At 42.7% G+C, this 288,358-nt stretch overlaps 2 protein-coding genes and 2 long non-coding RNA genes across 7 annotated transcripts; 2 read left to right on the top strand and 2 right to left on the bottom strand.

Annotated features, from left to right (window-relative positions):
- Nucleotides 1–64,616: 64,616 nt before the first annotated feature.
- Nucleotides 64,617–182,137, bottom strand: USP7 (ubiquitin specific peptidase 7). The gene is made up of 31 exons (XM_050966406.1): nucleotides 181,663–182,137; nucleotides 138,361–138,465; nucleotides 135,641–135,839; nucleotides 133,551–133,689; nucleotides 132,595–132,683; nucleotides 131,239–131,347; nucleotides 110,383–110,513; nucleotides 107,057–107,111; nucleotides 105,956–106,036; nucleotides 105,783–105,873; nucleotides 101,659–101,741; nucleotides 100,278–100,387; nucleotides 99,028–99,184; nucleotides 97,563–97,707; nucleotides 96,787–96,917; nucleotides 91,109–91,243; nucleotides 84,381–84,482; nucleotides 83,447–83,552; nucleotides 82,910–83,002; nucleotides 81,544–81,611; nucleotides 79,272–79,372; nucleotides 77,764–77,917; nucleotides 76,806–76,873; nucleotides 74,478–74,586; nucleotides 74,304–74,381; nucleotides 73,785–73,885; nucleotides 73,075–73,174; nucleotides 71,956–72,075; nucleotides 69,485–69,556; nucleotides 69,041–69,131; nucleotides 64,617–66,546 (listed from the first exon to the last, which is right to left on the bottom strand). Exons 1-31 carry the CDS (start codon nucleotides 181,736–181,738, stop codon nucleotides 66,440–66,442), a joined length of 3,306 nt encoding a protein of 1,101 aa, XP_050822363.1. The 5' UTR covers nucleotides 181,739–182,137; the 3' UTR covers nucleotides 64,617–66,439.
- On the top strand, nucleotides 152,823–154,197 carry LOC127057614 (uncharacterized). Its single transcript, XR_007776134.1, has 2 exons — nucleotides 152,823–152,933; nucleotides 153,584–154,197. It is a non-coding gene; the product is annotated as an uncharacterized LOC127057614 (long non-coding RNA).
- A 17,528-nt stretch (nucleotides 182,138–199,665) lies between the features above and the next one.
- On the bottom strand, nucleotides 199,666–259,806 carry LOC127057615 (uncharacterized). 3 transcript variants are annotated; one of them, XR_007776135.1, is made up of 5 exons: nucleotides 259,708–259,806; nucleotides 259,138–259,197; nucleotides 256,871–256,982; nucleotides 253,828–253,996; nucleotides 249,833–252,356 (listed from the first exon to the last, which is right to left on the bottom strand). It is a non-coding gene; the product is annotated as an uncharacterized LOC127057615 (long non-coding RNA). The 3 variants fall into 3 exon arrangements; XR_007776137.1 differs by lacking the exons at nucleotides 249,833–252,356; nucleotides 253,828–253,996 and adding an exon at nucleotides 199,666–199,907; XR_007776136.1 differs by lacking the exon at nucleotides 253,828–253,996.
- Nucleotides 259,807–260,041: 235 nt separating this feature from the next.
- HAPSTR1 (HUWE1 associated protein modifying stress responses) lies at nucleotides 260,042–287,712 on the top strand. Of its 2 annotated transcripts, none has more exons than XM_050966481.1 (4): nucleotides 260,042–260,518; nucleotides 261,470–261,550; nucleotides 267,025–267,300; nucleotides 278,437–280,183. In XM_050966481.1, exons 1-4 carry the CDS (start codon nucleotides 260,293–260,295, stop codon nucleotides 278,559–278,561), a joined length of 708 nt encoding a protein of 235 aa, XP_050822438.1. In that variant the 5' UTR covers nucleotides 260,042–260,292; the 3' UTR covers nucleotides 278,562–280,183. The 2 variants fall into 2 exon arrangements, with proteins under 2 accessions (XP_050822438.1, XP_050822437.1); XM_050966480.1 differs by lacking the exon at nucleotides 278,437–280,183 and adding an exon at nucleotides 284,460–287,712 and having other exon boundaries at nucleotides 260,050–260,518.
- Nucleotides 287,713–288,358: the final 646 nt, after the last annotated feature.

Raw genomic sequence — 288,358 nt, 5'->3', positions numbered from 1 at the left:
CCCATGCCAACAACGGAAACAGCCACAGTGCCTCCAGTCCCAGACCAGGAACTGGAAAAGCAGCCAGTACTAGAACCGTTGCCAGCACTGACGACAGTGCTTGCAAATCCATCTTCAACCTCAACGCCAGAGGGCGCCAGTGAGCCTGAACTGGCAGAAGCAGCAGACAACCACACCTAAGAGGCTCAGCCAGAGCCTGAAATACCCCCTGGTGCACCAGCGGAGAGCGGTTCACCAGCAACGGAAACAACCCCATCACCTACATCGCTTCCAGAGGGACCAAGCCCACCCCTTCCAGCGGGGCCAGAGTTGGCCCCATACTGGTAAGAGCTCCATTTTACTTAACCCCAGACTGGGGGTGTCAGTGTTGTGAGTGTCAAGACCTCACTGTGTTTTCAGCTTGACATTTTCCCTGTCAGGATTGTTAACAACAGAGCTAGTTGAAAAAGGAAAATCATGAAAAAAATGAGAAATTTAAAAATAATTTCCATTTCACTCTTGAAATCTTCTCAGCTGTATTTCTCCATTTACTGTTTTAGAAATCTGATTTTTTAAAATCAATTTAGTCACATGGAGTAGGATTTTTTTCCTCCAAAAAATATTCAAAATCAAACATTTTTTCACAGAAGTCAAGGTAAAAAAGGGCATTTTTCAAAAAAAATCTGATTAGAAAAATTTCTACTAGCTCTAACTTTTATTTTATTTTGCTTTCTTATAGTTTTATTTTTTAAATTATAATGAATAAAATAAAAAAACCAATATCATAGACAAAATATTCACAGGAAGAGAAGTTCCATGGCAAATACACAATTAACGACTAACCTGATGTTCCAGAATTGACTTAACAAGAAATGGTACATATGGCACAAGAGCTAGTTGCTACTCACCTCTAACCATTACGTTCAAAACTATCTGCTGTGATGGGGCAAGGCCAGATGGCTACAGTAAAATACTGAGGAACAGGTATGTTAGCCCCAGGCTAAACAAATCCCTAGGACCGTGGTAACCAAATGGCAGTTGCTCCAGGTTAATCAAAGCACCTGGGGCCAATTAAGATCTTTCTAGAAGGCAGTGGAGATAGCTACTTTGATTAGAACACCTGCAGCCAATCAAGGCAGGCTAATCAGGGCACCTGGGTTTAAAAAGGAGCTCACTCCAGTCAGGCAGGGAGGAGCCAGAGGAGAAGGAGTGTGTGTGGAGCTGAGACTAAGAGGGTGTGCTACTGGAGGATTGAGGAATTATCAGACAATCAAGCTTTATCAGACAGCAGGAGGAAGGTCCTGTGGTGAGGATAAAGAAGGTGTTTGGAGGAGGCCTTGGGGAAGTAGCCCAGGGAGTTGTACTGTCATGCAGCTGTTACAGGAGGCATTATAGACAGTTGCAATCCACAGGGCCCTGGGCTGGAACCTGGAGTAGAGGGTAGGCCTGGGTTCCCCCAAAACATCCCAACTCCTGATCAGACACAGGAGGAGTTGACCCAGACTGTGGGTTCCACCAGAGGGAAAGATCACTGAGGTGATCAAATCTGCCAATAAGTCCAGGACCCACCAAGGTAGAGGAGGAGCTTTGTCACACTACCTTAAGTTCTTCTGAGGGACCTATTAATGTGGTATTGAAGCAGCATGCTTATTTAGCTTATTTAGCTTCCAGCATCTTCTTTCTGTTTCTCCAGAATTCTGATATATTGTTACAGGACCTGATCCAAAGCTCAGTGAAGTCAGGGGAAAGACTGATTAACTTTAGGTCAAGCCCTTTAATCTTTTTAAACTACTGCATCTATGACTACATCAATAAATAAGCCTGTGTGGGTGTCACACGCATGATTTCATTGATAAAACACATGGCTTTCAGGGTCTTTTCATTCAATAGAACAAAGAAATCATGATCTGTGTCACTTTAGTCAGCCTGCTGCTAAGCAAGATTCAATTACTTTCAATTTTGCCTCCATAGAGGCCTAGTATAGCAGAATGTGGGGTTTCAAACTATTACACAGTTTTTGATGTAAAATGTAGACTATTTGATTTCTCATAAGTTCCTACATGTCTCAATGACCATTTTCACACTCTACAGCTTATTCTGATATGTGCAGATTAATAGAATAGGCTTCTATGTCATTTTACCTACTGCTGAATGATTTTTGTTAGCTAGGTGCATGTACTATTTAAATATTCACTTCTTACATCAAAGCGATTGCATACCATGTGTGAATTCTCTCTAGATCTTGTCTGAAAATAAGTGTGTATCATACCTGAATCATTCCCATTACTTGTCTGGAAGCAGTTGCAAATTTATGTTTCACCAAAATGTCGTGTTAGAAGATACATCTCCTGAATTCCCTGCAATAGGTAAACAATGTACTGATACTATTATTCATTGGGACATATGATCAGCAATAGTAACCCTGCATATTTGTTGTATATGGAGAGCTATGCATCTGTTATATTTATAAGAGACTGTACAGCAACACATTGGTATTAAAAATCTAGATTCAATTACAAAATACTTTCAACTCCACTCACCATAGATCTAAAGCAACTGACCTGCTGGTGCAAATAGATGCCTTCTCTGGGAGTTCTATGTGCAGAGAGGATAAAGGAATGGGCACCAGGTCTCAGAAGTGTTAGGTCGCTGGAATTATTGCTGAGGATTGTCTTGTAACATATGGACAGCTGCTTTATGAAGCATGGGATGTTTAATTATTAGTATTCCAGTGGTACACAGGGGCCATGTCACAGGGCAAACTGTCCCTTAAAGGAGAATTGGGCTCAGCCTCACCTGTGTCATGCCTTCACTGAGATCAAGGTCCCACTGGGCTAGCTGCTGTATCTAAACAATAAGACAGGTAATCCCTGCTCCAAAGAGCTTGCAGTCTAAGGGTACATCTACACTACAGGATAAATTTGAATGAGCTTAAACCGATTTTATAAAACAGATATTATAAAGTCGATTGTGCACGTCCACATTAGGCACATTAATTCAGTGGTGTGCATCTGTGGTCCGAGGCTAGCGTCGATTTTTGGAGCGGTGCACTGTGGGTAGCTACTGTAAAATAATGAGGCCAATAACGTCGATTTGCATCCACACTAACCCTAAATTGACAGTAATATCGATTTTAGCGTTACTCCTCTCGTTTTGTAGGAGTACAGAAATCGATTTTAAGAGCCCTTTAAATCGATATAAAAAGCAGTGTAGTGTGGATGGGTGCAGCGTTAAATCGATTTAACGCTGTTAAAATCGGTTTAACAGCGTAGTGTGGACCAGGCCAGAGTAGACGAGAGAGAGGAAAAAGGAAGTAGTGTTGTTGCCACTCTCTAGGCCTCAGAGCCCGAGCTGCAGCCTGGGCTGTTTTTAGCACAGTAACCCAAGCTCGTGCCCGTTGACCTGGGCTTGGAGGCTCGCTGCCACTGGCAGTGTACATGTGCCTTAAAAGACTCATGTTCTTTGTGGACCGGGCACAGAAGGGGACTTGTAACACACTCAGCAGTGGGTTACACTTGCATGCATGGGCTACTGAGCAAGAAGGGCCAAAGGGAGCTGGGTGCAATGGGGCAGAACACAATGGCAGTCCTGGTGCCAGTCTCATGCTATGGGCTTAGGTTCTCCAAAGGGGATGGGGAAAAGATGGAAGGGGGTAAGGCACCATGGCAGAGTGGGGCAGATGTTGCATTCTTCAGATGGGTGTTGCAGCAGTTGCTCTTGTGCAGCCACATCCTTGAGGTGCCCTGGTCCTGAGCCAGGCCCCAAAATTCCCTGAGATTTCACTGTGGTTAGTGCTCCACTATACTGCCCTTGCCATTGGCTTGTGCTTGAAAGGTCAAGGATTGGTTGCCTTTCTAAGAGATACATGAAAGTGTAATACTGACAGATCCTGGTCATCAGTGGGCAGGACTGAACCTGAGACCTCTGAAGCTTAGTGCATGAGCCTCTACTGCATGAGCTAAAAGCCACAGCTCTTAGGTAGGCTGTAGCCGACTCATTAATCTCTAGCTGATCTAGATGTGACTAGAGGGGAACAGAGCACCATAACAAGCAGGTCTGGTTTACACTAGCTCAACCAGACGCTATGAACTGGATGCAGGAATCAACGGGTGGAATTCTGTGGCCTGTGTCATGCAGGAGGTCAGATGATATCATAATGGTCCCTTCTGGCCTTAAAATCTGTGAACACCCAGTCCCCCAAAGTGACAGACACTCCTTGGTGGTTCATACTCTACGTCAGCAACTCTTGCCAGGCCTGACATACTCACTACATGTCACATGCTGTGGTCATGATATGTGTCCAAAAGGTGGCACATAATACATTACTGGAAAACTAATACCTCCCTGATCATTAATATCCATGCCTGATATATGTACGAGAGGCATACAAAGAGTTACACATGTGCTAAAATTATGTCCTTAACATGTGTTTGGCAAGCAATGCATAAGCCCAGTCTGCCCGAGATAAAGGAATGTGTGTTTGCTGGTCGTTAGGCAGAGACAATGAAGGCACAGTTATATAAAAGATAAACAAAGCTGTCAACCTGGCATGTGAGGGAGATATCATGTGGGGTTAAAACCCATGCAAGAAGGTAAGTAATTGAATCAGTTGATTGTATACAATATAAATAGTAATTGGAGATAGACCAATCTCCTAGAACTGGAAGAGATCTTGAAAGGTCATTGAGTCCAGCCCCCTGCCTTCACTAGCAGGACCAAGTACTGTTTTTTCCCCCAATCCTTCAGTGACCCCCTCAAGGTTTAAACTCATAACCCTGGGTTTAGCAGGCCAATGCTCAAACCACTGAGCTATCCCTCCCCCATATGAGTGTACTGTGAAAGTTTATGAAAACTAATGACACACTGGTGATGAGTATCATTGTGAAATGTGTGCATTAGCACTATCTGAGGAATTATGGATACTCAGTGATATTATGCGTTACAATCTGTGACTAAAGAGTGTTTGAACCAGGCAGGTAAGGGAGAGCTGATAAACAGGTTTTCTCCCAGACAGGAGGGAAGGCAGCTATCTGCTTAATGGAATTAAGTAAGATGTGACCAAAGTCAATGGAATCCCTATTTACATACGATCAGCAGGGGATGGGAAGTTCACAGGAAGGGAAGAACAGTGTGAGGTCATCTGGGGCCTAGGGAGAAAACAGTGAGTTTGGGAAGATATAAGGAGATAGAAGAAGCCATCTTGACATCCATCACTGGACAGACACAAGGGCCAGGGCTCTTTCTAGCCAGGGCCGCCTAGAGGATTCAGGGGGCCTGGGGTCTTCATCGGCGGAGGGCCCCCGCTTCAGTAGTAATTCGGTGGCGGTGGGTCCTTCCATTCCAGGACCCACTGCCAAAGTGCCCCGAAGACCTGCGGCGGGGGCCACCCGCCGCCGAATTACCGCAGAAGACCCGGCACTTCAGCGGTGGGTCCCACTTCGGCAGTAATTCAGTGGCGAAGACCTTTCTACCCTACCGCCGAAGACCTGGAGCAGAAGAAGCTCTGAGGGCCCGGGCCCCGTGAGTTTTCTGGGGCCCCGGGAGCAAGTGAAGAACCCCACTCCAGGGGCCCCGAAAAACTCTTGTGTGGGGCCCAGGGCCTGGGGCAAATTGCCCCACTTGCCCCCCTCCCCAGGTGGCCCATTGCTATCTAAGAAAGATGGGTTAGCTAAGCCCAGGGGGTTAACGTCTCTGGGAACTGAATAGAAGTTCAAAACCTGCTTAGGGCAAAGATCTTTCACCTAGGAAGACAAGGGAAACAAGCACTTTGTACATCTGTGGAAGGTCTCGACTGAAGGAAAGTCAGCCATGGCTAGAAAGAAGAATTGGTAAACAAGCTACCTTGAATCAAGGCTGTAGCTTATTGAGTGAAGTCTATGCCACCAGACAGTATGTCTTACTTTAACTTGCTTGCCACCATTTCTACCTGTATCCCTTTCACTTAGTATCACTTAATACATGTTCTTCTGTTAATCAACTTGTTTTGTCTCATTAAAGGATCAGTGCACCTAACCCTTTCTCTGTGAAGGTCCAGTGAAAGGGACAGAACCCTGCAGGATGACGATTTTAGAGTGAATTTGGGGCTGCAAAGGTGCTAAGCTCAGCCTGCAAGGAGGATCCAAGTTGGGCAAAGCCAGGGGGAAGTTTGAGGGCTGCTGGCAGGCTGCTGGGGTCAGAGCTCTGGACCAAAGCTGCTCAGCCACAGGACACCAAGGGTAACACCAAGGCAGATGGTGACTGAACTCTTACTGGCCTGGGGGAACCCCAAAATGCGACCAAGTGTGATCAGACGTCTGCAGAAAAACAAGACATTGTAACTGAGTGTTCTGTTCCCTGGGAGCCTGTTGGCAGAATGCTGGAGTAACCACAGAGTGACTGTATATACACCAGCCCTGGACAAGCCAAGATATCATCCTTTCTGGAGAAGAGGAAAACAACAGATTCTCTGTTACTCTGACTCCCTTTATTATTTGTTGTTGTTTTGTTTCCGGTAGTGCCCAGACTGCCCTGGGCACTGGATGTGAGGTACAATATCCTCTCTCTCTTCCAAGTGCATTATACTGTTTTCCTGATACCAACACTGCAATTAAGGTTGCAAAAGACTTTCATTGCTAGCCCCCTGATTTCACACGCACATAGTAAAATTTAAATCAATCATCTCTGGGGCTCACTCTGTGCCAAGGAAGTACCTTCATGGAGCAGTCTTTCTACTGGAGTTGTGGTTGACACCTGCTGCGAAAGAGAGAGGATGGGGATGGGAGCAGGAGACAAGAGTCTCTGCATCTTCCCCCTCTGTATACCAGTTCAATAGCCAGCTACAATCTAGCCCTCGAGATGGGTCTAGTGCATAAGAAGTGGGGGTGCTCAGCACCTCCTAAGCATGCACCTTCCCAGTGCATGTCAGCAAACAGCAGTTGGCCTTAGGAACTTAAACAGGTTTAAGTTCTTTTTCATAAGCATAAACTTGGCAGTGTGTTAAGTGCTTAAGCTGTGAGCACTTACAGTGCTGTGAGCACTTCTGCTGCTCTAATGGCTTTTTCTTCCTACTTTCACATGTCTACCCCTCTCTCTTCCTTCTATAAAAAAACTTTTAGGAAATTAAAAGCAGAAAAAAAATGGTATCCCATCCTTCAGTGAAGCACAGTTAAGGACTCAAAAACCAGAAAGTGACAGTTAGGATGCCAGCAACGTTAAATAAGAAATTTAAAAAAAACCCCAAAGCCCTTTTTTTTTTTTTTAAAAAAAAAAGGTGAATATATTCTTATTTATGCCATAGCACATACAGGATGGGAACTGCAGCTCAGGTAACCTTGTTTAGACTTTTAGCACCTGTCGAGGCTCTGGGTTCTTTTCAGACAAACAATATTTCATACAAGAAGTTTAAACCTATAATGTTCCTAATGGACAGCCCATATAAACAGTAAAATTGGTCAATAATAATAACTGCAACAACTCATCCAAAAATCTGCGCTATCCCTATCCCACCTGCCTCTTCCTCAAATGCCCAAGGGGAAAAAACAGGTTTTGCAGAGTGCCCAAGCTGTTAACAACTCAGGGCTCTGAGAGAATAGGAGGGAGCCAGATAATACACCCAGCTAGTATCTCTAGCTCTTAGACCAAGTGTGGTGTATGAGCATTGCTTCTGGACAGTTAACACTGATGTTTCAAGATACACACACATTTTGTTTTACATATATATTTTTAACACACACATACATGAGGTTGTGTTTTAGGGTATTCTCTTGCATGCACCATATGTTGCTGCTATTTCTAAAAGCATCAGTAAAATGCAGCAGAAACATTCTTGTCTCTGTGGTTTGGTTTCACCATGCGGCATTACCCTGGTTAGCAGTCACCTTTTCCATCTTCTCTTGGCTATGACCCCACACTGTTTTGCAGTAAGCAACACAGTTTCTTCTGGAAGCTCCAAAAAGCCCTCAGATAAGTGGGATGCTACAATTTGACTGTAAGGGATGTGGTGAATCCTATCCAGGCCCTATCTACATTAGGAAATTTGGCACTGGAGTAAGTACCCAGATATAGTCACACCCAGTGCACATGCATTGGTGCAAAGCAGGGCTTATACCAGTGCAGCTTAACCAATAGCATCATAGAAATGTAGGCCTGGAAGGGACCAGGAGAAGTCAGCAAATCCAGCTGCCTGTGGCGAGGCAGGGCAAAGTAAACCCAAACCATCCCTGACAAGTATTTGTCCAAACTGTTCTTAAAAACCTCCAGTGACGGGAATTCCACAATCTCCCTTGGAAGCCTAGTCCAGAGCTTAACTGCCCCTATAGTTAGAAAGATTTCAGAGTAGCAGCTGTTTGTCTGTATCCACAAAAAGAACAGGAGTACTTGTGGCACCTTAGAGACTAATAAATTTATTTGAGCATAAGCATGTAGCGCCCAAAAGCTTATGCTGAAATAAATTTGTTAGTCTCTAAGGTGCCACAAGTACTCCTGTTCTTTTTATAGTTAGAAAGTTTTTTTTTTTTCTAATTTTGACCCTAAATCTCCTCTGTAGCAGATTAAGCCCTCTGCTTCTTGTCCTATTTTCCATGGACACGGAGAGCAATTGGTCACTGGCCTCTTTAGAACAGCCCTTATCATATCTGAAGGCTGTTTTCAGGTCCACTCTGTCTTCTTTTCTCAAAGCTAAACATGCCCAGTTATTGAAACCTTTCATCATAGGCCAGGTTTTCTAAACCTTTTCTCATTTTTATTGCTCTCTGGACTCTCTCCAATTTGTCCACATCTTTCCTAGAGTGTGGCACCCAGTACTGGACACAGTACTCCAGAGTCAAGCAGGACAATTACCTCCTGGGTCTCTGGATGAGCCTGTTGTAGACATGCTGGAATTTGCAAAGTGTTGCACAAATTGAAATAAAGAATTTGTTGTCTCTACTGAAGATTTTAAAAGAGAATTCAATGTTGCCTTGAGAGATTTTTGTGGTAATTTTTTGGTCTCTAGGTGTTATCTGGAGTGCCCCAATTATCTTCCTCTGGTTCAAATGAAAGAAATTAACTGTCCCAGCCAGCTTGTCTTGCTAATATTTCCGCATGTGAAATTTAGAGATGAGGTCTGATTTTTGAAATAATTATTTCCTCTTCCCTCCTGCAATAGGGTGACACAGACAACACTATCCCTGCTGTGATTCCTGCCTACCATGAGAATTGCTGAAAACATGGAGAGGGAGGAGGTGCAGACACTCACAAGCATGCATGGACATGCAGCTATCTGGGTTTTTCTTACACCAGAGCACTGCACATTCAAACTAGGACTACCCAAGCCTGCTGAATGACAGCTAGATTGCTAAGGGCACAGCCAAGTGGATTGACATGTGGTAGCAAGAGGAGTTCTTGTGCAATGTGAAATAGTTGTGAGAATACTTAGAGCCTGTCAAGGTTTTTTCCCCACTTTGAACTTTAGGGTTCAAGAAGTGGGGACCTGCGTGATTACTTTTAAGCTTAATTACTAGGTTAAATTTCGTATGCTGTCACCAGCCAGAAGTCTGTGTCTGGCACACTTCTGTTCCCCAAAACCTCCCCTGGGGAACCCAAGACCCAAACCCCTTGGGTCTTAAAACAAGGAGAAATTAACCATCCCCCTCCTTTTGCCCCCAGACTCTCCCCTCCCTGGGTTGCCTTGAGAGGCTTACACAGATCCAAACTCCTTGGATCTTAAAACAAAGAGGAATTAACAATCCCCCCTTCTTTTCCCCCCACCAATCCCTGGTGAGTTTAGACTCAATCCCTTGGATTCTAAAACAAGGAAAAATCATCAGGTTCTTAAAAAGAAAGCTTTTAATTAAAAAAAAGAAAAGGTAAAATTTATCTCTGTAAAATCAGGATGGAAAATGCTTTACAGGGTACTCAGATTCATATAGACTAGAGGGACTCCCCCCCCCCCCCCCAGCCTGAGATTCAAAGTTACAGCAAACAGAGGTAAAAATCCTTCCAGCAAAAAGACACATTTACAAGTTAAGAAAACAAACATAAGACTAATCCACCTTGCCTCGCTATTACTTACTATTTTGAAACATAAGAGACTGATTTAGAAAGATTTGGAGAACCTGAAATGATGTCCCATCCCTCTCAGTCCCGAGAGCGAACAATGAACCAAAAAAAAGCACAAACAAAGACTTCCCTCCACCAAGATTTGAAAGTATCTTGTCCCCCTATTGGTCCTCTGGTCAGGTGTCAGCCAGGTTCACTGAGATTCTTAACTCTTTACAGGTAAAAGAGACATTAACCCTTAACCATCTGTTTATGACAGTGCCACAATTGTTTTGGAGGCTGAGAGCTCAGACTGACTCATTTGGGGAAGGTGGCCTTGATGTTTAGGTCCATTTGCTGTGGGGGATTTTATGTCACTAGTTCATAGTGCTATATGCACCAGAGTCTTTGGCATAGAAAGTCCTCTCCAGAAGGAGGGTTACAGCAGTGCAAGATGCTCACAACTTCTGCTCTATTAGAGGGCTGAAGTGCACTCTCATAGCCAGGGGATTTAGCATCCCATGCTAACAGGGATTGCACCTGAGCCCATCCTTAAGTTAAAGCTGCCCTCTTCTGGCAGAATTCCTGCGGGAGGTTGGTAATGCCAGTTATATGCACACTCCCAGCCTCGGTGGTGTGGGGAATCAAGCCCAGAGTTTACACGTACAAGCAAGAAAGGCCAAAACATTGCTCCTGAGAAATAAATAATTTATTAGCTACCGGGCAGGAGGCTAAGTATCAGTCACCTTGGAGAAGACAGTTAGAACCCACTGGTAGGAGATGTGCCTCGCTGGAACCTCCTCACCCTCTCGCCTTTCGGTAAATACAGCACTTTGGTGGAAGAGGCATCAGGGACCCATCTGCCTAGAAATGCACTGCTTAGCTATAACCATAACCATCAGGAAAGTCCGGGTTACAAACCTTATGGCAATTGCCTTGGTCTTGTCCCCTCACTGCCTCTATACAAACGTGACCATTTCCAAAATTTGCAAGTTGACACCAGCTGAGAATCTGCTCTTGTATGTTTTTCTAGCCCCCTGCAATGGCTTGATTTAAAAAGGAGAGTGAGGTGGGGTGGGGGAGACACACGTCTCTTTACCCATAACCATCAAGATGTTTCCAACCAACCTCTCTTTAAAGACAGACTGGACCATAGTTATTTCAACATCAACTGGAACAGCTCTCTCCCTCAGCACCAGAGAAATTCCAGTTGCTTCCTCTTCTCAGACACTGGAAATAGCCCCAGTTTTAGCTGGCAGCCAGCAAATCCTTCCTATTTTTAGTCATAGCCATTTGGTTCCATGCTTTTAGTTTTGGCTACACTGATGTATATCCAGCATAATTCCACTGACCCCAATGGAATTATTCTGCATTTATGCCAGTGAATGATCTACACACTGAAAAAATATAGATATTTACTAAATATACATTTTATTTTACATAGTTAAGATATAAGCCATATGCTAGAAAATGATAGATCTGAGTTACCCAGTCAAAGGCTACAGTGTAATTAAAAAAAAAAAAAAAAAGCTTCCAATTAGCTTCAGCTGGTTTTCATGAAACAAAACAAACATATGAACTTGTAAAAATTACCCAGGGAGCAACCCCAGAGCAAACTTGTAGCACTACATTCTTTCAAAGGATACTTACAGTAGCATATGTATTAGTAGTAGGTTGGGGCCCTGAGCTAATTTAGGTAATTAAATGTTAGCTGCCAACATTCCCTCCCTGCAACTTCATGTGGATGAGTTATTCTTCACTTCCTAGGCTCCTAGGCTCCAGGGTGGTTGTGTCACTGGTCAGTTGTGTGCTGCTTCCCTTCCCAGAGACACCGGCATTTCAAAAAAGTGAAGGAAGTGACTGCCTGTGAAGGGGTTTGCTGTTCCAATCTGCCAGTGTTACCCTAAAGGTAAGAGGTTCTGTACAGAATGGGTGTGCTATTTAGGAAACCAAGAAAAGCAACTGGGATGGGTAAACAGGATAGAAAGCCTGAAGGACGGGACAACTGCTGTTTATGATTCAGTGATCTCCCTATTATGGCTCCTTCTCAGCCTAGAAAAACTTGTGAGCTGTCTCTCATCCTACAAACTACCTATGGCTAAGATCTGAAAACAAAAGGGTATTTTAACTTGAGTGGATCAGGTAAGGAGAAATGTCAAAACTTTCTGATCTCATGACAATGTGGCAGCAAAGAGATGGGAAAAGGCCACCATAAACCAATGCACTATGCCAAGTGAATTGTGCTCTTAGGCAGGTACAATGCACACCTCTGTTTCACCTGCAAGGGAATGGCTAGTCACAACCATTTGGGAAAATGTCACATATGTGTGTGAGTGCTATGTAAGACATTATCTATAGCGTTGTTACTTTCAAAGCACAAGACAAATGTATTTATTTATTTATATAGCTGCATAAAGGTATCTGCTTTTTCCTGTAACTAATCACTGGAGTTGCTGTCTAGTAATAAAGCTTAAGTAGAACACTCACAAATAGAGCTGGGGGGATTTTTGTGGGGGGCAAATAGTTTATTCGCCAAAAAATGCAGTTTTTGTCAATGCAAAACTATTCATAAATCTGGTCTATAGCTTCTGCCAAAAAATAGGGGGGTAGATTCACAAACCAACCAACAGCAATGCTGCCACCCACCATATCATTTTTATACAGTGGTTAGGACACTCCCCGGGCACGGGGGAGAGGTAGGTTTAAATTCCTAATCTGCAGTGGAGATTTGAACACTGAGATCACCCCTCTCCAGGTGAGTGCCTTAACTGACAGGGTAAGGGGTAATCTGAGGCAGGGCGCTGTGTCAGTCCCTCTAGCTGTTCCACTGTGTATAACTAATTAAAGAGTCCTTTGTGGGTGGAGGTAGACTGTGAGCAAGAAAACCCCTGAATGATTGTATAGCCAGCTGATTCAGGCACTCATTTGCCCACCTAGGCAACTCAAGTTCAAGGCCCTGCTCCAGAGAGGGGCTTCAAACCTGGATCTCCCCCATTCCTGAAAAGCAGCCTAACCAGTGGGCAAAAAATGATAAATTGGGCTCCTCCCCCTATTTTGTGAATCTAGCCCTTGACAGAAAACCAAACACTTTGGGTCAAACAACACGTTTCATTCAGCTCCAGACAGACTTGTTTTGATTATTCTGAATTTTTGGGGCATTTTCGGATTTGGTTTGACCTGACTGGATTTCTTCCCCCTTCCAGTTCAACTGTCAGTGCCTAGCCCTACTCACAGATGAAAGAGCACAAAAGCTCAAATATTAAGGTGGTGATGAAAGGACAGAAGCCACTGTGTAAGGCTGGCTGACTGTCCTAACTCATGCTGCTATGGCGGTGCGGGGGGACACAGCTATCTGAGGTGAGGATGAAAGCTCAACCCGTACTTGGCATTTCCTACCTTTCCTCCGTTTGTTAAATAGATTAGGTCAAAAGCCTTGGGCTATGTCTTCGCTCATGGTAGGTTTGATGCATTGCACCAGGTTGCTGCTATGGCTCATTTGAACCATTCAGGGATATGGGACAGAACCAGTCATGTAAGCTTGGAAATGTGTTATTTGGCGTCAGCTGAACATGTGTGTGATATGGCAGTGCTAGTGCAACACAGCAAAACTCCCCCCAGCTTTCAGTCAAATTCCACTCAGCAAAGACACACTTTCATAGACATAGAAGTACTTTGGCACAGGGCCACCCAGAGGATCCAGGGGGCCTGGGGTCTTCGGCGGTAATTCGGTGGTGGGCGGTCCTTCCGCTCCAGGACCCGCCCTCAAAGTGCCCCGAAAACCCGCAGCAGGGCTCCCTGCCACTGAAGACCCTGCACTTCGGCGGTGGGTCCCGCTTCGGCGCTGATTTGGAGGCAGGGGTCCTTCTGCCCCGGAGTGAAAGGACCCCCCGCCATCAAATTGCTGCTGAAGATCTGGAATGGAAGAAGCTCTGGGGGCCCGGGCCCTGCAAGACTTTTCCAGGGCCCCCACAGCGAGTGAAGGACCCCACTCCAGGGCCCCCGAAAAACTCTCAGGGGGGCCCCTGTGGGGCCTGGGGCAGATTGCCCCACTTGCCCCTCCCCCTCTGGGCGGCCCTGCTTTGGTACCAGGGTTAGTCTAATGGTTAAGGTAAACATATGGCCTGATCCTACCAGGACCGCCCAGAGCGGGGGCAAGTAGGGCAATTTGCCTCAGGCCCTGAGCCCCATAAGGGCCCCCATTAGACTTTTTCAGGCCCCCTGAAGCGAGGCCCTTCACTCGCTCCGGAGCCCCTGGAAAAATCTCGCAGGGCCAGGGCCCCCACAGCTTCTTCTGCTCCAGGTCTTCAGCGGCTAGGGATGGAAGGACCCCCCGCCGCCAAATTACCGCCGAAGCGAGACCCGCCACCAAAGTGCCTGGTCTTTGGCGGTAATTCGACAGTGGAGGGGCCTCCGCCGCGGGTCTTCGGGGCACTTCAACGTCGGGTCCCGGAGCAGAAGGATCCCCCACCACCGAATTACCGCCGAAGCGGGGGCCCCCTGCTGCCGAAGACCCCAGGCCCCCTGAATCCTCTGAGCGGCCCTGGATCCTACTAGGAACAGAACCTACTGCAGCACCCACTGCAAGGTGTCCAGCACCTCACAGGATCAGGCTTTATTTTGTGGCCTGGGCAGGAGCTAGTAAAAAAAAAATTGTTCGCTTTTTTTGTTTTACTGCTTATTTAGAGGTTTTTGATTGTTAAAGTTTGTGTGTGGGAGAGAGAGTGTGGACTGGGTCTGGCATTGGTTTAAAACAGTGGTTCTCAACCAGGAATACATGTACTGCTAGGGGTATGCAGAGGTCTTCCAAGGGTTAGATCAGCTCATCTAGATATTTGCCTAGTTTTACAACATAAAAAGCACTGGCAAAGTCAATACAAATAAAAATGTCATGAAGACAATGACTTGTTTATGTTGCACTATATACTATACACTGAAATGTAAACACACTATTTATATTCCAACTGGTTTTATAATTATATAGTAAAAATGAGCAATTTTTCAATCATATTGTGCTGTGAGGCTTTTGTATTTTTATGGATGATTTTGTAAGCAAGTAGCTTTTAAGTGAGGTGAAACTTGGGGGTGCACAAGACAAATTAGACTCTTGAAAGGGGCACAGTAGTCTGGAAAGGTTGAGAACCACTGGTCTAAAAGACCCTGAAATCTTCCCACCCTCAAAATTACAAACAACCAACTAATTCAAGTTTGCTAAGAAAAATTCATTAAAAACTTGAAATTCAGGAAATTTTTACCAACTCTCTCTCTCTCTCTCTCTCACACACACACATACACACACACACACAAAAATCCTGGAGGCTCTTCCATCCTACCAAGTTACTCTGGTTTCAACACTCACATTTTACATCTAATGTGCATGACCAGCCCTCTGGATTTCTTAACGAAGAAAGTAGCCTGGTTACTTCACAATGCTTGTCCATTTGTAGTAATGAAATCCCGTGGCAAAAACCGATAAGCATTAACTGCAACAGTAAAACTGGTTATAAAGTTATTTCTCCAGCACCTATCTGAGCAGGATATTTGCCTGTCGAATTTTATTCAAATGGGTCCTTTTGCACTATAAGAAAGTTGGAGCCCATCAAGGTGAGTAAGAATGGTGTGGAGACTCTTTCAGAGAAGAGACTAAGGGAGGAGTACAGGAATTGCCAGAAAGTGCTAGACATTAATCACAGAACCACAGAACCATAGGGTTAGAGGGGACCACCAGGGTCATCTACTCTAACCAGCTGCCACGATGCAGGATTTCTTGTGTCTAAACCAGCCAAGGCAGATGGCTATCCAGCCTCTTTTTGAAAACCTCCAGTGAAGGAGCTTCCACGACTTCCCTAGGCAGTTGGTTCCATTGTCCTACTGTTCTTACAGTTAGGGAGTTTTTCCTGAGATTTAATGTAAATCTGCTATGCTATAGTTTGAACCCACTGCCTCTTGTCCTGCCCTCTGTGGCAAGAGAGAACAATTTTCCCTCCATCTTTTTATGGCAGCCTTTCAAGTATTTGAAGACCACTATAATGTCCCCCTTAATCTTCTCTTTTCCAAACTAAACATACCTAGTACCTTCAGCCTTTGCTTATATGGCTGGCATTTCATCCCTTTGATCATCTTTCTAACTCACCTCTTGATCCTTTCCAGCTTCTCTACATCTTTTCTATACATTGGCGACCAAAATTGGACACAGTTCTCCAGCGGAGCTAAGCAGAGCAGTAGTATCACCTCCCGTAATTTGCATGCTAGGCCTCTATCAATACAACCCCAAACTGCATTTGCTTTTTTTGCAACAGCATCACATTGGTGACTCATGTTGAGGTTGCCCTTTTCTGAACCTTTTCTAGTGCCAGTATATTTTTTTTGAGATGAGGAGACCACATCTGTATGCAGTATTCGATTTATATAAGGGCAATAATATATTCTCAGTCTTATTCTCTATCCCCTTTTTAATTATTCCTAACATCCTGTTTGCTTTTTTGACTGCCTCTGCACACTGCATGGACATTTTCAGAGAACTATCCACGATGACTCCAAGATCTTTTTCCTGACTCGTTGTAGCTAAATTAGCCCCCATCATATTGTATGTATAGTTTGGGTTATTTTTTCCAATGTGCATTACTTTACATTTATCCACATTAAATTTCATTTGCCATTTTGTTGCTCAATCACTTAGTTTTGGGAGATCTTTTTGAAGTTCGTCACAGTCTGCTTTGGTCTTAACTATCTTGAGCAGTTTAGTATCATCTGCAAACTTTGCCACCTCACTGTTTACCCCTTTCTCTAGTTCATTTATGAATAAGTTGAATAGGATTGGTCCGAGGACTGACTCTTGGGGAATACCACTAGTTACCCCTCTCCATTCTGAGAATTTACCATTAATTCCTACTCTTTGTTCCATGTCTTTTAACCAGTTCTCAATCCATGAAAGGACCTTCCCTTTTATCCCATGACAACTTAATTTACATAAGAGCCTTTGAGGGACCTTGTCAAAGGCTTTCTGGAAAGCTAAGTACACTATGTCCACTGGATCCCCCTTGTCCACATGTTTGCTGACCCCTTCAAAAAACTAATAGATTAGTAAGACACGATTTCCCTTTGCAGAAATCATGTTGACTATTGCTCAACAGTTTATGTTTTTCTGTCTGTCTGACAATTTTATTCTTAACTATTATTTCGACTAATTTGCCCGGTACCAACGTTAGACTTACCAGTCTGTAATTGCCAGGATCACCTCTAGAGCCCTTTTCAAATATTGGTGTTACATTAGCTAACTTCCAGTCAAAGGCTGTGATCCGCCACAACTCCCAGATCCTTCTCAGAAGTGCTGCTGCCAGGCAAGATACCCCCTATTCTGTATTTGTGCATTTGGTTTTTCTTCCCTCACTGTAGCACCTTACATTTGTCTTAGTTGAAGTTCATTTTGTTGTCTATAGCCCAGTTTTCCAATTTATCAAGATCCCTCTGAATTTTAGCTCTCGCCTTGAAAGTTTTGGCAACTCCCCCCCAGCTTTGTGTCATCAGCAAATTTGATCAGTGTGCTCTTTATTGCTATATCCAGGTCATTAATAAAGATGTTAAACAACATTGGACCCAGAACGGATCCCTGTGGAACCCCACTTGAGACCTCCTTCCAATCTGACATTCCATTAGGCCTGGTCCACACTACACTGTTAAACCGATTTTAACAGCGTTAAATCGATTTAACGCTGCACCCGTCCACACTATACTGCTCTTTATATCGATTTAAAGGGCTCTTTAAATCGATTTATGTACTCCTACAAAACGAGAGGAGTAACACTAAAATCGATATTACTATATCGATTTAGGGTTAGTGTGGACGCAAATCGACGTTATTGGCCTCATTATTTTACAGTAGCTACCCACAGTGCACCGCTCCAGAAATTGACGCTAGCCTTGGACCACGGACGCACACCACCCAATTAATGTGCCTAGTGTGGACGCGCACAATCGACTTTATAATATCTGTTTTATAAAATCGGTTTAAGCTAATTTGAATTTTCCTGTAGTGTAGACGTACCCTTAGTAGTTACTTGTTGTTTGCAGTTGTTTAGCTAATTATGTATCCAGTCCACTTAAATGGCAGTTCTACCGAGCCCGCATTTCTCCAGATTACTTATGAGAATACCATGTGAGACTATATCAAAAGCCTTGCTAAAGTCCATGTCTATGATGTTCACATTTTCCTCTATCCATCAAGCCCTGTCAAAGAAGGAAATCAAAATGGCTTGGCATGACTTATTCTTAGTAAATCCATGCTGGCTGCTAGTGATTACCTCTTCATCCCCAAAGTATTTGCAAATGAAATGTTTTATACATTGCTCTAGTAGCTTCCCAGGTATGGAGGTCAGGCTGACTGGTCTGTAGTTCCCCAGCTCCTCCTTTCCCCCCTTTTTAAAGATGGGCACTTCATTAGCCCTTCTGGGACCTCTCCGGTCATCCATAATAAATTCTTTGATAAAAGAAAAGATCTGTTATTACAGAATCCTAGGAAAAGAAGAGCCTTAATTTTCAGGAAGCAGGAAAATATCCTAGGGCGAGGGGGACCTCTTGGTCATTAGTCTGAATAGCAAGCAGTATTTACATGTGAAATGTTCTCATTTGATAGTCTTACGTCAGAGGATAGGTATCCACAGCACAAACACTAATGGTCCCCAGTAGCTCATAGATTGGCAATTTCAGGATAAGAGGGGTGAATAACTGTGTTCAGCATTGGTGTCTAACTGATGCCAAGATCAGATGGTCAGTTCTTCAGATTGTTTCTTAATGTTTAAGAGAAGAATATGTGGAACTTGCTTGGGTCTCTTTGCCTCTGCTCCTGAACCCAGATTCTTTCCATCTTCGAGCCAGATTCACTGAAGCTGTAGTGCATAGAGCTATTATTATGCCTATTTATTCACTATACGGGCCCTCTACACCCCAGCTGGGATGAGGCCCAGGGAGAACAGACAGTGGTACCCCCAAGTTGAGCTAGTCAGAGATTTTTCAGATGAAAGTGTTTCACTGAATTGAGTACAGCCACAACAAAAGTTTGGTTGAAACCCAGGCAGGTTTCCATTCCCTGGTCCCCAGCTCTGTGGCATAGAGCCTGGCAGCCAAGGTCATTGGGGAGAGGTTATAACAAAGCTCTCATGAAGACAGCAGGTGAGAATTGGTTTATATGAGTTTATATGTTAGTCCCAATGCTAACAAAATGACACCGCCACCCTCGCTTCTCAGAAATGGCAATAGGGACTCTCCCAAGAGTTGCTGTGTGGTTTTTAAACCACTGAGAAGGGATTTTCTCCCTTAATTTCCCTTTGTTAATGTTGCAAACACGGAAAAAAACCCACCTGATTGAAAATGGAGGGGGGCCTTCTCCACGTTAGCAAATGGTGGATCCGAGGTATCCCAGCTGAGGCGGCGGCAGAGGTACCTCAGGGCTGCACTCGCTGCTGCTACGTGTATGGAGATGGGAAGTTTGGCCTTAATATTTTTTATTTTAAGGAGTTTTTTTATATTGTGTAGCCCTGGTGCCAGGCGATGGCCTAGGAACGGAACAACGAAAGTCTTTTCCCCTGAGTAGGTCCGACATTGGCAAAGGAAATGCCTGCTTCTTTTGCACAGCTGTACCCAAGGGTCTCAGTGCTATCCTGACATCACTACCACCACTAGGGCTTTTGGTCTCCATCTGAGCCTCGCACAGAAGGGATAATTCAGCCTCTGTCCGCGTGGTCTCATGTCCGTGGGAGCGAAAAGTCAGCCCAGGAGGAGACAGCAGTGACTGTAAGAGCCACCACTTCCCACCAATCGGGGAGGGCTGGAGCATGTCAGTGCAGCTCAGGCTGAGGGTAGTGCTGGCCACATAAAAGGCGTGACCAGGCTACCTGGGGAGGAAATGCTGACTGAGCTCATCCCTCAGGATGCTTCTACTGGAGGTTGCTAGGATTCTAAAGCCTAAAGCTGCTTCTCCTCCCCTGGAGGTTCTCAGGGGTATCACTGCTTTCCCCATGGCTCCTCCCTGCTGGGGCATGGCCTGGCAGAGAGGCACGATTTACATCTCGCTGCACTCTCATGTCAGTGAAGGAGGGGGATATGGCTGGGCTGAGCAGAGGCAGAAAGAGCCAGTCTCCCTCAGCTCTGCAGTATGAAGAAACAACCTGAAGACTAAGTGGCCTTGTCTTGGCATCAGGTAGAGCCAGGCACTCAGCACGGCAGAGCCAGTCATGGATTTACCTTTTTAAAATGCAGGTTTTAAAAGCCCATGTGGAATGAAGACTGCGACGCCTGCACTACGTCCACCAGGATACTTTCCTGTGCTGCTCCAGTGGCTCAAAGTAGCTAGAAACTTGGCTCATGGGGCCACTTGAGGGCTCCCCCAGCATAAGGGACACCTCAGATCGCACAGAGCTGTCATAGTAGTTCTTATTCTGGTCTTGCAGTATCAGGGCGTGGCTGGGAAAAGGAGGCCAGGGTGGGTCATCCTGGGTGGGTAATCCATCTAAGGATTATGGCTAATCCTTAGATGCTGTAAAAGCCCCATTGAGACTGTGAGCAGCCAGTGCCAGATAGAAAGTCTACCACTTGCTTGTAATTAAAACTAGCATAGGCTCAGGATCAGGAGAACATTAACATGGCTTTAAGCCACCTTTACTCTGCCCTAGGTTTGCCAACTTTCTAATTGGACAAAACCAAACACCCTTGCCCCACCTCCTGTCTCGCCCCTTCCCTGAGGCCCTGCTCCCACTCAATCCTTCCCCACACTCTCATTCACTTTCACCAGACTAGGAGAGGGGGTTGGGTGCGGGAAGGGGGCTCTGGGATGGGGGTGTGGGCTCCACGTGGGGCCAGAAATGAGGGGTTTAGGGTGGGGAGGGGGATCCAGGCTGGAGCTAAGGGATTCAGAGTGCGGGGGGCGGGGGGTGGGCTCCGGCTGGGGGCTCTGGAGTGGGACCAGGGATGAGGGGTTTGGGGTGAAGGGGGTTCTGGGCTGAGGTATGAGGTTGGAGGTGAGGGCTCCAGCTGGGGGTGTGGGCTCTGGGGTGGGGCCATGGATGAGGGGTTTGGGGTACAGGAAGGGGCTCAGGGCTGGGGGTTGAAGTATGAGATGGCGTTGGGGTTCAGGGTCCCAGTAGTGCTTATCATGGCTCCCAGGAAGTGGCCACCAGGTCCTTGCAGCCCCTAGGCATACGGGCAGCCAGGGAGGCTCTGCATGCTGCCCTCACAGCCTCAGGCGCCACCCCCAGAGTTATTACTGGTTGCAGTTCCCAGCCAATGGGAGCTGTGGAGCCAGCACTAGGGGTAGGGGCAACACGCAGAGCCTCCCTCACCTCCTATGTGCCTAGGGGCCACCAGGACCTGGCAGCCACTTCATGGAGCTGTGCAGAGCTAGGGCCCTGTCTTAGCCCCAGGCCACCATTGCCCTACTGACTGGACTTTTAATGGCCTGGCCAGCAGTGCCAACTGGAGCCATCAGGGTCCCTTTTTGACCAGGCATTCCGGCCCCCTCCACCCCAGCCTTGTGCTGACAGGAGAACCTAGTCTTCTCTTTTTAGAATGACAATTTGGGAGGGAGTCAGTCCCGCTTCACATCTAGGGTCCAATTCTGCAAACCTTTTAGAATAAGTCCTTGAATGGGATGCCTTGCATGGGTACAGTTACTTCCATGAGTACATGTTTGCAGGATCAGGCTCCCAGTTCACATATAGAAGGACAACAGTTGTATGTGCAAGCCTGATAACAATGCAACTAGTCAGGCAGGTGCACAATCCTGTTAAATGCACACTTAAAAAAAAACGTGTGGGTTTTTGCCAATATTTAAAATGTTACGGAGGAGGCAGAGATGACCTGTGCCTGCCAATAGTGGCAGGGCAGAGTCAGGGCAGCTGGCTTCAGCAGTGTTACTGAGCATGCTCAGTACAAGCCAGGCAGCAAATCTGCAGGGGTACATGACCCTGCTTGCATCCACCATGCATCACCTCCAGGAGGAGGTAACAATCTCTCCAAAAGCAAAAAAGGATTTTGAGCTCACGTGAGACAAAATTCACCACCACTTAAATCTTCAGTGCATGTTCCCTCCTGTTACTCTGATCTGAGGTCTCACACATTTTTTATGGTCCAGTCCAACTCACATTGAAGCCAATAGGACTCATCCTTGATGTGCATCATCCAATACAGGGCGAGGGAAAGCTCCAATGGAATCCCCGGTGGCATGGCAGGAGCTCAACAGCTCTTGGATAGACTCTCAGTGTCCAGATAAAGGCATTTTGGGCCCAGTCCTGCTCCCAGATCAATAGGAAAATTTCCCCATTGACTTCAACAGGAGAATAATAGATTCCTTTGGTGGCAAAGCAGCTGCTGGTCAGCACTAAGTGCTTGAAATAACCTTATTATTGGCCAGTGAAGCAACGCAATCAGCCCCATGGAGCTGGCTGAATGTTTTGTTGCTAAAATAATGTTAGATGCTAACAGACAACTTTATTGAATGATCAGCTTGGTCCTATTTCCCTGCACTGTTCAGACAGGGGAGCTGCTGGCCAGCCACTTGAGACAGGTTTGAAGATCAGGGCTACTTCAGGACTGGCCTTCATTTTGAAGTTAGGATTCAGGAGGTAGAAATGGGCTATTTCTATCTCTGTGCTTTTTCCAGTAGGATCCTGTATGTGAAGTATTGCTGCCCTCAGCTTATCCACAGAGCCTCAAAAGGTAGTTAGACACCTAAATATCATAGAGGATCTGGGTCTAGGCTCCTATCCACATCATGTTTAAGTTCTTTTAAAGTCCCACTTCTGCCCTGCTGCCTGCAGTGACCCTGGCTGAGTTGTTTTGGTTTTTTTAATTCCCTCTTTGTTGCTCACTTTCCTCTTTGTCTGTTCTCAGTGCAGGGACCATCCCTTCCTCAATGTCTGGAAAGCGCTCAGCACATGGCGAGTGCTACCATAAACACACAAACAGCCAGTTATTGACAGTGTCACTAACCTGGGGCTGGTAAACATGTACCACCTCTCGCTCAACAGCTAGGAGAACTGTGTTGCTTCAGTACAAATCAACAGATGCACCCAACATTCCTTGGGCCACATTGCATGGTGGCAATGTGGTGGGACATTCTTTAAGGTCTGCAGAATTACAAAGATATGATGTATGCAGCAGAGTGATGATAGCTAGAGGAGGGACAGTGAGTTCGCAGTGGCAGGGAAGCAAGGACAAAGTACTAGAAGTTGGTAGTGCTCCCTCTCCACAACAGAGTGTTGTTCTCGGGACAGAACTGCTGGAAGGCTTTTTTGAATTTCTGCATGTGCACGAGTGCCACGGAGTCCTGGCTGTAATTTCTGTGGGGGAGCTGCTATCCTCAAACATGCTCTGCAAGCTCAGCCTTCCAAGATACCAGGAGTTCGTGCAGCACCTTAGAGACTAACACATTTATTAATTATATAAATTTGTTAGTCTCTAAGGTGCCACATGTCCTCCTGTTCTTTTTGCAGATACCGACTAACATGGCTGCTACTCAAACAAGATACCAGGGTAGCCAATGGGCTACACTCACTCTCCCTCAAACAGCTATGCCAGTTTTTCTCCACATTCCCCTATTAGCTTGTTTACAGCCTGATCCAGCTGTCACTGAAGTCAATAGGAAATCTCACAGGACTCAGTGAGAGCTGGATCAGGGCGTGAAAGCTTAACTCAGGGCTCTCCAAGGCTCCCTCTGTCGCTCTGTCCAGTCCACTCTGCTATAGCCTGATTCTCCTTCTCCTTTATGAGGCGACATAGTGCAGACCCAGGGCTACAAACAAGCTGGGATAGGGATGGAAGAGATCTACCCCTTGCCAGTAAGTTTACACACTCTCTCTCTCTCTTTCTTTTATAGGTGCTGATTTTTATTTTTCCCAGTGGGTACCCCACCTTGGCTCCGCCCCAAGGACCTACCTCTTCCCCCAAAGCCCAACATTTGCTCTTCCTCTTCCTGTCCCTGCTCTGCCCCTCACCCAAATCCCACCTGCTGTTCCCTTGCTTCTCTCAGCCCCCACCCCCAATGGCCCCCTGCCTGCCACTGGCTCCTCTCTGCCCTCCCCCAGAACCTCCCAGCAGCTGCTGAATGCTGATCGGCAGCCAGCCCTGGGGCCCCACCCAACAGCTGTAGCTGGTGAGTGCTGAGCAGCCCCTGCTTTTTTCCATGGGTGCTTGAACCCTGGAGCACCCATGGAGTCAGCGCCTATGCTCTCTCTCAAGCCCTTGCTGTAGCCTCCTGCACAGAGACAGGTTTTTGCTAACAGGAAACAATTCCCACAAACACACATGTGATTACTGTGATTCCTGGGAGCAGTCCCACTGAGCTCCACTGGAAATCCTACCCAAAGCCTGGCATCTTACACCAAGAGGAAACCCAAACAGTTAAAGATAAGAAAACAGCCTGCACATTTTTAAGTCTCAGTCCGAAAGCAGCTTCACTAGAAATATCCATCAGCAGCTCCAGGTACGTTAATCTACTTAGGAAAAGCAGCAACAAACCAAAATAAAACATTGAGGCAGAAAAAACATTATCCAGACACCAGTAAATACAGTTGGAGTTTATTGTATCTCCCCCTCCTCTTTCCAAAAACCAGTTGACATGGGGAACACATTACCGAGAGCAGATGGCTCTTTAATCTAGCAGTAAAAACATAACAAGATCCAATAGCTGGAAGCTGAAGTTAGACAAATTCAGGGTGGATACAAGACCAGATTTCTAACAACGAGGGTAATGGGCCATCAGAACAATTCACCTAAGGATTCGCCAGCACTTGGAGTCGCTAAAGACTGAAAACAGGGGCCATGGTGCTTACATGCCTGTGTGTGGCTACTGACATCACTCCTACATAGCAGCTCCTGTTTGTGCACCTGGACAACAGCTATTTAACACTCGGGCAGACCAGGGCAAAAAGGGGGCAGTGAGGCTTTGGCAGGGAGTTTGCTGACGCAGCAGCTCCTCACGCCAGATTGCCTGGAAACAGTTCCCCAGAAGATAAAAGCTGCTCCCTGGCACAATGGAGAAAGAAAAGACGGTTACTTACCTTTGTAACTGTTGTTCTTCGAGATGTGTTGCTCATATCCATTCCAGTCAGTTAGGTGTGCGCGCGCCGCGTGCACGTTCGTCGGAGAAACTTTTACCCTAGCAACCCAGTCGGGTCGGCTGGGCGCCCCCTGGAGTGGCGCCGCCATGGCGCCCAATATATATCCCAGCCGACCCGGCCACCCTTCAGTTCCTTCTTGCCGGCTACTCCGACAGTGGGGAAGGAGGGTGGGTTTGGAATGGATATGAGCAACACATCTCGAAGAACAACAGTTACAAAGGTAAGTAACCGTCTTTTCTTCTTCGAGTGATTGCTCATATGCATTCCAGTTAGGTGATTCCCAAGCCTTACCTAGGCGGTGGGGTCGGAGCGAGATGTGGCGGTATTTAAAACTGCTACGCCAAAGGCCGCATCATCTCTAGATTGTCTGACTAACGCATAGTGATCGGTGAAAGTGTGTACCGATGACCAGGTCGCCGCACGACATATCTCCTGTATAGGCACGTGCGCCAGGAAGGCCGCCGATGTCGCCTGGGCTCTTGTGGAGTGTGCTGTGAGGTGGCCAGAGGGGACACGAGCTAAGTCGTAGCATGCGCGGATGCAAGCAGTTACCCAGGAGGAGATCCTCTGAGAGGATATAGGTTGCCCTCTCATGCGTTCTGCGATCGCCACGAACAGCTGAGGGGACTTCCGAAACCCCTTGGTCCTCTCGATGTAGAAAGCAAGCGCTCTACGTACGTCCAAGGAGTGTAGCTGTTGCTCCCGCCGAGAAGAGTATGGTTTTGGAAAGAAGACGGGGAGGAAGATGTCCTGGTTTGTATGGAAGGCGGACACCACCTTAGGGAGGAACGTCGGGTGGGGTCGTAGATGTACTTTGTCTTTATGGAAGACGGTGTAGGGTGGGTCCACTGTGAGAGCTTTCAGCTCTGAGACCCGTCTGGCCGATGTTATGGCTACCAGGAAAGCCGTCTTCCATGATAGGTGTGTGAGCGAGCACGTCGCCAGTGGCTCGAATGGTGGGAGCATGAGCCTGTTCAGGACTACGTTGAGGTCCCAAGTAGGGGCAGGGCGGCGTACAGGGGGGTATAGTCGCTCCAGTCCTTTAAGAAATCTGGTGACTAAGGGATGAGAGAATATGGAGCGGCCATCTTCGCCTGGTCGGAAGGCTGAAATGGCCGCCAAGTGCACCTTTAAGGAGGAAGTTGCTAGGTCTTGCTGCTTAAGGTACCAGAGGTAGTCGAGGATTATGGAAACTGGGGATTGTGTAGGGTCCACCCCTTGAGAAGCGCACCAGCAAGAGAAACGCTTCCACTTGGCCCTGTACGTAGAGCGAGTGGAGGGCTTCCTGCTGTTAAGAAGTATATGTTGGACCGGTGCAGAGCAGCTGAGTTCCGCCGAGCTCAGCCATGCAGGAGCCATGCCGTGAGATGCAGGGCTCGCAGGTCCGGGTGGTGAAGCGTGCCATGATTCTGGGTAATCAGGTCTGGATGGAGAGGAAGGTGAATTGGGGGGGCCACAGATAGGTCCAGCAAGGCCGTGAACCAGTGCTGTCTGGGCCACGCAGGTGCGATCAGGATCAGGTGCGCCTTGTCTCTGCGCAGCTTCAACAGGACCTTGTGTACCAGGGGGAACGGAGGGAAGGCATACAGGAGATGGCGGGTCCACGGCAGGAGAAAAGCGTCCGTGGTCGACCCCGGGGAGAGACCTTGAAAGGAGCAAAACTCCTGGCACTTCCTGTTGGACCTGGTTGCGAAGAGGTCTATGCGGGGAAATCCCCACCTCTGGAAGATGGAATGTATGACGTCCGGTCTGATCGACCATTCGTGGCAGAGGAAGGATCGGCTGAGGTTGTCCGCCAGCGTGTTCTCGACCCCTGGGAGAAAGGATGCCACTAAGTCTATCGAGTGGGCTATACAGAAATCCCAGAGTAGAATGGCCTCTTGGCAAAGGGGAGACGACCGGGTTCCCCCCTGTTTGTTGATATAATACATGGCCGTTGTGTTGTCCGTGAGTACGGAAACACAACGGCCTTGCAGGTGACTGAGAAATGCCCGGCAGGCAAGGCGGACTGCTCTTAGCTCCCGGACATTTATGTGGAGTGTTAGCTCGTGGGACGACCATAGGCCCTGGGTGCGAAGGTTTTCTACGTGAGCTCCCCACCCCAGGGATGACGCATCGGTTGTTAGAGTTATCGATGGCTGTTGCGGATGGAATGGCATCCCCGCGCATACCAACGATGGGGTCAGCCACCAGTCGAGGGAGCGAAGAGGGTCGGGGGGCACCGTCACTAACACATCCGGGTGGTCTCTGCTCGGTCGGTATACTGAATGAAGCCACGTTTGGAGGGGCCTCATTCTGAGTCTGGCATGCTTTGTCACGTAAGTGCAAGCGGCCATATGACCGAGGAGTGTGAGGCATACTCGAGCAGAGGTGAGAGGGGATGCTTGCAAGCTCCGGATGATCGCATCGATCGCCTGGAAGCGGGGTTGAGGTAAGAAGGCCCTGGCCTGAATCGAGTCCAGGGTCGCACCTATGAAGTCCAACCTCTGTGTTGGAACCAGGCTGGACTTCTCGGTATTGACAAGCAGTCCCAGTCGGGAAAAGAGGTCCGTGGCGGCCTCTACATGTCGTCGTACTTGCGACTGGGAGGAACCTTTCAGGAGCCAGTCGTCTAGGTACGGAAAGACATGGATTTTCCGCCGACGGAGGTAGGCAGCTACGACGGCCATGCACTTGGTGAACACCCTCGGGGCCGTCGAGAGACCGAAGGGTAGAACTGTGAATTGAAAGTGCTGATGTGCGGCCGTGAAGTGGAGGTACTTCCTGTGCGGTGGGAAGATGGCAATATGGAAGTACGCGTCTTTCATGTCGAGGGCGGCGTACCAGTCTCCAGGATCCAGGGATGGGATAATGGTTCCCAGGGAGATCATACGGAACTTCAACTTGAGCATCCACTTGTTGAGGCCCCGAAGGTCTAGGATGGGTCTGAGACCTCCCTTGGATTTGGGAATCAGGAAATATCGGGAGTAGAATCCCTTGCCTCTCTCGGCTAGAGGTACTTCCTCTATGGCCCCCGCCGCCAGGAGGGAACGAACCTCCTGTAGGAGGGTTTGCTCGTGAGAGGGGTCCCTGAAGAGGGACTGGGAAGGGGGGCGGGAAGGGGGTGAAGAAGCAAATTGTAGATGGTATCCATGCTTTACTGTGCGTAGTACCCAACGGTCTGACGTTAATTGAGACCACGCCGGGAGGAAGCGGGAGAGGCGGTTGTAGAAGGTAGGGAAAGGATCCTGAATTGAGACTGATAAGCCGTCCCCGGGCGCACCTTCAAAACCCGGACTTGGGGCCCGGTTGTGACTTGGATGGCCCTTGGTTCTGGCCTCCCTGGGAGCTGGGTTGGCGTCTGCGTCCCCCGCGTCCACGCCGTCTATTGAGGTCTTGCCTCTGACGGGGTGGGAAGTATGGGCGCCGTGTTTGGGGCCTGAAGGGTCTACGCTGGGTGGACGGGGTATGCATCCCCAGAGAGCGAATAATGACCCGATTGTCTTTTAGATTTTGCAATTTTGAGTCCGTCTTCTCCGAGAACAACCCTTTCCCGTCAAAGGGTAGGTCTTGGATAGTGTATTGTAGTTCTGGAGGTAGTGTGGAGGCTTGCAACCATGAGATGCGCCGCATGGTTATTCCTGACGCAATGGTTCTGGCTGCCGAATCAGCTGCATCGAGGGAGGCCTGGAGGGCAGTCCTGGCCACCTTCTTACCTTCCTCCAGGAATGCGTTGAATTCTGGGCGTGAGTCCTGGGGTAGCAGTTCTGCGAACTTACCCACCTCCACCCATATGTTGTGGTTATAACGTCCTAGAAGGGCCTGCTGGTTGGCCACACGGAGTTGCAAGGCCCCCGCTGAGTAGACCTTGCGACCCATGAGGTCCATGCGCTTAGCCTCCTTGGACTTGGGGGCCGGTGCCTGTTGTCCATGTCGTTCCCTGTCGTTGACCGACTGGGCCACGAGGGAGGAGGGGGGAGGGTGTACATACAGGTACTCGTACCCTCGAGAGGGTACCATGTACTTCCTCTCCACCCCTTTAGCTGTCGGCGGGATGGAGGCTGGTGACTGCCACAGGTTTTCGGTGGTAGACTGAATAGTCCGTATAAACGGTAGAGCTACTCGGGTAGGGGCATCTGCCGATAGGATGCTCACCACCGGGTCCTGAACCTCTGAGACTTCCTCCACGGGGAGGTTGATATTAAGGGCCACCCTACGGAGGAGGTCCTGGTGGGCCCTGAGATCTATTGGTGGAGGACCCGATGTTGAAGTCCCGGCCACTGCCTCGTCCGGCGAGGAGGAGGAGGAGACTCCGGGGATGAGGTCATCCTGTGCGGCGTCTCGTTGTTCCTCTGGTTCCTGCTCGTGACAGCCCGGTGAGTCTGGACGCGGCTGTTTGTCCGACTCAATCACGGGAGGTCGGGAAACAGTGGCCTCTGGCACCCGATGCTCTGCGGTAGTGGGACGTGGCTGAGGTAGGGGGGCACCCTGGGTCTGTTGGTAAGCCCATGGTGTCCAGAAACCCCACTGTTGGGCACTCGTGTCCTGTGTGTGTGGGTCTTGAAACTCTCCCAGCGGTACTTCGGGTTCGTAATAGCTACCAGCATGGGAGGATGCCGACGTGCCTCTTGATGGCCACGGTGGTGCTGCAAAGGTCGGTGCCGAGGTGCCGACCGACCTCACACCTCTGGATACTGGCGACCGGTGCTGGTATCGGTGGGGAGAGCGAGACCGGGACCTGCGACCGGCTCGGTGCCGGGAGGTCGACCGGGATCGCGAGTGCCGTTGTCTGGATCTGCTTCTATAGGCACGGTGCTCCCTGCGGTGCCGTGAGCTGGAGCGGTGCCGGGAGTACAAAGTTGACGCACGTGACGTCGACCGGTGCCGGGAGCCTGACCGGTGCCGGGAGCCTGACCGGTGCCGGGGTGATCGGTGCCGAGAGCTCGACCGGTGCCTAGGCGATCGCCGTCGAGGTGATCGGTGCCGGGAGCTCGATCGGTACCGGGATCGGGATCGGGACCGACGCCGTGAGCCTGAACGGCGTCTTGAAGCTGAGCGTCTGCCGGACCGCGACCTGGAGCGGTGCCGGTCTGTTACACTGACCGAAGTTGGTCTGGTCAGGGTCGGCTTGCCCATAGAACACAGGACCCGCACCGGCGGTGCCGGGGGTAAGGGCATGGGTGCCTCTGTAATGGCGATCAGCTCTCTCGCCGCGGCAAATGTCTCCGGGGTAGTAGGTGCGGAGAGCTCTACCACTGTGTGCACCGGGGAGCTACCAGGTGCCGGACTCGACGGACCTCGCGGGGCCGGAGTCGACGGTACCGGTTTGGGCGGTGCCGCGGTCGGTATCGGTGCCGGGCAATCCGCCTTCTGCGCAGGGTCTGGCTGCGGGGCGGCTGATGGTGAGACGATTTGTGCCTTCGCCGCCTTCTGTCTCGGGGAGGTGGAGCGGCTCTGGCCCGGTTTCGGTGCCGCCTTCTTGGAGGAGGTACTCGGTGCCGCGGTGCCCTTGCTCACCGGCTTGCTTGCGCTCTGAGCCGAGGGCGAAGGTGTCAAGGCCGCTTCCATTAGGAGCTGTCTTAATCTGATGTCCCGCTCCTTTTTGGTCCTTGGTTTAAAGGACTTGCAGATTGAGCACTTAGCAGTTAAGTGCGACTCCCCTAGGCATTTTAAGCAGGAGTCATGAGGGTCTCCCACAGGCATAGGTTTGTGACAAGCCGAACAGGGCTTGAAACCAGAGGAGCCGGGCATGGGCTCCGGCTCCCCGTGTGGGGGAGGGGGGGGGGGTACCCCGATCCCCTCGCTACCACTAAAAACTAAACTAACAACACTAAATTACTGACTATTGATAACTATAAACTATCTATATACAATAATTAACTATGTACAACGAAAGCTAAATGAGCTGCTAGGGAGTGTGGAGATCAGCGAAGCCGCGCTCCACAGTTCCAACGACCGACACGGGCGGTAAGAAGGAACTGAAGGGTGGCCGGGTCGGCTGGGATATATATTGGGCGCCATGGCGGCGCCACTCCAGGGGGCGCCCAGCCGACCTGACTGGGTTGCTAGGGTAAAAGTTTCTCCGACGAACGTGCACGCGGCGCGCGCACACCTAACTGACTGGAATGCATATGAGCAATCACTCGAAGAAGAATGAACCATTCCTCACAATCTGCTCTCCCTTCCAGTGGCTAGGGGGCTTGTAATTCACACCTTCCCTGTGCCAAGATTTCTGAATCAGCCTCGCTGGTCTTCTGCCTCAGGGTTGTTTTGTTTTTAGATCTTGTAGAAGGAAGTTTGAAGGTCATTTTTCCAAGTGAAAATAGCAAATTGGGAAAACTTCCAAGTCCCTTAAGAATTGTGCTGCCGAGACAATCTGCTGCCGGGTAGAAGAGGTGAGCGTTTGCCCCGGGGGCTCCAGGAGGACAGATTCTGTGAAGAGAATAGCTTGCACAACCCCAGAGGAGCCACATCCGGGTACTGCCAACAAACTGAAGCCCGAATCCTGACACTTGTCCCATGTGTGGGGCTCCCCACCCCTGCACACAGTTCTGTGGTCTTCAAATGGGTTCTTGGCAGGGGGTTGCCAGAATTGGACCCAAATTGTCAGAAATTTTGCTAGGAGCAGCTACACCCATGAGATTTCCATCGTTTCTCCCAAGCCTCATCAACTCCCCAGCCCCAGAGCCCCCACAGACCACAGCCGTTTTTTGGGAGGGAGCCCACAGGATTCCGCTCCACTTCTGCTTTCTTTAGGGGGCTGCCATATGGTACTGCCACTTCTACTTTCTCCTGAGGAGGGCACCAGCTCAGTCGTCCTAATCCCCAGTGCTGACCCCACACCTTCCTCCCCACCCATTAGCATGGAGTTGGGCAGTTCCCCTGGGGCAGGTGGAGCTGGTGAAAAGGCTACATTTTTACCTTGTAGAAGTGATGCTTAGCCTTGTCTGGGGTTTGGATTCTGACACAGCACCCAGGATTGAGCCTAGCCATGTGAAGGCATTGCAGCTGGTGAGCACGATAGGTATGGCTTGGCATTACATAGGTACAGAAATAAGTGGGGTTGTTTAACTAGACAGAGCCTGGAGGCTGCCTGTCTGCACTAGACTCCTGCTGGCATTTTTTAACTCCCAAAGTGATGCCACAAAGCTGACAGGGGAATTACACCCCCACCCCCATTATCCCAACCCAGTTGGGCCCAGCCACAACCCTTATAAATAGAGCTGGTCAGGAATTTTTCAACAAAGTGCTTTGCTTTGTTGTTGAAAAATGCAGATTTGTGAAAACCAAAAATTTTTGTCAAGAAGAGTCAGCTCTGGCAAATTTCTCGACTTGAAAAATTTTGAAAAAGGTTTTGAAGTTGTCAAAATGTCCTGTTTTGGCATTTTTCAAGGAAAAAAAGTTGGTTTTCTATAACTGTTTTTTCCCAATTTTTAGCTAATTATAGCAGTGGTCTCAACTAGGGGTACGCAGAGATCTTCCAAAGGGCACATCAACTCATCTAGATATTTGTCAAGTTTATAACAGGCTACATAAAAGACCTTAGTGAAGACAGTGCAAACTAAAATTTCATAAAGAGAATGACTTGTTTTTATTGCTCTATACACTATAAAGTGAAATATAAGTACCGTATTTATATTCCAATTGATTTGTTTTACAATTGTATGGTAAAAAGGAGAAAATAGGCATTTTTTCAGCAACAGTGTGCTGGGACACTTTTGTATTTTTATCCTATTTTGTAAGCAAGTAGTTTTGAAGTGAGGTGAAACTTGGGGTACACAAGACAAATCCGACTCCTGAAAGGGCTACTGTAGTCTGGAAAAGTTGAGCCACTGAATTATAGCACAACTATTAAATAACGATCAAAACAAAACATTTTAATTGACCTGAAGGAAAAATTGTGTCAGTTCAGGAATATTTTCAAAATTTTGATTTTTCACCCTATTCAGGATGGGGAAAAAAAAATCCAAAGTCTAAAAATAAATGTTTATGGGATGGGAAAGCCACTTTCCATCCATCTCTGTTTATGAACCAGGGCCCAGCTGTCCTTTCAGTTCTCCTGGCTCATTTCTTCTTAGATGGCTCCTCACAACATGGCCAGTTGTTAACCGCAATCCAACTGCGTAACAGCAATGACACACTGCAAGCAGCATCAATTCAGGGCAACTATTGCACTTGGGCAGCTGAAATCGTCTAGCCTTCAGCTTTTGTACCCGATGGCTCTAGTGGATTGAGTATTGGATTGGAATCCAAGGGAACCTGAGTTCTCAGTCTGGCTCTTCCACCGACTCACAGGATAAGTCACTTACCTGCTCTCTGCCTCAGTTTCCACATGCACATAATTAGGACAATTATACCAGCCTACCTCACAGTGTGGGGTGAGGATTAGTCAGTATTTGTTTGCATAGAGACCTGAACACACAGTGCTCTCACTATATACTAAACATTGTGATTGGTTATTACTACCCCCTCTGTGTGATCGTCGCCCATAAAATTGGGCTGAGCACATGACATGAGTGTCATACCTTGAGATGATGCACCAGTGGGTATTCATTGCAGCCATACAGGAACAGAGGTGATGCTAACACTTAGGAAAACCTTTCTTGCACATGAAGTAGCAATAGGAAGTCTCTAGCCACAACCATCCAGTCTGGAATGCACCTCAACAATCATGGGTGAAGGGTGTTGGCTAATGATGTCCACCTATGCTACAGGTAGATACACTGATATCTAATTTCCTAAGTGCAGGTAAATTCCAGGCTGAGTTTTGTGCCCTCCTAACCCCCCACCCCTGATTGTGGCAATATCCCTTAGTGCAGTGGTTCCCAATGCGGTGCCTGTGGGCACCATGGTGCCCGCTAGGGCATTTATGTGCGCTCTCCTAGTGCCCAGCAGGGGAAAGAAGCCACAGCCCCACGCCTGCCGGGGACAGAGAACTCAGGCTGCAGGTGCCAGTGTTCTTGGTCCCAGGCAGGCGCAGGGCCACAGCTTAAGCCGGAGAGAAGCTGCGGCCCTGGGCCTGCCGGGGACAGAAAACTCTGAGGCTGCGGGCACCAGTGTTCCCTGTCCTCGTGGCTTCTCTCTGGATTCATATATTATGCAATATTAAATATGATTTTTTTGTATTATTTAATGTACAAATACAAAATAAGCCTTGAAAAATTGTTGGTACTCGCCACACTCCTGAAAACATGAATGTGCTACTGGCCACAAAAAGTTTGGGGACCACTACCTTAGTGTAAGCTCTGGAGGTGGCTCCTGCTTACATTTAAATCAATGGCAAGACTCCCAGACTAGATAGTGCCACACCTGCTGTAGTTAAAGTCTATTATATTGCAAATGGAACACACTTCGGCTCCGGAATTCCATACACATCAAAGGTGGCTTGGGTAGGCCAAGTCATTGGGGCAATTGATTACTAGATCCATTGCACACCCAGGAGGGGTCTTGCTATTGCTGACCTAGCTTTGTTGTTTTGGCAAGAAAGGCTAGTCTAGTGATTACATCACTGGGCTGAGGCCCAGGAGATCTAGGGTCAGTTAATCTCTGCCACAGACTCTGTGTGTGACTGTTGGCAAGTCACTTAATCACAGAATGCCTCAGCTCCCGATTTATATATCAGGGATAGTAGTATTTCCCGACTAAGGTAAAGTAATTGTTTCAGAGCTGCTCAGACTATGGCGAGAAGGGCCAGATACATAAATAGATATTTGTGTGCTGAAGAAAACTACTTCTTTCCAACAGCAAATTTCCAAAGCTTGCAAGAAGCGCTCATCACTTGGTCCAATGGAAAACATTAAATTGATTAATGTAATAATGCAGCATGTTGGGTGTAACTGCTCACTGTGAAAAAACTGAAAATTTTCACAGCGATAGGGAACTGTTCTAGAGCCAGAAGAATCTATTACGATCACCTCTTAGTCCGAGCTCCTGCACAAAACAGGCCAGGGATTTCACCCAGTGATTGCTGCCATTAGCCCAACAACGGGTGGTTTGACTGCAGCATCCTTAAAACAAAAAATGAAAACAAGACAGACATCCAACCACGAGTTAAAGAATCCAAGTGATGGAGAATTAACCACATCCCTTGGTAATTTGTTCCAGTGAATAATTACACACACAGTAAAAAATGTGCACCTTAAATTAACCCTCTTCAAAGGGCTGATAGTTCCACACAACATTTGCTGAGAAGGGAAACTTTTTATTCCAGTGACTCATTAGATTTTCTTCTAGGTTTTGACAAGCAACGGCTCAGTGGATTTTTGAAAGTAACATGCTATGGGGAGGTTTTGTTTTAGTTGTTACAAAAAATATCAGTTATTTCTCTCTCCCTTTTATCTCTTCAGCAAATGACATTAGAGGTGATTTCAGAGAGAATTTCCTCACTTATCAAATGAGCAGCTCTAATGACACAGCTTCGCTCCATGAAGTTTCCAATAAGAACTCTATAACTAATACTAGCTGTAATCCATTCACATTCTGAAGAAACCCAATATTGAACAGGAACACAGTGTATTTCTTTCTTAGAATTTAGAAGTTGGAATGTACATACTTGATCACGACTCATTTGATGAATCAGACTCAGTTTCATTGCAGAGTTAATGAAAACAAATAGCTCTTTATTATAAATAATAAGTAATAATAATGAGAGTTTCCCTCCAAGAACACTTTGCAAACATTCACTGATTAACTCTGACATCATCCCTGTGAGTTAGGTAAGTGCACATTGTTCTTATTTTAGAGATGGGGAAACAGAGGCAGAGAGATTAGATGGCTGGGCCCATGCTACATGGTTGTAAGTGTAATAATGGGGATTAGAACTCAGGCATTGCTAGCACCCAGCCCTGTGCTCTGAACATACAACCTTGCCTGCTTTGTCACCGCATAGGCTCCAAAATTCCTTTTAAAACTAAGAGTGTATTGTCTCCATCATCATCATCAAATATAATGGAAGCTTAGTGGAGTTTCTCACATAAAGTAGCTATCGTCTTAAGGACACTCTAGTCTTTTATCTCAATGCAAGTTCAAAGAGCCAGAACTGTGAATTCTGGGAGCAGGCTTACCACGGAAAGTCCTTAACTGAGCACTGAGGGCTGACTGTTACTAGTGATTGAATTTTCCTTTGTGCTACCATTTCTAGGCAAACTGGAGAGATGACTTGCGAGAAGAGAGAGGTAATGATTCCTATGACCGTGTTTGAAACTAACCCAGAGCCCTATGCACCAAAAGGTAGGTGGGCTTGGTTGTGGAAGTTTCATGAAGTGTTCTTGATTAGCAGTTTTGCTGCTGGATTGTATACCTTGGAATAATACATCCTCAGTGCTGCCTCAGAGACAAGGCATTCACTCTTGAAGTGCTGTCTTTTCAATGCAATGGTTGTCAGGAGAGGCCAGCAGCGAATGGAATGAGGATTAACTGGAGACCCCCAGGGGCTTCAGTACTGGGTCCTTGTGTGGCATCTTTCTAGCAAACTGTGCACTCATCATAGGAACATAGACATACAGGGTATTATGTATCCCATAGGCCTCTGCACACTGGAGCATAATACATAGGGTCCTGAGTTGGGGCAGGAGCAGAGCAGGCTGGAAGGCCAGACAGGGACGTTAATAACAGCCTTTACTGCACAGCAAGCTAGTGCACTGTAGATTCACACCCTGTCTTGCTGCACAGTAAAGTCCTGTGCAGGTAAGCCCCAAGTCCCTACTCAGCTGTAGGTGTATGAAGAGGGAGTGGTGAGGGAGCTGGATAGATCAGGTTTGGTTTTATTCAGAAGACATAGTTTGCTGAAGCTCCCCTCTACTTTTCTGTCCCCTCCATAGCTGGAAAATGCTTCATGCTTTCCTCCAACACATTGTGCTTACCAACAAAGCCAAAAAGCCCTTTAGATCACATCCTTATTCTCCTGGTCTAGTCACTGTTATGGCACGATCAGCATAGGCACAGCTCACTACAGACTCTGTAGCCCCTGTAAGCTCTTTCCACAGCTCAATGCCATTCTGCCAATCAGGGACTTGAACTCCCCTCTCGCACGAGGATATGGAGGATTCTGGCAGTAGGTTCAGCGACATTTTCTAGCATCATTCCTATCATCAAAGTGCGGGCCGTCGAGTGGCTGATTCAGCGCTGGGTAGCCACAGAAGGGGTGCAGGACACTTCTTAGAAAATTGAATCACAACCTTAGGTCTGGTCTACACTATGTGATTAAACCGATTTTAGCAGCGTTAAACCGATTTAACGCTGCACCCGTCCACACAACAAGGCCCTTTATATCGATATAAAGGGCCCTTTAAACCGGTTTCTGTACTCCTCCCTGACGAGAGGAGTAGCGCTGAAATCAGTATTACCATATCGGATTAGGGTTAGTGTGGCTGCAAATCGATGGTATTGGCCTCCAGGCGGTATCCCACAGTGCACCATCGTGACCGCTCTGGACAGCAATCTGAACTCGGATGCAGTGGCCAGGTAGACAGGAAAAGCCCCGCGAACTTTTGAATTTCATTTCCTGTTTGCCCAGCGTGGAGCATGGGTGGTGATGCAGTCCCAAATCCAAAAAGAGCTCCAGCATGGACCGTACGGGAGATACTGGATCTGACCGCTGTATGGGAAGACAAATCTGTTCTATCTGAGCTCCATTACAGAAGACAAAATGCCAAAGCATTTGAAAAAAAAATCTCCAGGCTATGATACAGAGTCCACAGCACAATGCTGTGTAACAAGCGTAACGGAAAGCCAAAGAATGAAATGGACGCTCATGGAGGGTGGGGGGGTACTGAGGACTCCAGCTATCCCACAGTCCACAGCAGTCTCCGAAAAGTATTTGCATTCTTGGCTGAGCTCCCAATGCCTGTAGGGTCAAACACATTGTCTGGGGTAGTTCAGGGTATAGCTCGTTAATTTACCCTCCTCCCCCCTGTGAAAGAAAAGGGGAAAAAAAATCATTTCTTTACTTTTTTCAATGTCACCCTATGTCTACTGCATGCTGCTGGTAGACGCGATACTGCGGCAGTGAACAGTAGTATCCTCTCCCCTCCCCTCTGGCAGATGGTACAATATGACTGCTATCCGTCGTCACCATCAGCCTGTGAGTGCTCCTGGCTGGCCTCAGGTGAGGTCGGCCGGGGGCACCTGGGTAAAAATAGGAATGACTCCTGGTCATTCCCAGTAGATGGTACAGAACGGCTGGTAACCATCTTCATCATAGCAACTGGGGGCTGAGCTCCATCAGCCCCCTTCCTTTCATGTGTAAAGAAAAGATTCTGTACTGCCTGGACTATCATACCAGCAGGATGCTGGGCTCCTCTCCCCTGCACCATTTAATGTCCTGCCTGGACTATCATAGCAGCTGGAGGCTGCCTCCCCCTCATTTTATCTCACTAAAAAGTCAGTGTTTCTTATTCCTGCATTCTTATTACTTCATCACACAAATAGGGGGACACTGCAATGGTAGCCCAGGAGGGTTAGGGGAGCAGGGAAGCAATGGGTGGGGTTGTTGCAGGGACACCCCCTAGAATGGCATGTAGCTTATCATTTCTGTGGGATCTGACACAGAGCGGCTGTGCTCTCTGGTACACTGGTTCTCTAGTACACTTGCACCATATTCTAGGCAGGACTGACTCTATTTTTAGATACCATAAAGGAGGGATTGACTCGAGGAGTCACTCCCATTTTTGTCTTTGCGCCCTCAGCCAACCTCAGCCAGGGGCACCCATGACAGCAGCAGATGGTATAAAATGACTGATAACCATCATCTTATTGCCAATTTACAATAGCATGGCAGACGGTACAGAACAACTGATAACAGTCTCTGCTATCTTGCAAAGGCAAATGAATGCTGCTGTGTAGCGCTGCAGTACCGCCTCTGTTAGCAACATCCAGTAGACATACGGTGACAGTAAAAAAAAGCTGAATGGGCTCCATGGTTGCCGTGCTATGGCATCTGCCAGGGCAATCCAGGGAAAAAGGGCAAGAAATGATTGTCTGCCGTTGCTTTCACGGAGGAAGGAATGACTGTTTTTGCACCATCATGCATTGGGGTCTCAACCCAGAATTCCAGTGGGCCGGGGAGACTGCGGGAACTATGGGATAGCTACGGGATAGCTACCCACAATGCTACGCTCCAGAAATCGACGTTAGCCTTGGACCATGGATGCACACCACCGAATTAATGTGCTTAGTGTGGCTGCATGCACTCAACTTTATACAATCTGTTTTACAAAACTGGTTTATGTAAAATCGGAATTATCCCATAGTGTAGACATACCCTTAGACTAGACAGGCTTTGCAGGGCCACCCAGAGGGGGGACAAGTGGGGCAATTTGCCCTGGGCCCCACAGGGGCCCCATGAGCTGCTCTGGGTTTTCGGTGGCACTTTGGTGGCTGGCCCTTCACTCGCTCCGAGTCTTCAGCAGCGCGTCCTTCAGTGCAGCCGAAGACTTGGAGCAAGTGAAGGACCTGCTGAAGCCTCAGAGTGCCATCCGGTGAGTGGAAGCAGCCCAAGCGGCAGGGGGGGGGTGGGGAAAAGCCATGATTGGTGGCACTTAGGCTGCTCTACCACCGCCGCTTCATTCTTCGGCGGGTCCTTCCCTCCAAGAGGGACCCATCGCTGAATTGCGCCGAAGACCCAGCCCTGCCCCAGGGCCCCTGAATCCTCTGGGCAGCCCTGAGGCTTTGCCCCAAATTCTGTGCTGCAGCTGCTTTATGCCACCCCATAAGCAGAGATTGGCCCTAGAGCTGGCATATCTGGCTTCAGTAGGATCATCTCAATGTGGAGGAACCTTCCGGTGGCATAGAACAACCATGGTGGCTCCTGTCCCGACCCCTGGGGAGCAGCCCAGCACACAGCTGGCCCAGGATCAGGGAAATGCAAAGGTAAGCTTTGAACACCTTCGTTTTCCCCATCCTGAACTGTGCTGTCTGCTTCTCAGCTGCAGCCCAGGCGTGGCCATATGTCCTTATGCTAGATGGTGTTTGAAAACCCTGTGCTCTTCCTATTCCTCCTTCCTTCCCTCTCCCCAGTACTGCTGTTTGGTATTGTGGCAGGCTAGTTCCAGGGAGGCTAATGCTTGTTGGCTAGAGTAGGACCTTGCTCCTGAGCAGGACCAGTGCAGCCAATGGGCCAGCTAAGGATCAGAGAGCCACAAGGTATGACAGACTATGCCTGTGGACCTACACACCTCACCTGTTGGGAGTGATGGAACAAGAAGCAGCACAGGGATAGAAACCTCCCCTTGTTGCACTAGTTGTAGGAAGGCTGGCCAGTATTTGATCTAATAAATCATCAGTTAAACTGGGCCAAGAAACCTACAGGTGGACAGTCCAATTGCTTTGTACTGTTGTATGGTTCTGAATGGTAGGTCTGCTGAGGCTGAGTTCTCAAACAGGGGATGATTTGGTCATGACCTACAAGTACTTACCTGCAGGAGAGATTTCCGATAGGAGGAGGCTCTTTAAAGGCACAACGAGGTCCAATGGTTGAAAGTGAGACAAATTCAGACTAGGAATGAAGCACACACTTTTTAAGCAGTACAGGTGATTAACCGCTGGGACAATTTAGCTAGGGATATGGTGGATTTTCCATCACTTGAAGTCTTTAAATCACAACTGGATGCCTTTCTAAAAGTTAGGCTATAGCTCAAACAGAAGTGATAGTGAAATTACTGGAGGAGGTTCTCTGGCTTATGCTCTGCTGCCAGATGAGACTAGATACAATGGTCCCTTCTGGTCTGACAATCTATTAATCAAACTGGCCCGGGGTGGCTTCACTAAGGTTGTAATTGGTTCCATATCTTGCATTACATTCGAGCCATGATAGGACTCTTGTGAGCTACAGTACCGCGACACCTTTCCAAGAAGCTACTGTTCAAAATTCCAAATGGGTGTTTAAGAGAAAGTGGCTTGTGCACCTTTGTATGATTTTATTCCATTTTTCTTATTACAGAGGATTGTTGTTGCCCTTCTGCCCCACCGTATTCATGCCACGAATCATCAACCCCTGTTGGTAAGTACTGGGAATGCTTGTTCCTGAAGGACCCCAGAGCTCTGGCATATGAACCCAGGCCTTCAGAACAACTGCTGTAGATTTTACAATGGGAGAGGGGGACTTTGATCCAGGTGGGTCTAGGAGGAGGAGAACTCGTCCCATAAAAGTTACGGGGAAACCCTACATGACTCTGTCCCCGTCACTCCTTTTCCACACAAGCCACTCCCATGAGCAAACCCCACTCTGGATGCCTGGATTCACGCCTCTCCATGTGTCACTCTGAACAAGAAGATGCCAAGCAAACTTCAGTCAGTTTGGACTCAACCAAGGGTAAACCTTTAATAGATTTTGAACAAAACAGGCAGATGAGATTGGTCTTATTCATATGCAATTATAGAAATGAATGGGGGGGAAATGGCAAGGCAAGACATCAGTGAAGCATAATGGTTCTGTTCTGAATCACATTTTACTTCTCGTTTCTTCCTAGAAACAATCTATGTGGTGTCTCAGCCTCCAATCATCGTAGCAGGAATCTTTACAAGCAAGCCAGCAGGAACAATATGTCCAAGCTGTCGCCAACCCATTACCACAGAGATTGTCTACAGAGTGGGTAGACTGACTTTCCTCCTAAGCACTGCCATGTGCTGTCTTGGGTGAGCATTGAGTTTATTTTGGAGATTCTTTATAGCACAATGGTTAAAAGGTTATTTCTACCCCAGTATATAGTTATAGCAGGGGCTTAGCTGCTAATGGCTGCATAGCTAAGTCCCAGTGTGAGTGCAGTCCCATATACACTGTATGACCTTATTAGGATGTACTCAGTGTGGTTATGTGGGATGCAAGTCATAGCTGAATTTAAATTATGTCGTTACCTCCTCATTAGCCAAACAGAATTTGTACAGCCCTGTCCACTTTCCTGTCAACATTTCTGAACCACATAATATCTCAGCATGTTCTCATGCAGCTCCTAGAATAATGGGCAATATCTCTAAGCTTGCTTGAGGTCACATGATAACTCCTGTGAGCATCTAAGCAAGGGCCATGTAACCTCTACCCCAACAGTAAACACTGCACCCACTTTAAGCCTCTTTCATGTTGAGCTGTTCCCATTATCACAGGCCAGGCCAGCCTGCGTCATGCCAACTAGATTATCTCCTGGTGGAATGCTTCAAAACCACATTCTCCCAGGAGCGTTCCTCATGCTAGCTAGAGAATATTCTCTCTGCAAAGTGTTTTATAACCATACCACTGAGACAAAAATGCTCTTTGTACCAATAAAGAGCCAGACTAAAAGTGCACAATGAAGCTATCAAAACTGAAACGCTCATGCTGAAAGTAGAGACTGACCTGAAGTCAGCAGCAAGATGAGAAATAAGCCCTAACATGTTGGTTAACACCTTTCTGTACATTTCTTATATCTCATTCTGCTCTAGATGCAATATGGGATGCTGCCTCATCCCTTTCTTCATGAAAAGGTTCAAGGACGTAGACCATTATTGCCCACGCTGCCGGTTTCATATCTACAGATACAATAGGCTATAGAAAGCCAAGCCAAGCCACGGAGACTTTCAAGCCCAATTCACATTGTTTTGCTATTGATGTAAGAACTCATAAATAAATCTTTTTCTGTGAAATATGCAAAGGTAGGCCTCAATCCTGCAATGAATTCCTCAGAGATCTCAGCGTCAGGACATTAGATTGTTGAACTGATTTTTGAAAACACCTTTAGAAATAGTTTCATGTCAATGTGCCACACAAGTTTTATTTCATTGTTTGGATATTGTTGCCTTAAGCTGTGATCTGACTGGTGCATAATTATTTTGGTGCTATTGTACCTATTCTTAAATCCTCAGATGGAACATGGACGGGATGTAACCTCTCCCATCCTCGCTCATGCTTCTAAACCCTCCACTTATTAAAAAGTTTTGAAATACACATTTTAGATCCGAGTTTAATCTCTGACCCATCAAGACCTAGTGGCCTCTGTTTTTGTTAGGCCTAAAGCTTGGGTCAACCTAGCTACATCACTCAAGGCTGTGAAAAACTTCCCATGCTGCATGACGTAGTTAGGTTGACCCATTGTAGATGCAGCTAGGTCCAAAGAAGAGGTGGATTAAGCAAGCAACAGAAACCCTACTTCCATCGCTGTAGGAAATGTTTACACTACAGCAGCGCAGCTGCAGCACCGTAGCACTGACATGGTCTTGTTCTAAGCTCTTTGGGTCAAGAAATGTCTTATGTTTGTACAACACCCAGCACTAGGATGGGGATTCTGGCTTGTACTGTAACTGTGTATTATTCATGTGAGCAATTATGAAACTGAGGTTTCAGACCATATTATTTATGGGGCAGAAATAAACCTGTTTGTTTAACAATTCCAGCAGCATTCCCCTTTTCTCTCTTGGTTCTGTGATCTACATTGTGTCCCGGGCTGACTGACACGCCATCTGCCACCTTGTTTACACTACAGCATCACCCCAAACCCAGTGGGGAGGGGGGGAGAAATCACATGTACCGCTAACAAACAGACAAAAAGTATTAACTGTCCCTTTAAAACTTCCCCTCAACACCTCACTCTTCCCAGTCCAAGCCACCTCCACCACTGACAAAGCTACACCTCCCAATGAAGATTGACCCCCCCCCCATCAACTATTTATTGCGCCTCCTTTGCACACTAGAGGTTTGTAAGGTAAAGGAAGGGCCGATTTACCATCCCACCATGCTCCCAGTTTGACGATGTGAAGCAATGTTAAAAGGCAGCCGTTTTAAAGCCAATACAAAGGAAATATGCCACAGAGGCAGAACTCTGCTTGAACCAGTCCCCCCTTTCCACACAACAGCTCCTGCAAGGCCCCTGAATTTAACCTTAGTGTATCGATGACACTGATGGTCAGTGATTGCTGAAAGCTACCCGCTATGTTATAGCTATGACATTGCCTGGGTTTTCCTTGTGTGTAATTAACCTTTCATCAGATTTGTTTCAGATTCTAGTTATATTAATATTTACCCCACAGCCCCCATCAGTAAAGGTCCCTTGCTTTGTAAATGAAAACACTGAGTATGCTAATGGTACAACTATTTGCACTGACTGCATAAAGAGACCATGCAGCCTCAGCTGTCCAGCAGCAGCAGCAGCAAATGTTTATTCTTATCCAAAGAGAGAAACTTTGAGGAGGAGATTTTATTTGTCAGACCTTTAACATTAAAATGTTTCTATGCTAATGTAACAGGGTCAGCTGCCTCTGAAGAGCCCCTTTGTGGCCTGGCCTGGCTCTGTAGCCCCCTGCTTCATCTTTCTCCTCATTCAGGTGCTTTCAGTAACTCCACAAGGGCTTGCATCTAATAGCAATGCCCCCGATAACATCTGGTTTATTAACATAAAGTAACTCAACCCTCTGGCCAAGGACCTCCTGCACTCTACACCCTCTGCCACAGCTTCCTCTCCCCAGTTGGGGGAAGGGATAGCGCAGTGGTTTGAGCATTGGCCTGCTCTAAACCCAAGGTTGTGAGTTCAATCCTTGAGGGGGCCACTTAGGGATCTGGGGCAAAAATCAGTATTTGGTCCTGCTAGTGAAGGCAGGGGGCTGGACTTGATGACCTTTCAGGGTCCTTCCCAGTTCTAGGAGATTGGTATATCTCCTATTATTATTTGCCCTCTTTTCACAGTGACTGGCTGTCCTCTACCAGGCCCCATTGGGAGGGTGTTAATGAGGCACAGGTTGGCTGGACCAGTTCCCTCCTAAAAGTGCCAGTCCACCCCATGACAACTACAGAATCATTACAATTGGTAGACGTGGAGAATGGGCACCTCCAATGGCCCTTTGCTTGTCTTCTCCACAACAGAGGGGGTCAAACACTGTCAGCTACAGTCTCTAAGAGTCTCGTCCTTGCATGCAGTTTGGGCTGGCTGCTCTGAAAGAATCCCTTTAGCTACTCAGCATGTGTTTCAGTACATCCTACTTAGCTAGTTCAGTTGGTTTGACTGAGTAGCTAAAACAATGTAAGCTGTATCTTTTGTTAAGTGCCTAAGCAGTATATTACACCCGATTGCATAAACAAGGCTAATATGATTTCACAGATGTTTTGGTTGTTCTTAAATCCTGCAGATCTGTAAACTTCCCAGATTTGCTTTAGCAGAAATGTACAAACTCTAATAATTATTAGAATTACAGTGGTGGACAAAGGCCCCAACAGCAATCAGGGCTACATTGTGCAAGGTGCTGTATAAACACACTAGAACAGTCCTCCCCTCAAAAACCGTCTTTGCTAAACAGACAAGAGACACAAAGGAAGAATTATCCCTATTGCACAGAGGGGAAATCGAGGCAGAGAGAGACTAAGTGACTTCTCCAAGGTCACGCAGGCAGCCAGTCCTAAAGCCAGGAATAGAAACCACATGTCAAGTTCCAGCCCAGTAAACTGCATAAAATGTCACTAGATTAAAGTAAACAGAAAACCAGCCAAGGGACCACCTCAGCAGTTTGCCTGCCAGAGCCAAAAAATGGAGCTGTGACATTGAGTAGGCAGGCAGCTCTGAGTGATGTCTGCAGGTTTAATGTAGCACAGGCATCTTGCTGCATTCAATTCCTCCCAGGCTGGCAAAGCTGCCCATGCAGTTGTCTGCGGGCAGACAGTGGGTGCCAAGTCAAGTCATAATGAGCACTTAGCATTTGTTAAGCACCTTGAACGTGTAAGTAAATGTCAACATCTCTTGGAGGCAGCAGAGTTAGCCACATGTTACTAATTGGGAAACTGGCACGGTGAGTTAATCTATTCATGAGTGGGCAGGTATTAGGAATGTAGATGGGCCAAGAAGCTTAGTTCAGAACAAGAACTTCAGGGTTTTGGTTCCAGCAGATACCCCGATTTGGGAAGTGCTAGAAGGCCACTCAACCATTTAAAGTTCCCTTTGAATTAAGTACCTGCCTACAATTCACTGGTATAGAATCAGACTCCAGGCTAAGAGCTATGTGCTAGAGAGACAGTGTGGGTAGAGCACTGGACTGGGACTCAGGAGAGCTGGGATCTAGTCTTGACTCTGCCACTGATCTGCTGTGTGAGTGCAGGCAAGACATGTCCCCTCTCCATGCCTCAGTTTACCCATCTGTAAAATGAGGATAGTGACACTGACCTCCTTTGTAAAGCACTTGGAGATCTACTGATGCAAAAGTGCTATGTAAGAGCTGGGTGTTATTGCAGACTGAGGATGGAGAGAGGAACTAGCTCCCTGAAGGACCTGACACAGAGTAACTTTCCTCCCTCTACTCTTCTGCACATCTCTCTGCCTCAGAAATACTTGGGGAACATAAGAACGGCCATAATGAGTCATACCAAAGGTCCATCTAGCCCAGTATCCTGTCTTCTGACAGTGGCCAATGCCAGGTGCCTCAGAGGGAATGAATAGAACAGGTAATCATCAGGTGACCCATCCTGTTGCCCATTCCCAGCTTCTGGCAAACAGAGGCTAGGAACACCATCCCTGCCCATCCTGGCTAATAGCCATTGATGGATCTATCCTCCATGAACTTTAGTTCTTTTTTGAACCCTGTTATAGACTTGGCCTTTACAACATCCTCTGGCAAAAAGTTCTATGGGTTGACTGTGCGTTGTTTGAAGAAATACTTCCTTTTGTTTATTTTAAATCTGCTGCCTATTAATTTCATTTGGTGACCCCTAGTTCTTGTTTTTCGACCCCTAAACACAAAGACTAGAGGTCATTAAATGAAATTAATAGGCAGCAGGTTTATTAAAAATATTCAAACCTGATTTTCATTCCCTCTTGAGGCTTCCACTACCATACTCAAACACCCAAGAACCACCAGCTGCTCTCTCCTTCAGCTAGCTAGCTTTCATGAACAGTCTCAGAGAATTATAGGAAGGTGTAATTCTGAATGTAATTTTTCTGTAATTTTAAAATTGTTTCACAATGTGTTTTTAACTGTAAGCTCCAACTCCTTACTCAAGCACCTTTCCCCACATCTGACTACTAATGATTTTACATCAGAATGTGCTGAAAATGTTTGCCCAATAGGCTTGCAGGCAAGGCAATGAAACCGTACCCTACAACTTGTGCTCTTTCCACCCCATAAGCTAAAATGGAACGTTGCTCTTTATCCTGAGAGGAGAAAACATAGCAAGGGGATGTGGCAGTAAGGGGTCTATATGGGAAGGGGCAAAGATCAATTGATGCCCTGTGTCAGTGCTCCCTAGACTGAGGAGGGCAGGTTGTATCACTAGCCAGTTCAAGAATTGGGCTAATAAAGCCCCAGCCCTTTAAGTAACAAAGAGCCTCCCAAAGAACCATGTAGCAAACCTCAGCCAAACCTCTGCTATCAGGGTTACTTATCCCAGCAACACTTCCTAGGGTTAATCCTTTCAAAGCAGCACATGACTTACATGCACCACTTCCTGGCTCCCTACTAGTTCTTACACGGAAATACATGGCTTATCTCTGCAAATTCCAAATAAAACAAAGTAACAGCAATTGCTCCTACCAGCTGCCCCATTTTCAGGCTCACAGAGTCCTATGGAGTTTACCTTCTCTTCACACTGCTCCTTTCCTTTCCCCTGTCCCCCTGCATCTGATTGATCAGCCAGAGTATAGGGAAGGCAGCCAGATCTTTGATCCCCTACAGCTGTTTGTACTCTTGCCTGAATTTGTCTACACTGAGCACAGATAGCTGTGGTTCTTCTAAGGGAAAGGGAGTTAGTTAACCATTTCCCTGCAAGTCCAGCAATGGGGTCTGTGCTCCCCATCAGAGAGGTGTTGACAGTTTCTCATTACATATATGGTTTCTCGCTTGCTCTATCATAAAAGTATGATAAGGCTTTAGATAGGCATGTGGGAAAGCCAAGGTCAGTTCCAGGTTCTTGGTCCCCACATCAGCATCAAAACCATCGGAGGTGTCCCCATCCTGTCTGTCAGCAGACAGGGAGGATGATCTAGTAGCAAACTGGGGCTTGGGAGACATGGGTTCAATTCCCCACTCTGCCACAAAATTCCTGTGTGACCTTGGGCTAGTCACCTAGTATTGCTGCCCCAGAACCGCAAAGGTAATTAGGCACCTACTTCCATTCATTTCAATGGGAGTTAGGCAAATAAATACCTTTGAGAGTTTGGACTTCTGGGCCTTAGTTCCCCATCTGTAAAATGGGCACAATAAGGGTGTTGTAAAGATAACTACATTAAAGATTGTGAGGTACTCTGGTACTGTGAGTAGGACAAGGGGTATGACATGTTGACCCCATCCCTTGAACCCTAAGGCCCCATCCACCTGTCATCATAAGACCCCACCCCCTGGGGTATTAGCTCCAGGGCCAAGACAGACAGATGACTGGAAGCCAGGGGTGGTATGAGACTCCTCTGAGAACTCCTCACATCACCCTCTATCAGTTAGAGCTGGTTTCAGCCCGAAACAGGGCAGGTGCCAGGGAGGAATGACCTGCCCATGAGAGCATCGTGTGACTGAGAACTCCCCTCACAGCCCTTTACCAATTGCCAATTGGCAAAGGTTTCACCCTCTTAGGCCATCCCAGAAGGGAAATGTGTACCAATCAGAAAAGGTGTAGTACAAGGGTCTAGGCCGGAACCCCATGATCTCTGGAGCTCGACAGCTGGCCAGCCATCAGCACTGCCTCAGAAGTCCCAATGCTGCATGGAAGAGTCCATCTCATTTCAAGAACACGTTTTTCAGAAATCATGGAAACACTCATTCAACACCCCCAGGAGAACTTTGGGGGGATAGGGGATCACCCTGGCACTTCCCTTTTTGGTCAAATCCCCTCCTGGGGCAGTCTTATGTGGCTGAAACTTTCTCCGCTTGGTAGAGGATGGTGGGAGGAGCTCTCAGATGGGTCACCCTGCCCTGGAACTTCCTGTTTGGCTGGATCCACTCTTGGGATCCACTCTTGGGGCTGAAACCCACTCCAATTGGTAGAGATCAGTGAGGGGAGTTCTTGGAGGGGTAACATGACACCTTGCATCCAATCATGTGTCCATCTCAGCCCTGGAGGCAATACCCCAGGGGGGTGGGTCTTATGGTGACAGGTGGGTGGGCCCTTAAGCGTCAAGGGACAGCATCATCATGCGATTGACGTTGTACCCCTTGTATTACTACGTGGTGATGGGGGCCATGTGAGCACCCACAGTCAAAGGATGGCAGTCTCTTTTTGTGTCCCCCCAATAGCTCTGCAACCCCAGAAATACTCCATTATTTGATGTTCTTTTCCCAGGTTCTAGCACAGCCTTTCTGTTGGGTCCCAGAGTGCTACTGCCTTTAACTTTCACATCCAAGTTTAAGGAAGGGATCCTCAGGGAGTAAATACACCTGATGAATGACTGGCAAATGCAGAAGGGACCTGGATCTGTTATTGTCATAAAACGCTAAATGAGTTCTTCCAGACATGTCCACTGGACAGAAACCATGATAACCGCTCCCTACCAGAAAGATGCCAACCAGGTAAGGAGAGACAGCCAACATCATAGCAATATTTCCTTGCTGTCTGTGTGTTTTAAAGGTCACTGTTAAGATGTTGATCAAATCTACCACAATATTTTCCTGCCTAAAATCGGAGGTTGACAATGCAACAAGTGGCTGATCTCAGCATTTTACTGACATCTAGTGGCAAGTATCCACATCTCCTTTCTGCAGAGATTCAAAAAATAATACCTGTAATAAAGCATCTTTCTCCAGGTAACTTTTAAAACTTAAAACAATCAGTGATCTATGTTACAGGGACTGGGGAAGAAAGGAGCATCTCATACTTAACGGTCAACATTACCTGCCCTCACAATGCACATCTGTTTGGATAAAGAGTCTTGCTAAACACCCTAAAACGTTAACAATGTGTGATGTAAGGAGTCTCCTCCAGGGAGAGTGGATAAGGATATTGGGGAGAGGAAAGGAACAAAGATGTATCTTTAGGAAGTGGTGTAGTTCCCAGAGGAATGTAATAAGGTTGCAACACATAGGACTTCTGACAATAGACAGATCTTTTATTCCCTGGCTGCAGTCACAGATCATGAGTCAGAGTTAGAATAATTCATATCTAATAGGATTAGGAAGGACTATCAAGAGAGAGACTTTCCCATAGCCCACAGTGGCTTTTCACATGAGTTAGCCCCTACATAACCCACTGCAGCCCGCGGACACTGTCCTCTCATAACTTTATCTGCAGCATAGTTCTGCAGGTGCAACCCATCCTTCTGTAGCTGCTCAATCCTTAGGCGAAGAATTTGCAGGCAGAAGTATCTGCTCTGGGGACTGCAGTGGATCCAGCACATGTATCTTGTAGTGCTATGCATAGAACTCTTCTGCTCCAGCCTAGATAATTTCAAATCTATGATTTTCCAGGTGGCCCAAAAGGATCTTTTCATTTCCAGACCAACCCTATGAGGTACTGAAGTTGTGATACCTGTGGGCCCTTAGAAACAGCTAGGCAGCCCTATACTAACGGCTTGTACTTTCAAAGCTACTATTGACCAGAAGATATCCAGTTGCTCTGTATAGCTGCATTACACAAGCTTCACAACAACCCTCTGATGTAAAGGACTCTCACATCTCCATTTTACCGAAGGCTAAAGTAAAAATGATGACACATAATATTTGGCTCTTATAGCATCTTGCAGCCAAGGATCTTGGTTACAAACATTGCTAGCCTCGTTCCACGTCTATTGTACGAGGAAGAAACAGGCAGATAAATGGTGAGTGACTTATGCAAGGTCATAAGGCAAACCAGTAGCAAAACTGGGGCTATGTGTACACTAAATTGATGCAAGTTATGCTGGCATAATGCCATCACAGCTATTATATCACTGGCACGTGCACATTTGGTTGCTGGCATCAGCAATTTGCATACACACCAGGAGTACTTGTGTCGATGCAATGTGGGCACACCCTGGGTAGATATCCCAGCATGCCATGCACTACTCTCTGGGGCAATACCTTTTGGGGGATTTTTGCAATGTGTATGGAGTAGAAATGAGTCATGCTGGGAACTCTGGGAGGTAGGGGTCAATTTCCCAACATGTAACTTTCTCCACCTGATAATGCCATCCATAGCCCACAATTTTTGCCCTTTTAAACCCTCCCTTGGGGGGGAAAAGGAGGAGTGATAGCTCAGTGGTTTGAGCATTGGCCTGCTAAACCAAGGGTTGAGAGCTCACTCCTTGAGGAAGCCACTTAGAGAACTGGGGTAAAATTATTACTTGGCCCTGCTAGTGAAGGCAGGGGGCTGGACTTGATGACCTTTCAGGGTCCCTTCCAGCTCTATGAGATAGGTATATCTCCCCCACCACACACTTATCAGCCATCTCTGAGCAAAGCATGGAACCCACACAACATTGCACTATTGTCATGAAAGTTGCAGAGGCTGAGTGATCCTCTGGTATTCGCAGAGCCTCAGGAAGTACCACAATACTGGGCACACAATTTCTTTCAGGACAGACTGCTAAGGGACACAGTGAAAACCAATTCAAGGCTGTTGGGAGCATTCATGGAGCAGCACCAGGCAGTGGAGTGCCACCTCTGGGCCTGAGAAGCAAGCCCTGACTTGTGGGATTGCATCATAAAGCAGGTTTGGGATGATGAGCAGCACCTGCACAACTTCCAGATGCAAAAAGCAACATTCCTGGATCTGTGCACTCAGCCCAGTCCTTCAGCACATAGACACAAGAATGAGAGCTGCATTGAGAGCTGAGAAGTAAGTGGCAATTGCACTGTGGAAGCTTGCAATGCTGAATTGCTAATGGTCAGTGGGGAATCATTTTGCAGTTGGAAAATCCCATGGGGGCTGTTGTCATGCAAGGGGTTAGGGCTATTAATCATACCCAGCTACACAGAACTGTGATTCTAGGCAACATGCAGGACATCATGGATGGATTTTCAGCTATGGGGTTCCCAAACTGCAGTGGGGTGATAGACAGCATGCACATCCTTAGTTTGGCCCCAGCCCACCTTGCCACAGATTACATCCACAGAAAGGGCTACATTTCGACACTGATGCAAGCACTGGTGGGTCACTGCTGACCGTGGGCTGGTCTGAGGTGCATGATGCTCAGATCTTTTAACACAAGCCTGTTCAGGAAGGTTCAAGCTGAGACATTCTCCCCCCAACTGGCAGATTGCCAGTGGTGGCATTGAAATGCCAATCGTGATGCTAGGAGAACCAGCCTACTTCTTGCTGCCCTGGCTCACGAAGCCATACACTGGTCAGCTTTACAGCTCCAAGAAAAAATTCAGCTACCAGCTCCAAAGGTACAGAATGACAGTTGAATGTGCTTTTGGTACACTGAAGGGACGGTGGTGGCATTTACTCACTAGATCAGATCTCAGGCAGAAAAAATATCCCAGTGGTTATAGCTCCTTGTTGGGTCCTGCATAATATTTCTGAGGCAAAGAGGGAAAATTTGCTGCTGAGGTGTAGTGCGGAGAGGGAGCGGCTGTCTGCTGACTTTGAACAGCCAGACACAACAGCCACGAGAAGAGCTCAGCGTGAAGCTATGCAGCAGAGGGAGGCCTTGAACGCGCACTTTAACAGGCAGTCATGGTAAAGTGCTGTGCTGGACAGCATGGTACCTGGCCCTGAAGTTTTGTGCTGCGCTTGATGTACATTTGTGACTATCACACTGTCTTTCAGTGAACCTGTGAATTATGCAGTGCTTACTGTACATTTATAAATATTACATGTTTTGCACTCAATCTACAAGTTCTGTGATCCTGTTCAATTACAATTCCTGTGCACTTTAGATAGTGCTCAGCATTCATTCATGTTTGTGATGAAGTAATAAAGATGAATTTATTTTAAAAAAATTGTCGTGTAACAAAAAAGTGCAAAGAATGTGCAGTAAAAATAAAACAGTGAAAAACCAAACAGAATATAAACTTACAATGCTAGAAAACGTGTGTCAATTTCAGTTCATTTCATCCATACACACACTATGCGTGGCTATCACAGCTCAGCATATGTGAAGCTGTGGTGGTCCTCACTGTCCCTCACAGTGGAGTGGTAGGATAGGAATGCAACCCGTGATGCCACGTGGAATGTTGGGAGGGAGGGGTGCAGGGGACTGCAGAACTGTGGTTCGCCACTGACTGCAAAGGGAGGCACGCATGTGACTGCTGGACCTGTAGGTCAACAAGAGCCTGTAGCATTTATGTTTGCAGCCTGAGAAGCCCCATTACGTCCTGGTGCATCTCCCAATCTTACCTGCCGAGAAACCTGGATCTCTCTCCTATCCACTCTTCCCTTTTCCAGGCTGTCTGCTGTATTCACCCTCCAGCTCCTCCATTCAAGGTCCGATGCACCACCGGCTTGCAGGATCTCATTGAGCATGTCCTCTATAATCGACTCCTATCTCCTCCACCTCCTCAGGGTAGGTGTTCCCTGGATGTGGAGCTAGTACCCCTCACAGCCACAACGGTGGCAGCTATAGATAAAACAGGCAGATGTATCACTGAATTTATAGTGGAAAGCAATACTCCCTTCCCTTATTCCCATAAGAGTTTTAAGTCAGACATGCTTATTGACACTTCAGCTTCTTCAGTCTCTACACACCACCAGTGTCCAGCTGCAGCCATGATGAGTATGGACTGCTGGGGTTGGGGGAGAAGAGAATTATTTTGTGTGAAACAAAACACAAACAAAAAAAAACCATTGACAACTGAAGGACATAAATCCACACTGTGTAGAGGCCAAGCATAGGAGTTTATTACACACAGCGCTGGCGGAGTGTCACCTGGCTTATTAGGCTCAGAGACACTGTCAATCAGTTGATTACAATAGAATATATAGATTTTCCATGGGCAGAGGAAAGTGACAGAGTAGGCAGTTCCACACCCCAGGATAGGTTTTGCAGCAAAACAAGATAGCACATTAGCCAATGGTTAAAAGGTTACATAATGTCTCCGCCCATGGTCTCAAGTTAGCAAGTTAACATTTAATTAATACTTTGATAAAATGTTATTAGTATAAAATATATATGTTGAATTCTGATTTGGGGTCCATAGGAATGGAGCAACTCCTTTGATTGTCCACCAGGTACATTCCTAGGGGTTAAAGCAAAGAAACAGTGAAAGTATATGACAATAAAGATTGTCCCCTTTATGTCTTAAGGCAGGCACTGGTCCCTGGGAAGGGAGGTGGAAGGATGCCTTATCTTATACTGACATGTGCCAACTTTTCATAAACTCAAGGTTGGATCTGTGGGAAGAATGTTCCCTACAGAAGAGACTGACACAATAGGAACAGGGATCCTTTGTTCAATTTGCAACTCTGAATAAGACACAATTATTTAGTTCTTAGCTCCAACACCTGGCAGTTTGCTGACCAGGCCTATTTTAGCAAAACAAGATTATTTGTTTACCTCAACTTTCTCTTAACTAATTACTATTTGCTAGGCCTCTGGTCTCTTGACCAAACTCTGGACTTTGGGTCTGAAAGAGAGCTGGCACAATTCATATTCCAGGTTGCTATATAAAATGCACATGGATTTTAACCTTTCAACCCCCAATTGAATGGGCATGAGTACAGGGCAAGGGCACTGAATACTGGCACTACTTTCCAAAGGCCCTGGTGATTTTAGCTGATATCTCACTTCTAAGGATAACAAAGGGACAGAGAACACTGCTGCTGCTGGTGCTCCAAAGCTGCCCAGGCTTAGAAGCCACTCTCCCATTTACTGCAGTGGTGCCTGCCAAAGTCATAGGGGAGTGGAGTGGGAAAGTGTTCTACTGCAGACACAGGAATTAGGGCAGCCAGTTGTAGAAACCTTAGGAAGAGGACTGCAGAGTACTTCCATGAAAGTTTCATTGAGATCTCTCAAGAGGATGCAAGGGATATCCCTGAGTACATAAGCAAACTGCTTCACATAGCTCTCCAGTAACTCGACAGGGGAAGGAAAAGCAGGTACCTATCTCTAAGTTAGACATATCTCTACCTCTTCTTGTTTGAGTAAAACAATGAAAAGCAGATACCTGTCCTGCTAACTTGGGGGTGGGCCAGGAGCCATCTTCGCATTTATGGGTGGGTGCATACACACACTTATCCAAGGTTCCTTCCCCTGGATCGGGCTTGTCTGTACTCAGCTGGTGGGATTGGCTAGACTGTGGTTCACAGCACAGCAGTACCCCTCCACCGCGTGGCCTTCTTCCTCCTCCTCCTCCTCATTGTTCATAGCAAGGGTCTTAGGGTTCTCCTCGTTGTTCATAGCAAGGGTCCTTGTCTTAGTGCCCATTGAGGCATCCATGGTGGTCTGTGGGATGCTGGTGGTGACTCCACCAAGTATGGCATTCAGTTCTGTGTAAAAGTGGCAGGTCTGCAGCTTAGCATCAGATCGACTGTTGAACTCCCTGGCCTTGTGGTATATGCCTGCCACAGTTCCTTCACTTTCAGTGGGCACTGCTGCTCATCCCTGTCCCATCCCTTCACCTGTATCCCCTGTGAAGTCTTTCTAGTTTTCCACACTTCAGTGACTAATCTGTAGCTGTACCTGCACAGTCTCTTCTCCCCACAGGCTCAGGGAGGTCCAATACTCCTTCTAATCCAGGAAGGACCACATCTGGCCAGGGTGGCCAGTGGGGCAGCTGCACACTTCAATGCTCGCCAAACTGGGCAATTAGCAAAAGGAATTTAAAAAATACTCCTTTAAATTCTTCCATTTCATCTAGCTGAAATTAATTGCTCAGACAGCACTGACAGTATTGGATCCTCTCATTTCTGAAGTTTGCCCATTATTACCAATACTTTTATATAAGACCATCAATTGACACGAAAGGGAAATATCCCAGTTTAAACGGAATGGAGATTACACTTGCAGCTTAAGCTTCAGTATTTATCTAATCACTATTATTTTGAGGAAAAAAAGGGGGAAGGTTCAAACAATGGTACTATGATTTTTTCTCTCTTCTAAACTACTCCAGACCCAGAAATTTTACATTAGAGGTGGATAACAAAGTAAATTCTAACTATGGAGAGACTTTAAAAAAGTGGCTTCCTAAGGACTCCCTATTTCATGTGTCAGTTACACCATGTGAAAGCTATGCCACTGATAGCTAAGAAGATATTTATCTCTAACCAGCAACCCGGCAAGCTCAGCCTGGAAATTGAGCAGACTTCTGTTCTTCTCATGACCGACCACTAGTAAATGAAGATCCCTTGGGCCAATTTATTTATTCTGATTTTTATAAACAATGATAAAACATGTCCAGTCACTGCTATGGCCGCTGTGGACAATCTTTGAGAAATACACTAATTATGTCCTCCATACCCTCTATGGCAGCACCATTGTCCTCGAGCGGTGCCTTCAGTTGTACCTGTGGACACCAACCAAAGACTAATAGGTTAGCACAGATTTTACTGAGGACATGTTTCCCTATAGGATATATTTCATCTCATTAATAAACATACATTCACACTCACATCTGCAGAGTGCTCTTAGTCTTTCAGCTGGCTAGACTGTTATAACTGAGGGTGCAATCTTGAGAAAACGACCACCCATGGAGGTTTAATTCTACTGCTTTGGGGAACATGCTACAAGTAGTATAGGTAAATAAGTTCCTAACAGCTTGTCATTTTTTAATTACTTTTAGAGCTGATCTATTTTACAAGTTGCATCAGATTAACTAATGGTGTGTTTTAAAACTGTTTCAGTAAAATGGGTGTAGGTTTGTGCATACATGTAAGAACATAATGGCAATACTGGGTCAGACTGAAGGTCCATCTAGCCCAGTATCCTGTCTTCTGACACTGGCCAGTACCAGGTGCTCCCGAGGGAATGAACAGAACAGGTAAACATCAAGTGATCCACTCCCTGTCGCTCATTCCCAGCTTCTGGCAAACAGAGGCTAGCGATACCATCCGTGCTAATAGCCATTGATGGACCTATCCTCTGTGAATTTATCTAGTTCTTTTTTGAACTATTATAGGTTTGATTTGTTTAGCTTACTATTTAAAAGACCCCAAATACTCTATTCTTAGACCAAGATTGTCTACACACAAACTTGCACCAGTTTAACTAAAATCTTTAAAAATGTACCTTCGGTTAAACCTGTGCCAGTTTGTAGGTAATAAGGCTTATTTATATTATATAGCCCTAGGGACCCAAACTGAGATCAGGTGCTGTACAAACTGAGTAAAACAATCTTGTATCCTCAAGATCTTACTTTGTTTAAGGTCTTAACACCAATCCCCTCCTGAATAAAATCAGAATGAGCAGACAGGTGACAGAATTCTATTCTTCTGCCGCAAGGTAGAGGAAACATCTATGTTTCTATCATTTTTAGCAAAGTAGAAATTACTTCAGAGGAAGCGCCATGAGAGTCTAGTTCATCTGTCATTGTGCAGGCCTTTAAGTTTAGAGATCCTAGGTCTAAAGGTAAAAGGGGATCTTCAAGACCAGATTAGCTAAACTAAAAGCATGAGACACTCTATTAAAATTCCTGAATCATGATTTATGGGACCACTCTGTCTATATGAGCAGGAAGGGTAGCCTCTTTCCTGATGGACCTTCCTCAGGACTTCAAGGAATGAGAGGAAATGTGACAAAAAGGCATGGTTAGTTAGCCCCTTGTGCTCTAGAACTTAGCTGCTTGAACAGATGATTTTTTTTTTTGGCATGATCAACATCAAAGGGAGTGGTAATGTTGAAGCACCTGGAAACAAAATACACACTCTGCCTGGGTGAACTATCTTCATACTCCAGATTTCTCTCTGCTCATGCAGATAAACTATAATCATATACTGAAAAAAGTCTGTTCTTATTAGAACTAAGTTATTATTGTGGTTTCAGAGCTAAAGGATCCCTGAGCAGTTCAGGCTAATTATGCACCTCTCTTACCCTCATCCTAGATTGTCTGTCATGATCCAAGTGGATATTCTACCATGTCAGGGAAGTGTCTCATGATAAACTTCTCTTTCCTCCCCTCTTTCACCTGTAGAATGGGAGATATTTTGACTGATTCCAGTATTTTAAGTTCTTCAGAACAAGATTGTTTGCTTCGAACTTCTTGAGCTGCTGAGCATGACATCAGGGAATGCAAGTGACCACAAGCTCATTTAACTAGGTGGATGCTGTGACAGCTCTACGTAAATAGAACTTAAGGACTCTTACCACATCCAACTTGTCGCAAAGCACAGGATTTAGGAGATGGGCAAAAGTGTGGTAGGGCAATTTCCAAGTGATAGATGCAGGGCTGGCTCCAGGGTTTTTGCCCCCTCAAGCAGCAAAAAAAGCTATGACCAGCTCTACTGCCACCGCTTCAGTTTTCGGTGGCAATTCGGCGGCAGAACCTTCGCTCCGAGAGGGAGCGAGAGACCTGCTGCTGAATTGCCACCGAAGAGCAGGACGTGCTTCCCCTCTCCGTTGACAGCCCCAAGCACCTGCTTACTGGGCTGGTGCTGGCCCTGGATAGATGACTTGAACACCAGGCACTGAATCCTCATGGAAGATCTGAAATGGTTCCTCTTACAGGTGAGAGCAGCTCTCTCCCCCAACTTACATGTGGAAATAATCATGCTGAGAAGGGCAACAGCAGCCAGGAATGGACCGGGCCTGAGGGGGACCATGAGGCAGAGCTTTGATTTGAGGAGAACTATATCCAAATACATTTGATAGGTGGAGGGACTCTCCCATTCCACTTTCCTGCAAACTGCTGAGTGCAAAAACTTTTCTATGAAGGGTGCTGCTGACAACCCAAAATTCAGCTGTGCTTGAAGAGCTCTGAGACCTTAGGGATTGGGGATGTTGTGGGTGAGAAGTTTCTGTCCATAGCAGTATGTTGCCTACACCTAACTAGAGACTGGAAAAGACTAGATTGCTACAGGACAGTAAGGGTATGCTTACACTGCAGCTGGGAGAAGCCTCCCAGCCTGGGCAGACAGACATGTTATCTCAGCTGGTGCTAGCATCCTAAAATACCTCTGTGAATGTTGTGAAACTGGCAGAGGCTCAGGCTAGTCACCTAAGCTCACGTCCACCCGGCCCCCTAGGTCCGGGCTCTCTCCATCAGTGGTGCAACAGTCACACAGCTATTTTTAGCACACTAGCTTGAGCCTCTCTAGAACAACTCTCTACCCAGGCTGGGAAGCTCCCTTCTAGCTGCAGTGTAGACATACCATAAGGGCTTAATTACTAATTAAATAGTCCCATAGCCACTAGAGCCTGTGGCTCAGACTCTATCCAGGCTGCTAGAGAAAGATCTAGACTGGATTGGAGAAGGGATTCAGAAAGGCAATTTGTGGCTATGGGAAGAAGAGTGGAGTACCAAATTTTCTGGGAGTCTTGGGAAGAGATGGAATGGGTGTGTGTGCATGGAATATATTTTTCAAGGTCCCTGCTCATCCTCTGGAAAAGAAGATCTACAGAGAGAAAAACGTGGATTGAAGTGAAAGCTCCCAAGAGTACCTTGTAATCACAAGCAATCCTTGCTACAGGACTGCAAGGCAAATTTTTGTGACTAGATATGCATCAGGTTGTATATAAGACAAAAAAGCAAGTTGCAGGAGAAATAAAATTAACTGCTTTTTCTTTCTCCTTGAATTTCTGGGCCACTCATCTTTTCAGTCATAATTGCTTTGGAAGACTAAGATGAGTTTCTATCATCAGTATGAGTTCTCAACACCCAAGACTTGTGTCTGTCTTCCTGTGACTAAGGGGAAGGAAATAGGAAACTGCTGAGGCCAGTTTAGGTAATGTAAGTCAAGCTTTTTAGACTGGGTAAGTCAACGACATCTTATGACCCTCTTCAGGTGCATCTCTGCTAGAAAGTGCTTTTTCCAGCACTTGCACTTGTGCTAGCAATGGAACAATTGTTAATGCAGACAGGGCTTTTTTTACCATGTCATGCAAGGATGCTCAGAGCAGCTGGTAAAAATGCTTAAGCCCTGTCTACAATAGTGCTTGTGCTATTGATAGAATGTAGGTACAGCATTTTCTATTGCAGACAAAGCCTTTAAAAATGCAGCATATTTAAGTTTGGGATGCCCAGATGTTATATCATGGTTAGAATACTCTTATGGGTTAGGGACTGTTTATCCCATCTCCCCGTCTATTGGAAGAAAGATCTAGGTGGAACAGGGCAGTACCTAGACCTTCAAATTTTGCCCCTAGGAAATAAAATACTAACAAGAGTCTATTTTCAGAAATGGATGCATCTGATTGAAACAGGTGCACTTACTCCTCTGCAGAGATGAGTGAGAGGGAGGTGTATTGCTGTCCAGCCACAGAAGTTCCAGTGTACAGTTTGGCCCCGAGGGAAATAATCACCATAGCGTTGATTATGTCACCATGGAACTGCAGGATAGATGATTGTTCTTCCCTTCCTCTTGTTTCTAAGGTATCATTTTGCCTGAAAATCACCTTAAATCCTGAATTGAAAAATTTGCTTTGCAGAAGAAAAACAGAGGCCCACCTTTTGCTTAAGAGGTAAGCTAGACTGAGGATGCTTCTAAACAGCCCAATTTGTTTACCTGTGACAGAACAAGTGGCAGAGAAGCCCAGCTGCCTGAACTGAAGTCATAGGTTGCACAGAAATACTTTCACGATGAGGTAACATTAAAAGGCATGTACTGGATATGATCTTGTGAGCTCAACAGGAACTGAAGTGTACTGAAAAACTTGCAGCAGTGAGCTCATTTTACTTCTGGGCTGAGAGCAAAGCATGTGACATTTCAGATCCAAAGGCAGTGGTGATGTTTTCTACCTTTTTGGGACGTAAAAGTGTAGGCATGGAAAATATCAGGCAAGTGTTCACAACCTCAATTTAGATAAAACATTGAAAATGGCATTTAAAACATTTTTACTCATATTCACTGAGCTGGCACCGCTTAATCTTTGTCTGTTACATGGGTTCTTCAGAATTACACAGATCACACTGTCTATCAAGTAGCCATGTGTCCTCTAGAGCAGTGGTTCTCAAACTAGGGCCACTGCTTCTTCAGGGAAAGCCCCTGGCAGGCTGGGCCAGTTTGTTTACCTGCCCCATCCATAAGTTTGGCCAATCGCAGCTCCCAGTGGCTGCGGCTTGCTGCTCCAGGCCAACAGGAGCTGCAGGAAGCGGTGCAGGCCGAGGGACATACTCTTATGGACCCAGCAAATAAATGGGAAGTTAGAACATGCCAGTTGTTTTCAGCAGCACTGCACAAGCTTTGTGCAATATATTCTTTGTTAAGTCACCTAGCAGGTCATACACATTTAGAGTGAGGCACTCATTCTGTATTCATTTTGAGGCCATCTTTGAAGTCTCACTCATGAAAAGGATTTTACAGTATGTTCCACTAAGACATTTAAAATATGATTCTTAATTGGTCTTGTCAGGGTTCCTTCCCTACTCTGAACTTTAGGGTACAGATGTGGGGACCGGCATGAAAAACCCCTAAGCTTATTTACTAGCTTAGGTTAACAGTAAGCTGCCACCACCATGCATGTTCCAAATCTTAGGGGAGAGCCATTTGGAACTCTGCCTTCCCCCCAAATATTTCCCAAGTCTCTAACCCCCCTTTCCTGAGCAGATTTGAGACTAATTCCTCCCCCTTAAGTCCTTACACTCTTTTTCCTGGGTAGGCTTGAAAGTATACCCTCACCAGTTAGTCCTGGTGAACACAGATCCAAAACCCTGGGATCTTAAAACAATGAAAAAAATCAATCAGGTTCTTAAAAGAAGGATTTTATTAAAAGAAAAGGTAAAGTTTCTCTCTGTAAAATCAGGATGGAAATAACTTTACAAGGTAATCAGATTCAAAGAGCCCAGAGGACCCCCCTCTAGCCTTAGTTTCAAAGTTAAAGCAAAACAGGGATAAACCTCCCTCTAGCAAAGGAACATTTACAAGTTGAGAAAATAAAGATAAAACTAACACGCCTTGCCTGGCTGTTACTTACAAGTTTGAAATATGAGAGACTTGTGCAGAAAGATTTGGAGAACATGGGACTAAGAGGAACCGGACATCAATCCAAGAGTGACCACCACCAAAACAAAGAGCACAAACAAAAGCCTTCCCCTCGCCCCAAGATTTGAAAGTATCTTGTCCCCTTATTGGTCCTTTGGGTCAGGTGTCAGCCAGGTTACTTGAGCTTCTTAACCCTTTACAGGTAAAAGGATTTTGATGCCTCTGGCCAGGAGGGATTTTATAGATTTGTATACAGGAGGGTTGCTACCCTTTCCTTTATAGCTATGACAGGTCTCCTTTAAAAAATCCTGTTGTGAAGCAAGAAAGAGGTTTTGCCTTCAAAAGGTTATAGTTCAGTTTCAAAGTAACTCTCTTTCCTAATAGGAGGCTATGTACACTGGGGGGAAAACAAGAAGTTTCTCACATCTGATTTTAGACCCATAACAGCCATTTTCCAAAGCTGGTTGGAACATTTGCAGCAAAGTGAAACTTGGCTGAAATACGATGATGCAAAGCAGAAGCATTTCATGGAGAGTTATCTGTTTAGACAAACTTTTAATTGGGAAGTTTTTTTGAGAGAGATTCACTCTATAGCCTGATGGTTAGGGCACTGGGATGTGGGAGATGCAAGTTCAAGTCCCTTGCATCAGGTAAAGTAAGGATCTGGGACTCCTACATGCCAGGCCAGTGCTCTGACCTCCGGAATAGTCAAAACACCCCTTCTTCCGAATCAAAGAGCTAATTTTGACTCAGAAAATGAACATTGACAAGTCCACGTTTGAGAACGTTTTCAAGCCTTTGTTTTTGTTCCCATGTGGAATAAAAATATATTTAAAACCCTCAAAAGTTGGTGTGAAAAGGAATTTCTGTCCTCTGGCCAGCACTACCTTTTTTATCATGAAGATCATTTTTGATAGAAAAACACTTCAAGAAATGCTTAGACTTTCCAAGGGATTGTGGTGCATTCTGAAAAATCCAAGTCAACAATCAAGATCAAGTTGTCGTGACTTCTGAGCAGTTCAGTAGCTTTTGACTCAAGATCATTAAATTTCTAATAGAAAAGCAAATGAGTGGACACAGACACAGGTTCAGTGTTATTCTAGTTATTTTATTTACAATATGTACAGTTCCTACAGAATATGGTTTCTATTAGGATACTAGATAGCAAAAACAAGTACAGCTTAGATCTACATACTGATATCCACAGCCAGCACGAAACCCACAGGACACACTGACTGGTCCAAGCCTCAGGTCTGAAACACCTAAAGACTCTCTGGAACTACAGGTTCACAGCCCAGCAGCGTCAACTCAGTAGGGTGAAGGGCTGAGGTAGATACAGTACACTGAGTTCCATGTAGTTTACTATGCGTGTGTCAACACAAACCCTGCCTGACTTGTACAGTAGGGGGCTTGCGTGGTGGGGCTGGCTAAAACCTTCCTCACCACTGTTAAGTGTGCTCGCTGCTTGCCAGATGTGACTGTCAGTGGTGCTATATGTATGCTGTTGGTAAAGCACTTTGGGATCCTTTGGAATGAAGAGCACTATATAAATATCAGTAATATGTTTTTCTATATTCATCGGAGGAATTTAGGTTGCCCATGGTAATAATGTGATGCTGCGTAACAGTGCTTGACTTATCTTCTTGTTTTATCACTGTAATTTAATGCAGTCTGTTTCTATTACTCATCTACAATCCAAAATACAAACTCAAAATTGAAATCATCCTTATTTTGAAGATTACATCGTGTAATTGTAAATTCTTAAAATGAATTAAACAAGGAGAATGCATCTTAGAATACCCTACCCTTCTCTTCTCTTCATAGTGTTAGGTATTTCAAACAGTCACACCTTAAACAACGTCTTTAAATCTTTCCCTCCTCAAAGAGCAAGCTATTTGTGCTCCAAATCTTCTCAGAAAACCTCAATGACAGAAAAAGTTGGAAAGAACAAAATGCTTTACATATGTGGGGTCCTTTCAAAACTGGTGCACTAACTAGTGCTATCAATAGTGATAGTGAAGAAAGTAAAACTACCAATTTGAAATTAAAAGGCACCAAGAGCTTACTGCTGCAAAAGTGAAATGGATGTTTTCTTCTTAAGTATAAAATGCAGTTATGATTACTAGAGATAACTTCTACAATAGGCCGCGGTCCACGTTACTACTTTGTGTGACTATGAAGGCTCAATGATTTTCAAGAGCGAGGTGGAGTCTATACTAGGCTATCCTAACAGTTACATCCAAGAAATGTAAAGCGCGTCCATTACTTCTGGATGGCACAACTAAAGAACATCTAAAAGTACAATCTGAGCACTCTGTAAGCACCAGTTGCCCTGGATTGCAGCACAACCCTCACCAGTTAACACAAACATGAATCAAAGGAAATCTTTACTCACTCAAGGTATGCTACTTAAACCACTTTTATCCATCTGAAATGGATAAAGCAGAGGACAAAACTAACTTGGGTTTACCTTGATTGGAAATAAACATAATCAAAAACAATACAACATACAATTCCACAAACAAATCCCCCACTACAGGAATATTTAAAACCAGAAGCAGGAAATTAAATTAATTTTAAAACTGAAATAGAGGAGAGGGGAACCCCTCTATAGGTTTAGTTACAAAACAAACACTCCTGCTGTTTTTGACAACAACCATAATCAATTTCAGAAAAAAATTATAAAGGCCATCACGTATACAACCCCTATTAAATGTTTATTGACAGGTTTAATAAAGTAAGCTTCTAAGAATGGTTTTGATTATGAATACAAGGAACACATTACAGCAATAATCTATAAATCTATTGAGAGCTTACCTTTAGAGACTCCAGATTTTACTTTACACCATTTATAATATTAGATTTGAGAATCTGGACCACAAAAGTTTTGTACAAGGCAGGCAGAGTCAAGTCTACTACAAAGACTCTACTACAGCTTTACAAACAAACTAGTAAAATATTTTTCATTCATCTTATTTGTACATGGTTCCCTCTTGGAAAACCTTTTATTTCCTAAGCTCGAATGTGACTAGTTAGAGGCAAAACACCAACCAAAAAAAAAACAATCAAAAAAATACACAACAAAACAATCCCTCCCAGACCACTCCCAAACCCCCAAACCAACCAAACCCAGGGATATACATTGGCAATACTGGAAAAAAATATACATCTCAGTAAAACCTTAATATAAATGAAAACTGTACTTCCAAGGAGAGTAGAAATCTTCTTCAACCTCCACGTCATCACTCATCGAAGTAAAATTTTATAGAAAATTTTATTCAACATACAACATTTTCCAGCAAAAAAGGCAATATACAGGAAGAGTTGTTGTACACTGCGGCTACAGAAACAAAATAAAGTACTGGAAAAGAATGTAAAATTGTAAGTGTGAATTGCTGATTCTATTTGTACTGCACTCAAAACTAGACACTCAGCTGGCATTAGCTCCAAAATAAAAGGAAGCAGTCTGGGGACTGAAATAAAACTACACACAATGAGTATCAACATCAGTGAAATTCACTTGCAGACTCACCCAACAAAATTAACCTCCAAGTGTAAATTGTACATGTTCATTAAATATACAATTCCATTTTTTTATTTTATTTTTTTCCATTTTTTGTTTTTGTTTTTTTTACAAAGTTAACAGCTTACTAAACACTAGTGAGCATGCCCTCTGTGCTGAAAGGCTATTTCTTGTGTTTTTTTCCCCCATCTCTTCCAATGTTAACTAAATTAATTATATTTATAATCCTTTCACCTGCTTTTGCCAACTCTGAGCGCCATTCTATTTGTCAAAAGGCAGCACAGTAATCCTCAATGGTATTTGTCAATGTTTTTAAATTTAATAAAAATACCCAAATCTCTTTTAGGACCCAGAGCATCCACTTGGCAAAATGGGATGCATGGTAGCGACAGAACAACATAGGAACTAGTTTATTAAAAAAGGATCCTATGAAGCTGGAGGAGACAAAAATCCCGAATAAGTGCCAACAATGTACACAATGAAGTAGAGATTGCTATTTATTGATGTGAGTTTTTTTGCATTTACAAATGCACAAAAATGTCATTTAAAGTATAACTGAAGGAAATAAATCTGATGTGAGTCTAAACATAAGACTTACTAGCTGCAGTGATGGGGAATACCACACCAGGAAGGGCAGCCAGACAGCTTATGCCATCTATAAATGTACTACAGACAAATATTTTGCCAATGTCAACTGTTCTACTAAACTCTTCCCTCATTATGCTGACAATTGCCTTGCATTAGGTTTACCATAAAATAACTCTCATTGGCATCCAAGCTTTATAAAAACACCTTCATTTTGCTCAAAAAGGGCAGTCAATAGATACAGAGAAGCCAAACTGAACAGCCTCAACAAAATAAAATTAACATCAGCAGCAAATCCTCTTGCTGAAGACTTCAGATATAGTGCACGTGTACCAAAGTTCTACTGTTGTTAAAAAGGTGCACACACACACTGATATTTGTCCCTTGCCTTGAACAAACTGGTTGCGTAAGTCAGTTATGGATTTTAATAGCTTTTTCAAGGTAAGTGTAGCGACTTCTCTTTGGGGCTTTATTGAAATGGTCAAGCCCTAGCCATGGCCTTGGATGAGACATGTTGCCTAGAAGAGGGAGAAAAAAAAAACCCAAATAAGCTTTTAAGACACAGTAGCAACCTTACATTTGCACAAAATATTTGCATGCCCTTACATGGAACAGCCTGAATCTTACAGTACTGAAGCACTTCAGAAGTCTGTAGAATGTTTTCATAGCAACCACTGCACTTCCACTAATACCCTAAACTGTGTCCTTGGATCTATTGGATACATACACACAACTTAGCTGTTGCTACCACAATTTTACAGACATGCTAAAAGTGAAAAATTGCTGTACTACTCAATGCCCAAAGACAAGAGTCTGAATGCATCAGCTTTCATAGCTCTCTGAATAAAAAAAAAGGGCCTATTTTGAAGAGGAAACTACCATCTAGGAATACCAAGTATCAGAGGCTGTACTTTATTATTACTCTATTTTAGGTTATTCTTGCCATGTGATTTACTTGGGGCTTGTCTACACTACTGCTAACTTACGTCGCTCAGGGGTATGAAAAAGCCACCTGGCAAGTAATGCAAGTTACATCGACTTAGAGTGGTGTCTATACCATGCTATGTAAGCAAGGAAACGCTCTCCCGTCGATGTAGGGCACCTTCACCAGACATGATACAACGATGTTGATGTAGTGCAGTAGCGAAGACAAGCCCTTAGATTTAATAGCATTGAAGTACACTCACATCAATTAACTCTTCAGTTGGAATTTTTGAAGAAATTATGCAACTGAGCCCCCGATTTTAGTCCTCCAAAAAAGTTTACAAACATTTTGAAAGCACTAAAAATACAGGAATTTTGTCAGCTGTCCAATTCAATGTTTTGTGTTGCCAATGGTTAGTTTTCGTTATGCACTGTAATATCTTTAGAACATTGTCTCTATATTTCTTACAAATGGAAGAGAGTTCCCTGTAAGGTGTCCACAATGCATCAAATGTTCTTTGGAGTGAAATGAAGAAGATAGTAGCTTAAAAACCCTACAGCAACAAGGACCTGACACTGGATTCAAATCAGCCAACTGTGATGACTGAAGTGTGAAATACTTGACCTTCTTCTTCTAGAAGGTTTGTGTGCATGCACTTTGGATAAATTTTCACCATTGAAAAAGTAAATTCTCTTTCATCTTGGCATAATGGACAGTGCATTATAAAAACAGATGTCAGCAATGCCTTTTAAAGAGATACCATTGCACACCATAACACTACTTAACACTGATTAATGACAGGAAACTTGTACACCTCTACCCCGATATAACGCCACCCGATATAACACGAATTCAGCGCTCAGGAGGATCAAATCAAGTTCGATAAAACGTAGTTTCAGCTGTAACATGGTAAGATTTTTTGGCTCCCGAGGACAGCGTTATATCAAGGTAGAGGTGTATTCTTTTTTAGGTCTTGTCTAGACTAGGATTTAAAGGTGTGGTGTTAGAATGCTAGCTAACATGTTTTAAAAGCCTACTTAATCGCTGTGCCTTGTCTACACATCTGCAAAACTGGTCCAATTAAGTCTAGGACAAAGGTTTAACTTGAACTGTTTAGCATGTGTTAAAGTCTACATATTGACTACATCTTAGGCCAGGTCTACACTATAAACGTACTGATTTAACTACATCGCTCAGGGGTGTTAAAAATCCACAACCTTGAGTAACACAGGTACTACCCTTTCCTAGTGGGACCTCTAAGGGAAGGCTGTGGTACAAACACTGCTTGCTTTTCCCTGGGTAAAAAGCCCACAGAGTGTATTTGGCTCTGCTTGTCTCTGTGCAAGCATGGTGAATGGAGCGCTAAGCATTAGTCAAGTAAAGAACATGGTGAACAGGGTACACAGACAAGTACAGATTAGGTTACATTTCAGCATAGTACTCAGCTCTTAAAGTATATCTATATAATATCCCTAGTTAACGCTCTGTTCCAGTTTGATTCCACGTTCAGTGAACCCGTATTACGGTCTCTCTTTACAATAAGTGGATTAGAAGAATCTGAGTTCAAACACCTTTGGGGGAGTCTTAAAATTAAGAGGTTTATAAGAATGGAGCTTTGTACTAGACAGCAATATTACATATGTACGTTACTCCAATAAAAAATGAAGAAACCAAATATTTAAACGAACTAGAGTAAGATGAGCAATACAGCAAAGCTTTTAGCTTACATTGCAGCTTTCTTCTCTTGTACAATATGTTGTGTGCGCACGTGTGTGTGTTCAATAGTACTCAGCTACTTAGGCGCACACGCTTTATTTGACTCATGGGGGAATAATAAGTGGTTCTGTAAGTGTGTGTGGGTATATATACATTAATAATGCAAATATGTATTCTCCCATGCTAACACAACAGTGTACATATACATTTTATATTATATACAGATACATGAGTGAACTACATAAAGCATATTGTGGGTGGACACTAATATACCTTTTTATTTCCTGAGTCAGGGACCACTGCATAAGTAACAAATGGCAGAGTAACTGCTGCAATTTAAAACAATAGAGTCAAATTAAGCAGCTACTCACCGGGTTGGGGCTCAAAATCTTTCAAGTTCACTTCATACTCATCTTCATTCAGGTACTGGTGTCGACCCATCATTACAATGGCAAACTTAAACTTCAAAAGGAACAAACTGTTAAGATTCTGGATGGAAATAAAGCTCTACAGTTTTTTCAGCTATCTATATTTGGTATAGTAATGCAGAGAGCGTATTAATCTGAAGTGGCACATATTCCAAACACAGGAAGAGGAAACCCTATAAAGTATTGTTTCCAACATTCCCACATGGCACCTTTTTCCTGCCCCTCATCCCATAATCTGATGGAAACTCAACAGTATTTGATCTAAACCGAGTCTCTTATGGTAAAACAGCTGTTCTATAATCCTTAAGTACACTGTATTAGAGCTTTTTTTATTTTGAACTCAGGATCAATAAACTGCAATATGAACTCTCTCCAACATGATGTTACCTTTTCAAATTCTTTTTCTTGGATGTCCAGCATTGTTTGAATCCGCTTCATCACCTCTCTGAAATGTTCACCCTAATAATTTTTTAACAGTAGATATCAAAAAAATATAATTTAAATAATCATTATAAAGAGAAATTGGATAGTGACTGTTGTGATTTTCCTGCCAAATCCTGCACTGCAGTTCAATGACATAAATTATCCAGTTATTTCCAGAAACTATTACAGAAATTTCAGTACCACCTACTATGACAGAGGTGGGGAAACTACGACCTGTGGGCTGGATCCGGCCCCTCAGGGCTTTGGATCCAGCCTGCGGTTGCACCGGCACCATGTCCCTGTGGCCTCCTTGCATTGCCTTTGCCTCCAGGCACCGTCCCCGGCAGCTCCCATTGGCCGGGAACAGGGAACCTGGTTCCTGGAGGCACGGCAAGGGCAGTGCACGCCTCCCCTCTTCCAGGGGCTGTAGCGCTTCCGGGAGCGGCACAGGGCCGGACACAGGGCAGGCAGGCAGGGAGCCTGCCCTGGCCCCAGTGCACCCCGCTGCCACCCTGGAGCCGCTTGAGGTAAGCAGCACCGGGCCGGAGCCTGAACCCCTCCTATACCCTGCCCCACAACTACCTGCCCTGAGCCCCCTGCCGCACCCTGCATCCCTCCTGTCCCCCAACCCCATGCCCTGAGCCCCCTGCCACACCCCACACCCCTCCTTCACCCCAACCCCCTGTCCTGAGCCCCCTGCCACACCCCGCTCCCCTGTGCACCCTAACCCCCTGCCCTGAGCCTCCTGCCACACTCCACACCCCTCCAGCAATCCAACCTCCCGCTCTGAGCTCCCTGCTGAAACTTGCACCCCTACCCCCTGCCCTGAGCCCCCTGACGCACCCCACACCTCTCTTGTACCCCAACCCCCTGCCCTGAGCCCTCTCCTGCACCCAAACCCCCTTTCCATAGCCCCCTCATACACCCCACACCCCTCCTCTGCCCCAATCCTTTGCCCTGAGCCCCTTCCTGCACACCGCACCTCCTCCTACACCCCGCACTCCCTCCCACACCCCAACCCCCTGCCCTGCATACAACTTCCCCACTCAGATGTGGCCCTCAGCCCAAAAAGTTTGCCCACCCCTGTACTATGACACAGTAGTAAGTGAAATCTACATTTTCAATTCACACTGGTTCATCAGTGGCTTGTATGCAAATTGTTCCTAATTTAATCAAATCCTTGTTTAGATGTGTTTGCACAACTTTTGACATATGTGTAAATCAGGCTAAGGCTAAGATACAAGTGAGAAATATTGCAAATGGAAGAAAAATACTGTTCTAAGAAAATGGAAATATCTTCTCTGGAACATTGTCATTTTAAATCCCTATAACCTGTGAATTTTTGCCCTCACTAGCATTATCTTTGACATTAAGTACCTCTGCCTTGTGTTATTTTATAAACTCACAAAAGATGATGCAGTGGAAAACACCAAAAAGAAAAAGGTTCAATCAAAAGTCAGCCATTAAGAACATGAAAAAACAAAACAAGTGGCCTCCCTTAAAAATAGTACTAAAGGTTTATTTGCCACTAGTCACAAATATGAATACACACAACTAGTTCTGAATTCTGTGGCAATACACACATTTCTGGGTCCAAAAATCTTACAAAACTAGATAATCTTTGTATGAACTGGCGTATCAGAACAACAAAAAAAAGATGCTAACTTTGAAAACAATTGGGTTAGAATTTTGAAACTTGCAGGGGTTTATTGTCCTTGAAGATAAAGTGTACGCTAAGTGTTAAAAACAAGTCATTTGAGGTAAGAGCTATGAAGGTATGTTGGAACAAGGCTTCTAGAAAGTTAAAAGTATTCATTTTTCACAGCCATGACTAAAAAAAAGAGTCAATTTTCTTCATATTAACCAAAAAATTAACCTTTAGGTAAACACTAACCATAAGAAATTTCAAGCCACGAGGAATATTTTAATTACAATTGTGCCCCAACTGATATCAGGGTCTCATTACATTTGGCACCACACACACACACACACAGAAAGACAGTCACTGCCTCAGAGATACTGCAATCTAAACAGAAGCGAGGCAATATTATAAATGTTGTATATTAAATTCAAATATACAATATTAAAATAACCACAGGCAAGAGAGGAAGTGTCTCTATTTTTACAAATGGGGAACTGAGGCACAGAGATATTAAATGACCTGACCAGGGTCACAGAGGGAGTCTGTGGAAAAAGCAAGAATTGCTGAATCCCAGTTAGACTTAGTCACAAGACCACCATTCCACTTGAATTTTCTTCCGTAGTTCAGAACAGATGGAAAACAAAATGTCAGAATAGAATAGTTCTGAGAAGCATTTCTATAGAGGTGATGCTCTAATACATAAATTGACACCTATCACACATTTGTTCGTATAGGAAGTTAAAGAAATGTTACATAAATACCACCACAGGGGAACAACAGAAACATGATGTACCTGGTGTATCCTCAGCAAGAATGGAATTCCAAATGTCCCAAAAACCTCTTTGTGGAAATGTGCTACTGTGATTAGCATCTCATTTTCCTTATCTATATCTACCTGGTCCAGAGGGATTTCCTATATTAACATATACAAACGGTGATCATGATAAGTTTAAACTGCCACAATAAACATTACCATGAAATATCAGAAAGCATCACTGACTAGTGGTCTTTACATGATTAATAATTTGACCAACAACATACTCATGTTGTTCTTTCTTTTTACTTCTTATACTTACTTATATTCCTTCTGAAAATAGCTTTTGTTTGATATGATATGGAAGTGGCCCTATTTCTAACGGACTTCTGTTATTTGCCATTTTTCTTTAACTGACAGGAGAAGCCAGGAGTCCTCAGGAGCACTGATTTGCTCATAAACCGCTAGTAAGCTGCTGCCAGAGTAATAATGCAATGCTCTCTTTCTTGCTTCCTTGCAATACAAATTTGTATTGACAGCTTAATTTCATTTTCTACTTATGAGTTCTGATGTAAGCAAGTTCTCAGTGCTTAAAGTAAAAAAAAAAAAAAAAAAAGTTTGCCGCATTGAATTCAAATTTTGAGAAAAGTCAACCCAACCTATCTCATTTGACTTAAACATCCAACCTTAATTAAGAAGGAAAGGAATAAAGTATGCAGGCACAAACAGACTTATTTTCTTATTGGAAAATAGGGCCGAAGTATAAAAATATACAATATATATGAGCCCCTATGTCAATCTTGGAATTACTGCTGAGGAGGCAATTTCCTCACAGACAGCTCCTTACAAAGCTTTCATTTCCTGTTAACATTTTATGCTCAAATGTTATTGTAAGAGTGAAATTGTTACAAGATCAAGAACTTCAAGCTATTCTGAAGTGAAGGAGAAACTAGGTTTTACTATTTTTAGAGGGATTCTCAAAAAAAAAAAAAAGTCGGTTAGCTAGTTCATTCAAATGGTCACAATATTTGAACATCAGAATCTAAGGATGGATAATTACTATTTGGAGAATGCAGCCCTCTCAAAAACAAGTGCCTCATATTTCTTTAATGAACAAAAAACAACAAAAAAAACAAACCAAAACCATAAAACATTTACCTCTATTCGAAATGTTCGACTTGTTGCTGGTGATAAACACTCTAACAGCTCATCTTCCTGATGGACACCAATTATTTTGTAGCTTACAATTTCTAGAAGCCTTAAAATCAAAATGAATAGGAAAAGAATTAAAAATCATTGCAACATCTCTCTACTAAATCTTTAGCATATTACTATATCCAGAATTAAATATTAATACTGAATAGTTATTTTAAAAATGTATTCCTACTTTGGAATAATTAAGCAGTAAACTCAGTCCTGAATAGTGAGTGTATCTGCAGCATAAGCCCACAGATGTTTATTTAAATTATCTTCTGAAGTCTCTCCAAGTTATATGACAGTCTTTATTTTTGGAAAATTAATGGCATAAACAGTTGGATAATGCAATAAATCATTGTAATTTGTCTGAATTTGCAGTTGAAATCTATGAATGTTAAAAATCGCTAGGATTTAATTCTAGGAAGTGGCATAAGAATTTTTTTTAACGAATTTAGCTCATAATTAATTATACTTGCAGATATTCCAAAAACTAAGAGCTCTAAAGCCCTTAACAATTTTTAAACCCACAGTGACAGACTACGTTAACATGCATTTGATTTTTCACTGTGCTTTAAATCATAAAATTGTTCAGTTAGGTGAAATCCACACTGTCATATCCATTGATCTATATTTTAAAATAACTGTTTTCTTTAGCTACCTTTTCTACTTACCTTAGTTTTCCCGAACCTTTCTCACAGAGTTCTACTGCTTTTTTACATTCTTCTAACAGGTCCCGTACACACCCGTGTTTATCTGGATATAGTGTTATTTCCTTTACAACACAATATTTAAAATGAGACAATCAATGCATAGAGAAACTGAAACCAATGCACAGAAAACACTGAAATCTGACTTATTACTAGACCTTGCTCAACAGATAATGATCACTGACGTGCATAAAAAACAAGGTTTTTTTTTTTTTATTCTCTTTTCTAGAAACAGTACTATGGAAGCCACATAACATTTTCAGGACACTGCCCAGAAAGCAATGGATGCAACTTTTCTTCTTAATGGAAATTTCAAAAAGGTACAATTACTAAAAAAACCCAACACAACAAATTTTATGTTTTTGGTTTAATCCTTAAAAGTCAACATTATATAAGATGCAACATGTTATCACAATACTATCCAAAGGCTTATGGGAAAAGAAATTACAATCAATCCAGTGTGGTAGCTAATACTGTACTAACCTCTTCCCTAAATTGGCTATTTAGCCATATGCACTTAAAACTTCTCCTGTTTTCAAAGTCAGTAATTTTCATTTTAAGCTAGGGAAAAAACAAACAAAAAACAGATACACTTTAGACATACTTGTAAAGGCAACAAAAGCACAAAAGCACAGTGGTATAAATAAGGACTCATACCTGCTGATAATAAAGTTTTTTAGGTTGTCTAGGTTTGAAGAACTGCAGGAGATCTCTTAAAGTACCTTCATAATTATGTCTAAGAGGATTACCTGGGCCATCCCTATAACTATACAAGAAGACAACATATAAATATCACTTCATAATCCATCATCACAAAGTAAACGTCTGTTAAGAATGCAAAATAAATTTAACTTCCAGCACTCAAATTTATAAAATTTCTCCTTGGTATGAAACTGGCAGCACTATATTCACAGTGATTTAAGGGGAGATTTTCAAATGCCCATAAGAGATCAAGAAGCACAATTCTCAGTAACTTTCAATGGGAGTTTTTGTGTTTTTGTTTTTTTAAAGTCACATCTTTAATCTTTATGCAATGGCAGACAGAGGTTCCTCCAACACGTAGAATAAGTTAGTGCAGCAGTTCCTATACTTGCTGTCATTTCTAGAGGCTTAATTTGTGGAGGCATAGGAAAAAAATAAAACATAACATTTCCCAGTGAAAACAGTATAGAATCTATAAAAAGCTATAGTGGGTTACTAAAACCAGGTACATGATCCTTGAGTATCAAGGAAGATATTTAATTTTAAAGAACTATAACTTACATTTGCAAGATTAAGAACTAGGGCATAATTTCTCTGGCTGTCACAGTTTATTGGCAGACATGCCAAACCCGCGAAAAAAATGTGAGTTGCTTGCTGGCTAGTTTTGGGCTTGTAGTCAGCTGTAGCTTGTTGTTTCTTTTTTTTGACCAGCTCCTGGCAAGCAGGGGCAAGGTGGGTAGAGAGTCAGGGGCGCACAGCGGGCTCACCACAGTCCCAGACTGCACGCCAGGGAAATCAAGTCACACAGAGTGCTGGGGTTCTTCGGGACTGGTTTGTTTTGAAATGGGATTAGCTTGATTTTTGTCTTACTGTGAAAGTCGGGGTGCTTATTTACCGCGAAAAATCTGGCAAAGGTAGTTATGGGCCCATATATATCACAGGAATAACCACTAATGTGCTGTTCTTTCTCATGTTATGCCATAGTTTTGTGTTGACAGATAACAGTTTTACAGTTGTGTCTGGAAACAGTGAACTGACATACTAGCATCAATAGTGAGGGTGGCTGCTGATGCTCTTATCTCGTGTGCACCCCCTTCAGAATAGAGAAGGGCTCTATCCCACGAATGCTCATTTCCTCCTTGGTATTCACTCATCATTCCCAGATCTCCAAGAGACAGCCCATTTCCCACTAAAAATATGCCCCCTCACTTTGAGATAAGCCACATTCTCTTCTTTCTTGGCACACTTAGCTTCTACTACATTGTCCCGAGACATCCATCCATGGATCAACACCTTTCCACGCTTTCCACTGATCCTCTTCCACCAATGAAGGAGCATAAGTGTGATTTCCTTAACTTCCTCTTCTGCTACTTTGATTCCTCATCCCATTGGTTTGTGTCTATCATTCCTCATCTGATCCTTTTCCCCCACCAGACAGATTCAGGAGGGAAGGCCGCTCTAACACTTGGTTAAGGCTTACTTCCACTACAATCCAGTGATATATTTTGCCACTTAAAATGCACAAGTATCCATTTGAAATGAGTCCAAGAAACCCTAATACATAACAGTTTTAGACGTAATTAAGGAAAAATACTTTTAATTGGTTTTGTATATAGACTAACTTTCCCAGAAAGGCATACTCAATTCGGTGTTCAAAAAGTGCTATATGAAAGTATTAAAAAACTCCTCAGTATCTGCGTCAATTCAGTAGAATAAAAAAAATCACTAATATGTCAACTTTAGAAATGCAAGCTTGCAATTTAATTTAGCTTGGAGTCTTTCTTCTTGAATGCCATTTCTCCATTACCTCGATATAAAACTGTCCACTGTGGCTATCATTCTTTAAATGAAGGATTCCCCTTAAAGCCAGTCAACATAATTCTTTAAACTTGCTGCAAAGTGATGCATTCAAAACCTCCATGAGCCCAGAGAGATATCTGCTGCCTGAGTGTTTTGTGAAGCAGTGAATTAACAGTATACCTATCACCTAGGTTAATGGTCCCTTCACATATCAGTTTGGTAGACAATGTAAAACACAGTGCTCACAATATGCAATTAAATGCACGTTTTATAAAGTTCTTGAAAAGATACATTTGGTGATGTTAGCTGAAATAAAATTTAACTAGGCAAAGAATTAATTTTGTGGCAATGTGGAAAAAGCTATTAAATGACAACCTAACTCTAATCTGTTAGCTTTAAATTATTTAAAATTAGTTTAAAGATATTCATGTAAACAATGACAAAGCTAAACTAAAAAGTTATGTTTACAGGAACTCATCTTACCCTTGGGACTTGAAAAACTGTAGTAGCATTGGGTCTGTATTAAGTCTTTGTGCAACAGTCTTCGCAACCTGTAGAAATAAAAGCTTTTTAAAACTTCTAAACAACAAACCATTTATGACACTGCTTTGTCTAGGGTTATGCTTAATACTACCTCCATATTAGGTTCCAATAATCCAGTCAGAGACATAGAATACATACTAACTACATTAATAGTGACAGAGTCCAAGAGCAGATGTATTTGGTATATTAAATGGGTGGCAATCACCAGTTCTTGAAGATTCTAGGCCCATTAGCACCTTGTAGGAAAATTAGGTTGCATAGGTATACATGAAGGCATAATTTGGCTGAGTCTTATTACTGGTGATGATACAAAAAAACCTGAAAACACAGCAGACTTTCAGATCCCAAGATTGATGGGGAAAACCATCTTAAAACAAAACATCTCTTTCTTGTACATGAGCAAATTTTATTTGGAAGTCATTCTCGAAATGTAAGCAATCCTACTATGTCATTTTTAGAAAGACACTTTTCAAAGCAGAATAGCATTTTAAAGAAGGAAGTTCTTGTTTTCATACAACTGTTATTAGTAATAAAAAGGAAAACACTCTGGAAAGGAAACAACTGAAGTTGTGTTAACATAGGCAGACTATCTAAATATATTTAAAATTTTCTGTGAGCAGTAAGTGGCTCTTTAATGAAAACTTTAAAAAGGTAAGGTAGAAAGTATGAAAAGGAGACTGGGATTGTTTCTAATAGAACACACAATGTGCTAGGTGAAAAAACAGAAGTGAAAGCACAGCTCAGGCCCTGAAGAACTTCGTTTAAGAACATTTCATCCAAACAGTGGTATCTTGACCTACTAATTAATCTGAACCTGATTTTATTATATAACATGCCCCCACATGGCTGTGAATGGGAAAACAAAAGGAGAGGAAATAAAGTAGAGTGGAATACATACCTGAAAGTAATTCATTCTATTGGACAAAGTAACAACAAATCCGGGATCATTGGGGATAGTTTTATCACAGAAAATGACATCAACACGGTGGTAAAGGTCTCTGAAGTATTCTTTTGCTGTTGGCAGTTCACTGTTATCATTTTCTGGGTCGTCCCTACAAAAGCAGACAAATTGTACTATCTACATCATACAAGCAGTTAGGGGTGTTAAACATGTTCTACAGTAAATCAGAAATATTACTGAGAAATATAGAAATGAAGTTAGGAAACCTTTATAAAGATCCATCATTTGTACACACCAGCACTGTAATTGTCAGCTGTGATTCATACCTTTTGAATATATATGTGCTGTGCAAGGACTTCTAACACATTTGTACATCATACGTACTTATTTGGCAGCATGTTGACTCCATTTGTTTCAGAGCAGTCTAATGGCACTGGTTCCCCCTTCCCTCCCCGATATGCTACCACATACCTTTACTACATTGCTGAAAACATCTTACATTCTCATGGAAAGTTTTTATTAGTCACTTCACACAATGGCTGGATGTACAATAGCATCCCTTGAACCACAGATGTGAAATGTGTATAGACATTAGAATGGGTCACTACTGACTGGTACCCCTATCTTCTTGGCAGAGCAATAGCACCAGTGTACAAGCTGTGCACTTACCCAGAAGTCAGCAGCCAGCCAAAGGTGCATAACACCAACTGGGTCAACAGGGAATGCGAGTTCCAAGGCATGACATGAGAAATACATTCATCTCACATAATCTGGGGTAAGAGTGCTGAAGATAGACTAGCTGGCTTCCACCCACTGTCAGCCCATGGAGAGAAACAGAGCAACACAGTTGGGTGTGACCATCAGGAGTAAGAGCACAGAAATTCCGATTTATAGCCCTGACAAACTTAAGTAAGACCCCTTTACTGGATATAAGCTGCAGGAGTTCTCCCTTTGCCTTGGAGATACCTCCAATAAGCACCAACATCCTTATTATTTGAACATGTGCTCAGTTAAGTCAGAAGCATGTCATCACTGTAGGCCAATGTGTGACTAGTAAAGGAACATGAGTAAGAGGAAAAGGGAGACAGCTTAGTTTCAGGCTGAAGTTATAACACAGAGACTTAGACTAGAATTACAGCTAGGCTCTACAGTATAGTATTTCAGTTACAGTGGCTCCAAGGGCAAAGCTGCAGAATTCAGACTACCTGCTGAACACAGATCTTAACATTATCACAATGTGAAGATCTATTTCAGTATTTATTGGTTTTCTAATTCAGGTGAAGAGGTATTTTTAAATCTTATGAGTGACAGTTTAATATTCTTAATAGTTTAATTCCCCCGCCCCAGTAAGTTGGTACTGCTGACTATGTCTGCCATTAAGCAACTATGCTTCTCAACATTTGAAAATCATTTTAAAACTGCTAAATAGAAAATCTTTCTCCACTTAAATTTAAGTGAACCAGGTGATGTAACCATGATTATAACCATCCCTTCAAAACACATACTTCTGAAACACTATGATGTCACCATCCATGAGTTCATCAAGAGCCTTATCAAGAGATACATCATAGTCTTGAATTCTCTCTGTTAAATTCGGTTTAACTTCCTGCAGTAAAAACAACAGGGAAAACAATTAGAAGAAATAAATGACAAAATAAGAAACCCTCACAGCTGCAAAAATATTGTAATGGAAGATGACTCTCTTCCTTTTTCAATCTAAGTTTAAATGAAGGGGGGGGTGAATTTTGATTTTTTTTAAATTCAAATTATATTTCATTTACAAACTTCACTGCTCACAATAGTTTACTATTTCTACTTTACCCATGAAATTTGCACTAGATTCTCTTTCAGTTAAATTGAATCAATTTTGAAATGTTTTATATAGTCCATCAAACCACCTCAATAGCCAGCCCCAATTCGAAATTCTCCAATGCTCCAAGACTTATTTTTCAAAACACGCAACTTTCAGAATAGTAGTGGAACCCAATGAATACTAGTTTGTTTTTGGCAACGTGCAACTGATTCACACTATAACAAGCTGCCCTCTCCTTTTCAGAAGGAGTGGAAAGCCCCTAGAGTATTAAATACACACTATTTAAATAACGATAATACACACATATTGTGAGTTGTTTACTGGACTACAAATATCTTTGTTTAAAGGAACAGGTGGCAGACTCTTTTGTGGTCCTCACCCATACGATTTGAAAGAAGGAGCTTTTATAAGTGATTGTATATATGGACGTTCCCTGGTAGGAGTTCTGCCTGTTAGTACGGAACTCTGTACATGCCCCAGGAACCACCAGTGAGAGCAGTGTGGATGCTAGCAAAGCAGGCACCTAGTGGCATTAGAGCTCTCATTCCTACTGTAGCAAGGGCCTCACTGCAGATTCAAAACACAATAGAGCAATTTAAAGTTGTTATAAACATGTATTGCTCCTACACTTTGGTGAAAAGCTGTGGGAGCTCTCACTCATTGCCTGCTGCCTCATATAGTGTAGTGGAGGCAGGAGAGGATGCACATTCCCTCCCCACAGCTGGAGACAGGTCACTGCAGATTCACGAGCAGAGGGTCAGGCACTGGGAGCCATAGGCCAGCCTTGCAAGCAGCAACAGCTGTGCTATCATGGTGACTTGGGGAACATGCATGGATTTAGTGCTAACAGCACAGAGTGGCTCACCCAGGACTTCCATGAAGATAACTATTTTTCTGAGTTTAAAAGTTTTCCTTACCTCAGACTGTGCAAGCGGAAGTTTTAAAGGGTAGGACTTTTTAGTCACAAAATACTAGTGGTGTTTTTGATTGTTGATTTTAAAGTTAGAATTCCAATATTCTCATGCCCATGTATTCAAAAACTTCAGAGCCATAACTTTTGGGGGTAGAGCAGATTAACCAAACATTGCTGGGCACATCTTTAACAGTGAAAGCTCTGTTTGTTAACTGTAGGATGCACAAGCTGTAAAGTTTATTACTTTAAAATATCTGCTAGAATATGCAGCCAAATCATAACTAACAGCCAGTCCTGGAGGAGGAGGAATGCTAACAACCTTGAGAGAGTTTAACAGAGTTTTGTGGCTAAATTATTAGTCATACTGATGCAAAAAATCAACAAAATCTTATAAAAGGATTTTGACTTTTAATATTGGAGCAAGTGTCAGAGCAAGTGTTCAGAAATTGAGTTTCTGTGTATTCAGCTCCAGATTAAAGGAAACGGTAATGATTTTTTGAATAGCACAGAGAGCTAACATAAGTATTTATTAAAATAAAAATACATAATCAGATGCATTTTATAAATTAATTTTCAATAGTTCAGGGACACTGATCACTCTGAGTATTTCCATTCAGTGAATGGCACCATTTTATCTCAGTGAAACCTGTCTCTTGGTGATACAGCATTATATCTAATCAACAAGAGGTGGCTAACCTCATGTGGCTGATTAAACTTCACTGTTAAACCAACTGTTTGTAATCAAAGCTAGCTATTAATTTTGTCTTTTAGTTATAAAATTAACCTTACAAGCACTCAAACTGACTGATTTTCAGAGTTTCCAATGGGACCTAAGCCACAGTTGGCTTCGTGTGTGGTGATGGTTTCTTGTCTAAATGTAATATCTAAAATTATTTTATTTCTCACTTAAAATGTTATGTTAGTGACATGTTCTTTGTATTTATGCGTCATGGTTAAAATCTTTTATATACATTGCAGTTTTTCCTTAGAGAAAAACTTGCTAATGACACACAAACCTAGATTTATTGTAGGAAAAATAATCAATCCAAACCTCATAGAGGATAAGGTTAGTTTCTTGGGGAAATCCTGCTCTCTCACACATAACTGGAAGCAAGTCACCTATTGGGGAAAAAAAAAAAAAGTGAAGTATGTTATAGCTTTCACTAGTAGCGAAAGCTATGACTAAGGTTGCAAAAAGGTTCCATTATAACCCTCCAAGTTTTCAGATGTCCAACTTGATGACAAATTTCTTCTTTAAATTGAAACTTCCCATCCTTAGGTTTAACCCAAAAGGGGGATTTATTTATTTATTTTTAAATTTGAGGAAATTTTGCACAGCCATCTCAATTCTGCTAGTGTAAAATAATGCCATAGTTTTAACCACACACAAAAAATAAACAGAGCTAGAGCAAAACAGAAAAGTTTTACGCATAACATTTTGCATGTAAGTTACTGCTAATGTAGAGCAACATTTGCTTTGCTTATGGGCAGAGACATTATTAACAATAAGAAATCCGAGTATCACTTCTGAACACATTCAGTGCACATCCACTAAGGTTTTTCAGTGGAGCTTAATGAGGCTCCACTGTCTTTATGATGTCACATAGGAGTGAGGTGCACTAGAACTTTACACACAGTCTAACCAGACAGGCATAGGGGCTGCAGCTGCTGCTGGAACAATTTGCCTGAGGTCATTTTGCAAAATGTTGCAGCAGAACACTTGGCAAGAACACAAACTGTAACATTCAGGAATAAGAAAGAAAGTGGGAAAAGCAGATCCTGAGACTTTAGGGTGATTCTGCAACATTTGCTGTAGTCACCAACAAACTGTAAATCCTAAATTTTTAAATAAAATTAGAAAGATACAGCTAGCCCAATGCAAAAATCAATAGACTTCTGCCCCATTAACCCAGCCTTGCAGATAAGTCTCTACAGCTAAATCTCAGCATCAAAGACGGAACTCACAATTCCCCCACCCCATTCATTTCAATGACATGTAAACTTCAAAGCCTCACTGGGAACATTTAAATTCTACAATTATTGAGCAAAAACAATTTTCTCTCTTTAAATATATATATGTATAAAGGCTCTTAAGTTATATTAATGAACCATTAAGGCTTCCCAGTTAAATTTAAGTTAGGAAATAGAAATGTTAAGGTTCCTGCAACCATATTGCAAACCTTGCATATTTCATGCCATACTTTTAAAAATATACCAAATTATACATTTATCACATAAACACAGGAATAGAAAATACTATGCATGTCTAACAGACAGGTTAATGCTGCTGTAGAAGCCTTCATTTTTGTATTTCCTGAATTTCGCTTTCAACAGGATAACTAACATTAAATGCAAAATGTTATATTTATATAATTGATCATATTATATTACAGCTCAACAAGAGCTTAAAGACTTACGTATTTTACAGGATATAGGCGTGTAGATATGTCCACAGTAATTCAAACTCCGAGTCTTTGGATCATACATCTTCAGAAACAACATTACATCATCTGCAAGTGAAGAAACAAAAAATAATCTGAAGTAAAGCCATAATTTGAGCACATCTGAAGATTACCTAACTGTAAATTCCATTTTCACACTCAAGGCCACAGTAGTCACAGAACAATGTCTTTAATTAATAAGAAAACATGTAACCTGGTAACAAGATAAATTTCCTTAAAATACTTATTAAATATCAAAGCCAAATAACCCACACACAGCTGACTAAATGAATTTTATTCATTCTACAACATCTGAAATCCCAGTTTCTCTCCACCCTGGAAGAGGAGAACACAAAATGAGGTCAGGTGATCAAACTAAACTGAGAGTCACAGTCTGACAGACATCCTGTGCATCAGGTAGAGCGAGCACCAAAGAAGCAGCACTAAGTGATTTTCAGGCACATACAGAATAAGAGATTTTGTATTTTCTGAAATTTTAGCATATATACTTACGATCTTTATCAAACTTGGGTAATGTTGCCCCCGTAGCTGCCATCTCTGGATCTACTGTTTCCAGGAATATTGTCCATGGATTTTCATTGTCACTGAGCTCAATCATCTGTGTGTTTAGGAAGCAGAATATACAAAACACAACATGAACAAAAAATGACTTTAGATGAGTTTCATATAGGCAGAAAACTTAGTGGAGTGGTCAAACTGCATAATTGAAATTAAAACAAAACAAGAACTTATAAGGAATCCTACACTGTTGGGAAAAGTCCCTCATTTTTAGCTCTGTTGGTGAGAGTTAAAGATCATATGCAATCCTCCACCAGCTTGCTGAAGTAAGCAAAACAATAACAAATATTGCTTTTGATGTGTGTTTTTTAAAAGTTACACAAGTTTTAAACTGCACAGAATTTAACTTAAAGTGAACTCTCTTGTATGTTTAAAAGTATTTTACTTCCATCCATATCCATTATTCTAGCAAGAACAAAAATTAAGGATAAACTTAACACAGGGGCTAGTACAATTTTTCGCATCCCTAATTTTATTGATATTTATATGCAACACTTTATTTTATGAAGTTTCTAAAGCATTCATGGAACGCATAACATATTTGCCCTTACATTTTATATTATGTAGCAAAATTTTAATAAGTTTGTGTCACTGACAGATGAATAATGATTGTGTCTCATTTCATTACAGTAAAAAGATCTAGATCTGCCAAATCTCAAAATCAATCCACCAAATCTCAAATCTACTCTAAATCAAAAGGTACTGTACACTGCTCCCAGATTTAACAAGTTTTTCTATAGTGTTACAGGGGACATAGGTTAGTTTCCAGCACTTAAGATTTGGATGTCCCGAGGCCACATCTTTACTGTTGGAACTGTAAATGAGACAGACTTAGAATTAACTTTTCCCTCCATTAGTAAATATTTACAGTTTTATTGCCATCCGCTTCATTATCTAACATCGCTGGTCGTTTAGTTCCATTACTTCTAGCTTGCATCGGCCACAACCGTATTTGATCCTGTGGAAATCCCTAAGTTAAAAGAAAGTTAAAGTTATAAGAAAAATAATAGAAAAAAATAATATACTTTAATAAAACCAGTCAAAACTAGTCCGTGTACAAACATTCAAACTATAACAGAAAGAAGTTGCTCATCTTGTGCAGCAAATGTGTGTGTGTCACTACGGGTGCTCCACTGTAGGTGTGCTTGCCTCCCTGCACTGCTGATCACAGAACTTCAGTAGCAATGTCCACTAGACCCGCACATGTACTCTCATTCCTCATGCTGCATCACAAGGATAGTCAGCAATGTGGGCTAACTCTCCTCTCAGTTCCTTCTCTACCACAGTGTCATTCACAAGAACGCCGAAGCAGAGGGGAGGTGGGTGGGTTATGGAACACCCACAGGGACACACATCTCAAAGAACCATTGTTACTGCACAGGGTGAGTAACTACTACTTCTTCGAGTAGTGTCTTTATGGGTGCTCCACTGTAGGTGATTCCCGAGCAGCATCCCTTCCAGAAGGAGACTTCTTTAACTGACCCAACTCCAATGACAGCACAGTGGAGTCGAAAATGGCATCAGTGGCGGAGTCCCCAGTGATCCCATAATGTTCCATAAAAGTGTGGACCGATACCGCTCTACAAATCTCTTAAGATAGCAACACTCTTGAAGAAGGCGACGACGGATGAGGAGATAGACCTTGTAGAGTGTGTATGAATAATATGTGGAAGGGTTATATTGAGAACCTGGTAACACTGTCAGATGCAGTTCGAGACACACTTGGGGAGCCTGTGGGCTGATATTCCTGAGCCCTTGAATCTTTCCGCAGTAGAGAGGAAAAGCCTGGGGGACTTTCTGAAAGCCTTTGTCCTGTCCAGGTAAAAGGCTAATTCTCTCTTGATATCTAGAATGTGCAATATAGCCTCTCTCATGCCTTGGTGAGGCTTGGGATAGAAGGTTGGAAGATGAATCAATTAGTTCATTACTTTAGGAATGAATTTTGAATGTGGCCTGAGCACAACTTTGCCCTGAAAGAATACCATGGGGGGTGGAGTGGAGAGGTTGGGGCCGGGGGGGAGAGATGTGCCATCAGAGCTACTCTTTCCTCTGTTCTACTGGCTGAAGTAACTGCAATCAGCAAAGCTGTTTTCACTGAGAAACAGGGGGCTACGGGTTTGAAGGGAGGCCTAGTTAGTTCTTTCAGCACCAGGTTTAAGTCCCATGTGGGAGGAGGAAGTCAAGGTTGTGGGAGGAGGTTTACTATACTCCTGAGGAACCGTTTGGTGATTGGGTGTGACTGCACTGAGTATACCTCAAATGGAGGTGGAAGGATGTTATAGCTGATAGGTAGACTCAGAGAGCTTACAGACAGCCCCAATCTTTTTAGGGCCAGAGTATCGTCTAAGATGTTGAAGAGTCACGGATGTTGGGAAGATCTTTTGGGAAGTACACCAAATTCAAAACCTGGACCCTTTTTGCACACAAGTATGTTGTGTTGAGGACTTTCTACTGTGTAATAATGCCACTTGCATGTCCTTTGAACAGAAGCGTTCTAGTTATTTGAACCAAGGAGCCATGCCTTGAGACAGAGAACCCCCAAGCTGAGATGTGGAGGATAGCCATTGTCCTGGGACAATAGTACGGAGCGACTGGGAGAGCGATCGGCAGGCATGTTGCGAGCTGTGACAGATAAAGGAACCAGGTCCGTCTCGGTCAAATAGGAGCGATCAGAATGATGTGTGAACAGTCTTTTTTAAAATTTTCAGCAGGACCTTCAATAGTAGGGAAAAAGGAGAAAAGACGTAAAGAAGTCCCCATCCCAGGGGCAGACAGCATCACCTATGGAGCACTGTCTTATCCCTGCTCTGGAGCAGTAGCAGGGACATTTCTTGTTCAAGTAGCAAAAAGGGTCTGTGGTCGGCGTCCCCTACTGCCTGAATAGATTGTGAAGTACTACTGGGTCTCTCTCACACTTGTGGTCATGTGGGAATTAGTGACAGATCCGGGAGGTAGTTTGCTGACAGTGTGACATGGTGGGAGACACATCAGTTCCATAATCCCATTGCCTCTGCACAGAGGGAGGGTGATCAGGCTCTCCCTTGTTGATTTATGTAGTACATGCAGGCTATCTGTTAGGACTCTTGTGTGTGATCCTTTGATCACCGGGAAGAAGTGGGTGCAGGCATTCCTGACTGCCCTTAGGTTGAGGAGGCTGATGTGAAGGGATCTCTCTGTGGGTAACCATTTGTGACAGTATTAAGCCCATTTATATATGCACATCTCCCCTCACCCCACATGAGCAATGTGTCAGTGATTAGAAGAAACGAGGGGGGGATTTGCAAAAAGGGGATCCCTTTGAAAAAGTCCGTAAGCTCTTTCCACCAATCTAAGGAGATTTTGACCCACGTGGGTAGTGAAAGGGGTTTATCTTATCTGTCCCTGTTTGGGCTGTAAATAACATCTGGAGGCACCACATGTGAAGCTTTGGCATGTGGTATTACCGCTTTGCCTGCTGCTATGTGCCCCGAGTTGCAGGCAGTGTCTGGCTGATATTTGTAGGCTGTTTTGAATGGTCTATATGAGTGTGCTAAAGAGAAGAAACTGTTTGAGCAAGGGGAGCTCTGGTCTCTAGAGCTGAGGTAAGCGCCTATGAATACCAGGTGCTGCATTGGAGTGAGGGTTGATTTCTAGATGTTGATCTGTAAACTCACTTCTGTAAACAAGTGTATTGCAGCTTCGGTGACTCGGTGAGCCTCTTGTAGAGGCTGGGCTGAGGAGGCAATTGTCCAGATACAGGTAAATCATGATCCCTTGGGAGTAAGTGGGCGGCCACTACTGAGAGAACCTTGGAAAATGCTCTTGGGCTGATGACAGTCTGAAGGGGAGCACCCTGTATTGACAGTGGTCTTATCCTAGAGAGGATCTGAGAAATTGTCTGAGAGTCAGTAGGATTGAGATATGAAAATAGATGTCCTGAAGGTCGAGGGCTGAAAACCAGTCTCCCTGTTCCAACGCTGGAATGACGGTTGTTAAAGTGACCATCTTGAATTTTTAAGCCTTGATAAACTTGTTGAGAGCTTTGAGGTCTAGTATGGGTCTCGAACCTCCTTTCCTTTTGGGTATTAGGAAATAACAGGAGTAGAACCCTTTGCCTTCCAGATGTTTGAGGTACTGGTTCTATGGCTCCTAACTGGAGATGTTCTACCTCATGTCCCACTGGGGTGGCGGCACAGAGGTTGGTGGTGGTGCCCATGGATGGCCATGCCAAGATGGTGATGGTGGGGCCATCAGAGGATATCCTTGAGGCTCTGCTGATATTGGGCATCATAAGGAGCCTTTGAGGAGTACTGAGATGCCACCTCCTCAGGTTCACTGTCTGAGCTCTCACTGGAGAGCAGGGGAGCATGGCAGAGCAGTGGGGAAGACTCCTGTGCCAAGCAAACTCGGTGCGGAGGTCCCGGCACTAAGGATGCCTGGAGTGCAGGAATTCCAGTAGTGCCGTTCGACTCAGTGCTGTTGGCAGTACTGTGGGGGACAGGAGTCTTGCCCGTACTGTTTGCTCTGGTGCCAGATGAGGTGTTGAGGTCGGTACCGACGAGGAATCATATACTGATGTTTTCTTAGAGGAGTGATTACCCCTGCCTTTGTCCCTCGCTGCTGTTGACTCGATGCCTGTGCCCATCAGCTGTAGGCTTGTCAACAGTATCTGCCACTGAGGACTTCCATGAGCACTGGATCGAGAAGGTCTTTGTGCTGGTGGTAGTGAGGATACCAAGTGTGCCAGAGAACGTTTATGGTTATGTTGGGGCTCAGTGTGGGGACTTCCGCTCTTTTTTTGATGATTTGTGAGAGGGGTCAGCACCTTGTTTCTTCGACTCACAGCCTTTAGATGTTATGGGCTATGGGGAAGACTGACGTCTGAAAGGTGACTCGTGGCACGAGTATGGAGAGGGTTGAAGAGTCGCCTCCATAGACTCATAGACTCTAGGACTGGAAGGGACCTCGAGAGGTCATCGAGTCCAGTCCCCTGCCCTCATGGCAGGACCAAATACTGTCTAGACCATCCCTAATAGACATTTATCTAACCTACTCTTAAATATCTCCAGAGATGGAGATTCCACAACTTCCCTAGCCAATCTATTCCAGTGTTTAACTACCCTGACAGTTAGGAACTTTTTCCTAATGTCCAACCTAAATCTCCCCTGCTGCAGTTTAAGCCCATTGCTTCTTGTTCTATCATTGGAGGCTAAGGTGAACAAGTTTTCTCCCTTCTCCTGATGACACCCTTTTAGATACCTGAAAACTGCTATCATGTCCCCTCTCAGTCTTCTCTTTTCCAAACTAAACAAACCCAATTCCTTCAGCCTTCCTTCACAGGTCATGTTCTCAGGACCTTTACTCATTCTTGTTGCTCTTCTCTGGACCCTCTCCAATTTCTCCACATCTTTCTTGAAATGCAGTGCCCAGAACTGGACACAATACTCCAGTTGAGGCCTAACCAGCGCAGAGTAAAGCGGAAGAATGACTTCTCGTGTCTTGTTTACAACACACCTGTTAATGCATCCCAGAATCACGTTTGCTTTTTTTGCAACAGTATCACACTGTTGACTCATATTAAGCTTGTGGTCCACTATGACCCCTAGATCTCTTTCTGCCATACTCCCTCCTAGACAGTCTCTTCCCATTCTGTATGCGTGAAACTGATTGTTCCTTCCTAAGTGGAGCACTTTGCATTTATCTTTACTGAACTTCATCCTGTTTACCTCAGACCATTTCTCCAATTTGTCCAAATCATTTTGAATTTTGACCCTGTCCTCCAAAGCAGTTGCAATCCCTCCCAGTTTGGTATCATCTGCAAACTTAATAAGCGTACTTTCTATGCCAACATCTAAATCGTTGATGAAGATATTGAACAGAGCCGGTCCCAAAACAGACCCCTGCGGAACCCCACTTGTTATACCTTTCCAGCAGGATTGAGAGCCATTAATAACTACTCTCTGAGTATGGTTATCCAGCCAGTTATGCACCCACCTTATAGTAGCCCCATCTAAATTGTACTTTCCTAGTTTATCTATAAGAATATCATGCGAGACCGTATCAAATGCCTTACTAAAGTCTAGGTATATCACATCCACCGCTTCTCCCTTATCCACAAGGCTCGTTATCCTATCAAAGAATGCTGTCAGATTAGTTTGACATGATTTGTTCTTTACAAATCCATGCTGACTATTCCCTATCACCTTACCACCTTCCAAGTGTTTGCAGAAGATTTCTCTAATTATCTGCTCCATTATCTTCCCTGGCACAGAAGTTAAACTAACTGGTCTGTAGTTTCCTGGGTTGTTTTTATTTCCCTTTTTATAGATGGGCACTATATTTGCCCCCTTCCAGTCTTCTGGAATCTCCCCCGTCTCCAATGATTTCCCAAAGATAATAGCTAGAGGCTCAGATACCTCCTCTATTAACTCCTTGAGTATTCTAGGATGCATTTCATCAGGCCCTGGTGACTTGCAGGCATCTAACTTTTCTAAGTGATTTTTTACTTGCTCTTTTTTTATTTTATCTTCTAAACCTACCCTCTTCCTGTAAGCATTCACTATATTAGACATTCCTTCAGACTTCTCAGTGAAGACCGAAACAAAGAAGTCATTAAGCATCTCTGCCATTTCCAAGTCTCTCGTTACTGTTTCCCCCTCCTCACTGAGCAGTGGGCCTACCCTGTCCTTGGTCTTCCTCTTGCTTCTAATGTATTGATAAAAAGTCTTCTTGTTTCCCTTTATTCCCATAGCTAGTTTGAGCTCATTTTGTGCCTTTGCCTTTCTAATCTTGCCTCTGCATTCCTGTGTTATTTGCCTATATTCGTCCTTTGTAATCTGACCTAATTTCCATTTTTTATACGACGCCTTTTTATTTTGTAGGTCACGCAAGATCTCGTGGTTAAGCCAAGGTGGTCTTTTGCCACATTTTCTATCTTTCCTAACCATCGGAATAGCTTGCTTTTGGGCCCTTAATAGCGTCCCTTTGAAAAACTGCCAACTCTCCATGAACATAATCTTTTGTCTGAGTTCTCTACCCTTACGAGACCTGGGCCTGAGCTGTTCGCAAAGACCACATTTTTGTTGAATGTAGACTTCCACAAGGCAACAAATGCACTGGGCTTGCTTTTCTGCGATAAGGATTGCCTCTTTGCAAGGCAGGCACTTCTTGAAGCACAGGGATCTGGGCATACTCTGTTGGGGGAAGGTCCCCAACAAAGAGAGAAGCAGGAAAATAAAATAAATTTTGTTTGGTTTTTTTTAAAGGGGAAAAATAAGGAGAAAGAAAAAAAAAACTATAACCAGAACTACAACTAAGAACTAGGAAGCTAACTAATTACAGAAAAGCAAATAGCTCCGTTTCTAGCCTGAGTGTGCCAACTAGCCTCATGGAGCAGAATGAGAAGAGACAGTGAATATGCAGGCCTAACGCATACTGCTACCGAAGTTCTAAAAACAGCAGCATAAGGACGCAAGCACACCTACAGTGGAGCACCCACAGGGACACTACTCAAAGAAGCAGCCACATATACCAAGAGAATGCAATGATTATAAAGAGAACAGAATATAATAACAAAAATGTGTATAGTTAGATATTGCGCTACAGAAAAAAACTTACCATTGTTTGAGACAGGTTTTGAACAAATTCTGCAAGTGTGGAGTTTTTTAATACTTTGAACACAGTATATTTCACTTTTTCTTCATCATACATATCATTGCCTTGGTGGCCACAGAACTGGTCCTCTGTCACGATCTGAAATTGAACATTTTATAAACATTACAGCTGAAGAATCAGAAACACTGTTGATGTAAGCTTTGCCTCCGAATTTAACTGATTTATTGGTTAGTGTCAATGTTTACACTTAAATCATTTTGTGTTAAGTTTTCAAATATATAAGCTATTAATGAAATTTAAGACAAACTATGCTACTCAAAACCATGTTTAAAAATTCACAAATATACCAAATGTTCTGACAAAACACAGCACAAAGCCATTAACATTTAGGCCCAAATCTTGCAAACACTTATGCACATTAATAATTTTAGCATTAGAGAAGTGCCCCTGCATTCAAAGGGAATAGTCACTAACGTGTTTCCCGGAATGGGGCCTGAGTTTCCAGGAATGGGGCCTAAAACATTATGGAGCACTTTCTGATCAGTATACCAATTCTGCAGGGGAGTACAGGAACCACACACCCAGGAGATCTTGCCACTGTGGAAAAGCCCCGGTTTAAGTAGAATTTCATTCTGGTGTAGGGTCAGCACTGCCTCTACTAGTAGTACATAATGGGGTCAACGGAGGGAGTGAGTAGGTGCTCTGCCTATTTTGTGCTGCTGGAAGGCTCCATAGGAAGCCATAGCAGTACAGTATATTGAACAGCAGCCACAGGGCTTATTCTAGGTAACACTGGAGACTGCTCTGGTCCCTTGCCATCTAAAAATGTGAAGATGCAAAGGTAACATAGTTCTCCTCCACTCCTATACGGTGAACTCAGCTCAGCTGCAGTCCAGAATTAGGGGCTATAACTAGCTATATTCCAATTTCTAAAAGTAATTTATGGGAGATCTCCTGAGCTACCCTAACACTGCATTGTAAGAGTCTAGCCCTTTTCCTCTAATATAATAATTTAATCCTCTCTAAAAAGCCCTAAAAAGTTATATTCTTGCATAAGTTCAATAAACAGTGGTCCAACAGAAATATATGAATATACTGTTATTTCCCCGAGGAGTGCTATTAATTTCATCAGGACTCAAGGTGACATTTGCAGATGTAAGAAATGGTAACCTACTGTAACTGTGGTGCTTTGAGATGACATGCAGACGTGTATTTCACTTAGATGTGGGTGCACCCAAAGCACTCGAGCTGGAGAATTTTGCCTATCAGTACCTGTAGGAGATGGCACTCACACCTGCTGGCCATAGCACCTCCCAGGGCTACATGAGGCAGCACCGCGATGACCCTTACTCTGTTTCTTCGCACCGAACGCCCAGACTCTAGACTCTGATGCAGAGGGGACGGAAGCTGGGTCACGGAATACATATCTGCATCATATCTCGAAGAACCACAATCACAGTAAGTAACTGTTCTTCTTCTTCAAGTAGATGCAGCTGAGTATTCCACTTAGATGACTCTCAAGCAGTAACCATCCCAGGACATGTGGCTTGGAGTCTATCCAAACAAGGATTGCAGGACCACCTTACAAAAACTTGCATCCACCCTGGGAGATGCAATAATGGTATAATGGCTCATAAGCACATATATGGACAATCACAGAACAGTCCTGCAAATAGGCAATATTGAGACATCACTGAGGAACACCTTTAACTATAGCTGTGCTCTCGCAGAATGAGCTCACATCTGCTGACGGGCCGTAGCTGAATCTATTTCATATGCAGTCTTTGTTTTACATTTCGAGGTAGTCTGTGAAGAGACTGCTTGACCCTTCATGTGATCTGTATAAGAGACAGGTGAGGCGAAGCACAAAATGGTTTAGTCCTCTCCAGATAAAAGGCTAGATGTCATTTGACATCTAATGTATGGAGAAGCTGCTCCTCAGGTGATGAATGCAGCTTAGGAAAAAACACAAGTAAATATATCACCTGGTTCAAATGAAACAGAGACCATTTTAGACAAAAATTTTGGATGCGGTCATAAAGTCACTTTGTTCTTATCAGAGTTGTGCATAAGGCAGTTCTGCCATCAGAACCTCCAACTCTCACGCTCTTCCTGTGGACGTTATCGCTACCAGGAAAGCAGTTTTCTGACACAAAAGCGGAAAAGAACAAGATGCCGGAGGCTCAAATGAGGGTCCAATTAAAGCTGCTAGGACTGTGTTAAAGTCCCGTAGAGAAACCGGCTCTCAGACCAGATGGAGACAAAGAAGCCCTTTTAAGAATCTTGCTACCATAGTATTGGAGAAAATTGATCTTCCCTGAATGGGGAGGGTGAAATGTCGACATTGTTGCCAGATGCACTTCCAATGAGCTACACAAGTCCTGATAACCTGAAGGTACAGCAGGCACTCCAAGATGTCATGAATAGAAACCAATATCAGTTGAATTCTGAGGGCCAGTGATCACACTGAAAACCACTTCCATTTAGCTGAATAGGCCATTCTGAGAGAAAACTTTCTACAGCTGAGTAGAACCTGTTGCATAGCTGCCAAAAACTGCTCTTCTTCCTCATTTAGCTGCAAAGCATCCATGCTGGGAGATGCTGGGAGCTGATCATGGGATGCAATGTGTGACTGATTCTCTGCGAGTAGGTCAGAATGGAGAGGAAGGAGCAAGGGAGACTGAACTGACAGCATGAGGTCAGAGAAACAGCATTGCCTCGGCCATACTGGGGCCATGAGAATGAGCTTGGTGTGATCCGCTTTCAGCTTAAGGATGATATGTGGGATGATCAGGATCTGGGGAAATGTATACAGGAGAGCTGATCGCTAGCTGACATGGAAAGTGTTGGAAAGGGAGCCTGGATTGAGGCCCCTTTGAGAGTAGAAAGGTGACATTTCCCTTTGTCCCTTGTAGTAAGCAGGTCAATCATCAGAATGCTCCAAGCTGAGAAGACCTGGAGGACACTTGTCTTCAGAGTCCACTCGTCTTCAGAGTCCACTCGTGAGTCAGGGAAAAATTCCTGCTGAGATGGTCCACAAGATGATTCTGCACTCCAGGCAAGTGGTCGGCTCTCCTCAATGAAGAACTGCCACAAACTGGTTGCTTCTTGGCAAAGTGTGATGGAGCGTGGTCCCCTTCCTTGTTCAAATACGTTATGGTAGCATTTTCAGTAAGCATGTGAACCACTGAACCTGATACAGTCCAGAAAAGCACAACATGCATTGCACATGGCCCATATCTCCAGCACATTGATATGCTGTGAGGACTCCTGCTCCAACCACATATCTTGAACTTTCAGTGACCCCAGGTGTGCTCCTCAACTCATCAAGGAGGTGTCAGTGACAATAGCCCTGGTTGGGAAGGACTGGACAAAGGGAACACCTTAGCATATATTCTCTGGATGCATCTACCACTGCAAGTAGTCCAGGACCTGTTGAGGAAGATGAAAAATCTATACGGTGTGACGAGCTGGACAGTAAACCATCCTGAGCCAAATGTAGAGGTAGCGAAGGTGCAACCTTGAGAAGTGGGCCACCTGCGTGCAAGCAGACCGATATGTGGCCCAAGAGCCTTTGGCACACCTGAACCGTCACGAAAGTCAGACTTCAGACTGAGGCAAAAGGTAGTAAATTGCCTTAAAACGGTTGGTCGGCACAAAAGCTCTCAAACTTTTGGAGTCTACTAGGTCCCCAATGAACTTTAATTTCGAAGTGGGAACCAAAGTTGACTTCCCATTGTTTAGGATGAGACCCAGATGATCAAGCATGCACAGCATAATGTCGATGTGAGCAAGAATTTCCTTTCTAAACCTGCCCCTCAGTAACCAGTCATCCAGACACTGGAAGATGTGGATTCCTTTCTTCCTGAGATATGTCATAACAACCACCCATTTAGTAAAAACACAAGGGGCAGAATAGAAGCACCATATACTGAACATGGTGCTCTGCTATGACAAATCAAAGGAAGTTCCTCTGACCTGGCAAAATCCACATGAAAGTAGGCATCCGGAAGGTCGAGATCAGCAAACCAGTCTTTCTGAGACAATGTCAGGAGGATAGCCAATAGAGTGACCTTTTGGAACCTCATGTATCTGATATATTTGTTGACATCACAAAGGTAAAAATGGATCTTATCCCTCTCTTGGATTTGGGCACCAGAAAGTATCAGGAACAGAAGTTGTGACCACAGTGTTCCGGAAGAATCTCCTCTGCTGCTCCCCAGCCAGTAGAGAGCAAACCTGCTCGCAGAGCAGCATCTTGAGAGAGATCCCTGAAGAAAGATAGGGATGGAGAGTCAGTGGGAGGGATGGAGAGGAAATGGATGAAATAGCCTGATCTGACAGTGTCCCAGATGTCAGCGGTGATCAAGCCTAAGCATTGAGAAAGCAGGCCACTCAGCCCCCAAACGGAGGGAATAAGGCAAAAGGAGCAAAAACTGGAACACTGCTCTGGACAAAGGAGTCAAAATGGGTGCTTGGAGGGTGACAGGGAAGGGCATCTGAACTGATCAAACCCCGGGCCCAAATGCCTCCTCATATATGGGGTTCATTGTTGAGAATCACTAACCTACATGACAGACAATGTTTAAACCCTGGTGAGGATATCATCAGGGAAATACTTAAAACAACAGCTAACTAACACTAAAGCTAACTAACTCTATATTAGGGTACTAATTAACTATATAGAACTAGAAAAGTCACTAAAATAGAAGGACTTTGAGGTGAAAACCACACTGGGCTCTGACTCCAGCCCTGGGTGATAAGAGGGAACTGAGGGGGGTCAGGAGTGGTGCCATCTCATATAACTGGGAAGGGGCTATGGCCGTGAGCACCACCCCTCTAGAGGTTACTGGTAGGCAAAATTATCTGGCTCCAGTGTGCTGGGTGTGCACATGCTCAAGTGGAATACATAACCGCATTTACTCAAAGAAGAACTGTTTGTTGGATCAAGCCCTAAGCCGGTGGTTCACAACAAACAATAAGTAACTTAAACAATTAGAGAACCCAAAGTTTGATTTGGGTGGTTTAACATTAGAAACACAAATCAGATGTCAACAATTATAACATTCAAAAACCAGTCGGAGAACACTTCAACCTCCTTGGTCACTCAATTACAGACTCCAACGAGAAACTGCAGAATTAGAATTAATATGCAAACTGGACACCATTAAATTAGGCTTGAATAAAGACTGGGAGTGGATGAGTCATTACACAAAATAAAAACTATTTCCCCATGCAAATGTTCTCCCCTACTGTTACTTACACCTGGTCAACTGTTGGAAATGGGCCATCCTGATTATCATTACAAAAGTTTTTTTTTCTTCTGCTGCTAATAGCCCATCTTAATTGATTAGTCTTGTTAGAGTTGGTATGGTAACACCCATTTTTTCATGTTCTCTGTGTGTATATATATATATATCTTCCTACTGTATTTTCCACTGCATGCATCCGATGAAGTGGGTTTTAGCTAATGCTCAAATAAATTTGTTAGTCTCTAAGGTGCCACAAGTAGTACTCATTGTTTTTGCTGAATTAAAGAAGATGCAAATGTAAGCAGACACTGGGCAAGACCACCATTTGTAGCATAACTGTTTTCTAGAATTCTGACTACTATTAGCCAATATTCCTATCTTCAAATTTCAAAGCAGAAATTGGGTTTAAGTTACTGTTTGAAAGCTGACCTGCACTTGCATGTAAAGGTGAGCTTCCTGCCTCTCCTTCCTCTTTTGAGCCTCTATTCTCTTTTCTTCTTGTAGCCGTTCTACTAATTGTTGAGGAATATCATGGTCTGTGACAGGTTGCAAAACTTCACCTAAAAAGAAAGTGGGTTGGTGATGTCATTTTACAATAATTTATATCTAACAGGGCTTTCATACACACTCGTGACTATTCTTGGCGCAACTATTTCTGATAATAAGCTAAGGAAAGCTTTCACACCTTTAAAACCACTGTTTATCTGATATAGCATCATTACATTCTGGCACAGGAAGAACTTTCTAATCTAGGCTACACTACACTATTTTCATGGTTTATATCTTACCCTTATGAAGGATTCAATTAAATGTCAGATTTTTAGGATAATACATTTTTACTGACACTCAAATTTATACATATCAAGCCTGATCTAGTTCTCGTCACTAAGGTTCAGTTACATTAACATAATGGTAATCCATTTCTGCTGTTCAAAATACAATCAAGGCTACTACACAATTACTGCGAAGAGAAAGTGAAGTACTGTAGTGTACACTTATGACACCACTATGCCAGCTAAAGACATTTTTGATTTTGATTTTGAAGATGCAATAAAGACTGGTCAAACACTAACAGTTTCCAAGGTTAACTGCAGCTTTCTGATAACAACAATTTAGGATTCAAAGATAACCACAGACCTCTGCATTTCAATATCTGGGTTTAATCAAAATTCACGCAAAAAAAGGATGCACAAATATATACATACTTAATTTTGATTCCCTGATGTAAACCAACATGTAAGCATTAGTACAGTGCCGAACGGATAAGTCGTCATCATGACCTCCATAATTGTGTTCAATTGCTTCTTCCTTTGTACATCTCGATACAACATCATCATCAAATTTACACCACTGGGAAAAAAAGTGAATTATTTAAAGATACAAAAAGATTATTCTTAACTCAAATTAACTCACACCTTAACTGACTTAAATTACATGCAAGAAATGGGAATTTTTTTTTTTGCTCTTTGAAGTGACTAAAAAATATAAAAACACTTTCTCCAAACAGAATAATTATTTTTACAATATCCCACTTGTTCAACATAAGTTGTGCAACCTTCTGTTTTTACAGAAAATAAAGGTCTTAAATTTCTGATGCTTTATTAATTAAATATTTGAGCCTGTTTTATGAAAAACAGAAATCTTTAGCCAAACTATCCAAATTATTTATCTTAACAGAATCTGATCTGTTATCCAAATATATTTCATTACTACCATGAAGTTCTGACAGCTGATGCAGATTTATTGTTGTAGAATGAAATATAAAGCAAGTGGTACACAAAAGTATCCAACTACTACTTCTAAATTTTAAGCATACTGTGGCAAATATGAAATAAAACATCCCAAAACTTCATCCTTATCTGTAAAATATCTGTTGTGAAAACTGAAGGGGAAATATGAAAAACAATACATTTACATTGAATCTTGGCTTTCTCCTCTTAAATATAAACAATTGCTCAAAAACATTTTATGATGCACATAATGTAAATATCTCAAACAAGGATGTACCTGACCTATAAACTTCCAGTTATAGCTAGTCATCAGAATGGCCTATCTCATATTAGGAGAATGTCAGAGGGAAAGAGTGTTGAATCAGAGATGTCAGAAACATTTCCCTGGATTTAAATATATGTAATACAGACAGTAAAGACGTAAGACATGCTGGTCAGCCTCCTTCTGCACGTACTAATTTCTTTTGGAGCCCTAGTATGTATGTGCGTGACTGGAAGGATTCCCCTAGCTAAATTATTTGGCCACAAGCCAACCAACAGCAGGCAAGCATGAGCCTACTCCTCCTTAAGTGGGCGAGAGACCCCTAATGCCTCAAACTGTCAGTACCTTCACTACAAAAAAAGGATGAAGGTTTTTTGTCCAAATTAAGCTTCCCTAAGTCTGCGGGACTAGAAGCTGAGTGAGAGAGGAACAGTTTAATAAACTCCGTCGAGAACAAGCATTGTATTGGAGAAAATTAACTTCGTCTCAAAGACAAGTATTCTAGTAGTCCCCACTCCTGGAAACCAAAAGGTTCCTAGGGCAACTCTAATCAGCAATAGGAAACTTAATTGCAGGTTTCTGAGTTGCTCCATGACAGAAGCTTCAACTGCCTCAAAAGACAGAATCAGACCCTCCACAAAACAAACAAAATAGTTTGGTTGCTTTTTCAATACTTACTTTGCCATCCCCTTTAGGATTTAAGTAAACAACATAATGTCCGCCATGGTTATCTCCACTATGTACTAGTACTGCATGAAGGATGTAATTTGCAGCATCTTTAGGGTCTGTTTTTTGTAAAAATTCATCAAGTGGCAACTGCTCAGGAAATTCAAACCTAATTTTAAAAAAAGTTAGGTATTTTTACTTATAATTAAGAGAATAATACTTTTATGCTTAAATGTATTTACACTTATAAACTTCACTAAAGGAAGTTACAGTACATAACTGAACATGTCGAATTACATCATCATTTTTATCTGAGATTAACTGCAATGACTGGGTAAAGCAGCATATTTTACATTGTTAATATGGGATACAAATAATCTTTGTCTACACAAGGGACCAAATTCTGCTCTCAGTTACAAAGCAGTGTAAATTCAGAATAACTCATCTGAAGTCAAGAAGTTACTCTGGATTTACTACACTGTAAATGAGAACAGAATCTAGCTCAAAAACCCATTCCTTGCAGGTGCTGCAAGGCTGCAACTGCTAAATGAGGTGCCTTTTGACTGGAACGCTATTGTTATTTTGCATCAGACCACACTACACAACATTCTCCAATTACTGTAACATATCGATTTCCTCAATTTCCTTTTTTGCTGGAAAATAGTAAATTAATTTGTAAACAGAACTGACGTGTCCAGAACTCATTTCATAGAGGTGTACTTGCCTTGTAAAAAATCCACATAAAAGTAACTACAGGTTTTTTCAAACTGCACATCTACTTGTGTTATGAATATCCCAAAATAGAGCATGTGTGGTGGAGGCAAAAGAAAAAGTGACATGAGTAGGGGAGACCCAATAATTCTGTTTATTATTGCAGTAGGAATTTGGTACGTAATAAAAACAGTGGCTTACTACACTATTGCAACTTCTCTTACTTTTTTGATACCCATATGATGTAAACAAGGTTCTATATAAAATTGCATCATTAAAAAAAAAAACTAAACAACTTGTTAATTATCTAATATCCCAGTAAATGGTCAACAATGGATATTTAATAAACAGCTGCATTTGTCAATCAGAACACTAAAAATTCATAAGTCAACAATGCAAATAATCAGAACTTTTTCTTGGGAGCTTTCTTCAGCATATGTCTTCATGTACCTCCCCCTGCTGGTGTCAACTGAAAACCCAAACACTTTGGGCAAAATAGTTTCCATATCATATTTCAACAAGTCCAAACTTTATTATGGCAAAAGAATTACCTATCATTTATCTTGATATTTTGGTCAGTTTGAGGGTCATACATAAATCTCATGAGTTGAAGATGTAACACTGGTGGCAATGTTAGGAACTTCACACCTTTCTCTGCCTCCTGTATGTTAGAAAAAAATGCAAGTTCAGACTCTAAATTTGTCTTCTTAAACTACTCAAAGAAAACCATTTTTGTCCATAAACTGCATTTCTCAGATTAGTTTGTACTACATGGGCTTACATCTACACCACACAATAGACAGATATAGGATATTTTATAACTTTTTGGTACTTTGGTACCCTCTTGAGTTTCCCAACTGCTACTGCAGTAGTACTTAGAACAAAATAGTTAATTATTTAAAAGAAGAGCAATAAATAAGGCAAATGCATAACAACATCGCAATGAGCTACTAACAATAAATGAACAAGCAAGTTTTTTATGAATAAAAAAATGTATATAGATGCAATATAGCACCAGTGAAACTTCTAAGTTCAAGAAGGTTGATTGAGCTAGTGCTGGAAGACTGCTAAGTGAAAGGTCCTCCCATTATAGCTAGCTTTTCTTTTTTACTTCTTGCTATTGCAGTCTTGGGAGAACTCGGGTAAAACCTGTGACTTCAGAGAGGCCTTACGAAACAAGGAAGATAGAAGAGTCAAGATGCACATCATACAGTGGATCGCCAAAGACACTGTTTTCAGACTACCAAACATAACAAGAAGGCAGTGAACAAGCTAGACATTGCTAGGCTGCACCACTTTACCACAAGAAGAGCATTTACATCTCTTTTGTTTTTCCAATTTATTTTTAAACTATTATTGACAAGAGTTATGCTTCTTGTAAAAAAGTCAGCTTAACCAAACCAGTTTTAGACAAGGACTTCTGCTTTTCACACTGTGGTAGGCAAAGTGAAACTGAAAAGTCAGAGAGAGATGGACTGATGTAAAGAGATGAATGGCAAAAAAATATTCTGCAACTTCAGTTGATGCCTCTTCCTGTTTGTGGGTGACATAGATACACACGCAATTGCAGACTAACTCTATTGAAGTAGCTGAATGGATTGTCACCTTGAAATCAAATATCAGTTGAAAAATAGAATCTAAATTTAAATGCAAGTTATAATTTCTTCTTTGGTAAAAAAATGATAATTTATAACAAAATCATAGGGAAAAGCAAATTGCACCGGTGAAGTCTTCATTTCAAAGTAACTTAACAAGAATTAACAAAATACACACAAGCTTGCTTAGAAGAAAGCCACCACAACCAGTTAATGCAAGTTTGCATGAATTTCATAACACTTTTGATCAAGATAGTTCAATAGCTAGCTCTCGTTGGAAATCCTTTACCAAGGATCTGGAAAGAAAAAACTCAGTACTTCCTCTTGAATTTTATACCTGCAAGCCATGTTCTCCTGCATCGTATTTGTTATCACCATCCAGCTGTTCTACTGCAACATAATCAATGAAGGACTCAAATACTAAGTAAGGAGCAGAAGGAAAAAACAGAAGTTTACTAAAACAATGTGCAGACTCAATGCAAAACATTAAAAAGAACAAAATAATTTGCAAAAAACTTACTCAAGTCTAATTGAAGATTTCTGTCTTTGTAGAGTGAAAAAATATGTTATACTGCTTAAGATTTTCAAACAACAGATTGAGACTTATTTGGAATTAGAGGGGACAAATATAGATTTTAAAATGCATTTTAAAATGACAGATTTAAAAATCAGGTCATTAAATGGTCTACCAGCTTTCTACATCCACTTTGTGAGTGACACACAGTTACGTACCTGTGCTGTAACCGTTGTTCTTTGAGATGGGGTGCAGATGTGTATTCCACTCAGGTGTGCACATACCTAGTGCACTGAAGCCAGAGAATTCTGCTCAGCAGTACCCATTGGGTTGGTGCTCACATCCTCTGGCGCTTGTTGCCCATCCTATGGCTATATAACGGCAGCACCACTTCAACCCACCCCTTCAGTTCCTTTGTCCCAGAATCTAGCACTAGAGACTCAAAAGCACAGGGGATGGAGGGTAGGGCATGGAATACATGCCTACACGCACATCTCAACAGTTACAGCACAGATAAGTAACAGTCTTTTCTTCTTTGAGTGGTTGCCGACATGTATTCTGCTAAGGTAACTCACAAGCGGTACCGGTAGGAGTTGGGGCTTGGGAGTTTATTTAAAGAAAGACTCAGACTCATAGACTTTAATGTCAGAAGGGACCATTATGATCATCTAGTCTGACCTCCTGCACAACGCAGGTCACAGAATCTCACCCACTCACTCCTGGAGCAAACCCCTAACCTATGTCTGAGTTACTGAAGTCCGCAAATTATGGTTTAAAGACCTCAAGGTGCAGAGAATCCTCCTGCAAGTGACCCCATACTGTAGAACTGACTTCTCAAAAGTTTGCATTTGATCTAGATACCAAGGTAACAGCATGCTGTTTGGTAAAAATACGTACGGAAGACTGCGTAGTAGCTCTACAAATGTCAAATACTGAAACATCACTGAGAAATGCAGTCAATGTTGCTCACTTGGGCTCTCATTGAATGAATCCTAATTTCTATGGGAGTGTGGTCTGAGCTACTCCATAAGCTGTGGAAATGTAGGAAGTTATCCACTTGAAACAGCCTGCACAAAGATTGGCTGACCTTTGATCTCATCCTCATAAAATACAGAAAGTCGAGACAATGAACAAAACATTTTGGTCCTTTCCAGATAGAATGCAAGACAACACCTGACACTTAAAATATGATGACACTGTTCATCTGCATTTGAGTGCAGCTTCGGAAATAATACAATTAAGAAAATAACCTAGTTAAAGTCAAACTGCAAACCACTTTGGACAAAACTTTTGGATGTGATCTCAAGGAAACTTTATCTTTGAGGAACTGCGTATATGGCGGCCCTACCATTAAGGCCTGCATTTTGCTGACTCTTCTTATAGATTTTATAGTAACAAGAAAGGCTGTTTTTGGGAAAGGAGAGTCAACCGATAAATTGCTAGTGGTCTAAATAGAGGACACACAAGCATAGCCAGTACATTACATAAGTCCAACAATAGGACCATTTCCTTCATAGGTGGAAAAAATGGACTATACCTTTCAGAAATTTCACTACCATGGAGTCTGAGAAAACTGACTTCCCTGGAATTGGAAGATGGAATGCCAAGATCACCACAAAATGAACCCTTAACAAGCTAAGAGCCAGACCCAAGGATTCAAATGCAACAAGTAATCCAAAATGTCCTGAACACAAGCTAAAACTGGTTGAATTCTCTTACCAAAAACTACTTCCACCTGGCCAAATATGTAGTCCTAGTAGTTGGTTTTCTACTATTAAGTAAGACACTCCAAACTGCTTCTGAATATTGCCCTTCCTCCTCATCTTACACGTACCATCCATGCCGTGAAGTATAGATCTCTCAGCACCAAATATGCAATCTGGCTGTGGTGTCCAGTCAATAATTCAGGAAGGAGAGGAAGAGATCTGTGAGGCTGAACCGACAGACTCAGAAGGGTTGGAGAACCATTACTGTTTTGGCCAAATCAGTGGAATAAGAATCAGTTTAGCATGGTCCAACTTCAGTTTGAGGACAACCTGAGAGATTAGAGGAATGGGGGGGGAAAGCATACATCAGGGCCATGCCCCAATTCAATTGGAAGGCACCGGTTAAAGACCCTGGGCTGAGTCCTGCTCAAGAACAAAACTGATGGCACTATTTTGTTATCCACTGTTGCACGGATTGACCGATGGGGTATCCCATTCCCTGAAGGTGGACCTCGCCACATTGCTCTTCAGAGACCACTTGTGGTTTTCAGAGAAAGTTCAGCTGAGATGATCAGACAACTGGTTTTAAGAACCTGATAAGCATGTGGCTGTGGACATGTCATCCTAGATGCAAAAGTGCCAAAACTTTATTGCTCCTTGACAAAGTTAATTGAAGGCAGACTCCTGTTTGTTCACATACTATATTACGGTGATATCATTGATAAGTATGTGACTGCTTGCCAGCCGCATGACAAGCTGGCTGGTTAAAGTTGGAACCAGAGGGCATCCTCTTGTGAGACTTGCGTCTTCTCAGAGAAGTCCAGTTGCTCTGCAGAATAAGGTGGTTGTCTGAAACACTGTCGGGAGTACCAATGGAACTGCTGCTGTTGTTGCTGATCTCCAGACTGGCAACTTTTAATTGCTGGGGTATAAACCCTTAAGAACTATAACATGGTCCTGGCATCCTTAAAAGAATGTAATGCCTCATCTGTCTTTTCAGAAAACAAAGACCATCCAAACAAACATCTATGATCTGTTGCATGTCTGGAGCAATGCCAGAGTTCTGCACCCAAGGAACCCTTCACAGCTGAGGCCATAATCTTAGATGAGGTATCTGCCACATCGAGTGCTGACTGTAGCAATGTCTTAGCCACTATGAGGCCCTCTGCCAGGAAAGACTGTGAGAAGGGACTAACAGGGGTCAGGGCAGTGTCACCCTTACATAAGCCATGGGAGTGCTTATGAGGTCTAACGGGCTCAAGCACTTCCCCAATGGGTACTGTTAAGCAACATTCTCTGGCTTTGGGGTGCGCGTGCACGAGTGGAATACATGTCTGGAACCCCTTTGCTTGGTTTACTGAAGTCTTAGGCGGCTCTATATTTCTTGTCTTCATTCCAATGACTTGCTCATGTAATTAACAATTAGCAACTGCTACACTGCTTGACTCAGTTAGCTGTTCTCTTGGTTTTTATTAACATCTCCATTTGTATGTAAAAATGGTCTGAGTTACTCAAAAATTCATCTGCTCTAGTTGATCATGCCTATACTACTCCTGGGGGAATTCTGCACATGTGTGCAGAAATCATGTATCTTGCAGATTTCTGTGGCCTGTGCTCCCCCTGCCACGCTGGAGCCTCTGCATTTATTTACTGACAAATAAAACTAGCAGGATTTTAAAATATTGTGTATAGAATTTTTTATTTTTTGGAGCAGAATGCCTCAGGAGTACTACACTTAAATCATAATCCATGTGACATTATTACTATTGCAGAAGCAACTAATTCAGGGTATTACAAAATATTATGACTCAGAAGATGAGTTAGTAGGAAAAATAGATGAACTCTTAAAATACAGGATGATCCTAACAAGAAATGAGGGGAAAGGAAAAAAGAAAATTTGGCCAATGCAAGCAGAATCTCTCTAAATCATGGGTTCTCAAACTGGGGGTCATAACCCCACAGGGGGTCTCAAGGTCATTACATATGGGGGGGGGGACATTCAGAAGCTTGCTGTGTGACAGGGGTCACCAGTACAAAAGTTTGAGAACCACTGCTCTAAATAGAAAAATCTGTGAAGTATCTTCATGCTGAGACACCTACTTATGAAATCAAAGGCCTTATTTTCCAAAGTGATGAGCCCTTGAAAATCTATTCGAAGTCAATGAGTTAGGTGGGTGCTAAGCATCACTGAAAATCAGCCCCCCAAATTTAATTTGTGCATATAGAATACGTATTACTTACTATTTTTCTTTCCCTTTATACTTAGCTGGATGTCATAATAATCCTCTATTCGTTCAGACCGATAGTCTACGTGTTTGCATTGAATGTAAGACTGCAAACAAAAAAAAAGATAGGATTTCAATATGTGCAAACAGAATTAATTTTAAAAATTTGTTAACTGACTAAATACATACCACCATCTTTCCTCTGAATAATTTAGGGATAGTGCCCTCTACACACGTGCCTTTCATTTTATTTTCCACATTATCAAGCAACTGAAAGAAATTAGATTTGCACTGTTATACAGCCTGAACTATCTTTTTCTGAATTCGTTTACTTAAAGTATGTAATTTTAATTTAATGGTGAAACTACGGGGACTTCACTTTTTCTTGTGCTACTCATTAGTCACTTCTCCTTTCTGTTAATCCTTTAAGTCCTCCTTTCCCCCCAAATCCTTTCACGGCTATCCTCATGTCATTTCCCCTTAGATTTGAAGAACTTTGCAAAAGTCTGTGATGCACTAGAACAGCAGGATAAAATCCACAAGCAGAGTACCTTCAAAATATTTTTTTTAAAATTGGGCTTGTGCCTTTTAGAAATATCAGGAATGTAACGTCTGGACTTCCCTGGTTTTGTTAGAGGACCACTGTGAACACTTTTCATTTAACTGAAGGAGCAAAGATGCTGAATCTTTTAATAGATTTCTATTCACAATGTTAGTTGTACAGCTTTTCCCAAATGTAAACATAAATCAGTTTTCAATAGACTACAAATATCTTTCCCCTCATAAGTAAACTTATTTGCTTGGCTCTTGTGTTGTCACCATTTAACTATTTCTGCAGTCAGTGTCTTTCAACCCAGAAAGAAACTGAATTTCTAATTTAAAAGAAGGGGAGATAGAAACTATTCAAAAAAGCACCCAATTCTCTCCCATCATCTTTATTCAGCAAAGAAACAAGGGCACAAATCCAGTAATTATCTTCCTTTCCAAGCCACCTTTAAATGGCATTTCTCCAATGTGACCTTACAAGGAGAGTCAGCACATTTGAAAAGTCTTCTATATTTTGTTTCTAAACTTTGCTTTCCCTTACAAATTGTGTGTCCCTATAACCCTGGTCTATAAATATAAAGGGCCACATAACGCTCATGCTATATTTAGAAAGGAAGATGCCATGTAAAATGGAACTCTTTAAGCCTTGGTTTACTCTAATCTAAGGAATCAATTTCAGTATTAATAGGAATTTAGCTAAAAATATATATATGCAGATATCAGTAAGAGATGCTGGAAACTTACCACACGACATAATTCCTGAACATCATGTTGCATGAAACTGTCTAAAGTTTCCCACCTTTATAAGACAAATAAGTAATAACATCACTATATTATAAAAGTGCAGAAATCCAGCATTTAAAAAACATTCTGATAATTCAATTTTAGAATACGAGTTTAAATAAACAGTCAGATAAAGGAAGATCTGAAACTGGCATCCTGTATAATTCTACTTTTAAAACCAGATAGATCCAAAAAATGCTGCCGTTTTGTTACAAAAATATTCCATCAGGTGTTCTACTCAAGTGCCTTCTACAAAGGTAAACATCAGCTGTTCCTGTCTTAAAATTACCAGTGGTCTTGGCACTTAATATCTACATCTTATTCTACTTTCTCTTGTTTTAAGATAGGTGAGAATCTGGACATAAGAGGATATTTGCAAAAAATGTATTGATAGTTTATTTTTTCTCTGAAAAGAAGTCGCTTTTAGAGATCCTTTGTCAGACTGCACATCTAGACATATATCAGAGGACAGACATTAAGACTGGGATTTTTAAAGTACTCTGTATTGGTCTAACTCTGTTCCCATTGACATCAAACAAAACAGATGGAAGCAGAGTTGAGTCAGAACTGTGCACTTTTGAAAATCCACCTTAAAATATCACAACTTCTTTATTAGTTTTACTTTAAAGAAGAGGAAACATGGAACAACTTCAGAGTGGTTTTAATAATTTCAGATTAATATGCCAGTGTATACTTCTATATACCTCTACATGAAAATCTCAATGAACATTTCAAAGATTAATTTAAAGATGAAGTTAACTGAGACACAAAGAGGTTAAGTGACTTGCCAAAGGCCATATGGGAAATGTGGCATACTTAAGACCTAAAAACAGATTTCTTGCCTCTCTGTTCTGGGCTTTAGCCACTAGTCATATTAAAGACAAATGAAATGGAGAAGGATTAATTACATCTCTATAAATATCTGATTATTGTGTAACATTAAAATGAATAATGCAACACAAATAGATGTTTCAAATTAAGAACTAATGGGCAGTACTGGCTTCTCAGGTCAAAAGACAGCACTTGCTACAGTGGAAAGTCAAATCTAGATTCTGCAGAATTACCACACCACACCTTAAAGTGGGGGGCGAGAGATGGGCACTGTCCAGCTTGCTAGGGGAGAGGGAATAGCACCTTATGGACAAGAGGGGAAGTGAGGCTCAGAAGCTGCTGCAAAAAGGGGGAGTGGGGTCAGCTATGCTGACTCATTCCTAGGGAGCCCCCAAGAAGGTCAATAGAGAAAAGTGAGTGGCTCTAAGCCATGCTTTGTCTGTCCCCAAATATTTCAGAGTCCCCTCTGCCCCAAGTGCCCACACTGGAGCAGAGCTTCTAGACTTCAGAAGTGGAGGGCTAGGTAGCACGTGCTCTCCATTCAGAACTCCCTTTGAACTCGGTGGAAATCTACTACAAAGTCACAGCTGGCGTAACAAGCAAAAATTCCTTCTATTGCATTGCCTTAAAGAGGAATGTTATAACACCATACTAAACTTTATCGACCTTATAAGAAAGAAGCAAACCAAAGCTAATAGCTAGTGTCAGAAACAAAATGACCCATATCTAAGTGCTTATGTTGCAGACAACATCACAATATTTGAGAGCCCAAGTCTGTTATCAGAAGCAGTGACCTTCCACATGGTAATTTTGCATACTTAACCCCTGCACCTCAGTAGCAGTGGCAGATTAATGCACGGGTCTACAGGGCCCAGGCCAATTTGGGGGCCTCCCGCAGGAACCTGGGTAGAAGTGGGGGGGGAGGGGTATCAGTAACATGGTCCTATCCCCTGCTCCTGATCTTCCCCCTGGGGCCCTGCCACTCTGCTCCCTACCCCGGCCAGAAGCTGGAGCTGGGCTGTGGTAAGAGCCACCCAAGGAGCCTGGGGCTGCTATGGGAAGCTCTGGACCCTTTACCTGCCCTGGGCAGAGGGTAAGGACGCTCGAGAACAGCCCCGGGCCCATGTCCCTATCCCCCAGCATTTTGATCTATGTTATGAGAAACCGTGTGGTCAGGGACCACTATTTCCTTAAATAATGTTTTAAGTGGTGAAAATGTGCTGTGGTCTGCCATAAGTGATGCAGCTACCTGAAAAAGATCATACTTGAACATCTGAACCTATTTTAAAAGCCACAGTTGCTTCTATTTGAATGGGCAATCTAGAAAGCAATAAAGCAAGAAACTAATACAATGGCTAATACAATGCAACATAAGGAAAATGTATTTCAATTTCTTTATACTATAACTATAAATCTGGTCCCAACATACTGAAAGAAGCCATAATTGTGACGTAAATGCACAAGCACAAAGCAGCAGACTAAAAGGTTTCTGTTGGATCTTGACCTTTAACTTTCATGTGTAGACAAATCTCTAATCTGGAATAAGACAGGGTATGAATTTAAAGAAGATTATCTACTTCTGATCAACTCCATTTGTGGATGCTCTTATTCCGGAATAAATGTGCCTAATTGTGAATTATTTTAATTCACTACCAAAGTGGATTTAGGATAATCTCAGATTTAAATTTATAAATTTATCAGACCATATTACAACATGGTACTAGACTGAAACGATAATAGAAAATGGATACTGGGGGGGACAAAATCAGAGAGAAGGAACTAGAAAGGAGTGAATACAAATAAGGTAATTTGTATGATGTGGCACATCTACTCGGTGCCACAGGCACATATTTCATGTTTTAAAATCACTAAACAGGATATAGTGAGACATGACGGAAATGGGACGTTGGTACTCCACTTGTGTTCTGTATATGTTAAAAATCTTATTTTGGTCACAAGTAAGTTCTACAATGGTCATCAATGCAGGGCTACTAAAGGTTATAGAAAGGCAAATTATTATTTCTTTTGATTATATTATATAAATTTGATAAAAAGGGTACCTCTCCACGGCCCAAGACATCATTTATAATTTTAAGTACACAATTCCACTCTGTTTTCTGTTTAGCCAAATGCAACATCCACTAGATAAATTATAAAACCAGATCTTTATTGCTGTAGATGGCTGATGGTTATGTACAAGAAAACATTTGATTTTCAGTTCAGCTGCCCTTAGTGTTGTCAGTATGTGAAGTGTTTTTATTGGTAAACTAAGAAATATTAATAAAAGTCATATTAGGAAATAACCACCATGGGCCGCTATCAGACTATTTTCTATACCTTTCTAAGCGATCCTTAATTTACCTTTACACAAAGCAAAATACTTTTTAGCAGAAATGTGGAAAAGTTTTAAGAACTTTGCTATATCCTACAAAATATTTTTAAGTTCTGACACTTACCCAAAGGATTTTGTTAGCTTTTTAGTTCCTACTGGTTTGTCACTGTGCTGAAGTTCATAGAATACTCTCTGCAATGCTAAAGGAACACTTTTGGATGAGTCATCTCCTTCTGTGGGCATCATGTACACAGCCTACAAAATATTTAGTTCAATTAGTATTTAAGAAAATGTATGTAGTGCTCATATTGTTCAATTCATCACTTGTTCCTGCTCAGATTTGTTTCATAGACCTAATCAATTAACACAGCAGAATAATCTGGCACAAATATCCTACTGTGGTTTACGGTGAAAACTATTACTTACCTTATTTGTGGTTCTCCAAACCATGGTAGATAAAAGAAAATCAATTGATTATGCTCACTATAAACTCTTCTAATCATTTATAATTTTTTTAAGAAGTAAATGTGCTGAAGAGTTCAATAATTCCTTCAAACAATGCACCATACACTGTATGTTCATGAATTCATCACAGTACGATTTGACATATATTGTACAACACTACAACCTATTTGAAAATGATTTTTTTTTCCAATTTGGTTTTATATGATAGAAAACTATGTGAAGGTAGCAAGGACAATAACAAAAGTGTGTGTTCAGTGAGGCACATCAAAAGGCTTTAGGGATCAGTGCTAGATCCATTCTTATTTAACATCTTCATTAATCATTTGGAAGAGGGAGTGAACAGCACGCTAACTAATTTCACTGATTACTCTAAACTTGAAAGGGTCAAGAACAACAGAGAAATTATAAAAAGGAACCAAAAGGGATTAGGAAATATGAGCACGCAATGCGATTCAGTTTAGAAAAATGTAAAGTACTCAGAGAAAAATAAAGGACAGTTACCTGTTCCATAACTGGCATTCTTTGAGATGTGTTGCTCAGGTGTATTCCACAGTAGGTGTGCATGCTCGTCATGTACACAGGTGCTGGAAGTTTTTCCCGTAGCAGTACCGTACGGTGGGAAGCATTGCTGCGACCCCTGGAGTGGCGCCTCTATGTCACACGATAAGGGGAGCTGCGCACTCCCCTCACCCTCGATTCCTTCTTGCCAGACAACTCCGACAGAGGGGAAGGAGGGCTGGATGTGGAATACACCTGAGCAACACGTCTCGAAGAATGCCAATTATGGAACAGGTAACTGTCCTTTCTTCTTCAAGTGATTGCTCATGTGTATTCGACAGTAGGTGAATCCAAGCTATATGTGATGGAGGTGAGTAGCAGTTTATGGGTTTCCGGGATGGAGTACCGCCCTACCAAACCCAGCATCATCCCGTGTTTGGGAGACGATTGTATAATGCAAAGAAAAGGTGCGGATAGAGGACCACGTGGCAGCTCTACATATGTCCTAGATAGGGATGTGAGGTACAGAGGCAGCTGACAAGGCCTGAGCTCTCGCAGAATGTGCCTTAACAATAGGTGGCGGGGGAACCCTGCCAGGTCATAACATGTGCATATGCATGAGGTGATCAAGCGAGAAAGGCGCTGGGTTGAAATTGGTTGCCCCCTCTTACCTTCAGCCAACGCAACGAACAGCCTGGTTTGGCCCAGGTAAAAAGCCAGTGCCCTACGCACATCTATCCTTGTGGAAGACCGTATACGGGGGTTCCGAGGACAAGGCCCTAAGCTCTGACACATGACGAGCTGATGTGATAGCAACAAGGAATGCTACCTTCCATGACAGGTGGGACCAGGAACACGTGGCCAAGGGTTCAAAGGGAGGACCCGTGAGGCAGGATAACACTAGGTTTGGATCCCATTGGGGACAGGGGGCCTGGCATATGGAAATGAACGATCCAGACCCTTTAAAAGGCGGAAGGTCATATGGTGGGGAAAATCCGAGTGGCCCTGTACCGGGGGGTGGAAGACCAATATGATCGCCAAATGCACCCTGATGGAGGCGGGCGCTAGCCCTTGGGTCCTAAGGGACAAGGTAATCGAGAATGAGTGGGAGCGATGCGGACAATGGGGCAGTCCCCCCCCACCCGCCTAGAGAACCTGTATCACTTGGCTAGGTATGTCCGTCTTGTGGACAGCTTTCTGCTTTCCAACAGAACTCATCTGACGTTCTCTGAACACCTCCCCTCCTCCTTATCTAACCATGGAGCAACCACGCTGTAAGGTGAAGCACGTCCAGGTTGGGGTGGAGGAGGCATCCCCCTTCCTGGGAGGGGGGATCTGGGCAAAGTGGCAGCCTCCGCAGGGGAGCCACTAGGAGTTGCAGGAGGGTCCCATACCAGTGCTGACAGGCCAATCTGGGGATATGAGGATGACCTGCGTCCTGTCTGCTTTTACTTTTTACAGGACTTTGCCTATTAGAGGGAAAGGTGGAAAGGCACAGAAAAGTTGGCCTGAGCACTGAAGGAGGAAAGTGTCCAAGATCGCCCCCTATCCTGCCCCTCCCCTGGAGCAGAACTGGGGGCAGCACCAGTTCTGATCAGCCGCAAAAAGGTCAACTCGGGGAACTCCTCACTCTCCGAAGAGCTGTAGGACGACTGCCCAGTGGAGTGACCACTCGTACGGGTGGCAAAAACTCTGCTGAGGTGATCAGCTCGCACGTTGCAGACACTGGGATGGGGGAAGGCTTGCAGGGAGATATCGTAGCCTATACAGAACTCCCACAGGCTCAGGGCTTCCAGGCTTATGGCCGAGGAGCGCGTTCCTCCCTGTCTGTTGATGTAATACATCGCAGCCGTATTGTCCATGAGGACTCTGACCACCTTACCGCGAAGGTGCCCACTGAAAGCTACGCACGCCAACCGTATTGCCCTGAGCTCCCTGACGTTTATGTGTAGGGATAATTCTGAGGCCGGCCATCTCCCTTGTGTTTGAATGCTCCCTATATGAGCCCCCCAGCCCAGGTCTGAGGTATCCGACACCAGGTCTACTGAGGGGGAGATTGCAGCACGTTGCACGGGAGGGACAACCATTGAAGGGCAGCAACTATCTGGGATGGTATCGTGACAACCTTGTCCAACCCATCCCAGGCCTGGGAATATTGGGAGGCCAGCCAGAGCTGGAGGGGCCTCATTCTGAGCCTGGAGTGGCAAACCAAGTATGTGCACGACGCCATGTGCCCAAGGACCTGAAGGCACACCCTCACCGTCATAACGGCAAAGGACGTGACTGAGGCAATGAGACCTTTGAAGGCCTCGAACCAGTCTTGGTCAAGAGAGGCTGTGGTCTCTAATGAGTCCAGTAGCGCCCCTATGAATTCTACGTCCTGAACTGGAACTAACGTAGACTTGGTCACGTTTACCACTAGGCCGAGATCTGTGCACATGGACAGGAGAAGTCCCACCTGGGCCTGCACTTGGGACCGGGAGGCCCCTTTGAGAAGCCAATCATCCAGGTATGGGAAGATCTCATAGAAACTCATAGACTCTAGGACTGGAAGGGACCTCGAGAGGTCATCAAGTCCAGTCCCCTGCCCTCATGGCAGGACCAAATACTGTCTAGACCATCCCTAATAGACATTTATCTAACCTACTCTTAAATATCTCCAGAAATGGAGATTCCACAACTTCCCTAGGCAACCTATTCCAGTGTTTAACTACCCTGACAGTTAGGAACTTTTTCCTAATGTCCAATCTAAATCTCCCCTGCTGCAGTTTAAGCCCATTGCTTCTTGTTCTATCATTGGAGGCTAAGGTGAACAAGTTTTCTCCCTCCTCCTGATGACACCCTTTTAGATACCTGAAAACTGCTTTCATGTCCCCTCTCAGTCTTCTCTTTTCCAAACTAAACAAACCCAATTCCTTCAGCCTTCCTTCATAGGTCATGTTCTAAAGACCTTTAATCATTCTTGTTGCTCTTCTCTGGACCCTCTCCAATTTCTCCACATCTTTCTTGAAATGCGGTGCCCAGAACTGGACACAATACTCCAGTTGAGGCCTAACCAGCGCAGAGTAAAGCGGAAGAATGACTTCTCGTGTCTTGTTTACAACACACCTGTTAATGCATCCCAGAATCACGTTTGCTTTTTTTGCAACAGTATCACACTGTTGACTCATATTAAGCTTGTGGTCCACTATGACCCCTAGATCTCTTTCTGCCATACTCCTTCCTAGACAGTCTCTTTCCATTCTGTATGTGTGAAACTGATTGTTCCTTCCTAAGTGGAGCACTTTGCATTTATCTTTATTGAACTTCATCCTGTTTACCTCAGACCATTTCTCCAATTTGTCCAGATCATTTTGAATTTTGACCCTGTCCTCTAAAGCAGTTGCAATCCCTCCCAGTTTGGTATCGTCCGCAAACTTAATAAGCGTACTTTCTATGCCAACATCTAAATCGTTGATGAAGATATTGAACAGAACCGGTCCCAAAACAGACCCCTGCAGAACCCCACTTGTTATACCTTTCCAGCAGGATTGGGAGCCATTAACAACTACTCTCTGAGTACGGTTATCCAGCAAGTTATGCACCCACCTTATAGTAGCCCCATCTAAATTGTACTTTCCTAGCTTATCTATAAGAATATCATGCGAGACTGTATCAAATGCCTTACTAAAGTCTAGGTATATCACATCCACCGCTTCTCCCTTATCCACAAGGCTCGTTATCCTATCAAAGAACGCTATCAGATTAGTTTGACACGATTTGTTCTTTACAAATCCATGCTGGCTATTCCCTATCACCTTACCACCTTCCAAGTGTTTGCAGATGATTTCTTTGATTACCTGCTCCATTATCTTCCCTGGCACACAAGTTAAACTAACTGGTCTGTAGTTTCCTGGGTTGTTTTTATTTCCCTTTTTATAGATGGGCACTATATTTGCCCCCTTCCAGTCTTCTGGAATCTCTGCACTCCTCTCCTCCAGAGGTAGGCTGCTACCACTGCCATGCATTTGGTGAAAACCCTGGGAGCCATGGAAAGGCCAAACGGAAGGACCGTGAACTGGTAATGGTCCCCCCCTACCAGGAATCAGAGGAAGCGCCTGTGTCCCTCGAACTTATGGATATGGAAATGTGTGTCTTGGAGGTCCAGGGCTGCGAATCAATCCCCCTGGGTCCAGGGAGGGAACGACAGAGGCCAGGGATACCATCCGCAACCTGTAGTGAACCATAAAATAGTTGAGATCCTGTAGATCTAGGATGGGTCTAAGCTCTCCTTTTGCCTTCGGGATCAGGAAATACCAGGAGTAGAAACCCTCGCCCTGGAATTCTACCAGTACACTTTTTACAGCCCCCAGGCAGAGGAAGTGTGCCACCTCCTGGTCTAGGAGGCGGGCGTGCTCTGGGTCCCCGAGGCTCACCTGGGGTGGGGGGAGAGGTGTGAGGTGAACTGCAAAATGTAACTCTTGGAGATAGTGTTGAAGACCCACTGGTCTGACGTTATATGGGACCACTCCACGTGGAAGGCAGATAAACGGCTGCAGAACACAAACTTTATTAACTGGGGGGCTTCCCTGGCAACAAGCCCGGTGGCCCCCCGCAAAGAGTCACAACTGTCTCTTTCCCTGCCTTTTGCCCTTCGAGGGGCCTGGCCGCAGGGCCGAGCAGGACTGACGTTGGGACCTATGCCTCTGTTCCCTCGGTCTCTTGGGCGGGGGATTGTAGCAGGGAGAGCCGAAGCCTGCAGCCTGGGCTTGTCCTTCGCTGGAGGGACGTACAGGTCCAAGGTTTGCAGGGTGGTGCAGAAGTCTGTCATCCCATCAGTTTGGTCCGCGAACAACCTTTCCTGTCAAAGGGAAGGTCCTGCATCTAGGACTGGGACTCTGCAGAGAAGCTACGACGCCCTGCGCCCGGATAAAGAGGAAGCCATTGAGCGGGCTGCCGTGTTGGCCGCGTCAGATGCCGCCTGGAGGGCTGCTTTAGCTGCTGCCACTCCTTCCTCTACCGGAGCCCTGAACTCCTTTTTGTCCCACTCCGGGAGGAGAGGTTCAAACTTTGGTAGGGACCCCTATAGACTGAAGTCATACTGGCTCAGTAGGGCTTGATGGTTGGCCAACCTGAGCTGGAAACTTGCCAAGGCATAAATCTTCCTGCCAAACATATCCAGTCTCCTGGCATCCTTGTCCTTGGGGGTGGGTTGACCGTGACGTTCCCGGTGGTTCACTGATTCTACCACCAGAGAGTTAGGTGCCGGGTGGGAATACAGGTACTTGTGGTCCTTAGCTAGCACAAAGTATTTGCTCTCCACTTTTTTGGATATGGGGAGCCAAGGAAGCTGGGATTTGCCACAGAGCAGTCGAGATATTGGCTACCTCCTGGTGGAGAGGCAGGGCCACCCTGCCTGGTGCCGAGGACGAGAGCATATTAAAAAGAGAGTCAGACTGCTCCTCCATCTCCTCAGCTCAGAGCTGGAGATTGGACACCAGCCGCTTAAGGAGCTCCTGGTGAGCCTTGAAGTCCTCCTGTGGGATGGGTGGCGGTGCCGTTATGGCCTCCTCCAGTGCTGGTGAGGAGACTGGCACCGTGCCTAGGGCGTCGGGGGGTACTGGTGGATCGATGCCCAGGTCAGAGTCTGGGTGCGGTGTCGTCAGCTCGAGACCCATTGACTTTTCCCTCTGCTGAGGAGGGGAGGCCAAAGGAACCTGGGATGTTCTGGCCACTGAGCGAGAGATAGCCTGGGCGGGCATCTGCCGCCACGGTGCCCATTGATACCACTGCCCCTGTCACGGTGTGCTGTGCCACTGACCGACTTGGGGGCCGGGTGGCGCAGTTTGTTCTCGCTGAATCGCATGACTTGAAGACGAGCGGCTGAGTGCCGATGCTGAGGTCACCATTGATCATATGGTACCATAGGAGTGGCGAGAGTGATGATGTCTGCAATGGTGCTGTCTGCCTGACCAGGATGTTGACAACAAGGATCAGTACCCGTCCGAGGAGCTGCTTCTGTACTTGTGCCGGTGGCCAGAGCTACGATGCTTTGGTGCTGGAGAATCTCAAGAGGAGTCCTGCGTGCAATGTCTGGTAGAGCAGGAACTTGAATCGGATTGTCTACGTTGGTGGCGTTGAGATCGGCTCCGGTAGCTGCGGCACGAGGAGGAGTGTCGGCATCGCTTATGCTGATGCCTGTGTCCCCGGTTGCAGGGCGTGGAGGAGCCCTGAGGCTCCTTCGCGGGCAGTGAGCCAGTCAGTCTGAGCTGGGTAGAGGACTGGCGCGAGCTGTGGGAAGACTGCGTCGAGTGAGGCGGTGAGCGGTCCTCAGAGCACAGACCGTGCCGCATCAGGGAGGGCTGTTGTGCTCCCAGTGGCGGCGTCCCTTGAGACTGGGGGCCCATCTCAGGTGGCGCCCCATGTACTGGGAGAGTTAAGATGTCACGCGTGGCCTGTGCAGCCTCCGGAGTTGACGGCATCCTCACTGTAGGGGAGGCACGCGTGGACGGGACCGGGCTGCTCCCTCAGCATGAGTCGAAGGCCTGGGTTCTGAGGGGGACAGTGGTCTGTCCCTCTCCTTCTTAGTTCAGGGCCTGAATGATCTGCAGATCCTATAGTGCTCACTTACGTGGGTCTCGCCCAAGAAACAGATACACTGAATGTGCGGGTCGCTTCTTGGCATAGAACTGCGCCAGAAGTCACACAACTTGAAGCCTGGGGCACGGGACATGCCCCGAGCCCAGACAACTAACTGGAGAAAACTATTTAACTATTGGAAGAACTGTATTACTAAGACTAACTAGAGAAGCTGCAGCAAGGCTGGAGCATGAAGTTCCGACTACCTTCACTGGCGGCAAGAAGGAACTGAGGGTGGGGGGAGTGCGCAGCTTCCCTTACAGCGCAATACAGAGGAACCACTCCAGGGGTCGCAGTAGTGCTCCCCTCCATATGGGTACTGCTCAGGGAAAAACTTCCGGCACGGGTGCACGTGGCGAGCAAGCACACCTACTGTGGAATACACCTGAGCAATCACTCGAAGAACAACTCCCAAATACAGATATTTAACGGGGGAGACAAATTTAGGAAACATTAATGTTAAGAGAGAATAGGGGCAATAGTAAAGAGAAAATTAGACAAGAGCTTGTAATAGGATAGGGCCACAAAAAAAAAAAAAAAAGCAATTTTGGGCAGAAAAACGAAGAAACATCACTTCAAGCAGCAGGTACATGATAGACTGCATTCACTTCTGGGCAGCACAATAAAAAGTTGAAGCGTCTTGTGATTAAGGCACTGAACCAGGATTGAGAAAATCTGGTTCAATTCCTGGTTCTGCCACAGACTTCCTGAGTGACCTTGGGCAAGTCACTTAATCTATCCTGTGCCTCAGCTCTGCATATGTAAAATGGGGCTCATAATATTTCCATCTATAATTAGAGCGATGGCAAGGCAAATTCATTCATATTTGTGAATCGCTCAGATACAGTGGTGAGGGAAGCCACATTAAACAAATTAAATAGATTAGACTGATACAGACAAAATAAGGGAGTCTAGAAAAGAGCAACAAAAATTGTTAAAGAGTTGAGGGACCAATTAAGAAGATTAGAAGATCTGAGGAGGTAACAGCAAAGGAGAGAAGCCCAATAACAGACTTCAAATATACATAAAATGTAAATATTTAGCAAGACTAGGAATTTAACATGCTACAATGAGGAGAGTAGCAGTAGAATAACTAAAGTAATGGGATAAAAATAATACAGGATAATATTTCTGAATTCTGGAAAACTTCTAGACAGTGAATCTATTAGACTGTGGAATAGTCTCCACAAGAAAGTGAAAGTCCTATCATATGGGATACAATAAATGATATTGCAGATAAAAATTACAGTCAAGCAGGCAACAATATAAATATACAGCATGATTCCACACTATTATGTCCCCTCCTCCAGTTCTGATTTACATGATCTGAGTGTATGGAAGAGGACAACTCACCAATTAAACTTCGTATCATAGGGAACCTATTTGTAAATCAGCATCCTGATGGTAAAGAGGGACTATTCGGCACCTTTGTGTGGGAAACACAAATAAGTACTCTGCAGAGTCTCCATCCCAGCACTAGAAACATTACATGGCAGAGGGGTATTGCTGGCACATGATAGCATATATCACATTAGCCAGTACATTGGCCAAACCAGACAGTCTCTACGCAAAAGAATAAACGGACACAAATCTGACATCAGGAATAACAACACTCAAAAACCAGTAGAAGACTTCAATCTCTTTGGCCACTCAGTAACAGACCTGAAGGTGGCAAATTTGCAACAGAAAGACTTCAAAAACAGACTCCAACCAGAAACTGCTGAGCTTGAATTGATTTGCAAATTAGATACCATTAACTCTGGCTTGAATAGAGACTAGGAATGGCTGAGTCATTACACTACTTGAATTTATTTCCTTATGATAACTATCCATACACCTCTTGTCAACTGTCTGTAACTAAGCATCTCGATTATCACTACAGAAGTTTTTTCCTGCTGATAACAGGTCATCTTAATTAATAAGCTTCTTAGAGCTGGTATGGCATTGTGTGTGTGTGTGTGTGTGTGTGTGTGTGTACACACACAGTTACAGACAGTTGACAAGATGTATGGATATATATACACACACACACGCACACACACTCACTCTTCTTATATGTTCCATTCTATACATTCGATGAAGTGGGCTGAAAGCTTATGCTCAAATAAATTTTTTAGTCTCTAAGGTGACACAAGTACTCCTGTTCTTATTACTGGCTTAGCTACTTCAAACAAGATGACTAGTTATTCTGCTTTCCTCTTTCTTTCCAAACCAGCTACTGATTCAAAAATCAAGAATAGTAGTTCAACAAATTTTGCATCCAGTTACTTCCACTAATTCAGTAATTCAATCTTCTTTATAAAACTCTGAGAAGGAAACGTGTACTTTGGGAATGGCTGTGCTCCAAACTTGATAGTAATTAGCAATGGTATAATTTATGCGCCCAGGTCATAGCACCTAAAATTTTCTGTAAAAGTATCTACGTATTTATACTGCACTTTTCATTGGTACCCAAGTACCTCACAAAGTAATCCCAGAAAGAGAAAGTTCTGGGCAGGGGTTCTCTACCCTCAACCAAAAAGCTGTATTTTCTAGAAGCATTAACCCTGCTGTCCTGGCCAAATTCCAATTCAGGTATACATAAGCCAGAATTCTATTTTCAACGGCAGAAGTTATTTTTCAATTTAATGTTGGGAGCAGAGAGAGCTCAGCACCTTGCAGGTTCAGTCCATATGATTTATATCACCTTGTTATAAGTCAATCTACCTTGTGCAAAGGTAGTAAAAGAAACAGATTCATGATCTTGAGTCTTACATATTTCAGGCTCATAATATTAACAGTGATTCATGACAACTTTTTAATGTCTACGAAAACCTCCTTTTCACAAAGCACATACAGAAAACTGGTGAGATATGGACTGACACCAGTCACACTGTTTAACCAAAATAAAATATCTATATAAAGCCCAATTTTGTTAAATGCAGTGCAGACAAATGTAAGATAAATCACCAGAACGAGTTTATCAAAACGTGCTTTTGGGAAAAAATATAGATATAAAAACACACAATATTTAGACAGTGTGTGTATACATATTTCCCCCCCAAAAAGTGCATACTAGGGATTCTACAACCTATCCCAATACTTACATATCCTTATAGTTAGAAAGTTTTTCTTACTAAATCTCTCTTACTGCAGATTAAGCTGATTATTTCTTGTCCTACCTTCAGTGGTCAATGAGAACAATTTATCACCATCTGCTTTGCAACAATCCTAAACATATCTGAAGACTGCTATCAGGTCCAGTCTTTTCTCAAGACTAAATATGCCCAGGTATTTTAAACCTTTCCTCACAGGTCAGGTTTTCTAAGACTTATCATTTTTGGTGCTCTCCTCTAGGCTCTCTCCAGTTTGTTCACATCCTTCTTGAAGCATGGCACTCAAAACTGGATATAGACTCACAGACTCTAGGACTGGAAGGGACCTCAAGAGGTCATTGAGTCCAGTCCCCTGCCCTCATGGCAGGACCAAATACTGTCTAGACCATCCCTGACAGACATTTATCTAACCTACTCTTAAATATCTCCAGAGATGGAGATTCCACAACCTCCCTAGGCAATTTATTCCAGTGTTTAACTACCCTGACAGCTAGGAACTTTTTCCTAATGTCCAACCTAAATCTCCCCTGCTGCAGTTTAAGCCCATTGCTTCTTGTTCTATCATTAGAGGCTAAGGTGAACAAGTTTTCTCCCTCCTCCGGATGACACCCTTTTAGATACCTGAAAACTGCTATCATGTCCCCTCTCAGTCTTCTCTTTTCCAAACTAAGCAAACCCAATTCTTTCAGCCTTCCTTCACAGGTCATGTTCTCAAGACCTTTAATCATTCCTGTTGCTCTTCTCTGGACCCTCTCCAATTTCTCCACATCTTTCTTGAAATGCAGTGCCCAGAACTGGACACAATACTCCAGTGAAGGCCTAACCAGTGCAGAGTAGAGCGGAAGAATGACTTCTCGTGTCTTGTTTACAACACACCTGTTAATGCATCCCAGAATCATGTTTGCTTTTTTTGCAACAGTATCACATTGTTGACTGATATTTAGTTTGTGGTCCACTATGACCCCTAGATCTCTTTCTGCCATACTCCTTCCTAGACAGTCTCTTCCCATTCTGTATGTGTGAAACTGACTGTTCCTTCCTAAGTGGAGCACTTTGCATTGTCTTTATTGAACGTCATCTGGTTTACCTCAGACCACTTCTCCAGTTTGTCCAGATCATTTTGAATTTTGACCCTGTCCTCCAAAGCAGTTGCAATCCCTCCCAGTTTGGTATCGTCTGCAAACTTAATAAGCGTACTTTCTATGCCAACATCTAAGTTGTTGATGAAGATATATTCCAGAGTAGGCCTCAACAGTGCCAAGTAAACTGGGACAGTTACTTCCTGTGTCATATACACAACACTCCTGTTTACACCCCACAATACTAGCTTTTTTTACAATTCTATCATGTTATTTAATTGTATTCAATTTGCGATCCACTATAACCCTAGATCATTTTCTGCAGTACTAATGCCTAGCCAGTTATTTGCTATTTTGTATTTGTGCTCTTGACTTTTTTCCTTCTTGGGTGTAGTATTTTGCACTTGTCTTTATTAAATGTCCTTGTGTTGATTTCAGATCAATTCTCCCCCAACTTGTCACGATCCTTTTGAATTTTAACCCTGTCCTTCAAAGTCCTAGCAACACCCCCTCCCACCCAGCTTACTGTCATCCATAAAATTTATAAGCACATACTCTACTTCATTATCCAAGGCATTAAGGAAATTATTGACTAGTAAATACTCAAGACAGACCCTTGCAGGATGCTACTAGATAAATCCTCTGAGACTGACAATGAATAATTGATAACTACACTTTGAGAACTTTTTTTTTTCCCAATCAATTGTGCAGCCATCTTAGAGAAATTTCATCTAGGCCACATTTCCCTAATCTGCTTATGAAAACGTCACATGAGACTGTGTCAGATAACTTACTAAAATTAAGGGCTTGTCTACATCACAAAGTTGCAGCGCTGGTGAGGGGTTACAGCGCTGCAACTTAGGAGGTGTACACATCTGCAGGGCATCACCAGCGCTGCAATTCCCTGTTTGCAGCGCTGGCCGTACTCCGGTTTTGTCTCGGGTGTAGAGGATCCAGCGCTGGTGATCCAGCGCTGGTAATCAAGTGTAGACACTTACCAGCGCTTTTCTTGACCTCCGTGGAATAAGCAGGTATCCCAGCATACCTGAGGATACCTCTCTGGTAATCAAGCAGGTCTCCTTCCCCGTGGTTTGCTCTCGCGTTCCCCGAACCCCCCTGCAAGCAGATCTCCTTCCCCGCGGTTTGCTCTCGCGTTCCCCGAACCCCCCTGCAAGCAGGTCTCCTTCCCCGCGGTTTGCTCTCGCGTTCCCCGAACCCCCCTGCAAGCAGGTCTCCTTCCCCGCGGTGTGCTCTCGCGTTCCCCGAACCCCCGTGCAAGCAGGTCTCCTTCCCCGCGGTGTGCTCTCGCGTTCCCCGAACCCCCGTGCAAGCAGGTCTCCTTCCCTGCAGTTTGCAGGGGGGCTCGGGGAACGCAAGAGCAAACCGCGGGGAAGGAGACCTGCTTGCACAGGGGTTCGGGGAACGCGAGAGCAAACCGCGGGGAAGGAGACCTGCTTGCGGGGAGGGGGTTCGGGGAACGCGAGAGCAAACAGCGGGGAAGGAGATCTGCTTGCAGGGGGGTTCGGGGAACACTGGAGCAAACTGGGGAAGGAGACCTGCTTCCCCGCGGTTTGCTCTCGTGTTCCCCGAACCCCCCTTGAAGCCGCCCAACAGCGCTGCAGTGTGGCCACATCTAACACCACTTGCAGCGCTGGTTGCTGTAAGTGTGGCCACTCTGCAGCGCTGGCCCTATACAGCTGTACTAATACAGCTGTAACAACCAGCGCTGCAAAATTGTAGATGTAGACATACCCTAAGATACATCATGTCTACTATTTCCTCCCAGACACGATGCCAATAACCCTCTCAAAGAGCATAACTAAGTTGGTTGGGCATGATTTGTTTCTGACATACCCATATTGGCTAATGCCTACCACCCTATTATCCTCTAGATGCTTACAAATTTATTGTTTGGCAATTTGTTTCAGTATCTTTTCAAGAACTTAAGTTAGACTGGTCTATCTCTCTGTGTCCTCTTTGTTTCCCTTTTAAAAGATAGGTACTATGTTTACCTCTCTCTTGTACTCATAGACCTCACTTGCCTTCCATGAGTTTTTGAAGACAATAACTAACAGTTCTGAGATTGGGAGTACTTGTGGCACCTTAGGCCTTGGCTACACTGGCGCTTTACAGTGCTGCAACTTTCTCGCTTAGCGGTGTGAAAAAAACACATCCCTGAGCATAGCAAGTTACAGCGCTGCAAAGCACCAGTGTAAACAGTGCCCCAATGCTGGGAGCCTGACTCCCAGAGCTGCAAGCTAATCCCCACGGGGAGGTGGAGTACGTACGTGCAGTGCTGGGAGAGCTCTCTCCCAGCGCTGGCGCCGCGACCACACTCGCACTTCAAAGTGCTGCCGCGGGAGCGCTTTGGAGTTTCGAGTGCAGCCAAGCCCTTAGAGACTAAAGTTTATTTCAGCATAAGCTTTTGTGGGCTACAGCTCACTTTTTCAGATGCACAGAATGGAACACACAGGGTTCTCCCAGCGCTGCACGTAAATCACATCCTTTATGGGTGTAGCTTGCAGCACTGGGAGCCACGCTCCCAGCGCTGCGGCACTGATTACACTGAGGCTTTACAGCGCTGTATCTTGCAGCGCTCAGGGTGGTGTTTTTTCACACCCCTGAGCGCAAAAGTTGCAGCGTTGTAAAGTACCAGTGTAGCCAAGGCCTCAGACAGGAGATATTTATAAAAACAGAGAACATGACAAGGTGAAAGCATGCATACCAACTGGAAGAGTCCAATCAATAGAGATGAGCTATCTTCAGCAGGAGAAAAAAAAACCTTTGAAGTGATAATTGAGATGACCCATAGAAGGTGTGAGGAGAACTTAACATAGGGAAATAGAATCAATTAGTGTAATGACCCAACCATTCCCAGTCTCTGTTCTGAGATTGCTTCAGCTAGTTTCTTAAGTACCCTAAGATGAATCTTTGCAGGCCTCGCTGACTTGAATACATCTAACTTACCTAAATATTCTTTAACCTGTTCTTTCCCTGTTCTGGTTTGTTTTCCTCCTTCCTTGTTGTTAATATTAACTGTCTTAAGTATGTAGTCATAATTAATCTTTTTAGTGAAGACTGAAGCTATTATTCCTATCCTTCATTCACATCAGGATAATTTCCTGTTGTGCCTTTAATATTGCCTCTGAGAAACTGCCAGCTCTCCTATACTCCTTTTTCCAATGATTGGACCTTACCAATCACTTCTCTGAGTTTCTTAAAATATGCTTTTCTGAAGTCCATCATCCTCATTCTGCTGCTCATTCCTTCTATTCTTCAGAATCAGGAAATCTATTATTTCATTATCACTTTTGCCCAACTTGCCTTTCACCTTCAGATTTGCAACCAATTCCTTCTTGTTAGCCAAAATCAAGTCTAATATATATACACATACTTACACTATATATAAACAAACACGTTAAGTATGACAAGATCAGACTTAGGCATGAAAATTTCCAGCTCCCTGATAAGTCAAAATTATCGACAACAGGCCTCAAAACAAAAGACAATTGCCCTGATTTTCAATAGTGCTGAGTGCCCCAAAATCAATAGGAACGGTGTGCTCAGCCCTTCTGAAAAATCAAGTTCTGTATCTATGGAAAGCATCTATGGAAAGCAATTAGTTCCTTTTTATATATATCCAATCATTATGCTGATTGATAAATTTGAAGTAAATTTAAACTGCCACTGACTAAATACATTAGTATATACTTTGTTAAATGCTAAATGTTTCTATTAAGACACACAAAGTGGGTGAGATAATATCTTATTTTACCAACTTTTGTTGGTGAAAAAGACAAGCCTCCCAGCTACACAGAGCTCTTCTTCAGCTACACAAATCTGACTTAAAGAGCAGCTCTGTGTAGCTTGAAAGCTTGTCTCTTTCACCAAAAGAAGCTGGATCTCCCCTCCCACACCCCTTGTCTCTCTAGTATTCTGAGACCAACATAGTTACACCACCACTGCAAACAACAAATGTTTCTATTGTATGTTATCAACGTGATATTTAATTTATATGCTTCCCTTGCTTTTCCCCTCTGCTTGTGTAATTTAGGATAAAATCAGCCTATTACTCAAAGTTCAGTCTAAATTTCCAACCCAGATAAATGATCTAAGTATCTTCCCTCGTAAACCATCTCATTGAAATGCCCAGTTCACTCAAAACTCTGAAAAATTTGCCTCAAAATCAAGAAATAAGGCATTTAAATACATTCGGCAAACAACAATCTCAAATTAAAATCTGAGATGCTCTCCCTCTGGGGATGAATGCAAGAGAATAGTAAAGACATGTGGGGACAAAGTCTGAAAAGAAGAGGCACATAATCAGGTTCTATGCAGAACACATATGAAGAGGAACAAGAAAAACTTATACAAGCGAGACAACATTAAAGGAAAGTTTAACTCCATTGCTTAACAGAGGAAAAGCAAACACCATGACAAGAAAGGGGAGGAAATACTTCATCCTTTTTTGTGAAATCTCAGGCAAAGTAACTACTGAGTAACAAAATACATTAGATGATGACAAGGAAAGGGAGAGGTCAAAGCAGAGCCAGATCAGGAAGGAACAAACCTAAATCACTTTGGCTGAAATTACAAACATTTGTCTAAGGCGTGATCAAGAGAATTAGCACAAAGCTTGAAAAAATTACTATTATGTTCTAGCTGGGGGACTGAACCTATTAGCTAGAAGGGAAGTAGTAGGGGCAAAAGACTTTTCTGGCTTTAAGACAAAGCTTGATAAGTATATGGAGGGGATGTTATGATAGGATCGTTAATTTGGGCAACTGATCTTGGATTACCACCAGATAGGTCTGCTCAATGGTCTGCAGGGTGATGTTGGATGGGATGGGATGGGGACTGAGTTACTGCAGAGAATTCCTTCTTGGGTGCTGGCTGGTGAGCCTTGCCCACATGCTCAGGGTTTAGCTGATCGCCATATTTGAGGTCGGGAAGGAATTTTCCTCCAGGGCGGATTGGCAGGGGCCCTGGAGGTTTTTCGCCTTCCCCTGCAGCGTGGGGCACGGGTCGCTTGCTGGTGGATTCTCTGCAGCTTGAGGTCCTCAAACCAATTTTGAGGATTTCAATAACTCAGTCCTGGGTTAGGGGTTGTTATAACATTGGATGGGTGGGGTTCTGTGGCCTGCCTTGTGCAGGAGGTCAGACTAGATGATCATATTGGTCCCTTCTGACCTATGAGTCTATGAGACAGAACACTAGAGTGGAGAGGCTGCACCAGTTAAGATCCAAGGGCAAAGTCTTTGTGCGAAGCTCTGTCCCTGGGCCTTGTTTGGATGACGATGGTGGGTTCGGATTTAATCAGACATCTCCCAGCCACATGCCAATACAAAAGTTGAAAGTTCTTCCCCCTCTAACTGCTCAAGGAGAGAAAGTGCCTTGGTCCCTTGCCACACTTTCTCAGCCTCATGGCTGCTGTTTGGAGGGATAGGGTCTCTGCCATTTTAGACTGCTATTGGGAAATTGCAGATAGGGGAGGGGGAGGAGGAGAGAGGGAGGAAAAGGTCTTTTCTCAATTAGCTTTCCCCCAGGCTCCATTTTAGTGTCTGACTCCCCATGAGTAACTCAAGTACTTACTTGCCTTTCCTAATGTTCACTGCTTTTCCAGTTGGGTTATTGAGACAATTTCATTTTTGTTCACAGGATTCTGAACAGCATCAGTAAAAGCAAATAAAGTCCTGTTAATTTCACCTAGCTCAGAACACTACATTAGCTTTCATGCAGTGTACATAAAAACTCAGAACAAATTTGCTTATAAAATAAAAACTTGAATTCTGTAGAAATTGATGGGCTGTCTCCAGACTAAGAATTTTTTTCTGGTGAACAATAGTAGGAAGAAGACTAGAAGAAATACAAATCTGTACCATTCACAAATATTTCTGGTTGGTTAAGCGATTTTACTCTACAGTGGGCTGAAGATTGGGACCGAAAGGAAAGAGGAGTGTCCAAGAGATTCCAAGGCCATTGTGGATAGTGACCAATAAGTAGCGGGCCAAGAGCCCCTATATTTCTCTTCCTGCTACAGGTGGTCTCCGAGTCCTGCCAAGGAATGTCAACATGCTACGGCACCGATGATGGCTCAGAAGCTGGTACTGTTTCCAGCGCAGACATCAGCCTCCTGGCTTGCTCAATCAGGTTCTGCTTGCATCTCAAGTCCCTTGCCACCAGTGTCATGTTCTTACAGACAGAACCCCTGTCCTAAATGTACCCCTCTCCAAGGTACAATAAACACTACATGGGGGGATCACTATTCAGAATAGCCCCTCCACACAATGGGCAATGTTTAAATCCTGGTGAAGGCATTCCACCAGAAAACTACAGCTAAATAACCAAACTGACCCACCTACGGTACCACTAATAAACAACTCACTAAACTATTTGCAAGAAGGTCTCAACGACAGAGGAAAAGGGGCAGTGCGAAGAAACACTACCTAGAGTGCTTCGACTCTAGCCCTGAGCAGTGAGAAGTAACTGATGGGGCTTGGGGCAGAGCTGCCCTTCTGTAGCTAGGGAAGGGGCTACAAAGCGAAGGGCGTGAGTGCCGTCCCTGCAAATACAGCACGGCAAATTTCTCTGGCTTTGATGTGCTGGGTGCGCACGCACACCTGAGTGGAACACATATCTGCAGCCACTCCAAGAAGATAAAATTAACTGGTGCATCATGCAAAAACAATCTAAATATTCCGAGGTATGTGTTCTATTTTTTATACTATGTTACAGAACAAGCCACATAGTGCAGAAATAAAGGAGAGAGAAACAAAACCACTGAAAGCAGTGGGGTCCTGGTCCATCACTGGGCTCCTGGGGACTATGGTAACACTATTATTAATAGTAATTAAAAAGATTGGAAAATAGGCTATATCAAATGAAAAACTGAGCTGCCAAGAGAGAATATGGAATCTTCCATCAAAGTTAGAGTAGACACATTTCTGTGGATTGTTGGAGACTAATAATTTAAATTTATCAATCAATCATGTCCCAAAGTGGTAGTGTAGGGATATTAAAGAAGGTACCAACAGCGATTCCCACAAGTGACAGTGACCCCCAGTTTCACCAAGTACAAAAATCTTTTAGTTCTTCTGTTAAAACTTGTAAGCTCCTGTCTGCAGAAAATATTGATTGTATCTGTCCTGTGAAAGATACTTTATTACTATGTAAAACTTACAAAACAAGTTAATTGACTTTGTTCTTGATGTAAACACTATGCTAGCCTTAAGCTGTAATTGATACAATGTAGACAAACAGACCCCCACCTCTGTGATTACCAGGCTGGGAGTCTCATATGAATTAACACACACCCCGAAAGTGGTGGAGACAGTAAACTAAAATATGGTTAAGATATGGAATGTATGCTGATGAATGCTTGATATACATGAACAGTTAGAGACATGCCAGCCTAGAAAGGGAGTATCCATCGGCCAAAGAATGTGTCAAGTGGACCACCAGACAACCCCCGGAGGGTAAATTGGGATCCACTCCATCACCTGGAAGGATGAGAAATGCAAACATTGGACAGTGTGAAGCCACCAGGAATGTGCCACTTTAGACAATGTGGAGCCACCAGGAATGTCCCATCAGCTGATTGAGTCAGCAACAACAGGATGAAACAGCTCCCATAGACTGACATAGGAATAAATTCCTATAAGAATGAACTCCAAAGACTGAGGACTTGGACTCTCTGGTTCTGCTGCCAGCCTCCAGGAGCATCAGGTGTATCTGACACAGACTCAGTTCCATCCTCATGACCAAGATACCTGGTCAGTAACTTGGCATGAGCAACTTCTAGGCTGGTAACTATAACACCTATACAGAACTTGAGTGAGTGAGGAATAAGTAGTAAAAGGAATTAGTCAAACAGCGTTGTTTACTTTTATCTTTTGCTTTATTATTATTTTACAATAAACATGGCATCTTTGCCTTATCCCTCTTAATAAGATCCTGCTGGTTTTTATTATATTGGTATAACAGTAGGATATACTAAAATCAATGGAGACCTTCCCTAGACCAAATTATTTTGAGTCAGGATTTCTTAATGCAAATACTCTCTTCTGACTAGCCAGGGTGTAACACTAATTTATTCAGCAAGTTAAAAAAAAAAAAAAAAAGTAAGGTTGTTTTATCCCAGGCACTATTTCACTGTACTAGGATTACATGTTATATAGCATTTCCATGTTGCTTTCTTGAGGTATTTATAAGAATAAATATTTTGCTAGCAAGAGCTAGTTTTCTTTTGATAAGACATTTTAGAATATACAAGCAGACATGCAAAAAGAAAATAAAGCATGTTAGCAAAAATAATGCACTGAAGTCAAAATTAAATTATGTTTAAACCCTCCAAAATACAGGTCAATACTGTTTTAGTATCACCATTACGTAAGGGAAGACACTAACTGTAGCTACCAATAATTTAGCTGCACTATATAAAAAAACAGGAAGAATAAATGAAAACATAAGCAACACTGAAAAATAAGTGCGTGTAACTTGTGAAGCAAAACAGAAAAGATTATTATGAACTGTTTTAAAGAGCCAAGTCATTAACAGATATATAGACTTTATAAAGAGGGGTGTGTGTGTGTGTAGCCAACAGATTGAAAATTAAGCGTTGAAACTTATTCCTTTATCCTACCTGCTGCAAAGGCCTAAGTTAAAGTCTCCTTTTCCTGAAACAGTTTTTGGCATCACCAACAAATAAAGCAGTACAGCAACAGATCCTTAACTCAAACTTTGGCATGTATAAAGATATTTAGCTTATTTTTTAAAATAGACTCAACTCAATAAACCCATGTAAACACCCCTGAGTATGAAGACAAGTTCTCAGATCTGGCCTGATAGAAATCCAGTCTTAGTGGAGTTGTATTACCAGAAGTTAATCAAACTGCAGTTTATCAGGTTTGGAGTACACTAACTACAATGATGCTGTAACCACCTTTTCTAGCTACTTGACAAAGCCATTTGTTTACTGAGTTACAGAAAAAGGAGCTAATGGAGAGACTGGGAACCATTTTGAAAAAGCAGAATAATGATCAAATTGGGCTATTGTGCTCTGAAGTTTTACAGAAAGGAGGGGATTCTTTCGAAAAAGAGTAAACAAAAAATTGTAGTATGGGGGGAAAAATAAGGTGGAAAGCGATTTAAAACAAAAGCTATTTTGAAATATATCATTTTTGCTATTTAAATATTTGAAATGAAATTACAATGCTATTTAGTTACCTTTCGCAGCTGATTTGTGAAAAATAAAGTCTGTAATAAACTGTTCATGTAACAGGTTGCTCCCTGGTTCTTTAACCCAACATATCCCGTGTGCTTCTTCGAATCCCACCTGCAAAGCAGTTAATGGTTAAAACTACATTTGATTATATATATAAAAAAACTTAACTATAATGCAGATATATTTCTACAGAACATTTGTTCTAGGCCAGTGGTTCTCAAACTGTGAGTTGCAACCCTAAAAGGGGTCGCAATTCCATTTTAATAGGGTCGCGATGGTTGACTTAGATTTGCTGGGACCCAGGGCCAAAGCCCGAGCCTCATCACCTGAGGCCGAAGTCTAAGGGTTTCAACCCTGGGCAGCGGGGCTCAGATTACAGGCCCCCTGCCTCAGGCTGAAGCCCTTGGGCTTTAGCTTTGACAGCCCCTCCATATCCAAGGCACTGGGGCTTAGGCTTTGGCCCTCCCACTCAGGGTGGCGGGACTAGGACGGGGTCAGGCCCTGGGGTCATGTAGTAATTTTTGTTGTCAGTAGGGGGTCACAGTGCAATTAAGTTTGAGAACCCCTGTTCTAAGCTAATCAGCTCTATTAACAGAAATTATGTGCTCCTTAGTATTACATTCTGTCTGAATAAAACAGATTACACATCACAACTGCCTGTCACCACATGCTCTTAGGATTCCAATACTTCTATAAACAAAGGGCTATTCTTGTTAAATTTCTTTTTACGATTTTCTGAAGGCTCCCAGAGTGACAAGCATTTCATTAGTTATCTGTATTTAAAATTCAATTTTTAAATTAAAATTTGCAGTTCATAGCAGCCATCTTGCTGAAAAGTGGCATCCAGTAGTATAAGAACTCAGCATCAGGGAAGGCAGTTTTAAAACTTAAACAGTAAAGCAGGATTAAAACTGGGTGTTCGAACCACTGGTGGTGGCAACCATACTGCTTGACCGTGTCATTAACACCAAGAGTTTCAAGACCACAATGGCAAAGACTGTAGGTAATTTTAAACTGAAAAATAAAATTAGTTTATACATACTGAAAAGTGTTTTGCACCAAGTAAAGTTACAGAAGGTTGCACTGAGCAACATAGATGGAGAAGCTATTGGCACAAAAATCTCTATGCAGCTTTCTAAACATGGGTATATTTCCCTTGAGATGCTTCATCAATTAAGTCTGAAAAAGTGCTTTGAGATCCTCTCATGAACAGTACCATATATTACTAATAAAATTAGATAGTTCAACTGGAACTCAAATGAATGTTCTAAAGGTTGACTTTTCTGTACCTTGGTTACTATGTATTTCTACTCAAGACAGAGATTTTTTGTTTCGTTTTGTTTTTAAAAGATACTTACGCCACTCCATGTGGAGCATCTGCTTGAACATAGACTTCAAAAGTAACTTTGTCATCCTCTATAAATCCTTTTTCAGGATCAGTAACTTCCTATTAAACAGAAATAAGAACATGAAATTTGCTGCAAAGCTATCTTCTGAATACTACAATGGGGAATGTCATGAAAAACCCAGGCTGGATATTGCTCAGAATCTGCATATTTAAGCAACCAACCATTTATGGAGTTCTTTTACTCAATAAGCTAAAAAATTATTGAAGGATACCAATTAATCTCTAGGACACTAAGCTCAAAGTATTGAAATAATTTTTAAATGTCTCAATGCAAAATCTTGTTTCTGGCTTTTATAGTTTTTGCAACAGTATTTCAATTCCTTGTGGATAATAGGATCAGTAATCAAAAGCTTTGTTTTGACTTAAAGCAGTTAATTTAGGAAAGTATTCCAGGGAAAAGAGAAAAATTAAGGCCCCAGACTTCCATAATGTTTAAAAAGCTGTCTCAATTTAAGATGAACATTAAGAGTAGTATTAATTTAAAATGTCTGTACACATGCAGAGAACATGGGAAATGAGCAAGAAAACCTAGACTGCTCTTAAATGACAGTGATCGTGACCAACAAGATTTAAAAGAAAGTTGGTGGAACGATTTTTATTAAGTGAAGTATTAGTAAAGATAGGTCAATGGAGGAACAATGGAATATTTATGTGGGTCATTAAGTCCAGGTAAAATAGTTAAAAGGAATATGCACTAAGAGGTGCAATATATTAGCACTTAAAGTTATCTTTAGTATGAAACGTACTGATACCACAAGCATCATTCAGACACTAAGACAACACTTGTAGGAAGAAATTTAAAAATAAAGCATCTAAGGCAGTATTAGAAGATCAAGTGCATGTACTGGTCTGACCTCCCAACCCAATAACAACCCATTATTATAAAACTAATATATTGTTACTTACACTCCATGCCATAAAGTTGGAGAAGCCCCAGTCATTCTCCTTATGAAAGAATAAGTGACTAATACGACGACTGAATGATTTTTCATCATCCTTGTAATTTATTATCTTGAGAACTGCCTGTGCATGGCAAGACCATGACCTATAAAATTAAAAGATAACACTTGAAACAAATTTCAATTTTGTTTTCTTCAGTAAAAGAAAAACACTTTTACAAATTTTACTTGATACCCCAAGTCCATATTTGTACATAGATGTCTACTTCACCTTTGTTCCTCACTAGATTCTTAATCTCGTTTAACTGCTGTCGGGAGCATTGTAAGAATTCATCTTGGGTTTTTGTGAGCCACACTGTACAAAGTTATGTTTGTTAAAGTGCCCATATTTTTTTCAGGAATGTGGTTTTAGATTATGTCCCTCTCTGAGAGCAACTGCTACACACTGTCTTAGCTGATTCCTCCTAGGATTTTTTTAAAGGATGACAGTGATTTCTCTTAAGCAAGGTCAGAAGTCTTTTAGGAAAGTGTTCGTTAATATTGCTAAGAAATAAAAGCCGAGAGAAAAATCGATGTCTCTTGAAGTTTCTTGTCAGAAATCACTGTGACTAACTATTCACATCAAGCACGGTATACCGTACCTAGGTAGGGTATGCGAGATGAAAAACACTACTACTTCAAGAGAAAACGAAACCCAAGAAACAATGTGGAAGAGAAACTGCCATCACTCAGATTGAACCAGATGTGGTGTGTGATATCATGTAAGAATGAATTAATTGCACTTGACAGGAAACTTGCTCCTCCACAAAGCAGCATGTATCAATGCAGTCTCAGGAGATCACCTAGCAAAGAGGCAATGGTTTCATTGTTTTTTTTTTTTCCCCTCATACACCCTTGCCGCCTCTCCCCCTAACCCCACACACTCTCCCTATGTCAGAAACTCTAACTCTATAAGGTGAGGTATGGCTCTCTACAAAGTTTCCCCAATAAACTGGTGGGCCTGCTACTTGCAAATCAAACATTTTGTCCAACAACTGCCAAAAGCTGGGGAACGTTGTCTCTCTCAACACAGAGAGTATCTTGTCTTTACAAATGCAGATTTCTTTTATTAGAGTGTCAGGTGAGTTGGTTTAATGTGCTTTGCCATAAATTATCTAAGGGATCCTTCCCTTGGGGTGTGAGCCACTGCCTACTGTGGCTGACAGTGGGTGATCAAACTGCTAAGGCTGTTGTGGATAAAATCACATATTTATGATGCCTACTCTGGAAATGACTGGGTTTCCTCTTCAGGAAGCCATTACTTTTCTTGCTGGACAAGTTTACTTTTCTTGCATGGTTCTTCCCTCCTCCTGTTCAGACTTGGGGTGGCTCCGAAGGTCTGAGTTCTCAGGTACAGCTGTATTCTGACAGGCAAAATTTATGAATATAAAAAATGCCATAGTCAATCAGACCAGTGATTCTTCTATTCTGATTTCCTGCCACTGACAGTGAGAAGCACCAGATGTTTCAGAGAAAGACGAAGGGAACTTGTGTAATGTACAATTATGAAATAACCTACTCACATAAAGTTCTTTTAATCCCATGGGACTGTGGAAGGGCAGAAAGCCATTGTTTTAAAATATACTAGCAACAAATGCTTTTCCTGCTTAATTTACCTAGCAACTGCTGTATCACAGAGATGGATTTATAGCTCAGATTGATTATGGGGATGTTTAGTAGCATTTTAGCATAACATTGGGACACATCTTCCTTTTCCAGGCCAGCAGCCTGGCAATGCTGTTGAGGCAGTGTGCTCCATCCTGACTGAGGGCTCCTCTCATTGCTCTGAGCAGTCCAAGAGAAGGATAGATGAGTTCCATCAGGGATTTCTCGTCAAGTAGGCCTAAATGAAGGATCAGCATTGGGATGTGGGGATTTGAAGGTGGGAAGCAAAGAGTATATGAGAAGTAGAAAGATCTTCAGAGACTGAAAAGCTTGTAAACTTCTCCTCCTCTGTAGAAAAAACTAGATTAAATAATTTTACCAGATGTTGGTCTTGTAATACAATTAAATAATGCCATATATAAGTTTGTATATTAATTATTTAAAGGGTCTTACGTGGAATCAGATTCAGCATTGCACTGAAGAAAGAATCCTACACTTTTTTGGTGTGGCCTGTCTGGGTACAGTCGTGGCATCACCATAATCTTCCATGGCAAATTCCGTACAAAGCAAGGAGGACTGAGGACTGACTCACTGAGCCTGTTGAAACGCTCAACTGTAAACTGAAATGTTGCTTCTGATCGCCAACTTGTGTCTGTAAAACAAAAATATAAGACAACTAAAATAGAACTTAATAATGTGAAGATATCCTTCACCCCACAATACACAACCAGGGGTGCATAAAGAAAAGTTTGACCAATCAATAAGAATGTGTAACATTTTAAATATTCACAAAGACTGTATTGTTACATAACCTGGTTCATGGCAGCACCTGCATATAAACTCTATCGTTCTCAAGTATGTTCGCGATCTCAGAGTACCTGTTTTTATATTGTACTTCTTCAAATAATTCCTACATCCTGATGACTTCTTCCCTGGACAGAAAGGCTTTTCCTTTCACCATAATGCCATGTAAGAGCTGGATCAAACTGTTACTAACCCATCAATCCTCAGAGAAACTACAGCAGAACCTCAGTTATGAACTGACCAGTCAACCACACACCTCTTTTGGAATCCGAATTACACAATCAGACAGTAGCAGAAAAATAAAAAGCAAATACAATACAGTACTGTGTTAAATGTAAACTACTAAAAAATTATGGGAAAGTTATTTTTTTTATTTGTTTACAAAGTAAGGAAACTGTTTCTGTGCTTGTTTCTTTTAAATTAAGATGGTTAAAAGTAGCATTTTTCTTCTGCATAGTACAGTTACAAAGCTATAGTAAGTCAATGTTCACTTGTAAACTTTTGAAAGAATAACCATAACATTTTGTTCAGAGTCATGAATAACCTCTGTTCCCAAGGTGTTTGTAACTCTGAGGTTCTACTGTAAGACATTATTAATGACCTCTTTGGCTAACTGATATTAAAAGATCATCTAGTAAATGAAAGTAACACACATTCCTGGGATTTTCAATCTCCCCAGTGTCTTTGAGAATGCTGCAGAAAGCCTAAACAACAGAGTCCTGAAATAAAACTCTTTTCGGTAGAAGAGTCACATATTTTCTGTGTAGCATTTATTCTAGAATGTGTAAGAGAATGCCTCTCAGCTTGGTCAATATCATGTAATGTCCCTGATTTATGAGAACAGGATAGAGCTTTTGTATCATGAAGCTAGTTTTTCCTCACACATTTGTTCTGTCCTTTCAAATCCAGGACAACACTTACTTCACACACTTTTTATTAGTAGAAAAATAAAGAGTAAAATCTTCTTGAAGTCTACATCCCTACACCTGAGGTGTTTCGGAAGAATCAGCTGCACTGTCCATGTTTTATTATACCACGTAATGCAGGTGACAGAGACTGATAAATATGACCAAAAAAAGAGAGAGTTTTTTATTAGGAAATACCCTTAATGTGCAAATTGTTGGCATGTATTTTATTTGTCGGATTTGTCCATGCTTTTGGTTAAAAGATTATTCTTTCCTGCCTTCAGAACCATTTCCTATAGCATTCACGCAAGTCAAAGCTATTTTAACTGAAGAGGAAGTAGTTTATCTGAGTATCGGCCTTCCTTGTTAGCTGTGGTCACAATTAGCCTCTTTTAAACCTAACTCTCTTTTGCTTGATTTATTCTGCTATGTACATATGAAAGATATAATTTTATATAAATTATTTGAATCCCTTTTGTGCTATTTGGCTAAAGATCAAGAATATTTATTCCCCTCTCTCTGCAGCCTGTGCTACCATCTTTTCTAAGGCAAAAGATTTATACGATCTGAAGAGAAACCAGAGTATATTACTAAATAACCCTTTACTACCACTGGTAACACTCATTTGACATAACTATCAGCCAGTTATGGTTTCAGCCAAAATGCTTTCTCTTCTTGCCACCACACAGTGCACAACTCTTTAACGTGGTCAGTATCCAAACCACTAAAGGTTTTATATGTCAAAACAAAATCCTGAATTGCACTCAGATGAATCAGAAATCAATCCAGACTACGGATGTAATATGCACCCAACAGGAAATACCTGTAACTAAGCCAACAGTTGCATTTTGCACTAGCCGAAGTTCCCAACTAGCTCCCACGAACAGAGCATTTGCTGTTATAATGGTTTGGATCATCAGGATGAGGTCCACTTCCAAGAAGTGTTAACACTGTATAAAACTTATAAAAGTTGTCTACAGCCCCTACTTGACTACTTAGCAAAACACATGGGGATCACAATGTGCACTCTATTGGAAATACCTGCTGGGACAGCTGCAGGTATGGCACAAAGTAATTTAATGCACTGTATTTCTCACAATGAGTGGTGCATGATAAATTTTAAAGATCATGCATATTATCAGACTCTGGCAAGATTTAAAATGAACAGCCATCTACAACATGCTTATTTTTTCTGCTGATAGCTTTTGGGATCGCCAATCTTGAAGAATGACTACTCTAAAAAGGAATTCCCATACAGAAATTTAGACATTGTTTATTTTCTCCATGGGGAAGCAATAACTCTTTTCCTGAAATCACATCATCATTAGAATTTTTTTAGAATCAGTTTTACTAGAGCAGCACCACCCAGAGACCCTAATCATGATACCATTGTGCTGAGCACTCTACAAATATAAAATAAACAACAAGCTCTGCTCACAATATTTTCATGTCATATTTACTTACCATCTTCCATGTCTTCTTCTGTGTTGTTGTGTCCATCGGCCATAGCTACATTCCCATTGATGACAGGATTTTGCGTAATTCTTGGTGGATCATCTGTATCTCCAGCTAATAAGAAAAAAAATTATCAGTAACTTACTGCTTGTTTACATGGGAAAATTTCAAAATGACATAAGCAATATCAGAAAAAGGCACTCTTAGTCCGTATTCTTATTCCTGAATTAGTGTGTCCACACAGGGAGTTCTAGCTATAATTATACCACTACAGTTCTGCTGGTAAATTTCCCTGTGTAGGCAAACCCTTATTGGTTACGTGTCATACTAATGCATAACAGACTTAAAATTATAATTTAATTCCTAACAGATATGTGTACTTTCCTATATGGCATTACACTTGGTAGACCAGACAGAGTTTTACTAAATACAATACATATATATTTAACAATTTCTAAATGACTATTCTTAGGCCCTTTCAAACTGCATACAGTTAGAACTGAAGTAATACTGATTAATCAATTAACAGACATTAATTTGCTCTAAGACTGTCTGAATAAGCAGTCTTATTGATTGCCTTTTAAAGAAAAAGCAAGCACCACAGCACATGTAAGAGCATGTTTAAGATCTTAAGAATGAAAACTTAGAACATTTCATTAATATTTAAAATCATCCCTTTGCCAACTCTATCATTACCATTGCTAACTTATGCTAATATAGTTGTTTGAACATTTACAGAGAATTTATGCACCTACAAAAATAAGATTCTATAAAGTATAAGAAGTTTGACTTAAAAATGTATGCCTTCTGATGAGATATACCAACATACTACCATAACACTGTTTCCACTCCTTTCTCTCCACATCTCCCCCACCCCCATACGGATCACTCACTCATGCTAAGAGTTCATACAGAAGCCGTTAACCCTCAACCACCCATTAAAATCAGATCCAAGTGAGCAGATCCTTTTGCCTATAGAGAGGCCCACTAACTTCAGTAAGACACTAGGCAGGCATAAGAGTCTCTTTTGGGCAGATCTCTTGCAGTATCAAAGCTACAGTATGACTCTAAAAGACAACGCCACCCACACACAGGCTACAGAACAGAAATGGGGATATCAGACTTTGTATCTGAAGCTGATGATTAAGATATACATTCATATAAGTTTAAGTTTAGGATTACACATTTAGCTCAGCTGAGTACTAGTCCAATTAATATTTCTCTTATGCTGAAGCACAGTTCTCAGGTTACATTTTAAAGTTGTACAAATCTATCACTATCAGAACACGGACGTTATTTAGTAGGATGCATGGGAGACAGGGACTACCTATTTACAATTAAGGGTATTATTTTTATTTAACAAGCTAATTTACAATTTTAAAACTGCATTTAAAAATCCTTGCATGGGGATAGAAGGGAATAGAAGTGCATCTTGCAAGAGGCTAACCCATTGTGAGGAAACCCATGCGAGTTGCACTGAATATTATATAATAAGACGCCATGAACTAACAGCATCCAGGAAAAGGAAAACTGATTTCAAATCCAAGCAGTCTGAGCTCATTAGCTTTGGAGAGTAAGTAAACCAGGGTAGATCCACTGATACCTCCTCCTTACTGGCCAGCAGGCTATGACACGGCATTCCCATGAGCTGGATAGGGTGTATTAGCCTAACGAGCCATAAGTGCACCCAAAACTCAGTTTTTATAAAAACAGTACAGTAAACCAAAGAGATTTTAAAAAACTAGACCAAGCATTTATCATCAGGATATCAGCAAATATTTGTGTTGCAGCTCTCACACATCATTATTCAGCCATTTTCCTTTGTACGTGCCAGACACTGCCAATTAACATTACTGAGCATGCAGCACTATGAAATCAACAAGTCATCCTCCCTAATAAATACTGCAGAGTCCTAGCTTTAAAGAATTCAAAGAAATGCAAATGATTCAATATACATAAATGACAGGAGTTAAATATTCTAGTACTGTTTCTCTCTTGCTCAGATAAATGTTTGTTAACTTAGTTGTTAGAAATGGAGCAGGAAATGAAAGTCATCACATTGTTTCTTGAATAACCACCAACATGGATTTCAAAATACCCAACCCAATTAGCACAGTATATTATAATTTGGCAAGCTGGTCAACTGCCTGCCTGTTACTTGACCATTCTCAAATATTCCAGCAAGAATACTGCTGATGTAGGCAGCAACCCACCTTTTTCATCCTTTCAAGGTGCTATCTGTAACCAAGCCTAATTAAATGTCTTGATCACTCACTTATCTACATTCTAATGCTACCTGTTGGACATTAGAGTGCTATTTAAAGTTGAACATCTTGAGTGGCTTGAACCTTCTAGAACAAACACTGTAGGTATGTCTTTGTTTGTATAGCAGGCCATCAATGTACCTGGGGTTTACAAACCATATTAAGCAAATTAAAGCACACAGTCCCTGCCACAAAGAGCTTACCATAAAAAGTTAGGTCGATGTAAGGCAGCTTATGTTGACTTACGTCAGAGTACACACTACAGCCCTGTCCTGCTGATGTCAATGCCCTACTACACTGACATAACAACTCGAACTCAATGAGAGGTGTAGCACTTATATCAGTGTAGTTAGGGTGATGCAGTGTTGGTTGTTAACTATCTTGTCAATTTCTGTGAAATTGACATGAAAGCCAGGCAACTAGAGCCCGGCTGCCTCGGGCTCCCCACTCCCAGCCAGGCTGCTGCCTGGAGGGTTCCCCACTCAGGGAACAGAGATGTCCAGGTGGCTCCCCTCTGTTCCCAGCAGGAAGCTGGGAGCTGAGAGCCCAGGAGGGCAGCTGGGCTCCCAACAGGGAGCTGGACGGAGCTGAGAGCTCTGGCTCTCAGCCCCCGACACTGCCCCTCTTCAGTTGGTGGAAGGGCTCCTGTTGAGGACATGCTCCAACAACAGAAGGATGGTAGTGTGGACAACAGCCACTGCAGTAATTACTGCGATGGCTGTAAGTCAACCTAACAAAGGTTGACTTAGGGCTGTACTGTAGACATTACTCTTTTTCTATACTGTTGTTACTGCTATAATAAACCAGTGCTTTAAAATATTAGACTTTTTTTTTTTACCAATTATTTTTTGATCAGTCAAAAGCACAACTCTAGCATAGAAGCCATACTGCTGAACTACATCTTCATTTTTGTCCATTCAAAAGTATTCTGAGTGTGGTTGCAAGCCACTGTCAAAAGATGCAGTCAGCCACTGAATAAGTACTGGAATCTATAATCTATAGCTGTTGGGGAAAAAACAACCTTTTTTACTGAAATAATTAAGTAGCACACAAGTGTTACTGTCCAACAAGTAATCAAGACATTGTATTTGTCAAAAATGAAAATAATCTACACAGACTGAACATCAATTTATGTTTTCTAGAATCAACTCATAGACTCACAGACTCTAGGACTGGAAGGGACCTCGAGAGGTCATCGAGTCCAGTCCCCTGCCTTCATGGCAGGACCAAATAGACATTTATCTAACCTACTCTTAAATATCTCCAGAGATGGAGATTCCACAACTTCCCTAGCCAATCTATTCCAGTGTTTAACTACCCTGACAGTTAGGAACTTTTTCCTAATGTCCAACCTAAATCTCCCTTGCTGCAGTTTAAGCCCATTGCTTCTTGTTCTATCATTGGAGGCTAAGGTGAACAAGTTTTCTCCCTCCTCCTGATGACACCGTTTTAGATACCTGAAAACTGCCATCATGTCCCCTCTCAGTCTTCTCTTTTCCAAACTAAACAAACCCAATTCCTTCAGCCTTCCTTCATAGGTCATGTTCTCAAGACCTTTAATCATTCTCCTTGCTCTTCTCTGGATCCTTTCCAGTTTCTCCACATCTTTCTTGAAATGCAGTGCCCAGAACTGGACACAATACTCCAGTTGAGGCCTAACCAGCGCAGAGTAAAGCGGAAGAATGACTTCTCGTGTCTTGTTTACAACACACCTGTTAATGCATCCTAGAATCACGTTTCCTTTTTTTGCAACAGTATCACATTGTTGACTCATATTAAGCTTGTGGTCCACTATGACCCCTAGATTTCTTTCTGCCATACTCCTTCTTAGACAGTCTCCTCCCATTCTGTATGTGTGAAACTGATTGTTCCTTCCTAAGTGGAGCACTTTGCATTTATCTTTATTGAACTTCATCCTGTTTACCTCAGACCATTTCTCCAATTTGTCCAGATCATTTTGAATTTTGACCCTGTCCTCCAAAGCAGTTGCAATCCCTCCCAGTTTGGTATCATCCGCAAACTTAATAAGCGTACTTTCTATGCCAACATCTAAATCGTTGATGAAGATATTGAACAGAGCCGGTCCCAAAACAGACCCCTGCGGAACCCCACTTGTTATACCTTTCCAGCAGGATTGAGAGCCATTAATAACTACTCTCTGAGTACGGTTATCCAGCCAGTTATGCACCCACCTTATAGTAGCCCCATCTAAATTGTACTTTCCTAGTTTATCTATAAGAATATCATGCGAGACCATATCAAAGGCCTTACTAAAGTCTAGGTATATCACATCCACCGCTTCTCCCTTATCCACAAGGCTCGTTATCCTATCAAAGAATGCTATCAGATTAGTTTGACATGATTTGTTCTTTACAAATCCATGCTGGCTATTCCCTGTCACCTTACCACCTTCCAAGTGTTTGCAGATGATTTCTTTAATTATCTGCTCCATTATCTTCCTTGGCACAGAAGTTAAACTAACTGGTCTGTGGTTTCCTGGGTTGTTTTTATTTCCCTTTTTATAGATGGGCACTATATTTGTCTCCTTCCAGTCTTCTGGAATCTCCCCCGTCTCCCATGATTTCCCAAACATAATAGCTAGAGGCTCAGATACCTCTTCTATTAACTCCTTGAGTATTCTAGGATGCATTTCATCAGGCCCTGGTGACTTGCAGGCATCTAACTTTTCTAAGTGATTTTTTACTTGTTCTTTTTTATTTTATCTTCTAAACCTACCCTCTTCCCGTAAGCATTCACTATATTAGACATTCCTTCAGACTTCTCAGACTTCTCAATGAAGCCCAAAACGAAGAAGTCATTAAGCATCTCTGCCATTTCCAAGTCTCCCGTTACTGTTTCCCTCTCCTCACTGAGCAGTGGGCCTACCCTGTCCTTGGTCTTCCTCTTGCTTCTAATGTATTGATAAAAAGTCTTCCTGTTTCCCTTTATTCCCAACTGAACTGTGTCAGACTGACACCTGGCTTGCAACACTTATCTAAAGACACAAAATACTGAAGATCAATATTAAATTTGTTCTTTTTAATGCATTTGTTTATAAGTTTCACCTTTATGAAATTACACATTTAATGGGAGAATTCTTGGGACTTGAAAAGGATATAGCTACCTGCATTTTTTTTTACTTTTTATATCTGTTTTGATTATTATTATACTTTTAACAGTGGATATATATATATATATATATATATATATATATATATATATATATATATATAATGGCTAAACACACAGTTTCCATATGAAAACAATTAACACATTCAAGACATGAACCATTTGGTGGCTAGGGATGTCAGGTATACAGTCTTAAGTAAGAGTAACCGTACCCTTATCACACACTTTGTTTACACTAAAGTTAATCTCCCACAGCCTCCAAGCACGTCTATTGCCTTCAGAGGCTATTCAGCACCCTGGACAGAGCCAAACTTGTTTTTCCAAAAGAAGCAGAATCCAAAATTAGCAGGGGTCTAGAGGTCTGACTTCCTCCCCTGAAAGGATGGGCACTTCTATTTGGATACAATTCCTCTTATAAAAAAAAATACAGCAATATCCGAGGCCTTTCACTTTATAAGATGACTTTTTCAGAGATGTTAAATGAAGCAATGTGCAACATTCATGGTATGTGCTTCATCATAAAGAGGCTAGCGCAGTGGTTCTCAACCTATTTACCTTTGTGGGCTGCGTATGTGGCCCAGAATGTGTTATGTGGGCCACATCCAAGATTATCTGTATGGTCCTGGGGATGTCACTTGGGCCACCGCGCTGTGCTGACTGTGCCACAAGCAGCCCACAGGCCACAGGTTGAGAACCACTAGGCTAGAGTCTCAGACGCTTACTGGATACAACTCATTCACTCCTCTTATCAAATATTAACTTAAATCCTCTGTTCAGTTATGTTCTCTAGTTAAGCAGGAAGTTTTCCGAAACCAAACAAGACCACCTTAATTTAATTAGAATGTGGTTGAGATTTTAAATTCATCCAAGTCAGGAAATGGAAACAATGCACCATGATGTTGCATTATCATTATTCTGCATTTCAATATTCTTGCTTTTTATAAAAAATGGGAAATTAGATGGTGCTAAATGCACATTTGGAATGTATGACTGAAAGATTATGCACCAGATCTTGACTTCCACAACAGCGGTGGAAACAGGCCAAGAAGCTACCCCTATCAGGGTAATTAAGTTTTCCTTGATATGGGGGGATCCTCAGCTAGTGTATAGCTGATATAATCAACTCCATGCCAGCCCATTTCTTCCTCTTCCACCCCTCAAAGTATAGGGAGCATGAATATGGACAGACAATTTATGGGGTGGGGCTGGAAGACAGACTGCACTGCTACTACTATACTTGCTCTGTGGGCGAGAGGATTTCAGTATGTAGGGCTCTCAGTGCAGCACCTTTCACAAAGAATAAATTCACTAAACTTTTAGAAAATAATTTAAGAAAAGACGACAAGCATTCAGAGTTTCTGTTACACAGGCAGTATGGCCTAGTGGACAAGGCAGTGACACTGAACTCCAGAGACTTAGGTTCTATTTTTGGCTCTGCCAGAGGTCTACTAGGTGACCTCGGGCAAGTCATTTCAGCTCTGTGCTTCAGTTTCATCTTCTGTAAAATAGAGGCAATCATACCATACTTTTATAAATGACTAAGATCTGCAGATATTATGATGGCTAGATATTTTATCATTGTTATTTATGAAGCCAATGGAATAATCAAATCAGAATCATCCTAATGGAGGATCTGAGCCTCCTTGAAAGGTATACTGGATTACCATAAACCTATTTTGGGTTCCATTAAATTGATATGCATGCAACTGTCTCAGATGGAACTATTATCTCATCATACTTCGTGGAATGCACTTATGAAAGTGTAACTTTTATTCATGCAGTACTTGTGTCAATGTGTATGCCTCTGTGAATTTCTCATTAAAGAGACAATGTAAGAACAAATTTGGCTCATAATTCAGGCTTTACCGTAAAAGATTTTTTAAAGTGGAAGGAAAGCAGAAATAGTCCCATGTTCCTCTGTTTATTAAATTCCAGTACAAACTGTTATCAAACAAACATTCCATTGCAATGTTTGGAACCCAAATGTTTCAGAGAGTACAAGAATCAAAAGTTAAAGGCGAGAAACCAACTCAATAGCTAAAATGAAACTGACCAATAAACTAATTTTCAATTTTGATTGCTAAAAGGAAATGGTAAAAATAGACAAATAGAATAGCAAAAAGTAAATTATATCACTACAACTCTTTCTAAAATTCTTTCCGTTTTAACATATTAAGACAGAGGTTCTCAAACTTTTTCAAAGTATGGACCACATCCTAGTAGGGAGATTGCCTCTGTGGTCACCTCCCCATCTGCCACCACAGAGCATCCCTATAACAATCACAGCAACTACTTATTTGTTCTGAATGCTAGTTTAACCTAGAGTAGTATCTCTTATTCTTATAGATAAAGCATTAAATAAGTTAGGGGGAGGTTTTTAAATAAACTGAGCTCACTACAAGATTCTGCTGCCCATTCAGAGAAGCCCTGTGATTAAACTGAGGAGGGATAAATGGAATAGATTGAAGAAGTGTTGGCACTTTTTAAAAACAGTGGTTCTCAAATTATTGTACTGGTGATCCCTTTTACACAGCAAGCTTCTGAGTGTGACCCCCTTTATAAATTAAAAACACTGTTTTTATATTTAACATCATAAATGCTGGAGGCGAAACGCGGTTTGGGGGTAGAGTCCGACTGCTCAGGACCCTTCATGCAATAACCTTGCGACCCCCTGAGGGGTCACAACCCCCACTTTGAGAACCCTTGTTCTAAATAATCACATTTGGTGACAGAGGTAAAAAAAAGCCTGAAATATGACTACAGAAACAAGTAACAATGACATACATTTGCATATGGACTATATAAAGATTTGATCTTTTGAAATATACCATCTCAAAACATTAAACCAGTACACAGTTCTGGACCTGACTTTGGATATTATGTTAAAAGAAAGTCTTATGGAATAGCTAGCTTTCAGAATAGTGATCCAGGAAGTAAGACTTAGGCTTGGTCCACACTACAGATTTACATCAGTATAATCACGTCGCACGCTCCTGAGCAATGCAGTTATGCTGAACTAACCCCCAATGTAGACAGTGGTATGTTGACAGGAGGGCTTCTCTTGTTGACACAGCTACTGCCTCTCGGGGAGGTAGAGTACCTACAAAGCTCTCCTGTTGGTGTAGACAGCATCTTCAACAAACACTACAGCAGCACAGCTGCATCAGTGTAGCTGTGCCAGTGCAGCTCTGTACGTGTAGACAACCCCTTACTCTGTTCCGCAGTGAAGTAATGCAAGTAATTGTATCTGGATAGAAGCCATGAAACCTGAATCGAGTATATTTATAGCAGTTTACAAATGACGGCAGAGGAGAAAATTCCTACTAGTTCAAAAGTAGTGGCAGTGAGTTGCCACTGCCAGGAACCAGGGTAACTTGCAGGTTTTGTTTGTTACATATGTCACATCTAAGATCACCAGGCATAAGAATCTTAGAAGACATTGACCACAGTGCCCAGGTTAATTTATGGACACTAATTTATGGACAATTTAAAATCAGAGTTCGAACCAGTTTCTTAACAGAGAGGAGGAAACCTCAGAAGTAAAAAGAATGTGGTGGGAGCCCACAAACTGAGGTTGTTAACTGGACCAGAACTAGAGAGTCTTATGAAATCAAGATATGTCAGTACGAGTTGCTTCTCAAGATGGAAGTTAACATTGAAAGACTTTATGGTGTTGCCGTAAAGAGTACGAGTGAATATGGAAGCACTTGCTGTCGGTTTCAGTTGACATCCCACGTCCACAGATGAGAATGTGAAAAATGGTTGGCTGTTGTAGTAACTGTACTGGGCCTCATCATATACAGCAGTGGTTCTCAAACCGGCGGCCCATTCAGCCCAGAGCCACAGCCCACGTGACATCCTCAGGGCCACAAAGGTAGTACTGGATATGGCCCACAACGGTAAATACGTTGAGAATCACTGTTACACAGCATGCAGATAGGGAAGAAGTAAGGTCAAGAATGTACCAAAAGCATGCAGGAATGTGAAGATCTTATGTGCCCATTTCCACTCTGCCACATCTCTGCCTTTGGGTGTAGGGAGACCTGAAGACAAACCAAGATTTGCTACCTCAGATACTGGACAGAATAGCTTGACTAGAGGAGCACGTGAGATTTTCTAGTATCAGCAGTTCCATAAAGTTTTGATTTTATTTTTTTAAATTGGAGAGCGGAGACTGATGAGGAACAGAAGGGCTCAATTCTTGTTTACTGTCCTAAACAGACAGTTGAAACCTGAAGGTTCTGTAGCAGTTAGGCAGGATCCTAGGAGCTGCATATTTTTTTTAACCTAGAAAAATGGTTCTTACAGCTGAATAAAACTTTCAGTAAACATTGTCTACTAAAGAAAGTTAAGTAACCCAGTAGCAACCCAAGATAGCAAAGACCTGAAGCAGTGTGGCAGGAGAGAACACAGAAAGGCCGAGGAAATATTACTAGAGACTGAAATAAGTTTTTTAAAGGCTGACCTTCTTCAGTATCAGTGTGCATAAGCAGGTTAACCGCAAAATATGTAATCCAGGTCTAACTTTCTACCTGAGAGTCTATATTTTGTTGGACCATTTGAAAAGAAACACTCATATTGCTCTTATGTCCTTCTTAAGCAGCCTGAAGGAACCAACAGGTAATGCCACTTAAGGTATTTAATACATTTTTTTTTATTTGGAAGATAAATTTAATTTCACAGACATTATATTTGTTGAAATTTTACAAAGCTACCGTGTTTAGAGAATAACACTTGTACATGCTTGAAGCAATCATTTGCTAACCCAGACTGACATTTATAATGACAGACTTGAGCCAAAATCCCAAATGCTTGTGGACATATAAGCACTAAATTCAGTATCTGGTAATTTCAAGCACTGTTCTACTTTCCATCTCTCCTCCTCCCACCAAAAACTCTCCCATTATGGGAGCTGGTTATGACCAAAAGATGGGATTTAAGAAAGATTTTAGTTTAATATACTCTTTGCAAAGTAATCACTAAAGCCATTACAAAAACCTCTAAAATGAGGCTCTGACTTCCTGATCAAGCAAAAGCAAATGGGAAGCTGGGAGCCCCAGGTTGAGTTGATTCCTGTGCCCCTAAATACAGCAAAAGCTGCAGAGAGAGACCCTTTGCTCCCTCAGAAGATAAGAAATAGTTCACATAATTCCTAAAGGGAAAAAAACCATGCCCTAAATTCAATTAATTTACAAAAGAGTATGTAAGAGATTTTTAAGCAACTAAAAACAGATCAAAACAAAGCTTAGAAGGTTGTCCATCTGATGAAGACAGCAAGTGGACTGGCAGAATCCCCCTCTTTATAGTGGGCTAACATGACACAGTGGTTGATTACTTGTTCCCATTTGCTGTTAGAATATAAGCAAAATTCTTAATTAAGCAATTGGACGCAGGAAAACGGGCATTAAATCTACACCACTGTTTGAGTGAAAATTATGTTCTATAGTTTTAGTCTTCAAGAGAATGGTAGCAAAACAAAATTAAAAAAATGAAAAAGGAATACTGGAACAATTTTTGTAATCTTCTGAGGTCACCTCAGAGCCAATGTAATTCTCCTAAGACATTTATTAAGGAAAACGGAAGTACAAGATAAAAGGAGGAAACAAAGATGGGGTGGGTGAGAAAAGGAGTATGTGAACATGCAGGTGCCAAGATAGCTGTAAATCTGTGTCTGAATGTAGACTTAAGGGTAAAATTATTACAACAGATTACATTCATGACTTTAAAAAACTATGTCGTCTGCACACACAATAAAAAGTGTTTTTTTAATTTTATTACCAATGTAGAGGCCAATTTGCTTTTGTTTCATTTACATCTATTTCATTCCTGTGCGACTCCACAGCAATTTCTGACTCCATGACAAGCAGCAGAATTTGAAGGCTGATATATTCCTCTAAACAGGAAAGCTACAAGAGAGGATGACTAGGGATACGTCTTCACTACTGGCCTGTATTGGCGGGTAGCAATCGATTTCTCGGGGTTTGATATATTGCGTCTCATCTAGACGCAATATATCGATCTCCGAACGTGCTCCTGTCGACTCCGGAACTCCACCAACGCGAACGGCGGTAGCAGAGTCGACAGGGGGAGCAGCGGACATCGATCCTGTGCAGTGAGGACAGTAGGTAACTCGATTTAAGATACTTCGACCTCAGCTATGTTATTCACGTAGCTGAAGTTGCGAATCTTAGATCGAACCCCATCCCTAGTGTAGACCAGCCCCATGATTCCAGGTGAGGATGCTCAGAGAAAAATTACAAGCCAAGAGATAGCTCTCAGATGAAGGAAAAAGAGGTGTCATGAATGTGGTAAAAGGAAAGAATTCCAGGTAATTCTTCCATCAGATACACATGATGATCAGTGATGTAGTGCTTGATTATCAGGGAAACTAAAAACTCCACGAGTAATAATTTTTCCAAGACAATTTTCATAGTACAGCAGACTTTGAGGGGGAAGGAGGGGAGACACATTTATAAAAGAAAAATGCAGCTGGACAATACATTAGCTTGTACAATGTTATTAAAAAATCCTTTGTATATAGATTTCATACTGTCATAGATATATATGCTGGAAGGGGCCTCAAGAGGTCATTTGGTCCATACTCTCCTCACTGAGGCAGGATTAAGTATATCTAGATGATCCCTGACAGATGTTTGTCTAATCTGTTGTAAAGAAACCCTGCAGTGACAGGGATTCCACAACCTTCCTAGGTATCCAGTACTTAGTTGGAAAGTTTTTCTTAATGTTTAACCTAAACATCCACTGCATCAAACTAAGCAATTTTCTTCTTGTCCTATCCTCAGTGGATATGGAGGACAACTGACAACCTTTTACAAATTTCAAGTCTTATATGTCCCACCTAAGTATTCTCTTCCCTGGACTAAAAACATACTCAATTCTTTCAACCTTTCCTCATAGGTCATGTTTTCCAAACTTCTTATTTTTGTTGCTTTCCTCTGGACTCTCTCCAATTTGTCCACATCTTTCATAAAGTGAGGTACTCAAAACTATTCCACTTGAGGCCTCAGAATTGTTGAGTAGAGCAGAACAATAACTTCTCATTTCTTACATCCTACCCTCCTGTTAATGCATCCCAGAATGACATTTGCCTTTTTTGTTGAAGCATATTGTTGACTTATTCAATCTGCAACCTACTATAAATCCCAGATCCTTTTCTGCAGCACCACCGCTTAGCAAGCTATTTCTCATTTTGTATTTAATTTTTCCTTCCTAAAGTGTAGTATTTTGTACTTGTCTTTAATAAATTTCTCATTATTGATTTCAGACCAATCCTCCAATTTAACAAGGTCTCTTTTGAATTCTCATTCCGTCCTCCAAAGAAAACCCTCTCAGCCTACATCTACATCTGGGAATTTTATAAGCATGCTCTCCACTACATTATCCCAAAGTCATTAAAAAAAAATACTGAGTAGTACTGCACCTAGGACAGATTCCTACAGAACCTCACTTGTTATGTCCTCCCAGTCTGACAGTAAACCACTGATAACTACTCTTTGAACATATTGTTTTTCAACCAGTTGTGCACACCACTTAAGCTAATTTCAGGTAGACCATATTTCCCTAATTTGCTTATAAGAGTGTCATTTAGGATTGTATTAAATGTCTGACTAAAATTGAGGTATCTACTACTTCGCTACAGTTACCTAGTCAAAGAAGGAAATTAGATGGATTTGTCAAGAACAAATCATGCCAAACCAATGCCAGCTAATATTTATCACCTAATTATCCTCTATGTGCTTACAAACTGATTGTTTAATAATTTGAGCCAGTGTCTTTCCAGGTATCAAAGTTTGGCTGACTGATCTATAAATTCCCTGGTTCCTGCTTTTTTCCCTTTTTAAAGACTGGAAGTAAGTTTGCCCTTCTCCATTTCTATGGGACCTCACTCAGTCTTCATGAGATCTTTAAGACAATCACTAATGGTTCAGAGATTATTTCAGCAAGTTTCTTAAGTACCCTAGGATGAATTTAATCAGGCCTTGATGAATTGACTATGTTTAACTCATCTAAATATTAGTTAATTGTTCTTTCCCTACCCTGGCCTCTCTCTCGGTTTTCTCTCTCTCTCTTTTTTTCTATTTCATAAAAAAAAATTATCGCTTCACTGATTGTAGCTTATAAGCACTTCAGGACAAGGACTAACACTGTAAAAGAAAAAATGGAAAATTAAATTATCATCAACACATGACAAAACTCTTTGCGGGATCAGACTTGCCATCTATAACCTCTGCCATACCTGTAAAACACTCAACAATGACTAGATAGGCAACATGCCATAGGGCTCGGCTACACTGGAGAGTTGCAGTGCTGGTGGTGGGTTTACAGCGCTGCAACTTACTCACCGTCCACACTTGCAAGGCACATACAGAGCTACATCTTCCTGGCTGCAGCGCTGGCTGTACTCCTGCTGTGCCTGGGGTATAACGATTGCAGGGCTGGTGATGCAGCGCTGCTCCGCCAGTGTGGCCAGCAAAAGCGCTGTAACTGGCTTCCAGAGGTATTCGGAGGTATCCCAGAATCCCTGTTAAGCCACTCTGCTCATCAGTTCGCACTCTACTGCCCTGGCCTCAGGTGACCCGCCCTTTAAATGCCCCGGGAATTTTAAAAATCCCCTTCCTGTTTGCTCAGCCAGGTGTGGAGTGCAATCAGTGAATCTTTCCAGGTGACCGTGCCTCCACACGCCAAACGAGCCCCAGCATGGAGCAATGGTGAGTTGACGGACCACATCAGTGTTTGGGGTGAGGAAGCTGTACAGTCAGAGCTGCGCTCCAGCCGTAGGAATTATGATACCTATGGGCAGATATCAAGGGCCATGCTGGAAAGGGGCCATGACCGGGATGCAGTGCACTGCAGGGTTAAAATGAAGGAGCTGCAGAGTGCCTATTGCAAAGCCCGCGAGGGAAACCGCTGCTCTGGCGCTGCCCCCACGACCTGTCGTGTTTACAAGGAGCTGGACGCAATACTTGGGGGTGACCCCACTGCCAATCCGACAACCACGATGGACACTTCAGAGTGGGGGGGGGACCGAGAGTGAGGGTATTGGGGTGGGAGGAGACACCCCAGAGTCCCAGGAGGCATGCAACCAGGAGCTCTTCTCAAGCGAGGAGGAAAGTAGCCAGTCGCAGCAGCCGGTACTTGGTGGAGGACAAGCAGAGGAGCAGGTTACCGGTAAGCGGCTTTTATTTTCAGGATGAAAATGTTTTGGGAGAGGAGGGTGGGTTATGGCTGCATGCATGCATGTCTAGATGTGGAATAGTCCATTGATGTGGTCTATCACGTCGCGGTAATCGGCCTCTGTAATCTCTTCAAAAGTTTCAGCCAGAGCGTAGGCAATGCGCTTGCGCAAGTTTATAGGGAGAGCCACTGTGGTCCTTGTCCCAGTCAGGCTAACGCGTCCGCGCCACTGTGCCGTGAGGGATGTGGGGACCATTGCTGCACACAGGCAAGCTGCATAGGGGCCAGGGAAGAATCCGCACTGCTGCAGAAGACCCTCCCGCTCTTCCCAGGTGACCCGCCGCAGCGAGATATCTTCCAGGATTAATTCCTGTGGAAAATGTTCGCAAACTGTTCAGTGTAGATGCCCCCTGCAGCAGTTTACTTTCCTCAATGCACAGAAACCCCTGCACATCCCTGAAGCAATCAGTCCCCCTTACTCATCATTTCGTGGCTCCTGTGGGTTATGTGCGCTCTGTTTGGTATGAGAAAAGTATGCTAAAGTGAAGACTATAAACTCCTTCACTGTGTGGGAATAACGGTCTGGGTGAGATTATAAACAATGCTGCCTCTGTTAACTGTTGCCATTTTTGCCTTTCGAAAAGTGTCCTTGACTACTCGACTGTCCATATCATCGACTGCTCAGAGGCTACAAAACCTCAGGAAGAAGCCGCAAAAAAGCAAAGACGACATGCTGAAAGCAGTTATGGATCACTCTGCCAGAGACAGTAAAAAACTGCAGGACTGGACGAAAAAACTGCAGGACTGGAGGGAAAGGGAAAGCAGCGGTTAAGAAGAAAAGCACAAAGCAGCTGATAAGCATCCTGGCGCACCAAGCGGACTCCATCCAGTCACTCGTAGCCATGCAGGCAGAGCACTACCGTGCCAGCCCTCCTCCGTCCCAAAGCTCTTTCCTTTGTGTCCCAATGTCAGCTCCAAACCCCCTTCCCCAGCATCCAAGTTCTTACCACCACCAGCTGCCCCCAACACCTGTACGTTCACCAACCAGTCCTGAGAACTACGACCCTTACCCTCTGCACTCAACCCCCATCACCATGAAGTATAGGCATCCTGAAGTGCAGCAGTCATTGCACAGCACTCCAGACAGGACATATTCAAACCTGTGACTGTACAGTTCACCACCCCACCCTCCTGCCCTTTTAGGTTCCCAAAATGTTGTGTGTCTGTCAAGAAAGTTATTTTCTTTTCAATAAATGAATACTTGGCTTTGAAAACAGTCTTTATTATTGCAGAAAGTGAAAGATACCGTAGTCCAGGAAAGAAACAGGCACTGCAAATCAGCTTAGGAAAAACAGATTCCTACTAACATTATAACCACTGCACTTCACTCCCGTGCAAGGCACCAAACATTACTGTTTGTTTTCAGCCTCAAATTCCTCCCTCAAGGCATCCCTAATCCTTGTAGCACTGTGCTGGGCCTCTCTAGTAGCCCTGCTCTCTGGCTGTGCAAATTTAGCCTCCAGGCGTTGAACCTCGGAGGTCCATTCCTGACTGAATGTTTCACCCTTCCCTTCATAAAAATTATGGAGGGTACAGCATGCAGATGTAACCGCAGGGATGTTGCTTTCCCCCAAGTCTAGCTTCCCATACAGAGATCGCCAGCATCCTTTTAAACGGCCAAAAGCACACTCCACAGTCATTCGTCACCGGCTCGGCCTGTAGTGGAACCGGTTCTTGCTCCTGTCAAGCTTCCCTGTATAGGGTTTCATGAGCCAAGGCATTAACGGGTAAGCGGGGTCTCCAAGGATCACAATGGGCATTTCAAAGTCCCCTGCTGTGATCTTCCGGTCTGGGAAAAAAGTCCCTGCCTGCATCTTTCTGAACAGGCCACTGTTCTGAAAGATGCGTGCATCATGCACCTTTCCAGGCCAGCCTGTGTTAATGTCAATGAAACACCCACGGTGATCCACAAGCGCCTGGAGAACCATAGAGAAATACCCCTTCTGATTAACGTTCTCGGATGCTAGGTGGGGTGGTACTAGAATAGGAATATGCGTCCCATCTATTGCCCCTCCACAGTTAGAGAAACCCATTTGTGCAAAGCCATCCACAATGTCCTGCATGTTCCCCAGAGTCACGGTTCTTCTTAGCAGGATGAGATTAATGGCCCTGCAAACTTGCATCAACACTATTCCAACGGTCGACTTTCCCACTCCAAACTGGTTCCTGACCAATCGGTAGCTGTCTGGAGTTGCCAGCTTCCAGATTGCAACAGCCACCCACTTCTCCACTGGCAGGGCAGCTCTCAGGGTATGGCTACATTTGGAATTTCAAAGCGCTGCCGCGGCAGTGCTTTGAAGTGTGAGTGTAGTCAGAGCGGCAGCGCTGGGAGAGAGCTCTCCCAGCGCTGCATGTAAACCACATCCCTTACGGGTGTAGCGTGCAGCGCTGGAAGCCGCGCTCCCAGCGCTGCTGCCCTGATTACACTGACGCTTTACAGCGCTGTATCTTGCAGCGCTCAGGGGGGTGTTTTTTCACACCCCAGTTGCAGCGCTGTAAAGTGTGAGTGTAGCCAAAGCCTCAATCTTGTGTCCTTGCGCCGCAGGGTGGGGGCGAGCTCAGCACACAGTCCCATGAAAGTGGCTTTTCTCATCCGAAAGTTCTGCAGCAACTGCTTGTCATCCCAGACTTCCATGATGATGTGATCCCACCACTCAGTGATTGTTTCCCGAGCCCAAAAGCGGCGTTCCACGGTGCTGAGCATTTTCATGAATGCCACAAGCAATTTAGTGTCATGTGTGTCAGGCGACTCAATATCATCGTCGGACTCCTCATTGTCACTTTGGAGCTGAAGGAATAGCTCAACTGCCAAACGTGAAGTGCTGGTGAGACTCATCAGCATACTCCTCAGCAGCTTGGGCTCCATTTCCCACAGAAATTGTGCTGCACAGAAACCACTGAGAGAGTCACAATGGCGCCAAAAGTGGACGGAAAAACAGTGACTGCTGGGATGTGAAGCGATGCATCACGGGGCATTGGGACAGGAAGTGGAATGACCCGCACCTTTCCGTCCCCTTCCCACAACCCAAGGCGCCAAAATGGGATGAGGTGCTCTGTGGGATAGCTGCCTATAATGCACCACTCCCAACAGTGCTGCAAATGCGGCCACACTGCAGCGCTGGTAGCTGTCAATGTGGCCACACTGCAGAGCTTTCCCTACACAGCTGTACGAAGACAGCTGTAACTCCCAGCACTGTACAGCTGCAAGTGTAGCCATATCCATAGTCATTACTGTTTATTACACTAATCACAGTCACCCCACTGTTATCTTGTGCTTCCTGCCTCTGTTGTATCCACTTCTTGTCTCTCACATTTAGACTGCAAGCTCTTTGGGGCAGGGACCATATTTTCACATTGTGTGTGTATACTGCCTAGTACAGGGGTAGGCAACCTATGGCACGCACGCCAATGGCAGCACACAAGCTGATTTTCAGTGGCACTCTCACTGCCCGGGTCCTGGCCACTGGTCGGGGGGGCTCTGCATTTTAATTTAAGTTTAAATGAAGCTTCTTACACATTTTAAAAACCTTATTTACTTTACATACAACAATAGCTTAGTTATATAGTATAGGCTTACAGAAAGAGACATTCTAAAAACATTAAAATGTATTACTGGCATGCAAAACCTTAAATTAGAGTGAATAAATGAAGACTTGGCACACCACTTTTGAAAGGTTGCAGAATCCTAGCCTAGTACAATATGGTCTGTAGGCACTAGTGCAAAATACATAAAGAATGATGTCACACATCCAGCATCGTGACTACATTATCAGATGTAACAGACTCAGGAGTAAGCCTTTATTTAACTCAAGTCTCTGATATCTAAGCAATATAGAAGAAAAACAGTTTACCTTTCAGATACTTCAGTTTTAATCCATGTATTTGAGAGTTTCTCCCACAAAGAGTTATCTTTATTTGAAAATAAAAAAGCAGCAACCCGGACACTAAAAACTTCCATGGCTGCAGTCCCGCACTTTGTTCTGTGGCTGCAGCCCAGAAACCTGTCTGCATCAAGGACCAAACAGGAAGTAAGGGGCTGTGTGTTGGAAGGGGAGATTGTGGGCAGAACTACAGCGGAGAGGGCTCCTCTCCCTGTGCTCTCTGAGCTACGCCCTGCTGGGACACTGCATCCAAGGAACCACTGGGACATGCTGAGTCCCAACCCATGGAGAGGGCAGGGAGAGAGACTGTGAACACAGGGCCTCAGCACTTTCACTCTCCCTAGACTGCAACCCACCATCCTAGCTGCTGCCATCCCTGCAGCGCAGCAGTCAGGGAAAGCACATCCCAGCATTCCTCCCCAGGTACAGCCCTGCATCCTTGCTTCCAGTTACTAGAAACTGCCAGATAATAGCAACTTCTTGCTGGCTACCGAGGGTCTGTGAATAAGCAAAATCTACTGTCCTTTTATTGAACTCTATGGGTGAAATGCTCTATAAAAGATCTAGATAGTACTTATGTTATTTTTTTTTTGTATTTAAAATGTGCCTCACCCTTGTTATTGAAGCACATAAAACATCAAAATTCACACAATTATTCAGTGGATCAATGGCCACCATTAAAATCCTTACCCTCCAAATATTTTAATTAAACTTTGGCCAAACTACTACCAACTTTCTACATATTTAACTCATTGTATGATTGATAATTAGGCTTTATATAAATGAAATGTTTATCTGAAACACTTTGGTGTGAACACGGAACATAAACATTTTTTAATTTGTCATTTGCACAGTTTTATAGTTTTGCTGAGGTAGTCTCTGGATATATTGAAAACTTATTCATTTTAACCAATTTTTATACAATATTAATATGATTTGTAAGCTGTAGGTGCAACTAAAAGTCTTATGTCTTGTTCACAAGGCAACAGAATTTGTGTGCATTTTTCTTTAACGTAAGGTTTTATTAGATGCACCAACTTATCTAGCTGGCTCAACTACATATCAGAAGTTTTCTACAATGGATATAAACATCTTTTACTTTAATTTGCAGAAATAGTTTGTCTCAGTCATTCTTTCAGAAATGGTAATGAAAAACTGTTTTTGTCCACTCTACACCAGCACCTAAGCCGTTTTCAATAATAGACAGCGAAGCCCGCTGCTAAGAATCATTCACTAGTTTACCTTCTAGTGCAAACTTGGCTCATGTGGCTAATTAGGGGAAACTGACAGTTCTCAGTAGAACCCGAAGTGAAAAATAAAATTGTTGACCAATTATTTTCTTACATGGTGATGACAGAGAAGTTGTCCCCAACTTTTCCAGTCGTGTTCCCTACTTACCAGTAATGGAATCTGTCTGCACCCCTCCTCCATTACTGCATGGCCAAGGCTTCCTCAGCAGAGAAGCTTGGGCTGAAGGTGGAGCTGGGGGCAGAACTAGAATAGGGGCAGAGCTGGGGATAGAGGCAGAGCTGGAGAGGGGGAGGAAAAGCGAATGAGAGCAGAGCTGGGCTGGGGACAGAGGTGGTCTGGGGGTGGAGTGGAGCTGCAGTTGGAGCTGATCTGGGGGCAGAATGGTTCTAGGTGGAGCTGGCCCGGACCTCGCCATGCATTCCTCCCAAATGTTCCTCTGTTCCGCACCCCCCCCCCCCAGGGTTGCACCCTACTGTATGGGGACCACTGTGATAGAGGCTGAAATACCATCCTTGGACTAACCATATAAAGGCATACAAAAAAACCTTGTGACCTACACGGCAATTATTAGGTTTGCACTATTCTCTTCTCAGATACAGCTACAAAAGCAGCAAGGCTATTGGAGGGGCTTAACAATTCTTAAGTCTTGCCTATGAACATTCCAAAGATGATAACGTGATAGTGCCTTGCCTTCAGCAAAGGTATAATTAGTCCAAGCCTACAGACAACACCCTAAGTGATGTGTTTTACAGTACCACATCCCTCCTTACATTCTCACTGCTTTACTAGATAACTGATCTACTTCTGCAATAGCAAAAGCCAGGGTCTGCCCAACAACCATTGCTAGGCAGAGCAAACTGCCATTATCCAGTCTGGCAAAGTTCTAGAGCAAGTGCAGGGTACTTAAGAGGAAGAACGAACCTTCTGATACAGGGAGAAAGAAACTGAAACCATCCAGAAGGAGCAAGGCTACTTTAATTGTGACAAGATATGCAGTGACTCTCCCCCTCTTCCAGGTCAACCTTACTGTTATATTTTATTTGATTACACACCCAGTTAAGAACCAAAGAGAGACAGTGAAAGCTGTTTAGTAAGTAATCTTGACTTGCTGCTGACAAGATATTACTGAAAACCACTAAACCCCATCAAAGTTGCACCATTTCCCCCACTGTTTTAAAATTTAAAAAGGACAGCATACATCTTGATTTTCTGACTCAGCGGAATTCCTTGTAATCAGAGATTCAGCTATTGGAGCATTCAGTCATCTGTTTCCTTCTTATGTCATATCAAACGGACTATCAAGTTGACAGGGGTAACCCTAAAATATTGATTTGCATAATACCTAGATGTTTGCTATGAGTATAAGCAAGGGAAGGTTTGCATTTAAATGGTAATAGCAATACTTAAATTATTTAATATAAGTTAAAATGTCATTAAGATTTGTACACACTAGTTTTAAAAATAAATGAGTTCTGGATATGGTTTCAAAACTCAGTGAAACAGATTTCAAAAGATATTTAGCGCATCCACATAACACCACTTTGAGAACTACTATATATACACTTGTTCATAAGCCAAATTTTTTTTAGTAAAACAGGGAAGCACAAAGATGAGGGTCAGCTTATGAATGGGTATAGCGAGGCAGAGGTGGGACACAGTCCCTCCCCCCAATAGAGGGAGCAAAGAAAGCAGCAGAGCCAGAGTCTCTCCACTTCTGCCCACACTGCTCTCCCTCCAGACTCCAAAGCAGCTGCAGCTTGGGGGCTGGCTGGCAGGCAGCAGCCGTGCGGCTCGGCCCCGTCCCCCAGAGCAGGCTGTGGCTGCACTGCCTGGGTGCCGGAACATGCTGCAGCCACGCCGCCTGGCCCACCCCACTGGAACACGCTGCAGCCGCGCCGCCTGGCCCACCCTGCTGGAACATGCTGCAGCCGCGCTGCTCAGCCTGCCAGAGCAGCTCCAGCCAGGCCAGAGACATCCTCCCCTGGCCCTCCCCAGATAAGGTGGGAAGGGGAGAGTGTGGAGGTCCCGGGCTAGGGGTGGGGTCATGTGGGCGGTGGTCACAGGGGTTACTCCCTTCACTCCCAGCTTGTCCCCCCCCAAAAATTTCCCCATCAGTTGCTGTCCCAGCCCATCAGGGTAAGCAGCTGGCGCCTGGGACACTTTGTTTACTTAAGTTTACCTCCATGCCTGCGGATGCTCAAGGTAAACAAACCATCTCGGCCCACCAGTGGCCTACCCTGATGGCCTGGGAGCCAAAGTTTGCTGACCTCTGAATTATAGGGTTGGCTTATAAACGGGTTATAAAAATTTTTCATTTTTACTTATGCATCTTGGCGGGGGAGGGGAGGTGGCTTATAAACAAACCGGCTTATGACCAAGTATATAAGCTAATTTATTTATGGAATGGTACTTTGTCACAGTGGAGTCAAAACAGTATTTGAGGTTACTTATCTCAGAGATTCTGTAACTGTTCTAGCATGGTTTCATACTTGTAGAACCATTCGTACAAACTGTGTTATTAACTTTTAAACTCATCTTACAGTATAAACTGTTAAGCCTTGTTCACACTAAGAAAGAATACCATAAGAAAGGCATAGTGAACATCTAAGATCCTTTTTTACTCAAGTCACAATCACAAATTTTGCAACTTTGCTGGAAAACTGTCTTGTCCACACTAGCACTTAAATACCAAACATTGCCCACTGACCGTCAGCAACAGATCAATTTCCTAACACACAAAACTCAAGGACAACAATGCATGTTTCAAAGGCCAATATCTGAAGTTAGAAAACTCTAAAACTAGTTCTATGATGTAAGACAACCTAGAGATAATAGAAAGATTTTCAGGGAAACCCAAAATCTCTGAAGTCTGTTTTTTTATATTCATTGTATAGATGATATTCAGGCATTTCTTTCAATCCTGAGACTGCATTACCTTAAAAGAAAAAAGGAAAACAAACAAACAAACAGAGTTGCTGTAGAACTTGTTTCTGGAACAGACAATTGTAACAAGAGATGTAAAAAGGTATTTGATATCAAAAAGCCCCAATTTATTTATTTATTTTTGGAGGGGGAATTTTACACTATCAAAGTCATGTCCAAATTTACCCTAGATTACATGACCAAAATTCTCACTGTTGACTTTACTGGATGTTTAGTCTACCTATCTGAGGGCAAACTTGGGCTCTAAATGTACATAATGGTCTTTTTCCCCGCCAGATGAGATTTATTTCTCTCAAAGACAATACATTTGTCCAAAACAAGAGTAAATGTTTAATCAAATCAGTGATCATCTGCTTGAGCATAAGTTGTGGCCATGCTGTTAAATAGTGTTTCTCAAACTTCTGAAAGCTTAGACCTGCTTCTGGAATAAGAAATCAATCACACACACACCCCTCTCTCCCATCATCTCACCTTTATGTTCAGGAAGGACTGTCCAATGATTAGGTCACTAATCTGGAATTTGGGACATCCAGGCTCAACTCCCTGCCCTGCCATTGATTTTCTGTGTTACCTGGGGCAAGTCACTTTAGCCTCTGTGCCTCATCATATGTCCAACAGGGATAATAGTACTTTCTCCACCTCACAGGGTGTTGTGAAGTTAAATACATTAAAGATTGTGAGGCACTCAGACAACACTGTGGTAATGGTGCTATATAGATAGATAGACAGACAGACAGACAGACCCAGGCCAGTTGGGTACAGCAGAATAGCAGAAGGCAGATATACTGGCCATTGGATTAACAGTTTTCTGTTCCCTGACTGATCAGAGCAGGGGCTGCTCCAGGCTAATGAGAACACCGGACTCTGATTAACCTGTAAAGAGACAGGTGAGGCCATTCAGTTAATGTGACCACCTGACTCTAATTAAGGCCCTGCTGATACTATAAAAAGGGCTCCCTCCAGTCAGACAGAGGAGAGCAAATGCGGCTGAAGGGCTGGTTAATGAAGACACCCACAAACCATCGTTAAGGAAGCCCTAAGGTAAGGGTGAAGAAGAGAGAAGCAGGAGAGCTGTGGCCAAGTGGCCCAGGGAAATGTAGCAACTCTGGCAGTGAAAGGTTGGCTGCCAACCATTGCTACAATTAGGGTCCATAGGCTGGAATCCAGAGTAGAGTGCAGGCCTGGGTTCCCCCCAACCCACCACTATAGGAACATCTCCTGGGAGGGGAAGTCAGGCCCCTGTCAGGACAGGAGGCTGAACAGAGACTGTGGGAGTTCTCTCACCAACCTCCTTGCAGGCCTATGATGAAAAGGGCTCAGTAGACTGTAACCCTGGCCCTAGAGAGAGAAGGGCTACGTGGAGGGTCACAGTGAGCCACTGAAGCTAGCATACACTGCCTAGAAGCGCAGGACCCACGAAAGCAAGGTCAGAGCTCTGCCACTATACATATCTCCATCTAAGATCTTAATCTACCGCCATGCCACTAAAAGGTGTGCAGTGTAGTTGCTCTTTGTCAGCAGGAGAGAGCTCTCCTGCCAACAAAATAAATCCACCCCCAATGAGAGGTGGTAGATTTGACAGCAGGAGAGCTCTCCTGCTGGCAAAGCACTGTCCATACCGACACTTTTCACTTGGTGGGTTGTTTTTGTTTTGGCGGGGAGGAGGGGGAGCCACACCCCTGAACGACAAAAGTTTTACCAACAAAAGTACAATGTAGACAAAGCCTAACACTTTGCTCTTTGAAAACTGCTAGTGTGGAGCTCCATAATATTGTATTCTCCTCTTCTTTCTGCCATGGTTTGATGAACAGTGAAACAGTTTGCATTTAAAGGTTCATCACTGGCACTGGAGTTAGCACCCACTGAAGTGAACAGGTCTGTTCACAACTCAGGACTGCGGTTCTCTCCAAACTCAGGCAGATTTCTCTGGATCAGTTACATTTGCTTCACACTTTGAAAGTTTTCTTTGCAACTGTAACAGCTAAAGGCTTTTTTTGTTTTAGTAAATGAAAGCTGAGACTCTGGAGTATAATTGAGAGGTCTATCCATCCATCCAGTTAGTCTGGAGCCATACATCCCACATTTTGAAAGACACTGAGTTAAAGACATTTACTTCTATTAGGACTTTATAAGCAGGTTGAAAACAAATGTTCATGGCCCAATAATAGAAGTAAAATGACTCCTGTAGCGTAACTATACCAATTATTGACAACCAAATTCAGAGCACAGCTGACGTGATTATGAAGAAAGGAATGGTGAGTTGAGTCATCTTCTAAACTGATTCTGTAATCCTGAACTGAATGCTGCAGCTTCATCTATGAAGCACAGAAGCTCACTGCAGCAACAGAAGGGGTTTTTCCACACTTGATTAGACACAGCTAGGTCAGCAGAAGAATTCTTCTGTCAACCTAGCTACTGCCAAAGTGAGGACTTGGTAAACCTAACTGTGGCATAGGGCATGAAATTTTTCACAGCCCAGAACAAATGTTAGGTTGACCCGAGTTTGAGGTGTAAACCAGGCCTTACTCTTACATACATTGTATGCCAAGGCCTTTCAACAATCTATTAATATAGGTATCCAGGGGAACTGCTCTTTTTGAAGCAAGTTATTGCTTTCTTGTAACTCCCAGTTAATGACCAAATCCTAATTAATACAATATACTAAATACCTGAAAAACTTTATTAAGGAAGGCAGAATCAGACTGATTAATCATTTTTATATGGAAACATTATAGAGAGTACACACTGCAATCTGATCAGACACCCTGACAAAACTAACTACTAAACACACATACATATGTATCAGTGTCTGCACAGGAGGCTTTTGATAAACAGACTAAAAAAAAAACTTATCAGACATGTAGGAAAGAGGCAAAAAAAGCAGGATTCCTGGTTTTAAACAGTCTTGGACTTCCTATAAATACTATAATATAAAGGATGCTAACAATGAAAGAAAATTCCTCTTATACTAATGTTTAACACTTTATACTCAAACTAACAGAGAACCAGAATCTATTTAGCTACATTAATTTCCCTCCCACATCAAGAAAAAAAAAAAAAAAAAAAAAATCCCTACTGAGAAGCATCTAAGACGTATGGAATGTGTTTGCAGCCAGTCTCATCAGCCTCAGGCTCCCACACCTAGTGCTACTCCCAACCACAAGATTTGTGCGTTTCACCTTTCCATCTTCTGCCCTTGTGACAATTTTCTTCCAGCTGAGAATCTCACTAAAAGCAAAAGCACTTTGTCACAGATTATGCCAATAATAGTTAAATAGCAGGCAATGCAAAAACAATAAACAGATAGATCTGTTAACTAATCCTGACATAGGGTCTGATCCAATTTTTACAAACTTTGCTTCCAAGGTTAGTAATCTTGAAGTTATCCTCGTCCTTGGATTGCAAGGAAAAGATCATTTGAATTTTGAGTTTTGCAAGGATACAGGCAAACTTGGAATTTAAAGTCATTTTCAAAGAATCAGCTACATGTGTGCAAAGTAAAATTCAGTGATTTTGATGTCTAAAGGAACTGTGTTCCTGAAGCATTTTCCTCTCTAAGGATCTCTGTACCTAGGGATTGTTCAAGTTAAGTTTCATGTATTAAGTGACACACCAATTGCTAAATAATAGCAATGCCTACACTGTATTAACTATGTTAAAGTTATGTACTTCTTTAGAAGGAATCCTTCTGCAATGCCCCTCTGAACAAACACAATCAACATTTACAAAATACAGTGGATGTACATGCTCAAAAGTAATGTACAAAAAATTAATATGTTTTAAGATTAAACAGACCATGAATCTTGCAAGAGGATTTTGTTGGACATCCATTAGGTTTTTTTGGTATAGTAAAGATAACGTAGCAACAGGCATACCGCACAAAATTAAAAAGAGTACAAAAACCTAGAACAAAAAAGAGGTCTGTCTTTTTCTGACCTCCAAGTGAGGAGCAGGAATTTAATGTATTTGAGAAGCACACACTTCAAAAACAAAACAAAACCAAGAAACAAAAACACAAGCACTCATTCTAAGTAAAAGGCTTTAATTGGAGGGAAAAAAAGTTCTACACCTTGATCTGAACACGAAACAAGTTTGGCTCAAACAGATCTCTACTGACAAATCCCACTGCCAACAATACTATTTCCCAGTTTTCATTAGTGAGAATCTCAGCCTATATAGCTTCATCATCTCTGAGGAGCACTGTCATTTTAAGAAGGAGGCAGGCACAGGGCGTCACAGACAGTAATGCCCTCTCTGAAGTATCTAGGTCCTAGTTCATTTAAGTAACTTGTAGATTAAAATATGGATTTCGAGCTCTGCTCTGAAATACATGGGGAATCAGTGCAGTTCATGAAATGCACATGTGATGTGTTGTATATATCAGACTTTGTTGTTAACGAGGTATGTATGATAAGGGTTTAAGCCTTTTTGCAGTGGTTACATTCAATTCAAGGCAGCATGAGTTACAACTAACCAATCTGAGGAGGACAAAACTGAGAATTCCAAGCCATGATGATCCACCTCTAAGAGAAATAAGTAAAGCATCCCGGGCAAGCAAAAGGTGGCATGTTTCACCAGTGTGTCAAAACGCATGTTAATGATACTGTGATGGTTAAGAGAAAACAAGGCAGTGAGTGATTAAATAATCGGTTTATGCAAAACAGATTAAAACGTATATAAATACCATATAAACATAATAGCCACAGAGAATAACTTTTGTTAATAGCCATCATTTTACAAATAATTTTTAATCAAGTGAATGTTTTTAATGGGAACCAAATGTTTTCAAAACTTCTGATTATAATATTGCATTAAAAATTGTAACCTATGCCACAGACACAAGTTACTGGATTTACATGCCCCCTCAAAAACATAATTTATGAATAGGATATAAAAATCAACAGCTTTCTTAGGCATTCCCCAAAAAACAGCTTAAAAATATTTAAGCGGCAGCTAATTTTCCATGACGAAATGCATCTCTATGGTGTAAATCAGCCCTACATTAATTCAACAATAATATTTGCTCTTAAAACTTCTCTTATACAAAGATTAACTATATAACTGACACATCAAAGAACACAAATGTATATCTATTCTCAACAGTAATATCTTCATACAGTTATGGTTATTTCTGCTGTGGACCAGTCCTTTGCTTTGCTGATTAATGTAACTGACACATATTAATATCCATTCCTAGGTTTGTTAAAAGGAAGAATGACAACTAATAGCTATTAGGTCAAATAATCTCTGGCTAATATTTAGATCAAGCCACAATAACTAAATGATCTGCTTACTGGCTATTTGCACCTTATGAAAGTACTGAGACAATTTTCAATTCTACCATCTGGTCTTAGAACATGATACTAACTGTAAAAAAAAAAAAAAAAAGAAAGCACCATAAAGTCCACGTTTACAATACATGTTGAGATTTCTCTCACACACACAAATCTTCCAGTGTGCCAGGGCTGAATGTAATTTAAAAAGTTAATCTGCTTCATCAATGGCCTCTTAGACACTGTGTGTGTTCTAAGATATTTCATAAACCAGTGGATCTTTTTTTTTTAAACTAAAATCTATTATGATAGACACATCGTTTAGCTGACAGAATAAAGTTCTAGCATGCAACAGAATCAAGTTTGAAAGTGACCTTGGGATTTTACTCACTATGCCTGTGAAGACTGAGTGTATCAAAAAAGAAGCTAATTTAGACACCCAGAAGGAAAAGAAGGGAATATCTAGATTTAAAATTAGGGATAATAACTCCAGATTAAAATATTTACATAAAAACAAACTGAAGTACCTATGCTTAGTATTAGAGTGACCAGACTGTCCTGATATTTGCTTGTTTGTCCCGTGTCCTGACCAATGTTCGGCTGGGACACTGGACAAACAAGCAATTTTGTCCTCCACTCTGGTGCACAGGCTGTATTTGGATACCGCAGAGTCCTGCTGCAAAAAGGAACTGAAATGGGAAATAAAGATTTCAAGAGGCTGATCTGTTTCAGGATTTGTTTTACGGAAATGGTGTGCATTCAAACAGCATTCAATTATATTTTTTTTAATGTTAGGACAGTTTCATTGATTCAGCGTGTAGCTGAAATTTTGTTAGATGGCCGATACCTAATGCGTTTCTTGGAACTAGGTCAACAGGGCCATAAGTACATTTTTTTTTGCTAGACATACCTTCTAAGACTCAAAGTTCTACTCCTTTCCTAAGATGCTGTAGAATCTATTTTATTTATTTATTCTTTCAGTTTGTAACACATATTTAATGAAAATGCCATGGGTTCATATATTAATTACAGGAAAAAGATACATAATACTAACATAACAGGGCCACTTAGACAAGACTGTCTACCCCTGCCAGGGACTGCATTCATGATAATACCTCATGGTTCATGGTACCAAAGGCCGGGTCGACACTATAAATTTACATTGGCATAATTACGTCGCTCGTGGGTCTGAAAAATCCACACTCCTGAACAACGCAGTATATTGACCTAAGCCATAGTGTTATGTCAAGAGGTATACTGTAGACAGTACTATGTCAAGGGGTGGGCTTCTCCACAGCTAGAGGTGGATAAACTATGTTGATGGGGGGAAAAAAATCTCCCATCGGCATAGCAGTGTCTTCACTGAAGTGCTACAGCATCACCACTTCAGAGTTTTTAAGTTTAGACCTACACAAAGGCTACTAAGAGGTCTTAAAGAACTAGTCTGGATATTATCTACCATCAAGAGAAGATCAGGGACCAAAGAGGCCAGAGCAATTTCTGTAGTGTACCCACGACTGAAACGGCGCCTGGAAATTTAAGGTTCCACTTATTTCTATAGCTGTTTCAACATAACTTGCCAAACAATCTCCGCCCTCTCCCTCTCCCCCACCCCACGAATGTCACAATGCTGAGCAATAAATTGCGATATCATCAATATCAAGAGATAGTTTCTTGAATATGGGTCCAACATCTGTTCATTAGCGGAATGCCAAAACGTTGCCCTCTCTTAAGGGAGGCACTGAGTCTCTCTACCAATGAGAGAAGGGGGATGAAGCAATATCTTTTATTGGACCAACTTTTATCAATGAGAAACACAAGCTTTCAAGCTTACACAGAGCTCTTCTTCAGGTCTGGGAAACACAGGCTTTGTCTACATCATGTAGTTTTTAATGACATGGCTGTGCCACTACAGCCATGTTGCTAAAAGGTGTCCAATGTAGCTGCTGTTTGTCCGCAGGAGACAGTTATCCTGCCAACAAAAAACTCCCCCAGCATGAGTGGCAGCAGCTTTGTTGCAGGGAAGAGCGCTCCTGCCGACAAAGTACTGTTCACCCCGGCACTTTTTGTCAGTAAAACTTTTGTCATTTGTAGGGGTGTTTTTTTTTTTAACACCCCCTGAATGACAGAAGTTTTGCCAACGATATTCCAGTGCAGACAAAGCCATAGTCCAGGGGTCGGCAACGTTCCAGAAGTGGTGTGTCAAGTCTTCATTTATTCACTCTAATTTAAGGTTTTGCGTGCCAGTAATACATCTTAATGTTTTTAGAAGGTCTCTTTCCATAAGTCTATAATATAAAACTAAACTATAGTATGTAAAGTAAATAAGGTTTTTAAAATGTTTAAGAAGCTTCATTTAAAATTAAATTAAAATGCAGAGCCCCCCAGATCGGTGGCCAGGACCGGGGCAGCATGAGTGCCACTGAAAATCAGCTTGCGTGCCACATTTGGCACACATGCCATAGGTTGCCTACCCCTGCCATAGTCAGGAAGTCATAGCTAAATACAAAGTGGAAAAGAATAGGAGTACTTGTGGCACCTTAGAGACTAACAACTGTACTGTAGCATAAGCTTTCGTGGGCTACAGCTCAATTCATCGGATGCATGTAGTGGAAAATACAGAAGGAATGCCCCTCTGCCATGTACATTGGCCAAACTGGACAGTATCTACGTAAAAGAATAAATGGACACAAATCAGACATCAAGAATTATAACGTTCAAAAACCAGTTGGAGAACACTTCAACCTCCCTGCCACTCAATTACAGACCTAAAAGTTGCAATATTACATAAAAAAACTTCAACAACAGACTCCAACAAGAGACTACTGAATTGGAATTAATTTGCAAATTGGACACCATTAAATTAGGTCTGAATAAAGACTGGGAGTGGATAGGTCATTACACAAAGTAAAACTATTTCTCCATGCTAATTCCCTCCATCCCACAGCTCCTTATATCTCCTTGTCAAGTGCTGGAATTGGGCCATTTTCACTACCACTACAAACAGTTATTTTTCTCTCCTGCTGACAACAGCTCACCTTAACTGATCTCCTTATAATGTGTATGGTAATACCCATTGTTTCATGTTGTGTGTGTGTGTGTGTGTGTATATATATATATATATATATACACACACACACACACATTCACACACACATACACACACACACACACACACACACATATATCTATCTTCCTTCTGTATTTTCCACTACACGCATCTGATGAAGTGGGCTGTAGCCCACGAAACCTTATGCTACAATAAATGTGTTAGTCTCTAAGGTGCCACAAGTATTCCTATTCTTTTTGTGGATACAGACTAACACGGCTACTACTCTGAAAAGTGGAAAAGGTTGTTTAGCACAAGTAGTTAACGCATACTTCAAGGAACCATTCAAAGTGAAGTGACCAGTTAACAATTCATCCTGAATGGTGTTCTAAAATATGCATTAACTACATATGCTAAACAAATCTGTTCCACCTTGTATTTAGCTGTGGCACTCTAACTACATTTCCTAGACCCCAAGAAGAACTTTGGGCTGGTCCACACTACGGGGGGGAAATCGATCTTAGATACGCAACTTCAGCTACGTGAATAACGTAGCTGAAGTCGAATATCTAAGATCGGATTACTCACCCGTCCACACCGTGCGGGATCGATGTTCGCGGCTCTCCCTGTCGATTCCGGAACTCCGTTGGGGTTGATGGAGTTCCGGAATCGATATAAGCGCGCTCGGGGATCGATATATCGCGTCTAGATTAAACGCGATATATCAATCCCCGAGCAATCGATTTTAACCCACCGATACGGCGGGTAGTCTGGATGTGGCCTTTGTGTAAACTCGAAAGCTTGTGTTTCTCACTGACAGAAGTTGGTGCAATAGAAGACATCACCCTGACTCTCTAAATTCCTGAAATCGACTGTCTGAAATGGGCCTCTCTCATTACCACTATTTGTCCTCCCTGGGTGTCCTGCTATTAATTGAACTGTCTCATCAGACTGACCTCACACTTAGTAAGGCAACTCCCATCCTTTCATGTATTTATATCTGCTCCTGTATTTTCCACTCCATGCATCTGATGAAGTGGGTTCTAGCCCACGAAAGCTTATGCCCAAATAAATGTGTTAGTCTCTAAGGTGCCAAAAGGATTCCTCGTTCTTTTTACTACATAGTCTCTATCAATAACTGATCACGTCTCTCCACTAAGCTTCAACAATAAGAAGGTCATTACTAACTCATGGGTTGCAAACCAAAGCCCAATAACTTCTAGAGTCTGGATGACTAAAATGGGTTGAAACATGAACAGAATATACAATTTGTTGAAAAAGACACAAGGTAAATGCATATATTCAAATCTGACAGTAATCTTTCAAAAGTAAAAAAGGCAACAGTCGTGATAGTGAGGGGAATATCTTTACATTTATAACTTACTGAAGCAGTAAATTTGAAAATTTTTATTTTTAGAATATGCTTCTGCACCAAATAGTTCCAGTTTTTGGCTTTGTACAGATTAGTTCATCTGTCCTTTCTCATTTTTAATTCCCAGTTAGCATGTTTTTTGAAACATCTGCTTATGGTTACTACCTGCCTAGGAATATACATTCTTGCTATTTGTCCTTGATTTAGACAGCCAGGCATTGTTCTAGTTTGTTTTTGGGACCAAGGATGGAAAATCAAGAAGCTGAAAGCCAGAATGAAGCATGAATGTGAGGAACAATAACCAAGCTGGGAAGAGGAGAGGCCTGAGCAAGGAGAAACAGAAGACTTACAATGAAATATCATTATTCCAATTGTTCCCAACAGATATAAATTAAAAGGGAGGAAAATGCACCATTAGCTGCTATCACCACAATATTATTTTTTTGGGGGGTGGGGGGACAGAAATATTTTTGCTCTAATGCATTCTTTGAATAAAACACCAGTTCAACACATGTGGTAGTGGCTAATTATCTGACGCTTCACAGAAATATGAAGATACCTCCTGTCACTAACCAATTATACAATATTATTCACAACATATGGAACGAAGTGAAAAATCCATCCCAACCCCTGAAGGAAGTTAGCTTACACCTTGAAGTACAATATCTGACAACTCTTACCTCAGTTTGCAGATGAATAAACAGCATCTCATGCAGCAGTTAAATCGCCATACAATTGCTTCTTTTGGTGCATAATTATGCTTCAGAATCTAAGCTTTCATTAAAAAAAACTCTAGATCTTATGATTGCTTTCAAAATGTGAAACAAATGTAAATCTGTGATGTCTCCCTGAGTCTGCAGACAGCCTGTATTAACACCTGAGAAGCGTGAACTGCACATTCACTATAGAGGTTTTAAAAGATGCTAGCAATATAAGTTGTACTTGTGTCAGAAACATATTAATGTTACAAGTGATCCTAAGATTATAGTAACAATGAAACTAGGAGAGGATTTCATTTTAGTTTCTTTACTTCAGTCAGGAACTCTTGCCATTTCTGTTATACAACAAGAAAATTATCTGTGCGTTTGAAAACATTGTATATAACCAGTTTCGCTGTTTGCCTTGTACAACTGGTACTAGTTTCCCCTGTCAGTATGAGATTTCCAAACAGCAACAACTTAAAAAAAGGAAAACGTGTTTTACAAAACCACAAAAATTGGTAGAGAAATTGAGAAACAGGTGTAGTAGCTGAAACTACTTTGAACTTATCTTTTGAAATTTCAACTAGATTCCAAGCCAACAGTATGGCTAACTCAGAAGTGTACCAAGAATAAACACTCTCATGCTGTGTTTTACAAAACCACAAAAATTGGTAGAGAAATTGAGAAACAGGTGTAGTAGCTGAAACTACTTTGAACTTATCTTTTGAAATTTCAACTAGATTCCAAGCCAATAGTATGGCTAACTCAGAAGTGTACCAAGAATAAACACTCTCATGCTGTTAACTATTTTATTGCTAACGATTTAGCAAAAATATCAACTCAATCACTTCATTGTTGCAGGATGAAGTGCCAGATATTAGCCTGGGGTATAGTAGGCCAGCCAGTTATCAAGCTTTTAAAGTCACCTCTATCCCCAACAAAAACAGGAAAGAGCACAACATCCTTTCCCCAATACCAAAGTCCTCAAATGCTGCTATAAACAGAATACCTTTCTAGGTTAACAAAATAACTGTTGTCCACTTGAATCTCAAAATCATCTGCCTTTTTGTAACAATCACGCGCGATGGTACAAAAATCTGAAACAGACTGAAGATGAAATATTTGGGGTTAATGTACAATAGAATATTAAAAAACCCAAGGGATATTTTCCTAATTGTACTGGAGCAAAGAGCAGCCAAGGAAGACAGTTTGCAGGGGTCAGTGACCCATAATCTAGGTGTACAGTGCGACATAAGATACAGGACCAGACTATTAATACTACTGTGTGTCATAAAAATTATTGAGTCCTCCTAAAATTCAGCCAGTCTTTTTTTTCAGCAGTGAGTTTTACAAACAAACTCTACACTAACTTCATAGAATAACCCATTGATCTTGTATCATAGAAGAGTTTTAAAAAAGGGAACAATCAGTTTTCCCTTTACCTTTCATAATTCTGTAAACACCTGTCAACACCTCTTATAACTCACCTTCTCACTAGATTGACTAAATTATTAATATACTTAGCACTCGTGTTTTGGAGCACTCCACTATGAAGCCCTCTTTAATCCAAGGAGCAGTCACAATATGATTTTGTTTCCTAATACTTGGGCCAAGTCCAATACCTATATAAATCAAGTGTACAATTCCTATTGACTTTAATGAACTTTGTATCAGATATATTCAGCCAGATAAATTCAGAAGATTTCCCCCAAAACCCCACTGTTATTTTCCTTTTTCCATTTTTCATAAGGGGACCTTACCAAAATCTTTACCAAAATCCAAGTTACATCGACAGACTATTATTGTCTAATATTGTTAAAAAAGACTCCAAAAAAGTTAGAAATGTTTTATATCCTTATCATGAATCTGTGTTGATTTGACTACTCCCTCCCGTACCCTTCCCAAAGATATTTACCTAGGTGGTGTACTATATCATTAGATTCAGTTTCCCTGGGATCAGTATGACTCATTTTGTCTAATTCCCAGGATAACCCATGGCACTTCATGCAAAAATATAGAAATGAGATTAGGGATGTCCCAATCTTTAAGAATACACCCTTTTAAAGAATTCATCCTTGTGGTACATCTTGCAGAATCACTATTATGAGATCAAACTTAATTGTACAGCAATCAAAGTTATCAATGAAATGTCTACACTGACCTCCTACATTAGCCCTTGTCTATTTTCCTTCTCTCCTTAATGCTTCCTATGGTGTACTGGTGCAGGAAAAAAAAATCTATATTAGTGTATCTGAACCCATAATTTAAGAAAAACTCCATTTTGTCATGGAGAACCCTGCCCTTTTTCAACCTTTATCTTCCCCCCAATTCCTCCTTCCTACAACTAACTCACCACAGAAAATAAAGCACAGAGAAACAAACTAGTTATCACTGTAACAAGTACTAAATGATTGCTTCTTATAAGATGTTAATATCTTTTGTAGTAATTCTGAAGACCACGTAAAACTCTGGCTATTGCCAAATGTGTCAGCTCACTCACAAGGGTGTACTGCACAAAGCACATTACTGTGATGTGCACGGCCTACAGTTTATTTCTGGGCACAACTCAATGTGTTGGTTTTGATGTACAAACTCCTAAGTAATTTGGGACCTAGCTACTTGAAAGACTGCTTCCTTCTCTCTTTATGCCAGTAGCAGGAATTAGCTGAAGTGCCTGAACTCAATCCCCTGGTTTAAACAGGAGGCTGCTGTCAAAACACCATCAGGGGCCCTCCACTCTGGAACTCATTTTGCCCCTTGGTCTGACAGAGTCTAAGACTTCAGACTTTCAAAGACACTGAAAGCCCTGTTTTCTTAGAAGTCAGAGAACAGTTAGGTTATGAAGTGTGATTTTGTTTGTTTTTGTTTAATTCTCCATGATTAAACTTGTGAGGAATAATCTCTTTAAATAATCTTTGCATTTCTAATTTACATATGCCTAGAGTAACTATTAGGTGAATCTTTCAAAAGTCAATTAAATACACAAATTGAGATATGCTCTACACCGAGTACATACAGATCCAATATAAAAATGTAAGAATATTTACATATATTCTAATCAGCCTTGAACTGGTTTTGTTCTGAAGTAGTTTTTGTGTAGATGGTCCCAAACATTTACATTTTGTTTTGTACAATCTACAGCCATGGCATACATATGCTTATGTTTATGCATAGAACCTATAAAACAGCCTTTAAAAGAAATCTGATATTAAGACCATTTTTAAAAGTGCTTTTATATTCTGAAAAACAACCAACACCTTTGCAGACACTGTATGATCAGAGTAATTGGAGAAACCGCCTTCCCCAGGCCTTAATATTCTTTTGCAACTTGTTTACAGAGTCCTAAAGTTTGTTACTTCTTTTGAAGCTGAACTTTTTCTAGTTCACCAAAACAGCTTTCAAAATAGGTAAGGCAATTTCAAACAGAAAAATGGCACAGATTCTCTTCACGGTCAACATTCTTCCTTAAGTTTGCAACTCATTTAAAACAAACAGTCTATTTCCTCAAAGCTTCTGAAGTTGCACTGCTTGTTTTCTATACGAATTAGTTAAAGGAATTTAGATGCAATAGTTAAGGGTTAAATCTCAGCCTATTACAACAATGTACCAACAGCTGTATATTCTGTTGCAATTAACTCCACTTGCAAAACTACTTTATACATTTACTTATTGATGCACTGGCTACTAGTAACACATTCAAACTACTAAAACAATTTCACCAATATATAAAGCCACATAAGTAATCAGCAAAAAAGTTTTAAAAGCAAGCATATCTATTTAATAGCTTGACATGCTGATCAACATGCTCTGACCCCTGCTCTCCTCCAAAACAACTTCCGGGAAAACAAACCCACTTCACTACAGAAGTTTATCAGTAACAGGATAGTGTAGGTCTAGAGCAGACTGAAACTTTGAAAAAAAATTTTTTTTAAAGAAATAAGTTTTCTAAGCGTTATTAATTTTGCATCCTGCAAATCATCAAGTACATTTTCAGCACTACACAAGTATTATGTAAATAATACTTCTCAACTAAACAGAGTTAGGTAACAATAACTTTAAAACTCCTTTGGGTTAGAATTACCAACATTTTCTTCATCCATATGCAGAATACAATACTTAAAAGTAAAGAATGATTAAAAATGGACAACCAAAAACTGATTTAACAAACGTTTAAGGAAACATGGACAAGTCACAAGCTCTAAACCCTGTATTTCCCTCATACACACCCCAAATCACTTACAAATATCCTATGATGTCATGCGACATGTACTGGCTTCTGGCTAAACTGGTTTAACTGCTGAAGTTTGGATGCACTACATAGATTTACTTTGTGATAAGTTTTCTGTAGCTATGAAACTGATTTAAGGAAGCCAGACTCAAAGACTACCTCTGGCCATGGCTACGCTGGTGCTTTACAGCGCTGCAACTTTCGCACTCAGGGGTGTGAAAAAAACACCCCCCTGAGCGCTGCAAGATACAGCGCTGTAAAGCCTCAGTGTAAACAGTGCCGCAGCGCTGGGAACGCGGCTCCCAGTGCTGCAAGCTACACCCGTAGAGGATGTGGAGTACGTGCAGCGCTGGGAGAGCTCTCTCCCAGTGCTGGCGCTGCGACCACATTCGAAACTTCAAAGCGCTGCCGCGAAGTGTAGCCATACCCTCTGTTTCAAATACGTACATGGTTACAGTGCTTTTACACAGATAATTTCAGTTACATTAGGATAGTTTCCTAGTAATGATAGGGAGATTGTATTCCTATTCTGGATATGGTGGATTCACACACACTTAACTGGGAAGAGGGGATGGAAAAGGTAAATCTGAGTTTTTGAAAATGTCCTCCTTCACCCTTTAAAATCAAACTATTCACTTCTTTTAGTCTTCCAACTGCCTTCCCAGATTTTGCACATTTTATTTCTCATCCCACAATGTCTTAGTTTTTCTCTTTTTCCTTCCCTGGAGGATTCCTGAATCCAACTCTATCCCATTTTACTGTCCAGGTCCTAAGGTCATATATCCATCCTCTGGGAGAAGACCTTGGATATACTTCCCTCGGATGGCATGAAATGGTCGTGATACAACACACATACTCCTTTCCCGGGGCCAAGTACATTGCCTCAAGAAGGGCCCTAAACATTGCTGTTGAGCGGAACAATGGACTAAGCTGGGTTCTTTACCAGATGCACTGCTATTAAGCCTCCAAACTAATTTCACTTTATAGTCTGCTCCCTTCCATCATTTATATCCCATCTCATTCAATCATCCCCCATCTCAGAGAAAAATGTCAAAGGAGGTGAGCGGGAGGAGAGACAGAACACCACTTGGATATGTAAGATACCCATGTTCACAAGCTAAATTTCATGTCCATAAACTCAGAGAAGTAGATCAAGTTTATAACCTGAGTTTATCACTACCAAGCTGGGAGTAGTCTGAAAGATAGTGGGGGAGGGGACACAAAAAGAGGGGAATCTTGAACTGACTCTTAAATTAATTAATTAAAGGGCAGAGCTGATGAGCCTCAAAAACAGTTCCACCCAGTCCTCTCCATCCATAAAAATAATGGCATTATGTGGGATTCCAAAAGAAATTATTCTTGGGCTTCAACAGAGACAAGGACCACCACACAGACTAAAAAATAATTCAACGACATTTTCACTATAATCTGTATTTCACAAAATATATTTTCTGATGTGGAATGAACACTACATTAAGTATCTATGTAGATATTCAATTGTGAGGAGCTGAGGTCACTCATGAGGTCAAGAAAGTTAAAGGGAGGTAAACATTCGAAATATATGTAAAAAAAATTAGATATGATATAACTTTGAAAAAAGCAAGCTAAACCATGAGAAAAAAACATAAGAAATAGCAGATTTCTTTTATAAACTGTAAGAAATACTGCAGAAATCAAGTTATGATAGTTACCATTGCAAGTTCATGTCTAACTTGCTGGTATAATACTGGGAAAAGTGCAATTTTAGGTTTCATATGCAGATGCAACTTTTTCCTTCCCTGCTCTTTCTAAATGACTTTGGTGTGAACTCACATGGAATAGGAGATTCAGTTGGGGGCACTTCAAAACAGACAAATATGAAAAAGTTCAGAGAAAAGCCACAAAAGATTACCAGGAAGTTAGCGAAATTGACATATTAGGAAAAATTTAAAAGTGGTCAATTGGAACTGACTAAACAGGATTAAGGAGGGTACCATAATTTACAATTGTATAAAGGGTGTTAACACCAAAGAGAGAAATTTAATTTCTATGACATGCAAGAGTATAACTACGGGTAATGGGCAGAAATTAATAAAAGGAAATGTAAATTATATTAGGAACACCTTCTAGATCAATTAGACTGTGAAATAGTCTCTTAAGGGAAGTGGTGAAAGCATTGTATGGATTATATATAAGCACCAAGTGCTTTGAGTATGCATAGTTCTTAATACAATTTACCTTGGAAGCAAGTTATATAGGAGTTACATCAAGACCTCAGATTTTCCTTTGTTATATGATTTTACAAAACTTTCCTAGAATTTAGTATAGCAAGTCTCATTTGGAGTGCAACTGAAAAGCACAGTTTTTTTTAAATGACAAGCCAAGCTGCATATACTACACAAACACTATTTGCTGTCCTTACAATAGGTACACCGAAAAGGTCAACATTTACTGAACTGCATTATTTTTACCTTTCCATATAATTCCTATATTTAAAATGTATAACTCAGCAAGGAACTATATTGTGTCACAATAAATAGCTAAAAACGTCAACTACCATATGCATCAAGAATGTGTATAATGAAGCCAACTCATAATACTACACTATTCTGTTCAATATAATATGGCAAATAAATTAGATTGCATACCATATGGCCCCATAAATTCTTACTCCTTATCAAGGCCTGTTGCTACCACTTCTATACCTGCTGACTAAATTATACCTCTTTCCTATCTAAAATGTAAAAAAGTGTTTTCTTAGTATTTCTTTTTACAATCTGATCTTCCGGAATGTCTACTGTTTCTGATATTTACACTTTATGGCCTACAAGATGTTCAAGGAAGAGAACCAAGTCAACTGGATCACAAAAGCAAAAGAAAGAAAGAAACAGGGACAGGTATCCACAAAATGTCACATTCAAACTGGCAGAACTTAATTCCACTGATTCAATAGTTTTGTTTGTAATTCTGCTCATTTGAAACTGTCCAGTGTAGCTGCACAGCAAATAAGTGAGCAGGCTTCACATAAATCAAAAGTTAAGATGTGCATTCAGTTTTCCATCATACATTCTTCACATACCTCCTAAATCTAATCTGATCTCTCAATGGAGAATGGCATTTAACATGCATAAAACAGTGTAAGATTTGAGAATTGTGTTTTATTAAATTTCTCAATTTCTAAAGACAATTTCTCTCTCCTCAAGAAAGTATCTACATCCACATATTAGAAAGCTGAACACAGTTCTCTACTGCAAAATAAGGGAACACATATAAGCAATTACATGTCTTTCAGTAGAAAGGGAACAAGAGTCTAGACTAAATGATCTAGTGCACCTAAACTAATTTCTCATGGAAATCAAACACTCCAAAAAGGTATAGAGTCTATCTAAACACATGTATCTGACAAAGTGGGTATTTACCCGCGAAAACTTATGCTCCAATACATCTGTTGTCTATAAGGTGCCACAGGACTCTTTTGCTTTTTATCTAAACTCTGTTGAGCTTTCCATTAGTGCAAATAAACTCTCAGATAGATTAGTATGTCCTATGATCATTCTGAACCATTAGTGTAAATTTTACCAGCCTATGAGGGCTTGAATAGATTTCTGGAATACTGCTGCACTGAGATCAAGCCCATAGAAATCAGAGAACCATTAAGCACTGTCAATACTCTAAAGGACTAGAAATGAATATTGGAAGCAAGGCTGACAGCTGGAGGCTATGGCACATTCTCCTGGAAAACTCATTATATCCAAGACATTATGTTTATGCATACATACAAATAGGTGTGAATAGGTATTTTTTTAAAACCAATTCACCTCATGTGTCTCTCTCTTGAGGTTACAACGAAAAAAACTGAATCCATGTGTGGCAACTTGGGGACAGGTTTTGGGGTTCTTTTTAAACAATGTCAGTCATTGAAATAACACATGATGTGCTTCATCCATCATATTGTGCACTAAAGTCTTAGGTTTTAAAAAAAGAAGGGTTTCACAGAATGTCCTTCTCATCATGAAATATAGTGAGTAGTGACTATGACCAACTTTCAGTAAAACAGCTTCATTAATCATAGTACCAATCCATGATTGGTTGTAGAAAATTCTAAATTTGCTAAAACAATTGTTGCATATTTCACAACTAAACTGGCTGTTGATGGTGACTGTTCTTGTTGATTTGAATACCTGCATTCATAATGATTGACACCTTTTAAGCAATACTGAGGTGAATTCATATTTTTGATCAGCAAGGCAAAAATCCATTAATATAAACAATACACAATAGTGGAGGGTAGTTATGGCTGGAATTCATTATTTGTTTCTGATTAGGTATTTACACATTTCCTACAATAGAAACATGTCTGATTAAAAGAGTCATACCTTAGATTAAAAAAAATGCCAAGATTAATAAAAAAAGTACAGCTGACTTTATCCCAAACAGAACCCTGGGAGGGTAATGGTTTGGGGTAAAGAGCAAGACTGGAAATGTAGTAACCTCCCCCTTCAAACCACTCTCCTGAGCAATGGCATGACTGTGCAGGATCAGGGTAAGAGCTACACATGGCCACAGAACCCCGTGCTAGGCCCCGTCCTGATGCATTTTCTGTAAATAAACCTCAGATCAGTGCCCCAATTAAAAATGGCGAGCATCTCGCGTGGCAGGCTGTGTGCAGATACAATGGAAGGGCTGCAAGGCAAAACCCTGCCGCGCGGCTCTAGAGTCAACAACACAGAAAAGGGGGGCGGGCAGGCAGCTGCAGAAATACAGGGGCCGGATCCACTTGGGGGAAAACAGACCTGGGAGAGGCACTACTAAGGTCTACCCTGAGAAAGCAACCCCTAAAACCATCCATCGCTAGGCCCCATGACCCACCGTTCATCGCTCACCTATTGGGAAAATAATCAATAGAGGAAAAAACAAACCTTCCCACAGCCCGGCCCCATGCCTGCTCCAGCCGCACATTCAGGAGTCACAGCGGCAACGCTACTAGGAACCCCTCCCTTGCCTACCCTCCCATACACAGTTGAATTCCTTGAACCAGCCCCCTCCTCCCAAAATAATCCTTCTCCTAGTCCTAGGAGTAAAGCTTCCACTTCAGGGTCACGCACCTCCGGGAGCACAGCCCCCTTTCCACCCGAATCCCCAGCTCCTCCTCTACAGACAGCGAACCCCACTATCTACACTGGAGGAGTCCTAACTCAGCCGAGGTTTTACTGGAGAGCCCACCTCCCCTATCTACTGGGCCCTTGGATCTCCACACGCCCCCATCCACACAGGGTGAGAGTGCTAAACATCCCTTCTCACTCAACAAAAATCATCCTACCACTCTTAAACCCCCATTTCCCGAGCACAGACCAGCCCGGGTGTCACTGCAGCCCACCAAATCAAACCCTTCACTTCAGCCAGGACATCCCTGCCCTCAGAAGAACGAACCCCCCTTTCGAGAGGCCCCGGTCCCCGCCCCCAGCCATACGTCAGCCATGAACCCCCATCTCTCCCTCTTGAATTAAGATATTGGTTTAAGGGTCGCACCCTACAATCGGACTCCTCCAGCGTATCTCAGCCGCAGGCACACAGACGCTCGAGCCTTCTCAGCCATACTTTCCAACCCCTAAACTTTCCCCAATTCTCTCCTTCCCTAGAGAACTACGGGTAACATCCCACCCCGCCAAGGGGAGCCCCTATTCCCAGGTCTCTCCCTGGCCCAGCCCCAGGCCAGGCCATCAGCGCTGCTCCATTCCCAGCGGCCCCGGGGGGCTGGGGTTGCTCCGGTTAGGGGGGTGGGTTGTGAGGAAGAAGAGGGGACCGGAGACGGGTAAGGGGGCGTGTTACGTAGGGAAGAAGCCTGGAGCGGATTGCTGGGAACCAGGGAGTTTGGAGCTGCTCTAGGGGGGCCAGTAAGTTAAGGGAATAGGGAACGAGTCAGGGTCTCCGGGCGCCTTCTGGGGAGCCAGGGCCGCCTGCGGTGCCTGCTCCAGCCGCTCTTTACCTTCCATCTCCATGTCCTCGGGCTCGCTCAGCTGCTGCTCCCCGGGCTTCTGGTGCTGCTGCTGGTGGTGGTTCATGTCGGGCTGGGGCTGTGGCTCGGCGGCGGCCTGGGCCTTTCCTGCAGGGGGCTGCAGGCCTGTGTTGGGAGGGCAGGGGGCGGAGGGGCGGCAGGGCCTGGGTAGCGGCGGGGCCTGGGCACCAGCCTCGGGGGGCTGCGGCTGGGCTCCGGCGGGCAGGGAGCGGGCGGCCGGAGGAGGCAGCGAGACGCGCACGTATTTGCTCGCTATTCGCCCAATCTCGGCGGCGGCACCCGGTCGGGGGAAGGGGGTGGGGAGGGGGGAACCAGCCGGGGGCGGCGGCTTCCTCGGGGGCCGGGAGATCAGGAGTTAGGGCCCGGCGCTTCCCCCTCCCCCGCCGGGTGTCCCTGCTGCGGTGAGAGTCGGGGAGGCGCCGCGAGCCCCCGGCTCCCCAGGAGGCCGCTCGCTCGAGGCTGGGGCCCTGCTCCCGGCCTGCAGGCCTCCCTGCTGCCTGCACCGGGCTCGCTGCCGCTGCTGCTCCGCCGCTGCTGCCGCCGCCTCTGTGGGGAGCGTAGCAGGCGCCAGGGCTTCTCTCTGTCTCTCTCAAAATGGCGGCCGCGGTAGCGCCGTGAAATGTCACATCCGCATGAGGGGCAGCGGCGCTCAGCCAGCCGGGGAGGGGGAGCAGCGCCGGGCCGCCGCCGCCACAGGAGGCTGGAGCGGAGGGGAGGAGTTACAGGGGCTCCATCCGGATGGACGCGCTGCACCGCCCGTTTTCTCCCGGGGCGTCTGCCCGGGAGAGGCTGCTCTCAGCGGAGCCCTTTGCTAGGGACCTGCCTGCCGGTGAGCAGCCCCTCTCCTCCCAACAGCTACTGCCTGGCAGAGCCCGCTGCCCGCAGGAGCGGCCCCCACCCCTCCAGCAGCCTGCTGGCCTCTGCCCGGCACCCTTCTCCCAGCCAGGGCCTGCCTTGGGGGAGACCCCGCTCCCGCCGAGGGCCTCTGCGAAGGCGCCCCCTTGCCCTGTAGACCAGTGGCTTGTGCCAGGGCGCTCGCCACTCGCCCGAAGGCCTCCTTGGTAGGATCTCTTCTGGGATTGCCCTGGGGATATGCGGCTCCCTCCCAAGGCCTCTGCAAGGAGCCCCTCTGCTCCGCGGCGCTTGTGAGAGAGACCACCTCCCTGGTAGGCACGGCCCTCACTCTGGGATGGGGGAGGACAGGGCCCGACCCAAGAAAGCTGCTCTATTAGATAGGAACAAATCTGGCTCTCCTCCTCCGTTTTGACTTTACCTTCCAGAGAGAGAAAAAGAGAGATTGCTGAGCAATTGTCCAAGGCTCCTGCCAAGCCCTGGCCAGCCCAGCTCTGGGGTACTGCGAAATAAGGGGTTAGTTCATTGTCTGCATAACTCTGGAAATAGCCACATGTTTTCCAAGTGTTTAAAAACATCCATAAGAGGCAGGGAAAAGTATGACCAGGAGTGACTGCTAGTATTAAATATCAGGGGGTAGCCATTAGTCAGTATACACAAAAACAAGGAGTCCGATGGCACCTTAAAGACTAACAGATTTATTTGGGCATAAGCTTTTGTGGGTAAAAAGTCAACACTGGTTCTCCACTTGTGAGGTAACTCCCGTCTCTTCATGTGTCAGTATATAATGGCTGCATCTGTGATTTTCACTCCATGCATCTGAAGCAGTGGGTTTTTTACCCACGAAAGCTTATGCCCAAATAAATCTGTTAGTCTTTAAGGTGCCACCAGACTCCTTGTTATTTTGGTGGTATTAAAGAGGGAAAGCTATAGGATGGTGAGATGAGAGATGCAGTTCTACAGTCTATCCTAAGGAAAGCACTTAAACCACCTAAAGCTAGGTTTCCCAAAGAGCTAGAATATCTACTCTAGGGAAGTTAACAATCTTGTACTGGCAGGGTGTAGTCTGTTCCACTTCAAATACCTATTATTTATTGTTCCAATTTATAAAATGATGAGTGAATTTAAACTATCTTTTGGGGGCAAATCCAACTCCTTTATCTGTGCTGTAGAGGGCCCCTTCCCAGCAGAACTGGAGTTTGCTGGCTGTGAGTGGTGATTTGGATTTAGAGGACTGTGAGGAGTTGTCCATCCATGGAGCCCTGTCCTGTGCAACAGCACTGCAGAGACAGCAAGAGGAAGGACAGGTGTGTGGGCTGGGTGTGAGAGGACCGGGATGGGGCCAGAAGAACTGCTTTTATGTATATATTTCCTTGCAGAGCAAAGAGGAGATGCCTGAGGGCCCACAGAAACTACTCTAACCATTGAGCTGTACTAGCCTCTGTGGAGCAGCTCAACAACCATAAAATAGCTCGGAATGAGCGAAGGGATCCTCACCTTCCCCCACCCCACCTTACACAACCATGCCCTCTACATCTACTTCTTTAAGTAGATCAGAAACAGGAGGCCTGCCAAACAATCATTAGGGCCACTGGATGATCATGGTGCTAAAAGAGCTCTCAAAGACGACAAGGCAGTTGCAGAGAAGCTAAATGAATTTTTTGCATTGGTCTGTACTGCAGAGGATGTGAGGGAGATTCCCCACCTGAGCCATTCTTTTTAGGTGACATATTTGAGGAACTGTCCCAGATTGAGGTCTCCATAGAGGTGGTTTTTGAACAAATTGATAAACAGTAATATGTTACCAGGGCCAGATGGTATTCATAGAGCTCTGAAGGAACTCCGATATGAAATTTCAAAACTACTAACTGTGGCATGTAACTTATCACTTAAATCAGCTTCTGTGTCTGATGACTGGAGGATAGCTAGGAGGATAGCTAATGTATTGATGATTTTTAAAAAAGACTCCAAGAAGTGATCAGAGCAATTACAGGCCAATAAGCCTACCTTAACTAGCAGGAAAATTGGTTGAAACTATAGTAAATAACAGAATTATCAGACATATCAATGAATATGATATGTTGGGGACGCATCAACTCAATATTTGTAAAGGAAAATCATGCCTCGCTAATTTATTAGAATTCTTTGAGAGATTCAGCAAGCATGTGGACAAGGGTGACTAGTTGATTTAGTATATGTGGACTTACAGAAAGCCTTTGTCATGGTCCTACACCAAGGGCTCTTAAGCAAAGTAAGTCACGGGATAAGAGGGAAGATCCTCTCATGGATCAGTAACTGGTTAAAAGATAGGAAACAAAGGGTAGGAATAAATGGTTAGTTTTCAGCATGGAGAGAGGTAAATGGGGGGGGGGGGGTTCCCGTGAGGATCTGTACTAGGACCAGTGCTGTTCAACATATTCATAAATGATCCAGAAAAGGAGGTGAACAGTGAGGTGGCAAAATTTGAAGATGATGCAAAATTACTCAAAATAGTTAAGTCCAAAACTGATTGAGAAGAGTTATAAAGAGATGTCACAGAATTGGCCAACTGGGCAACAAAATGACAGATGAAATACAATGCTGATAAATGCAAAGGAATGCACACTGGAAAACTTAATCCCAACTATACACATAAAATGATGGGGTCTAACTTTTCTGTAATCAAGAAACAGATTTTGGAGTTGTGGATCATTCTCTGAAAACATCCACTCAGTGTGCAGCAATAACCAAAAAAGCTAACCAAATGTTGGGAATCATTAGGAAAGGGATAAATAGTAAGACAGAAAATATCATAATGCCACTATATAAATCCATGGTATGCCCACCATTTGAACAGTGCAAGCAGTTCTGGTCGCCTCATCTCAAAAAAGATATATTAGAATTGGAAAAGATACAGAGAAGGGAAACACAAATGATTAGAGGTATGGAACAGCTTCCATATGAGGAGAGATTAGAAAGACTAGGGCTGTTCATCTTAGAAAATAGATGAGTAATGGGGGATATGATCATCTATAAAATCTTCAATGCTATGGAGAAGGTGAATAGGGGAGTGTTATTTACTCCTTCACATCACACAAGAAGCAGGGTCATCCAATGAAAATAGGCAGCGGGTTTAAAACAAACAAAAGGAAGTACTTCTTCACACAATGCACAATCAACTTGTGGATGCCTGGGAATGTTTCGAGGGCCAAAAATATAACTGAATTTAAAAAAGAAATAGATACGTTCATGGAGGATAGGTCCATTTATGCCTATTGGCTAAGATGGTCAGGGATGCAATTCCATGTTCTGGGTGTCCCTAACCCCTGAGTGCCAGAAGCTGGGACTGGATGACAGGGGATGGATCACTTGATAATTGCCCTGTTCTGTTCATTCTCTTTGAAGCATCTGGCAATGGCCACTGTTGAAAGACAGGATAATGGGCTAGACTTACCATTGGTCTGACCCAGTATGGCCATTCTTACTCTACACCCAACTTTGCTCCTCTAGCTGGACTTGAGTTCAAGATTTGAGGTTTAGTGCTTCATACAGTTTTAAAACCAATAGTTAAACTATTTGCCAGTTGACTTTATCCAGAAAGAGATTCCAGCTCTCCCTGTCACCCCTCCCACTTACCCCAAAACATCAATTAAGCGAAAAAATATTCTCAGATTTATCAAACTATCTACTCAGGTGAAAGCATATCCTAAAGGTCTACAAATCTGCACTCAGGCTCACTGGAAGGAGATCTAGGTGGGAATCCCTTTATCGGTCCTTAGTGTTTTAATCTGTTCCCAACTTTAATAGCTTACAGAAAGTCCTTCCTTACTGCCACTCTTCCCCATCCCCACTTCTGCTCCCCAGAAACCAAAGATAATCCTTCTCAATGACTTCCAGTCCCACCTACCAAATCTTTCACTAGCACAGGTTTTTAACACCTTCGTTCCTCCATCAGTGATTCCCAATACAAGAGACACAATTTTCTTACACTCGTGGTTGGATGGCTATCTGCTACTGCCTAATTCCTCAGTCACTGAGATCAGGGTAGTAGGCAAGGTCCAAAAGAAAGGAAAAACAACCCACCATAATAAAAAGACAATCAACTTCTCATAATGTCACCCCTCTATCCCTTATTAAGGACACTGATATTAAAAAATATCCCATCACATATGTTAGCTTCTCTGGATTTGAGCTGTTTTAAGGTAACCACTGTTCTCAGAAGCTAAGCACTTGAACCAAAATGCCTTTCCTCCTGCAAAGACGTCTGGAGGGCACACCCACTTAATTTCTGAAAGTTTTAGATGAAAAGGGGAGAGCTCAGAAAGCTGACATTTTATTGTGACATTTTACATTTTCATTAGATGTTACCATCTCATAGTTTTACACAAGCAGAAGAAATGCAAAATAGACCTATAGAAAACTTTGTGGGAGATATGGGGCAAGGGGCAGGAATTTTCCTGTTAAATGGGAAGTGGCTACTCTATATCACTAGTTTAATAAGATGGAATTTCACAGTTATGCCATCCACCCATAGAGACTCCATTTAAAATGAGTTGTTTCTTTAGGGAATTATAGTTTACAGATTCAAAGTGCAATGTAGACTAAAACATACTATACTTTTATGAAAAATCTAAATGAAAACAGGCCCTTTATATTTTATAAATATATCTACGGACAGCCAATCTATAAGAGAGACATTTTAATACTGATGTCTAGAAGAAGGTAAATTCAAAGCAATTGTATATAATCATCTCAAATGCTTTTATGAAATAATTACACAGCAAGGCATTTTTTGGCACCATTTCACAATACCCAATGATTACAGTGTTTGACTTTTTTCTACACAAGGAGTACAAATCATAATAAACTGACTAGGCTAACCTGAAGTCCACAGTTCAACATATACAAATCCATCTTGTCCACCTCAGGTCCGTTCAAAACAATACTGCCAATATACATTTTCCTAACTCATTGTTCTGACCATGCCAACCCCATAAGAGTCCCTTCACTGGTTCCCCAGTCTTCAACATGTCAAATAAAAGCTCTCATCCTTACTTTTAACAACGTTCACAATACAGCCCATTCTTATTTGGCTACTCTTATATTTTATTTGTCTCTATCTCCCCTCACATTCTGCTCCACATTTTCTCCACCAATGATGCTAGCCTGGATTGCCTGTTTCTCCACTTCTGCAAGCACCTTTGTGCTTTCTTCTACACTGCCACATCTCCATGGAACACTCTCCCCAAACTAACTCATAAGGCCACTACCTTGTACTCCTGCAAATCCCTCCTCAAGACTCCCTTATACTCTGCTACTTGTGGTAAATTGCTTACTGAATATGGCTAGGCAAACAGACAGCAGGGATTTCTGATATTACCAAAAAAAAAAAGTAAAAATCTTTAATGGGGAAATTGTGCACCTAGTTAGTCTATGTAACCATATGTTCCTATTGCTGCTATCCTTGTCTTTCCTCTTTCACGCCTTCCTTTTGTTTTTTATACTCACTGCAACTTGTTTTGACTTAGGCCCCTAACTTGCCAGTTGATCAATAAAATTTCCCTCTTGCAGGCCCTTATGTCCATACAAATCATCACTGAAATCAGTGGGGTTCAGGAGTTCATCCTCCTGGATCAGTTGGCAGGATCAGGAGCTTAGATTGTTAGTGCTTTAGGGCCAGGAATATCTCTTACTGTGTGTTTGTGTAGGATGATAGGGCTCTTGTCCCAAATGAGGCCTCTCAGCACTACCATAATACAAAATAATACCGGATCTTAAAGAGACACTGTCAACTTGAAATTAGTCAATTTCAAAGGAAGTAACTTCTTTCTGGTGAGGTGACCTGCCCCTAAGACTCTGAAATTACACCGCTGCCTTGATATAACGCCACCCGATATAACACAAATTTGGATATAATGCAGTAAAGCAGTGTTCTGCCGGGTGGCGGGCTGCGCACTCTGGTGGATCAAAGCAAGTTCAGTATAACACAGTTTTACCTATAACGCGGTAAGATTTTTTGGCTCCCAAGGACAGCATTGTATTGAGGTAGAGGTGTATATTTAAAATTGTTTTTCTCACTGTATAAAGGATCCTCACAAACTGAGGAGTATGAATGTGCATAGGAAGGGAGACAGCTAAAGGTAAAAGCCAGTCCAAGCTGTACAGTCAGCCTGACCCTGGCTTCTGTAGAAGAGCCTGGGACAGATCCTCACTTCCTCTTGTATTCCTAGCCCAATATCTTGTTCCTGCAGACAGAGCAGGGGTGAAGATGCCAACTACACTCTTAGCCCCAGCTTCTCTATCTAGCTCCCACAGAGTAATCCAGACCAGGAACAAGGATCCCCTGTTTTCATTGAGGGGCAGAGTTTACCACTGACCTTCTGGGCCCCATTCCTGTCTGGTGCCTGCAGTAGGATCCCCATTGCCTTCCAGGCCTGGCTTGTGTTGGCTCCCACAGCGGAAGCTGAAATAGGAGCAGGAGATGATGATGCTTACCTGGCCCAACTCCTGCAAAGGATCTAAATTGCTTCCCAGCCTGCTCCACTCACTGTCCTAGCTCCAGCAGGGGATGCCTTCCAGCTACCTGCTGCCTTGTGTAAGACTGCTGTTCTCTCCTTATCCCGCAAGAGAGAGCTGTATCCTGTATGTAGCTACGTATATTGAGGGGATTTACACTGGTGTAATTACATCAAGGTAGTTATGCCAGCACAAACCACTAATGGACATGCTCTGCACCATAAAAGCAGGACCTACCCTGTTGCTGTTTAGTTTGTTGTGTTACTGGATTAAGGTGCAGCAGTGTAAGTCCCTTTAAGAGGTCTGCACTGGTGTAACTATATCAATATATTACATCAGTACATATTTCCTTAATATAGGCAGAGCCTGAGTGGGTGGGAAGTGGCCTTCCTGTCTCAGGCCAGCTGCTCCTGGCCTTTTGCAGCTCTGCTTCTTCCTCCCTAACTAGCTCTTGTCTCTTGGCTTCTCCCTGGACCTCACTGCAGGATGCCAATCACCCAGCCAGGTGCTTTTTCTTTCACTTGCTTCTGGGGGGCACAGATTTATAACACCTCTTCCTGCTGCTGGCAGGTGTGTCCCAGTCTCATTTTGGGGTTCATGTTGTGATAAAGATGTTTCCCTGCATGCTCTACCAGATCTCTGCTGCCCCCTGTCTTGTAGTTTGGTCTGAGGAATGAAGGAGCATTCTCTTAGCCCCCTGCCAAGCATCCGGTATTTCCGTGACCCATACAAGTGTTTGGGGAGCAAAGAAAGAGGCTTCTGCACTAGGCTCTTATTGTGCCCTGGCTTTGTGCAGACACCAGGGGAAGAGGAGACACCTTTTCTGACCTGAAAAGCGAAATAACAGAAGCTTTGGTTTTACTGGTGAAAACCCTCTTGCAGGGCCCAGGAAGCATGTGCACGTGCTTCACGAGAATGATGTCATCCATCATAAGAGAGAGAAAATGCAATTAACCATACTGTACTGTGAAACATATGAATAATGGCCATATTGGGTCACACCAATTGTCTGTGTAGCCCAGTATCCTGTCTTCTGACAGTGGCCACTGCCAGATGCTTCAGAGAGAATGAACAGAACAGGGCAATTATCAAGTGATCCATCCCCTGTCATCCAGTTCCAGCATCTGGCAGTCAGAGGCTAGGGACACCCAGAGCATGGGGTTGCATCCCTGACCATCTTGGCTAATAGCTATTGATGGAACAAATAAAAGTAAAAAATTAGAGAAATATTTGTCTGCTAACTTCCTTCAGTTGTAGTAATATTAGGTGTTAATTGTAAAAAAACAAAAAAAACACTGTAAGTACAAAATTTTCAGGGAACGGTTATTTCAAGTTGATGATATCCCTTTATGGCAATATATTTTTAAAGAGCTATATGAAGCATTATCCATTAATATTGCTTTGAAAAGTGAAATGATTTTTTCCTCATCCAGTTTTGCTGCAAACAGTAAATTGTGAAGTCAAGAGTTACAATGATATATATCCAAAGTGAAAAAGGAATGGAAGGAATGGTTCATCTTGTCTATACAACTCTGATTAATCAGCTATGTTTCGTTCTGATAGGAATAGCTTTTGCCCAAGTGTAAAAGAGAAGGTAAAGTTGAAAAGTATCTAACAAATCAGATATATTAGGAATTGTCCTATTTAAAGTGAATTTATTGTTAGTGAAAGATGCCAGACTGCCAGCACTGGAAATGGATCCCTCCTATCAACATGACACACGTGGCCCTGCCAAAATGCCTCAACCTGCCAGTCTAATAATAACTAGATAAGCACTATGTATTAATAACTTCATTCAGAGACTCTCAAAGTGTTTGTATATTAGTTGATAATCTTCATAACTGCTCTGTAAGGGTAGTATTAAAATCTCCATTTTACCAGAGAGGTTAAGTGACTTGTCCAAGGTCACATACTGATCCATTGTCTGAACCAGGATTGCAAGTTAAGATCTGTTCTTTAATCAGTAGAAGAAACTGTCTTTATCTGTATATTTCAGTGTCCAGACTTATTGTGTGACCTTGGGAAAGTCAACAGGGGCCTGATCTGATTGACTTCAATGGGCTTTGGATTGGACCTTGATTTCTCTGTTCCTCAGTTCTCTATCTGTAAAAAGACGGTATTACTTTCACTGTCCTATCTATTTAGTGGCAAGGGATGGAACCATGGAACAGGGGCTGTCTGTCTCTTACCTTTTGTATGTACACTGCCTAGCCCAATGGATTCCTGATCTCGACTGGGGTCTCTAGGCACTACTATAATACAGGCGTGTCTCATCTTACGCGAGGGTTCCGTTCCGCGGTTAGCGCGTAAAGCGAAAACCGCGTATAGTCAAAATTACATTGAGTTGAATGGCGGGCAGAATCGCCTGCACTACAGAAACAGTATTTAAATAGTTATTTTTCCCTTTTTTTTGTTTTTTGCCTACTGCGTAAAGCTGAAATTGTGCATGTTAAATGTGCGTAAGATGCGACAGACCTGTATAAATAAGCACAAGCAACCAAGTTTAAGTGAAAATAAATCTGTGACACAATGTGACAAAAGCAGAGGGACTAAACATGCAAGTATTCATCCATCCTGAACACATCCACCTATGCAACACCTCCCCAAATTGATGTTCAGTCTAATTTTTTCTGTTTACAAAACAAATGACTACCCAAGCATAAAAGTAAAACCTACAAGTGCAGTCTCTCCTAGTCCTATTTCCTCCACCTCTTACTCTATCCCCACCCTCTGGAATAATCAGAAGAACAACTTCATCTCCTCCAATCCCTTCATTCACTTATTCTCTCTCCATTCATTCCATGCCACTTATTCGTTACCTTTTCTCCACAAATGACAAACACTCTCTCTCTGTTTTTCACTTACCCTCCTGATTAACCTCAGATTGCAAAAACAAGGCTGAGGGAGCACAAACATAGGTTGTATTATGGGCTCCACCAAACTGACATCTGTTGCATTAGTTTAAACTCTCAGACATTAAGCAGTAGATTTTACTTATTTTAAACTAGGTACTTAGAATGTCAGTGTTCAATACAATGTTAGGACCTGATCCCACAATCTGATCTGCACAGGGGAGCCTACTGAAGTCAAAAAAGGGGGAGGGGAGTTGTCTGCCTGGATGGAGCAGATAGCAGAATCAGGGCCTTATCTTTGTAGACCTTCACCATGCAGTTTTAGCCCCAAAGCCTTAATGGGGCTTAATACTACTAGTTAGTTGGAGAGTGTCATAAACAGATAGCTAAGGGTTAATGTCTCTTTCACCTGAAGCACCTGACCAGAGGACCAATCAGGAAACCGGATTTTTTCAACTTTGGGTGGAGGGATTTGAGTGTCTTTGTCTTTGTTTTCTGGCTGCCTGCTTGCTCTGAGCTTTGGAGAAGTAGTTCTACTTTCTAGTCTTCTGTTTCTAAGTGTAAGGACAAAGAGATCAGATAGTAAGTTCTATGGTTTCTTTTCTTTGGTATTTGCATGAATATAAGTGCTGGAGTGCTTTGATTTGTATTCTTTTTGAATAAGGCTGTTTATTCAATATTCTTTTAAGAAATTGCCCTGTATTGTGTCATCTTAATACAGAGAGACTATTTGTATTTTTTCTTTCTTTTTTTATATAAAGCTTTCTTTTAAGACCTGTTGGAGTTTTTCTTTACTGCAGGGAAATTGAGTCTATACTCACCAGGGAATTGGTGGGAGGAAGAAATCAGGGGAGATCTGTGTGTGTTGAAGTGGCTAGCCTGATTTTGCATTCCCTCTGGGTGAAGAGGAAAGTACTTTTTGTTTCCAGGATTGGGAACAGAGAGGGAGATTCACTCTGTTTGGATTCACAGAGCTTGTGTCTGTGTATCTCTCCAGGAGCACCTGGAGGGGGGAAGGGAAAAAGGATTATTTCCCTTTGTTGTGAGACTCAAGGGATTTGGGTCTTGGGGTCCCCAGGGAAGGTTTTTCAGGGGGACCAGAGTGCCCCAAAACACTCTAATTTTTTGGGTGGTGGCAGCAGGTACCAGGTCCAAGCTGGTAACTAAGCTTGGAGGTTTTCATGCTAACCCCCATATTTTGGACGCTAAGGTCCAAATCTGGGACTAAGGTTATTACAGAGAGTATTATAGCTTTCACGGGCAGTCAATGCTGAAGTTAACGGTGATTCTGCTGGACGTGGCAGAGAAGAGCTACTGGATGATGAATAAGTTAAAACAAGTCAGGCCAATTGCAAAAGGAGAGAAAATTAAAAGATTAATTTGGAGAAAATATGTTTGTGATCTTTTTATTTAATTTTGTGATTAATAGAAAAAAAGGCTCAGAAGGCACGGGTTATTTTTCTCTTTCAAATAAAGGCCTTGATCTTGGAGGGAGATCTGTGCAGGCAGGCCCTTGCACCCACGTGGAGTCCAACTGAAGTCAATGAGGCTCTGTATGGGCACTGAAGTCTTACTGCATGAAGGCTACTAAAGGATTAGCACCAGCCTTTCTCCTCCTTTTAATATTTTAGGAATATCAGAATTATGACGACTTGTTGCCCCTGTTTTTCCTGGAGGAGAGGACCAGACAACTGGAATGGGAATTTTCTTAGCCATCAGCTGACAAAGTGTACATGTGGAGGATATTGAATCTTTCACAAATAGAGTTTTTATACTAGGTGTTTGTTAGGAGCTTGAATTAAATGGGTGTTGGGAGAAACAACCTGACTAAAAATTTCTGCCTTCAATTGTTCCGGTTTCAGACTCTTGTAGCATCATACTCCCACCAGTTATCTTGTTTCCATGTGTCCTCCAGTAAAATTAGAGAGGTCAGAATGGTTCTTTTGTAAAGGGAGAAAAAAAATTGAAACCAACATTTTAAAATGTCTTCAGCCCTTCTTTATAAACTAACAAAACAAGGCACAATCTTTTTCTTCTCTGGAGAACACCTTTAAGAGGTATATAAAAATGAGGAAAAGATTTCTCCAGATATCTGGAAATAGATGAAGAATGCATGCAAACAGCAGGAATGCTGCTCCAGGATGCAGGAACAGCAGAGGAGAAAGTTCTGATACCACCAGTGCTAAGACTGTGCTGTGGGCAGAGAGGAGGGAGATACCAGATGAGCGGAAAAAGCTAGGAAGAGAGTAGAGAGATTAACATCTGGGTGGCAGCCTTAGGCAAGTTTACTGAGGGATTTAAAAATTATGGGAGTGATTTTGAACTGGGATTCTGAAATGAAAGTGGATCCAGCTGAGGTGTCTCAGGATGGGAGTACTCTGTACATATGAGAAGCATTCTACACATGGTGGAGTCTGGAATGCTGGGATTGGGGGAACCACTGAGAAAAGAGTTGCAATAGGCAGGATGAGGGGAGGTGAAAGCATGAATGAAATTTCAGCAGAGGGGAAGTCAAAAGTAGATATTGCAACTTCACTGCACTTATTTATTTTCAGTATTTAATCATGAATATTATATTGAATGCAATTTATTGAGCACACAATTCATTTTTTTATTATTTGAGTAAGAATATTAAAAATCCAATTATTGCTAACGGCACAGCTTAAAGTAAACCGCCAGAATCTTTATTTCAGAAAGTCTGCTTTCTCAGGGGCCCTATCCTGCTTGAAATGAGTATCAAAGCTCCCACTGACTTTAGTGTAAGATCGGTCCCCTACAATCTTAAGAGGCTGGACTTTGGGCTGCATTTGCTTGTTTGTGCAGAGACTGAGCCACTAAGTTCTTTTGGAAAATATGAACAAAAATCTGTATGCCCATATTTGAGATACTGTATCAAACAAACAAAAACAGGGTGTGTGAAAGCGGGTGTGTTGCCAGCTCAATTTTTCAGATGCCCCATATTTGGATCACTCAAAAATTGCTTATTCTCTAACGGCTGAGATTCTCAAAAGTATTTAAGTATCTAAATTCCACTGAAATTAATGGGAATTAGGTACCTAAATAGCTTTGAGAAGTCAGGCCTCTGCCAGGTATAAATGCCCTCTTCCTGATATCACAATCAGTTCCTTCTTGTCTGCAATTGGCAAAGTAGCTTCCTGCAGGATGAATACAGCTGTGCTAATATTTGAGGCTGTTGCCTTGAGCAATTCCTTGCATGTTGGAAACTGCTTTGATACTTGATTTTCCTAGTCTCTGTGGAGACCTCTTTAGAGCTTTGTCACAGATGAGCTGTTAGCGCTTACCACCCTTTTGTGCCTTAATGTTTTCAGTGCCTTGGTACTTACAAGGTTGTTTGCTTTGGTGTTTTGGTGCTCCAGCACCTGCAGGATGTTAGCCCTGTAGGATGGCCTTACCACTGAAATGCCACACTGTGACCATCCAATCTAAGGGCTGTGCCAAAATGTTGTCTCTTTGACTCATTTGAATCCTCCTTTCAAGGGAGGGAAGTGAGGCTCTACTTCATGATAATGCTTTCATGCTGAGTGGCTTCAAAGGCTCTCAGTCCCCTTCTACAGAGGACCTCAGCACCAGAAGCCAAAGGGCCATACGCTATCTTTCAACAAAAGACAAGAGGTTGTTGAAATGGTCCAACGCACTTAGCCAGCCTGGCAGGACCTCTATAGCAAAGGCAGAACCTTTTGCCACACTGGGTCCTGGTCACTTGGACACAAGACTGCTGAACATCATTTGGCTGGGCTTCAGGTTTAGAAGGCCTTACAAGTCCAAATGGAAAGGGACTAAGGCATGATATGATGCAAGCAGCTCCAAGCAGGCCCCTTTACCTGACCTGCAGAAAACCTCCTTGACTATCTATTTTACCTGTCTGAGACTAAAATGTAAAGAGTAACTCCATCCAAGTACATTTGACAACCATTTTGACCTATCATGGATTAATGTAAGATAGACCATGGTCTCTGTACCACTATGTCAGGTTCATGTGGAGCTGGATGTTTTTGAAGTTTCCTACTAAAAAGCTTTGTGTCAAGAGATATTCCTGTGGCCTGAAGTTGATAAAAGCTTCTGTTGAACCATTCGTTTCCTGTAAGCTTAAGTTTCTATCTTGGAAGGTCATTTTCCTGATGGTAGTGACTTCAGCTCACAGAGTTAGTTTTAGGCCTAGTGACTGATCTACCTTCTACCATCTTTATGACACTAAATTCCCTCCCAAGATGGAGTTGGAGTTACTCTTTAATGAGCCTAATACCCTACCATTTTTTTTCCTGCATGCCCTTCCTAATGAGGCCTTTTTCCATATGTTTGATGTTTAAAGGTTCCTAGGTTTTACTTGGAGCAGACTAAAGCCCTTGTGAAGTGCCTTCTACATTTTATTTCATATCTATTCACTGGACAACTTTGTTAACATCCACCTCATTGCAATTCATATTGCTGTTACCTAGCTGGCCTGAAGCTGGAAAACCAGTCAAGCTGCACTTGATCTGAGGCAAGGCAGCCTCCAAAAAACATTTGCAAGGTAGCCACCAGGGCCTTACACCAGGCATTTACAAAGAATTATGTTTAGATTTGCCCTGCAGCAGGAGATCCTGTTTCAGTCTATGTCATAGAACTTGTTTCCAAGGTATGGGAGGCCAAACTCACTAATCCACTCACTAGAGATTATTTTGGGATGACCCTTACTTAAATTGGCCCAATTTTATTTGAAGGGTTTTTTTCCTTTAGTCTTTGCAGTGAATCCTTCAGGGTACCAATGTTATAACTGAGATTGTTAGAGGTGTCTTACCTTCAATTATTTAAAAAACAAAAAGAAAAACCACTCACAGCCCTCCACATTGTAATGTATTGACTCCCTAGGACTGTGTGACATTGGGTACATCAATGCTGAAAAAAAACCCAAAACACAAAAACAACCCCATCCCTGTGGCAATGAGTCTCAGAGCCTGGGCTCCAGCCCAAACCTGAACATCTACACTGCAATTTTTAGTCCCATAGCATGAGCTCCACGAGCCTGAGTCAATAGACTTTGGCTTTTCTTTTTTTTTGCGTCGTAGATGTCCCCAATGTCACACAGTCCTAGGGAGTTACTACATTGCATATTGCAATATTTCAACCTTTCACTTGTGTAAATTTTAAAAAAGATTAGTCTGCATTACGGTCTCTATACTTGGCAAATTTAATTCTTAAAAGGGAAAGCCATTTTTGAAACATAGCTCAAAAAGGTGTCTTAAAACTGGTATACTATTTTTACAGACTCACTCTTCCAGAGGGCTTAAGGACAGCACATTTGTCCATTATATCCTTATTTTCATATGCATCCCTGCCAGCAGTGGTCATTCCCAAAGAGGGAATGCCAGAGTAGAACAACTAATGGAATGGAAAATCATCTGTTTTTGAACACCGGCAAGTGTTTCCACAAGTGCTTTAAAAAAACATGGAATTGGCACTTATGATACTGTCATAACATATTCCCAGATTTGGACCTTAGCGTCCAAAATATGGGTGTTAGCATGAAAACCTTCAAGCTTAGTTACCAGCTTGGACCTGGTAAAGCTGCCACCACCCAAAAAATTAGAGTGTTTTGGGGCACTCTGGTCCCCCCAACAACCTTCCCTGGGGACCCCAAAGACCCAAATTCCTTGAGTCTTACAACAAAGGGGAATAAACTATTTCCCCCTCTTTCTCCCTTCCAGGTGTTCCCTCCCTGGGTTCCTGGAGAGATACACAGAAACAAGCTCCGTGAATCTAAACAGAGGGACTCCACCCTCCCTTTTCCAGTCCTGGAAAACACAAGTACTGAGAGAGAGCTAATCTCTCCTCTTCCTCCCTCACCCAGAGGGTATGCAAAGTCAGGCTAGTAAATCTAACACACACAGATTTCCCCCTGACTTCTTCCTCCCACCAATTCCCTGGTGAGCTACAGACTCAATTCCCTGGAGTTCCCCACTAAAGAAAACTCCAACAGGTCTTAAAAAGAAAGCTTTATGTAAAAAGAAAGAAAAAATACATAAAAATGGTCTCTCTGTATTAAGGTGACAAATACAGGGTCAATTGCTTAAAAGAAATATGAATAAACAGCCTTATCCACAAAGAATACAATTTAACACATTCCAGCAACTACACACATGTAAATACAAAAAAACCAAACCTATGGTCTTCCTATCTTTGTACTTACAACTTGGAAACAGAAGATTAGAAAGCTGGAGATAGAAAAATCACTCTCATAGCCGAGAGGGTCAGACCCAAGACAAAGAACAAGGAACTCACACACAAACTTCCCTCCACCCAGATTTGAAAAAGTCTTGTTTCCTGATTGGTCTTCTGGTCAGGTGTTTCAGGTTACTCCTTTCCAGGTAAAAGAACATTAACCCTTAGCTATCTGTTTATGACAGATACAAATAGTGACTTTTACTAGACAGGTAGCAAAGAATAAGAGAGAGCCGGTCTCAGCAGTAGCATGGATGAGAATCAAGGTGAACTGCAGTATTCTTAAAACCATTTTTCTTCCACATACATAGTGGGATTAGTCATTTTAAAAAACTATATGAAGGAAATCTTATTTTTTAGTTGTTTCCGTAGCCTCATGGTGTGACCCTTTCTACTTTATTTATAAGGAGATTTTGCCACAAAATTAGCTAATGCACTAGCCAGTTACACAGATATTGCTGTAATGGGAGCTTGTGTACAGAGAAATTACCATAGAAATGATATAACGTACATTAATCTCAGTTAAAAAGAGTAAATCAGAATAATATTAGATAGGAAGTCTGCAGAGCAAGGATGCCATATTGCTCTCGCCTCTCATTTTGAATTAGCAGTTGTAATCCATACTGTTTGATTCAGAAAAGTATTTGGTGACATTTAAAAAATCTGTAATTTACTACATGCTCCTGTATAGTAGCATTTCATAGATTAAACAGGGACAAGAATTGATTATTTGAGGTTTATATTTGGTGTTACATGATCCTACTGTAGGAGAGGCAAGTGTGTGAAAGATCCTTAGACACAAGCCTCAGAAATTGAACTCATTTGCATTGTAGCTCACAATTACCACTTTGATGCCATTTTGTCCCATTGCTCCTGCTGCTTTGGACACCTTAACCCTTGCACCAGAAAAAAAGATGAACTACTGTAGATCCCCTGGTCTTGTAGATCACCTGGAATTGCCCCCAAGAAATGAGAGACTTCAAATGTCAGAGGTTCCGTGTGTAGGGAAATTTTCATCTTTCCTTGCAGGCCTGGATAGCCTTAATGGCTGAGTCCAGGAAGCAGAAAAATAGATTAAGTAGATGCAGACAGTACCAAAGGATAAAAATAACAGAGAGGGAAAGCTTAGCTTGAACCAGAGGTTGAATCAAGAGCAATGTTGTTATAGAGAAGTTGATAGAATATGTTGAAAACCAGTTGGAACTCCGAGTTTACACAATCAACTCCCTGATGGTAGGAAGACATCAGTTCCAACTGAATTTGCTGCAAAGTTTATTGCTATCTTAGACCCAGGGGATCATCAAAGATCATTTGTTTTCTACTTTTTAAAAAGCTACATAACTCCTGCAGCAAGGGAGGTAGGCAGTAAGGTAAAGGAGGACAGAGGTTCTGTGACTAACTCATTGTAGAGAAGATTGGGACCACACTAAAATCATTGGATCCAAAAAAATACCTAGGATATGAAGAAGGGAAAATATTTTTTTCCATCAACTTAAGTCCCTTGCCTTATTGTGTACATATTATGGAAATACAACAGTTATGACTGCACAAAGACAGCCTGTGTTACTTTCAACATCTTTCAAAATAAAGTGTCAGAGGTGATGGGGAGGGAGGTGTTTGCCAAATGAAGGTGCACAAAACTACAACAAAAGTTTAAGGAGGGTGTGGCAAAATGAAAGAAAATAGAATTACTTGAAAGTATCCTCTTAATATCCCAGTCTTCTACGGACAGAGCTGTTTGGAGTAACTTCCCAAACATGAGCATGCATCAGTTTGTCTTCCAGGAACAAACCAGTCCTGCAAAGAGAAAACAAAACAACCACTGGATGAGTGAGTACTGCAGACTGCTGTCATTCTTCACATCAACAGATTCTTTCTTCCTCTGGAACCACAGGACAGTCCTTCACACACATAACTACCAGCAGCAAGCACAACATAATTTGGACATCATAAGATTTATGGGCTAAATCCTCAACTGGTATAAATTTGTGTCGCTCCAGTGAAATCAATGTAGCTATGCCAATTTACACCACCTGAAGATTTGGCTGTCTGTGTTTATGCAGAATGGAATACACACTTTGCACATCTCAGGTGGCATGACATGCCTACAGGAGAACAATGAAAAGTAAACAATGTGCCATAAAACACATTTGTATTAAGCTATCAGAATCATGGAACCTTTCATCTAGGCTTTATGACAGCAATAAAACAGACCTGGCTTGCCAGATGGTGCTAAATTCTCAAGTGAAATATACAATTTTTATTACACAACAATCCCTGGACACGCTTAGTATTTTAATTATAATTTGCAACAAGGCATCATAGACTAACTCGCCTGTTTATTAAGGACTTTAGGAGGGGAAGTTCCACTAAAATTAATGAAAATTCTCTCTTGTTTGAAATATTTCTGTGACTTTAGGGCAAGTATGCTTAGACAATGAAAATGTTCTCCATCTGTGCACCCCTCATTATAAACCTGATGGAATGCTGAGAATGAAGGCCTGCTTTCGACTGGTGACTGTACTGGTGCTGAACAGCTAGGAAAAGGCCAGTGCTGTAAACAAAACCCTCTATCCATGGCAACAGGCAGTTCCATTTGTAAATGCAGAAAAGAAAGTACTGGTTTGATGTTTCTTTGCATTTTTAATATGTTCACAGTTTTATAACAGCAGGAATGACCTGTGGGTCAGGCATTTCCTGGCCATTAAAGATTGTCTGTGTTAAGGGGCCAAGGATTGAGTATGCCAGCCTGTTATTAGTAGCCAGGAAATGCCCTCTGTGTTGGTCATTGTTGCTTAAATAAATTAAGATCAGACTGTGCCCCATATGGGAAGTAGCCACTTAAGGGAGCAGAAACTACCGTGTGGATTTCCCTGCCATCATTCCCTAGTGGGAGTGTGGACTTCCCTCCTTCATGATAAAAAGGGGACTGGCCTCAAAACCAGTGGATCGAGAGAGGCTAGGGGCATGCCCTGCATTATTTCTCTGCTCCGAAATTTGCATGCTTGACTAGGGTGTGAAAATCCTTCACATAAATTGGGGTTCCACAAATACACACACACACATTACATATATACACAGATAACCCAACTCGCACATGTGCATGAGGGAGTTTGCACACCTAAATAGGCCACGCAGGTGTGCATGTGTTGAACATGGGATGCAAAAATGGCTAAAAAATCTCCTTCCTTATCTGTTTCCAGCCTTTGCTGTATCCGTATCTAAATACTACACCAGAAACACCAACTATTTCATAAACATGTTCCTTATCCCTAATCTGTTAGATCAGGGGTGGCCAACCTAAGCCTTAGAAGTGCTTCTACACTCACCTGAATTTTGGCCCATGTAAGGAATGTTAGATTTCTGAAAAGTTACCTGCCTGGGTTTGTGTGCATTATTTTTCTATCATGCAGGCTGGTGTTTTTAAAAGACATTCTGCATGATAGAAAAAGAAAGTTCTGAGGCATGTGGCTGAGGAATCTCAATGATACTTTCAACAGTTCAGATCAGTCAAAGGGCAAGAAAGAATAGACATGCCTTTGCTTTGCCAGTTATAAAAAATCAAACTCAGACTTTGCACCTGGCAGAGTTCTAAGTTATAAACAAGTTCTGTTGATATCATTATATTATAGAGAGCACTTTATCTAAGCTGCCTCTTGAAACCCATGATCGGGCAATTAGCTGTATCATATAAGAGAGTGTGTATACTATGTATTAATCCCACACTGTTTGAGTAGAACTTTCAATAAAAGCAGACCGCCTAATATCCAGGACCCTGCTAGTGCTAAACGTTTCATTAAAAAATTTCTGTGCAGTCTCTAAAATGCTTTTGGGAGAAGCACAGTAAAGTGAATAAGGACTGTATATTCTCAGTCTTTGCAGATGCTGGATCCTTCTTAATGCACATGCTGTATATCTAGTACCAGGAAATTCAGCTCAGTGAACTGTAGTAGTGCCAAAAAATGCACTGTAATGTTGAATTAGCAAGTGAGGAGCAACAACAGACTGTTTTTTCTATAGTATGGGGAAGAACTGTTTACAGTAATTGAAATCTAAGTAATTTACAGGAAATCTTTTCAGAAGCCATTATCAGGGTTACTTAAAAAATACACCTGTGTTTTTTATAGCTAACATCCGTATATTCTTAAATATAACATGACCTAAAGAGCACTACTCTTCCAAACACTCACAGGATCAGCGCTTGCCCACCTGCTCATTCCACAAGCCCTCCTGATGCTGCCAGCTCCTCCTGTTCTTAGTTTTGGGGCAGGCACTTCATCTTTATTTCTTATGTAAAGAGCCATGCTTATCTATGGCTCTATAATTATCAAATGATACTAGTTCAAATGGCAGTGCACCTGACTGAAGTTACACACGATGCTGAAAACAGCAATAGATATTGGGCTGCATAGTGATGCCAAAAGTGACTAAGGAACAATTGTCCTCAAAATCAATTGCAAAATGTGCCATGCAACACCTGCATTATGAGAAACGAATCAGAACTGTCCTAACCATTATCAGTCAGGAGTTCCTGGTGTAGTGGATTCCCATGGTATTGAAAGCAGAGTCATCCGTAACAATGGGGGCTTTGTCCTGCACAATTGCTATCAAAGTAGCCCTGAGACTTCCAACGGACTGTTAGGAATATGTCTGGAGTGGGATGAATCTGGCAAAGAACTACTAAACTGCTGTATTGCCAGGCTCAGGACTGTTGGACAGCTGCACAGACCAACAATTTCAGTGCAGTGCTGAAAAAGGAAACTTTAAGGCTTCTAGAGGACTGAAATAGCTCTGCGTAAACTCACCATACCACTGAGTAAAGACTCATGATTGTTCTACCCTCTAGAGGTAGCAAAGAGGATATAAGTGCTATTAATGATAGCTAATTGAGATTTTAAATCAGGACTGCTGCTACTTTGGGCCCAACTCTGCATCCCTCACATGCTCAAAACTCCCATCGAAATCAATGGGAATTTAGGTAAGCAAGGAATGAAAGATTAATTTCTATATTACACTTCACTTTCTAAATTTTTGAACAGCAGCTTAAGATATAAGAACATTCATCATTACACCTAAGTGTGCATCATCTTGTACAGTCTTTGTCATGACCATGACACCCTCTGACACCCCATTATGACACTCCCAGTTCTTTTGCTGCACTGAGGAACATCAGCTGACAACATATATTTATGCGTAGGGTTAAGGGTGGAAAGTTAAGACTTTCCTTTCTTGGAGATTGCCTGAACTTCAAACATACTGGAGAGCTGGAACCTCAGCTACAGAAGCTGACATGAGGCTTTTGACTTTGATGGTAGAGAAATCTATGGACTTTTCAGTGTCCCAAGGACTGAAGAGTCCCCTAAAATTGGTCATAGAGGGCTCCAAAATGTGGGCTGAAGCCCCCTCAGCACAAGGAACCATCCCCACAGATATGGATGATAGTAGGAATAAATTTGCTCTCTAGGATACAGCAAGGCTGCTAAAGAAGAATGATTTGTTGAGCTGACAAGATTGGCTCTGAAGGATGTCTACCTATCATTTCCCAAAACTGCTAAAGTACCCAGAGTTCTTATAAGACTAGTGTCTCTTTCAGTTTATCATTTATTCCATTCTAGTTCATAAAACTCCTAAAGTTTACGTAGCTTTAAGAATGAGGGGCATCAGAGAGATGCTGGACCTAGATGGCATACTGATTACATCCCAGAAGATAGAGCCATTACAGAAGGAGAAGGATTTAAGCAATCCACATCTTAGAAGGGTTTGGCATCCTCATTCATGATCATGTAAAAATATTACACAGTCTTACAAGAAATAAGAACTTTTGGTCTCCCAGAAAGGGAAATGTTCAAACTTCCCCTGTAAACAAAGGACTAAGGTGTCCTCTAAGGAAAACCACCTCTCCCCTTAGGAATGTAGGCCTGTGTAAGTGCAAGTAATCTTCCATGGACCCATCTACTAGTGGAGCCTCCAGAGACTGAGGGCCTACAACAAGGGCCAGAGTACAGAGGTGAGATCAGATCAGCATCTCTCTTGATAGCTCCAATACATAGAAGTCTGGAGCAGACAAGCGGTGTTTGGTTTATTCTTGGACATAATCATTATATCAAATGCAAGTCTATCTTACTGGTTAACAGGATGAGAGGAGTTAGCAGTCAGGGGCAAATGCTCACAAGAAGACAACAAATTTCATTTCAACTGCCTGGAACTCTGAGTAGGCTTTTGATGAAAAGTGTGGCAAAGGAGAGATTCCAAATACCAGTGGAGACTGCTTTGGTTAGACAAGAATAAGTGATCACATGTGGTACTAAAACAAACTGGTAGACCAAAGCTCTAAGATGCTGGTGTGGATGGCCAAGAATTTGGGGGAGTAGTGCCTAATATATCATCTTTCAACGTGAGCAGAATATACTCCAGGCCTGTCAGATGCCAGAATAGATTGGAATTCCAGGTACTTCAGAAATTTAAGGAATCTGGTGTCTAAAATGACAAGTGTTTACATGCCCTGTCTATGTATATTCCTCATATGTCTGTAGCTGTAGTATATACATGCCCCTTACCTGAGACAGGAAACATCAATTCTGCCACAAATAGGCCACAGTGGTTAAAGCAGCCAGAATCTAGTTGGGAAACTGAGGCAAGCAGATATTAAGTGACTTTTCCAAGATCACTTTTCCATACTAACAAGGCTAGGTAGAGAACTTTTAGTTTCTAGTCCTTGCTTTAGCCAAAAGACCATTTTCCTCTCTAACTGCATAAATAAAAGACAGGAAGAATCTCTGTCTTGAGGAACTTGCAGTCTAATTCAGACCGATGCAACACATAACTCAAACAGAATATAGTCATTGGGCAGGGATGGCACAGAGATCAATGTTGGAAGGCTTTACTAACGAAGCAGATTTTAAAAAGAGGGACTTGATGGAAGACAAGAAGTCTAAAGTTATTTCAGTCCCAGGGAGCAACATGAATGAATTTGTGAAGCCATGATGGCAAATGTCATTTTTAAATACACACAGTGATGTAAAACTGGCCTTTAATGTGAAATAGCATGATAAAATAAGATAACTGTTGCTCAGCGAAGTAGCATTCAGGGTCTGACTGACACCCTAAAGAAAAAAAAATCCAAGATTCAGAGTTAAGGTACAGTAATTTTACTCCCTTGTGCATACTTATTATGATAGGTTGTATTCAGTAAAGCTTTCTATTATACAGTATCATAACACTATTGGGCAAATGTTTATTTTTTTACGGCATGGGTTATCTATGTGGAAGGTACTTATTAAATATTTAAATTGTAAGAAATTTCTTTATCAGACTACCAAGGCACTGTACTGCCCATCTACACCCATGTTCATCTATCACCTTGAGAAGGGAATTGGTTTGACCATCTTTTGAGCAGGCACAATGATTTCCAAACAAATATGTGTAAGTCAGAATTGAAGAGACCAGAGGCCAAATTTATCCTTGCTTAATTGAGCTACTCTAGGGATTAATCTGGTCTAGCAGGTTCAAGTGCGTTTGAAGGCAGTGTTGCCAGCAAAGAATTGTCCTAAATGCACTTACTTCTAGGTAGTTAATTTGCTATCTGGATTTCAGTTAATTTTCAGGAAATATGGCAAATGGGTTAATGTGTCCTCATGAGAATGTTCCAAGCAAGTTTTTCATTCACAATTTATCTGAACTAGTATAAAATAAATATTATAAAGCTATAATTAAGCATTAAAACTATTCACTATACATACATACCCAGGCTTGCTCAAAATGGCAATGTAAAGAAATATTCCTTAACTGCAGTCCTAGAAATTTGTTGATGCAACTTGGAAAAATGGGCCAGGAAAGTGATCCACAGTGTTCTAAAATGTGACTTCATATAGATGTAGTAGAATGTTCAGAATGAAGCCCTGCTTTCCTATTGGTTGTTGCACAGCAAAGAAAAGGGGAGTGCTGTAAATAGAACAGTATCCATGGTAACTTGCCCTTCAAACTTTGCAACATTTATGAAAATATTCTGTTTATAACAATAATTATAAGTTTGTTAAGTTTGCTCAGCTTTGACTCAGCCATTCAGATCCTCCAGCTAGTTCTGTTGCCCTGTCTGCACCAACTGAAGTCAGTGGCAAGACTCCCATTGACTTCAGTGGTGCAGGATAGCGTCCACAGAACCAAATCTTGGCATTACCAGAGTCAATGGGAATTTTGCCGCTGACTTTAATGGAACTGGGATTGGACACTAAATGCTAGGCTATGGCCTCCCTGGTGGTTGATGTTCAATTATAACAGTGTTTTTAAAAAGGAAAATAGCAAATGCCACAAGACTCTTAACCTTATCAATATCCTGTATCCATCTTTAACTGAATAGCTTCGCTTTGGCAGTTTCTTCCCCATCTAACTGTATGTAAGCAGCACAAACAGCAGTACGCTTGACTCTAGATGATGGCAGGCAAAATACATTCATTGGCAACTAAGCTTAAAGCAGCTTAAATGAAATTCAGACAGTGATGGGGCAAAGATATTTCATGCATGCTGCAAACTTGTATAATATGTGGGTCAGCCTGATGGAATTACACACTTAACTTCTACAAAATATGGATATAATGAAAATGTTGACAGCAACAGCAATGCTACAAGCAGACGTCATGATAATAATGTTAAGCAGTAAGGAAATTAATCAGTGCTTTCAAATGTCCCCCTTTCACTACAAGTTTCATTACAGGGCATACAAAACATTTTTTAACCTTGTCTAAAGAAAAGTTTGGATAGTCCAGTTCCAAATTCAAGTTCCCAAGATTCCTAGCAGTCAATAAATATAACAAACAAGTACTCTTAACAGTAAATACAGTTTAGATGGCACAGTGGGTTCAACTTTGTACTCAGGATTCCTGACGTCAATTTTGCCACAGATCACAAGTGGAAATGAATTTGATGATTTCATCTGGCTCATTAATGGATGTTAGTATCCAAAAAGGACACAGTGGTTTCCAGCACCATCGGCAGTAACTTCTCAAGAGAAGTCCAGAATAGGAGCAACACAAGGATTACAACCAATCAGTTTTGAAATGCTTTGGCAGATCCAGCTGCTTGGCTGTGGCTGAGGAGCATGTGAGGAAACAAAGAGGGTGGGGTTGCAAAGGTGGCTCTAAGTCAGGCGTTCTCGCAACACATTTTTTTTTGCAGGGGAGGGCCACAAAGTGTGACCATCAACTCTTGCAGCCAACCCCTCTGACAATTTTTCCTAAAACACTTAATTGACTTTAAGAAAAACAAATAAATATGCACATATACATGTCCAAATGATCGTAATGTATTTATGCAGGGCTTTTTTGCAGATTCAATAATAAAAAGAGTTTACAGTTGTCTCTATTCTTTACTGGACCTAAACAGAACAGAAACACAAATTAGGTGCTGTGCATGTTCTTGTCATTTTTATTTTGTTGTTGTTTCTTTTGCTTTTTTGGTTGCTTTTTGGAGGGCGGGGTTTAAGACTTGCTAGCTATTACTTTTCACAGCAGAAGACCAGCTAGCTAGTTGGGAGGCAGTGAAAAGTGATAGCAACAAACATACAAATATCACTTTTCACAGCAGACTTACTCAGCCCCAGCAAGCTGAGGGACAAATTAAACCCTAGATGGAGAGGTGGGTAGGGAGATAGTGGGGGTCAAGGGCAATGAGGGGATGGATGGAGGTCCGTGAGAGGTGCCAGCAGTGATGGGGGTGGACTGGAGTCCAGGGCCAGACCTGAAGCCTGGGACCGGATACTGAAGCCGGCCACCACAGAGCTGAAGCTTGGGCCTGGAGGACACAGCAGGGGCCATGAGCAATGTGGGGGATCCCGGGGTACCATGGCCAGGGCCCACTGACAGAGCTCACCACCACGTGACTGAAGCCCAGGGACACAGCAGGCAAGCGGGGTTCAGGGGTGATGGGAGGGATGGTGAGCCTGGGGCTGGAGCCTGAAGCCTCATGATAGGGGGATGGAGCCTGCTGCCGTGCAGCCGAAGCCCAAAGCCCCACAGCCAGAGCCTGTTGCCCGGCACCCTAGGGCTGAAGTCAGAAGCACAAGCCCCAATGCTGCCGGGAAGGTGGGGAACTCACACTGGCTGCCTGCTCCACCAGCTCCAGATGAGGGCAGAGCCCAATCCCTGCTGGTAGCCCCTGGGGAGGGGCCACTGCTTTGCTCCCCCTCCCATCACCTCCCTGGAAGCTGTGGCCACAAGAAAAGCCCCTGGTGGCCACATGCAGCCATGAATGCCGCATTTGAGAAATGCTGCTCTAAGCCACCTTTTTGCCCTCTCGCTGAACCTGGCGCTGCTATGTGCTGGACCAGTCCTGCAGTGCAAGTCAAAGCAGTTTGATAAAGCAGTTTGATAAACCCTCCTATTACATTAACCTGCTGTTGTATCGTCAAAGTTCAGTTTCAACCCTCAGAGCCATATAAAGCATAATGGAAGACATAATCCTGCCTCCCTTTCCCAAGAATCCAAGGGTCCAATCATATGTCTAGTAGAAACCAATGGGATTTTGCCACTCATTTCACTGGTAGTTGTTGGATGGCCCAAGTTAAGTAGACCACGGAGTTGGAATACGCAAGATACCTTATGGCTAGGAAAGGGAAAGTCTCTGGACAGTGGAGATGTCACAATTTGGCTAGTGTCATATACTTAGGCCCAGATCCTCAGCTGGCATAAGTAGGATTTACACCAGTGTAAGGAGCTGGCCCTTAATTTTTCAGATCCACCTTGATAGGGCTAATGGAAGGGGAGAATTTTTAGGAATTAGTATATTTCAAAAGGCTAATATTAGTGGTACTGAAATAACAGATTTAGTCAAACAAATTCACTCAATCAAACTGCTTATCCAAAGGGGACCTATTCTAATGGATGTCATTGGCTTTGGACACTGGAAATATTTATAACAGGGATGTACAATGTGGGCTCGCAGAAACCAAATACTCCCCATGGACTCATAAAATGTGAACCTGAGATGCCCTTACCGCTGAATTGCAAGATTAGGCCAAATCTGAACAAAGGCAGGTTTTATTGCTGATTAACAGAAAATGCAATTAATTCCCACACGTCTCCCAAGAAAGACACAAACATGAGTAAAGATGAGGGATAATAGTGTGGTTACAAATTATCCACAAGCACACGCATGGTTGGTGAGGTCCTCGGATTCCTGGAAAGCTGCCATGGCCTACTCCAGCATGTGAAGGTGACGTAACCCCAGTTTTGAGGGCTGAGATTTTCAGAACAGTACAGACTGTTAGCCACACTTACCTTTAATGGATGATGAGTAGCTAAACCCGCTGCACTGCTCTGAAGGTCTCTGCTGGAGATTGCAGCAAACCTTGCAAGTGCAGACTTACACCTCATACCCAAAGCCCTTTGTAGTCAATGGAAATATGTCAGTTGGGCTTTGGATCAGCCCCTAGACATGATTTTGCTGGTGGCCCTAGAACAGATATGCCTTTTAAAGACACAGCAAAAGGAAGACTTTTAGGCCAACACTGACATGATAAGAAGACCGCTGCCTCTGCCCAGCTGCTAGTGATTCAGTACCAGGAGACCAGTGAGTGAGCCAAAAGCATTTGGCTAAAGCAGCTTCATGAGATCCATTCCGGAAGGGGTGTTTGGAGAGTGAATGGCAGACCAGAAGGAAAGAGGAGTGAAAATAGTATCTTTATGAACTAATTATAAACCAGGACACTCGGGCTGCTTAATCTCTGAATAGCCTGACTGACTTTTATTCCACAGCTTACTGTATGAACATGGGGGGCAGGAGGACAATCAGTAACTGTGTGCTTAATTTTACCCTCATATACAACAGTGCAAATTCTATGTAGTTATTTGTGTCTGTTTTAGATTCACCATGAAATAATTCTGAACATAAACAAAGCAGCATCTCAGATACCACAGTGATGAGAGCAGTATGAAAGTCCATCTAAAAGAGACAGATATCTAATGGCAGCAGGGTCCAGTGGCAAGGGATGGGATGAGGAGTCAAGACATCCAGGTTCTGCCAATGATCTGCTGTGTGACATTGGACAAGTCACTTCACCTCTCTGTGCCTTTGTTTCCCCATTTGCAAAATGGAGATAGTGAGACAGGGTGACATCCACTCCTATGCAGAAGGCCTGCAAAAGAACTAAGCACCATTCAAGTCCTACGTAAGATGGGGTATGAAGACTTTTCCAAAATGCTCTGAAACAAAATTTGCAGAGCAGCAAAAGGGCTGGGAGGATATGGATTTATGAAAAAAGATTAAAAGGGCTAAATATACATTGACTAAACACTGATTAAGGGAGGCATGATAATCCCCAAATATTTGAAGGCTAAAAACCCTAAGGACATAGAAGATTTATTTAGGGTAATAAATGGGGAATAGTTAGGCATGACCAGTGGAATGAAGTTAAAAAGAGGAAAAGTTTTCTGACTCTGAGATGGATTATGAAACATAGTAATATCCCCCCATGGGGAGCGGTGGAAGCCTGTAACTTTGGACATTTAAAACTCGACCACACAAAGCACAAGTACGTGCAGGGTAGGCAATAATCCACCATGGGCAGAGGGCTAAACTGGAGGATTCATAGGTCTTAAGGCCAGAAGGGAGCATTAGATCATTTAGTTTGATCTCCTGTATAACACAAGCCATAGAACTTCAACCAGTTACCCCTGTATCGGGCCCAATATCTTGTGTTTGGCTAAAGAATACCTTCCAGAAAGGCAGTCAGTCTTGTTCTGAAGATATCAAGAGACGGAGAATCCACCACTTCCCTTGGTAGTTTGTTCCATTGGTTAATTCTCCTCACTGTTAAAATGTGTGCCTTCTTTCTCATTTGAATTTGCCTGGCTTTAACTTCCAGCCGCAGGGCTGAGACTGAGATTGTGATGCCTGATTCAAAGTCCTTTGAAGTTAATGGAAAGACACACATTGATTTGAATGGACTTTCAGGCCCTTGCTGAACACTATTTTCTGTTCACTCAAGTTGTGCTGTTAGTAAAGGTTCTGTGGGCAAAAAGTCTTTATATTGTCAGATGTCAGAGATGTAAAACAATTGCCCTAAATAGATTCAGCTACCTGTAAACATAAAGGACCGCTTTGTTCCTGACCACTCATGGAGAGGGTGAAACGCACACTCCTACCTCATCCTGCCTAGTCATTAACCCTCCCCGGTGATGAGATGATGCAGCTGAACAAGCACCCAGTGAGCATAAGTCTATTATTGTTATAATGTAAAGATGTAGGAACGCTGTGAACAATAATCTAAATAATAGAATAAAGAACACTACATCACTATAAAAACAATGAGAATATTTGTGGCACCTTAGAGACTAACAAATTTATTTGGGCATAAGCTTTCGTGGGCTAAAACCCACTTCATCAGATGCATGGAGTGGAAAATACAGAAGGCAGGTATAAATACACAGTACATGAAAAGATGGGAGTTGCCTTACCAAGCAGGGGGTCAGTGCTAACGAGACAATTCAATTAAGGTGGAAATGGGCTATTCTCAACAGTAGTATTCCAAGGGAGGAAAAATCACTTTTGTAGTGGTAATGAAGCCAATGTAATCAGGGTGGCCCATTTCAAACAGTTGTCAAGAAGAGGTGAATATCAACAGAGGGAAAATTACTTTTTGTAGTGACCCATCCACTCCCAGTCTTTATTCAAGCCTAATTTGATGGTGTCCAGTTGCAAATTAATTCCAGGTCTGTAGTTTCTTGTTGGATTCTGTTTTTGAAGTTTTTTTGTTGAAGAATTGCTACTTTTAAGTCTGTTATTAAGTGTCCAGGGAGATTGAAGTGTTCTCCGACTGGTTTTTGAATGTTATAATTCTTGACATCTGATTTGTATCCATTTATTCTTTTGTGTAGAGACTGTCCAGTTTGGCCAATCTACATGGCAGAGGGCCATTTCTGGCACATGATGGCTGTTGTCAGATGGCCACTGGTGTGGTGCTCTGCTCTGTTCAATGTTGATATCAGTCGCCTGCATGAGTGTGTTCCCTCTGTGTGCTGCCCCGGCTCTGCAGATTGCAGGCACAGCAGATCCCGAGAGAACCCCCAGTGACCACAGACTGATAAGGTACGAAGGCAACCGACCAGGTTTATTCTCAAACGAAACACTATGTGTAGTTCCCTTGATCAGATGTCTACAGTTCTGCTAGTACATATGTGCTCCCTAACAATGGACTGGCTCAGTCAGTGGTGGGACTCTCCACCGCCCCCTAGGCCAAAGACATCGCCGAAGGGATGCATTCTGATACATAGGTACAAACAAGTTACACATCACTCCTGACTATTGAGGTGCAACACCCCTACATCGTAAGGGGCTACCCTTCTACACAGTAAGGTGCCGCCTTTCACCTTGTACATGTTGGTTTGGACAAAAACAACTCTATCCATCATATTACCCTTTGACACTGTCTTTAGGATGGGTCAGCCTGTTCCTTGTTATCTGTGTGGAATGTGCAAGTATCCAAATGTTCTGATATCTGCTGTCCAGTACAGCGTTCTTAAATACCCACCTGGTGAAGTGAAGAAACAGATTGACAGAGCCAGAAGGGTACCCAGAAGTCACTTACTACAGGACAGGCCTAACAAAGAAAGTAACAGAATGCCACTAGCTGTCACCTTCAGCCCCCAACTAAAACCTCTCTGGTGCATGTATCTTTTTGCAGCATCAGTCCTTTCCTTGCCAGCTTTTGTGAGCAGGACCTGTCTCTGGCTCACAGCTTAACTTTGCTATTTGTTAGCAAAGTCTTGACCATTATTTTAGTTCAGGCCTCAGGCCTCATTCCAGGCCTCTGATACAAGGATTTGTGTTTTAGGGCTTCGCCTTACTACAGTGGCATATATCACATCAGTAGATGTGCAGGTGAACAAGCCCTGATGGTGTGGCTGATGTGGTCAGGTCCTATGATTCCCGGGTTAGTGTTTTTGTTGTGCGGTGTGTAGTCGCTGGTGTAGTTGCTTCAGGTTGGGGGGCTGTCTGTAAGCGAGGACTGGCTTGTCTCTCAAAGTCTGTGAGAGTGAGGGATTGTCCTTCAGGATAGGTTGTAGATCCTTGATGATGCACTGAAGAGGTTTTAGTTTGGGGCTGAAGGTGATAGCTAGTGGCATTCTGTTACTTTCTTTGTTAGGCCTTTTCTGTAGTAAGTGACTTCTGGGTACCCTTCTGGCTCTGTCAATCTATTTCTTCACTTCACCAGGTGGATATTGTAGTTTTAAGAACGCTTGATAAAGATCCTATAGGTGTTTGTCTCTGTCTGAGGGATTGGAGCAAATGCGGTTGTATCTTAGAGCTTGGCTGTAGACAATGGAACATGCGATGTGGTCTGGATAAAAGCTGGAGGCATGTAGGTAAGTATAGCAGTCAGTAGGTTTCTGGTATAGGGTGGTGTTTATGTGACCATTGCTTATTTGTACTGTAGTGTCCAGGAAGTGGATCTCTTGTGTGGACTGGTCCAGGCTGAGGATGATGGTGGGGTGGAAACTGTTGAAATCCTGGTGGAATTCCTCAAGGGCCTCTTTCCCATGGGCCCAGATAATGAAGATGTCATCAATGTAGTGCAAGTACAGCAGGGGCATTAGGGAATGAGAGCTGAAGAAGCATTGTTATAAGTCAGCCATAAAAATGTTAGCACACTGTGAGGCCAAGCAGGTACCCATAGTAGTGCCATTGACTTGAAGGAATAAATTGTCCCCAAATCTGAAATAGTTGTGGGTGAGAATAAAGTCAAAGTTCAGCCCCCAGGTTTGCCGTGACATTATCGGGGATACTGTTCCTGATGGCTTGTAGTCCATCTTTGTGTGGAATGTTGATATAGAGAGCTTCTACATCCATAGTGGCTAGGATGGTGTTTTCTGGAAGACCACCAATGGATTGTAGTTTCCTCAGGAAGTCAGTGATGTCTCAAAGATAGATGGGGAGTGCTGGTAGCGTAGGGCCTGAGAAGAGAGTCTACATAGCCAGACAATTCTACTGTCAGGGTGCCAATGCCTGAGGTAATGGGGCATCTAGGATTCCCAGGTTTATGGATTTTGAGTAACGGATAGAATACCCCTGGTCGGGGCTCTAGGGGTGTATGTGTGTAGATTTGTTCTTGTGCTTCTTCAGGGAATTTCTTGAACAGTTAGTGTAGTTTCTTTTGGTAACCCTCAGTGGGATCAGAGGGTAATGGCCTGTAGAATGTGGTGTCGGAAAGTTGCCTACCAGCCTCTCGTTCATATTCCGACTATCACTATGACACCCAGCAGCTTTACAGCCTTCCTAGCACTCACTCTGGTTCTTTTTCATCATTGCTTTCATGACCTACTTGGGGGAGAAGATCTCAAAGAGTTGTTTAAGGGTTCCAAGGCATAACAGCCATGAGGTACTGGAGCCTAAAGTTTCAATATTCCTAGGCAAAGGAATTGATTTTCCATCTCATGACCCTTCACTTTGAATTTCTTTCTTAACTTACAAGCAGCAGAAGATTTGAATTGACAAGTTGGAGCAGGGGAGGGGTGGGGAATAGCGCACACACACACACTTACACACACACCAACTGTGATCAGGCACCACCAGTGGGCAACTGGGAACTCTTTTATCATTGTGAAATAAAAGATACAACTTACTCTGTCTGTCTTTGGTTTTGTTCTTTCTAGTTTTTTTTCTTATGCTGTTACAGGCCCAGAGGCATCAGCAGCTGGTTTGGTGGCAGGGCTGGGTAAATAGGACAGTTCCAGGGCCTGGTTCAGCAGTGAGTCCAGACAGGACCTTTCCTTCCCCACTCCTTGTGCTGACCAGTCCCAGAATAGCTTGTCTTTTACCTAGATGCAGAACAGATGGGACTCCCACTGCTGCTCAACAGCTGATGGGTGAGAGAGTGATGGCCCAGCTACTAAGAAAAGTTGGAGTGAGGTGCTGTGGAGTGCTCTGTGTTGTGACCCTGAATGTGGGAGATGGGGAGCAAAGCAAGAGAGAAAGAGGAGACAAGAGGGAAGTGAAGAATGAGCCAAAGAGAAGGAGGTTCTGTTACAGAGGAGAGGGGACATACAGTAGAAGAGGGAGGGCCAAGGATCACAACAGGGGAAAAGGCAACAGGGAGGGCGAAGGAAGGTCAGAGGGGATGTTAGGGCTGAGTAGGCAGTGGGAGGGGAAGTCAGCCAGCATTCTCTTGAAGACTCCAGGAGGAGAGTGGAGGCCTTTGTGACCTCTTCATGAAGACAATAGTGGGTGGGGCTCCAGTGAGGCAGCCTGAGAGAGGCTGGGACCTTACAGCTGCTTCTGGGCCTGGAGAAGAAATTAGATTTATGGATCTGGTTGGATTGAAAACTACAAGTTGGATTTGGATCCAAGGACCCACAAGCTTTGGAAGTTTGGATCCAGAACTCCAGCTCAGGACCATTCTTAATTTTTAAAGTATTTTAAGATCCTCAGGTGAAAGGCACTTTAAATGTGCAAGTATTACGATAATGAATTTATAAGGGGACAAGTTCACCACTGACATCAACTAGTGCAACTCCACTGACATTAGTTGACTTTCACCCACTTGGCTGGGGTATATTTGGCCCAGCAAGTCCAGCCTAGCAGAAGTGGGATACCAAAGGACTGAACACAGGGAGAAACTTGGTGCATTGTAAAAACTCTTTTAATGCTTGAAATTCCTTTCTGTTATTCTAATATGACATGTTGAATAGTCTTTTAATAGTGTGTTAGAAAAATCAAGAGTGGGAGACCCTTGTTTCTGACTTGAAAAAGCAAAATGAGTCCAATTTTAATTATGTTCTCTTTCTGCATAGATATTGGTGCAAATCCAGACAATCACTTTGTTTTGAACACTACAGTTTTCAGATAAAATTTGTGATTAATCTGTGGACCGTTCTATGTATCTGTTGTATCCATGGGACTATAAAAGTGCCCTCTGGTGGCACGCTATGCTTAAAATTGATTTTTTTTTTTAATTCTAAGATTCATTGCAACAGAGAATTGAAATGCTGACTGGTGTTGTGGGTCTAAATCCTAAGGGGGCTGTGTTTTTGTTATTAGTTCCTATGCTACTCCTGAAGTCAGATTTGGAGATCTACGTTCTCAACACTCAGTTTACTATTTTTCAAAATAGCACCAAGCTAACAAAACCCTAGGACTCCATAGTGACAGACCAGAAGATCATTGCTATTCTTACTCCCTGCACCGTTGTACTTTATGGGGAATCTAGGGTATTGCCATGGTAATGCCAAATCCTGAAGCTTCATTGCATTTTGGTGTTTAAAAAGATTGTGTTCACTGACAGGCAAATTCTGGAGAAATAGACCACCAAAAATAGAGGCAAATTCTTCTCTTTTACTTTGTTCAAGTAGAAAAACATTAATACAAATTCACGTAGCCAATCAATTTTTAACCACAACTCGCTTTTATCTAACTCCCAGCTCTGTCCCCCATATAAGTCACTTTTCCGATGATCTGGAGTTTGATTATTTTTTGTCTCCCAAACATGTTGGATAAATAAGATAATACAGTGTAGAACCCAGTAAGCCTGTTTTTTCTGAAATAATGGGCACTACGGACTAGGAAGATACGGACCAGGAAGATACACTCCACTCAAACTCTGTATCCCTTCTATACATTTTATACTCTACTCAAGCATTTTCACACAATCACGTAATCTCAATTCATTTCTTCATACAAGTCACAAATGGTAACGTAAGAAGTGTCCAAACACCTGCTGCTCCCCCTGAAGTGAATGCCAGATCCAAGTGCTCAGCACCTCTCAAGATTCAGTGCAATAAAGTGTTAATATAGGAATTACCAAGGCAACACTGTAGATTTCTGGAACAACTCAGTCTCATAGGAAAAATCATAATGTAATTTGGCTAAAGTTACTAAAGTGATACTCAATTTCAGTGACTTTAGCTGTCTGTTAATATGGGCATGACTAGCAAAGTTTTATTGTAATAACTAGAGATTTCTAATAAAATCCTTCTAATTTTTACCCTGATGAATTTTTATGTGGGATGTCAGAGCTTGCTATACAAATGCAAAGAACTTCCGGTTCTGTTCAATATCTTCATCAATGATTTAGATAATGGCATACAGAGTACACTTATAAAGTTTGCAGATGATACCAGGCTGGGAGAGGTTGCAGGGCTTTGGAGGATCAGATTAAAATTCAAAATGATATGAACAAACTGGAGAAATGGTCTGAAGTAAATAGGATAAAATTCAATAAGGACAAATGCAAAGTACTCCACTTAGGACAATTAGTTGCACACATACAAAATGGGAAATGACTGCCTAGAAAGGAGTACTGCAGAAACGGATCTGGAGGTTATAGTGGATCACAAGCTAAATATGAATCAACAGTGCAAATGTTGCAAAAAAAAAAAAAGCCAACTTCATTCTCGGATGTATTAGCAGGAGTGTTTTAAGCAAGACACAAGAAGTAATTCTTCTGCTCTACTCCACACTGATTAGGCCTCAGCTGGAGTATTGTGTCCAGGAAAGATGTGGATAAATTGGAGAAAGTTCAGAGAAGCACAACAAAAATGATTAAAGGTCTAGAAAAACATGACCTATGAAGGAAGATTGAAAAAATTGAGTTTGTTTAGTCTGGAGAAGAAAAAGATTGAGAGGGGACATGATAACAGTTTCAAGTACATAAAAGGTTGTTACAAGGAGAAGGGAGGTAAATTGTTCTGGGGATACGACAAGAAGCAATGAGCTTAAATTGCAGCATGGGCAGTTTAGGTTGGACATTAGGAAAAACTTCCTGTCAGGGTAGTTAAGCACTGAAATAAATTGCCTAGGGAGGTTGTGGAATCTCTGTCATTGGACATTTTAAAGAGCAGTTTAGACAAACACCTGTCAGGAATGGTCTAGAGCAGTGGTTCTCAAAGCCGGTCCGCCGCTTGTTCAGAGAAAGCCCCTGGCAGGCCGGTTGGTTTATTTACCTGCCGCATTCACAGGTTTGGCCAATTGCAGCTCCCACCGGTTACGTGGCAGGGAAACAAACCAGCTGGCCTGCCAGGGGCTTTCCCTGAAAAAGTGATGGACCGGCTTTGAAAACCACGGGTCTAGATAATACTTAGTCCTGCCGAGAGTGCAGGGGACTGGACTAGATGACCTCTTGAGGTCCCTTCCAGTCCTACGATTCTGTGATTTTATTACTGTACATGAAGCAGTGCAGTCTGGTGGCTAGAGTAGGACAACTGGGAATCAGGATTCCTCAATTCCATAATCTGAGTTTTGCCACTTACTCATGTCAATGTGTCTAAGAGTAGATAAAGAGACCAGTCCTCAGCTGATGTCATTCAGTGTGGCTCTGCTGATTTTAGTGGAGCAGTGCTGATTTACATCAAGAGAGGACCTGGCTCACCCTGTGTTTAGAATGCTTTTATATCGCGCCTATCAGTGGCAACTAAGGATCCTAAAGCAAACTGAGACATTTTGGCAGATGGATCCCCAGTTTAGGGTTTTTCCAAGGCTTTTATCTAAGCACCACTGACACCTTTTACAAATAGCACAGAGTGAGTCCTAGCTGGCAGTATACTCACAGGCTCCCTTGATCCTGGTGGGCATGTTTGGATGGGTTTATTTTCCTTCTTTTTTTTCTCTGTCTCTATTGATAACCCCAGTTTAAATAGGGCAGGATCCCTTCTCCACTTTTGGGAATAAAGGGAGGCCAAAGCTGTTGGGTCCTTGCTGGTGGGAAAGGCAGCAGGCGTTCTTCCTCTCCTTTCTGGGCATTGTTTTACTATGGAGTTTCCTCTATTTGAAATGCTAATGATCACCCTTTGAATGGGAATCAGGACTATAACAGGACCTACTAGGAGGTAAGTGGCATTTTTTTTTTTTTTTTTTTTTTGTTATATGAACATTTGGGATCAACACTCCAGGGTGAAGGCTAATGATAATACAGGTTGGGCTGCTCAAAATTCCCTACACTTCTCCATTGTGACTTCAACATCTTTGCTATTTCTGTTTTGGACCACTTATGAGGAGACACTACCATTTGTGCTGGCTTTGTGATAAGGACAATTGTCCACTAGGGACCAGCAAACTTACTTATTTTGTCTTTTGTTCTTGTTGTAAAGCAATTTCTATTGCAGAAGCAGAGCGGGATTTTGCCATATGAGATGCATCCAGTATGGGTTTTTACTTTCCAGTCAATTATCAGTACAATGCCCTGATTAGGTCTGTGAACTGTAGCTCCCATGAGTAATTTACTTAGTCTATTACTCAATTTTGTTTGTGATCTAAGTGCAACTTGAAGCCAGGTGTTCAGAGATAAAAGCTGAATACATTGACCCAATGCACCAGTGCTATGGACAATACTCTCTTGCATAACTGGAATTCTTATCAATGATACCCAGTGAAATTGTTGAACACAGTGAGGATCCATTGTTATTAGATGAGTTCTAAGACCTCAATACTCTCCTTTAGTAGCTTTATTTTTCTAAAATAGCCGAACAATGAGCCAACATTAAGGACTTACTATATACACATTTCATGCCCAAATATATTTTGGGGCTACTAGATATTGCAGTTTAAAAATCATTTTTATATAAATTAACATTCAGAGGAGATTTTAGGGCATGGATTTGGAATCCACATGCAGGGCACAGGCATCTCTAGTTAACTCCAGCAGTGCTTGTGGGTTCTATGTAGGAGACTCAGTTAGGACTTTAAGAAGATCAGGCTACATCATTTATTATGGATTCAGCTCAGCAACTCAGAGGCTAGTGTTCCTGGTTAGCTGTTTGTCTGAGAACTGCTCACAGCCCTGCCTAATATCTATTCAGCTAAGCTGGGTACAGCCCTTAAGAGACATATCCTCACACACCAGGTAAGTGGAGGGAGGCAAGAGCAGCAGCACTGTGAGGACAATGTACTGCTATGCTGTGCATGGATTTGAGAGCAGAGGTTGACTTGGCTTGTTCAAAGTCCTTGATAGGCCCTTTGCATACTGGGGTAGTGATTTACAAGGTCTCAGCCTTAAACTGTATACTGGGGTAATCTCAAAGTTATTTCTTTTCTAGTACACCTGCTGTGTTTTACATTGTTCCTAATGGTCATTTCACAGATCCTGTGGTATGGTAGGAAAACAGACTATACTGAAAAGGAAACATGGTTGAGTCATTCCTATACAGGCCATCTAATTTTAGCCCTAACTCTGTCATTATCATTATTTTGAAAAAGTCACTTAACCACTTATTGCCTCGGTTTCCGCATCTATATAATGGGAAGAATAATAATCATAATACTTGCCTCAGTCCACTCTGTGAAGTGGGTTTAATTTATTGATATGTGGATGAAAGTAAACTAGGTACCTTCAGAAACAAGACATTGAAGAAGTGCAAAATATTAATACATGGCAAACTTTTGTAACTTCATTAAAGCCAATAATCCTGACAATTAACAGGTTAAATTCTATTGTCCATGAAAAATAAAAACAGTCTTTTTTTAAAAAGTGTGAAAATCAGTAAGAAAGTCCCATTAAATCTGTTTAGCTTTTTTTAAAAAGCTAACTATGACAAACAGCTATATCAGGAATATCTACTTTATAAACCTTACCTTGGTGTCATTCATTGTTTGGTTTTATTATTTGTAGTAGGAAAACAAATTAAAAACATACAAGCCACTTGAAAATCTGACAACAAAAAAACATTTAAACTTGATTTTTGAAAAATAAGCAGGCGCATTTAGAACTTGGGTATTATTATAATGTTTCATGAGCCAAAGCATTAAATCGCTGTATCTAGAGACAACTAACTATTGCTTATACATGTTACTTTAAAAGCAAAGAGGATAGTGTTTTGTCGTAGCAACACAGTTGGGTCCTCATCCACTATCTGAGGTTCTGTTATATCTCCAGATTCAGTTCCCCCATCAGCGGGAGACTGTGGAAGCTTCCAGGAAAGAGGAACCATAGCTAAGGAGAGACACATGGAGAAGCTGACTTTATGCCAACTCTTCATAGTCTATCAGAGACAAGAGTTTAGAAACATGCTGGAAGAAAGGCACAATTCTGCATTGCTCTATGACCTCTGTATATTACCAGAGCAGCTTGAAGCTGAAACATCTAGCCACCTCATCAGATTCCTGATGTAGGGTGACTTTCCTGAGTGGCATGACCAGCAGAAAAGGGGCATAGCCAGAGTGTTGCTGCACTCTAGCTACTCTTAAGGCTGCTCCAGCTTGTGCCAGAGGCCAGCTCCAGAATAAAGGGAGGTGTAAAGGTGGCATAACGCTCCACGTTTCAGCTCCTGGTCCAAGTAGACTTGTCTGGAACTGAAGACAACTGGGCTTACTGTGCCCATGGCCATATATATCCAGCAGCCCCAACTCCTGAGGAAGGCAGTTTGCTAGGGTCATGACAGCCACACTGAGCTGCCTTGTGCCCTTCTCCCACTAAGCTCCCTGCCGGTAGTCTGTTTAGAGTATGTGCATGCTGGTGACTTTCCACCCAAAGTGAAAAGCTGTCATGTAGGTAAACACAGGCTTTTGCAAGGGTGAAGTGCATGGTACAGTAAACCAGATGCCATCAAAGCTGCTGACTTTATCAGTGGGCAGTTCTGATGCTGATCAGAATCAACCTGGTATAAGGACCATCTCTGTTCAAACTTTTAAAGAGCAAAAAGCCTTATTGTTTTGGCCACAGCCAATGGCACAAATACAAATATTTAATGTGGTCAGTGACAAATAGTTTATATCTTCGCACATAATACTCCAAGAGTTACCAGCGAGGAGAATTTAAGCACAGCTCAGTGCTCAGCAGAGACTGGAAAAGACAGAAAGGTTGTGTTGAAAAATCCCTTGGCAGCGGAAACAAACACTGACAGTCCCCCTGTAACAGGACTTGCTGACAATTATAGAAGGATTACAAGGTTTTTCAGTCCAGTGTGCAAGCAGTCTAGTAATAGGTGCTGTGTGCAAGTCCCTTTATGCTACGTTAAGATTCTATCCAAAAAATGCCGCTTTAAGCACAACCATTACACTCAACTGGTCAGAACAAAAGGAGGCAGGATAACAAACTGTCCGACACATTTGGTGTAACATCAATCTCTCAAGTTACAAAGCAAATCAATGCCCAGTTCTTTGAGAGAACTAAATATATGTGCTTGGACTTGCAGCTGTAAAGCTGTGCCATAAATAAAGGCTGCTAGGCTCTTTTAATTATGAGCTGACTCTTTATGCACCCTTCCTGAGGAAGACAGGTCAGATTGCTGCCCTTTATGCTGTGACAACATGGTTTGAGATGAATGGAACGCACCTGTGTAAGAGGTGGAACTCATAGGGTTTGATGCTTCTTGCTTCAACTTGGGATCTCATGACTGACAGCAAATGGAAGGGGAACAAATGGCCACTGTACTTACAGAAAAAGGCGAGATTGTGGCCAGGTAGGTATTGAGTTCCTCCAGCGTTGCTGACTCTTGTGAGTTTATTGTGAGACTCACAGTATTTGATGTTTTTCTCTTAAAGCCTCAGTTCCGGGAATCATATGAGTATGCAAGAATCTGAGCTTGCATTTCAAATAATTCCATTTTTAGCCCTCCTGGGTGCAGAGTAAAGCTTGAAAACATGAACTCTCAAAAAAGGACACCCGAAATTTCTTGATTCTTAAAGGACTCAAGCTTTTTTAAAGACAATCATGATTTGATGGGGCTCTGATTCCTGAGTTTAAAATGCTTGGCTTTGGAGATGCCACTCCCCTGCCTGCATGAGGGATAGCCAGAAATGCAGCCCCTGCACTCAGGGCTAGGGAGCTGCTACCAAGTTGCTCCCCACCTCTCCAAGTAGAAAGCTGACAGAAAGTGCATGGGGAACAGCGGGGAGGGGTGAAGAGAACATCCATGGCCAGGAACAAGCCAGCAGGGGGGTTGTGGTCGGGAGGAAAGGGCGAGTATGCTCCATCCCTTTGAGAGGTTTACAGACAACTAGCAAGCTAACACCGTGCCAGCTGGTGCTCCTCCTGGTGTAGGGCCGCTCTGCATAGTCATTTTCCATTGGCTCTGTATTAAGTGTATGGGTTAGTCAGGGGTTCTCAAACTTCATTGCACCACGATCCCCATTTAACAACAAAAATTACTACACAATCCCAAGAGGGGGGACTGAAGTCTAAAGCCAGCCCTGTACACCATTAAAATGGGGTTGTGACCCACTATGGGGTCCCGATCCACAGTTTGAGAACTGCTGGGCTAGATCATGCTATGGTGCTGGTGAGTATGTGCTGAAATGGTATATGCAGGATAAAATTGGCTTGTGAAGGTGTTTCCATACATTGCAGGTTTATCATTTTAAAGATACAGCAATAGTTTGGCATTATAAAGTTTATCAGTAGGTTTAAACTGTTTGTACAGAGTCTACAATATTTCTGAGAGTTACATTATTTTTATTCCTTTCCAGTGAAGCAACTCTCAATACAGACATGCTTGTGATACCAGCTGGAGTCAATATTAGTTTACTGTACATCACCCAGCAGTGTTTCAGCTAGCTCTGTGCTCACTGATTTCACAGCTACAAAGAAATACTGAAGGCTAGACTCTAAACACTCTCTGTTAAATCTTTCTGCAGCCAAATGTTAGATGAGATGATGAAATGCTGTGTGCTACATAGAGGAGATGCCTCCCTTATTGCAAGAAGGAATTGTATGCGATTAATGGATTGCTAGACCTCGTGCAGCAGATTGTATATTTTGGAACTGGCCCCTGGTGTTCTGATGGCCAGCCACTGAAAGCCCGTTGTATTTCCAAGATAGCTTAACATGAGCACTACCTGTGATTGACCTTATTGTAATATTACAGAATCTAATTACAAGATAGTGAGACTAGAAAGAGGAGAAGACTTCTCAGTTCACTTTGTACTTTTGGAAACAAACAACATTTCCCCAGGTTTCAGAGCGGTAGCTGTGTTAGTCTGTATCAGCAAAAACGAGGTGTCCTTGTGGCACCTTGGAGACTAACAAATTTATTTTGGCATAAGCTTTCGTGGGCTAGAGTCCACTTCATCAGATGCATGAAGTGAAAAATACAGGAACAGGTATAAATACATGAAAGGATGGGGGTTGCTTTACCAAGTGTTAAGTCAGTCTAACGAGATAAATCAATTAGCAGCAGGATACCAAGGAAGAAAAAATAACTTTTGAAGTGGTAAGAGAGTGGCCCATTACAGACAGTTGACAAGAAGGTGTGAGTAACAGTAGGGAAAAATTAGTAATGGGGAAATTAAGTTTAGGTTTTGTAATGACCCAGCCACTCCCAGTCTTTATTCAGGCCTAATCTGATGGTATCCAGTTTGCAAATTAATTTCAGTTCTGCAGCTTCATGTTGGAGTGGCCAGGGAGATTGAAGTGTTTTCCTACTGGTTTCTGAATGTTATGATTCCTGATGTCAGGTTTGTGTCCATTTATTCTGTACACTGTACATCACCCAGCAGTGTTTCAGCTAGCTCTGTGCTCACTGATTTCACAGCTACAAAGAAATACTGAAGGCTAGACTCTAAACACACACTGTTAAATCTTTCTGCAGCCAAATGTTAGATGAGATGATGAAATGCTGTGTGCTACATAGAGGAGATGCCTCCTCTATTGCAAGAAGGAATTGTATGCGTTTAATGGATTGCTAGACCTCGTGCAGCAGATTGTATATTTTGGAACTGGCCCCTAGTGTTCTGATGGCCAGCCACTGTGGCATAGAAACTGTCCGGGTTGCCAATGTACATGGCAGAGTGCATTGCCGGCACACGATGGCATATATCACATTGGTAGATGTGGAGGTGAACAAGCCCCGGATGGTGTGGCTGATGTAGTTAGGTCCTATGATGGTGTCCCTTGAATAGATATGTTGACAGAGTTGGCACTAAGGTTTGTAGCAGGGTTTGGTTCCTGGGTTGGTGTTTTTGTTGTATGGTGTGTAGTTGCTGGTGAGTATTTGCTTCAGGTTGGGGGGCTGTCTGTAGGAAAGGACTGGCCCATCTCCCAAGGTCTGTGAGAGTGAGGGATCGTCCTTCAGGATAGGTTGCAGATCCTTGATGATGCGCTGGAGAGATTTTAGTTGGGGGCTGTAGGTGACGGCTAGTCGCGTTCTGTTACTTTCTTTGTTGGGCCTGTCTTGTAGTAGGTGACTTCTCGGTACTCTTTTGGCTCTGTCACGTCACAAGGTGGGTATTGCAGTTTTAAGAAAGTTTGATAGAGATTCTGTAGATGTTTGTCTCTGTCTGAGAGATCGGAGCAAATGCGGCTGTATCTTAGAGCTTGGCTGTAGACAATGGATCATGTGATGTGGCCTGGATGAAAGCTGGAGGCATGTAGGTAAGTATAGTGGTCAGTAGTTTCCGGTATAGAGTGGCGTCCATGTGACCATCACTTATTAGCACTGTAGTGTTTAGGAAGTGGACCTCTCGTGTGGACTTGAAAACATCTCTCTTGTGTGGCCCTCAAATCACTCATTTTAGTTAAAAGTTATCTATACATCCCACAAAAATGTGGTGTCCCCTCCCTTTCAATGTTGAAAGTTGTTTACATCAAAAATAAAGGATTGTGAAACTGAGGTCAGGGAAAGATTATTTATATCGAAGGAAGGAAACTCACAGCATTTTAAGTTTCCTGCATGAATAATGTTCCTCTCTCATTTTGAGACTCTGGGCTGGTCTACACTGGGGGGGGAGGGGGTATCGAGCTAAGATACGCAACTTCAGCTACATGAGTAGCATAGCTGAAGTCGAAGTATCTTAGATTGATTTACCTTGGGTCCTCACAGCGTGGGATCAACGTCTGCGGCTCCCCATGTTGACTCAGCTACCTCCGCTCGCTCCGGTGAAGTTCCGGAGTTGATGGGAGCGCATCTGGGGATTGATATATTGCGTCTAGATGAGACGCGATATATCGGTCCCTGAAAAATCGATCGCTACCCGCTGACACGGCGGGGAGTCTGGACGTACCCTCTGTCAAATATTTGGGGCTTGGAGAGTTGAAAAAGTTTCTTCTAGTATCTATCTATATTAGGTACTAATATGGCCTCCGTCACTGTGATGTCTGGGTGCAGATATGTATTTATCCTCACAGCACCCCTCTGAAACAGGGAAGTATTATTGTCACATTTTACAGATGAGGGAAGGGGGGAAGAGAAGCTAACTGGTCACACAGGAAGTCTGTGGTGAAACAGGGGATTAAACCCAGGTCTCCCAAGTCTCAGACTAGTGCCCTAACCGCTAGACAATCCTTCCACTTTAATTTCCTGAAAATGTCATTAGAAGCTACCACTCCCTCCCACCCCCCCATGATAGCCCAGAAACCTATGGAAAATCTTCAGAAACCCCCATTCAGAAAAATCATTTGGCCTAGATAACGTATCAAATAGAAGACAGAAACACACAAGTGCATATAGTGAGGATTTGACCCAAAGGTTGTGAAAAACAGAGGAGAATAGAAGTAGCTAGTGAATCAAATTACAGCACACTGAAAAGATCAAAATAGTGCAGTTAAGTACCATCATCCGTATCTCTGAAAGGCATTACAATTTTCACACTTTGGAGAAAGAGATTGCAAATGGGAATGTAAAATAGTCAACTTGAATCCATCTTGTGACAATGAGGATAGGAAATGGTCCTGTTTCACTCAATCGTGTTACAATTTCATGTTATAATCTTGTCCATCTTGGATGCCAGGCCAGACTACTTACTGGACAAAAAACATACTTCTATAAGCACAGCCCTCCCGTCCCCTTTTGCAGCATTTCACTTTTTAAGGGAGTTTTATTCATAACTTCAGACATCATCTGAATATGCTCTTTGTTTTCAGTTATACTATACTATGCATAATCTTTCTGGTTTTAATTCTTTCAAGCTTCTGAAACAAAAGTGACATAAAAGATGATGGTCACTGAGGAATAGGAACAGTACCTTCCCTCTGGGTGTATAAATTCGTCTTACTGAAATGCATTATGCTGCTTTTAATTAGCAAAATTCATGTAAGTTATTTTAAAATATGGTGTTTTTATTCAAAGACCACATAGCTGAAACAAATCTGAAACAACAAATCTGAAATTGGAAAGCGGGAGAATTCCTTTTCAAGTTCAAAGCAACCTTCTAATGGGGTCCTGGTTAAACAGTAACTTTGGAGCAGCTACCATTGCACCACAAGCCACAGCACTTACAGATCTGGTAAGAGAACCCTCAGTCCTGCAGCTCCAAAAAAAACCAAAAAGCCACCCCCATTTCCTCCCCCACTGCCACGTGAGTTAAAGGTATCTAATAGTGGTTACCTATGGAAAGACCATTGTGTACATCATAAGCTGCAACCAGTCAATGTTGCAGAAAAGAAAACAGAAGAGTGCTTTTCGGCCTGTGTTTGAGTATGCTGCCCTAAGAGGGCAGCATACTCAAACACAGGCCCAAATTTTCAAGAGTGGCCATTAGTTTTAGAGTGCCTCGCTTGGCACATAAATTATATGTTGAGTTAAACAGGTATAATTTTATATATAGTCTGCATCCAGGTCTTTTTCCTCATCTCATAAAGTTAAACTTGCTCCATTATCTTCCCTGGCACAGAAGTTAAACTAACTGGTCTGTAGTTTCCTGGGTTGTTTTTATTTCCCTTTTTATAGATGGGCACTATATTTGCTCTTTTCTAGTCTTCTGAAATCTCTCCTGTCTCCCAGGATTTTCCAAAGATAATAGCTAGGGGCTCAGATACCTCCTCTATTAGCTTCGTGAGTATTCTAGGATGCATTTCATCAGGCCCAGGTGACTTGCAGGTATCTAACTTTTCTAAGTGATTTTTAACTTTTTTTTTTTTTATTTTCTCTTCTAAACCTACCACTTCCCATAAGCATTCACTATGTTAGGCATTCCTTCAGACTTCTCAGTGAAGACTGAAACAAAGAAGTCATTAAGCATCTCTGCCATTTTCAAGTTTCCTGTTACTGTTTCTCCCTCTTCATTGAGCAGTGGGCCTACCCTCTCCTTAGTCTTCCTCTTGCTTCTAATGTATTGATAAAAAGTATTGTTTTTCTTTATTCCTGTAGCTAGTTTGAGCTCATTTTGTGCCTTTGCCTTTCTAATCTTGCCCCTGCATTCCTGTGTTTGTCTATATTCATCCTTTGTAACTTGTCCTAGTTTTAATTTTTATGAGACTCCTTTTTATTTTTTAGATCATGCAAGATCTCGTGGTTAAGCCAAGGTGGTCTTTTGCCACATTTTTTATCCTTTCTACCCAGTGGAATAGCTTGCTTTTGGGCCATTAATAGTGTCCCTTTGAAAAACTGCCAACTCTCCTCAGTTGTTTTTCCCCTCAGTCTTGTTTCCCATGGGACCTTACCTATCAGCTCTCTGAGCTTACCAAAATCCGCCTTCTTGAAATCCATTGTCTCTATTTTGCTGTACTCCCTTCTACCCTTCCTTAGAATTGTGAACTCTATGATTTCATGATCACTTTCACCCAAGCTGCCTTCCACTTTCAAATTCTCAGCGAGTTCCTCCCTATTTGTTAAAATCAAATCTAGAACAGCTTCCCCCCAGTAGCTTTTTCAACCTTCTGAAATAAAAAATTGTCTGCAATGCAGTCCAAGAACTTATTGGATAGTCGGTGCCCCGCTGTGTTATTTTCCCAACATATATCTGGATAGTTGAAGTCCCCCATCACCACCAAATCTTGGGCTTTGGATGATTTTGTTAGTTGTTTAAAAAAAGCCTAATCTAAGCTAGATTTCCCACTGGGTCCAAGGCAAGCAGAAATAGATAAAAATTTAGCTGGAACTATACTATATATGTACATATATACAAGCAATGAAGACATAATCATCAACGCTGGTATTAGTTAAGTATCAAGTATGAAGGCTGTCTACACAGGGACTTAGGTCAGCTTAACTATGTTGCTCAGGGGTCTCAATTTTTCACATCCCTGAGAGATGTAGCTGGGTCAGCTTTGAAGTGTAGACCAGGATCAGGTCTCATAGTCATTAAAAATTTCATGGCAATTTTTATGGGAATTTGAGTACTAATTATGATGTCCTGATTACACCCCCAGCTGGGCAGTTACATTCCCTTGAAAGTGTTACTCAGATAAGTGTTTTTTCACTTTGTTCTGACCTGTTTTACAGTTTTGCTTTGCGCTGCTACTTCTTTTCACCTCACATATGGCTGTTCTGATGCTGGGTGATGTGATCTCTATACTTGCAGAGACATTTGCACTAAGGACTACATCAGTGGTCCCCAACGCGGTGCCCCTGGGTGCCATGGTGCCCGCCGGGGCATTTATATGTGCCTGCCTAGTGCCCAGCAGGGGAGAGAAGCTGTGGCCCTGCGCCTGCCAGGAACAGAGTGCTGCAGGCTCCAGTGTTCTCTATCCTCAGGGCTTCTCTCCAGCTTCTCTCTGGATTCATATATTATGTAATATTTAATATGATGTTTTTCGTATTATTTAATGTAGAAATAGAAAATAAGCCTTGAAAAATTGTTGGCGCCCGCCACACTCTTCTGAAAACATGAATGTGCTATTGGCCACAAAAAGGTTGGGGACCACTGGACTATGTCCCTCTCATAGTGAGCACTCTGGAACTATGTGTGAGCTTGTGGAATTCCCACCCAACACCAGATAAGAAGCTACACACTTAAAGTGAAAACATTTCCTTTGACAAAGAAAATTCCAAGACAGCACTACATGAATCCCAAGCTATGCTGCTCCCAGGATTCCTTCCCAAAGGACCATCTGTTCCAGACACCAGAGTTCTTCTACCCGATGGACAACTCCCACCTCCCTTGTACTAGAAGAGAGGTGTCTAATAAGCCACATAAACCCCAAATGATTCAGCAGTCATTAACTTGCAACTCCCTGCGGGATTCTAGTACCTGCTAAAGGATGAGTGGGTAACAGGGAAAGCTTGCTACCCTGATATTGTATACCCAGGATCTCCAGCACCATTTTAATTCAATCACTTTGGCAGTCTCTCTAGGAACCACTTTGCTTAAGACCATTTCACTGTAGGTTGTAAATCAGTGAGTACAACTCTTTGGGATCTTTGTATGAAGAGGTCTATATAAATGTAACTCATCATAATTTATTCCTGCCAATCTTGAAAAGAGTGAGTGAATGTCCTGCATTGCGTTCCATTATAGAACATGTAATGTAAATAGCTGTGGGCTGGTATCTAGAGGTTTTGGTCAAGGACATCTTGTATTTCATACCTAGGCTGGCAGGCTGCAGTTTTTACAATCATACTGAGAAACGGTACAAATCATAATGGACTAAACTCTCTACACAGGATTCAGCAGGCAAATAGGCAGCCCCCATTGGCACATGCAGCAATAATCAGGAACTAGCTGGGGCACTCTAAGAGGTAGAATTACTTTAGCATCTAAATATGCTGATGTGATAGAAGTTGATGCCTCCCCTTCTCAGCAGCTGATGCCATTGCACTTTCTTGCATTATAAGGAAGAGGGTTCATGTGAGATTTTTCATGGCATATCACATTCTCTCAGGTCCTGGACTCAAATTCATAACTCGGGCAAATATGCAACCAAGTAATTTTCTCCCTTTCCCTGGGCACAAGTCAGGAAGAGGCAACAAGCGATTTAATGCAACAGTTATAATCTGCAATCTATTTTCTTCCCCAAGTTCCCCTAGTAAATATGCTTCCTTTAAAATCTACTTGAAACTACAAAAAGTTCATCTCACACTGCTTTCCATCCAGAATGCTTTTCCAGTGGATGCTGACTGAAAGTACTGTAAGATGACAAGTATATGTTTATGACATGAGCATATCTCATGCACACCTTTCAGACAATGTATTGTCTCTTTTTAACTTTGTTGCTTTTATTCCATCTCAACAGTTATACCTAACCATTTTCATTTATAGTAATATTGGACCAAATGATACTGTTAGTCTCACTGGTTCAGAGTAACTCCAGTATTAAATCAAGTCTCCCCTGCTCAGGTAGTGTCAGTAAGTCACACTGTATACCTTGTGTATTTTATGATTAACATTAATAAAGAAGAGTTATACATTAAGGTTTCCATTGGGTCAAATATATTCTGGATATATGGCAATACTTCTTAGAGAACAATTTGATCTCTTGCCTGAAACTTTCAACCATGGCTAGTGATTCTGGGTGATCAACTTGAGACTTTTTAAAGGGGCATGCTTTTAGAAAATGCTGAGTACCCACCAGGTATGCCAGGGACCTCTGACACACAGCTGGGAGGGACCATTCCATCTGTGAAACTGAATATGGGACCAGTCCTGCTCTCATTGAAGTCATTGGCAGAAGTCTCAATTACTTTGATGTGGCAGAAGCAGATCCCATGAGCCAGTTTTTCTGCTGGTGTAACATCAGCAGAGAATTTGACCGCATGTCCACCAGAATGCTTCTGTAGTTGTCTTCAGGGCTCTACATAATTAGATCTTACTAGGTAAACTACCGCAATCTTTGACAACCATTTTTCAATCACCCATCCTGTTTGGGTTATTTCCTCCCCCCTGCACCCCATGGTAGAGTGGTTGCTTCTCTCTAAAACCCAGCTTTACTTTTGTGCCATGCCCACATTGTGGAATGCATCTAAGCCATTAAATATTTGAAAAGAGGCTTTTCCCAGAGCTCTTTGATTATTAAAACCTGTAAAGTATTCAAGAGTTGAATATTCATCGCTTATTTGTTGTTACTCTTTCCTGGACTCATTACAGACAGACATTTGTAAAATCAGAACCCTATTAAAAGAGAATGGAGGCATTGACTCAAAATGTAAAATACTCCCCTTTATTGTTTTCTTTTGTAATGAATTCAAGTTTCACCCTCCTCATTCCAATCCCTGATATATCCAGTGAGAGCCTATTCTAGCCTGTTTTATTCTGAAGGTAAATTTCTTCCTTCCAGCACATCATGCTGAAGTACTGAGGGCACACAATAGGATACTTAGTGTATCCATTTGCAAGCCTCACTGAGAGGGGTCTCAGATCAGTGGCTAGTGATTGTCCTTTTAGAACAAATCTAAAATGTTTGGAGTAGAAGTGTGCTGTGGCACCAGCCTGGTCTGGAATTTAACTTTGGTGAAGTTCAGTGTGTGTGTTCAAATCAGATCTAGGTTTTTGATTGTGTCTTGTTGTTCAGTGCTAGCAGTCAGCCACAGCGTTCAGATCTGGGACTTTCAGAGCTGCAATTAAGATACCAAATAATCTCTAATTTGGACACTTTTGTGTGTTCATCAAGTTCTCCTTGAAGGCTCAATTGCGTAAGGTGCAAAGCACACAGAATTCCCATGAACTTCAATGGGAGTTAGGGCATTTAAAACTTTGCAGGATCAGACCCTGAGCAAGTAGGGAACATTTTAAGCCATTGAAGATGCCCATTCAGTCACAGAAGCAAGTCATCCAAGACCGTTATCTTCATTATGTCAACTGTCTGCTTAGCACAACTCAAAATATCAAGCCACATTCTTAGCTGATACAAAACTATGCCAATTCACACCAGCTAAAAATTTGGCTCATTCTTTTTAAAAGCTGTTTCATGAATTTTCCCCTGAATATGTGATAGAGGAACTCAACAATATTTTGATTTTCATTAAGCTTTTCCCACAGTCTTACATGACATTCTTATAAGTCAACTAGGGAAATACGGCCTAGATCAGTGGTGGGCAACCTGCGGCCCGTCAGGGTAATCTGCTGGGTGGGCCACGAGACAGTTTGTTTACATTGACTATCCTCAGGCACAACTGCCCACAGCTCCCAGTGGCCATGGTTTGCTGTTCCCAGCCAACGGGAGCTGTGGGAAGTGGTGGTCAGCATGTCTCTGCGGCCCGCACCGCTTCCCACAGCTCCCATTGGCCAGGAATGGCGAACCGCAACCACTGGGAGCTGCGGGCAGCCATGCCTGCAGACGGTAAATGTAAACCAACTGTCTCACAGCCTGCCAGTGGATTACCCTGACAGGCCACGTGTGGCCCACAGGCCACAGGTTGCCCACCACTGATCTAGATGAAATTACTATACGGTGGGTGCACAACTGGTTGAAAGATCATACTGGAGGAGTAGTTATCAATGATTCACTGTCAAAGTGGGAGGATGAATCTAGTGGAGTCCTGCAGGGGTCAGTCCTAGGTTTGGTACTAGTCAATATTTTCATTAATGTCTTGGATAATGAAGTAAAGCATACCTTTACAAAATCTGCAGATGACATCAAGTGGGGAGGGGTTGCAAGCACTGTGGAGGACAGGATTAGAAGTCAAAAGGACCTTGACAAACTGGAGAATTGGTTTGAATTGAACAAGCTGAAATTCAGTGAAGATAAATGCAAAGTACTTAACTTAGGAAGGAAAAATCAAATGCACGACTACACAATGGGGAATAACTCGCTAGGTGGTAGTACTGCTGAAGAAGGTCTGGGGGTTATAGTCGATCACAAACTGAATATGAATCAACACTGTGATGACATTACGAAAAAGGCAAATATTATTCTGAGGTGTATTAACAGGAGTGTTGATGTAAGACACAGGGGATAACTGTCCCACTCTACTCAGCACTGGTGAGGCTTCAGATGGAGTACTGCGTCCACTGAAGACAGAACAAGAAGTAATGGGCTTAATCTGTAGCAAGGGAGATTTAGGTTAGATATTAGAAAAACCCTTTCTAAGTATAAGGGTGGTTAAACTCTAGAACAGGCTTTCAAAGGAGGTTGTGGAATCCATCATTTCAGGTTTTTAAGAACAGGCTGGACAAACACCTATTAGGGATGGTCTAACTTGGTCCTTCTTCAGTGGAGGGGGCTGGACTTCATGACTTCTTGAGGTCTCTTCCAGCCCTACGTTCCTGTGATTCTCTAATAATGTCCCTTACAGAAACAGACAAGTTACAATACAAATACAAAGTGGCTTGGGAAATGACTTAACTTTACCACCAAATTACCAAATCAAAATTAATCAGAGAAAGGGAGAAAATAAAAAACCAAAAACCAAAACCAACCCACAAAAAACACTGAGCAGGATCTTACTCCTCATATAAAATGAGAACATTAGTTCAAGTCTTGGCTGTCAAATCTGAAGAATTCTTCTTTACAAAAAAAAATCTGGAATTATGCCAATAGAATGAATCCTGGATAACCCATTGAACACAAGAAATTGGCAAGCATGGTTTATGTGGCTACAATCCTGTTTTAAGCATGAGATTTCTGCCTAACTGACTGCTAGGGGACAGAGCTGCGATTCAAAACAGAGCAAGATGTTCTTTGCCTTCTCCCTCATGAGACATTAGATCCAATTCTCATCTTATACCAGTGGACATCAGAAATAATTTAATCAAAGTCAATTGAACTACACTGTAAAACTAGTACCACAGAGATCAGAATCAGGCCTTTTATATTTGTTTTTATTTATATGGGACCAGGTTCTGATTGCCACGCAACCTTACTCCATATGTAGCCCCATTTAAATCAGAGTTCTTTGCGAATAAGGTACTAATCAGCATAAGTAATAGTATTGATTCTAGCCATTATTGTTTCCCCCTGATCTAAAATAAACTCATCTGAGTGGAAAGTGTATGCTTTGCTCATGAGAAAAAGTGAAATTTAGACAATTCCCACAATAAATTCTAAACTTTTGTCTCTCCCCAACATTAGGGCTTAAGTGTATTTAAGTGAGTTAGCCAAAAACTGGGACTGATTTTCCTCTCACTTCCCGGGGTGTAAATGAGGTTTTATTCTATTATTTCATCTGAACCACTAACTTTAATATTTAGCATAATGTGCTTGATACAATGTACAATATACACCCATTCAGATTGGCTGGTTTGATACTTCAGATGTGGAATAAAACCTTTTTTTTTTTTTTTTTAAATGTGATTTTAAAACCTGTTCAGAGGAAGTTTTATCCAGTGATTAAACTTGGGAAATTGGAGGCAGTACTCCCTGTTTGTACTTACCCACTGGAAGAATCAGTACCAATATTTATAAAAATGGACACAACACCTAAATGTCAATTTAATCAGATTCCAAGGATTTTCGAAGTCTGCCTTCTCCACACTCAGCACTCATACACAAGTCCCAAATCTTCCTAGGATTTATTCAGATCTGCTACTATGGCATGCATGCAGTTATACATGTAGGTACATTCTGTGTTTTGATTGTATACATTAATTCCCTTCTACTTATATGATATTAAATCCCTCACTTAATCCAGAATGCTTCATAACAGCACGAATGGCTAAATGGTTTGGGTTTGTAGGGTTTTGTTTTTGTTTTGTTTTGTTTTTTGCATGCACTGAACTGTGTTTTCCTTTCAAAAGGAATCATATAAAGGATCCATTGTGGATTTTCAATTCACTAAATGGACAAAAATATGCAGTGAATCTGCATCACATGTCAAACATCACTAACACAGAAACTATGGAATTGCTAATTGCATTCCTGGACTCTGCTCAATATACAGAGGGAGAGACAAGCTCTTCCTTCCAGGCATAAGAGCAAGAATTAATAGAGATGGACAGATCGCAAAGGATTAATAAAGCATATTAAAAGGAGAGGAGAGGCTGTTTTGTTATGCTGCAGTCAAAGCAACAACAATTAGTCTTCACTGCTCTGATGACATAGAACATTTCCTAGCCCATTCTCTACCAAACTATCCATTTCTGTGCCCCATTTATCGAGTCCACCTGATGCACTTTATCAAGGTTTCTGAACATGGGAAACATTTGGGCAAGAGCATATTCTCAAAGTGAGAGAGACCTAGCTATCAGCTGCAGTTAATTCCTCTCCGTACAAATGCTGACCCTTTGTCTCCAATATGTTACTTCTAGTGAAAACATCAAAATCCAACTGTTTTATTTACATGGACAGAAGGGCAGGGACCATGGCCAGAGCTCTCTCAAGTGCTCTTAGGGATAACAATAATCAAAGAAGAGGTCACAGTGGGAAAACTTGAGTGATATGGTACGCAGGCCACTGACTGACATTGGGCAAACAATTGCCTCAATGCTGTGCTGGTTCAATCATGTAAACTAAGTGCTGAACACTATGCAGTAGATAACGTGAGACATGCAAAGTTGACCTTTCAGCTGAATCACTAAAAGCTGCAGTAGATTAATTTAATCCATGTATCAAGGGCTGTATTCTCTCCACAGAGAAGAGAGAACCACAAACCTTGTACCTGGATTCAGATCCAAATATGCTTGGAGTTTGGTACTCTCATCTGGGGTTTTTGACTCATCCTGTTGCAGAGACAGAGGCCACTGAGATCAGCATCTGAAATGCTGCAGAGTTTGGGGGTGTTTGGGTCTAGAGTTCTGGTTTAGTTCCATCCCGGCTTCATTCATCTCTAAAGCCAGAGGGACCTTTATGATGATCTCTTGCATAACACAGGCCATCACATTTCATCCATATACTTTCATACTATGAAGGGTAAACTGACCTGAAAAGGCAGACTACCCACACATATATTTCGGTACTATAGTGTCTCTTCCTTACAACATTAAAATCACTCACTGTTGGGCTACATACCATGGAAGCTCTACAGTTCTATTTGCATACAGGAAAGGAGTCCAAGCAGCAGGAAGGAAGCATTTGAGCTGCTACATGCTTTCTTGAAACCTATATAATGCAATAATACCTTGCAATTACACAGTGCCTTTCAGCCAAGTAACCCAAGTCACTTTATAAACATTAATTCATTACATCTCACAACATCCCGGTGAGGCAAGTATTTATACTACCCTTTGTACAGATGTCTAAACTGAGGTACCGAGAGATTAGGTGACTTGCCCACACAATGAGTTGGGGATATAGGACCCAAGAGTTCTGACTCACTGTCGACCTCTGCTTACTAGACAGAACTTCCTCTACATTGATTTTAAAGAACTCATTTTGACTAATACACTCTTTCCATTCCACCTGGAAAGTATCAGAGCAGCAAGTTTTAGTCTGAATACATCATGTTTTATACAATGTATGCAGTATAGGAAGATTACACTAGTAATAGCGAACAGTTTTATGGCCCTTTACATAGGTGTTGGAACTAGGGGTGCTGAGAGTGCAGCAGCACCCCCTGGCTTGAAGCGGTCTCCGTCCTGTACAGGGTTTACAGTTCGGTTCAATGGCTCTCAGCACCACCACTATCCAAATTGTTCCAGCACCTCTAGCCTTTTAAATCCTGAGGTATCTCAAAAGGCTCTGGCCAACCATATATAAAGCCACCTCTCAGGTAGAACAGAATATTTCTTAAATAGCACACAGCACCGCTGCACAACAGTTTGCTACAGGAAGCAAAGAATCACATTCAACGGCAGGGCTACTGACAAAGGATTTGTCCACACACTAAGGGGAAGTGTGACTGTAGCTAGCACAGGTAGCCATACTCACATTAGATTTAATCCACCTAGCACAAGTGCATAGTACTGAAGGTGTGGCAGCATGGGCATCAGCACCATCTAGCAACCTGAGTACCTCCCCAGTGAGCCTGTACTGCCCATGCTGCCATATCTTCACTCCTATGATTACCCACACTAGCTGGATTAAAGCTAGCACAGTTATGCCTGCCCATGCTTCAGTTATACCTTTACCTGCAGTGTAGACATACCCCAAAAGAGAAGATAGATGGAGATTAAAAAAAAAAATCAAAGAAACAAAGTGGAGTTTAATACACTTAAAAATAATCCTGTGCTACATTCTTTCCTTCCTGCCTCTTTTATTTGTAAGGGGCCAGATCCTCAGCTAGTGCAAATCAGCATAGCTCCACTGACTTTAACAAAGTGATGCAAGACAAAATAGATATAAGCAAGAATTAAATCACCATTAGTGCTTCTACATGTGTGGTTTGAATCAAATGAGTTGAACTGATTCATTTCTCTAATACAGACAAAGCCACAGTCAAGGTGCAAATCAAGTGAAGTTATAGGGCTTGATTCTAAATCACACCAAGACCCTTTTATATGCTTTGGAAGTGTAAAAGGGACCTAAGGTGGGTTTAAATGCCAGGGTAGTGTGAAGGGGCCTTACTGTACATGAGAATCATGCCCTCTAAAGTCAATGAATTTACATCAAGCATTCATCACTAAAGCAAAGATATGTAAAGTTAAGGATCAAAGGTCATCCTCAGGAATGTCTTGATATACACACTGACATTGACATCAAGGGGTGTTAAATATGCATATTGAGGAACAAACAGATCCCTAAAATCGCCTTTTGTGCTTAGGTTTGTAACTTACATGTTTCTTTAGAGCTTGCAGATCTAAGAGATAGCTACTATACAGATGCACAAGAGACACTGAGAATGGAATGTCAACAGTAGCTCTTGAGTTTTCTTGCTTTTGTAGCTTAATTGTTACTTTATTTTTTAGTTTCTTTTTTGCTCTCTACAGCATTAACAAAGAAAAACTGCTAAAATCCTATGGCCCATTTCATTGCCCTAGACCTGTGCATGCAAAGGGACCGGCCTGGCCACTTCCAACATCAGTCTAGACCCTGTAGAGGCTTCTGAGGAGGGAGGTTGAGACTAGAGAGGGAGGTCAAGGAATGCTCATAGTCCCTCCTGTGGCCCTGAAAGGATACTGGGGCAGGTGAGGGTGGAAATCTCTGATTGGATCCTTGTGGATGTTTCTTCCTACAGAGACCTGTCCTGCAGGTTTTACTATGGCAGGAGGATGAGCTGGGCCTGAGGTACACTCCTCTGAGATTACATCAGCTTCTGGACACAGTAGACATCTATGGAAATGGATATACTGTGTGGCCCAGTGAAGCTACGAGTGCCAATAGGCATCTATAGCAAACTTCCAATAAGATAGCACTGCTGTTATCAGTGGAGGAGCAGTATCTGACCTGATAAAATGCCATAAATGCAATTGGTACAGAAGAGGAACAAAGAAGAAATGACTATACCAATCTCTGCTGTTTTTTGTTACTTTCCTTCCACATTCTCTCCTTGTTTAGCCATACCATTCTTTCCCCCTTCAGCTTTTTGCCACATAGTTAGAGTGATGTCAGTGTAGACACTGTGCTTGGCTATGTTGCCCTAATTGGCCTCCAGGGGGAATCCCACAATGCCCATTCTGACTGTTCTGGTCAGCACTTTGAACTATGCTGCCCTAAAGGGAAATTCTTCTTCCTGTTTGCTCAGGGTGCACAGTTCACACAGCATCTTCCCAGCTGACTATGCTGGCTTTCTGCAGCAGTCCCAGCAGACACTCTCCTGTGTGGAGAACACCAGAGCTGTTGGACCTGCTGAGTCTATGGGGAGAGGAGGCTGTGCAGTTGAAGCTTCATTCCAGCCACAGGAACCTTGATATCTATGGGCTGATTGCTAGTGGCATGCAGGAGAAGGGTATGAGAGGGACATGCAGCAGTGCCGTGCCAAGATTAAGGAGCTGAGGCAAGCATACCAGAAGGCAAGGAAGGCCAACCGTGTGGTGACAAAGACATGCTGCTTTATAAGGAGCTGCACACCATCCTTAGCAGCGACCTTACCTTCACCACCAAGAGTCGCATGGATACTTTGGGGGGACTGGATACTTTGGAGCCAGTGACCAGTGGACTCAACCCCGATGATGAAGTGGTGGATGAGGAAGTGGAGCTGGAGGATGATGTGGAGCAAAGGGCAGGGTGGTCTGATGGCACAGCAAGAGAGGACCCCTTTTCCACTCCAGAGGAGTCTAGCCAGTCTCAGCACTCTGGCTCTCGCATGCAGGAGAGGGGAGCTCTGGTAAGGGCTCATTTTGCTTTGACACCAAATGATGAGAGGAGACTGAGCTCTCATGTACTAGAGGAGGATAAGGGACAGACTTTAACAAGACAGCCTGTCCATCTACGCACTCCTCCACACTGGCAGAGAACCTTCATCAGATAAGGTGGCGAACCAGGAGGAGTAAGGAGGATATGTTTTTCGAGGTGCTGCAGTCAACAGATGCAGCACATAGTGAAACTAGAGCCTGGAGGGAGACAATTAATGAAAGACTGAGGCTGGATAGTCTGGAAAGGACTCGGAGGCAGGAGTGGATGATAAAGCTCCTGGAGGGCCAGACAGAGATGAAGTCCCTCATTATCCTGTAATCTGAGTATATCCATGCACAACTCCCCCTGCAGAACTCCAGTCCATGCCATCCCCAAACTCCGCCACCACAGTCCTCACATGTTCCCAGTCCCTCACAGTGCACCATGCAATCCACACCTAGGGATTGGAGTTTCCCAAAGAAAGCTGGAGTTACACACTGCTGCAAGAACCCTAACCTGTAAGACTACTCCTCATTATCATGTTCCTTGTTTGACCAAAAATTTGTCCTGTTATTAAACTTGAGTCTTAGAAATAAAATTAGTCTTTATTTGTGACATAAACACATCAGTGCTAACATTGAAACACAGTGGCGATAGATAGGACTATTTGCTCACTACAATTAACGTTCAGGAAGCAAGCTCTACAGGAGTAATTCAAGGCAGCAAGTTATCGCTGCCTTACCAATGCCTCCCATAAAGACACATTACTGGGAATCATTGTCAAAATGCTCCTTCAAAGCCTTCCTGATTAGAATAGCCTCCTGCTGCGCTCCTCTAATAGCCCTTGTGTCTGGCTGCTCAAAATCTGAAGCCAGCCAATCAGCCTCAGCGGTCCATCCCAGGAGAAACTTTTCCCCCATTGCTTAGCAAATAATATGTAGAGTACAGCAGGCTGCAATGACCATCAAAATATTTTCCTCTTTGAGGTCTAACCAGCCAAAAAGACAGCACCAGCAACCTTTTACTTGGCCAAAGTATTCAACAGTCATTTGGCACCTGCTGAGCTTGTTGTTGAAGCACTCCTTCCTACTGTCCAGTTTCCTAGTGTGAGGTTTCATGAGTCATGGGAGCTAGAGATAGGTGAGGTCTCCAAGGATCACTATGGGCATCTGTTCATCCCCTATTGGAATCTTCTAGAAAGAAAGACCCAGCCTGCAGCTTTCTATACAGTCCACCATTCCTAAAGATACATGCATCACGCACCTTCCCTGACCACCCTGCATTGATGTCAGTGAAATGGCTCTGGTGATCCACCAGCGCCTGCAAGACCATGGAGAAATAGCCCTTTCAGTTGATGTACTCTGTCCATGGTGGATTTCTAACCCCAAACTGATTCACAACTGACCAGCAGCAGTCTGGAGTTGCCAGCTCCCACACAGCAATTGCCACTCGCTTTTCCACAGTGAGGGCACCTCTCATTCTGGTGTCCTTGCAGCACAGTGCTGAGGTGAGCTCCACACACAGTCCCATGAAGGTGGATTTGCGCATCCAAGAGTTCTCCAGCCCCTGCTTGTCATCCCATACATGCATTGTGATGTGATCCTCCCACTCAGTGGCTTGTTTCCCTAGCCTAGTGCTAATGGTCCACCATGTGCAGCTGTTCCGTGAATGCCAGCAGCAATCTTGAATTATTTGTTTTCATGGCAGGCATCACCAATTCACTCTCTGCTTCGCAGCTCATGAAATACTACAGGACCAGCCATGTTGTGTTCAAAAGGCTCATCACCAGCTTGGGGCCCATGCTGTCAGGCAGAGGTGGCAGGCACACAGTTTACAAGGGCAGTTGAAAAACGGCACAAAACAAAGTAGGAGGCCGATGGTATGATGGATGGGAAGAACTGCATCACAGGACAGCAAGCACATCCCCATGAGGCATCGCGATCCATTCCCAGAGCTCCCAGGGCAGAGGGTGGCACGTTGCACGGGGGGATAGCTATCCACAATGCAAAGCTCTCTCTGTCACTACTCAGATAGCACCCACAGTGGTTTAGGTGCTTTGCGGAATAGGTAAGAAGACAATCTAGCCAGACAGTGCACTTAGCAGAGATGGGATATATCAAAAAGCGGCATGACTGAATAAGATATTTTGCACGTTTTGTTTGTTCCATTGTTTATGTCAGAATCATTTAAGATTTTCCCATCACCTGATTAATTAACCTCTCTGTGGGCAGCACTGGGGTCTAAAGACTTCTGGGGTGAGAGGGCTGGGAGGTGCTTAAAGTGTAAAGGGTGGATTCCTTACAGAGTGAGAGAGGAGTTCCTGATGAAGAGGCTATGTGGAATTAGACCTGGAGAAATAAGTGAATAACTCAATGGGGCAGTTAATCATGGAGCTTGGATAGAGTGAAGGACTTGGAGGAGAGGTGAGTAAAACGGGATGGACAGAAAGGAACCAAGATGCATAAAACCTTGAAGGCCCGGGGTAGGAGCTTAAATCTGATGCAGAAGGCAAAGAAAACTCGGTACCTTGCTCAGAGATCTGGGGCGCTTGTATTCAACTTTCTAGTTCTGTCCTGTCACCAAGGGTAAAATACAGAAAGAGTTACAGTGCATTTGACAAGAGGGAGAATGACTTTTTTACCCTCTCAAATTAGTGCTCTGACTTATTAATAAATCCAAATTAGAACAGAACGTAACCACTGTCTTTATAGGGAGCTTATACAAGAAAACTCTAGGATCCTTCTCACCATGGCAACTGGAAAGAAACTGCCCCATCCAAGAACATTTTCATTTTCTTCAAAACAAGTTCTTCACTGTTCTTGCTTCTCAAAAGGAATGCGTTCACCCAGTTCTTGGTATAGCACTTGGAGCCTGAGTCTTAGCTACAGTACCACTTAAAGTCTTCTTGTACCATATTAACCCCAAAGCAACAGCACACACTAATAACTTATCATTTGTGCTGCAGAAAGTTACTGAAGAATGAGATCAGTCCCTGTGAGATATCAGTAAGCTTGATTTTCCTCTGAACTGGTTTCACACCAGTCTGATGCCATTACATCTGATTTATACCAATGTGTTCAGAATCAAGTCATGTTTTTTTTTTCATTTTGGAATGCATTTGTAGATTTTTATTTTATTTTTCACTGTGGGTTTATTTTAAACATTTCACTAACATTGCATGAGAAAAATCTGACAGTTTTCTGTTGAAAGTAGACCTACCAACTTTCTAATCGCACAAAACTGAACACCCTTGCCCCATCCCTTCTCTGATGCCCCATCCCCCACTCACTCCATCCCCCCTCCCTCTGTCGCTCACTCTCCCCCACCCTCATTCACTTGCTCATTTTTACTGGGCTGGGGCAGAGGCTTCGGGAGTTTGGGTGCAGGACAGGGTTGTGGGAAGGGGTGCCGGCTCCAGGAGCGAGCTCCAGGCTGGGGTAGGGAGCTCTGGGAGGCGCTTACTTCGGGGGGCTCCCCAGAAGCTGCGACATGTCCCTTGGCTCCTAGTGTTAGGCATGGCCAGGCAGCTCTGCACAGTGCACACTGCCTCCGTGCACAGGTGCCACCCCCGCAGCTCCCATTGACTGCAGTTCCCGGCCAATGAGAGCTGCGGAGCTGGCGCATGGGGCAAGGGCAGTGCATGGAGCCGCCCTGGCTGCCCCTGTGCCTCGGAACTGCAGGGACATGTCACTGCTTCCGGGAGCCATGCGGAGCCAGGTAGGAAGCCTGCTAGGCCCATCAACCGGACTTTTAACAGCCTGGTCAGCGGTGCTGACCGATGCCGCCAGGGTCCCTTTTTGATCAGACATTCTGGAAACCCTAGCTGAAAGCAGGAAGGAAGTTTTCATTAAGTGTCTGTGCAATAGCTTGATACCACCCTTAATTCTGATGGACAAACAAGAAGTCACTCTCGCAGAAGAACTACTCATAAGGCCCTTCTCTGTAGGCACTCTGCAGACAAAACATACTGAAGTGGATGGGCCAGATCCTCAGGTGGTGTACATGGCATGGCTCTATTGATTTCATTGTCACTACACTGATTTACAACAGCTGAAGATCTGGCCCAGTAATGCGGCTTTGTTGGGATGATGGAGGTGTCCTCAGCTGAACTCTAGCTGCCTTCAAGGAGACACTGGAGTGGAGACCCTGTCATACGGGTATGTCTACACTGGAACTGGGAGGTGTAAATTCCATCTTGAGACACACTCACACTACTCTGTTCAATCTAGCATGCTAAAGAGAGAAGTGTGGTTGCCATGGCACGAGCAGCAGTAGGGGCTAGCCTCCTAGCATATGCACCTATTGCCTTAGACAGAATCATATGTGGAGCAGCTAGCTTGCAACTATACTTCTAGTTTTAGTGCACTAGCTCAATTAGAGCATGTGCATGTATGTCTCCTTGAGCTGGAATTTATCCATTCCAGCACTAGCATAGCCATACCTTAAGAAGGGACCTTCAGAGTACCTATCCTCTGAGGACCGCAATGATGCAGCTACTAATTAATGAAGCTTCTCAGTGACCCACTGAAGTAGAGGTGTATTATCCCCATTTTGCAGATACGTAACTGAGACCCTGAAAAGTGAAGGGCCTGATTTGCGGAGATGCTGAGCATCCTTGACTCCCATTAATTCAATTAAAAGTTGCGGGTGCACTGCACCTCTAAAGCCCATGCCCCAAATGACTTGCCAGAGTTCAAACAACAACTGAACCTTTCCAATACCTGAATGGTAGAATTACAAATGCTGTCTGTACCACTTAGTGTACTTCATCTTCAGCATGGTTAACAAACACTAACTAGTCAATCCTTACAAAACCCCAGAGCAACGGTTGGTTTCTTTAGCTCCATTTGACAGATGTGGGAGCTCAGGGAAAAAGTCAAATTACTTGGTCAAGGCCAAGGGCCTGGAGAGCATATTGTCAGAGCTGAGATTAGAACACTAGCAATTCCTGGCACCCAGTCCCCTGCTCCTACCACTACTTTATAACTTTAACCAACGTGCTAAAGACGTGTATGATACTTGTTACCACTCATTCTTTTAAAATGATATGAGACAATGAAGGGGAAAATTCTGTGGTTCTTAATCAAGCAGAATTATCCATTGACTTCACAAGTAATGGCATTTGATGAAGGACCACATTATTTTGTTCACATTGTTCATGATAGTAGGGGATTTATAACCCTGGCTAGAGCTAAGAGTTATATGGATAAACACAATCCTTCCTCACAAAGCTCTGCAAAATGCACCTCAGCCCAAACCTGCAATACCCCTACTCTAGGGCCAGATCTACACTCTAAACTCACACTGGTATAATTATATTGCTCAGGGGTGTGAAAAATCCACATCCCTGAGGAATGCAGTTACACTGACCTGTTGTAGACAGCACTATGTGGATGGGAGGGCTTCTCCCATCGACACAGCTACCGCCTCTCATGGAGGTAGATTAACTACATTGATAGAAGCAGCTCTCCCATCAGCATAGTAGCATCCTCACTGAAGTGCTACAGCGGTACAGCTGCGCTGCCACTGCAGCGTTTTAAGTGTAGACCCACCCTGGTAATTCTGGGCTTTTCTTGAGAAGACTGTCAACTATGTTGAGATATGCACAAGTGTAGAATTGATTTGTGGCACATGGTACCAGGGACTAGGACTGTACAAGCAAATTAATTCCCATTTGTGAACAAAGGCAGAATCTGGACCAGGTCTAAAAGGCTACACAGAGCCCTATTCTTCAATCCCAACATAAGTAAAACTTCATTGACTTTAAAGTGTCTATGAACTCTCTGACTGGGTCCTAAAGTGTGTGCGGCAAACCGATTTCCCCATCTCTTAATTTAACAGACATCTGCCAGGAGGCATCAGCGGCCAGAGCCAGCTGAGTTAACACATTGAAAAAAGTAAACTATTATAGTGGGCATATCTATACTATAAAAAGTGGTTTCTGTTTCTATATGCATTCGAGCTGGGCAGAGGGTTAACTCTGGAAAAATAGGTGCAGCCTAGGACGTCAAGACATTTTGAAAAACCTGACACAGCATCAAACTCCCCCCACCCTCTCCCACTTTTTAATTCCATGGTGTTCTAAGGAAAGGGGAACTAAATGCTGTAGTGATTCATAACTGCCTGTGGGATTGTGCAACTACCTACAATAGACATCTGGGGACTGCCGCTCTCTCATATGAGTCACAGTAAGCAAGATGTGCCTAGCAGCAGCACCAATTTACTCAGTGCCAAATATCCAAGCACCGTTCCACCAACTTCATGAAGATCTGCTTCCATCAGACAGTAATAAAGATTTTTAAAAGTGTTCACTTCCTGTCTTCTAAATCAGGGGTGGGCAAACTACAGGCCCAGCAGACATTTTAGTTTGGCCCTCGAGCTCCCGCTGGGGAGTGGAGTCTGGGGCTAGCCCCACTCTGGCACTCCAGTCGGGGAGCAGGGTCGGGGGCTTTCCTGCTCCGCACAGCTCCCGGAATCAGCAGCATGTCCCCTCTCCAGTTCCTATGCATAGGGGTAGCCAGGGGCTCCGCATGCTGCCCCCACCCCAAGCACTGCCCCTGCAGCTCCCATTGGCTGGGAATCATGGCCAATGGGAGCGGTAGGGGTGGCACCTGCGGACAGGGCAGTGCACAGAGCTGCCTGCCTGGCACCATGGCTGCACATAGGAAGTGGAGTGGGGACATGCCACTGCTTCCGGGAGCTGTGGGGATGGGGCAGCACGCAGAGCCGCTTGGCTCTGTCTCTGCATAGGAGGGACATGCCGCTGCTTTCGGAAGCTGCTTGAGATAAACGCAGCCCAGAGCCTGCACCCCTGACCTCCTACCACGCCCTAACGCCCTGCCCCAGCCCTGATCCCTCTCCTGCCCTCTGAACCCTTCGGTCCCAGTCCGGAGCACTCTCCTGCACCCCCAGCCCCTCAGCTCCAGCCCAGAGCCCACACCCCCAGCCAGAGCCCTCACCCCACCTGCCCCCAAGCCCCCTGCCCAGCCCAGAGCCCGCCCCTGCACCATGAATGCCTCATTTCTGACCCCACCCAGAGACTGTACCCCCAGTCAGAGCCCTCCTGTACTCCAACCCCCAATTTTGTGAGCATTCATGGTCCGCCATACAATTTCCATACCCAGATGTGGCCCTCGGTCCAAAAAGTTTGCCCACCCCTGTTCTAAGTAGACTGGAGCACATAATCTACTCTATAAACTTAACCTCTTTTGCTCACAGAATGGGCATGAGCAGATCAGTTTCTTCCAATTCACTTATTTGAATCCACTCTAAGCTTTTTTCATTGCATTAGCTGGTCACAAACAGCTCACTGCAAGTATCTAATACTCTATACTCAGACTTTGAGCTGTGTTTGTTAATTGTGGCTAGCACATAACTCACACGATATTGCTTCTGTTCACAGATTGGGTGAGTACAACTTATAGGGCCCAACCCCGCAACCTGGTCCAGGAGGATAGATCCCTGCCTCCACTGGAGCACCACTAAACGGGCTCAGAGACCCCCTTCAAACTCAAAGGATTCAGTTGTAGGACTGGGGTTTTCCTTGTACTTAACAATAATACCTACCTCTTACATAGCTAACAAAGCTGTGTGAACTCACCACCATCTTCATTTGCTTGTATGTTGTATCCGCATTCCCATCCTCTTCCTTTTGTGTTTTAACTAAGTCCTTCATGACGGGAATAGTCTTTTGTGGTGGGCACTGTCCAGACACAAAGGGGCCTCGTTTCCAAATGGGGCCTTTGGCTGCTATTATAATATAAATATTTACTACTAAACCCCTCTGGCTTTGAATCTCTCAGGGAGAGCGAGCAGTTTAGGGAGTTGCTGTAAAGAATCTAAATTAGGCCAGTTACGATGTGCCTGAGGTATCAATCTTAGAAATATTAGGCTGCTGTAAAGTACTGGCCCAGACTGTGCCACTCTCACAATGAGTAGCACCTTACTTTTCAAGTAATCCCTTGGATTACAATGGTGTTGAGTGTGCAGTAAAGAACTACTCAACATGAGTAAGGGTCATGAGTAATGGCTCTTTGGGGCTGGGTGCAGAGATTATGTTTAAATTGTCTTGGCATATTCACGCAAAGGAACTGTCTGAATTTAGTCCTAGTTGCAAAGGGTGTGGTCGGGTCCTTGTCTGGCTTGTTTAATTGCTTCTCTGTCAGGGCTCTGGCAAGGGGTTTGGGAATCCTGTTCCTCCACAATTAAGCAGCATTCCATTCCATATAGAATATAGGCTTTCAGATGAGTACTCTATTGACCTCTACTTTAAGTACAGATTTATCTATTCCACTGCAATTACAGGGCCATGCGTAAGAGTTTAAAATTTGGTATCTGCAAGCACTTGATCTTTTGAGCTTAGAAACTCAGGTGCTAAAACATTCACCTAACACACCAAAGGAGTACAAGTACTAGTGCAGTAAGTTTATTTTAAAATGCAAGCAAATATTCAAATAAACTTCTTTGCAACACTCAGCTAGTTCAATGCCTGGGTCACCTTTGCTGAAGCAACACCTTTGGAAGGTGTGCCACCTACTATGTCATCAGGGAAGTTCAGAGAAGGGGGTAGGAGTTCTTCCTCCCCTTCTCTTTCTGCTTCCCACCTTTCTACTATGCAGTGGAACACTGCCCAGGTAGCTATAAACATCCCCCACACAGCTAACACTGTGGACTCTTTACAAACAATGCATCGCTATTTCAAGCCCAATCACATAGTTCTACTGACATGGGGCCATATCTTCTGCTTTTATGTATCCATGGCAGGAATGGACATAGTGCAAATATCAGCCAAAGTGGATCATTTTGCATAAAAAGAGAATGGATCAAAGCGGCGAATTGTTATTACCTTGATTAGCCATGTTAATCCCCTCACTTTTTCATTTAGGCTATCCATTTTATTTTGATTGACATTTTTATCCAAGGAATATGAAAGATCCAATCTGACCAGTTTTCCTCCCCCACAGCTTCATCTTTGATTGAGCCATCTCTCTGATAAAACACCAAAAGAGGTGGAGGAAAAATACTGTGCAGTATCAACATGAGCAGGGGCGGCTCCACGCCCCAGCACGCCAAGCGCGTGCTTGGGGAGGGATGTTGCGGGGGGCGCTCTGCCGGTTGCCGGGAGGGCGTCAGGCAGGCAGCCTTCGGCGGCATGTCTGCGGAGTGTCCGCTGGTCCCGTGGCTCCGGTGGACCTCCCGTAGGCATGCCTGCGGGAGGTCCACCGGAGCCACGGGACCGGCGACCGGCAGAGCGCCCCCCATGGCATGCTGCCAGGCTTGGGGTGGCGAAATGTCTAGAGCCGCCCCTGAACATGAGAGCCTTCTTTCCCGTTGGTGAAATTAGCATTTTGTCCCTCCAGGCCTGCTGAAATCTCATCTAACAGAAGGTAAGCCTGAATTCTCTTGTGTGGGCATTTACAAATCTGACCATGGCACTGAGAAACTATTGCCATGGTTAAATCTTCAGATACCTCCAATATTTTCATTTCTGCTAAGAAATCTTTGTCATCATTATATCCCAGGAAATCCCATCTCCTTAATCTTGTTTTCCTTATTTATCATTAAGCCCAGCTCCCAATAACAATCTGCATATGGGAATAAAATAACTCTTTAGAATGATCTACAATTAACATATCCTCTGTCTATCCCTAAAGACTTCAGCTAGGGATACCATTGGTTTCATTATCACAGTAATCTCAGAGGGGGAAATTAAAAGGCAAAAATCACCAAAATTACTCAGATGCCTCATTCACTGTGCACCAATCAACCTGCACATCACACTTCTTGACCTTGCAGTCTGCCAGTGTGTGACACTAGCCATTAAAATGTGTGACCAGTGACCAATATGTGGGACATCTGTCTTTTGCTGCATGTTTTGCCATAATTGGCAGATCAGAACGGTTTATTAAAATAACAAAAACAAACAAAAAATGTTGTGTTTTGAAGGATGCTTTGTCATTGTGTGAATTAAATGAGACAATTTTCCAGTCTGTTAAAATAGGTATCATTTGAGGAGGAGTTTCCCTGCTCACTGTTTGGGGGCTTTGGATTTGGGGAGAAGGTTCTTACCTTGGCTTCTTGTGGGGCTCCAAGGAGAGGGGTATTTGGTTAAGTGGGGTGGTCTCTACCCAGGCTACCCCTAAATTCAGTTAATGTTGCCCTCATGCTACCTACACACTTACACACAGGGCCTATACAATACATTTAATGCTGCTGGTCCAACAAGCAGGAGGACTCCATTACTGCTGCCCTATTGCCCTCCTGGGCCCAGAGGCCCTTAGCCTCTTTTCTGGCAGCTTTGGGCTTCACACTCCCCTTTTTCCTCAGGTGGATAAAAAAGTTAACTTTCTAAGTTAAAATTCTTTATCCATCTTTAATAAAATGACAATGTTTCACACATAATGTTTGAATACATACATGCAGTTAAAAAGATAGCAACCTTACCTTTGTCAGTACACACACAAATTCAATAGTCCCAGTCCTCACCTGTACCAAGGTTGCTTTGTACCATGCTGGCAAGGAAATCACCAGTGGTTACTTATGGACAGATCACTCCACTCTAGGGACAGTCAGTTTAGTGACTCCTGTGCAACCCATTTCGTTTGGAGTGGTGGGTGTTGGATGTGGCTAACAAGAAAAGGACATGGCCACATTTTCCTGGAATCCTAGCAATCTCTGTCTTCTATTATGTACTCTTGGGGCCTCTGGCAGTCATCTTAAATTAGAACAGTCTGAAGGCTACTCTAAATTATGCCAGGGGACCGGTCTGGGGTATAGCTGGCTCAGAAACATGGAGCACAAAAGTGTATTACAGCTCCGCTTCTGAGTTGTATTGTCTGCTTCTCAGCCACAGCCAAAGATTGGGCTAATACATTTGGTAAGGCACAGTTATTAACTCATAGAATACTTATTTAAAAGATGCTAAACTACATATTTAATTACTTCATCTACATGTGTAATTCCCCACTATGTGTGGTAATGTGACAAAATTTACATTGGTATTTCAGAGGTGCCAGCACTCTAGAAGTACTCAGAGGCTACATCTACTCTGGTGCCTGGACAGGGATACAGGGCCGTACGTATGCTTGCACATATACCCATGCCTGTGCTGAGTGTCCACATATACTGTGCTGGACACAGGTACACACTCTGTAGGTACCTGGGTACATCCCCATCCACAATAACTTCTTTTGGTGCATGAGGTTAGCTCTAGTGTTTCAGGGTTGGTATCTCAGTGTTCTGTGCATCGGAGAAGGGGATCTTGGATTTACCTTGCTGTGTGTGGGAGGTACTGCAGACAGCTTCGCACATTTGATGATGGCACCTCCCGCTCACCCTTCTCTCCTGCCTAACTTGGTCGAAGACATAGAACAAGTGACTGATGAGGCAATTCTGCTCCTGTGGGGGGTGGGGGAGGAGAGAGAGTGTGTGTATGTGTGTGTGTGAGATACAGCCAACAAGAATCTTAGTTGTATAGACTTGGACCCTTCTCAAAAGCTGAAAACTGATGATCGAGGTGGTGACTGATCCACTGTTACTCCAAGACACAGGACACTGCTTGTGCTGTGACTGTATGTCCATGGGTGGACCATCACTTCTGGACCAGGAGAACCAGCACAGTGTGGTGGGATCATATCATCTTGGAAAGCTGGCAGGAGGACCAGTGACTGCAGAACTTCAGAATGAGAAAGCAGACCTTCATAGAGCTCTGTGAGGAGCTGGTCTCAATCCTACTGCAGCAGAGTACTCATTTCCGAAGACCCATACCAGCAGAGAAGCGGGTGGCTATTGCCCTCTGGGAGCTGGCAATATCAGACAGCTACTGGTCAGCTGCAAACCACTTCAGGGTGGGGAAGTCCACTTTTGAGGCTGGTGCAAGTTTCAACACTCATCTACGCTTGGGTGGTCTCCATCATCAAAGTACCAAAAATTATTGCTGGGTTCCAGAGAATGGGGTTTCCAAACTGGGGGTGGGGGAGGACATCAATGGCACCTACATTCCTCTACTTTGCCCTCCAAAAGGCACGAGTGAGTGCATCAATCAAAAAGGTTACTCTTCACTCATTCTTCAAGGCATAGTGGACCACAAAGTCAGATTTATGAACACTAACATTGGACACACAAGAAAGGTTAATGATGCCAAGGTGCTGAAGAGACTGGGACGGTCGTGGTGGATGGGGTGGGTCCTCTGTTTCAGCGTCATGGTGGGCTGTAGATGCAGTAGGAGGAGGAGTAGCTGGAGAAGAAGGTGGCAGTTCCCAGTTATGGGAGCAGCTATTATGCAGGCAGAACCCGATTCTGTTCCTCTATCACTTGTACCAGGGATTGCAACAGGGCATACTCCCAGTCCCTTTGGACAAGCTCTGTGCATATTGCTACAGGAACCAGATAATTAATACCTCTTGTCTTTGAAAATATCTCCTGCTGCATAGCCTGTTCCTCCTACTCAATATCCTGTTTTTCCCTTTCCCTCATAAAGGGAAACTGCTCCTGGCTCCATCTGTTGATCCCAATGACCAGGTCTTCCAGTGTCCTTTTCTGTCTTCCTCTACTATTCCTGGGTAGAATGGGTTCACTCTGCTCAGAGGAAGATCCTACAAATTCAGTCACAAGAACAGCATTATATTTTTTCTTCTCTTGGAAAGTGGGCAAGAAATCCCTCAAGATAACATAACTTTTGCTGTGGAATGCCACAATATTAATACTTTTCAGCATTTCAGGAATGCAAATGTTTTGGTATCCTTGGTTCTCAGAGAACTTTTGCAGCCCTCTAGAAAGGAGCACCTGCTGAGAACGGTAGGTAGCATGAACTATTTAAAAAAAAAATTAATGTCTCAAAGTGTGTGACTGAGCCAGTGCGAGCATTTATTTCAGGGGCAACATTAACTGTTCTCATTTTTTTCTTTTCAGGCTGGCCATCAGTTGGTGAACATAGCAGTTTTGAAAGTACTAGACTGGAAAAGGAACGTAGCTTTCCAGTCCTACGGTGGGGATCCAGCAGTCTGTGTCAGAGAGATGATTGTGCTACTTGCCACCCATCTATAAATGAATGAATGCAGGGGACTGGTGAGCTATGAAGGTGGACCAAGCAAATCTGTGCTACGCTGGAGTCTTAAGAACCAGTTAGAGTTCCTGCTGTACCAGAAGTTTGCTGAAATATGCTGACATATGCTTATGGGACTGGGAAATAGACTACATTCTGAACTAGCAGATGGTTGGAGACTACATAGAGGGAGATAAGCAAACCACTTCAAATGCCCACCCATCCCCAAACCAGTCCCTGCAGCATCAGGCAATCCGGCTCCTTCTTCCAGCAAAGACCAGAGAAAGGAACCGGAAAAGTAAGGATGCTGTACTGTGTGCCATGGAGTTTCCGATCAAGACTGCAAGCCACTCACCTCCCCACTGCAAAGGGGCACTGCCCTGTGTTTGTGCCACCGCTGCAGCAGATCCCTCACCTACTACCCTTTCTCCTGGCTTGTGTGGCATGGCTGCAAGTGGAAAGATGCCAGCCACCAGGGCATGGGAATGCTTGAAAACTTTTTTACTGTAACAAAGGACCGCTATCACATTCCTTGGAGAAGCAAAGTTCCTCTTCTCCTTCCCGTGTGTAACTGGTCCTGATACTAAACCCATCCCCCCTTTTGAGTGACTCCCATTTGCAAGATGTGTTTGTGTGCGTGTGTATGGAGAAGGGGGCGTTACTGTAGTGAAAGTCTGTGATCTTGAAGGAGCAGAAAACAGCTGCAACTTTGGAGAACAATTAATCTTGCACAAATGTCCTATCTCCAAACCAGCCCTATCCACTCCCTTCATCACTGTCAGCCTGTTGGCTGACAAACACATAGACCCAGGGGCAATGTGATAGTTCGCTGATAATCTGTTCTACAGCTTCCACCAAAAAAAAAGCTTTATAGTGGTTTCAACAGAATGTTGAATTTACAGTTGTGCCTGGGTCGGGGTCTTTTGTTGGGGAGGAGGGGCAGAAGAGATGGTCTTTCAGGCCTCCATGCAGCTTTGGAGATAGGAGGTGATGTTGGCTGGGAGGGTGGGGTTTTAACTTACCAGCCTCAGGTTCCAATTTGTACTGAGCCTCAAGGTCCTCCTTGCTTGTCAGGAGGGGCTTGCTCAACCTGCTCCTCTGGGTAGAGGTGCAGGATAACATGCTCCTCTTTCTTCCGGGCCTCCTCCTCTATGTTCCCGCTAGCTCCACACCCTGGCCTTCATTGGCATCCTGTCGGATAATGAGGCCAGCAGGGTTGAAAAGGGGTCATGTGTCACCTCAGCCTAAGCCCCAGCTCCTTGAAGAGTAGGCATGCTGGAGGACCCCTCTTGGAGCGACTGCTGGAGTCTTTTGCCCTCTAGTACCAGACCAGTGCTTTCTCCGTTCCCAGCACTGGGCTGGAGTATGAAGAATGCCCACTGAAAATTCCCAGTAGAGGTGTAAGCGGTGAGTCTTCCCCACATGCTCAGGGTTTAGCTGATCACCATATTTGGGGTCGGGAAGAAATTTTCCTCCAGGGCAGATTGGCAGAGGCACTGGGGGGTTTTCACCTTCCTCTGCAGCATGGGGCACAGGTCACTTGCTGGAGGATTTTCTGCACCTTGAAGTCTTTAAATCATGATTTGAGGACTTCAATGACTCAGACATAGGTTAGGGGTTTATTGCGGGAGTGGGTGGGTGAGAGTCTGCGGTCTGCGTTGTGCAGGAGGTCAGACTACGATCATAATGGTCCCTTCTGACCTTAAAGTCTTAAAGAAAGGTTCCAGGAGAGGGGAAAGACTCCGTCAGCAGGAACGCAGTAGGGAAAGACTCCAATAGCTTTCTGCTTCAGGACTCTTTTCTTGGAGGTTGGGGGCAGCAGAGGGACTCCAGCAGCTCCCTATGGCAGGGAAAGCCTCTGGCAGCCTTTCCCCATTGCCTCCCACCTGCTAAAGCCTTTCACTAACACTCGTGCAGTTATACACCACAATGTAGACATTGCCTGCTTTTCACTGTGGTGTCTACCTACACATTCTGTACATGTCACCCCTTGAAGTGTGCAGCGTAGATGAAGCCAATCCATAAGCACACATTTCTGATCTCAGATGCTGATACAGAATGTCTATAATGGCCTGCTCTAAATCCCATTGATGTCGAAGGGAGTGTTTCTAATGATTTCAGACAGCTTTGGACCAGACCGTAAGAAGAGGAGTTGACTGAAGATCTGTATTAACTGGAGTACTTTTGGACAGTCCCATCACACATTACTGTTTAACTCATTTCAATGTTTATATAATTTGATAAGAATTTAAGAAACTGTAGCATTTATAATTTGTGGACAATTTATAACATAGCATATATAGTGTTGACCATACTATTGCTAAAGTGTCGGATTGAGATGTTTTCTTTCCCCATTCTTTGGCTTGTTTAAAACATGAAGGATTACACATTTAAATATCCACATTCTACTACTGAAGTCTGTAAAGTACAACTGTGTGTTTACCAACCACTACATAATTTATAAACAAACTCATGTAGCAATTTTTTTAAACTGAGTAGGCATTTTTCTCAAGTCACCCTTTATATTTGTTTCCTACACTACAAGTATATGTTCACTAAAATTCAACACCTTGTCCATGGACCTGATCCAGATCAGATGTAAGTCAACAGGAATCTTTCCACCAACTTCAGTAGCCATTGGACTGAACCACACACAAAGATCACATTTATTGGTATACAAACTTCTTAAACATGGTCAAAGTTCAAGTTGCTGTTTCTAATGAGATGTGAATATATTTACTGAATTATGAATGAGAGAGGAAGTGACTTTTAGAATTTAAGAACCTTAACTCAGGGTTTTCTGTTTGTTTGTTTTTTAAAGAATGGAGTTCATTATCTTTAATCCCATGTAAACACAGGCCAGCATTTTCCAGGCCATCGAGTCCACTTTGCTCACCCAGAGAATCACTATGCCTGGTTCTTCACTGCTGCAAGCTCTCTGAGGGACCCAGTGTCAGTTGGATAAGATAACCCACAGCTCTAACTTTTACCAGGGCTAAGCAGCTTAGGATCAGGGTGCTGCAACCAGCTCCCTGATTTTCCCTCTCTTGGGGGGGGGGGGGGCGGGGCGGTGAATCTGCTGCAGTTTTTTTGTATCTGAATTCCTGTTTTTGCAGGAGGCTTAAATGAAGAACCAGGATCAAAGCGATAACACATTTTCGATTCTTATTCATGCTTATTTGTGTGTATGGACTGAAGCATCATGTACAATAGAGGAAATGATTTCCAACATTTGTGAACATTTAACTACCCAGATGTTTAGTGTGGGAGTCCTAACTAGCAGCAAATATATAGTGCCAGTATAATGGTATGGAAGAGTTTCTCCAAAACCAGCTGTGCATGTACAGCATTGATATTATGGTAACAAGAGAGTGGTTGTGAAACCAGCTGCACATATATAGTTTTTGTATTAAGACAAGAGCTGATGTGAAACCCTGCTTGGCATGACCATTATATAAAGGGAGTACTGATGTAAAACTCTTTGCTTGTGTATAGATCCACCAAAACCCAGCCTGGACCCACCTAATAAGCAGTGTATTTGGGGAGGAAATATTTTATTTTCATATAAATTCAAAACAATGGGCCTATTCTTAGTTACACTAATGCAAATTTATGCCTCTCTGGTAGCATAAAGAGACTTTAAAATGGGCAGATATTATCCCATGAGAATATCCCCTCTGCTGGGGGATTTCCAGCTGATAGACAGGCTCTACACCAGCCCTATTCCCAGCATAGGGTATGCCAGAGCATAATGCACAATGGTTGTTGTTCTTTGCTTCCCAGGGCCCACAGGAAACAGAATACAGGCTAGAGCAGCCCCAAAGATATTCTAATTTACATCAAAAGCTAGTCAAGGCCCTGCATTGTCCCAGAATATGAGAAGCATGAAGTTGATATAGAGAACTGTAATGGAATAACTGAGAATCCAGCCCAATAAGTCCCTAGTTTAACATTATTTTTCAATGCAACCTTAATTATGGAGTCATGGCCAGCATCACACTAATAATTATATATATTACTGCAACTGTAAAGCGTGAGAATGTAACATACGCAACAGCAACTCACCTGCTCTGGAATTAGGATGCAGCCATTGCCTCAGTTTCCCCTCTGGCTGGACAGTTTATTTGGGTTTGTTAGCGAATTGCTACCCTCTGGCCAAAGTAAGTGTTCTCCTTTTCTAGAGCAAACAAAGGAAGCGTAAATAAGACCAGGACTCCCTCAGCCCTCCTTAAGCTCAACCCTAAACCATAGGATAGCTATGTGTCCCAACCCCAGATTGCACTGCTACCCTGTTTCCCAGGATCACTTCCTTTCGTGCCTGTCACTGGTCATACCTCAATCACCTCCACACCAGGAGATCCAATTACCAGCCTGGCCTCTTCCAATGAGCTCAAAAACCCTCCTACATCCTTTGCCTAGAGAGGTCCTCACAGTTTACTGTCACCCTGGCTCTTTACCTAGCTCCCACACCAGGTTTTACCACAGCATTGGTGTTTCTTTAGGTAACCACAGACTAGCTCTCAAACTCATCAATCTCGCTGATCTGAGAAAGGTTGCCTTTTATAACCTGTCCATTTCCTATCATGCATTGCAGCCCAGCCTATAATTACCAGACATCTCTCTGGGAACTACAATGTGCAGAATTCCCTCCTTTTCCAGGCCAGAATTCAAAACAGGGTGGCCTGAATCCAGACTTGCCCTTCAAAAGACAGACTGTCCTGTTACAAGGTACAATTTTATACATATACACCAATATATTGCATAAATATATATGCAACTCCATATTTTATACTTGCAGTATGTGGTGAACTGATACTATGCTGGTGTTTCTCAGCTGACTGCCCACTCATAATGATTTCTAAAGCATAAAGAGGAGATTCATAGAGTCACAGATTTTAAGACCAGAAGGGGCGATAATATTAATCTAGCCTGACCTTCTGCATAACAGAGGCCACAGATTTCATCAGTAACTCTCAAATCTCTTTAAAAGTGAGGTAAGTATTATTAGTCACATTTTACACATGGGGAAACTGAGGCATATCACACAGAGCAAAACCAACTACATATTCATATATCATATTATTAACTATTATTATTATGCCATATCATGGCCCAACTCGCATGGTGGCTAAAGAGAGTAAGGGCCTTAATTAGGGGCAGTAATATGGTCAGAGTAGTGAGAGCAGAAGATGATTTTCACAGCAGTATTTTGGATGGATTGTAAGGGGATTGTTAGGAGAAGGATGCAGTAGTCAAGGTGAGATGTGACTAAGGTATGGGCAAGGTATCTAACCAATAAGGACAGACAGAATATATTTTCAACAATTTCTAAGTGTGCTTAAAGTTATGAACGTGCTCAAGTACTTTTCTGAATTGGGACCAGTGTCTTGCTATTTGTTTGGATAATGCCTAGCACCTTATGAGCACTAACATAATAAAAATAATAAAATAATATTAATAAATACCAGTGCACTAAGGACCTGATTTTCCGAGGTGCCAGGCCCCCACAATTCTAGTTTAAATTAACAGGAGCTGAGAGCTCAGAACGTCTGAAAATCAGGCCTTAAAATAATTTGGTGTGACTGCATGGAGAAACAGGCAGAACCTGCTTTTAATTAGCATGACAAAAACACGTATCTTTTTATTTGGGTGGCAGCATGGTCTAGTGGAGAGGGCACTGGACTGGGAGCCAGAACAACTGAGTTATATTTCCAAATTGCCCACTGACCTGCTGAATGACCTAGATCAAATAACCTTCTCCGTTTTCCTTCCCACCTTTTATCTTGTCTTGTCTATTTTTAAGCTCTGAGCAAAGACTCTCTCTTATTATGTATATAGCTACCACAATAGGGCCCTGGTCTCATTTGCGATCTCTAGCCGCTACCAGAATATTTATTTATGAATATTTATTATTCAAATAATAAAAAAATGTATACATATAGATATACATTTTAATTATATATTGTGAGAAAAATCACATTTGATTTTTGAAATGTTTCTGTATATATAAAATATATTATGCTTTACTTATTTTAATATTATTTTTTCAATACCAAGACTAATTTATGCTGGCAAGGTCATCAGTCAAATGGTTATTGTTATATAACATGTATACTGTGCTAGTGCCCAGTGGTCCAATTAGGGATTGGGACCCCAGTGTTCTAAGTGATGTAAGACTATGAAGATGAAGACATAACTTCTCCCTTGAAAAGTTTAGGAGCTATCTGTTTTAAGGAACTGTCTTATTACAATTGCGTGCAGGGAATATTTCTCCATGGGACCATTTGTGAGCCTTTTTGGTTAACTGCAGAAAGACATTAAGAAAGACTTACTTTGTTTTGGTAAGTGCTGACTGGATGAGCAAAATTTTCACAGGTCTCAGCATCTGCCATCTACATGCACAAAAAACACATTACACATGAATATGCGTGGGTCTCTCTATTGCTACAAAATCATGCATTTGTACTTTAACAGTATCTGGTGTATTTGTGCACAAATATGATCAGCTGGACCTGTGGGCACATGCATATGTGAAGAGCCCATCACCCAAGTACTCAATGAGGGTCTTTCACTCACACGTGCAGGCCTCATTGCTTGAGCCCGAGTATCTGAGAGAACCTCACTTGAGCACCAATATTTGTGCATGCACACTGGTGTGCCAACCCCATCACTAAAGCTCATTATTTGTGTGCGTGCCCAGTCCTGCACAGACACTCGTTGGCACAATGGCCCTTACTGGGGGGGGGGCCTATGCAGGTGGGAGCAGAGGCAGTGGCTGTCTCTCCCTTTGCACTGTTTACTTAGTCACACAATGATGAAATATAAAATCACACGGAAGTCTCAGAACTCCTCATTAAAATCATGCTTGGAAGCGTCAGGGGATAGGGCCCCGTAGCACAGACCTCAGCAGCATATGTCCCTCCCTCCCCACCAGACAATGGGAGGAGTCACCACCAAGACCCCAATACATCACGATAGAGGGAGGGGAAAGGCTGGTTCATTGCGTTTCTCAGGGCGGTGGAAAAGAACGACTGCGCCTGCGCACAGTACGCAGCCCTAATTGCGCTTGCGCAGAAGCTTTCGGTGTCGTAACCAATCTTGTCCCTCTTCCCGCCCCTTTGTGACACTGGCTTGGTGATGAGCACGCAGTTATCCAATGGATGTGGGCTTTACCGTTCAAACCGGCAAAGGTGGAGCCAAGCCTGCCAGTGAGAGAGCGAGGGGCGGGTTTTTTTTGACAGCAGGTTCGGCAGCTGCCTTTCCTGGGGTTTTACTGGAATTGGGGCGGCGTCTGCGGCTCAGTGTGGTTGGAGCCGGCGGAGGGGTTGGAGGCAGGGTGAGCGAAGGCCGAGATTATGGGGGTTAGGTAGGAGCGGCCCGGCCCCAGCAGCAGCCCGGCCGGCCGGCCTCCGCCGGCGGGGAGGGCAGGCGAGTGCTGCCGTGTGACGGGGGTCCGGGCGAGGCGGCGGAGCTGAGCCGGCCGGAGGATGGAGGACAAGAAGGAGGAGGGCGAGGCCGAGATCCAGGAGCATGGGCCCGAGCACTGGTTCAGCAAGTGGGAACGGCAATGCCTGGCCGAGGCCGAGCAGGAGGAGGCGCTGGCCCCGGAGCTGCAGGAGGAGGCGGCGGCCGCCGCGCAGCCCGAGCACAAACAGCAGAAGCTGTGGCACCTTTTCCAGAACTCGGCCACCGCCGTGGCGCAGCTCTACAAGGGTGAGCGGGGCAGGCTAGCGGGGCGCCCGGCGTGGGGTAGGCCGGGGCGGAGCAGGGTTACGAGGGGGAGGCTCTGCTGAGAAGTGAGGGAGGAACCCTGCGGGGGTGGGGGGACGGTTGGGTAGGCCCCAGGGGAAGCCGGAGGGAGGGGGTGTGTGGGGCCGCGGCTCCACATAGGGGCGGTGGGGTCTCCCCGGGCAGTGTGAGGAGCCGGGGCTCCGCACCCATCCATAGAGGCGGACGGGAAAACAAAATGGCGTGAGGTGGAGCCGCCGCCTCCGCCGCTACCCTGGAAATCACCTTTCCAGCCCCCCTGGGGGAGGGGACGACCCCGAGGAAACCCGCCGCCCTCTCCCCGCTCCGCGGCTTCTGCCTCCAGCCGTGTCTGGAGCCCCAGCCCCTCCCCAGAGATCACCCAAAATGGCGGGGGCGGAGGGGGGGGGCGGAAGGGATCGGCCCCGGGATGGCGGCGAGGGGGCCCTTTGGCGTGAGGGGAGGAGCAGGCTCCCGGCAGCGCTCAGCGACCGCCGGGGGGAGCGAGGGGCTGGGTCCCGCCGCCGAGACCCACCCCGGAGGCGGGGGGTGGGGTGTGAGGGAGCCCCTGGTGACCCGCAGAGCAGCCGAGGGGAGGAGAGCCGGGGACCGAGCCCTCCCGAAGGCGGCTCCTGCCGTCTAGCCCAGGGAAGAGGCACCAACAAAATGGCGAGCGCGGGGCCGGCCCCATTGTGCACTGGGTTCTGAGGGGAGGGGGCAGAGCAGGACAGGACGCTGCGCCGGCGGTCCAGGGCCACCATCGCCTATCTCGGTTCCGGGTAGCAGGCGCGGTCGGCCCAGCCACACCCCGGTCCCGGGCTGCCTCCGGGAGGCTGAACAAAATGGCGAAACCTAACATGGCCGTTCGGAGTTAGTGTCTCCAAAATAAACAGCGTGTGTGTCGTTCCATTCCTGCAGACCGGGTGTGCCAGCAGCCAGGGCTCTCCCTCTGGGTCCCCTTCCAGAATGCCGCCACCGCCGTCACCAACCTCTACAAAGGTAAGGGCCGGCCCGGGCACTATGCCTAACCTCCTCCCAAGTGCTGGCCTTACTCCTGAAATCCAAGCTGCTCCCTGAAGCTTGCAACTTTTCCTTAGCCAGTGTAGTTTGGCAGCAGCTAACTTTCTTCCGTGTTGGCTCATGTGAGTGACTAACTTAAGTTGTTCCACTCCTAGGCTCTTGCATAATGAAGCTCTTAACGTGTGCATGTCCTTCTGATAAGCTCCAGGAGAGGAGTGCAGACCATAGCATAGAATTTGACAGTGATACCTTTGTGTCACTTGTAGTTTTAAAATAAGTTGTTTGAAAGGCAGACTTCGTGCTCCAGATGCAAACTTGAGAGTTATTTTTTAGAAAGCATACCTTCTAAGGTTTAATGTCGGCCAGTGTTGAAATTTGGTTGTAGGACAGTGATGCTCGTTCTTTATTAAATCTCTTACGTGTATCAGTTAAATTCGTGCTGACATCTTTTAGTGACTACTTGAGGTGGCCAAAGGAAATGGGGGAAAGTTAACTTTCACTTATCTTGTAATATACAAACAGAACCTCCTGGACACTTATGATGCACAGAATGCACCTATGCACAAAAATGTAAAGTCATATTTAGCAATTTGATGACACTTAGATTTTTTACAAAGATAGGCTGAGTTTAACTATCTCTCTGTAGCCTCTGATTGGAAAAGGAACTTATAGGTCACTGTTGCAGAATGATCCTGATAGGAATAGAAATATTCATTGACTTTCCCAAATCAGCCCTCTGAACAATGCAAACTGTGGCATTGTGGCTCTCACTACCATTGTCCGTTGGTAATGGTGATTAGTCAAAGGCAGAGCTTTTAAAAAAGGAGAACCCTAAAATAAACTACTCTTTTGCTTGAGTTTGTATTTTTTGTACGATTTTGTTTAGCTGCATATCTATTTTTCTTCATGTCTGGAATTCTAAATGCAACCACATATATGCATGCTTTATCTTTGATTGTTAGCACTTGACTGATTTATCAGTCCATGGATTTGTTTTAAATGACTGAACTGAGTTTAGCAGTGTAGTATTTCTGATAACAGGTCAGGCTTCTCACCATGCAGTAATAAATGGGGAGGAAACAGTAGGTGTGTAACCATTACATTGGAGACTTGCTTCTCCTTTGTAAAAATGCATCTTTGTTTGTATCTACAGTAGACCATCCATGAAGAGTTAGTGGAATAGACATTGTAATCTCTGCTTTTATGTAGTTCTCCAAATGGAATGTGGAGTTGAAGGAATAGCCAGAAACACTAGTCCTAAGCTTTAACACTTAGTAGCTGTCAAGTCAATCAGCCATATTTCCTTGATGACAGTCAAACTACAACAGAGCTTCCACTTGCTCCTCTATCACTATGGGATAAATAGGAGCTGTTGTGTAAATCAAAGCTATGATCTGGCTAGAATATCTACTGCCTGTGTGCAAACTTTGATAAACTGGAATCTTATTGATTTGTGGCTCTTCAGAGCACGCCCCCTTTTTAGGAAGGACTGGATTCAGTTAAAGAATTTGATTTAAGGTTTGGCAAGAAAAAATTAAATTCATGGCATTGTTTGGCCATGATTATGTAACAATAACTTGAAAATATATTATCATGAAATTAAAATGATCTCTCACATGAATAAGATCATTTAAATTGATAGTCATTAAATTACACACCTTTTTGAGAACATTTACCTGTTTTTCTTCCAAGTAGCAGGGGAAATGATTATGAATATTTTTAGTCTTGTGTATTTCACTGACTTTGTCAAAAGTCAGTTTTACTGTTTTCTCTATCAAGTCTTACTTGCTGCAGCCATGTTTACACTATGTGTTCTGTAGTGCTATAGCATAGATGTTTACTTTGATGGAAGGGGTGTTTCCATCAACATTGATAATCAGTCTCCCTTCTTCCATCTACCTAGCTGCTCTATGTGGGGGATGAGGTTGGCTTAACTGCTGTGCTCAGGGGTGTGAATTTTTCAGAATTTGGAAAGTGTAGACCATGACTGTCTCTGAGACAGAGGGGGGGAAAAAAAATCAAAGTAGGTTTGTAAAATGATACGCATGGGCAACATGTTTCAGGTATTTAAAACTACTGACTCTTTAATGAACTACATTAAATTGCCTACATTTCTAGGGGACAGACTCCCTCTGAATAAAGCTATGCACAAGAAGAGCTAGCAGGGTAGAATGTTAAACACAGATGTAGAACTAAAAAGTTCTAAACATTGTTGCTTTTTAAAACTTGGTTCATTATGGTTACTATCAAAGGTGTGGAAGACAGTGTGCTTCATACGAAGCTACAGAAAAGTCATCAAAGGAAAATTGTATGATAAATCAAGCATCTCAAACTGCCTACATCAGGAACATCTGTTAAATATACTTAAAGACATTTTTTACTTGGTAACAGACTACTGGCTTTTTTTTTAATTTCCTGACAGATCTGGCCCTAATGAGATCTGAATAAACAATAAAACTGTGTTTCATGTATATTCAGTTCTCCTTCACACCTCAGTTCATCTGCATATAATTTTCACTTTTAAACTTGATTCAGCTCTTATCATTTAATCACTCTTCTTACAATATTGTCCAATCAGTTGCAGCACTAGGCATGAAGTATATTTTAAATTTTTTAGATCTACTGACAAAATGTCCATCTAAACAAAGAAAATGGGCTGTTGCTCACTAACTGTCCTCCAGATCCTACTTGGTTTGTCCTGAAAATGGTTTGGCTGCTTGTTCAGAGGGGACACAACTTTTCAGTACCATTCCAGAAAGTGTGCTAGAGACCTGTTGGAATGTGATGTCTAGAAATCTTATTGGCCATAGCTTCACTGGGAAAAAGGGATGTGTTCATTAGAATATTAAATCTTACATTAGACAAGTCAGTTTTAGTTTTAACACAAGTTTAGTTATTTGTTGTCTTAGCTGATGGAGCTGAACCTTAAGGGGAGTGTAGGATTGACCTAGATCAGCTGTGTGTTAAAACTATAATTACCTGGTCTATACTATATTGATATATTAAAACAGCTTTTTTTCCTAATGAAGGCAAGGCATGTCCCATCTATACTAGCAGCCAAATGCCTTCAGCACCATATGACTGGAGATAGTGGTCAGCCCATTGTTCATGTATCTCAGCAACCGACCACTTTTCATAGAGTAGATGGCACTTAACCTTGATGGCTTTATGTGGACTCTGTTCTGTTGTCTTACTTTTCTGTGTTGAAGGTGATCCTGGCAAGCAATTAAAGGAACACTGTCAGTTTGAAAACTAGTTTAGAGTTCTTATTAGCTTCCATAAGTAGATCTGCATCAGAGTCCTTCCACCAGCTTTTGTAATCTCATATTTTCCTAGTCTCCAAAAATGTTACTTTAGCTGTGTGATAAAATAAACATAAATATTGTGGTTTTGACTGGGCAGAATACCATAAACTGAAAGGAAGTTATTTGTTTCTCTTACTATAATCTTTTTGATGTTCCTTTTAACAGTGTGAATTGAGCATCCTTTTTGAATAGTAGCTATTAGACTTGAACATCAATATGGAGGAGGAATCTTTCATAGGCTTACCACTTCAAATATTTTTATCGTAAAGGATGTGAAATTGTGTATTTGTGTTATATCTACACTTTATACACTAAACACATCCAAACTGCTTCTAGTTAAAGCTTTGGGGCATGGTATTTGACAAATATGTTTTGAAGTGCTGCTAATTTTTAAACTCTGGTGGCTAAAGCATTCCTACTTGTTGTGGTCAGAATAAACACCAGTATTTTGGGGTGTTCTTTTTTTTTTTTTTTTACACAAATTGAGTAATAGTGCCTTGTAAACAAATCTTAAATGATTGTTCTACTGACCTTGATTCTCAAATATGATATGGCAATTTTGCATATTATGTGTAAAAACTAGTTTGGAAGCTGGTTTGCAGGTAAATCATGTATAACGCTGTTTCAGTGAGAAACCTCTATTAATAGAATAAACAAGTGTGAAGGAGCTATTGACATGGTTTAGGCATAGAACTCTTTGTTCATTAGTGTTTCCCCAGTCAGGGAAAAACACCAGAGCTTCAGAAACACTCATTTAAGGAGCATTGCCAAGTTCTTAAATGTATTTTCTCTGAAAGATTAAGTAAAGGAAATTGGAGTGGACTTTCCAACATTAAGCTCTATGTCTTCATTATGGAGCAAGAGCAAACATGGTGTCTTGTTCATGTGCTGAAATCACTGTTGCCAAAGCACTGAGAAGAAACTGCTGTGGCAGAAAAAGTAGAATGAACACAATGAGTACAGAACATTGTATATCCTATGTAAAATGTGACTATGATTTCAGTAACATACTGATGTAGTTCTTAGACTAATTAGCCAAAGGTGTTAGAAACGTCTTTAAAGTGGATCAAATGATCTGAAAGGATCTACTAGAAAATAACAAAATGAAATGCACAGGGTGACAACTCATGTCGGTATCCAGAATGAAATTCAACTTCGTAGGAGATCTAATACCTGAGGGAGAGCCAGCCTCAGATTTTGTGCACTAAACTTGTACTGGGCTTTGCAACTAGAAGGTGTGAAAGGCTTTTACAAAATATACCTTAATGGATTATGAAATACATGAATGTAATAAGTCTGGGAATAATTCAAGATGTCCCATGTTGGACAATTTGCAAAAAATGAAACTTGGAACATTGCTGAAATACTAGTACATGGCTGCCTTGAATTCAGGGGATGCTTTCTAAAGAAATCGCACCTCTGAAAATTGTTTACCTAGAGCAGAAGGACAAGAGGTTTTGTGTGATAGCACTTGGTGTTTAGCTTGTTCTCTAGTTTGTGTGGATATTCTTGCACACAGTGGAAGAGAATAACTTTAAAAGGGAGCATAAAAAGCCAAAACTAATTAGGGGGACTTGCTCAAATGTAATACCAGAAATTACTCTTAAATTTATTTAAATTGACTTTAGGTTTGATAATCTCTTCAAAGGTTCCACTGTTAAGTACTGATTTAACTGAAACACCATAGATAATGCTTTAGTTTTAAACTAGTTCAATTTAAACACAACTCTGACTCTTTACATCAAAACTTGAGTATAATCAGTCCTCACTTATTTGTAGCAAGTACTTCTGATGGCATCATAAACACCAATTTGGGATTGGGAACTGCAGTGTTGGGTCCTATGCAAACATAGAAGAGAGACCATCCCTGCTTAGCAGTTTAATATGTATAGGATATAAATTGTCTTCTGTGAAGGCAACTTTTAAGCTTGTGTATACCAATGTTTGTCCTGATTGTATCTCTTGAAGATGTTAAAGAAGTGTGGCTCTGAACCTCAACATGAGGAGGGAACTGGGGTGGGTTGTGGTCTCTTGCAATCTCATTCTTGTCAAATCAGACACATGGTAACCCTTATGAATGAACAAGCTACAGACTAATTATTCTGTTTTAGATGCAACACTTAAGAACATTCTTTGTCTTTTTTTCAGAAAGCGTGGATGCCCATCAACGAAGCTTTGATGTAGGAATTCAAATTGGCTATCAGCGTCGCAATAAGGATGTGTTAGCTTGGGTTAAAAAACGCAGAAGAACTATTCGTAGAGAAGATTTGATCAGCTTCCTATGTGGAAAAGTTCCTCCTCCACGAAACTCTAGAGCTCCCCCAAGACTGACTGTAGTATCCCCTAACCGAGCTACTTCAACAGAAACTAGCTCATCTGTAGAGACTGATTTGCAGCCCTTCCGTGAAGCCATAGCTCTGCATGGTAACAGTAATCTTTTTCAATATTGCTTTTTAAAAGATGGGTGGGAATCCTTAATGAGGAGCATACCTTTCTGTTAAGCTGTGGGGTTTATTTTGAGGCTCCCTTCACTACAGCATAACCAGAGAGGAAGTGTAGCTAGCATCCTTGAATAAAGGCACTTGCTCTGGAGCAGTTATGTGTTACTAACATGTTAGTTAATTGCTAAGAAGTGGTGCAATTGTTAAATTCTAAGTGCAGGCAAAAGTTTTTCTGCATTAAGGAGCAAAGCATTTTCTGAAGTTGGTATCTTGTGCAGCAGTAGTCTCCTAAAGTGAGTTTAGGATGCACTTGTAGCCACCCTCTTTCAGCAAAATGATTTCATGTTTAAGAAAAAGGACTTAAAAAACCAAACATACCGTTCATCTACTGATCAGTGCCAGTACTGATGATGAGGTGCTGTCTATCTTCAGAACCAGTTTCTGGAACATGCTGTTGAAAAGCCATACTTAGTTCTGGAAAGGACAGTCTTTTTATAAAAGCATTGATCCTACCCATTGGTGGAAGAGTGGATGGCATCTTTCATGTTTAGTTTTTGATATCTCTGAAACCTGGATTTCACCAGTCACAGGAAAACAGTTTTGTTTTCTCCTCTGTGCTTTGGGGGAGCCTGTTGTCTTACCCCTACTGTCCCTTTGCCTTTTTCCTAGGAAGAAAGAGCTCTTGATTGGCCTACGCTCCCTCTTATCTGTTCCTTTAGTAATGCCTTTCCACTTTGCTTAGTCAGTTTCCCAATTTCTCTGGTATATTTAGTATCCTGACTGGTCAGGAATGGGCCAAGTGATTGCATTTCTTCTTGAGTGGATCAATCAAACTTTGATCAGCTTTTCATTGCTCTGCACTACTAGTGAAGTCATCTTTCAAACCATGCTCATAGGAGAATATTCCTTATAGGAAAAGCTGTCATGCTTTTAGAAAAGCCATTACTAGTACTGCAGAGCTGCCATTTTTATTTCTAGGAGCTCTCATTAAGATAATGTGATTCGGGGTGTACATCTGAGGAATAGTTCTGACTGTCTGAAAGCGTGATGTATTAGCTTTAGAGAAATTGATTCAGGCACAGAATATAGTGTTTGAACTTTTTTATTTAGCCATAATGTCTTGATATGGCTCCCAAACCCTAGGAGCTAGTTTCTTTTTTCCCCAGCCCTTACTGGGGATCAGTTTACAACATTTCTCCTAGGTAGCTTTAATTTAACAAAGATCCATATTCTAATACTTATAAACCTAAGTTGATGGTTACTTACTTTTTATTGCTGACTGTTAAGTGCTTTTGTCTTTTACCATTTTTTTAAAAAAATAACTGTTTTTTTTTTTTTAATTCAGTGGATACTTTATAGACTCATCTCTCACTTCATCCTTTCAGAGTAAAACAATCCCAGCATCTCAAGTGTCATGACTTCTCTACTCAAAATATCCTAAACCTTTTCCATTCTTTGGGTTATCTAAAAATTTTGATGTGAACACAAATGAGCAGACTCCTTAAACTATAAAATGATGGGCCGACCCAGCCCAGAAGTAAATTACAAAATGAGTTTATTAGGGAAAAAAACCTTAATTCAACTGTCCTATGAGACTGAATAAATTAAAACTTGAGTTAGGGAGATAGAAGCAGGACCAGGTGGAGGATGTGCATGGAAATAAATAATAGGTTGCTGGCATCTTCAGTTGAGGAAATAATTTGAGTGCAGTCCTATCACACTACAGACTTTGTTATAAACTTAAAGAATTTCAATAGCAAAGCCACAGCCAAGATAAGAAGATACAGAATGTTTGGTTTGGTCTCTCTGGTTCCGCATAACTCCCCCTCCTTTTGAGAGTCCCTTTTTGATCTGTGTGGGGGCCTCTTGGCATTCTCTCTTAACCTTCAAGTATTTGTGGAGAAGTGGCTTAGCTTGAACCATTTTGGTCCCATTTTTTCCCCCCTTACAGCTTCAATTAAACAAAACCAACATTCTCGTATAGTAAACCCGCCAATAATTGAGTCACTATTCATATTCATAAGTTACAGGGCAACTGGAGATGAGGGCGGCAGTCTGATTCTGGTGGTGACTACATCATGTAGGTGCCTGAATTCTTTCAGATGCCTGCTAGGTGCAATTCTTTAGGATATATGCAGACAGACTTAATAACCACTAGGCAAAAAATAGTTACATTGCTTTTGGAGCAAGTAGTAATATCTGTTAATCATTAAAAGGGAATTCTGTGCAAAAAAAATTAAATTCTGCACACTATTTTTTAAAATTTGCATATTTTATTTGTCAAAATAACACAATATTATTCCACCATTTTCAATTATTTGCTGACTAGTATTTTGAAATAAATTACCAAAATAGTTGATAATGGTATGATTTATATTGTTACTGTTGTTTTGCCATATAAAATTATGTAGAATTTTAAATTTTTTAATTTTTTTGGTGCAGAAATCCCTAGAGTACCAGGGTTCTGTATGGTGCAATTTGAGTGCAAGCAGCTTGGTGAGGGGTCGGGGTGCAGGGTGGATCTGGATGCACAGGGACTTGTTGGGGAGTTCTGGGTGCAGGGGGAATGGGGCTCTGCAGGGGAGTCTGCGTGGTTAGGGCTCAGTGGGGCTGGGAGGGGTATCTAAGTGTAAGGGGAGAATGGGGCTTGGTGGGGTCAGTGGGGTGGGGATATGGATGGGGGGGCTCCCGGTGCAGGGGGAGGCTTCATTTGGGGAGATAGGGGTTCTGGATACGTCAAAGAATGAGGCTTGATGGAGGGTTTTGGTATAGGGGGCTGGGGGGGGTCCAGATGCATGGGGGTTGTGTGGACAGGGGGAGCAGCTCCATGTACAGTGACCCCTCACCCTATGGCTGAGGAGTGATGGGGCCAGGAAGTGGGAGAAGGCAGTCAGTGTATTGGGAGCTGCTTCCGCTGTCCACCCAACCCTCATGTATATGAACCTCCCCGCACCCCATCAAGCCTCACCACCTGCACCCAAAACCCCTTCCAAGTCATGCCCTCCCCCCCACGCCCCACATACATGCGGGGTTCAGAGCTTCCTGCAGGCCAACTAGGGGAAGCTTCTGAGGTTGATCTGACCCAGCCGGGCTGCTCTGTGCAGGGGAGAGGGAATTCCATCTCTGTTATCTTACTCCCCACGCTCCCTCCCTACCCCCGCTCAAAGCTGTGACTGATGTCCCTGGCGGGGCTGGATACCCTCAGTCATCCTCTCCTCCCACCTGACCCGACCCCAGGGTGACTTACCTCTCCCCTGGTTGCCCAGATAGACACTGCCGAGGAGGGGTGAGTGAGCACTGGTGCAACTTCTCTTTGTTTCCCCACAGAATCAATTTTTCTGCAGAAAAGCAAAGAGAATCTGCAGAGTGACATATTTCTGCATGTGTACAGCAGTGCAGGAGTAAATAATTTAGATACCGTATGAAAAAGTTCATCAAGTTCCTGTCTAGCTGCCTCCACTCTTCAATTGTACTATAATATCTAGAAATGTCCTTCTACTTCTTTACTTGGCATACAGCTCTACAAGTCAATCACCCACTGGATTAGTTCCTCCTGATCACATTTTCTCTCTTCCTCAGACAGTCTATCTTACACTATTCATCTGGTGACTAGGTTAATGTTTACCTAATCTTTTTAAAATGACTGCATTCCTCCTGTCTGAAATCATTAGACAAAATTCAAGAATCTGTCACTTTCTATATCATCCCCCTTACCAATCTTTAGACCAGGGGACCTCAACCTTTTTGTGACCAGTAGCACATTGATATTTTCAGAAGAGTGGTGGGCACCAACAATTTTTCAAGGCTTATTTTGTATTTGTATATTAAATAATACGGAACACATCATATTTAATATTACATAATATATGAATCCAGAGAGAGGCCGTGAGGACAGAGCACATCAGCGCCCGCTGCCCTGGTGTACTCTGTCCCCAGCAGGCGCGGGACCCCAGCTTCTCTCCCTTGCTGGGCACTAGGTGGGCCCCGCACATGCTGGGACAGGGCCAGCTCTAGGTTTTTTTGCTGCCCCAAGCAAAAAAAAAAATTGGCTGCCCGCTACCCCAGCCTTGGGCTCTCTCCCACATGCACCCAAAGGCACATGGAAGGTATAGGGACTAACCCTCAAACCTTGTACCCGGAAAGGGATGGGGATCTAGTAAAGAGGGTTCAGGCAGAGGAGCAGGTGTGGGGGTACTTGAGGGCTCTACAGTGGCAGAGAAGTGGGGTGTGATGTACTTGCAGAGGCGGGTGGAGGAGGAGAAGGGTTATCAGGAGGGTTGTGGGAGAAGAGGGGGAGGGGGAGGTCTGGGAGGAGAGGGCTAGGGGAGGGTACAAGGGGAGAGGTGCAGGTGAAGGGAGAGTATAAGGGGAAGGGGTTCGGCAAAGGAGCGATGGGGGGAGGTACAAGTGAAGAGGCTGCAAGCAGGATGGGGGATGCAAGGGGTGAGAGGGGCAGGCGCTGACAGCTGCTTCCGCAGCTCCATGCAGGCAGAGCCGAGAGGATGGCCACTGACTCCCAGGTGCCAGAGCCGCGGGGATCCCTCCGGTGGGGCAGTATCCCCCACTGCCCCGCTCAGAGTCGGGCTCTGCCTCTTCCCACCTCTGGCACTGTGGGGGCCTGAGGCAAGCAGTGTGGGGCTGAGGTGGGGGAGGTGCACGGCACGCTGGGTCTAGGGACAGGAGGGAGCCGTTATCCTTGCTATGTGATACATCTATAAGTTATCTCTGTGTTTAGAATCTGTTGAGAGGGAGAAGCTATGTTAACAAAGGAATAGGGAGGTATTCAAAGTGTTTGAGTAATTGCTATTGGAATCGGTTTAGTGCTTTCTTTTCTCAACTTCCAAAAAACATACATTCTGTAGTCTGGGAAAGTGAACAGGTCTACACAAAATGTGTAGGGAAGAGAGAAGGTTCAGGTACCTGCAGGGAGACTATCACTCCAAAATTGCACACTGTTTAACTTCACATGTGTTGTAAAGACCTGATCTCTCTTCTCTCCCCAACTCTACTAACTTAATATGGGAGATATGACAGGGCTCTTAGATTTCTTAGCTGGCAATCTTGTGGACTTTACCTGGAGGTTAGGCCTTTGTTGAGTAGGAAACAGTACCAGATCTCTGAAAGTGAAGCAGCTCTCACTTAGGTCTTGTCTTCACTACTGGGGTAAGTCAGCCTATGTTACGCTACTCCAGCTACATGAATAATGTAGCTGGAGTCGACGTAGCTTAGGTCAACTTACCTCGCTATCTTCACTGCTGCATCGACAGGAGGTTTTCTCCAGTCGATTTACTTTACTCTTCTCTGGGAGCTAGAGTACGAGACTTGATTGGAGAGCGACTGATGTCGATTTTAGCAGGTTTTCGCTAGAACCACTAAATCAACACCTGCTGCATTGATTGCAGCAGTGTTGATCTCCCTAGTACTGAAGACAAACCCCTAATCTTTATATAGTTTCTATAAAACAATTCAGTGTCTTATTAGAAGTGAAAGAATATCAAGTTAGGTATTGTACAATGCTAAAATAAGGTAAAACTACAGGCCATCATCTCTATGAAACCTTGTTTATGTATTTGAATTGTATTAGTTACTGTAAATTTTCCTTCCAGAAAACCTTTGTGTTTTGTGTAGGCAAGATTCTCTGATTTAACATAAAATAAAAAATTCTGGAGTCAGAGAACGTACCATCATGAACCAATTAACTCTGTGATTTGTTCCCAAATCCTCGCCTTGAGCATCAGTACACGTCTATTCATACAGGTAACCTTTCGAAAACTACATTAATCCAAAGGTAGTCAAACACTGCCACAAAAACAAATGTGATGTTGCAGGTTGTTACCTGCTTAAGCTCCCTCTCTATGGAATGGCTTAGCTGCTTGAACTGTTGGGAGTATATTTTAACTATTTGACATAAACTGATGTCCAGATTGACTTTTCCTGAAGCATGAGAACTGTAAATTAAGCTTTGGTTTCTGCATTGTGGGGTTTATGGGAATCTGTGTGGTGCATATGGATGATAGGTCCATCAATGGCTATTAGCCAGGCTGGGCAGGGATGGTGTCCCTAGCCTCTGTTTGCCACAAGCTGGGAATGGGCGACTGAGAATGGACCACTTGATTACCTGTTCTGTACATTCCCTGTGAAGCACCTGGAATTGGCCACTATTGGAAGACAGGATATTGGGCTAGATGGACCTTTGGTCTGACCCTGTATGGCTGTTCTTATGAGACATTGCTTTATGGTGAAACTATTTTAAAATTTATTGGATCCTGTTGCAGGACTTCCTTTGCAACAAATTTAAAGCTTCAGGAAAACTGTAGGGCCAGATTTTCAAAACTTATATGTGTGCTTTCTCTAATTACACATGCATGCTTCCAAAACTTTGCTTTTTGGATGTGTATTCCAGTTTTCAATTGAAACTGTCAAGCCACTGTTAGAACACTTGTTCCGTAAAGAAACTGAGTCATGATTTCCAGAAGTAGAAATTCACTTGGTTTTCCCCTTGTTTCCTGAACTACTAATCTCCTGTGAAAGACAAGGAACACTCAGATTTCCTCAGAGGATCTCTACAGTAATGTTAGTGGACTGGGTACCCACCATTATGATCATGCAATCAATGTTCCTGTAATAACTAAGGCTAGTGTATATGGTGGAAAGTGTTAGGAAAGTGTATATTGTAACATGGTATAGCATATCATCTTTACACACTTAAGTCTTCCTTTGTTCTCCTTTCAATTCCTTTTGCTCTCCTCCACGTGGCTCCTTGGTCTTCATGTGTGCTCCCTCATCCCCAGCCACACACTTCCACTTTCCTCTCTCAATCTAGAACCAATGGTATGGTGGTGGGAACTATACAAAACCCCAAAATAAATAGTGACTGATTCCTCTGGTAGCAGTTCCTAGTAGGGGCAGCTAGACTGGCTTTTTATTTCTGGCCGCTTCTGCAAGCATCCATGTGCTCTGTAATGAAGACCCTGGAAAAAATAGAAGCAGCTGGAGGAGAGTACCCAGCAGCTAGTGACCTACCAGTGCATGCTCCCTAGACCAGTTTTAGAACCATTTAATTAATCACAACTCCCTCAGCATAATGTACTTCTCTTAAAGGAGTTTAATGCATGATCACTGTTTTTCCCCCCCAAATGAGTAGGAATGGCATGCTTGCCATGCTGTCTTACCCTGTGCCATAGGATCTCTGTTGCAGCTCTGCTTTTTTCTGATCTATTAGAATAGTAAAGTAGCACTCTGGGCTATGAGGGATCAGCCCGTGACACTGGAGTTTTCTGATGAGTAACACTACGTCTCAAAAAATTCATTTTCAAGCCACTTCAGTTGTAATGCTGCTCTGATTGGTAAATGCATGGTCAGTGTGTACTGTGTTCCAAAGTTTTAGCAGTCTCTGCTACTCCATTCTGAATGTACTTCATCAAAAGGACAGTAACTCTGGGTCTGTCAGTGATTGGGATTCTTTCACCTCTATTCTGGAACAAGTGCTGTGACCCTCAGAGTCATGGGAGTGAAGGATGTAGGGAAACACTGATAAAGTGGATTAAATTCATGGATGTCACTCCTCCAAAAACTTGCTGACAATGATTTAATTGCTTTAGCCCTAATACTACCAAAGCAAAACGAACCTGGTTACTTGATAATTTAACCTAGTCACCACGTCATCCCCAACCACATTCTCCATCATTTGAAAAGGTTACTCTGGCTTCATTCTCTAGTATATAAGAAAGATATGTGACTTTCCCTGCTAGAGATGCCAGCCTTCCATCTTTTACTTTTGTATTTTGAGAGGGAGTAGTTTACTACAAATATCAATAGCAAATAGTGCTTGCTTAAAGGTAAGGTATATGCAAGTGCGTGGGTTGAAAGAGAAGAGCAGAGCTTATGTTCTTATGACTACAGCACACATTAAATTGACCATACTGGGTCAGACCAAAGGTATCCTGTCTTCCGACAGTGACCACATGCCAAGTGCCGCAGAGGGAATGAACAGAACAGGTAATCATCAAGTGGTCCATCCCCTGTCACTCATTCCCAGCTTCTGGCAAACAGAGGCTAAGGACACCATACCTGCACATCCTGGGTAATAGCCATTGATGGACCTATCCTCCGTGAACTTATCTAGTTCGTTTTTGAACCCTGTTACCGTCTTGGCCTTCACAGCATCCTCTGGCAAGTAATTCCATAGATTGACTGTGTTTTGTGTGAAGAAATATTTCCTTTTTGTTTGTTTTTAAACCTGCCACCTATTAATTTCATTTGGTGACCCTTAGTTCTTGTATTATGTAATATGTGTTATTTACTTTCTCCACACCAGTCATTGTTTTATAGACTAATGTCGGTACCGGGCAAATTAGTTGAAACAATAGTTAAGAATAAAATTCAGATACATAGGAAAAACATAAACTGTTGAGCAGTAGTCAATGTGCTTTCTGTAAAGGGAAATCATGTTTTACTAATCTATTAGAGTTCTTTGAAGGGGTCAACAAATTTGGACAAGGGGGATCCAGTGGACATAGTGTACTTAGATTTCCAGAAAGCCTTTGACAAGGTCCCCCACCAAAGGCACTTACGTAAATTAAGCTGTCATGGGTTAAAAGGGCAGGTCCTTTCATGGATTGAGAACTGGTTAAAAGACAGGGAGCAAAGAGTAGGAATTAATGGTCAGCTCTCAGATTGGAGAGGGGTAACTAGTGGTGTTCCCCAAGGGTCAGTCCTTGGACCAATCCTATTCAACTTATTCATAAATGATCTGGAAAAAGGGGTAAACAGTGAGGTGGCAAAGTTTGCAGATAATACTAAACTGCTTAAGATAGTTAAGACCAAAGCAGACTATGAAGAACTTCAAAAAGATCCCCCAAAACTAAGTGATTTGGGCAACAAAATGGCGAATGAAATTTAATGTGGATAAATGTAAAGTAATGCACATTGGGGGGAAAAAAATAACCCCAACTATACATACAATATGACAGGGGCTAATTTAGCTACAACGAGTCAGGAAAAAGATCTTGGAGCCATCGTGGATAGTTTTCTGAAGATGTCCACGCAGTGCGCGGAGGCGGTCAAAAAAGCAAACAGGATGTTAGGATTCATTAAAAAGGGGATAGAGAATAAGACTGAGAATATACTAAATCAGTGGTACTCCCACATCTCGAATACTGCGTACAGATGTGGTCTCCTCACCTCAAAAAAGGTATACTGGCACTAGAAAAGGTTCAGAAAAGGGCAACTAAAATGATTAGGGCTTTGGAGAGGGTCCCATATGAGGAAAGATTAAAGAGTCTAGGACTCTTCAGCTTGGAAAAGCGGAGACTAAGAGGGGATATGATGAGTGATGTGGAGGAAGTGGATAAGGAAAAGTTATTTACTTATTCCCATAATACAAGAACTAGGGGTCACCAAAAGAGATTTAATAGGCAGCAGGTTTAAAACCGATAAAAGGAAGTTCTTCACGCAACGCACAGTCAACTTGTGGAACTTCTTGCCTGAGGAGGTTGTGAAGGCTAGGACTAGAACAGCGTTTAAAAGAGAACTGGATAAATTCATGGAGGTTAAGTCCATAAATGGCTATTAGCCAGGATGGGTAAGGAATGGTGTTCTTAGCCTCTGTTTGTCAGAGGATGGAGATGGATGGCAGGAAAGAGATCACTTAATCATTGCCTGTTAAGTTCACTCCCTCTGGGGCACCTGGCATTGGCCACTGTCGGCTGACAGGATACTGGGCTAGATGGACCTTTGGTCTGACCTGGTAAGGCCGTTCTTATGTCATATCCCCCTTTAATCTCTTTTCCAAGCTATAAAGTCCCATCTTATTCATCTCTTCTCATATGGCAGCCATTCCATAATCCTAATAATTTTTGTTTCCCTTTTCTGAACCTTTTCCAATTTCAGTATATCTTTTTTGACATGGGGTGACTATATCGGCATGCAATATTCAAGATGTGGGTGTAGCTTGGATTTATAGAAAGGCAATATGATATTGATTGTTGTCTTATCTATCCCTTTCTTAGTGATTCCCAATATTTTGTTTGCTTTTTTGACTGCCGCTGCACATGAGTGGATGTTTTCAGAGAACTATCCACAATAATGCCAAGATCTTTCTTGAGAGGTAACAGCTAATTTAGACCCCATCATTTTATATGTATGGTTGGGATTATGTTTTCAAATGTGCATTACTTTGCATTTATCAACATTGAATTTCATCTGCCACTTTGTTGCACAGTCACCCAGTTTTGTAGCTCTTTCCAGATCCTTTTGTAGCTCTTCACAGTCTGCTTGGGACTTTAACGGTCTTGACTAGTTTTGCCACCTTACTGTTTATCCCTTTTCCCAGATCACTTATGAATATGTTGAACAGGATTGGTCTCAGTACAGACCCCTGAGGAACACCACCATTTACCTCTCTCCATTCTAAAAACTGACCATTTATTCCTACCCTTTGTTTCCTATGTTTTAACCAGTTACCAGTCCATGAGAGTACCTTCCTCTTGTCCCATGACAAGTTACTTTGCTAAAGAGCCTTTGGTGAGGAACCTTGTCAAAGGCTTTTGGAAAATCTAAGTACACTATATATCCACTGGATCCCCCTTATCTACGTGCTTGTTGACACCCTCAAAGAATTCTAGTAGATTGGTAAGGCATGGTTTCCCTTTACAAAAAAATGTTGACTCTTCCCCAACAGATTATGAACATCTATGTGTCTGACAGTTTTGTTCTTTACTGTAGTTTCAGTCAGTTTGCCCGGTACTGAATAAGATGTGTGAAGTAGAGAGTATTTACTATTGGTATGTCACTTCTGTATTAACATGGGTTGCTATAACTTTATAGAGCATGAAACTTTATTTTTGCATTTGGTGTCATGGAGTGCATTGTGGAGAGTGGCCATAAATAGGTGGCTATATGTAGCAATAGACATTTAATGAATCCTGTTTTTCCACAGTACACTTCAGATAATGATTCCTTGTGTCTCCACTTAATTTTTTTTTTTTAATGGACATTTAATTTCAACAAATCAAAATTTCTCTGGAACTTGGATAAATTATCCAGAAGACTTCAGTAATTGCTACTTAAACTAAATCCTCTTCCTATTTTGCTGATTATTTCTTCCCTTCAACTACAGTGATTCTCACACTGGTCCAGAGACTTTACTGGTTGTCATCTGCATTCGAGATACAAGTTAATATTTCCCAGTGGACCGCTTCTACTTCCAAAATGAATCTTTTTTGTGAACTTCATGAAAGATGAGGAACCATTATTCTACTGCATAGCACTGAGTTCCTTCATGAAACATGTCCTCTCTAGTTAACCATTCCAGGCTCTTGTTTAGTTTGCTAATGTGTACGGTTTTAATGTTTTGTACCTGAAATTATTTTTAACAGCCATCAAATTTTAATGTACTGCAACTTCCACTAATACTTTAGATGGTTTTTCATGCTTAATATATGCATCTTTAATATTAGACTCTAAAAAAGCTCTTGATTGTACTTGCACTTGAAATACTAGTGTTGCTTTCTTGTCTTCACTGGAAGACTTTGGCAGCAGTTGGAGAATCTGAATAGTGATGTCATGCATTATAACTTAACCCTAGAACTCTTCCTCTTCTTTCACTCCTAAATTGAGGGGAAGGGTATGCTGAATTTCAGTATAAAGTGATACAGCTGCTGCTACTCAATCTCAAGCCTTTCAGTAAAGAGAAGGAAGTCCCAGCTTAATATTTCAAATGCAAAAGCAAGCAGAAGTTTTCCAAAATGCAGTCTTGATGCAGCATAAAGAAGCAATGAAGATGAACACATTTTCTTGCTTTACTCTTTTATTAGTTTCTCTATTATGTGCACTACAATTGTTTATGTAATCATGCTTCATATGCACCGATACTTAAAATGCAGTTCTTGTGCTGAACAGTGATTGGCCAGCACTGATCATGTAATGAAAGGTCCCCTCCAGTGTAACACACCGCTTGTATAAAGGTTGTGTGAATGTCCTACCTTGTGTGGCTGAAATATCATAGTTACCTGCACAGACACTAAAAAAGTTGTTAGCTTATTCCTTACTCTAGAACTTGAAATAGTGAAATGTCTTATACTCCTTACTAATAATGTTCTCTCCTTCTCACTACTGCTGTCTAGTATCTGTTCCTGTTAATTTAATCACTTAAGCCATTTAGTTGCTTGGGTAGTGTTCTAGTAGGAGCACACTGAAAACTAGAGCCTGATGCAATGCACAGTAAGGAAGATATAACTTAAGTTTATCGGAATGATTTCTTCACACAAGGATTGTCTTATCTGAACTGTGGGTCATTGCCCTACAACAGTTTTTTAATTTGTGGACCCATAAAAATATTTTGAATAGAGGTGCAGATCCTTTTGGAAATCTTGGATATAGTCTACGGACCCAGGTTGAAAACTACTGTTCTGTGGTAAGCTTTCGCAGGCCCCTTAGACATGGTCTGAGAACCCACATTTGAAAACCACTGCCCTACAATGTCTTGTTTCTTGTTGAGTTTAAAGTCTTGTTCTGTTAATAAAACTGACATCCTCCTTCAAACATTCAGCTGCTATGTAACTTACCCTACAATGCATCTGTTTAAACCTTCTATATTTGAATTTGGTAACATGGCTTTAAATTGTGGTACAACAGTCACTAGAACAGTAGTTTATGAGAGAACAATGAGCTGTGTTTACCCTGAGTAAAAGGATTAAATTGTGTATAATGCTAGTCTCTGTTAACTGAGGAAAAAATTAGTAATGAGTGCTCTATTAAAGCTTTCTTAAAATCTCATTATTACAAAATACACTACAGTTTGCATATTTGATATGAAGTAGTGCACGTTAAAGTACAGTAAATAAAGTACATGTTGTGATACGTTATCGTTGCTCTCCAGTGTGCTCTTTCTATTTGTAGAAGTTAATAATTCAAAATGGGGTCTTTGTGAATTAGCAGGCCTGTATGTAATCTCATTTTAATATCTTTCTGTATGTGTCCTGGTTATTGCATGGGCATTTAAATGTACCATGATGCAAATTTATCTAAATCTCTTGAGGGTAAGTAAGGTCGATGTTCAATATCACTTCAGGCACTACTATAACCCTTCGCAATCTTTATTTTTCTTCAGGTATAACAAAGGCACATTTTAATTCTGGGCTAGGTATCTGTCTTCAAAAATCAGAACACTTTTATCCCAGTGTTAATTGTCACTTGGACAGACCTCTTTCAAAAAGGTAGCACGTGACAATGGTGTCTGAAATTAAACCTCAATCTCGTCCTTACAGAAATACCAAGTTAAAAGAAGCTTCAGTTCTGGACCTTGAGCTCACTAACCTAGATCTGTATGGTCAACTTACAATCTATTTGAGGTATTATGTCTGCCTGGTTCTTTGAGAATTTGACTTTAAAAAAAAAAGTTTGCCTAGTGTTGCTGCAAGCAGCCATACAGACTACCTGGAAATCTGACAAATACATTTAAAATAAACTTTAATTTAGTTGAATTTGAAACATTTGATCTTTTTCAGGAACCTTTGGGTACTCTATACCAGAGATAACACTACTAAAAATTTTTCCATTCATCATTTTGTATTTTAGCTTGTACATCTTACAATTCTGAATCCACATGGTACAAATTAAGAACTTCACAAGAAACTTGCTCTGATACTTATCAGTCATACAGTCAGTATTGTGACTATTTAACCAACTTAACTAATAGTGCAGGCTCTATACATTCCTGGGGAAATTCTGCGCAATGCAGAATTTTGCGGACATTAACATGTGAAGAATTTCCTTTCTCCTGCAGAAATGGGCAGCAGTGCTGGCCGCCAGCAGAGCCCAGCTCTCACATAGAAGATGCTGCTGAGGGGACTGAAGGGAGCTAGAGGGTTCTTAGCAGCTGCAGTTCCCTGTATGCTATGAGGGAAAGAGTGGGTGCAGGATATTCCACACAAGCATGGGAAAAAGCATTAGGCTGTTTCTCCCTCTGGATCCCTGGGTTTGGGGGGGAGGGGTGAAGGAGGCAGGTGTCTGGATGAAGGGGGCACAGCTGGGCTCTGGGAGGGAGTGCAGGTATCTGGGCAAGGAGGGGGCCCACGGCTGGTCTCTGAGAGGAGAGGGGCCAGGTCTCTGGGTTCCAAGGGGGAGGAAGTGCAGGCCCTGTGGCTGGTCTCTAGGAGGGGATGGGCATGGATATCTGGGCAAGGGGGCCCCCCCCATGGCTGAGCTCTGAGGGGGAAGGGCTGTGGGTATCTGGGCCCTGGAGGGGAGTAGGGGAGGCTATCTGGGCCAGGGCTCTAGGGGGGGAAAGGATGTTCGGGACTATTGGCCAAGGGATGTGGGGCCATGGCTAGACTCTGGGAGGGAGGGGTTCTGGGTATGTGGCCCCCCCAGCTGGGCTCTGGTAGGGGGAAGGTGGCAGAGAAACAGAAACTGGGTTGTCATAGGGGTTTCTTGAATGCTCTACTCCTGGGGAATTTTTGTATTGTTAGACATACTTGCTGACAGATATTTTGAAATGAATTACCAAAATAATTAAAACTGGTATGATTATGTTGTGTTATTTTGAGAAATGTGCAGAATTTTAAAATATGTGCAGAATTTTTAATTTTTTGGCGTGGAATGCCCTCATGAGTCGCTCTCTAGTAATCTGCAAAAATAGCAAATTTATGGCAGCATGCAGGTTGTAAATTCATAGGTAGGAAAAGCATCACTATCCCACTTGTTGCCCTGCAGTCCTTGTTAGTAATACTATGTGATTCTCAAAGATTTGTTGTTTAACTTTGGCTGTAGTTATAGGAATATTAAAACAAATCTTTTGTGTTAAATATATCTTCAAAATCTAAAGACATCTCTTCTGCAAAATAGCTGTTCCAGTGATGTTGTGAATTGAAGCATTATTTAATAGTTACATTTTGGTAGTGCCCAGAGGACCACTATTGGGATGTCTTGGATTTTTATCTTGCATTAGAAATGTGTTTGGGAAACACTTACTAGTGCTCTTAAACACAAACTTCCACTAAGAATATGTCAGAATTGTTAAGCTGTTCTTACAACCTGCTCTGTGAGGAGCCCCATTGACTTCATTGCTGGTTTGTGGTCATAGGGCTCAGCTTGCAGTATTTAAGCCCTTGTTCAGCATTAATGTACAAGAGGTCAGTTATGCTGCTGTTATGTTTCTACTCTCACCACCACACTCCACCTCTTGTGTGCAGTCTCCCTGTCTTTATCCTCTCAAAAGGGGTTTCTGGCAACTAGAAATGGACTCCAAAGTGCTGACTTGTTCTTTTCCTTTCTGATGTATCACCTTATTTTAATGTTGCTTTTACTGATTGTTCGCTCTTTTGTTATGGGGAAAAGCAGGAACAGTGATGCTGGCACATAATCTAGCAATTTAGTTTTTAACTCTAAATGCACTTCAGTCTAGCTTTCAATAGCATGAACATCCATGGAGTCTGTCCATGAGTCTCTCTGCACTTAGAGTACTTCATTTGCTGTTTGTCCTGTATTTTCCTTTTTAATGAGAACTTTTGTTAAGCTGGTGGTCTTGCAATATAGGCCTGTGAAAACAATCCCTGTAGGAAGCTTAAATAAGAATGAACTTTTAAAGCTTTTCTAAAGTTCATTTAAAAAAAATTAATGAACCTTGCACACTTGAATCTTAATTTATTCAACAAAATTTAATTTTCTTTGAAATGTATTTGTCAGATTTCCAGGTAGTTTGTGTGGGCTGCTTGCAGCAACACTAGGCAGACTTTTTTTTTTTTAAGTCAAATTCCCAAAGAACCTAGGCAGATATAATACCTCAAATAGATGTAAGTTGACAATACTGATCTAGGTTATATATTCAAGATCCTATATTGAACTCTTTATAACAAGTGGATGTGACTTTCAATAGTTGCTTCTTTACTCTTCCTCTTGCTAGAAGTGATGTGTGTTGACAATCTGGTTCTGCTGGCTGCTTTCCTTTCTGGTTGCATTGTTTTGTGCTCTTCCAGTATACCTGAGTAAGCTCTTCTATGTGATATTGATTGATTGTATTTTGTTCTCTAGTTCACAGCTTCCATTTGTTTAGCAATCAGTATAGTGAATATACTCCTCTCCAGGTGCTCTTGAAATAAGGTGTCATGAATCTGAGCACTTGCTTCTTAACTTGCAATTATCAGGACAATGAGCTTGTAGGGAAAGAATTGGTAGATTCATATGTTCTGTGGAAACACAAGGTATATAAGAGCTGATCATGCATTAGAACACTCTGCTTTTGCCGAATTCTTACACTGCAGTAATATGTCCTAGTGTGCTTATGTAACAGAGAACGTTGTTGAATATTGCTGTAATTATCAGGAACAATCACAAATATTTCAGTGGGAAAATAGTGTTAATTCAGATACTGAAAATGGAAAAGTTCTAATGATCACAATCTAGAAATGGTCCACAAATCTCATATCCAAAATGCTGTCACAGGTACCTTGCCCATCTATAAAATGTTTGTATAACTTTATTCAGACATCTCAACCAAGTTAAACAACTTTAGTGGTATCTTCTGGCACTTCCGAGAATAAGCAACTTTAAAGTAAAAACTTTATTTTTGAAACCTTGTTCAGTTTAGTTGCTGTATAAATGCTGTCTTGTTTGTCATATCAACTCAATTCCTAACAAATGAAAATGTAGCTTTGTTTCGGACTCGTACTAATAATTCTGGGAGTTAGAGGAAGTCAGATCAAAATCAGATGCCCTAGAAACTCACTACTAGGGCAGTTAAAGTACTTAGATAGTAAGAAGAGTTCATTTTTAAATTGATTACTGCTGAAATTGAAAGTACACATTTCAGGATAGGTTGTCTATACACTCAGAAATCTGGATTTGGGTGAAGCAGGTTTTTTTCCTCACTAGTAATTGATGCATATTATGAGATTGTAAGCAGCTAATTTCATATGCATTGTATAGAAAGCAACTGTTGTAACTGCATGCTGAGAAGGGGCTGACTTTCAGTGCCTACACAGGCATATATATATATGCAAGTGGTAATGGAATGTTATCTGACCTATGACTTTTCTAGCATATTACAGAAACTTCAGTGCAGTTCCTTATAATGCGCAGGAAACTAGCTCATCTTCTGTCTTGCTTTATTGCCTTTTTAAAATATTTTCTTTTTTTTTCTAGGTCTTAGTGGTGCAATGGCTAGTATAAGCGTTCGCTCAAGTACCCCAGGCTCTCCCACTCACGTAAGCAGTGGTTCCAATGCTAGTCGTAGGAGAAATGGACTCCATGATGTTGATTTGAACACTTTCATATCAGAAGAAATGGCACTCCACTTGGACAATGGTGGAACTAGAAAGCGTACCTCAGCCCAGTGTGGCGATGTCATTACAGACTCACCAACTCATAAACGCAACCGAATGATCTAAACTGCAAGAATTTCAAACCCACCATGCTGCTTGAAAGCCACTTGATCCTCAGAGTACTATTGAAAAGGAAACATGAGGCCATCTTCCCATATTCACTGTTTAAAACAAGTGAATTCAATAATTGCCATAAGGAAGTTTTAGGTATTACAGTAGATGCCTCTTGTAACTACGGCTTTCTTAAACTATATTCTTAGCAGAGGACATCAGATATTGTGTAGTAGTTAGCAAGATCATCATAGGCAAACATGTATCCGTTCCAAGGCTAAAAGTGACCTTACTTGTATTCTTAAAGGGAAAGGAAATATCAGATGTTTTATTTGGTTATAGAATGCTTTTGTCCTTATTTCCTGCTGTGTTGAGTATTTGCTTCAACAGTATTGCCAGTTTGACTGAAATCATCTAAAATATGACTTGGCATCTTTGTCAAATCTGCAGGCTTCCATTTTCGCAGCACTGTATAAGGCACCTAGTTTCTATATAGTAACAGTGTGCAAGTTATAAATATTGGACTGTGCCCTTAGTTTTAAAAGCAGTTGATGATTCTGGTGATTGTGTGATAATGTAAAGAGGTGCTATGATGGTCATGCAATTAATACTTAATATTGAATCAATACAAGGATCTTTATTGGATTCACTTTGTGTGTTTTAGTGCTCTGAAGTAGCAGTATTAAACTTTTTCCCCAATTAACGTCATAGGGTTTTACATTTTCAGTTTAAGAACATATATGTACTTACTGGTATTATCTTTGTAATCATAAACAGTGCAAACTGCACCAGTGCTGATCTAAATTTAGAGAAAAATGTCCCGTAAATGGAGAATAGGCTTTTTTGTTCAGTATTAGTGAAGGGTAGGTATTGTGTACAACCGTATCCCATTTTACATTTTGTGTGAAGTAATTGCCCATGTTGGGGAGGGGTGGGAGGTGAGGGAATGGGGAACAGTTGGAAAAGGGTTGTGTTCTGTCTGCTGACGAGCAAGATTTCTGGTCACATATGGAAACTGCTTGGAGTGACTAGCTTGTGTGTGACATCATCATCTTTAGGGTGAAGTGACATGCAGGTTTTGCCAAGTGCTAAGACAATAACTTAACTTCTAGTTTTAATTCTGAAGAAAAGATCTTTCTTTTCAGTAAATGTAAAATAACATTGGATGGCTTTCAAAGATGAAACCTGCTTTCTCACAATGTCTTTAACTGAATATCCTGATGAATACGTAAAGTTGAAAACTGGCTACACAGTTTAAGTTTAAATCCAAAAAGTCAGATGTGGATCAAAGATGCTCACTCTGCAAATCAGTACTGTTAAGTGCAGACACTTCAAAAACTCTGTACTTAAAGGAGAACAATTTCTAAGTTAAAACAGTTTTTTTACATTTAGAAATATCTGATCTTGATTTCCTCTTTTTGGCAAAGAACTTTTGTTCAAAAGCTTCTGCTTATGAGGAGGGCTAAAATAGGGAGGGGTAAGAAGATGAAGAGCTGCTAACTTGAGGGGGAGGAAGGAATGTTTGAACTGGAGGCCCCATCCATACTGTAATAGAAAACAGGCATGCTTTAAGCTTGCCTTACATTCACTTGCAGCTAAACAGAGGTCTAACATATGGATGGAGCCAAGCTATGCTAGAACCACCATACTGAAAATTCTATTCTAGTTTTCTTTCTAAGTTAGATCATGATTTTGAACTCTGTTCTAATATATCTTGGCCACAAGTGAGTGTATGCTTAAGCAATTTAAGGTAAGTTTACATTCTACTAGCCAACCTCTGATTCAGCGTTCTCCTGCCTGATCAGCTGGGGCAGGGTTACAGCTATTTTAATTTCTTATAAGTCCTCTAGCATAGAAGTTCTCCATCAAAGGCAGGGCGAAGTCCGGGATACATCATGTTGCATTTTTCAAAAATTTTGGAGGCCATCTTTATATATTCTAAGAGGAATGATTTTGTTTTTAATTTGTATATAAATCAACAGGTTCAGGAGTTTTTCAGCAGTTCCATAGTACTGTGCTAAAAGTTTGCAGTTCATGGAACCATTTAAGAATCTTAAAAAATAAAAAAACAAAAAAATCTGTTTGCAGTCTAACGGCAAACCATGTAAAAAAGCTGCCAGTGTATGTACAATTAAGTTACTACTGTTGACCTAAAGCCATAGGGCTTTGTGTGATATTTATAATTTTTATAAAGTATAGAACTAATTTCAATTCTATGAGACTTTGCATTTTAAACCAAGATTGACTTGTAAAATGGGATTGTAAGACAGTAGAAAAGGGGTTAAAGCAACTTTAATTCAGCAAAATGGCCTACTTGTAGGATATAAGCAGAGGTATTTCTTACCTGTGAAATAGAAACAGCAGGTGGGTGTCATGATCAGCCTTGAATAGACAAATGTGCCACTCAATGATGAAAACATTCTGAAGCCCCCTTCCACTTATTAGTTGAACTAATTCATAATTGTGCAATTAAACCAATTTAGGATATCTTTGTTTCCTTAGATCTTTGATGCTGAACATTGGGATTTCTTGATGTGAGACAGTTACTTCATGTAGTAGTACTAATGTTGAAGCTCCACACATACTCTGGAAAGTACTGGGTTAAATGTGACTTACGCTTAAATCTATTCAAATATGACTACACATGGAGCCTGATCTGTTTTAATTTTTTTTTCCAAGTGGAATAATAAATGCCTCTGTTTAAGTTAATGCTTTGAAGCTTTGCATTCAGTTTAGTACCATTTAAACTAAATTCGTCAAGCTTTTTTGATTTGTGCCATTTTTTTGGTAAGAGAAAGCAGGCTTTAATACTAACTGGTTGCATTAATATTTTTTTGCTAGTAACTTAAATATTTGACTTATTTTTACCATCTTCCATTGGTATTTCATTTAGCCCCAAATGTTACTTGTTCTTTAAGTGTTAACCCCACCCAAAAATGACCTAAAATGCATGTATTCACCTGATAAACAGAAGGAGCGCAGATTGTTTCTTTAAAAAAATAAACAAATATTCAATTCCAGTACCCATGGTTTTGAAGACTTTATTTCTTGTGCAAGTGTAGGAAACTCAAATTGTGGAATATTGCTTTCAGGCACTCTATGTGAGCAAGAAGCAAGTTTATCTCTTTTGTACGGTAAACATTCAATTCAGACCTGTTTTTGTTTGGGAGAAATGGATGCTTTATATTTTGCTTTCCTCTGACTCTACTTAACTCATACAATTGACCTGTCTCTTCTCCATGTAAACAAAACTTAACATGAATATGTGTGGAGCAAATTACATACAGGACCATCCTGCACTGAGGCTACTGAGCTTGGCTTACATTTTACTAAAATAAAATTAAATGTTAAATTTAGGGCTATATTAAAATAAAATAATGCAAAAACGTTTTTTCTTTTTGGCTGCAACTGAAGTCCTGCATTTATACTTTTACTCTGAAATGTGGTTTATCTATCTGGAGTAATAAACCTAATAAATAAAAATAAATGCAACTAATTGGACATTTTGTAGTTTGTTAGCTTCTTGAGTAGTCCATCAGTAAGCTCAGAATGGAACAGGGCAAATCTGAAGGCATTAAGTCTTGACTACTTTCTTTAGGGTATGCAAACCTGCGGATTCTTTTTAAAATGTAACTTAATGGTGGTATCTGTTCATCCTAGTATAGTTAG

The sequence above is a fragment of the Gopherus flavomarginatus genome, chromosome 9, assembly GCF_025201925.1.
Source record: "Gopherus flavomarginatus isolate rGopFla2 chromosome 9, rGopFla2.mat.asm, whole genome shotgun sequence".
Lineage (NCBI taxonomy): Eukaryota > Metazoa > Chordata > Testudines > Testudinidae > Gopherus > Gopherus flavomarginatus.
Note: the sequence above shows the minus strand (reverse complement) of the source record. Positions and strands in the feature narration are given on the sequence as shown.

What these genes read in the sequence shown, in the direction of transcription:
- USP7 (XM_050966406.1), bottom strand. Translation starts at nt 181,738, where the DNA reads ATGAACCACCACCAGCAGCAGCACCAGAAGCCCGGGGAGCAGCAGCTG. An exon ending in ACCTTTACATGCAAGTGCAG is followed by an intron (nt 91,244 to 96,786) that starts GTCAGCTTTCAA and finishes GTTCAATTTCAG; the next exon opens with ATCGTGACAGAGGACCAGTT. An exon ending in TCTTGCTGAGGATACACCAG is followed by an intron (nt 69,557 to 71,955) that starts GTACATCATGTT and finishes AAAAATTATTAG; the next exon opens with GGTGAACATTTCAGAGAGGT.
- HAPSTR1 (XM_050966480.1), top strand. Translation starts at nt 260,293, where the DNA reads ATGGAGGACAAGAAGGAGGAGGGCGAGGCCGAGATCCAGGAGCATGGG. An exon ending in CGTGGCGCAGCTCTACAAGG is followed by an intron (nt 260,519 to 261,469) that starts GTGAGCGGGGCA and finishes CCATTCCTGCAG; the next exon opens with ACCGGGTGTGCCAGCAGCCA. An exon ending in CGTCACCAACCTCTACAAAG is followed by an intron (nt 261,551 to 267,024) that starts GTAAGGGCCGGC and finishes TCTTTTTTTCAG; the next exon opens with AAAGCGTGGATGCCCATCAA.